General features: G+C 55.3%; 81 protein-coding genes across 81 annotated transcripts; 38 read left to right on the top strand and 43 right to left on the bottom strand.

Moving 5' to 3' along the window:
- Positions 1-372: 372 nt before the first annotated feature.
- On the top strand, positions 373-3,067 carry P884DRAFT_330502 (peptidase-like protein). The gene is made up of 5 exons (XM_069445692.1): positions 373-1,495; positions 1,559-1,577; positions 1,654-1,844; positions 1,917-1,988; positions 2,081-3,067. The coding sequence occupies exons 1-5, from the start codon at positions 534-536 to the stop codon at positions 2,700-2,702; spliced, it is 1,866 nt and encodes a 621-aa protein (XP_069296579.1). The 5' UTR covers positions 373-533; the 3' UTR covers positions 2,703-3,067.
- Positions 3,068-4,945: 1,878 nt separating this feature from the next.
- P884DRAFT_34356 (general substrate transporter) lies at positions 4,946-7,124 on the top strand. The gene is made up of 4 exons (XM_069445846.1): positions 4,946-5,432; positions 5,534-5,798; positions 5,890-6,245; positions 6,329-7,124. The coding sequence occupies exons 1-4, from the start codon at positions 5,180-5,182 to the stop codon at positions 7,012-7,014; spliced, it is 1,560 nt and encodes a 519-aa protein (XP_069296578.1). The 5' UTR covers positions 4,946-5,179; the 3' UTR covers positions 7,015-7,124.
- Positions 7,125-7,910: 786 nt separating this feature from the next.
- Positions 7,911-8,441, bottom strand: P884DRAFT_260944 (uncharacterized protein). Its single transcript, XM_069441509.1, has one exon. It carries the CDS (start codon positions 8,374-8,376, stop codon positions 8,032-8,034), a length of 345 nt encoding a protein of 114 aa, XP_069296577.1. The 5' UTR covers positions 8,377-8,441; the 3' UTR covers positions 7,911-8,031.
- A 311-nt stretch (positions 8,442-8,752) lies between these two features.
- On the top strand, positions 8,753-9,632 carry P884DRAFT_203439 (uncharacterized protein; the record flags this gene model as incomplete). The annotated part of the gene is made up of 3 exons (XM_069438505.1): positions 8,753-8,792; positions 8,920-9,001; positions 9,188-9,632. 3 exons carry the CDS (start codon positions 8,753-8,755, stop codon positions 9,630-9,632), a joined length of 567 nt encoding a protein of 188 aa, XP_069296576.1.
- Positions 9,633-10,118: 486 nt separating this feature from the next.
- P884DRAFT_300686 (TAF6-like protein) lies at positions 10,119-11,592 on the bottom strand (the record flags this gene model as incomplete). The annotated part of the gene is made up of 2 exons (XM_069444793.1): positions 10,119-11,137; positions 11,205-11,592. 2 exons carry the CDS (start codon positions 11,590-11,592, stop codon positions 10,119-10,121), a joined length of 1,407 nt encoding a protein of 468 aa, XP_069296575.1.
- A 1,768-nt stretch (positions 11,593-13,360) lies between these two features.
- P884DRAFT_278482 (uncharacterized protein) lies at positions 13,361-14,377 on the top strand (the record flags this gene model as incomplete). The annotated part of the gene is made up of 2 exons (XM_069443185.1): positions 13,361-13,680; positions 13,759-14,377. The coding sequence occupies 2 exons, from the start codon at positions 13,361-13,363 to the stop codon at positions 14,375-14,377; spliced, it is 939 nt and encodes a 312-aa protein (XP_069296574.1).
- Positions 14,378-17,295: 2,918 nt separating this feature from the next.
- On the top strand, positions 17,296-18,720 carry P884DRAFT_278481 (uncharacterized protein; the record flags this gene model as incomplete). Its single annotated transcript, XM_069443184.1, has 2 exons — positions 17,296-17,717; positions 17,817-18,720. The coding sequence occupies 2 exons, from the start codon at positions 17,296-17,298 to the stop codon at positions 18,718-18,720; spliced, it is 1,326 nt and encodes a 441-aa protein (XP_069296573.1).
- A 449-nt stretch (positions 18,721-19,169) lies between these two features.
- Positions 19,170-21,464, top strand: P884DRAFT_292884 (amino acid permease-domain-containing protein). Its single transcript, XM_069444186.1, has 5 exons — positions 19,170-19,547; positions 19,636-19,707; positions 19,766-20,652; positions 20,710-20,789; positions 20,862-21,464. Exons 1-5 carry the CDS (start codon positions 19,373-19,375, stop codon positions 21,313-21,315), a joined length of 1,668 nt encoding a protein of 555 aa, XP_069296572.1. The 5' UTR covers positions 19,170-19,372; the 3' UTR covers positions 21,316-21,464.
- Positions 21,465-24,408: 2,944 nt separating this feature from the next.
- On the bottom strand, positions 24,409-25,619 carry P884DRAFT_245532 (uncharacterized protein; the record flags this gene model as incomplete). Its single annotated transcript, XM_069440432.1, has 2 exons — positions 24,409-25,188; positions 25,254-25,619. The coding sequence occupies 2 exons, from the start codon at positions 25,617-25,619 to the stop codon at positions 24,592-24,594; spliced, it is 963 nt and encodes a 320-aa protein (XP_069296571.1). The 3' UTR covers positions 24,409-24,591.
- A 1,662-nt stretch (positions 25,620-27,281) lies between these two features.
- Positions 27,282-28,622, bottom strand: P884DRAFT_309450 (glycosyl hydrolase family 61-domain-containing protein; the record flags this gene model as incomplete). The annotated part of the gene is made up of 5 exons (XM_069445169.1): positions 27,282-27,301; positions 27,348-27,871; positions 27,955-28,047; positions 28,216-28,241; positions 28,578-28,622. 5 exons carry the CDS (start codon positions 28,620-28,622, stop codon positions 27,282-27,284), a joined length of 708 nt encoding a protein of 235 aa, XP_069296570.1.
- A 22,432-nt stretch (positions 28,623-51,054) lies between these two features.
- On the top strand, positions 51,055-55,419 carry P884DRAFT_245527 (NAD(P) transhydrogenase beta subunit-domain-containing protein). The gene is made up of 5 exons (XM_069440431.1): positions 51,055-51,537; positions 51,596-52,765; positions 52,822-54,798; positions 54,943-55,017; positions 55,089-55,419. Exons 1-5 carry the CDS (start codon positions 51,441-51,443, stop codon positions 55,121-55,123), a joined length of 3,354 nt encoding a protein of 1,117 aa, XP_069296569.1. The 5' UTR covers positions 51,055-51,440; the 3' UTR covers positions 55,124-55,419.
- P884DRAFT_330496 (NADH ubiquinone oxidoreductase subunit NDUFA12-domain-containing protein) lies at positions 55,420-56,609 on the bottom strand. The gene is made up of 7 exons (XM_069445691.1): positions 56,542-56,609; positions 56,454-56,474; positions 56,369-56,375; positions 56,223-56,300; positions 56,121-56,163; positions 55,845-56,003; positions 55,420-55,743 (listed from the first exon to the last, which is right to left on the bottom strand). The coding sequence occupies exons 1-7, from the start codon at positions 56,590-56,592 to the stop codon at positions 55,695-55,697; spliced, it is 408 nt and encodes a 135-aa protein (XP_069296568.1). The 5' UTR covers positions 56,593-56,609; the 3' UTR covers positions 55,420-55,694.
- A 340-nt stretch (positions 56,610-56,949) lies between these two features.
- Positions 56,950-58,598, top strand: P884DRAFT_203261 (uncharacterized protein; the record flags this gene model as incomplete). Its single annotated transcript, XM_069438492.1, has 2 exons — positions 56,950-57,282; positions 57,336-58,598. 2 exons carry the CDS (start codon positions 56,950-56,952, stop codon positions 58,596-58,598), a joined length of 1,596 nt encoding a protein of 531 aa, XP_069296567.1.
- A 1,325-nt stretch (positions 58,599-59,923) lies between these two features.
- Positions 59,924-60,554, bottom strand: P884DRAFT_260932 (uncharacterized protein). The gene has a single exon (XM_069441508.1). The coding sequence runs from the start codon at positions 60,532-60,534 to the stop codon at positions 59,953-59,955; it is 582 nt and encodes a 193-aa protein (XP_069296566.1). The 5' UTR covers positions 60,535-60,554; the 3' UTR covers positions 59,924-59,952.
- Positions 60,555-62,365: 1,811 nt separating this feature from the next.
- P884DRAFT_278473 (cytochrome P450) lies at positions 62,366-64,132 on the top strand (the record flags this gene model as incomplete). Its single annotated transcript, XM_069443183.1, has 7 exons — positions 62,366-62,594; positions 62,693-62,825; positions 62,884-63,221; positions 63,279-63,394; positions 63,448-63,591; positions 63,646-63,945; positions 64,106-64,132. 7 exons carry the CDS (start codon positions 62,366-62,368, stop codon positions 64,130-64,132), a joined length of 1,287 nt encoding a protein of 428 aa, XP_069296565.1.
- Positions 64,133-64,261: 129 nt separating this feature from the next.
- P884DRAFT_225962 (SGNH hydrolase-type esterase domain-containing protein) lies at positions 64,262-66,299 on the bottom strand. The gene is made up of 3 exons (XM_069439636.1): positions 65,892-66,299; positions 65,388-65,817; positions 64,262-65,268 (listed from the first exon to the last, which is right to left on the bottom strand). Exons 1-3 carry the CDS (start codon positions 66,093-66,095, stop codon positions 64,589-64,591), a joined length of 1,314 nt encoding a protein of 437 aa, XP_069296564.1. The 5' UTR covers positions 66,096-66,299; the 3' UTR covers positions 64,262-64,588.
- Positions 66,300-67,347: 1,048 nt separating this feature from the next.
- P884DRAFT_278471 (uncharacterized protein) lies at positions 67,348-67,884 on the bottom strand (the record flags this gene model as incomplete). Its single annotated transcript, XM_069443182.1, has 1 exon — positions 67,348-67,884. The coding sequence occupies one exon, from the start codon at positions 67,882-67,884 to the stop codon at positions 67,348-67,350; it is 537 nt and encodes a 178-aa protein (XP_069296563.1).
- A 1,047-nt stretch (positions 67,885-68,931) lies between these two features.
- On the top strand, positions 68,932-70,021 carry P884DRAFT_245510 (alpha-N-methyltransferase NTM1). The gene is made up of 4 exons (XM_069440430.1): positions 68,932-68,970; positions 69,044-69,322; positions 69,423-69,761; positions 69,850-70,021. Exons 2-4 carry the CDS (start codon positions 69,096-69,098, stop codon positions 69,989-69,991), a joined length of 708 nt encoding a protein of 235 aa, XP_069296562.1. The 5' UTR covers positions 68,932-68,970; positions 69,044-69,095; the 3' UTR covers positions 69,992-70,021.
- An 82-nt stretch (positions 70,022-70,103) lies between these two features.
- P884DRAFT_330490 (ankyrin repeat-containing domain protein) lies at positions 70,104-71,042 on the bottom strand (the record flags this gene model as incomplete). The annotated part of the gene is made up of 3 exons (XM_069445690.1): positions 70,754-71,042; positions 70,227-70,570; positions 70,104-70,124 (listed from the first exon to the last, which is right to left on the bottom strand). Exons 1-3 carry the CDS (start codon positions 70,947-70,949, stop codon positions 70,104-70,106), a joined length of 561 nt encoding a protein of 186 aa, XP_069296561.1. The 5' UTR covers positions 70,950-71,042.
- An 853-nt stretch (positions 71,043-71,895) lies between these two features.
- Positions 71,896-73,640, bottom strand: P884DRAFT_245507 (Spo11/DNA topoisomerase VI subunit A; the record flags this gene model as incomplete). The annotated part of the gene is made up of 8 exons (XM_069440429.1): positions 71,896-72,164; positions 72,218-72,530; positions 72,592-72,663; positions 72,722-72,802; positions 72,851-72,940; positions 73,005-73,113; positions 73,177-73,243; positions 73,310-73,640. The coding sequence occupies 8 exons, from the start codon at positions 73,638-73,640 to the stop codon at positions 71,896-71,898; spliced, it is 1,332 nt and encodes a 443-aa protein (XP_069296560.1).
- Positions 73,641-74,027: 387 nt separating this feature from the next.
- On the top strand, positions 74,028-76,715 carry P884DRAFT_225953 (terpenoid cyclases/protein prenyltransferase alpha-alpha toroid). The gene is made up of 3 exons (XM_069439635.1): positions 74,028-74,442; positions 74,504-76,216; positions 76,293-76,715. The coding sequence occupies exons 1-3, from the start codon at positions 74,176-74,178 to the stop codon at positions 76,581-76,583; spliced, it is 2,271 nt and encodes a 756-aa protein (XP_069296559.1). The 5' UTR covers positions 74,028-74,175; the 3' UTR covers positions 76,584-76,715.
- Positions 76,716-81,542, bottom strand: P884DRAFT_245503 (armadillo-type protein). The gene is made up of 5 exons (XM_069440428.1): positions 81,366-81,542; positions 80,968-81,287; positions 77,894-80,900; positions 77,500-77,838; positions 76,716-77,446 (listed from the first exon to the last, which is right to left on the bottom strand). The coding sequence occupies exons 2-5, from the start codon at positions 81,204-81,206 to the stop codon at positions 76,958-76,960; spliced, it is 4,074 nt and encodes a 1,357-aa protein (XP_069296558.1). The 5' UTR covers positions 81,207-81,287; positions 81,366-81,542; the 3' UTR covers positions 76,716-76,957.
- A 731-nt stretch (positions 81,543-82,273) lies between these two features.
- P884DRAFT_260925 (uncharacterized protein) lies at positions 82,274-83,419 on the top strand. The gene is made up of 3 exons (XM_069441507.1): positions 82,274-82,532; positions 82,630-82,939; positions 83,001-83,419. The coding sequence occupies exons 1-3, from the start codon at positions 82,387-82,389 to the stop codon at positions 83,034-83,036; spliced, it is 492 nt and encodes a 163-aa protein (XP_069296557.1). The 5' UTR covers positions 82,274-82,386; the 3' UTR covers positions 83,037-83,419.
- A 153-nt stretch (positions 83,420-83,572) lies between these two features.
- P884DRAFT_285797 (porphobilinogen deaminase, dipyromethane cofactor binding domain-containing protein) lies at positions 83,573-84,808 on the top strand (the record flags this gene model as incomplete). Its single annotated transcript, XM_069443789.1, has 1 exon — positions 83,573-84,808. Exon 1 carries the CDS (start codon positions 83,765-83,767, stop codon positions 84,806-84,808), a length of 1,044 nt encoding a protein of 347 aa, XP_069296556.1. The 5' UTR covers positions 83,573-83,764.
- Positions 84,807-86,014, bottom strand: P884DRAFT_285796 (glycine cleavage H-protein-domain-containing protein). Its single transcript, XM_069443788.1, has 2 exons — positions 85,624-86,014; positions 84,807-85,567 (listed from the first exon to the last, which is right to left on the bottom strand). The coding sequence occupies exons 1-2, from the start codon at positions 85,736-85,738 to the stop codon at positions 85,161-85,163; spliced, it is 522 nt and encodes a 173-aa protein (XP_069296555.1). The 5' UTR covers positions 85,739-86,014; the 3' UTR covers positions 84,807-85,160.
- Positions 86,015-87,301: 1,287 nt separating this feature from the next.
- On the top strand, positions 87,302-88,421 carry P884DRAFT_202891 (P-loop containing nucleoside triphosphate hydrolase protein; the record flags this gene model as incomplete). Its single annotated transcript, XM_069438467.1, has 3 exons — positions 87,302-88,126; positions 88,199-88,273; positions 88,323-88,421. The coding sequence occupies 3 exons, from the start codon at positions 87,302-87,304 to the stop codon at positions 88,419-88,421; spliced, it is 999 nt and encodes a 332-aa protein (XP_069296554.1).
- A 1,543-nt stretch (positions 88,422-89,964) lies between these two features.
- On the bottom strand, positions 89,965-93,386 carry P884DRAFT_285794 (uncharacterized protein; the record flags this gene model as incomplete). The annotated part of the gene is made up of 5 exons (XM_069443787.1): positions 93,155-93,386; positions 93,008-93,095; positions 92,914-92,951; positions 92,053-92,808; positions 89,965-91,980 (listed from the first exon to the last, which is right to left on the bottom strand). The coding sequence occupies exons 1-5, from the start codon at positions 93,266-93,268 to the stop codon at positions 89,965-89,967; spliced, it is 3,012 nt and encodes a 1,003-aa protein (XP_069296553.1). The 5' UTR covers positions 93,269-93,386.
- A 1,138-nt stretch (positions 93,387-94,524) lies between these two features.
- Positions 94,525-96,457, top strand: P884DRAFT_300666 (uncharacterized protein; the record flags this gene model as incomplete). Its single annotated transcript, XM_069444792.1, has 2 exons — positions 94,525-96,161; positions 96,241-96,457. 2 exons carry the CDS (start codon positions 94,525-94,527, stop codon positions 96,455-96,457), a joined length of 1,854 nt encoding a protein of 617 aa, XP_069296552.1.
- A 675-nt stretch (positions 96,458-97,132) lies between these two features.
- P884DRAFT_278460 (ATP synthase alpha/beta family, nucleotide-binding domain-containing protein) lies at positions 97,133-99,603 on the bottom strand (the record flags this gene model as incomplete). Its single annotated transcript, XM_069443181.1, has 8 exons — positions 97,133-97,189; positions 97,255-98,203; positions 98,378-98,993; positions 99,120-99,204; positions 99,263-99,311; positions 99,384-99,405; positions 99,472-99,508; positions 99,595-99,603. 8 exons carry the CDS (start codon positions 99,601-99,603, stop codon positions 97,133-97,135), a joined length of 1,824 nt encoding a protein of 607 aa, XP_069296551.1.
- A 1,793-nt stretch (positions 99,604-101,396) lies between these two features.
- On the bottom strand, positions 101,397-105,414 carry P884DRAFT_203020 (SET1-like protein; the record flags this gene model as incomplete). Its single annotated transcript, XM_069438472.1, has 3 exons — positions 101,397-101,500; positions 101,588-104,675; positions 104,758-105,414. The coding sequence occupies 3 exons, from the start codon at positions 105,412-105,414 to the stop codon at positions 101,397-101,399; spliced, it is 3,849 nt and encodes a 1,282-aa protein (XP_069296550.1).
- A 3,653-nt stretch (positions 105,415-109,067) lies between these two features.
- P884DRAFT_245477 (uncharacterized protein) lies at positions 109,068-110,903 on the bottom strand. The gene is made up of 2 exons (XM_069440427.1): positions 110,568-110,903; positions 109,068-110,519 (listed from the first exon to the last, which is right to left on the bottom strand). The coding sequence occupies exons 1-2, from the start codon at positions 110,827-110,829 to the stop codon at positions 109,420-109,422; spliced, it is 1,362 nt and encodes a 453-aa protein (XP_069296549.1). The 5' UTR covers positions 110,830-110,903; the 3' UTR covers positions 109,068-109,419.
- Positions 110,904-111,113: 210 nt separating this feature from the next.
- Positions 111,114-112,378, top strand: P884DRAFT_225921 (tropomyosin). Its single transcript, XM_069439634.1, has 3 exons — positions 111,114-111,341; positions 111,561-111,865; positions 111,929-112,378. The coding sequence occupies exons 1-3, from the start codon at positions 111,324-111,326 to the stop codon at positions 112,089-112,091; spliced, it is 486 nt and encodes a 161-aa protein (XP_069296548.1). The 5' UTR covers positions 111,114-111,323; the 3' UTR covers positions 112,092-112,378.
- On the bottom strand, positions 112,342-113,055 carry P884DRAFT_168559 (nucleolar protein 12-domain-containing protein; the record flags this gene model as incomplete). The annotated part of the gene is made up of 2 exons (XM_069437293.1): positions 112,342-112,773; positions 112,846-113,055. Coding segments are annotated over 2 exons (642 nt in total), but the record flags the coding sequence as incomplete, so codon positions are not given.
- A 211-nt stretch (positions 113,056-113,266) lies between these two features.
- On the top strand, positions 113,267-114,581 carry P884DRAFT_225917 (BIG/ATPase V1 complex, subunit S1). The gene is made up of 4 exons (XM_069439633.1): positions 113,267-113,423; positions 113,534-113,934; positions 114,006-114,227; positions 114,285-114,581. Exons 1-4 carry the CDS (start codon positions 113,326-113,328, stop codon positions 114,422-114,424), a joined length of 861 nt encoding a protein of 286 aa, XP_069296546.1. The 5' UTR covers positions 113,267-113,325; the 3' UTR covers positions 114,425-114,581.
- A 2-nt stretch (positions 114,582-114,583) lies between these two features.
- Positions 114,584-115,288, bottom strand: P884DRAFT_285786 (uncharacterized protein; the record flags this gene model as incomplete). Its single annotated transcript, XM_069443786.1, has 2 exons — positions 114,584-114,962; positions 115,103-115,288. 2 exons carry the CDS (start codon positions 115,286-115,288, stop codon positions 114,765-114,767), a joined length of 384 nt encoding a protein of 127 aa, XP_069296545.1. The 3' UTR covers positions 114,584-114,764.
- A 181-nt stretch (positions 115,289-115,469) lies between these two features.
- On the bottom strand, positions 115,470-116,679 carry P884DRAFT_225913 (cyclophilin-like domain-containing protein; the record flags this gene model as incomplete). Its single annotated transcript, XM_069439632.1, has 3 exons — positions 115,470-116,087; positions 116,152-116,278; positions 116,355-116,679. The coding sequence occupies 3 exons, from the start codon at positions 116,677-116,679 to the stop codon at positions 115,916-115,918; spliced, it is 624 nt and encodes a 207-aa protein (XP_069296544.1). The 3' UTR covers positions 115,470-115,915.
- Positions 116,680-117,028: 349 nt separating this feature from the next.
- On the top strand, positions 117,029-118,236 carry P884DRAFT_245464 (t-SNARE). Its single transcript, XM_069440425.1, has 2 exons — positions 117,029-117,246; positions 117,335-118,236. The coding sequence occupies exons 1-2, from the start codon at positions 117,200-117,202 to the stop codon at positions 118,095-118,097; spliced, it is 810 nt and encodes a 269-aa protein (XP_069296543.1). The 5' UTR covers positions 117,029-117,199; the 3' UTR covers positions 118,098-118,236.
- P884DRAFT_330474 (GLE1-like protein-domain-containing protein) lies at positions 118,237-120,155 on the bottom strand. The gene is made up of 2 exons (XM_069445689.1): positions 119,251-120,155; positions 118,237-119,194 (listed from the first exon to the last, which is right to left on the bottom strand). Exons 1-2 carry the CDS (start codon positions 120,076-120,078, stop codon positions 118,415-118,417), a joined length of 1,608 nt encoding a protein of 535 aa, XP_069296542.1. The 5' UTR covers positions 120,079-120,155; the 3' UTR covers positions 118,237-118,414.
- Positions 120,156-121,532: 1,377 nt separating this feature from the next.
- On the top strand, positions 121,533-126,202 carry P884DRAFT_33933 (uncharacterized protein). Its single transcript, XM_069445845.1, has 4 exons — positions 121,533-121,782; positions 121,962-124,456; positions 124,514-125,883; positions 125,935-126,202. The coding sequence occupies exons 1-4, from the start codon at positions 121,662-121,664 to the stop codon at positions 125,972-125,974; spliced, it is 4,026 nt and encodes a 1,341-aa protein (XP_069296541.1). The 5' UTR covers positions 121,533-121,661; the 3' UTR covers positions 125,975-126,202.
- Positions 126,203-128,881: 2,679 nt separating this feature from the next.
- On the top strand, positions 128,882-129,911 carry P884DRAFT_203376 (Ferritin/ribonucleotide reductase-like-protein; the record flags this gene model as incomplete). Its single annotated transcript, XM_069438498.1, has 2 exons — positions 128,882-129,057; positions 129,125-129,911. The coding sequence occupies 2 exons, from the start codon at positions 128,882-128,884 to the stop codon at positions 129,909-129,911; spliced, it is 963 nt and encodes a 320-aa protein (XP_069296540.1).
- A 3,469-nt stretch (positions 129,912-133,380) lies between these two features.
- P884DRAFT_300654 (Glutamate/Leucine/Phenylalanine/Valine dehydrogenase-domain-containing protein) lies at positions 133,381-134,925 on the top strand (the record flags this gene model as incomplete). The annotated part of the gene is made up of 4 exons (XM_069444791.1): positions 133,381-133,426; positions 133,489-133,714; positions 133,777-133,826; positions 133,892-134,925. 4 exons carry the CDS (start codon positions 133,381-133,383, stop codon positions 134,923-134,925), a joined length of 1,356 nt encoding a protein of 451 aa, XP_069296539.1.
- A 2,962-nt stretch (positions 134,926-137,887) lies between these two features.
- On the top strand, positions 137,888-142,755 carry P884DRAFT_300653 (uncharacterized protein; the record flags this gene model as incomplete). Its single annotated transcript, XM_069444790.1, has 6 exons — positions 137,888-138,713; positions 138,914-139,030; positions 139,136-139,691; positions 139,814-140,151; positions 140,231-140,417; positions 140,529-142,755. 6 exons carry the CDS (start codon positions 137,888-137,890, stop codon positions 142,753-142,755), a joined length of 4,251 nt encoding a protein of 1,416 aa, XP_069296538.1.
- A 541-nt stretch (positions 142,756-143,296) lies between these two features.
- P884DRAFT_260896 (DNA polymerase family B-domain-containing protein) lies at positions 143,297-146,922 on the bottom strand. Its single transcript, XM_069441506.1, has 3 exons — positions 146,204-146,922; positions 144,336-146,143; positions 143,297-144,270 (listed from the first exon to the last, which is right to left on the bottom strand). Exons 1-3 carry the CDS (start codon positions 146,750-146,752, stop codon positions 143,526-143,528), a joined length of 3,102 nt encoding a protein of 1,033 aa, XP_069296537.1. The 5' UTR covers positions 146,753-146,922; the 3' UTR covers positions 143,297-143,525.
- An 809-nt stretch (positions 146,923-147,731) lies between these two features.
- P884DRAFT_300651 (uncharacterized protein) lies at positions 147,732-148,366 on the top strand (the record flags this gene model as incomplete). The annotated part of the gene is made up of 2 exons (XM_069444789.1): positions 147,732-148,155; positions 148,263-148,366. 2 exons carry the CDS (start codon positions 147,732-147,734, stop codon positions 148,364-148,366), a joined length of 528 nt encoding a protein of 175 aa, XP_069296536.1.
- Positions 148,367-148,504: 138 nt separating this feature from the next.
- Positions 148,505-149,614, bottom strand: P884DRAFT_203055 (uncharacterized protein; the record flags this gene model as incomplete). Its single annotated transcript, XM_069438474.1, has 2 exons — positions 148,505-149,153; positions 149,268-149,614. The coding sequence occupies 2 exons, from the start codon at positions 149,612-149,614 to the stop codon at positions 148,505-148,507; spliced, it is 996 nt and encodes a 331-aa protein (XP_069296535.1).
- A 1,182-nt stretch (positions 149,615-150,796) lies between these two features.
- P884DRAFT_202879 (Cupredoxin) lies at positions 150,797-152,156 on the bottom strand (the record flags this gene model as incomplete). The annotated part of the gene is made up of 2 exons (XM_069438466.1): positions 150,797-151,885; positions 151,956-152,156. 2 exons carry the CDS (start codon positions 152,154-152,156, stop codon positions 150,797-150,799), a joined length of 1,290 nt encoding a protein of 429 aa, XP_069296534.1.
- Positions 152,157-153,759: 1,603 nt separating this feature from the next.
- Positions 153,760-157,314, bottom strand: P884DRAFT_33774 (uncharacterized protein). The gene is made up of 5 exons (XM_069445844.1): positions 156,952-157,314; positions 156,786-156,873; positions 155,230-156,726; positions 154,903-155,171; positions 153,760-154,850 (listed from the first exon to the last, which is right to left on the bottom strand). Exons 1-5 carry the CDS (start codon positions 157,105-157,107, stop codon positions 154,119-154,121), a joined length of 2,742 nt encoding a protein of 913 aa, XP_069296533.1. The 5' UTR covers positions 157,108-157,314; the 3' UTR covers positions 153,760-154,118.
- Positions 157,315-157,757: 443 nt separating this feature from the next.
- P884DRAFT_260890 (ubiquitin-conjugating enzyme/RWD-like protein) lies at positions 157,758-158,891 on the bottom strand. Its single transcript, XM_069441505.1, has one exon. It carries the CDS (start codon positions 158,850-158,852, stop codon positions 158,250-158,252), a length of 603 nt encoding a protein of 200 aa, XP_069296532.1. The 5' UTR covers positions 158,853-158,891; the 3' UTR covers positions 157,758-158,249.
- Positions 158,892-160,025: 1,134 nt separating this feature from the next.
- Positions 160,026-165,819, bottom strand: P884DRAFT_285772 (anticodon binding domain of tRNAs-domain-containing protein). Its single transcript, XM_069443785.1, has 6 exons — positions 165,367-165,819; positions 163,140-165,299; positions 162,748-163,047; positions 161,693-162,692; positions 161,215-161,642; positions 160,026-161,157 (listed from the first exon to the last, which is right to left on the bottom strand). The coding sequence occupies exons 1-6, from the start codon at positions 165,556-165,558 to the stop codon at positions 160,405-160,407; spliced, it is 4,833 nt and encodes a 1,610-aa protein (XP_069296531.1). The 5' UTR covers positions 165,559-165,819; the 3' UTR covers positions 160,026-160,404.
- A 498-nt stretch (positions 165,820-166,317) lies between these two features.
- On the top strand, positions 166,318-168,497 carry P884DRAFT_270599 (spindle pole body formation-associated protein-domain-containing protein; the record flags this gene model as incomplete). Its single annotated transcript, XM_069442367.1, has 2 exons — positions 166,318-166,375; positions 166,441-168,497. 2 exons carry the CDS (start codon positions 166,318-166,320, stop codon positions 168,495-168,497), a joined length of 2,115 nt encoding a protein of 704 aa, XP_069296530.1.
- Positions 168,498-168,823: 326 nt separating this feature from the next.
- Positions 168,824-170,136, top strand: P884DRAFT_330461 (uncharacterized protein). The gene is made up of 2 exons (XM_069445688.1): positions 168,824-169,032; positions 169,089-170,136. Exons 1-2 carry the CDS (start codon positions 168,852-168,854, stop codon positions 170,045-170,047), a joined length of 1,140 nt encoding a protein of 379 aa, XP_069296529.1. The 5' UTR covers positions 168,824-168,851; the 3' UTR covers positions 170,048-170,136.
- A 35-nt stretch (positions 170,137-170,171) lies between these two features.
- On the bottom strand, positions 170,172-171,848 carry P884DRAFT_285771 (uncharacterized protein). Its single transcript, XM_069443784.1, has 3 exons — positions 171,186-171,848; positions 170,804-171,127; positions 170,172-170,748 (listed from the first exon to the last, which is right to left on the bottom strand). The coding sequence occupies exons 1-3, from the start codon at positions 171,566-171,568 to the stop codon at positions 170,244-170,246; spliced, it is 1,212 nt and encodes a 403-aa protein (XP_069296528.1). The 5' UTR covers positions 171,569-171,848; the 3' UTR covers positions 170,172-170,243.
- Positions 171,849-173,222: 1,374 nt separating this feature from the next.
- P884DRAFT_260883 (uncharacterized protein) lies at positions 173,223-173,946 on the bottom strand (the record flags this gene model as incomplete). Its single annotated transcript, XM_069441504.1, has 1 exon — positions 173,223-173,946. The coding sequence occupies one exon, from the start codon at positions 173,941-173,943 to the stop codon at positions 173,317-173,319; it is 627 nt and encodes a 208-aa protein (XP_069296527.1). The 3' UTR covers positions 173,223-173,316.
- A 1,555-nt stretch (positions 173,947-175,501) lies between these two features.
- Positions 175,502-177,141, top strand: P884DRAFT_285769 (putative GTP-binding protein). Its single transcript, XM_069443783.1, has 6 exons — positions 175,502-175,667; positions 175,737-175,765; positions 175,824-175,838; positions 175,913-175,937; positions 175,991-176,422; positions 176,486-177,141. The coding sequence occupies exons 1-6, from the start codon at positions 175,639-175,641 to the stop codon at positions 177,069-177,071; spliced, it is 1,116 nt and encodes a 371-aa protein (XP_069296526.1). The 5' UTR covers positions 175,502-175,638; the 3' UTR covers positions 177,072-177,141.
- Positions 177,142-178,177, bottom strand: P884DRAFT_260879 (Spo12 family-domain-containing protein). The gene is made up of 3 exons (XM_069441503.1): positions 177,945-178,177; positions 177,792-177,878; positions 177,142-177,679 (listed from the first exon to the last, which is right to left on the bottom strand). Exons 1-3 carry the CDS (start codon positions 178,103-178,105, stop codon positions 177,544-177,546), a joined length of 384 nt encoding a protein of 127 aa, XP_069296525.1. The 5' UTR covers positions 178,106-178,177; the 3' UTR covers positions 177,142-177,543.
- A 454-nt stretch (positions 178,178-178,631) lies between these two features.
- Positions 178,632-180,387, bottom strand: P884DRAFT_225858 (acyl-CoA dehydrogenase/oxidase). The gene is made up of 4 exons (XM_069439631.1): positions 180,228-180,387; positions 180,075-180,151; positions 179,582-180,008; positions 178,632-179,520 (listed from the first exon to the last, which is right to left on the bottom strand). The coding sequence occupies exons 1-4, from the start codon at positions 180,249-180,251 to the stop codon at positions 178,696-178,698; spliced, it is 1,353 nt and encodes a 450-aa protein (XP_069296524.1). The 5' UTR covers positions 180,252-180,387; the 3' UTR covers positions 178,632-178,695.
- A 3,296-nt stretch (positions 180,388-183,683) lies between these two features.
- Positions 183,684-186,099, top strand: P884DRAFT_309350 (ubiquitin carboxyl-terminal hydrolase-domain-containing protein; the record flags this gene model as incomplete). The annotated part of the gene is made up of 3 exons (XM_069445167.1): positions 183,684-183,719; positions 183,776-184,430; positions 184,506-186,099. 3 exons carry the CDS (start codon positions 183,684-183,686, stop codon positions 185,786-185,788), a joined length of 1,974 nt encoding a protein of 657 aa, XP_069296523.1. The 3' UTR covers positions 185,789-186,099.
- Positions 186,100-186,825: 726 nt separating this feature from the next.
- Positions 186,826-188,606, bottom strand: P884DRAFT_33610 (eukaryotic porin/Tom40). Its single transcript, XM_069445843.1, has 5 exons — positions 188,239-188,606; positions 188,047-188,131; positions 187,878-187,956; positions 187,174-187,818; positions 186,826-187,121 (listed from the first exon to the last, which is right to left on the bottom strand). The coding sequence occupies exons 1-5, from the start codon at positions 188,381-188,383 to the stop codon at positions 187,014-187,016; spliced, it is 1,062 nt and encodes a 353-aa protein (XP_069296522.1). The 5' UTR covers positions 188,384-188,606; the 3' UTR covers positions 186,826-187,013.
- Positions 188,607-189,905: 1,299 nt separating this feature from the next.
- On the top strand, positions 189,906-192,175 carry P884DRAFT_33549 (6-phosphofructo-2-kinase-domain-containing protein). Its single transcript, XM_069445841.1, has 7 exons — positions 189,906-190,058; positions 190,130-190,321; positions 190,380-190,415; positions 190,467-190,731; positions 190,795-190,875; positions 190,939-191,541; positions 191,611-192,175. The coding sequence occupies exons 1-7, from the start codon at positions 190,045-190,047 to the stop codon at positions 192,031-192,033; spliced, it is 1,614 nt and encodes a 537-aa protein (XP_069296521.1). The 5' UTR covers positions 189,906-190,044; the 3' UTR covers positions 192,034-192,175.
- Positions 192,176-193,722, top strand: P884DRAFT_33550 (uncharacterized protein). Its single transcript, XM_069445842.1, has 5 exons — positions 192,176-192,177; positions 192,229-192,552; positions 192,651-192,670; positions 192,804-193,262; positions 193,328-193,722. The coding sequence occupies exons 2-5, from the start codon at positions 192,368-192,370 to the stop codon at positions 193,621-193,623; spliced, it is 960 nt and encodes a 319-aa protein (XP_069296520.1). The 5' UTR covers positions 192,176-192,177; positions 192,229-192,367; the 3' UTR covers positions 193,624-193,722.
- Positions 193,723-195,071: 1,349 nt separating this feature from the next.
- On the top strand, positions 195,072-197,449 carry P884DRAFT_278430 (uncharacterized protein; the record flags this gene model as incomplete). The annotated part of the gene is made up of 2 exons (XM_069443180.1): positions 195,072-195,380; positions 195,458-197,449. 2 exons carry the CDS (start codon positions 195,072-195,074, stop codon positions 197,447-197,449), a joined length of 2,301 nt encoding a protein of 766 aa, XP_069296519.1.
- A 430-nt stretch (positions 197,450-197,879) lies between these two features.
- On the bottom strand, positions 197,880-198,991 carry P884DRAFT_203102 (farnesyl pyrophosphate synthetase; the record flags this gene model as incomplete). Its single annotated transcript, XM_069438477.1, has 2 exons — positions 197,880-198,803; positions 198,872-198,991. The coding sequence occupies 2 exons, from the start codon at positions 198,989-198,991 to the stop codon at positions 197,880-197,882; spliced, it is 1,044 nt and encodes a 347-aa protein (XP_069296518.1).
- A 534-nt stretch (positions 198,992-199,525) lies between these two features.
- Positions 199,526-202,533, top strand: P884DRAFT_245392 (anaphase promoting complex subunit 8). The gene is made up of 3 exons (XM_069440423.1): positions 199,526-199,967; positions 200,036-200,705; positions 200,825-202,533. The coding sequence occupies exons 1-3, from the start codon at positions 199,870-199,872 to the stop codon at positions 202,055-202,057; spliced, it is 2,001 nt and encodes a 666-aa protein (XP_069296517.1). The 5' UTR covers positions 199,526-199,869; the 3' UTR covers positions 202,058-202,533.
- Positions 202,117-202,558, bottom strand: P884DRAFT_33501 (uncharacterized protein). The gene has a single exon (XM_069445840.1). The coding sequence runs from the start codon at positions 202,444-202,446 to the stop codon at positions 202,177-202,179; it is 270 nt and encodes an 89-aa protein (XP_069296516.1). The 5' UTR covers positions 202,447-202,558; the 3' UTR covers positions 202,117-202,176.
- A 390-nt stretch (positions 202,559-202,948) lies between these two features.
- P884DRAFT_225838 (Vps54-like protein-domain-containing protein) lies at positions 202,949-206,834 on the bottom strand. Its single transcript, XM_069439630.1, has 3 exons — positions 206,535-206,834; positions 203,462-206,464; positions 202,949-203,404 (listed from the first exon to the last, which is right to left on the bottom strand). The coding sequence occupies exons 1-3, from the start codon at positions 206,621-206,623 to the stop codon at positions 203,116-203,118; spliced, it is 3,381 nt and encodes a 1,126-aa protein (XP_069296515.1). The 5' UTR covers positions 206,624-206,834; the 3' UTR covers positions 202,949-203,115.
- Positions 206,835-207,401: 567 nt separating this feature from the next.
- P884DRAFT_203090 (MCM2/3/5 family-domain-containing protein) lies at positions 207,402-209,838 on the top strand (the record flags this gene model as incomplete). The annotated part of the gene is made up of 4 exons (XM_069438476.1): positions 207,402-207,535; positions 207,594-207,720; positions 207,840-209,242; positions 209,346-209,838. 4 exons carry the CDS (start codon positions 207,402-207,404, stop codon positions 209,836-209,838), a joined length of 2,157 nt encoding a protein of 718 aa, XP_069296514.1.
- Positions 209,839-209,975: 137 nt separating this feature from the next.
- On the bottom strand, positions 209,976-212,122 carry P884DRAFT_260867 (uncharacterized protein). Its single transcript, XM_069441502.1, has 2 exons — positions 210,399-212,122; positions 209,976-210,325 (listed from the first exon to the last, which is right to left on the bottom strand). The coding sequence occupies exons 1-2, from the start codon at positions 211,974-211,976 to the stop codon at positions 210,233-210,235; spliced, it is 1,671 nt and encodes a 556-aa protein (XP_069296513.1). The 5' UTR covers positions 211,977-212,122; the 3' UTR covers positions 209,976-210,232.
- A 256-nt stretch (positions 212,123-212,378) lies between these two features.
- Positions 212,379-214,027, top strand: P884DRAFT_225828 (nuclear pore complex component-domain-containing protein). The gene is made up of 2 exons (XM_069439629.1): positions 212,379-212,889; positions 212,955-214,027. The coding sequence occupies exons 1-2, from the start codon at positions 212,654-212,656 to the stop codon at positions 213,547-213,549; spliced, it is 831 nt and encodes a 276-aa protein (XP_069296512.1). The 5' UTR covers positions 212,379-212,653; the 3' UTR covers positions 213,550-214,027.
- A 262-nt stretch (positions 214,028-214,289) lies between these two features.
- On the bottom strand, positions 214,290-214,547 carry P884DRAFT_278423 (uncharacterized protein; the record flags this gene model as incomplete). The annotated part of the gene is made up of 1 exon (XM_069443179.1): positions 214,290-214,547. The coding sequence occupies one exon, from the start codon at positions 214,545-214,547 to the stop codon at positions 214,290-214,292; it is 258 nt and encodes an 85-aa protein (XP_069296511.1).
- A 53-nt stretch (positions 214,548-214,600) lies between these two features.
- On the bottom strand, positions 214,601-215,913 carry P884DRAFT_33461 (uncharacterized protein). Its single transcript, XM_069445839.1, has 2 exons — positions 215,763-215,913; positions 214,601-215,706 (listed from the first exon to the last, which is right to left on the bottom strand). The coding sequence occupies exons 1-2, from the start codon at positions 215,817-215,819 to the stop codon at positions 214,846-214,848; spliced, it is 918 nt and encodes a 305-aa protein (XP_069296510.1). The 5' UTR covers positions 215,820-215,913; the 3' UTR covers positions 214,601-214,845.
- Positions 215,914-216,701: 788 nt separating this feature from the next.
- Positions 216,702-219,675, bottom strand: P884DRAFT_245378 (high-temperature-induced dauer-formation protein-domain-containing protein). The gene is made up of 5 exons (XM_069440422.1): positions 219,516-219,675; positions 218,744-219,451; positions 218,074-218,670; positions 217,775-218,018; positions 216,702-217,710 (listed from the first exon to the last, which is right to left on the bottom strand). The coding sequence occupies exons 1-5, from the start codon at positions 219,609-219,611 to the stop codon at positions 216,713-216,715; spliced, it is 2,643 nt and encodes an 880-aa protein (XP_069296509.1). The 5' UTR covers positions 219,612-219,675; the 3' UTR covers positions 216,702-216,712.
- Positions 219,676-220,202: 527 nt separating this feature from the next.
- Positions 220,203-221,072, top strand: P884DRAFT_203386 (signal peptidase subunit-domain-containing protein; the record flags this gene model as incomplete). Its single annotated transcript, XM_069438499.1, has 3 exons — positions 220,203-220,348; positions 220,435-220,734; positions 220,850-221,072. 3 exons carry the CDS (start codon positions 220,203-220,205, stop codon positions 221,070-221,072), a joined length of 669 nt encoding a protein of 222 aa, XP_069296508.1.
- Positions 221,073-221,163: 91 nt separating this feature from the next.
- Positions 221,164-226,020, bottom strand: P884DRAFT_260861 (XRN 5'-3' exonuclease N-terminus-domain-containing protein). The gene is made up of 2 exons (XM_069441501.1): positions 225,576-226,020; positions 221,164-225,516 (listed from the first exon to the last, which is right to left on the bottom strand). The coding sequence occupies exons 1-2, from the start codon at positions 225,874-225,876 to the stop codon at positions 221,618-221,620; spliced, it is 4,200 nt and encodes a 1,399-aa protein (XP_069296507.1). The 5' UTR covers positions 225,877-226,020; the 3' UTR covers positions 221,164-221,617.
- A 787-nt stretch (positions 226,021-226,807) lies between these two features.
- Positions 226,808-228,946, top strand: P884DRAFT_225818 (WD40-repeat-containing domain protein). The gene is made up of 5 exons (XM_069439628.1): positions 226,808-226,990; positions 227,051-227,104; positions 227,155-227,206; positions 227,264-227,782; positions 227,841-228,946. The coding sequence occupies exons 1-5, from the start codon at positions 226,957-226,959 to the stop codon at positions 228,505-228,507; spliced, it is 1,326 nt and encodes a 441-aa protein (XP_069296506.1). The 5' UTR covers positions 226,808-226,956; the 3' UTR covers positions 228,508-228,946.
- Positions 228,947-229,497: 551 nt separating this feature from the next.
- P884DRAFT_309327 (uncharacterized protein) lies at positions 229,498-232,767 on the top strand (the record flags this gene model as incomplete). The annotated part of the gene is made up of 3 exons (XM_069445166.1): positions 229,498-231,117; positions 231,829-231,911; positions 232,248-232,767. The coding sequence occupies 3 exons, from the start codon at positions 229,498-229,500 to the stop codon at positions 232,765-232,767; spliced, it is 2,223 nt and encodes a 740-aa protein (XP_069296505.1).
- A 1,801-nt stretch (positions 232,768-234,568) lies between these two features.
- On the bottom strand, positions 234,569-236,696 carry P884DRAFT_300622 (uncharacterized protein; the record flags this gene model as incomplete). The annotated part of the gene is made up of 4 exons (XM_069444788.1): positions 234,569-235,504; positions 235,594-236,300; positions 236,413-236,470; positions 236,541-236,696. The coding sequence occupies 4 exons, from the start codon at positions 236,694-236,696 to the stop codon at positions 234,569-234,571; spliced, it is 1,857 nt and encodes a 618-aa protein (XP_069296504.1).
- A 2,580-nt stretch (positions 236,697-239,276) lies between these two features.
- On the top strand, positions 239,277-239,705 carry P884DRAFT_203201 (uncharacterized protein; the record flags this gene model as incomplete). The annotated part of the gene is made up of 3 exons (XM_069438487.1): positions 239,277-239,322; positions 239,381-239,456; positions 239,549-239,705. 3 exons carry the CDS (start codon positions 239,277-239,279, stop codon positions 239,703-239,705), a joined length of 279 nt encoding a protein of 92 aa, XP_069296503.1.
- Positions 239,706-239,777: 72 nt separating this feature from the next.
- Positions 239,778-240,552, bottom strand: P884DRAFT_33361 (uncharacterized protein). The gene has a single exon (XM_069445838.1). The coding sequence runs from the start codon at positions 240,489-240,491 to the stop codon at positions 239,850-239,852; it is 642 nt and encodes a 213-aa protein (XP_069296502.1). The 5' UTR covers positions 240,492-240,552; the 3' UTR covers positions 239,778-239,849.
- A 60-nt stretch (positions 240,553-240,612) lies between these two features.
- Positions 240,613-243,142, top strand: P884DRAFT_260853 (uncharacterized protein). Its single transcript, XM_069441500.1, has one exon. It carries the CDS (start codon positions 240,993-240,995, stop codon positions 243,093-243,095), a length of 2,103 nt encoding a protein of 700 aa, XP_069296501.1. The 5' UTR covers positions 240,613-240,992; the 3' UTR covers positions 243,096-243,142.
- Positions 243,143-243,920: 778 nt separating this feature from the next.
- Positions 243,921-246,303, bottom strand: P884DRAFT_203375 (kinase-like domain-containing protein; the record flags this gene model as incomplete). The annotated part of the gene is made up of 3 exons (XM_069438497.1): positions 243,921-244,182; positions 244,267-246,030; positions 246,104-246,303. 3 exons carry the CDS (start codon positions 246,301-246,303, stop codon positions 243,921-243,923), a joined length of 2,226 nt encoding a protein of 741 aa, XP_069296500.1.
- Positions 246,304-250,146: 3,843 nt separating this feature from the next.
- Positions 250,147-250,770, bottom strand: P884DRAFT_300618 (uncharacterized protein; the record flags this gene model as incomplete). The annotated part of the gene is made up of 1 exon (XM_069444787.1): positions 250,147-250,770. One exon carries the CDS (start codon positions 250,768-250,770, stop codon positions 250,147-250,149), a length of 624 nt encoding a protein of 207 aa, XP_069296499.1.
- Positions 250,771-252,940: the final 2,170 nt, after the last annotated feature.

Genomic DNA, 252,940 nt, shown 5'->3' with positions numbered 1-252,940 from the left:
CATTCGCGCTCCGCTGCGCAGAGGCTTAGCGGCACGGTGTCTGGGCGCAAACAAGCTCCCTGGGCACTGGGTTAAGCTTCGTCGGCACATTGATCCGTGCCTCCTCCCTTTGCTGGGCAAGTGTTGGAATGCTCCACAATGCCTCATAGGGTGAATTCCGGAATTACCATTGGCCAATGGAGCCGGTGCCCTTGTGTGATCCCAACCACCAACACGCGGATATCCGGCCGAAAAGGGAAGTTGAGAACTCTGGGCAACGGCAATCCCCATCTGCCCCTGCCGTGCCGCGAAGTGTAGCTGAGTGTAACCACCAACCCTACCCAAGTAGGCAACAGCAGATCTTGGGATGGCGCCCGTACGCAGTAGACGCTGCAGGCGCTCCAACCCCGATCCCAACGGTCTTTATAAACCCCCTACCTCCTCCCCATTGCACACAGGGCTGCCTGCCTGAGTGTTGCCCACAGTCGTTACCCTCCTTCCCATCTCGCTCCATTCCCAAACGGCCGCGTTTCGCGGCCAAAAGCAATAAAGAAATGCTTCGAAACATCTTCCTCACGGCAGCCCTCGCCGCTTTCGGCCAATGCGGTTCCACCGTTTTCGAATCGGTCCCGACGAAGCCCCGTGGCTGGACGCGCCTCGGCGATGCATCCGCCGACCAGCCGCTCCGCTTGCGCATCGCTCTGCAGCAGCCCAACGAGGACCTATTTGAGAGCACCCTATACGAGGTTTCAGACCCGTCCCACGCCAGGTACGGCCAGCACCTGTCGCGGGACGAGCTCTCGGCGCTGCTCGCCCCGCGCGCCGAGTCGACGGCGGCCGTGCTCAACTGGCTGCGCGACGCCGGCATCCCCTCCGACAAGATCGAGGAGGACGGCGAGTGGATCAACCTCCGCGTGACTGTGCGCGAGGCGTCCGAGCTGCTCGACGCCGACTTTGGCGTCTGGGCCCACGAGGGCACCAACGTCAAGCGGGTGCGCGCGCTGCAGTACTCCGTGCCCGAAGAGATCGCCCCACACATCCGCATGGTCGCGCCCGTCGTCCGGTTCGGGCAGATCCGACCGGAGCGCAGCCAGGTGTTCGAGGTGGTGGACACGGTCCCATCGCAGGTCAAGGTGGCGGCGGCCATCCCGCCGCAGGATCTCGACGTCAAGGTCTGCAATACCAGCATCACGCCCGAGTGCCTGCGCGCTCTGTACAAGGTCGGCTCGTACCAGGCCGAGCCGAGCAAGAAGAGCTTGTTTGGTGTCGCCGGTTACCTGGAGGAGTGGGCCAAGTACGACCAGCTCGAGTTGTTCGCCAGCACGTACGCCCCGTACGCTGCCGACGCCAACTTCACTTCGGTCGGCGTCAATGGTGGAGAGAATAATCAGAGCCCATCCGACCAGGACGACATCGAGGCAAATCTGGATATCCAGTACGCCGTCGCTCTCTCGTACAAGACCCCTATCACCTACTACATCACCGGGGGGCGCGGGCCGCTCGTTCCAGACCTTGAGTGAGTACAAAAATCACCCGAGCATATTCGACCTGGGAGTTAACTGCGCTAATACCGAGATAGTCAGCCGGACCCGAATGATGTATGGCATCTTTCCCCCATCCCCAATGCGCCAATGCTTCGCACGTCGTTCGTTATGTGTGCTGACGATCGCGCAGGTTTCCAACGAGCCGTACCTGGAGTTCTTCTCGTACCTTCTGAAGCTGCCCGACTCCGAGCTCCCGCAGACCTTGACCACCTCCTACGGCGAGGACGAACAGTCCGTCCCTCGCCCCTACGCCGAGAAGGTCTGCCAGATGATCGGCCAGCTGGGCGCCCGTGGTGTGTCTGTCATCTTCTCGTCGGGAGAGTAAGTTGCATTATGCCTTCTTGGGTAGGCAGACTACGGAGAGTGACAAAAACCACTAACATCGCCTCGCAGCACCGGCGTCGGATCCGCATGCCAAACCAACGACGGCAAGAACACGACCCGCTTCCTGCCTACCTTCCCTGGGTAAGCCTCCTGCTTTCTTGAGAAGGAAAAAGAATAGCCTGGAGAGGCCACGGGATCATGGAGAACTAACAATTGCGCGCCCCATTTCACAGAGCATGCCCATACGTGACCTCTATCGGCGCCACCCGTTACGTCGAACCCGAACAGGCCGCAGCCTTCTCCTCGGGCGGCTTCTCCGACATCTTCAAGCGCCCCGCCTACCAAGAGGCCGCCGTCAGCACCTATCTGCGCAAGCACCTCGGGAACCGCTGGAAGGGTCTGTACAACCCTCAGGGCCGTGGGTTCCCGGACGTCTCGGCCCAGGGCGTCGCCTACCACGTCTTCTCGCAGGACAAGGACATCAAGGTCTCGGGTACCAGCGCGTCGGCGCCCCTGTTCGCAGCTCTCGTCAGCTTGCTGAACAATGCGCGCCTTGCGCAGGGCCGGCCGCCGCTCGGCTTCCTGAACCCATGGCTGTACTCGGAGAAGGTGCAGAAGGCGGGCGCCCTGACCGATATCGTCCACGGCGGGTCGAACGGGTGCACCGGCAAGGACATGTACTCGGGCCTGCCGACCCCCTACGTGCCGTACGCCAGCTGGAACGCCACGCCTGGCTGGGATCCCGTCACCGGCCTGGGCACGCCCGTCTTTGACAAGCTGCTCGAGCTCAGTTCGCCCGGCCAAAAGCTGCCGCACATTGGCGGCGGGTACGGGCATGGGGCCGGCGGGCACTGAGGGTGATTTTTTTTCTTCTTCCAGATCAACTTATAGTTTTGTAATGAGCCATCTGCCCGTAAGAAGAGAAGATGCTCTTCATGCGATTCGTCTCCCTCATTGTCTTGCATATGTGAAGCGACGTGGAGAAGGACATGCGATTGCTGACCATTGAGCTGAGGGTTTAAACAGTTGGTAGTACTCCGTCCGCGATAGGAGGCTTTTGGGCCAGAAAAGCCCAACTCATGCAAGTAAGCCCCGCCTGCAGGGACAACTGAGGAGTGCCCGCGGTGAGACACAGCCTCCCCTCCGTCGCAGTGTAGGAAGCTTGGCATGGAGACTCAAAGTGTTTATCAATTACCTCTGTAGTATAGATCAAATCACACGCATTTCTCCGCGTTGCAGTGCCCAGGATACCAAGACTTCCATATACAGTATAGTCAGCCAAGACAGCAGCCCACAATCTACTCCTACGTATAGCTAATTTAAGCATACTAAGCAGTATTTAATTCGGCACTTATATTTGCAGGCAAACGGCTCCATTTTACCAATAGTTAAGTTGCTTCCCTACTTACAAGTTCGTCGCTAACGTCTTCCACATAGTAGATAGACAAGCTCTGCCCATTGAAGTCCATCTTCCACATCTTTAGCCGGCACCTCTTTCTCAGCCTCCAATTCAGCTTCCTATTCAGCTCTAGATTTCTGAAGCCATTCGCGCCATACACGATATCCTGGTTCTTCCTGCCCTGGCGGTAGTGGCTCAGGGACTGTACCCTCCTTATATTCGTTTCCTCCAGCCAACCGGATCACCCATTTAAGATTCCCCTGGACTCTCTCAACATGTGCGGTGGAGATCGCTTAACTATAGAAACTACAGTACAAATAGGATCGTTAGTGTACTTCGCACGTTGCCATTTGCCAAGCCTTGGCACAGAGCTGGAAGCAACCTCCGTACACTACTCGAACTGTGAAAGATGCCTCAATCCTGTCGAACTGGTACACGCACGAGGGTATTTTTTTGGAAATTCGCATATTTGTTCGAGGTGCACAACGGCTACTGCCCATGCGCCCGAGTCCTATGTGCAGTACATACTTCCGTAGACCCGAAACATCTCAACCTCAGAGCTCTCTACAAGTACTTGCAGCTAGGACGGCGTTACCGTATCTCCAGCCGCATGCAACTCCGCCTTCGACCTGAGCCAAGAAGCATGCAGATGCTGGGTTTTAGGTTTGTCGCTTGCCCTCCCGTAACCGAAGCAGAGCCGAGCTTGAAGGGCAAGCCTGGATGAACGTTTAGCAGAACTCGCATGATCGACTGCGAGATAGCGCAGCGAAAAGGATTCGGCAACTCTCTAGAAGTCTGTTCGCTCCACCAAGGAAGGCACGCGGATTGCGGATCGGCGTTGGGGAAGGCCTGCGGCTTCGGCAAATTAGGAAGGTGGGTTGCGGGAAGCCTAAAACGCGCACCGAGGAGTCTGGAACTCGCTGTTGCAGTGTGCACCTTAGTAAGTTCCAATATGCGATTTCTATTCCATCTTGGCACGAAATGAAGAGGTAGGATCTCCATACTCGACCTCACAAGAGCCAGAGCCAACGACGGCAGTGGTGCAGGCAGCACTGGTGTAGTATAATTTTCTTCGCTCAAGTCTGAGGACATTAACTAAAACGGCAGTTCCGCAGATAACCTGGAAGGCGAGCTTCGACCCCGCGATTTCGATGTTCCATTCGCCTCGCTAGAATAACGGGGTGTGATGGGCGCGTGTGGATGCGGGCTTGGGGATTCGGTATCTGCCGAGCGAACGAGGGACGGAGTACTTACCGTTCACATCGTTGTTTCCCCGTTTTTCGCTATTTCGCCGAGTTCCCGTGGCCACTGATCGGCGGTATCCGCAGAGTTGCCCACAACGTCTCCAGCTTTTCGTGGTGGTTGGCGTTTGGTCAGTGAGCTAAGCATCCTCCAATCCTCCAAATCCTTTGGCAAGCCGCCGAGCGTCTTGGGTGTCGTCCTTGGCAGGAGAACCGCCCTCATTTGGCCGGGTATGGGAACAAAGCCAAGAGTTTCCCCGAGTTTCCCCAGAACCGCCACCCCATCCCATCATCATCAGCCCATCCGATGTCCCGACCACCAAGTCCCGTTCTCGCCCATCCAAGGGCATGTCCGTGGAAACTCTGGGGTCAGGTTGGGGTATCAACCCCGCACTTGACCCCTGCCCGATGTCATCCGTACACGACGTCTCGGAGAGATGCGGCATGCTCGCAGCAAAGCAACCTTTCCCACATGCCGGCGGGTGGCCACGGATACGCCACGCAACATCGGGAAGCCATGTATGACAATCATTGCCTGCATTCCAGGTTTGGACCGGACTGGTGGACGCGTGCGCCCGTGATGGTAGCAAAGCCTGCTTACCTATAAGACCCCTCCGTCCGGCCGTGTCCCGAAACCTCTTTCGGGCTTGCATCTCTCATCGCGACCGCTGTTCTTGAGAGACCGCAGGACAATGGAATCCACACACGAACCAGCTGACCCCATCGCCAAGGGGGTGCTGGCGACAGCCAAACAGTCATGGCACGACCTGTTCATCTTCAAGCAGCGCATCGTCGTGACAAACGAACTCGGCGAGACGAGCACAGAATGGGCGCGGCCCGTCCCGTTGCGCAACCCGATTAGTCTGCTAGCGCAGCTCTCGGCGCGCAACTGGCTATTTTTCATTGTTGGCTTCCTCGCCTGGGTCGCCGATGCCTACGATTTCCGTACGTTGAAGCTCCCCAGCGCTCAATCAATGAACGCTTCGCCGCACTTCATGGCTCTCCGGTCCCCGAATTGGGAACTTGAGCGGCTGACATCGCGACAGACGCGCTCTCGATTCAACAGGTCAAGCTGGCGGAGTTCTACAACACGACCAAGACGAATATCTCCACTGCCATCACCCTTACCCTGCTGTTGCGGTCTGTAGGTGCCGCCTTGTTCGGCCTTGCTGGCGACAAATGGGGCCGCAAGTGGCCAATGGTTGCCAATATGATTGTACTCGGCGTGCTGCAGATTGGCACAATCTACAGCGTCACCTTCTCCGACTTCCTGGCCGTGCGCGCGCTGTTCGGCCTGTTCATGGGCGGTGTGTACGTTGGATTCCCCTTCTCCCACCCTTCACCCCCTTTTCACCCCCTTGTTGAGTCTGCGGCTTTCGCATCATCCGCTGACCCCCGCCAGCTACGGCAACGCCATCGCAATGGCACTCGACAACAGCCCGCCGGACGCCAGAGGTCTGATGTCTGGCATCCTTCAGCAGGGGTACTCCCTCGGCTATGTGATTGCCGCATGCGCAAATCTCGGCGTCGGTGGCGGCGACAACAGCTGGAAAACAGTATTCTGGATCGGTGCTGGCCTTTCCATCGGCGTCGGCCTCGTACGATGCTTCTTCCCCGAGTCCCAGCAGTTCCTTGAGGCGCGAGCGGCCGGCAAGGCACAGGCCAGCCCGTCAGCCTTCTGGAAGGAGACCAAGATGATGCTTGCGCAGGAGTGGAAGATGTGCGTCTACTGCATCATTCTCATGACCTGGTTCAACTGTAAGCCTCCGATTAGCTCTGCCCTCCTCGTCACATTCACGCAACCGGCGCTGACGAACCACTCTTTCACACCTCCTCAACAGACTATAGTCACACGTCCCAAGATAGCTACACCACCTTCATGCTCACCCAAAAGGAGCTTGATAATGACGGTGCTAGTCGCGCCAGTATCCTCATGAAAGTCGGAGCTTGCGTGGGTGGGACCATCATTGGCTATATCTCTCAGTGGTTCGGTCGACGCCGCACCATCATTGTGTCCGCCATCATCAGCGGCCTGATCATCCCGGCGTGGATCCTGCCCGAGGGCGAGCGCAGCCTGTCGGCCACGGGCTTCTTCATGCAGTTCTTCGTTCAAGGTGCCTGGGGCGTCATTCCCATCCACCTCAACGAGTTATCCCCGCCCGCCTTCCGCTCGTCCTTCCCCGGCCTGACGTACCAGCTCGGCAACATGATCTCGTCGCCGTCGGCTCAGATCGTGAACGCCATTGCCGAGAGCCACTCGGTAACGAGCAAGAGCGGGAAGTCGGTCAATGCGTACGGCCCGACCATGGGAATTGCCACGGCAATCATTGCCACGGGAATCGCAGTCACCACCGCGTTGGGCCCCGAAAAGCGTGGCCGCGAGTTCGAAAAGACACTGCCGGCGGGTATGAACGTCATTCAGAGCGGGAAGGCGGAGGACGACTTGGAGAAGGGCGATTCGAGGGACGAGAAACCGGTAGTTGGAGAGGTGGAAGGTGGGAATGACGGATCAGGGGAGAAGAAATGAGGAAACTTACGGGTTGCGGGCTAGCCGAAACAGACGTCACATGTTGGTTCGACCGACTAATGCGTCCCCAGTCCTGTGCGCCGCCGAGAGATGGGTCGGAGGTGAACCAAGTTGCGTTGATGGACGCACAGATGTCATGCTATGCGCATCAACGGCGGGTCATAGCCTCAGTTCAACCTCAGCGAGCTCTTAAGAGTCTCAACACCCTCCAGCAGGACCATGGCCGCCCCAAACGCGCATTCCATACTGCTACCACATGTGAATTTGCTGAGCTCCCTCTCTCCATCGAACTGGCCTTGCTGCTGTTTTCCGACTCTGGCTACCAACTGCTTAAAGGTTCGCAGAAATTGTACAAACATTTGTCTGGCCAGGACATATCCAGATGCATCGAGCTCTCGGTCGTGTTTCAAGATTTTGGACTTTCTGGTTGTCGTTGCGGCCACGCTCAGCGGCGAGGATGGGCTGTGGTTTCTGGTTCTTGAAAATTCTTCGACAACAGGATTGCCTCTCATAGGCTGGGCGACTCGAGACTAACATCATCCTGTAATGACGGCATGGTTGAAGGAAGAGGAATCACCGAATCTCGCCAATTTCGCGCGATTTTGAGGGTTTGACCATCCCTTGGTCGACCACCTTGCGCAAGTGATGCATGTCCTTCAGGATCCCTGCACCTCGTGCCGGTCTCGTGATGTGCTTCAGCGTTGTTCGCTAAGGTGTCGCTCCGCAGGCGAATCCGACAAGGAGTCTTGACATGGCCCGTCAGAGGAGTCCTTACCATTACCATTGCAGGGTTATAATACATTATACATTCCAATGAAGAAGCTCAACTGATCACTTCAGCAAGGAAAACAACTGCGCTCTTGCTCTTCCCGCCATATTTTCTTTTGTAGCACAAGCTCAGTTTTCCCTTCCCACAGGTTTTTTTTTTTTTTTTTTTCCTCATTAGCCTTCTCCTGCACAAGGGTCCTGGGTCCTCCAACAAAACGGGAACTTTGTGGTTCACATTCAGGTCATGCACTATCGTGATCCACAAGCTGAGGGAGGAGACGTTGACTTGAAAAAGCACACATCTGACGAACCGAGACGTCGAATCGAGGAGATTACGGGGCTCTTAGCATTTGTCATGACTCGCTGAGGAACTCCTTGACCGCTCCAGTCGGCATTTTTGGAGAGTGCTTCATCCGCCAGTTGAATAAAACATCCGAGCCAATGTACAGACAGTTCAGGGAAGCCCATATCAACAGGTGAGCAATGAGGGGACCAAGCAACGGAAAATGTAGATCTCAAAAATGAAACAACCGCCAGACTGATGGACTGGAGGCAGTGATTAACGACGGATCTCATTCTTCTCTGAGCATCCATAGGCACCAAAGTGCCCAATGCCACGGGTGCAGTGCCGATTGAGGCAGCAATGCTGTGGCTGGACGCCCATTGACTATCTGAAGAAGGAGAAGGGAAAACAAAAACAAATTTTTGTGGAGCGGGCTGGTAATGATAAACAGCGCTCCAAGGAGTGGGGCATCACCTCACGTGCTTGGCTTCTCTCGAGCAGCATCAGCCAAGCGTGCATTCGAATCGCCCGAGCTCCCATTGGCCGCATTGAAGCCGAGGTGCCGACCTGCCGGGGCTTCGATCCCGATGGGCAACTTCGCGAGTCCGGCATCATCAACCTCAAATCTCGCATTTGCACGCCAACACTCCCGGTCCCGGATTCGCCCCTAAGCCGCCAACCACAATCATGATTGCCCAGCGAGCAGGAACGACGGCGCTGCGCCGAGGTACGGAATGTCCATTTCAAGGGAAACGTTTCAATCCTGTCACCCGACCGGGAAGCGTCGAGATGCTTGGGGGGGAAACCGACGATGGAAAACAGAATTGGATGCTAACTGCATGACAACGCAACAGTGGCCGGCAACCCGAATGCCTTCTTCACCGCCAACGTTGCCAGGCTTGGGCTGGCCCAGCCGCTTTCGACCACGCAGTCCAGGTGCGTCCGAAACCCTTTCTTCCCCCCCCCCCCCCCCAAATCCTCCCGGTCGACCGAGATGTCATCATCAGAAACCCGTTCGTCGGACCAGACAGCCATGCCAATTCCAACGAAAAAGAAAAAAAACACGAATGATAAAAAGAAGAACAATGAATGAACCTCGCTGACACGCAAAACCACCACCAGGCCCGTAGCAACGCAAAAGATCACGGCCGCGGACGAGTACGCGATCCTGGCCAAGCAGCGCCTCAACCGGCCCGTGTCGCCGCACCTGTCCATCTACGACAAGCAGCAGACGTGGTTCGGCGGGTCCATCTGGATGCGCTTCACCGGCTCCGCCCTCAGCGGCACCCTGTACCTCTTCTCGGCGGCGTACCTGGCCGCGCCGCTGCTCGGGTGGCACCTCGAGAGCGCCTCGCTGGCCGCCTCCTTCGGCGCCCTGCCCCTCGCCGTCAAGGGCGGCCTCAAGTTCCTCGCCGCCTGGCCCTTTACCTTCCACCTGTTCAACGGCGTGCGCCACCTGCTATTCGACATGGCCATCGGCTTCAAGCGCCAGACCATCATCAAGACCGGGTGGTACATCTGGGGCGCGTCGTTCGTTGGCGGGTTGTACCTTGCCTTCTTCTACTGAAAGGATTCGGTTGAGCCTGGCGTGATAGTGAGCAGCGGAGCAGGAGAGCCGGGGGGGTGGGGGGAGGGAGAGAAGGAGATTAGAAAATTGGGGAGGACGGTGGGAGTGAGGCTCAAGCTGGCAGGGACTTCTGTGGCTATGGTGTCTTGAGAGGATTGGACAAGGCACATCATGTATTTGACTACACTATCCCAATAAGGACCTGTTTCTTTGTCACATGCGCATCAATGTGGTGGTATCTCGAATTAAGGAGCTCTGACTATCCGATCATTTTCTTTGATAACTCGCTCGGACTCTCGCCGTTTTCATACGCCTATACTCCTTGTTACCGACCAAAAAAGAAAAAAAGGAAGAAAAGAACACGACAGATCCAGTTCCCATCCCGTTGTGCACCTAGTGGGCTCCTCAACGCCGTCCATACTTGTTCGAAACACCCCACATCCTAGCGCAAGTATCCGAAAGAGGAGACGATGAGTGTTGGAATAGTTAGTCTAAATGTCGGACCTCGAGAATGGCCCTGTTTAGCGCGTGGTTCCCCAACCGCGCCACTCTCTGCCCGATGACGGGTCCCAGGAACTCGGTGACCTGTTCCGCTTCCTTGGACAGATCCACGCCGTTCACCCCGTTGGCGAGGGAGATGGCCGACCCTCCCACGAGGCTGTCGATGGCCTTCATGATGCCGCCGACGAGCATCTCGAGCTCCATGGCGTGCGCCTCGCCCTTCTCGCGCAGCGGCTGCAGCACCGCGCCGTCGAAGCTCTTGAGGCTGGGCAGGACCAGGACGCGCACGGCCTCCGGGCCGCCCGACGCGGCCACGCCGCGGATGGCGCCGAACAGCACGGCCGGCGGGCGCGTCGGGTCGAGGAAGTGCTTGAGGCACGTACGCGTCAGCTTGGGACGCAGCAGCGCGTTGGTGGCGCCGTACTTGCGGGCCACCATCTCCAGCAGGCTGGCCGCCAGCTCTCGGAGGCTGTACTGCTCGCGCAGCGTGTCGGAGCCCTCGTCGGCCGAGGCGGCCCCGCCTAGCCTGCGGGACATGAGGCAGGTGAGGATCGGCGCGGAGAGGGCGCTCGCGTAGGGGTCGAGGAACAGGTTCGGGTTCTGTATGACGGCTTCGGCGAGCTCCATCATCTGGCGGAGTATGAAGAGATCGTCGAGGTGGTGGGTTACTTGGTTTGTGATGAAGTTGACAAAGTAAGGAAGGAGCTGGTGCAGGCCGGAATCGGAGCGCACGGATTCAAGGGCCGCTTCCCGGAGTCTTGTCTTTTCCTCGTCGGGATCGTCGTCGAGTATCGCGGCTTGGATCTTGTCGAAGTACAGGATGAGTTCCTTGCTAATGACGTGCTTGACCGAGGGTCGGAACGAGACGTTGTCGTTGCCTGCGAGCGCGGCCAGGGCGGGGTTGGCGCCGGGCCCCTTCGGCAGGAGCTCTTTGGAGGAGGTCTCGGCGGTCGTGGGATTCTGGGGAATGGACGGCTGGACGCCCTCGATGGCAAGCCAGTGGGCTGGAATAAACATGGGCGTGGTCAGCTGCTGTCTGCGAGGTGAACGGCGACGCCGATTGGCACCTACCGGTGAAGCTCATATCGCGCGGCACTTTCGGCAGCGGAGCGTTGATCACTTTCTCGAAATCGACCTCTTCGTCGTCGATATAAAAGAGAGGCTGGCCAGGGCCAAGACTCGCTTCGCCATATCGAAGCGGGCGCGTGGACTCGTAGCCATAGAGCGGCTCGACATCGAGCACTTTGAGCGCTAACGACACGTCCTGCACGGTCAAAGTAGTGCGATTGGCGGCGCGCATGAATCGCAGGGACTCGACGATGACCTGCCCGATACGATACTCGACGTCTTGGGCGAGCACGCGCAGCGGCTCGTCTGCTAGCGATATCCCTATCGAGTCGGCAACATCTCGGACGTTGTCTGGGTTCCAAAGCAGCTTGGGGCCGTCGTTCGCGGCCATTTTCCACACCGAAGCGCCTCGAGTGAATTGCGCTAGAGTGAATGGCCTGACGACGTTGTGGTTGTTGCGACTCTAAGTTCCGTGACCGAGCTAAGGCTCGGGATTCCCGAAGCGAGCGCACAAGATGTAGGAGAGGGTCTGGTCGGAAAGTTGCGAGAGTGATGGAGGAGCCGCTAGTGGGGCTGCGGGCCCTCCACATGTTCTTGAGCATCAGGTCACCCGCGCCAGCCAGAGCTGGTAAGCACCTAAGGTAATCGGGATGTAATGTACATGTATGTACATACATACATTCATATTCGTACAGTGCCTAAAGCAGGCGGGGAGGTGGATTCCTTCCATTGCATACCCGTAGATATTGCGTTAGCCAAGGTACTCGATAGTAAGGCAATCAACTTACTGCAAGTAGCACTGCAGTAACTGGGGCAGAGATCTGGAGCTGGAACGGGTAGGCCTACCTGGCAGGTACAGTACAGTCCAGTACCAGATAGGTACCTCACATAACACTGAGGTACCTGAGATAGGTCCTATAAGTACCACGTTTCCATGATAGGTTTGTACGTATCTATGTACATGTACATACGGTAGCGCACTGTACCGTAGCCATGTACGCAATCCAGCGCGTTTCCTACCGAGTTCGGTCGGCTCCGGACGGCCATTGCTTGGGTCTCAACCACAAGCTCAGCCCAACCATATTCCAGGTTTACCACGCTTGCCGCATATGCAGCCTTGCTAGGCAAAACCAGCTGGCATCCATTCAAGTTTTTCCCTCAGCGATGCGTCAAATAAAATTTTTTTCTTCTACCGTCTTTTTCGCGTGGCATCACTGCCAGGAACGGTCTAAATGGATGGTCGATTGGTTTTCTGATTTGGATGTTAGCGGCGGCAGCCGTGCCGCTGAGTTCGGCCATCCCAAACCGCCGAGCTGGCACAGTTGTACTGGCGACGATGGTTACACGGCGTTTGAACTGGCATCACCGCTTCGACTCCTGGCTCCATTTCGTCGCGCAAACTTGGTAGCCTCAGCCACCCCATCAGTTTCCCGGACCCCAGAGAGGAAACAGGAGAAGAACTTATGAACTTTGTTTCTCATCTGTAGAGCCTTTTAGGCTTGTTGAGATGGCTCGGTTCTATAATTAGCGCATCATTGTTAACTTGACCAAAGACTGATTTGAGGGTTCTCTGCTGGTTACGTGTCTGAACAACCACTTGACGCGCTAAGCGCTGTGATCGACTTCTCCAGACGCTCGCAGCCTTCAAGCACGAGCATGGCAGTTCAAAAGGCGGTGAACATGATGTGGTCGCCCTATGAGGTCGGGCAGTCGCTGCCGCGATGACGCCGGCCGCGGAGATGGCCACACCACATTGAAGGCTCTCCCCGGTTTGGCTATGGATCAGGTTGGCCGACTCGAGGTATGATGAACCAATCAAATGAAAAGTAACCCGCTCCAAGGCTCTGGGAATTGCGAAAGTACGGCTGAAGGCAGGGCAAGGCGAGTCTGCGATCAGGACAACTCATCTTGGGGGGGGGGGGAGGGGGGTTGGTATTGAAGCGTGATAGTGGGTAGTTCCTGAGCCTGCCCGTTTGCTGTTGATTTTGCTGAAAACAAAGTAGTGGGTGACATGTATGCGGCTCGAGAGAAAGAAAAAAAAAAAAAAAACTGACTTGCTCAGCCTCGAAAGCCAAAGCAACTCAAGCCTGCGGTTGCTGACCGTTAGCACCCGTCATATCTGATAATTACTTAAACCCCTCGAGGATGTTGGCGGAAGAATGGCTCAGCGGCTCAGGGATTTCAAAAAAGCATCAGTGTCATCAGCTGTGCATCCATTCGAGATGGACAAGCAGTCGTCGTTTTCTGATTCTGCTCTCTTTTCAGGATGCGTATTTGGAGACGCCAATCGACCGACGCCGTCATCCTTGGCCGACTCATCACACCGGGCAACACCCTCGAGTTGCTCGACGGATCAAAGCAGCCCTTCGCAGTCCTCATCCAACTCCCCGCCGTTGTTAGGCCACGACACCTACCTCTATGGACGGCCTATGGCACCGACATCGAACGCTGTTTTGGAACTGCAAGACCTTGGTCCCTCGTGTGTTCCGGTACAGGACCCGAAAGGCGGCCATGCAGTTTTGTCCCGGCACTCGGCGCTCTGCGGCCAACAGTTCAGTCATGGTCATGCACAGTCTCTTGCTTCCGTGGGAAACAATGTCAACTTCAACTCCCTTAGGCCGGGGTTGGATGTTGACAGCAACACCAGCGCCGCCTGCCATAGCGTGTCTTCAGGGCCCGCTACCACAGATGCCCACAGCGAGTTCGGGGCCGCGGTGTTAGAGGGCTATCCAGCCCCTTTACCGATCCCGGTCCATAATTCTTCGCCTGGCAATCATTCTTGCGTCGCTGTCCGGGGAAGCATTCGCGGCTACGATTGGAGTGAAGAATCTGAAGACGGCTCCAGCGGCTACGGTCGGGAGAATGACGATGATCGCGCCGGACAAAGCGATGGCGGCGGCGGTGACGACGACGGCGGCGGCGGCGATAGTGGTGATAATGACGGTGAAGAACAAAACGACCGTATCGCACAAAAGACGAGCCACAGGAATTCCCGCTCGGTCTCGCAGGGCCCACTGAACTGTCCGTACCACAAGCGAAACAAAATTCGCTTCAATGTGCGTGAGCATTGGAAATGCACCAAGCCTTTTGCGAATCTCAGTAACGTCAAGTCAGTATCGGCCGACAGTGCTCAGCCATGGCCACTCTTTGTGTGTGCTGACTATTCATTCCCTTGAATGTAGGATACATATCGGCGAGTATCACAGGCGAACCAGAGTTAGCGACAATGTCGAGGATGGCATCACCGAGGACATTGCCAAAAGATTGAGTGCTCGGAAAAACGAGTCCAAGATTTCCACTTGGGAATCACTCTGGAAAATCTTGTTCCCACGTGACGTCGAGGTTCCTCCTCAGGGTATGTTGCTCTAATTAGTTATCAGGCATCTTGAGATTCTCGAGAGAATTATCAACAGTGGATTGTCTGACACATGCCTCCCGTCACAGCATACGAGCCGTGCCTTCTAACCGCAGCATACGAGTTCCTTGCAGTCGCTAGGAAAGCAACGTCGTACCCAGAGCGCAACGAGATGTTGCAGGTTGTCTCCGGTATACTTGGCAGGATTGGCTCGGATAAACAGACCATTGCTTCTGAGCTTGCTACGGTGATGGACCAATACTATGAAGCAAAGTTTGTTCACGCCTTTCGCGAGTTTGAGCGCGAGATATCCCAACAGCCTGCGGCTTCGGCGGCAGGGTCCAAGCCGCGAAAGCGCCGAGGAAAACGCTCCAGTGGGCCTCCTTTCCAGCGGAACCAGGACAAGACTTTTGCCTTCGAGAAGAGAGGTGGCACTCGGGCTTCGTCTCAGCGTGGGGGCCAGCGATCTCCGCGTCAGCGACTCCTGCAGCCGGTGCCGCTCCCATTTGCAACCGATGGGACTTACGGCCTTGCCTCTTCGCCCACCACTTCCTGTCATCCTCGGCAGCAACAAGGGAGCATGGTGGATATCCTGTCATCTCACAAAAGAGCCCAACACCAAGAATGGACCTCGCATGGTGCTCGGAGTGTGAGCTTTCTAACGGAGCCATCGACTCTGCAATACGACCATCAGCTGCAATCCGTGCCACCATCCATTGCAACGTGGGGCGGTGAGGTCTCGACAGAACACCAGTTGCAGGCGAACATTCGGCACGCCTCGTCTGTTTCCAATGATCGCGCTGCATCGACCTGTGACTCTCAACATCAGCTCCATTCGCCAGGAGGCTTCTCGGGCACCGGTCCGCCTGTGGCTTATCAGCAAGGCCAACTGACGTTCGAATCTCGCCCTCGCCCTCAAGCCCGCCGTGGCGGGTTCGGCTGCTGGGATAACATCGGTATGCCGGGCCGCTATCCCAATACAGGCGTAAACTAGAACGCCAGAAATTTGCCACAGACCAGTCCTTTCTTTTTCTTTTTCTTTTTCTTTTTCTTTTCTTTTCTCTTTTTTTAGGAAGCTCTGCTTCGGCGGACACATTGACGATTAAAGAGCATTCGGGGAGGAAACACAAGAAGGTACGACTACCAGCCATGCTCCTCTCCCTTTACTCCCTTTGTACTCTCGTTTAACGTTGCAGGTAGTTCTTCTGTTTTCTAGGCTCGACTTTTCTTTTCCACTTATTCCTTTACAGTTATAGTTGATGTTTGGTCGCTTGGCACTGCTTCAGCAGCAAGTCAGGCCCCCCAAGGAACAGACACAGCATGCCCTCTGCCACAAGAGTTAGCTGAACGCAAATACCGGGTGGTGGTTTGCTTTTGCGGAGCATACTTGGAACGAGAGCTCATCATGTTTTCTGGCCCTTTTGGCCTTCTTTCTGTGCACTTTGAGGGTGGTATCGTTTCTTGGAATCGCGAGTATTGCTGAGGCCGACGTGTCTGAACACAAAGCAAGAGGCCGTCATTGTCCTCTTATTATGGGAAGCAAAGGTTGGCAAGACTATGCTGATGAGCACTCCTGTTACGGTCACAGAAATTCTCTCGCTCTGCATTTATAGAACGCTTAGTGCTTCTTTTAGTTTGTATCTCTGTATATAGAGGACTCTGGTTCTTCTTGCGATTGTTGCTAGTCATCTTCTCGTCTGAGATTCAATCAGGTTAAGCCCCATGTTCTACAATGATTAATCATGATTGCAGCTGTCGCACTTCCACCACCTGGGTTCCGCAATTAATTAGCGATAAGCTGACTGATGGTTCTGGAGGGAACTGTGTTGGTGAACAGTGGCTCATCACACGGAACCGCTGAGCAGTCTCAGACCTACTGGCGCCTACAAGGCACTCGTCGCCTCTTTCGTCTGATCAAAGGCTGTTGAAACTAGGCAGATGCCAGAGAGCGGCGAAGGGAGCGAGGGGGGATGTCTACATTCTTAAAACAACAATCATTGACCATCAACCACATACTTAATTTTCTGTTCTACTCAAAAAAAGAAGACGTCTGCAAGGTCAATATCGCAAGTGCTCATATAGCACTGCGATATGTTCTTAACTTGAAAGGCTGCTTTTACCACGAAGATTTGCTCGTTCACTTGGCCAGCTCCTTCCCAAATCCAGCGATGAACTCGCCTCGGCGAGTTGGGGATAACATCAGACGCGGAAGGAATGAAATAGTCGCCCTTCTGGCGATCGGCTCTGCCTCCTCACGGGTCAGCATCGTGGGGTTTCCCAACGGCAAGTGTGCTATCTGAGAAGCCGGTCTGTGCAGAGCTGTGGAAAATTCGCCAGCATAATGCATGGCGATATTTCTTCCCCCGTCGCCCCTCTTCTTCCCCGACGAGCGCACTCTCGACGCTCTCGCTGCCCTCGACGACCGCAACTCGTGCAGGACAACTGTGAAGCACCATGTTGACCCTAACGGATCTTCCGACCGAGGTTATTGCCAAGATAGCCGGCAGCCTCGAACACGTCAAGGACCTCGTCGCTCTGCGCCTCACTTGCTCGCGCATTCACCAGGCGGCCGGCGACGCCTTGATTCGCGAGGTCCAGAGTATTCCCTGGCCGATCTCCCGTCGCAGCCTCAAGGCCCTCGACGAGGTCGCCAACAGCGCTGAGATTACAGGAAAGCTACGCGCTCTCCGTCTTGGCTCGCACTATATCGCCCTGGATTCGTGGTCCGAGGAGTATAACATGCTGAGCCGACTCGCTCACGGCGCCGCCGACGACGGAAACCGATCGGCCGAAGAGATCCAAGACAGGCAATACATAGTCCTGAGCCGGGAACAAGAGAGGTTCTGGGCTTCGGAGCAGGACCGCGAGATGTTGACGCGCATTCTTCGCCGACTGGTGCGCTTGGAGTACGTTGAACTGACCGACGGCGAATTCCTCGACCCAGTCGCTGCGAAGAGGTACTGCCTCCACGAGAGCACTGCCTTCGGTGCGGATTGGGTGGAGAGAACAAGCGGCAGGACATACGACAGCGCGGCCAGCCCTTTCGAAAGATGGCCAGAGGGTTCCTGCCACTGTAACGGGCTCGGCCACAACTTTGCTATCCTCCTTAAGGCGCTGGCTGCGACACAGCGGCCTATTAAACTGCTACGCGTTTGGCACTGGTAAGTCCGATCTGCCTTTTCATCGCCTTTTATTTTTCTTGTGATTCCGTTTCATTAGGGAAGATTGCGAAAATCGCTGATAGAGCTAACGATAACTAGGAACAAGAAACATGAACTCGACTACGCTCCTGTACGGCTGATGCCTTGGATCGCGGGCCCTGGCTCAGCACTCCGAGGTGGCCTCGCCGTCAGTCTGGCCGACTTGACGGTGCTCTCACTGATGCTTCAGTATAGCTCACCGGCGATGGGCTCTCATTACTCGTTCCTCCCGGCACTGGTCAACCTCGCCCCGCGCTTACAGCAGCTGACCCTAATGTTTGACGACGCCCTGGACCGTCACAAGTCCAGCGCCAGTCAAGAGGTCTTCCTGCGAGCCTTCAGCGAATTCGCGCAGACTGCCCGGCTACCCCGTCTCCGCGTCCTCGACCTACGTCGCGCCACGATCAAGGCCGCCGATCTGGTGCGCCTTTGGAAGCAGGTGCGCGGCACCGTGACCGAGATCCGACTCAATGTCATCGGGCTCGTGGGCGAGACCTGGAGGACGGTTTTCAGACAGCTGCAAGAAATGTACGGCCGCAGTAGTCTGACGACCCGGGTAGGCGGAGATCAAGACGGCTCCGACCTGGACCTGGATTCTCCGCGAAAGGTACGCGTGGATTTCTCGTGGCTGGTAGAGCAGAGGGCACCGACCCAGGACGATGACAGCTCGGTCGACTCGGATGAAACAGACGACGACGGGCACATCATTGACGAGACGTCTTACCTACCTAAGGGGCTCGTTATCTTCGACTACGATGGTTTAGCGACCTGCCGAGAGGGCTGCCTCCGGTTTGTAAAGGAAGACTGCCACCAGAGACGCTGCCGCCATGTCAGCATCCGTACTATCCTAGATCTTTATGAGGTTGAATGCGGTTTTTCGGCTGGTATGAGCGCTTTACGTAGCTCGATTGTTGTTAGCAGGGAGGAACTAAAGGAGATGGTTAACACACCGCCACCGTCATAAACTCCTGTCCTTATATATAGATGGCTGTCAAGAAAAACAAAAGTATATAGTAATAACCTACGTTTAACGGCGCTCTCTAGAGACCTAAGTAACTTATTCTAAGCACAAACTTTAACTAAGGCAAGCACAATAGTTTACATTTTAATTAGCAAACTTTTGTTACTTTATACTATATATATATTAGCTATAGCCTTTTGTCGGCAAAGTCGGGGCTCACTGCACCGCCAAGCCGACCTCTCAATCACCGGGAGGTCCCGAGTTGAGCAGCGAAGTTTAGTTCCGGGCGCCGGGGTAGCTCACAGAGCGGAACCGGGGCTGGTGTGGTCACGGGTGGTGGAGCCCTTTGCCTCTGGTGGCTGAAGCCAATTGGGGTGCTGCCATCGCAACTCACAAGCACGCAATCGATTAGCGCCTGACCTCACCTTCCTCAAACACCCGTCGAGTCACTCAGATATGAAATCCTGCTCACGATGACAAAAACAGCTCTGGAGTTTTCTCCCATCTCTAGAATCAGACCCCGTTACTGGGAGTCGACGAGGGCATCGGGTGATTGATTTGTGACGCATCGCACGACAAGAACATCATCGATTGCATCGCCGCACACTCGCGTACCATCAAATTCACCCGACGACTTCCGGAGTGGCAGATTGCCATGAACTATCTAAGCGGAAAGGGTGTCGCAAGGCCCGTCGATATGCCAGTCGACAATAAGGCTCTGAGTGACATCGTAGAAGACGATGAGATTATAGGCGTTCGGCCCGGGCCGGCCAAGATCGGAGTCGCCGGCGCCGTGTTCCTCATACTGAACAAGATGATCGGGACAGGCAGTAGGACACCCTCAACGCTTTAATCTCGGACCCTCCCATCCAAGTTTGGCCGATCCTGATTCTTTGGTAATTAATTAATTAATAATAGTCTTTTCCACACCTTCGAGCATATTCGCCGCCACCGGGTCGGTGGGCATTAGCTTGCTGTTGTGGGCAGTTGGTAAGGACAGAGAAGCCCGTCAGCTGTTGCAAGACCGCTGACCCAGACCCCGAACCAGCCGGCCTCCTCACCCTTTCTGGTCTCGGCGTGTACCTCGAGTTCGGCCTCGCCATACCGAGATCCGGTGGCGAGAAGAACTACCTCGAACGCATATTCAGCCGTCCCCGCCATCTGGCCACCAGCGTGTTCGCCGTCCAGATTGTCCTGCTCGGATTTTCCGCCGGAAACGCCCTCGCCTTTGGCCGCTACGTCCTCCTGGCCGTTGGCCACCCCATGCCCGACGGCTGGGTGCCTCGCCTGATTGCGGTGGCTTGCATTACTCTCGTTGTCTTGCTGCACGCACTCCTCCCGAGATGGGGACTGAGACTCACCAACGCGCTTGGTATCTTCAAGGTCCTCGTCCTGCTCTTGATCGTCTTTTCAGGATTTGCCGCTCTGGCGGGCTACCGGCTGGTCCCGGACCCCCACAACTTTGACGACTTTTGGGCCATCGAAAAGGGGGATGGCTATGGCGGAGGGGGGGCGTATGCGTATGCCACCGCCCTCCTGCAGGTGGTGTACAGCTACAAGGGCTGGGAGAACGCCAACTACGTGATGGGTGAGCTCAGAAACCCGCAACGGACGCTCAAGATTGCCGCACCCCTTGCTGTTGTCGGCATCACGCTTCTGTATGTGCTCGCCAACGTTGCATACTTCGCCGCGATACCCAAGGCCGAGCTTGCCAAGTCCGAGGTCATTGTGGCCGGGCTCTTCTTCCGAAACATGTTCGGCGAGAGCGCAGCAGCGAGGAGCCTACCCGCTCTCGTCGCCCTCAGCAACATAGGCAACGTGCTCGCCGTGAGCTTCGCACATTCTCGGGTCAACCAAGAGCTGGCCCGGGAAGGCGTCTTGCCATGGAGCAAGTTCTGGGCATCTACCAGGCCGTTCAAGACCCCAGCCGCCTCGGTATGTTGGCGACAAACCTCTCCAAGAAGCTGGACCATCCAAGACTGACAGAAGCAGCTCTTCCTCCACTGGATCATTACCGTCATCGTATTGGTTGCGCCTCCTCCGGGTCCCGCATACAACTTTATTGTCAACCTGTAATTACTGCTGCCCTCTTTCGGCCGCTCCGTTCTCTCAGACCCTCCGGACTAACATTGGGAACCTGCCAGGTACACATATCCCGGTGCTTGGATCAACGCCTTCGTCGCCGGAGGTCTCATCTACCTCCGGCTCACCAAGTCAGAAAACTGGTCGTCCCCCTGGCAGACCTATCTCCCAGTACCCGTCATCTTTCTCTGCCTGAACATCTTTCTCGTTGTCACTCCGTTCATGCCGCCAAACAGCGACTGGAACGCCGATGGCTACCCGTACTACGCTTTCCCTCTGGTCGGGACCGGGGTTCTTCTGCTCGGTGCTCTGTACTGGCTGGTGTGGACGTGGTTATGGCCGGAATGGACGAGTTTCGCAGTCACCGACGCCTTGGTCCTAGAAGAAGACGGGGAAGACGCGGCCGTCCCTGGTAAATCGTCTGGGTCGCAGAGGCCGTTATCGGTGGCGGCAGAGGAGCAGCCATTACTGGGGCCGAATGGAGATAGGGGGCAGGGCTATGACAGCATTGATTGATGAATTAATTACGACATGTGGCAGACGAGGGTCTGAGACTCTTTAAATAATATTATGATCTAACGCCAATATCATGGTTTTGGAATTTGGGTGGCAACGCTGTTAAGAAAGCATCGGAATATCATCAGGATGTTTTTTTTACCGACGATGGAACAGTAATTACACGGGAGCCGGTGAACCAGAGTCCGCAGAATACATGTACTATTAGGGCTTCTGATGCTCTAATTAACGTGGCAATTCTTTCGCTCTATTAATAATTAGAGCCGCTTCTGATGCAGCTGACAACTAGCGATGAGGGAGAAAATGGAGGCACGGGTTGAATTGTCTTCCTCGTCCACCCTTACGCAGGTCTTGTCTTCATATTTGCAATGTCCTTCGCATCGCTAATGTACGCACCTTTACACATCATGGCCGTATCACGCAGACTGGGTAGCTAGAGCCCTCTCGATGACTCTAGCGGTATACTCCCAGACCCTCTCCGGCCAGCCCTTTTGGTTGTAGTCCTCAAACACCTTCATGGCGCTCGGGGCGATCTTCGTCGCTGTGCTCGTTGACCTGGTGCAGCCTGCCTCCCTCCCGGGTAAACTCGGGGCTGGTCAGGTGCCAGGCCTGGCGCGATGGTCCGCGAACCGGGCCTCGGACCGGCCGACGACGTAGACGGTCGGGTCGGCGAAGAGCGTCACCGTCGTCCGGAGCGTGTGCAGTCCGATGCCGCTCGTGGCGCCGAGGAAGAAAAAAAAGGGGAAGAAAACGGGCTTGCCTACCTCCAGGGTAGGAACCGGAATTTTACGGAGCCAATGTCGCCGGACAATTGATTGTAGGTGTGTTTTTTGAATGCCAGTGAGAAGAAGGCGGCGTAGCCTCAAATCGAAGTCGGGGGGTTCCGATATCGTCAACCAACCATATTTTTTTCTCTGAAACGCCAAAGGCGCGCCTCGAAACGACTGTGAAAACGCGTCGAGCAGACTTTAGATATAATTATGTACGGATTTATCCTTACGGATACTGCCTTAACGTAGTGCGAAGTGCAGTGAACCAACAAGTGGGCCCCAAGCCTTACAGCAAAATAATTAATTAGTTAATTAACATCAGACTCGAAGAGTATGTATTCCGTGAAGCATCAGACACCAACACCATACGCCAAGCAATTGCCCTCCCTGAGCAATAAAGGGGAAATAATCACCTATTCATTGTGCAATAGCTGCACACCGTGGCTCTCCAGAGGCGGGGTGCAGTTTCATCTGCAAACTCTAATCACGAAGCCGACTTGGCCGACGGTTTCACCGAAGCCTTTTCCATGGGTTGAAGTCTTCCCTCTCAGGCAGTGTCAATTCAGGTGGTATCTCAACCGAAGGTATCAAACGAAGAAGATACAGGGTAAGGTGTTCAACTTTCCCGTGCCCCAATGCAACCCATCCCCAAGGTTTTTGCGAACGCGAACCGACCGTCTATCGATGCAATGCACTCCCACCCGAAAACAACAGCCATAAAGCGACTCCGATTTTGTGCTCCGGTTCCCATTTAAATCCATGCAGCACCCTCTAGCTTATGGCGATAAAGGGAGCACGACAAACAAGACTGCCGTGAATAAAGCTGAGTAGTGTCGCCCTATTAGGTTCCTTTCCGCGCTGTAATTATGCCGTGGCTGACCGATCCCATCGCAGCGCCGGCAAGGACGAAAACAACAGTGCGGTGATATCCACTCATTTGCCCTTAGTTGGAGTTGTCCCAAGGTCGCGGATGATCCCGTTCGAAACAGCAATCACCGAAAACAGATCTTCTCGGCCAGAGTCACCGCGGCGGATGGATGCCTTGGGCGGCCGTCGAAATTCCGAGATGAACCTGCCGCCCCCATCGCCGACAAGTCTCAGAAAAGGACGTGCGGACCAAAAAGCCCTCTTCTGGCATGAGCGTATCTCACATATCGATCGGCATCCGCGTCTTGGCGCTGGTAGTCCATGAGCGCCCTCTGCTCTTGACCAAGGGTAGGGTCCGCTGGATAATCCTGATGAGGGACCGGGAAAGAGTCCGCTTCAAGGGCACTGCTTGAAACATGGCGGTTTTCCGTTTCTCTCGGAGAAGAGTAAACGGGTCGGAGAAAAAAATTCCAGGAAAGAAACACAGTGAAGAGAAAGGAGAAGAAAAGAGTCAAAATCGACCAGCGACGCGCCTCAACCCAAAGAAAGGAAAAGTAAACAATCAGGAAATGGCAGATCCGGCTGAACCACTATGACCTCGGGGGACGACCTGCATGTAATTAGATACATAGGCGTTCATTGTCCGGGCCCAGCCAGACCTGGGCAGGCGTGCGGTCGGTATAAGAAGCCGGAGGAGTATTTCAGTCTTGGTAAGGGGTGTTCGTGGCCTTTTTCAACAACAGTTGGTCCGAAGATCCTGAGACGGCCGGTTGAGGCGACCGGGGAGGCGCTGGAAAACAAGGGGAAATCCCGAGCGGCGCAGCGATGCATTGTCTTGTTCCGCCGCTGGAAGGGAACAAGACACTTGAGGTTGTGATAGGGCTGCGCCGCAACTGTCGAGGTGAGTTGGATCGAAACACGGTGGACTGAAACCTCGTTGGCGTTGGATATTCCCCCCCAAACAAAAAAAAAAAAAAAAAATCAAAAAAGGGTCCTTTGACATTTGTACGCTTGTACGCGTGAATGGTCTTTAAAAATGGGGCCACTCTTTAGGCAATGATCAATGGTAATAATACGAGACCAGAGACCGAAGAACCGATCTCGGGCTCGACTCAACCCAAATTCGAGCTGAGCATCTGTAGGCATCGGAGGGTTGGTTTTAATTGTCAAGTCATGCCGATTCACGATAGATTTCCGTCGCATCAGGCGCTGGGATCAGCAGGCGCTGGCATGCGGGATGATAAGGGGTCATACAAGAAGCGGAGCCGCATTGCGGAGGGGCCGAGAAGCCGATCTGACTAGTAAGTTGTCTCAGGAGCAATTGACCCCAAGTAGTAATTAATTATTCAAGGATGTGTTCTATTAGGCAATGCTCGGGTCTTGGCTAATTATTAATCTGGGCCTTTCCACTCCTGCCCTTTTTTTTCTTCTTCTTCCCATTTCAATCGAGGGAATCAATGCATACGGACAAGTGAAAATTGAGACTGGTCTGTCGCAGTTAAATAAGTTGTTTCTTTCAAAGTGCCTCTTGGCTTTTCGCAGATTGACAGGAAGAAATTTTGGGTTTCAGGTTGGCGGCCACCAACGACCGGTATCAGCAACTCTCTTGATTTTTATTGTACTTTCCCTCTTTCTTATTTTACAGTTCATCATTAACATTAGCTTCATGTACGTAGGAGTCCCCGGGCCCGCCGGTACCCGAGTATCCTCTCATGGACCGGCATTCGAGGTAGTTGTTCTCGATAAATGGCGTCGCGACCTGCACGCCATAGATATCTGTCCACTCTTTTTCCGCTTCTTGGAAGGGAAAGGCACGGGCTCGGACCCTCCCATGGACGTGAACGGGAGCGTTAGCGCCGACCGTCATGGAAGTGTTGAAGAGTCGGATCATGTTGTCGCACGACGTAGCGTTTGCGAATGTGGGTTGGTTGGTGATGTTCTTGAAAAGTTCCAGGGGGTAAGGGTTGAGCGCTGCGTGAGACAGGCGTGCCATCTCGAGCTCGAAAAGATCAGAGGAGTCCACGCCGACGCCTCTGAAATACGTGTGGCCGTTGGCCAGGCGGTGGTAGGCATCGCAGAGCGGCTCGTACTTAGCCGGAGTGACAAGTGTTCCGTACGCTCTGGACCCTTCCAGGGCAATAGGATTGGTCGCACTGATGAGCTGAGCAGGGGCCCAGCGAAAGGAGGAGTAGCCATCGCCTGCGAGATCCAGAAAGGGAAACTCGAACCCGACACGCTAGACTTGGTCAACATATGATGTCGCGTCGAGTGCACACGGTTCAGCGTTGAAACAGCACTAACCGAAAAGTCGTCAATGGTAATGCCGTAAGCACGGAGCTGGACGTCGTGGTCATGGGCGGCCTGTACCATCAGCGGGTACATCCCCTCGGGGAAGCTGGGCACCAGAGCCCGGTAGGCCCGTTCGAGAATGCCGTACTGCGGCGGAATTAGGCGACGGGCCGTCTCCAACGAGATCGGGATGATGGCTAGCGTCGCATTCAGAACCCCTGTGGCACTGTTGGGGAACAGTTCTGCCAATGTGTTGTGATGATCGTGAGTCGTACAGGGTCTCGCTGTCGCCGCTGACTCGCCGTGTGCGAGCAGCAAAGAGAAAGATGCCAGGATGGCGGCAGCAAATACTTGAAGGAGCGAGAGTCGGAGAGCCATTCTTGACCACGAAGCTCGACTCAGAGATGGCCAGAGAAGACCGGACCCTCGTAGGTGCGCTGCGGCGAGGGAAGGGAAGCTCGGCATGCGAAATGGCATCTTGGGTAACGGGGATGGAATCCGAAGGTATTAGATAGTGGACTCGGATGAATCCGCCGGCCACCCACGCTAAGCTCAATAAGTCCAGTAGAAAGATGGAAGATAACAGCAAGCATAACAATAAGAGAAAAAGGCTCTGAGTGAGAGAGATCAGGACGGAGAATGTAAAAGACGATGGCGGACCGAGATACGGCAAAGAATTCTTTTAGACCAGCACTGGCTTGGGTCTTGACAAGGGGTCTGGGAGTGGGACCAGACGGAAAAGGTTCGGGAAGTGCAAGATAGTAGTCAATGTTCAGACGGCGAGGGCGCGTGGTGGTGCGCAAAACGGCGGCGCGAGGCTTGCCGGCGTAGCCAGTGGCTTTCCTTGTTTCGAATGCGAGACCACTGTTCCGGCATGGCGGCCCCGACTCTGGCTGCATGGCCCAAGCTCTGCCAGAGCGACGGTGCCGCGCCCCCTACACAAGCCTCCGGGACACCGTCGGAACGAAAGAAAGCTGGACCGCTCCGATCGGTCCATTGGGCCCGGAAGTGTTGATCGCAGTGATGCAACACAATGGATCTCCAGGATTAGCGCGATGGAAAGGCGCTATTCTTCCCCGGGGTGGACGGTAACCCAATTGCCGGCAGCACTGACAAGCTGCCTGCCGCCACGCGAACGTTTGTTGTCCCTGTCGTCCTGAACTGGTCGGCCACGAATGACAGAAGCTGGCCGTGTTTCAGCCCCGGATGTTGGAGTTTCCGGGCGGCGTCGCGACGGCAGCCAAATGGGGCGCGCCCCAGTCCGGGATATGCTTGCCGGATTGACGTCCCCCGGCGCTGCAGCCGTTGCCGCTGTTCTTAGCGTGAAGTACTCCGTACGAATGCTCGTAATTCATTAGTTAGTACGCAGACGGTAATTATAGTTTTGCCATCATGAACCCTTGTCAGCAGCGGTTGAACGAGCTTGCCATCGGATAATTATGGTAATCCCAGCAGTTCGAATTTCCTTGCAGGTTCCTCGCTGCTAGAGGGCTCTAATTTCAATGCGGGTTTTCTTGCGTGGGCGACTCGGGGGAGGAACAGCAGAACGCTTTCATCGGTGCAAGAATGCGGGAGTTGCTTTCTTGGTACCTCGGTTTCTCTTCTCCTTCCCAGTTAGGAGTATGTGGCCCCCGCAAAAATGGCAGGCCACGACTTTGTTCTACACCCCGTTCTTTCCGTGTAATTTCTCCACTGCCTTGGCTCCTCGCAAGGATTTCCAACAAGGGTTCAACAAAACACACACAGACACAAGGAGAACTCTGCTGCCGATCTGTTCCAGGTACCAGGGGGAAACGTTTCAGAAACGCCACCGAGTCGGAGGTGGGCCCTCGGAACAGAACGCAGACAGGCTCTTCCAACCCTAACCCGGCAGTGACTTGATGGGCAAGGTACTTTACAGTATGTATGGGGTCCTCGGGTGGAAGACACTTCTCTCTAGCGACAAGATTATGCAGAGACTCTTTGTCAAGCTTGTATGTACATACTGTACGTACAAGTACATACAGGGCCGACTGCCCACTCTCCTGCTCCTGACCCTCCCTACCCCGACACGATCACCCCTTTTTCACGCCAAGCATACAACCCAGGGCCTCTCTGTCAACTCACCCCCGTTGACGATCGCCGGTCCGCCCCACTGCAGCTTTGTCGGCACATTCTTCTGGAGAACGGGGACCCAGACGGTATCGTATCGTACAGGCTCGGCGAGCCGCCGGCCGCTTTGCCCCCCCCCCCCCCCGGCTCGAGACTCCCGAACTGGTTCTGGTCGGTGCAGCACGGGCTGGCGGTGCCCCAGGACGGCCCGGCCGCCCCGGCCGTCCAGCCGATCCACTGTCCTCGGCGGCCATGTAGTCGAGAAGTCCTCGTCCGGGTACTCGTGGATGTCGATGGCCGTGTTGTTGGCCGGGTCGACCAGCTTGTGCAGCCACTCGCTACTGGCCTCGGAGCCCCCCTCGGTCCACGCGTACGGGTCGTAAGCGCCTGGGAGCGCAATACCCGAGGGCAGCTGCGTGCTCCCGCCTTCGGTGACCCTGATCTGGGTGCAGCTGGGGTAGAACTGGGCGCCCATCACGGTTCCTGCGACGTGCAACCCCAGGATCTCGTGCCGCAGCAGATATTCGCCGGGGGCAAGGCTGGACGGGTTCGTCACCTTCCACTTGGCACCCTGCTCACGGAGGAGGTCGGACGCCCGGGGGGGGGGCCGTGGTTGGCTGACGGGTTGTACGCGAGCTGCTCGATCTTGACCCAGACGTTGCCGCTGTCGCCCTTGAAAGACTTGCAGTCGTCATTGGTGCAATGGGCGAGATAGCTGGAGCGAGGGGAGTTCAGAGTTGGTTAGCTTCAAACCGGTACGCTAGCTCGATAGCGTGCTGAATAGTTACGCAAGAGTGTCCACTCTGCGGAACAATGCCAGCGTTGACTACGTGCCCGTGCTGCCCGCGAGACTAGCCGACGTCCTCCATGGCATGCCGCTCACCTTGTTGGCAATAAAGGAGTTTGGGTCTGACTATGGGATTAATCCAACTAATCCAACCATTGAAAGCTTTGTTGTCACTCTCAGGGGAGGACCATGTGGAACCCCATTGGTTATGCTGAGGCCCCCCATGGCTTGCTGATTACGTTCGGGAGATTACACAACGCGGAACAAGTTTGCTAGGTCTTCCGTAGATATTAGACTGAGATGTAATTACGTATCAGTAACGAGTGATGGAGGCTCCATTCTGACTATTATTACCTAGAATTGTAGAACGGATGACGTAACATATTAATATCGCTCTCTTGTTGCTCTAGTATTAACGAGTGTGGACTCACCGGCTTTCCTGTCTATTATTGGCGTACCGACTCGAGAAGGCCAGCCCTCCCCAAGTGGACAAACGTTGACATGCTTATGCATGAGCTCTATTGCGCGGAGTACCGTGATGGGTGCCATAAGGGAATAATACGAGGATGGGGAATGGGACGCTTGGAAAATGATGAGAGAGGCATGGCCGGAAGGGTGCCTAGAAAGCGAACTAACCTCGGGCCTCTGAACAGGGCCAAGCATCTTCCAGCAGCCGAGCATCCAAAGAACAGGAGGACAGTAGAGAATTGCAGCCCATACATCGACTGCTCTCAGGCTTCACGCTACTCATCGGGTGACTCGAGAAAGTCGACCCCATATCCACTTTGGTCAGGTAGACTGTTAGCTCTCGCGCAACATTCTAACAGACTAATTACCAGGAGCTCCGAACGAGTTTTCCATATTAATAAAAGGTCCTATATAAGGTAGCAGACCATGCCTTCGGTGGTGGTTTAATTACATAAAGTCTCAGCCTAGTAGTGATAATAAATAACATCACGCCGCTTTCCGGGGGCGAGGTTTTGTTCACTAATTATACCTACTTCCTCATTTCGCGTCTGCTACAGCTCGATGGCTACAAATGACTATAGCTCGGACTAGCTACAAGATACGACACCACAGCAGTATACACGCCGTAGGCGGCACTCCTAGACCAACTGGTACAGTCTACAGAAGTGGTAATAAGATACGTTAATTCTTCCAAGTGCCAGAGGCACTTAGGGATACTATCTAAATACATATCTATAACCCCTAGCTTATTATCCCTATTAGTAGGTCTATCGGATCTGACCTACTAATAGCTATATACTATAACAGGTGCCAGGGTTTGAAAAGAAAAATATAACGACCCGTTATAACTTAATAAATATATTAGTCATTTGTCTATAGTAACAATCCTAGCAAGTGTCCTGTTTGTCCTCCCTATTATCAAATCTATCCGTTCCTTAGTCCTTCTTCTTCCCGGCCGTTCCTAAGTTTGCAATAAATGCTGACACTATAGATGGACGCTCCTAAGGGGGCTATATAAGTGTTCTGGCCCTAGCCTGGGCGTCCCTAACCAGGGTATAGTTGCCGTAGACCGTACTAATGGCCCTCTTGCGCGAGGGACTCTCCTACGTAGGCGTATCCGAGCGCGGGCGTTTCTACCTAGTGGCCGTGGGCGGCGGTAGGTACGCTACTAGCCTAGCAATCGAGCTTAGGGGAGCACCGTATCTAGTGGTAGCCGGTGGAGGTAGGCGAGCTATAGGCTCCTAGCTCCTAGAAGCCTTCTATAGTATAGCAATTACTATAGTATGCTTGGTGAGCCGGGCGATTGTTTCTTCTAGCTACTATATCTTCTCGTCCGCTCCCTTCCTCTAGTTAAGGGTAGCTACGTGGTTATTATTTGTAACCGTAGAAGCCTCCTTTAGTTGCTTAAGTTCCTCCTTGACTTGGTCGAGGTCCTTTTTAATGCTACTAATAGCCTTATCCTACCTCTAGACTATAGCCTAACCTATATTAAGAAGGTCGGCCTTAGTAGCTAGGTACCGGTGTTTAGTGAAGTCCTTATTAGTCTTGTTATCCTTAGTAGTACTATAGGTTATAGTGACGTATATAGGTATAGAGTATAGGCCCTAGTAACCGGTTAGGCTATAGTAAAGGTAACTAAGTTTAAATAGGTAACCGTTAACTAAGGTATTATTGTCTCCCTTTGGTATATAGATATAGGCTACTAGTAGTTCCTTAGGCTCTAGTATACTAGTAGGTATTATATTAGTAGTATAGTAGGCCTTATATATATTTTCTAGCTTTTTCTTAAGGCTATATATAGCTATATTAGCCCTATATAAATCATTACTAGCCTTTTAATAGAAATAGTAGATCTAATAGTAGGTATAGATAAGTATTTTCTTATTATTATAATATTCCTAGTAGGTATAGGTAAGGTAGTCTTTAATAGGCCTAATTATTATAACTATAGACGGATATAGTAGGTTAGACTTAATAATATTAATACTAGTAAAGGGGTCAAACTCTATACCTATAAAGGTATTTTCTATCTCCTCGAGGCTATCAAAGGTAACATATATATTATTAAGCCTACCCTAGGACTTGGCCTCCTCCTCTTTATCCTTAGGATCCCTCTTAGTCCTATAGTAGACTAGGGTAGGAACCTCTTGGTGTGACCAGAGGGGCACAGGTCGCAGATTCGTTTTTCCGGTTCCGAACAAGTCATATATACACTAGACATAAATAGGGGGGTGCCTATCTAGGAGGTGCCAGGGAAGAACAAGAGGGACAACGGATAGTTTTTACAGAATAGATCAACAGTAATAGCAACGGACTACTATTACAGCATTATTTGCGCGATGATAAGATTCTTCTTTCACTTGTGAGTTTGGTTATCTTTTTCCCGTGTAGGCGGGCTCTTTTACATCTGCCCAGAGGGGCATTGTTGTCGCCGTCCCCGCGTCTATCGCAACCGCTGTCCAGGAGGGTGGACTTGTCTGCTGCATCCACGAGTGCCTAGATACGCTGGACACTTTGGGCCAACACTCCTCTCCATCTGACCAGACGGAGGTTTGGTCTTAGGGGTGTGTGACTGCTGCTAGGAGAGGCTGGCACCAGTTCATATTTTTGGGGGCTTAATCGGGGAGGAGCTCAGCTCTAGGTCTAAACCGGACTGCCGGACCTCGAGAACAGCAGATAGCAACGTTCGCGATGGAGGAGCGAGGACACACGCGCGGAGGCGCGTACGGCAAAGCTATTAGGAAACTGAGAAGGGCGAATGTAGGCGCCAAGAGATCGGCATATCCGGCGGTGGGCCAGGAGGCTACTCTTGCCCTAACATAGTAACACCGCCAGTGGTGGCGGGAGAAGCGACAAAATGTTGAGATTAGGCGAGTTCGCCATCTGTCCAGAGGGATAGAGGTTTCGGAAGATCGATCGGTATAGTCGGAGCTGCTCGGAGTTGAGGAACGAGCTTCCGGAGTTACGAGGACACTAGAGGAGAGTCTTACGGCCATCCTGACCCTGGTTACCTCGGTACTAGCCCTTGCTAGTGGGACCATCTCTGCTTACATACCGCTACTCTTTGGTAGGCTGGCGTGGATCTCTCTTGTTATCTTAGGATCTCTAGCTATAGGGGCTAGGGCATTACGGAGTGTTCCTTACCGGAAGGGTTAGGAATGGCTTCGCTAGGCACACTCGGAAGGGCTGAAGACGGTAGATCAACTCTAGCTTTGGTTATAACTATGGCGAGAAGACTTAAAGGAAGGAAGGAGGACTTCCTAGATCAGCTGTTCAGGGAGCGAAACCACCTTTAAGGAAGTAACCCAAATAGGAAGGCGTAATTAAGGATAGTAACCACCGTAACCTCTCTTCTTGTCAGTTTAGCAAATGTCGTAACCTAAAACACCACTTCTTACGCCTCTCACGTCTAGGTATACTAAGAACTCCTTAGGGAGAATGCCGTTAGAATCGCCGTAGTTAGCTGAGTTCGGAAACCTCACTTTCGACATAGAAGTCTAGTATCGTAGTCAAGCAGACATTATAGCAGATAGACTTGCCAAAGTCATTCGGGTTATGTTCCCTTCGCCTATAGACAAGGGATTACCTAGACTCTTCTCTGGTCATGACGCCACCAAGTACCTAGAGCGCTTTACAAAGGCGTATAAGATCTTTAGGGGAGATGATGTAGACAAGATCTCCTACTTTAAGTAGTGGTATACGGATAACCTTCGAGAGATTCTGGATCAGTGGCCAGAGGTAAAGAAGAAGGACTAGGCTACATTCGAGGCTGCTATTAAGGAGCGTTAGAAGTGGAATGATTCCTGACGGGAGACTTCTACTCGGGAGTTGGAGCGTCTTTTAGATTCCCAGTGTATAGATTCGGCCAAGTCTATCTATGACCACTTGGAGCACGTCGACGTCTTGCTTACTAGAGTGCCTAAGAAGAAGAAGGCGGTCTATTAGTCATCTACGGTTTAGAAGGTGTAGGACCGATTCCCGCCTACTCTCTAGACTAGTCTTCGGGTCTACAAGAGAGGAGATATATAGGTTGATGACATGGAATAGGAGGAGTTCCGTGACTTTATATAGGAGTGCCTATATAAGGGTGTTAACGCTAGGTTAGTCCACTACAAACTAGATCCGAAGGGTAGAGAGGTGAAGCTATAGGTGAGCTTGCCTATTGAGAAGGGCTCGACGGCTCCCTAGACTTAGGAAAGTTCTTCGGCGCCATCTGTCTAGAGGGACAACGCATTCGATGAGATTGTTAACAGGCTTACGGACACGCTATATGAGCTTCGGATCAATAGAGGGAAAGTTGGCCGAAGGGGCTCTGACAGAGCTAGGCGTACCCGTGACCAGACAGGCGACCTGAGTGACGATGAGGTCAAGGAAATCCGGACCTTCCTATCTACCGTGTAAGAGTCTTAGCGAAGAAAGAAGGGCGGATACTGACCAGGTCCGACCTCTATAAGTCCTCGGGGGTGCTACTACTATAGTAACCAGACACACTTTGCCTACGGCTGTCCTGTCCTTACGGAGGATATCTATGACGGGCTTGTCCACCGGCTCGGTTTCAAGTAGATATTAGGGAAGAGAGACCCGAGTCTCCCTAAGAGCTAGAAAGTTGAAATCCTTAGGGAAGACATAGCTACCGCAGCCGATCAAGGAACATAGCAACATGTTATCCGCGCTTACGCGTCCCTTCGGCCGGACCTTCCTAGCTAGGAGCCATACCAGAGGTTTACAGAGGCTTACCGGAAGGAACGTAGTCAGGAGTACCGTCCAAATTTAAACCTCATCATAGACACTACCTTCCTCCAACAAGCAAAGGGTCTATAGCCACCAGAAGTGGTCAGAACTTCTCTTAACCGCCTTACTAACTCTAAGCGGTCCTCTTCAGAGTCTATTTACGACTATACTAAGGCTGGAGAAATCAACTTCTAGATAGATCGTAAGCAGGGAGGACAGACACTTGTCCAGCAGGTAAAGCGGACGGCATCTCAGAAAGACACTCCCAGCTTCTCTACAGACTGTGAAGAGTCATCGGCAAGCATGTCTCCTTCTGACCAGACGGCGACGCAGACATTTAATGCTGTCGAGTCAGAAATGGACGGTGAAGACATGTCCGATGGTGAAGGAGAGGCTATGACGATGGTCCAGGAAGCGCTACCTGTGAAGCGGCTTTTCGTGGAAACAGAGGACGAACCTATGTAGGACGCTATCCGACCAAAGGAAGGGAGTGAGCGGAAGACCATCCTGACGGCGAAGAGGAATCTAGGAACGCCGCCGTCGGAAGGGCTGCCGAAGTCTGACCCTATTAGCCAAGGGGGTACGCCAGCCACCAAGGGGGCAAGTCAACCTACGGGTAAGGACGCTATCCCTCTGGTCGGACGGAAACGAGCTATCTGGTTTAAGGAGAAAGCGAAATCGAACCAGGAGAATATAGCTAATGACGTGGTAATGCTGGTCAATAAAGCTCTATAAGCTAAGACCCTTACCATTGACAAGGTGCTCGGAATCTCTCTAGCGTTTAGAAACGCCCTGATCGCTTTTCTAAAATAAGATTACGAGAATCTACAGGAGGTCATTAAGTATAAGGGCTCGGCCGTTCCTTACCCGGACAATCCGATGGTAGCGAAGCTAGCGAGGAACGAACGTCCCTAGGAGGTCAGGACCAATCTTAGCCGTCTAGACAGACGGAGCAGCGATAAGGGGGAAGAGTCCGTGATCACGGTTCCGGCATTTCTAGGGGTTACTAGTGATAGCCAGTGGGTGGTAGCTACCGATAGATTCTGGAGCGAATACCTTACTAGACGGCGAGACCAGCTAGATTCGGAGGAGATCGAAACTAGCTTCAAGGCTCCGATTTACACGCTTTCGGCTAGCTAGAAGATCCAGATAGGTGTACTTACACGGACACATGCCCTGCCGATACTATATTACAACTTTAAGGACCCTAGGGGTAAGAAGGTGCTTGCCCTCATCGACACCGGATCCGAGTACAATATAATCACCCTTAGCCTAGCCTAGAAATACCGCCTCCCTATCTAGTCGACGGCAATGATTTCGAGGGGCCTCTACGATAGTAGGCCGTTCACTAGGGAAACTATCGGTACAATTATTCTAGGAGCAATCTCAATCCGGGAGCATTTCTTTATCCTAGACAGGGATACTAGCAGCTACCAAATCTTACTAGGCATGCCGTTTATCCGTAACACGAGTCTAACGTTTAACTATAATACTGGCCGTCTGGTCACAGCAAATATTGTCATTAGGAATAAATTAATTAGGGCATCGGTTATCTCGGACGCCATAGCCCGTACGACATTTGAAAGAAAACATTGACTCCTAAGGGAGGAGTTTCAGGGCCTGGTAACGACTGTTACTACTACCCTAGCCTTTACCGACATTCAGGACGGTGAAATTCCACTTAGATTTCTTGATGATCAGGCTAGTAAAGCCATTTTTAATATGGTACTAAGGATTTCTTGTCTACCTCTCATCGATACGCTCACTAAAATTTCAACGTTTTGTCTCGCTAGACGGGACACCTCGATACAAGCATACCGAAAAACGGAGACTAAAACGGAGGACGCTGGCCGTCTAGACAGACAGAGAGGGCTTAGGAAACTTGCGTTAGAAGTTAGGAAAGGCCTACGAGAAGTACGGACATTTACCATACGAAAATCCACGGCCAGGAAAGTTCATCCTATGGACACAGCCGTCAGCGATAGCTCAGTGCCCGACGGTGACCCCAATTGGAGGGAACGACGTCTAGAGGAAGCCACCAAGAAAATGAAATTCGAATCGGAGTGGGATGGCCTTGTCACGCCACGGTTTTCGGACCTAAAGCCTAGAACTAGGCTAACGGACGAGCGTCTCGAGAAAATTCTTACAGCTACAGATGGTTTTCTGTCTGACCAGGAGAAGAAACTCTTCGCGTATATCCTACGGAACCGGGAAGCCGCTCTGGCGTAGGATTTCACTGAATGTGGACGGATTCACCCTGACATTGTTCCTCCTCAGGTTATCCGGACCATTCCCTATACAGCATGGCAATCAAAGAGCATTCCTATCCCGAAGCCGTTAATGCCAAAGGTTATCGATCTCCTGAAGCAGAGAATTCAGCGTGGGATCATTGAGCCTAGCCATGGGAGCTACCGAAATAACTGGTTCCTAGTGCTCAAGAAGGACGGAGGTCTCAGGTTGATCAATGATGCCCAGAAAGCCAACGCTGTGACTATACGGGACGCATTCGTGCCGCCAGCTGCAGAGGAATTCAGTAAGGACTTTGGGGGTTGTAAGATCATCTCCCTCTTAGACCTCTTCTCTAGATACGACCAAGTCAGCCTAGACAAGCAAAGCAGGGACCTTACCACCTTCTAGATGCCTATCGGCCTCTTCAGGATATATACTCTCCCTATAGGCGGAACGAAGCTCATAGTCGGAAATTCAGAGCCGAAAACGCCCAAGTCAAGGTCGGGGATCTTGTCCTGGTGTATGACAATGTCCGGCAAATTGATATGAGTTCGTTTCGAAAACTTCAGTACCGGTGGCATAGTCCTTACCGCGTTCGGGAGGTCGGGAGCCGAAATACCTACCTCCTAGAGACTCTTGACAGTGTGACCATAGGGACACCATACGCCGCGAACCGTATTAAGAAGTTCTTCAAGCGGGATAGAGTTTAGCTCGAAGCCGACGGATCTAACGGTTTCCTAGCCAACCGAGGGCCTCAGACTCGCGAGACAAGATCTTTACCGCCGGAAGCACTCGAGGAAGCGGTAGTAGAAGAAGAGGCACCTGGACGAGCCAGTCAACCACAGCCGACCGAACGAATTACCAGATCGAAAGCCCGTGAGCAGCGACGGCAACAACAGGAGCTTGTGGTCGAACTAACCAGAGGGAGACCACCCGGATTCTAACGTTTTGGTCAACAGAAAACGCGAAAAGACAGGCCCTTAAACTTCACTTCTAGTCATTCGTTACTACCTAAACCCCTGAAATTCCCCCCCATTATATGAATGTCTACTACCCTATTTTACCTCTTAAACATCTGCCTTTATCCTGTGCCTACCCCGATCATATATAGCCCGTTGATTCTTGACAGCCTCTTCCAAATCCGTTGAAATCTACACGCCCTTCTTCTACGTGGCAAGCTAGACGTTCTTCGGCTAACCGTTTAGGTTAAATTTGGCCCGCCCTGGGAGCCGAGGGTCAGGATCTTAGGAGCCGTCATCAACCATATCTTCCCAAGAACACTTTTTATCGGTCTAGCAGCAGTTTCCGCACCGTCCATCCAGAAGGGGACCCACGGAAACGCAGCCGTAGAACGGCCATATGGCGTGAATTGTCACGGGTTTCTTACTACCTAGAGGAGTAACCTCGGTAGTCGACCTTCAGTACGACTGCTCGCAGGCCTGGCACGGCGCCGGATTCCTGTTCCCTAGTTAGCTCTTCATATGACCAGAGGGAGAGACCTGTTCTTACGCGTCTCCGAATACCTAAATGAACAGGCCGAGGACTCGAGCCTGGCAGGCAACTATAGTATAAATCCACCGGCCAAACGGACTACCGTTGTTAATTTCTGCAAACACCGGGTAGATTCGCTTCGCCAGGGCTCCCTTGTGACGGCGAAAGAATTCTATATGGGAAGGAGCAAGCTTTAGGATTCCAAATAGCCTCTCTAGAGCGTCTAGGCTAGGGTTTAGTTCCTAACGAATGTAGGGAACCAGCCGCATCTTCGGGTGCTTAATGGTAAAGAATCTACAGTACGGAAGGAAAAGTTTATACTAGTACTACATTAAGGCCACTTCAAGACTGTCTAAGGGCATAGGAGGATCTTCTGGGTAAGCCGCTCTCACCACCCACACGAATTTAGGAGGCGCAAGAAAACGGTTATCCCAGGTGGTCGTCAAATCTACCGGTCGGTTAGTTATCATGGGAAGAACTGGCTCAGCATCTTCGTTAACTTCTACGTCTTCCTAGACAGAGGTTTTATGTCTCTAGCGCTTAACTCTCTCGGTTGCCATGGTATTCGAACTTGCTCGCGGGAGCTTATAGCAAGTTCGAAGGGGAAGTAATATAAGGGAAAGGCACTGGCCGTCTAGGCAGAGGAAGATCAACGCGGATAAGGAGTAGGGTAGAGGATTCGAAAGCTAGAAGAAGTTAGGGAGAGAAGAGGGCTACTTATCCTTCAATGCCTACCCACTTTAGAGTTCTAGAGCCACGGATTCCTACACGAAGAAGGCACGCCCAGGCTAGAATAACCTACTACGTAACAGGTCATACCTCTTTGTTACCACCGGATGAAAAGCAATTCGGGGTCATGCCCTGGAGTCATAACAAAGAATGACCTGGTCATACAAGGGCCAACCAGGCAGCCGCTTCGGATGGCCCTGGAAACAGCGAAACCGGGCTGGAATGACCGGATAGGGAAGGAATTAGGGAGGAACCTAGAGGTCTACAAATACCCCCAACTCAAACCCTCTCCCCCCTCCAACGTCTAACCAACAACCAACCACTTTGCGAATCGGCCGCTTGCAAAAACACCAAACAAAATGTCGTCTACGTCTGGTCAGAAGGCCAGAAGCCGACAAACAAGTGTCCCGCCGAGCGATTCTTTTCCGAATGTTGGTAGTCTAGGTTTCGAGCGACTCTACGTGAGTCTTCCAACGTCAAACACCTTCGGCGACAATGTTAGAGACTTAAAGCGCCAAAGAAGAGAAGGATCGGTGCCTCTCCATCCGACCAGAGGGCCGAACCAGCCAAACACCGGCCCGCCTTCACTACTCCCGGGGGAGGACCCCGAAACATTAAGACAGTTCCTGCGGTACCTCCTCATGAGCCAGACTCCAGGACTAGAGGCCGGAAACCACCCTAGGCCTGGCGATTCTGACAGGCTTTTCAAAGAACCGTACAAAGGGCCTATTCCCTACCCAAGCGAGGTGCTGCAACGGAGGCCTGACTAGATTACAAGCCCTGGTTTGTCGGCAAACGAGCAGATTGTTAGCTACCTCTTTCCCTCGTACACGGGACCGTATGGCTAGGGAGGGATATACTTCGGTGTGCCCTGGTACGACATTGCGGTAAGCCTCTACGACGTTAAAGGACTTATGTTAAGAAGGGAGTACCTAAATAGCTTCGACCTCCTAAATCTCCTCCGCTATACACTAGTAGCTTACGAGCTATACGTGTATATCTTCCCGGACGCCGTGACCGACCAGCGGCCTAAGTGGGTAGCTCTGCCCCTAAGAAAGAAAAAGGAGGCTACGGGCAAACGCTTTTAGGTCCTTATCTACCACCTAAGGGAATCACACTAGGCAGTGGCTATATATAACCAGACGGAGCACTATATTCATTATATAGATTCGTACCCCTCCGATAAGCAGGCTCGTAAAGACCTGTATAAGGACTTATAGGATAAGGTTATCTGCCCGAGCTCCCTTTTCCCTCTGCCCGAGGATACCCGAGTCTAGGCCACGGTATAGGTAACGTCAAGACAGCAGGGACAGTGGGAATACGGGATCTAGGTCGTTAAATTCTGTCGGTTCTATTTCCAGGAGATACGCCAGAAGGATAAGGCCCGTCTTAAGCTCCCTTGGCAGAAGGGCTGTCTATATATAGGGCTAAAGATGACGGCTACTAAGAATAAGATACTGACACTCTGGCTTAGAACGATCCGAATAGCTCTAGGCTATCGGCCTGATAATCCCTTGCGCGTAAAGAAGCCAAAAACCCCGTGGGGCAACATCAATCCCTACCAACCGCCTAGATGGCCGGCAAACGATAGACAGCAGAAGCCACCTATCCAGCAGCCATAGCTAGCCCCTGGACGCGCGAAATCGGTCATCTCCGTCCGGACGGAGGAAGAAGACAATCCCCCGCCAACGTAAGAGCAGCTAAAGGTCAAAAAGGACACCTAAGTTCCCTTGGACGCAGCCGTCTAGCGGTTTCTTAGCAAGGCGCCTAAAGGACTTAGGCCGGCCTAGCTCTTGTAATAGGCGCTCGAGTACCCCCGTAAACCGAAGATAGACGTCTACCAGCGAGTGGTAGCGTAGGTAGAGGAGCAGATCATGGCTGCTGATATGTAAGGCTAGACGTAACCTTCGGGTTCCTAGTAGTAGCAGAAGCAGCCGTAGGCCAAGCAGAAGCCTTCGATAGCGCAACGGCCGTCTGGTCAGACCAAGACGAGTGCATCGGCGCGGGCTAGATCACCCCGGACCATTAAGAAAGGCCGGGCGCGTCGGCGTCGCCCTGAAGATGATCCTGCTAAGTGGACGCGGCCCCCTCTCTTTAAGCAGTCTAGGCCGGAGGACCTTGAACTGGCGCCTGAATACCCGCCCTGGTTCATGGGCTAGGACGAGCTGGAGGCCGAGACTGAAGCCTGGCAGAGGCGTTGGCAGTCTAAGAAGCGACCGTCGCCTGAGGGGGATAGCAGGGCCAAGAGAGCGAGACAGCGGGAGGCTAGAAAGGAGGGCGTTTGAGTGTCGAATTCGCTGGCAGGAGCCTCGGAGCGAATTCGAAGGGGAAGTATAGACTGGGGTAGGAACCTCTCGGTGTGACCAGAGGGGCACAGGTCGCAGATTCGTTTTTCCGGTTCTGAACAAGTCGTATATACACTAGATATAAATAGGGGGGTGCCTATCTAGGAGGTGCCAGGGAAGAACAAGAGGGACAACGGATAGTTTTTATAGAATGGATTAATAGTAATAGCAATAGACTGCTGTTATAGCATTATTTGCGCGATGATGAGATTCTTCTTTCACTTGTAAGTTTGGTTATCTTTTTCCCGCGTAGGCGGGCTCTTTTATATCTGCCTAGAGGGGCATTGTTGTCGCCGTCCCTGCGTCTATCGTAACCGCTGTCCAGGAGGGTGGACTTGTCTGCTGCATCTACGAGTGCCTAGATACGCTGGACACTTTGGGCTAACACTCCTCTCTATCTGACCAGACGGAGGTTTGGTCTTAGGGGTGTGTGACTGCTGCCAGGAGAGGCTGGCACTAGTTTAATAGGCAAATCTACTAATAGGTACCTTATATTATATATGCCTAATAGGTATAGTAGGCTAAGGTATAGGCTTAGGTAGTTAGAGTATCGAGTCTGGCTGTAATAAGGCCTAGGCTATTAGGCTAGTAGTAGTATTAGCTATAGTCTTATTAACGACCGATATACTTTCTTCGTTACGCTACTCGGTACCTTATAGTATAGCTATAGGTAAGCTAGTATATATATATAGGTACGTGGTCGTATCTTAGGTAGCGTCGGTAGGACTAGACTCTTAGTAGTCTTACTCTAGTTAAGCTACATCCGATTTATAAGATAGGAAGTTAGTAGGCTCGAGTATTAGAATTACCCGGTATATAGTTAGTGGCATCAGAGGCCTCTTCTTGTTTACTATATCCTATACCTTAGTAATGACGACCTTAATTAGCGATAGAGGGGTCGGTATAGTATCCTCATCTATAGGAATATTAGGGAAGGCATTAGCTAGCTACTTATAGTAATATACCTTAATTATATCAATAGGGACCTATCTGGTTTTACTAATACATTAGGTATACGTAACTATATAGGTACCCCCTATCTTATATACTATATTACTATTAGTAGTATAAGGCTAGAATCCTCCTTATAGGTTCAAGGTCTTATAGTACTTAGCGAAAAACAGCACTAGTATAATATAATCATTGTCACTATTAGTAGCTTTATATAGGTTAACTATAATAGAGATACCTATAATAATACTAAATAGTATTACCTTCATTTTGCCCTTAATCTTGACAAAGGCAAATTTAACCTCCAAATAGGGAATCTTAGTAGCATCGTCCTTATCTATACTATAGAAGGTCTTATAGTTAGCTATAGTCATTTGCTCTCCCTATAACTAGCGACTATTGATAAAGTAATATATAGCTAGCAGGCGAACTGCCTCGTACTTACTCTTGCTAGTATAGACTATATTAATCACGCTTCTAGGAACTTAGGCTATAGCGCCCGTCTCACTATCGTAATACTATTTGACTATAGCGTCCTCTAGAAACTATAGGTACAGAGGTCCAAAAGTGTCGTAGGTAACATTACAAGGGGTATTAGCAACTCGAAGGGGTACACGCCATAGGTTATACTATAGTATATCCAGATCTTCGCCCTCGAAGGCTATAACCGTATCCTTATAGCGCACTCGGACCAGGCTACCCGTTGCCAGGTCATTATGGAATTCCTCCTCGGTACCTAAGTTAGCCGTAAAGCCTATACCACTTTCTAGTACTATATCTAGGTTCTTAAGGAGATCTTAGACATCGCTATCCGCTGGAGTATTGTTTTCGCTTACAGGGCTAGAGTATACGCCTGGTACGGGCGTAGGTATGGCCTACGCCTAGTTAGACGCCTCTATAGCCGTCTACTTCTTCCGCTAATTAATAGGCATAAACGCGGTAACCGGGGTGTCGGCTACTTCGGTTACTATTGCCGACTATAATACAGGTATATCTTACTAGCTAACCAGAGGCTTATTTCTGGTAGCTAGGGTTGCTACTATGGCTGCTACCGCTACTATAGAGTCCTAGGTACCTTTAGTAGCCTATTTGTCGCTTTTTCTAGCCTTGCTTCTGGATTTGGCTATTATAACTAATAGAACTAAGCTATTCTAGGTCGATAAACTTAATAAAAGTCGCGAAAGTAAGTAGTTTTCTTACGCGCGCGACAGAATAAAGTAAAAGATAGTAGGAAAATACTCTCTAGGGCCTCCTTTTGATAGAAATGGTAGTACGCAAGCTATAGGAGATAGCTATATAGTTACGTTAATAGAAAAGGCTAGCGTTAAAGAGTTTAAAGATTGGAAAAGAAGGTAGTTATTAAAGAAATTATAGAAAATTGAAGAGGTTTAAAAAACTAGAAAATAGTAGGAAATCTAGGGGTTTTTATAGTTTTTAGGCAGGGCTTTTAAAGATAGGATGAAAGAAGGCTTGAGCTATTGGTATTTAGCCCTACTATACTAAATAGGTAGGCTATTTAGCCCTATTCACTAAATAATCGGGTTATTCGGTGGCTAACTAAGCTAAATACGCGGTTTAAAGTAGCCTATATATAGTAAATAGTAGAGTTTAGAATGAAAGTAGTAATAAAGATAACGGTATAAGGAATGGTAATAGGTTTTCTGGTGTTAAAACAGATTTAGGGTAGCCTGTTAAAGGTACGTATCTCTAGGTATTATTTAGCTTCTTCCTAGCCAGGCACGATACCCTAGGTCTAGCTAGAAGTCTTCTACTTCGGGGGTCAGCCTCGTTTCTTTCTAGGTGGCGGTTAAATCTGACGGCGATTCATATATTCCTGGATCAATTCGCTAGAAGTGGCCTCTAGTTCACTCTAGGGAAGCCACTAATCGTCCTTTACGTCAAATCCAAGCCAGCGAACAAGGTATTTAACCCTCGGGCGCTTCTTTCCATATATATAGTAGTTAACAATCTTCTCGATCTGCTAGTATTCCTTACTATTAACTAGAATTAGCTATAGTAGTGGTGCGGTTCTTTTAAACGGATCGGGACCTTATTTAACGTAGTAGAGTTAGGCGACAGATACGACCGGATAGACCTTCTAGGATTTGGGAAAATCTAGCTTATAAGCTAGTTTTCCTACCCTTCGCTTGATTTTAAATGGTCCTACTCTCTAGGCTAACCATTTCCTATTAGGTTTGCTAGGCAAATAGTATCCCTTATATAGCTATAGCCAAACGGTGTTCCTAACTTCGAATTCGGTAGGTATATATCTCTAGTTATACCGTAGTTTAGCTAGTGCTATAGCCTAATTAATCATTTCACTAGCTTCGGCCTAGTATTACTTATATAGGATTTCTAAGGCCTTACGCCCGCTAGTTCTAGCGGTTTTCTTACTTAGGATATCTAGTACCAAGTATAGTTTAAACCTATATATTAGTTTATTTAGGGACCTCCTAATACTAGTGACTAGAGTGTTATTAAGATAATACTACAAGGCCGGTAGGATTTCAACCTATAAGCGGTTAGAATTTACTACAAAGTTTATCCGTAAGGCGATTTCTACGGTCTGGTTCGTCCGTTCGGACTACCTATCAGTCTAAGGATAGTAGGCCGTAGAAAACAGTAGCTTAGTTCCTAGTAGTAAGAAGATTTCCTTCTATAGGTTAGATATAAATTTAGGGTTATAATCACTAATGATTTAGGCTAATATTCCCTAGTCGGTAAACATCTAGGTCCTTAGAAGAACCGTTACCTATTCTTTAGCCGTATACGTCCGGTGGCCGGCTACAAGAAGCTTCTTCTTACTAAACTTGTACGTCACGGTATAGAGTATATCTACTAGGGTATAGCCTTCGAGTGACTAGAGGGTGCCGGTTATTAGCGCTAATAGCAAGTCGGTAATAAAGTCTATAGCTATTATATAGAATGGTATTAGCTAGGTACAAATAGGCTAGAGTTCCCCTAGTAGTAGGTTATAGTTAGTTAAGTTTGCCTAATATACCTTATAATACCGTACGAACTTTAAAACCTTCTAGGCCTTCCTATAGAAATAAATAGCTATAAGCTTATTTATCATCTTATTTTTACCGAAATAGTATATATTATTATAAACTATCTAAAGGACTTGGTTAACATAGTTTTCCGGCAAACAAAGTCTTCTAGTGCTATCAAAATCTATATAGAAAAGCAGTCCGTTCGAAAGTTCGAACGGTCCTATAGGCAGTTTTGGCCGTTTATATTTTCTAGCTCTAGTACGGTCATTTCTGACCAAGTCTTTCTTATTTTCGCGGAGGGCTTGGTAGATAGGTCCGTATTTCCAGTCCTTAGGATAGCTAGCGATGATTCTAGCCCTAAATTCATCGCTAAGCACCGGTTCCGTAACAGTTATATCTGCTATAAAGGCATCGGTATCCTAGTAATCGCTCTAGATATCTCTAAGCTTGTCTACTAGGCTGTTCTTAACCTTCGGATTATCCTACTCCTAGATAGGCAACCTTAATAGTATATCAGATACTATATTTAGCGTCCTAGGGATATAGAAGATATTAAGGTTAAATCCTAATAGATAATTAGCTACGTTTACCAGTTTTAGGTTAGCCTTAGCTAGATCTATCGTAATTAGGGATATATACTTTACTATCCCTTTCGTTAGGGCATAGTTAGTAAGGATATTAACCGGGTGTCTATTTAACTATACTATCTTCCGAAGTTTCCTAATCACCTAGACAAGTATAGCAATTTCTACCTCTATAGATCTATAGCGCTTTTCCACGTTAATGGTCACTCTTAATATAAATAGGATAGGCTACACTTCGCTTAAAGGAATATCCCTACCAGGGATTTTCTCACTATCCTAGTCGCCCTTAAGCTAGAAAGCGATAACGCCATAGCCGTCACAGCAGGCATCTAGCTTAAGGAATAGCGGTTTTTCCGGGTGGTAGTAATAGAGGAACTCCTAGTTATACAAGTGCTCCTAAAGTAACCTGAAGGATTCAAGTTCTTCCTTAGTCAGGGTGAATTTAATAGCAGAAGTAACCGCTTTCCGGGCTCTTTTAGCTTTCCTAGGCTCAAGCTTTCCTTCTTTCCATGCTACGGCCATTAGAGCCATCTTTCGTGCCTAAAGTGGCCTTACTTTTATATCAAACCATAGAATACCCTTCCTTAGCTAACCGGCCATTCCGAGGTAGTACTCTAGACTATCAAGTATATCCGGGAACTTTAGCTTCTTAAAGGTGGCGATGCGGTCGTCGGTTTTGGCAATGCCTTTGCCATTTACGATATACCTAAGGAGCCTTACGGCTAGGTAGCCTATAAATGATTTAGGTACGCCAATGTATATATAGGCCTTGTCAAGGATTTCGTAAACGGTATATAGGTATTTAAGGTATTCTTCCTCGGTTTTACTAAAGATAATAATATCGTTAATATATACCTTAATAAAATAGCGGTGTTTTAGGAAAAGTCTATCTATATAGCGTTATATAAAGGCTAGTATATTCTTAAAACCTATAAGTACTACGTTTAATTTTTCTAGGCTATAATAGCTTATAATGACTATATAGTTATTATACTCCTTAGCTATAGGGAGCTAGTAGAAAAATCCTAAAGCATCTAAGGCCGTAAAGAACTTATTACCGACTATAGCGGCTATAATGTCATCCTAGTTAGGCAGGGGATAAATATCTAGGACCGTGATTACATTTAATAGTCGTAGGTTAACCATACTTTAGCTTTTCTTGACCTCTACCCTAGGCTTTTTAGAAACTTTCCTCTATATAATAAAGGCTAGGTATATAATTAGGGTAGGTTTATCTATAAAAGTAAATCTCCTAGATACCTAGAGTTAGTTATAATGCTTGTCAAGGGCTTTACGGTCTTTAAGCCCTATTAGGTATAGTCTAACCATATAGACTTACTTTTGCCATCCATTAACTAGATTGATTCGTATCTTCTAATATTCTAGTATCGGTACGATTCCCCTATCCTAGTATAGGTCATATTTATCTAGAAGTTCCTTTACCTTAAGTGTAAATTCGAGATTTATATTAGCTATACTAACGCCATCCTTGCTTTTAATAGCCGGAATGTTATTAGGTTTCTCGATACTATATGACAGGGTATAAAAACTCGTCGCGTTTAGTAGAAGTTCCTAGTCGCCATCGGCCTTTTCCTAGTAGTATATATACTAGGCTTCTTCTAACCTTCTTTTTAACTCTTGCTCGGTGATTCTGTCTTAAACCTCGGCCTATATATCTTCTATATCTGTTATACCGATCTATATTACGGTGTCCTCTCCCGAGTATTCTGACAGATAGCTAACCTTATCCCCTTTTCGGATAATTATAGGGGCATTAGTGTTATTTCGGACGATTACTACCCTTAGGGTACGCTAGGTAACTATAGCGTCCTAGATTCCTTCTTGGCTGGTGGTAAAGTAGAAGTACTTGTTCTCTAGGAGGTTATTAGGTAATAGAATAAAGTATATCTTAAGCAGCTAGATAGAGTATATAGGTACGATGGTATACTAGGCGGTAGTAACTTTCTAAGAGATAGGCTTAGAGTTCTTTTTTACGATATCCCTATAGACCTTTATATTAGCTAATGATCTAAAGGTATAGATGCCCTTGACAAAGTCAATCTTAATACTATAAGCGGTTATAAAGTCGGTGCCTAGTAGCATCTTTAGAGCAAGTTTATCGATAACATCGGCCGTAATATAGATATATCTGTCAATTGGCGTGTTCTAGGCCTCTCCTAGGATATAGAAGTCAAACTCGACCTACTCGCTAATCGTAGTCCTTAAATTAACTCCTTTAAAAGTATAGGACTTGCCCTTGATCTATTAGGGGTTCTTTGCCTATTAGGAAATCTATATCCGATCGACTAGGTTAGTTAAACTACCTATATCGAAACAGATATCTGTAGTCTAGTCTCTTAGGTTGGCTTAAACCGGAATATATAGGTAAGACGTCTTCTTTAGCCGGTAGAAGGGTATTTCTATACTCGGGTTAGCTTCTACTACTTAGCTAGGTTCGAAGGAGAGGAGAGCGGTTTCCTATTATTGTAGTTCCTCGGTTAATTCTGACGGTGTAGCCGCTCCTTCTATAAAGTCCCGCTCTACCTAGGGAAGGTCCTCCTTTAGCAGTTTAGGTAGGTATAGTTTCTTTCTATAATCCTAATATAGGTAGCGGTATAATGCTCCTTAGCTTACAAATAACTGTTTACAAAGCCTATAGATATTACCGTCTTCCTAGATATAGTCTTTCTTAGCGATACTAAGGAAGTATACCTCTTTATTATTACTATCTCTATTAATCTCAGCTTTATAGTCGCTAATTAGGAGATAGCTAGCGGCTTTAAGCTCCTTATATTTAGCTTCGGCTTTCTTATCCTTACTAGATATTACTACGGTATTATAATAGTAGTAGGTACTATCCTTATTAACACGCTTCTAGCTATAGTAGTAAAACCGTCTAAAGCAGGGATTCTATTCGCTATATCTACCCTTTTCCTAGGCTCTAGTACCCTATAGGCGGCTATTTCTAACTTAGTCGTTACGCTCCTTTGGTTAAGACTCCTAGTTATAGCTTCGGAATCGCTCCTCTTATAGGAGATACCTATATTTCTATTCCTCCCTTCTCCTATAATAGTTAGTCTAGTATTACTAGCCTTAATTACCCTTTTAGGGGTTAGTATATAACTAATTAGCTTATTCCTTATTAGTATTATTACTATTATTACTGCTAGTCCTGTCTAAGGTATCATTAACATTAAATATAACTACCTTTTTTAACCTCTTTTCGGCTCTAAATTCCTCTAAGAGGGCTTCCTATTTTTTAGAGGTATAGAGGAGGTATTAGTTAATAGTATCCATCTTATATAGTTTAGGGTAGAGCTTATAGAGTAAGGGAGTTATCGCTAACTAGAGTCTGATTAAGAGCTAATAATTCGTCTTATCTCCCTAGACTTAGGCATAATAGAAGAGGTCTATAGCAAATTTATAGATAGATTTACCTAAGGCTAGGTTATCTTTAGTATAACTATTCTAAACTAGCTATTAACCTACTTAGTTAAACTAGATACTAAATCGTTCCTTAATCCTTTAAAGCTATATCTCTATACTTAGATATAGGGTCTCCTTCTTAGTTAGTAATAGTTATTACTTATACTATTATAAGGCTAACCTATAGAATAATACCTATAGGTCATTTTATAGGAGAAGTTCCTTAGAAATATTTCCTCTAACCATATTATAGATATATTTAATCTAGAGATTAATATTAGTATAGTAATAGATCTTCTTATAATAGAAGATCAGCTAGCCATTTATAATCTTTTGGTTAGTATCTAGCCAAAGTAGGCTAATATTAATAATCTTCTAGGCTTAGTCTATTATTAATTATAGGGCTATATATACTAATTATAGCTAAAGGGAACTAATATCTACTTAGTTAGTTATAGCATTCTAAAGAAGTCTGACTATTACCCTCTAAAATAGTCTTATAATCGTTTCCTCTATTAGGTCTAGTAGTAAGAGGGGTATAGGTCCCCTTATAAAGGTATCCCCTACCAATATTAGCATTATCCTTAGCAATCCTTCTATTAGTTAGACTATTAACTAGGGGTTTTATAAAGGCCCTTACTAGGGTTCTTCCCTTTCTAGAAGTTCCCTTAGTATATTAGTTATAATTACAATTTAAGCGGCTCTACTAGGTCTACTTAGTATCTAGTTACCCTATCTACTTAGACCTACTAGGCTTAGCTCGGGCCTCGGGGTCTCTAGTAGATCCGGTAGGCTAACGGATAGAGTTATCCTTCATAGGGTAGTTTCTAGTAGTATAGCAAATTATTAAACTAGGTCTTCAAGACTTAGCGTTTTTAGGGTCTCTAAAGGTCCCCTATATTAGCTTTCCTCCTAAACTCGTGCTTCTAGTGTAGTTCTTACTACAGGTAGTAATAATAGAATAAGAGCTTCGTTTAAGAGCTAGGGAAGGAGTCTTACAAAGTGCCTAACGAGCCCTCTTAAGGTATAGTCATTAAGAGTCTAGGATTCTAGGTAATCCTCGTCTATCGGATGGTTATAAAAGTCCTAGGTATAAGTAGAGTAGTTATCGGCCTCCTCAAGAGATACTACTAGCTTAAGGAGTCGGAGGTCTATTAGAGAGAGCTTCTAAACCTAATACTAGTAGACGTTCCTGACGATAAAGCGATAGGTCTAACGTACTTGCCATAGTTTAGACTCGTTTATTGGTTCTTGACAGTGTTATTGTTACCGTCGTTTTTAACCGTTTAGGCGTCTACTCGGAGCAGAGGGGCATAGTCGCTTGACTTAGGCAAATGGTCTCCTACAGCGTTCGAACGCGAATGGTAACGAAGATCGTAGATTCGAACCGGTAGTAGGTACCATTTGCTATAGCTTAATGGCTATAAATGACTATAGCTCGGACTAGCTATAAGATACGACACTATAGCGGTATACGCGCCGTAGGCGGCACTCCTGGACTAACTGGTACGGTCTGTAGAAGTGGTAATAAGATGCGTTGATTCTTCTAAGTGCTAGAGGCACTTGGGGATGCTGTCTAAATATATATCTATGACCCCTGGCTTATCATCCCTGTTGGTGGGTCTGTCGGATCTGACCTACTGATAGCTGTATACTGTAATAGCGTCGTTACTTAAACGGTAGTTAATTAGAGATTGTTTCTTCTGAAAAGCATTTTGGTTGTTCCTTTTTCTTTTATTTTTTTTTCTTTCTTTTTCTAAGAAAGTTGCTTCTATCCTGTTTTCCTCGACTCTTCTGTAAATAGGCACTTCGAGGTTTTATCGAGGTCTAATTATGATTGGTTTTGGGCAATGGCCGCCGCTCGGGATAGTAGTGGCGTATCACCCTTCGTTCGCATCTGCCGCGCATCTACTAGTAGTATTGCGGGCATGGTTTATAGCTAGCGGTTTAGCGACGGACAACACTAGCAGATGCCGGCAAATCATCACGCTGCAACCAAGCCGGTAGGTTGAGCCCAGTGACACCTAGGTTTCAGTGATCCAAATCCCCATGCTGCGTATAACTTCCTAGTCAAATCTGCGACTTGAATTTAGCGTTGTGCTTTTGCGAACACAAGAAAGAAACAGAAAAATGAATCTAGTTCGTTGCCTGTCTGGAAAGAGTCGGAGAGTTCTGAGCTAAGCATTCTGTGCGTGAGAAGCCACGTGTTTTCTGAGCCGGGCGCTGCTTGTGTACTTGGGAAAGCGACTCTTGTTGATCCTCGCTCGGTTTTACAGAGTAATTCGCACACTACAGAGTACAGACGGTATTTGTCAAGAGTATCCTTTTTTGGCCTCGTGGCATACACGGAGTAGACTGAGGTGGCAGCATCCGTATGTACTCTAACCCTACAGATTAACGTTACATACATTTTTACAAGTTAACCACCGTGGGAGCGTCGGCATCGCCAGACGTGTGCGGAATCCATGCGCAAACCGTGTACGGTGAATGTTTACTATATTGTGCAAGAGCATGTCACAGTATGGCATGTACTGTAATCTGTACACTACTCCGTAGCGAAATCCGTATCGCCCAACATTCAATGAACCCGTGGTCACACCACGGCGTCGTCTTAGTGTTGGTTAGGATGGAGCCACTGCAAACCAGGTCAGTAGCACTGGCGGCAAGCAGTTGGAGAAATCCCGAACTCCACCAATGCCCCACCCCCGCATTTTGACCCGCAATTTGCCGGGTTCGAGCTAGAAGAACCCCACGCGACAGCGCTCCCATCACCTGTTCAGTCACTGACCAACCCCTCGTTCAACCGTGTGAAAGGCACCTCTTCCGCCGCTCTTTTAGCCCCGAAGCTTATCGTAACCGCCTGGTCATGGGTTGAGACGAAACCCCGCACGGCACGGGAAGGGAGGGGTTTCGAATGTGAATCTTATCAAGCAAGGTCAGTTTCGCCCCGACCCCGACGCTGACGACAGCCGATCAAAACACAAACAGCTTCGTACTACATCTTTCTCCCCCCCTCTCATCCAGACGCGTGCTTTTAATTATTTTCTTCCTTTACAAACACTTATTCCCGTGACATTTCCTATTTATTTCAACATTTGACGTTGCCCCACAATCTTTCGCAGGTGGCACGGCCTAATAATGTCCGACCTCTGCAAGCCAAGGTACTGATGTCGCGTGCACAGGAGCCGTGACAACAGAAAGAACCTCAGCAGTTCTCAATTACATCGGTTTCCATTCTGTTTTCCTAGGAGAATTTTCCAGATCAACGGCCCTGTCGGCATCGTTGGTTGTCAACTCGTCCACGCATGTGAACCCATGACTGTGTAACCATCATCGGTTTGCCTCGACCGCGTAGGCGCTCGCGGGTAGCCACGATGTCTCAGTCCCTGCTTTGGCCCCTCGCGGCCAACAACACTCGCAACCTGTCCAGAGTTTCCAGACGTGTCCCTCTCCAGACGGCTGCTCGTTTTGGTGAGCAATCCCGCGCCTGGGCCCAACCAGTGACCTGGAGTCCTAATCCTACGTACAGTTCCCGGTCCTCTTCCCCTGGCCGCCATTGTTGGGTGCCAGAGAGCATGGCACGCCACGCGCCGAAAGGAGCAGCCGAAGAATGCCGGCCTGGCGCTCACCGTTCCAAAGATACAGGCTCTGCAAGTCGTCCGCCATGCTTCGGTTTTGTCCACGATCCCAGCCCAGCCGTCTCAGCGCGGACTGGCAGCTTACTCGACCGAGACGAAGATCGTGACAACTCCTTATGCCAAGCTCTCCGTCGGCGTTCCCAGGGAGACGTACCCGAATGAACGCCGGGTGGCAGTGACGCCACAAAATGTCGCTTTACTTCTCAAGAAGGGGTTTGCGAAGGTGCTTGTCGAGAGAGGCGCCGGTGCTCAGGCCGACTTCCCCGACGACGCCTATGCCGCCGCTGGAGCTACCCTGGTCGACGAGGCCTCTGCCGTCTGGAGAGAAGCAGACATTGTGCTCAAGGTGCGAGGGCCCAGCACCGCCGAGGCCGACGCCGCCAAGGAGGGGCAGACCATTATCAGCTTCCTCCAGCCGCTGCAGAACAAAGCACTGGTGGAGAAGCTTGCTGCTCGAAAGGCCACCGTGTTTGCCATGGACATGATTCCGCGCATCTCCCGCGCCCAGGTGTTTGACGCGCTGAGCAGCATGGCCAACATTGCTGGCTACAAAGCCGTGCTCGAGGCGTCCAACAATTTTGGTCGCTTCCTCACGGGCCAGGTTACGGCCGCCGGCAAGATCCCGCCTGGAAAGGTCCTGGTCATCGGCGCTGGCGTCGCCGGGCTCAGTGCGATCGCTACTGCCAGGAGGCTCGGTGCGATCGTGCGTGGTTTCGACACCCGATCCGCTGCCCGCGAACAGGTCCAGTCCCTCGGCGCCGAGTTCATCGAGGTCGACATACAGGAGGAAGGGTCCGGTGCCGGTGGCTATGCCAAGGAGATGTCCAAGGAATTCATCGAGGCCGAGATGAGACTCTTCACCGAGCAAGCAAAGGACGTCGACATCATCATCACCACCGCCCTCATTCCCGGAAGGCCGGCGCCGAAGCTGATCACCAAGGCTATGCTCGAGAACATGAAGCCCGGATCGGTCGTCGTGGATCTCGCGGCCGAAGCGGGCGGCAATTGTGAACTGACCCAGCCAGGCCGGCTGATCACCTACAAGGACGTCAAGATTATCGGTGAGTCTGTCCGGCCGTCATCGCTTCCTTGTCGTGTCTGACATCTATCTTCCCAGGCTACACTGATCTTCCCTCGAGGCTGCCGACGCAATCGTCCACTCTCTACTCGAACAATATCACCAAGTTTCTCTTGTCCATGGCCCCCAAAGAGAAAGAGTTTGGCATCGACCTAGCCGACGAGGTCGTCCGTGGTGCCATCGTAACCCGGAACGGAGAGATCCTCCCGCCTGCACCTCGCCCAACCCCACCACCTGCTCCTGCTGCTGCCCCCGCTGCAGCAAGGGAGGCCGAAGTCGTCGCCCCGACGCCGTTCCAGAAGGCCGCCCGTGAGGTGTCTGCGGTGACTGGCGGCATGGGCACGGCTCTTGCCCTGGGCAAGTTCACCGGCCCGCTGTTCATGAGCAACGCCTTTACCTTCGCCCTGGCCTCGCTCATCGGCTACCGCGTCGTCTGGGGCGTCGTCCCGGCTCTGCACTCCCCGCTCATGAGCGTCACCAACGCCATATCTGGAATGGTAGGCGTCGGCGGCTTGTTCATCCTGGGCGGAGGATACCTTCCGGAGACCGTGCCCCAGCTCTTTGGTGCCGCTTCGGTCCTCTTAGCCTTCGTCAATGTCGCAGGCGGGTTCGTGATCACGAAGCGCATGCTCGACATGTTCCGGCGCCCCACCGACCCTCCGGAGTACCCGTGGCTGTACGCCATCCCGGGCGTCCTGTTTGGCGGTGGCTTTCTGGCGGCTGCCTCGACCGGCGCGGCCGGACTTGTTCAGGCTGGTTATCTCGTGAGCTCGGTCCTCTGCATCGCCTCCATCTCTGGCCTGGCGTCCCAGGCGACCGCCCGCATGGGCAACATGCTGGGCATGCTCGGCGTTGGGTCTGGCGTCCTGGCCTCTCTCCTCGCGGTTGGCTTCTCCCCCGAAGTCTTGATGCAGTTTGCCGGTCTGGCCGCCATCGGCAGCATCCTCGGCCTCTTGATCGGCAAGCGCATCACTCCCACCGATCTCCCCCAAACAGTCGCGGCCTTGCACTCCGTTGTCGGGCTTGCCGCCGTCTTGACCAGCATCGGGAGTGTGATGGCAGACCTGGCGCACGCGTCCACGCTCCATCTCGTCACTGCTTACCTGGGCGTCCTCATCGGCGGCATCACCTTCACCGGCTCCATCGTCGCCTTCCTCAAACTCGCCGGCAAGATGTCTTCCAAGCCGCTGGTGCTGCCTGGTCGGCACGCCATCAATTCTGGCCTGCTTGCGACCAATGTCGCGACCATGGGCGCCTTTTTGACCGCGGCCCCTGGCTCCCCGCTCATCGCCGCCGGCGCCCTCGCGGCCAACACGGCCCTGTCCTTCCTCAAGGGCTACACCACCACCGCGGCCATCGGCGGCGCCGACATGCCCGTGGTCATCACCGTGCTCAACGCCTACAGCGGCTTCGCCCTCGTCGCCGAGGGGTTCATGCTCGACAACCCGCTCCTCACGACGGTGGGCGCGCTCATCGGCGTGTCGGGCTCCATCCTGTCGTACATCATGTGCGTCGCCATGAACCGCTCGCTCGTCAACGTCCTCTTCGGCGGCATCTCGGCGCCGGCCGCGAGCGACTACAAGGTCGAGGGCGCCATCACGCAGACCAACGTCGAGGACACGGCCGAGGCCCTGATCAACGCCGAGTCGGTCATCATCGTCGTCGGCTACGGCATGGCCGTGGCCAAGGCGCAGTACGCCATCTCGGACATCACGCGCATGCTGCGCTCCAGGGGCGTCAACGTCCGCTTCGCCATCCACCCCGTCGCCGGGCGCATGCCCGGCCAGTGCAACGTGCTGCTGGCCGAGGCCAGCGTGCCGTACGACATCGTGCTCGAGATGGACGAGATCAATGACGACTTTGGCGATACCGACGTCACCCTGGTCATTGGCGCCAACGACACGGTCAACCCGATCGCCCTGGAGCCTGGCAGCCCGATCGCCGGCATGCCGGTGCTGCACGCTTGGAAGAGCAAGCAGGTCGTTGTCATGAAGCGGGGGATGGCGAGCGGTTACGGTAAGGATCTCCTAGAAACAGCAAAAAGAGCCAGGCATTTTATTTTATTTTTTTATTTTTTTATTTTTTTATTTTTTTATTTTTTATTTTTTTGCCGAGTAGCTTCGCGTTTTGCTTGTTAATTGTTTGCTAACGTGTGCGCAGCGGACGTGCCCAACCCAATGTTCTACATGCCCGGCACGAGGATGCTGTTTGGAGATGCCAGGGTGACGACCGAGGGTAAGTCTGAGAGGCTTGCTAGGATCTCTTTTGAAGGGACACGACACTGATACATTTTGACCTGTCTGCAGCCATCAAAGCCGCCATCGAAGCTCGACTCAAGTGAAAGAGGCAGGCTAGTATATATGGTTCCAGCATACATATACGTGCCCATTCTGTTTGTCGAATCTCGTTGCTAGATAAGAGCGGTGGAGGATGCGTCTGCTGGCATTTTCAAGCACCCCACAAGAGTAGAAAAGGCTCGACAACCCGTTTTCCTGTGTTGGTGGGTTGTTCCGTTCAGATGTTACCTGTTGGCGGCACTTGTTTCTTCTTGTTGGGAATGATTTCCAGCTTTCCTGGCCTTTGGACATAGTCGATGATTTGGATATTTTCGTGAGAGGTTACCTTGAGAAATCAGGCAAGACGTGTTCAACAACAGCTCGTGTTTGCATCCCCATTTGACGACATACCATGACACAGAGTCAGACTAGGCATAGCGCCGAGTCAGAATTCTTGCCGCCTCGGCTCAAAAGACAAGGAGTTGTCCCATCCATGGACGGTCAGACGAGATATGCCGTTTTCCTCACGCCTCGCAGAGCCGCAAGGTGCGGCAACTGAACATCGATCTCTTCACAGTCCGTATATACATTGCCTTCCCCCCCACCCCCTCTTCCAGCCCCGCTTCCACTCCCTGCTTACCTAGGGGCAGCGACAGGCTCCCACGACTGGATCTTGGGCTTGGTCCTGTTTCCGGGTCAGCCTTTTTCTTCCTGAGCATATCACCCCTGTCGGTCCCGTTTTCGCGGATTATGAGTCTTGCTTTGGGGGGGGGGGGGGGAACGAACGTGTTGTAAGTCTTGAACGCGCCGCGGCTCAGAGTCCGGTTGGGAACGTGTTCCTTGGGGTTCCAGGGCCGGTCGCCCGTGGCCTTGATGGGGTCCTGATTGGGCGGGGTGTCGATGGCGTACGAGATCCAGGCGTGCCACAGAGGCTCGATGTGGCCACTGCCATCTTGTCAGCCAGCTGCTCCTTGCTCGCCGGAAACGAACCGCGGTCGGAGGAGCGCCGAAGGCGGGGGGCGCGCGTTTGTGCCTGCGGCAGGGTGAAGAGACAAAACGTACGCATCATAGTCGTGCTTGGCGTAGTCGACCCATCTCGTGCGGACTGGTTAAACGGTGAGCATGTCAATTACGGCATGATCAGTTGATGGTCGGGTGACGAACGCGGCAGCTCGTCCTTGTTCTCGTAGAACTTGTTGCCGAACTTGTCGGTGCCAATCAAGGTGCCGGCCTTGGTGTCGCCTGTAGCCGTCGTCGTCAGTTCGCCGTCCACCGGCTCGTAGCACACGCGTTCCATGCCCCGGTCGTACCGATGTACTGTCGTCGAGAAGCGGGTGGGAGTCAGTCGTGGTAATCGTGGCGGAGAGGTCGGCGCGGGGGAGGACGGGAGCTCACGTTGAGTTGATGCCAGTATTCCTGCGGTCGCGCGTGGTCAGCGTTCTGTTACGGTTCTCGTGGGCTGTCAGAAGTGGCAAATGCAAACCTTCAGGCCAATCTTGCGCAGATTGCCCAGGGTTCTTGTGATGGTCGACATGGTTGCTGCGGCGGGCCAATTGACCAGTGGCGCGGGAGAACTGAGAGGTTCAATTCGAGGAGCACTTCTTGCGTCGATGCCGTTGAGGGCCAAGATGGGAGCGGCCGACGCAGTGTGTGTGTGGCTCCACGGAAAAGTCCGGCCCAATCACCAAGCTCGCAGGTACCCTGGGCGCCAAGGCCCGCCTGTCCCCTTGTTCAATGCGACTTTGGGGGTGGAAAGTCCAAGTCCGGTTTGCCCTCGGCGCGTTTCAAGCGCCGAAGTCCAAATCTCTTTTAAAATTCGCGAGGACGCTTTCTTCAGCAGTTTCTCGGCAACCGCACTTACCCCCGCCCCCGGCTTCCGTTCCCCGCGGCGATGCTGGCCAGGAGCGCTTCACGATGCTCCGGTAAACTTAGGGCCCCGGTTTCACGGCCGTTGTTGCGCTTCGCACGGCCACAATGTCGGCGCTTCTCGATGCCTGCAACCGGGCCGACGCCGGGGTCTCCGCCAGTGTCAAGCACGGGGATGCTGGCGCCGTTCGTCGGGGAGCTAGACAGGATAGCTCCTTCGTTCAGGATCAATGGCGCCCAGATCCAGGTTCTGCAGTCGCCGGCCGAGTTCTACGAGACCCTCAAGGCCAAGATTCGCAGTGCCGAGAGGCGCATCTTCCTGTCGACGTTGTACATCGGCAAGTCAGAGAAGGAGCTGGTTTGTGTTCGCCATGGGCCCGACCAGCTTCAACACGCGGCTGACTTGCCCAGATCGCCACCCTGCGAGAAGCCCTACGCGCGAAGCCTGAACTTCGGCTCAGCATCTTGACCGACGCCCTGCGGGGAACCCGCGAAGCCCCGAGTCCGTCATGCGCGTCGCTATTAGCCCCTCTAGTCGCCGAGTTCGGCCCCGACCGAGTAGAGATCCGTATGTACCACACGCCGAACCTCACCGGTCTGAGGAAGAGGTACGTTCCGAAGCGGATCAATGAAGGTTGGGGTCTGCAGCACATGAAGCTGTACGGTTTCGACGATGAGATAATCCTCTCGGGCGCGAACTTATCCAGCGACTACTTCACGAACCGCCAAGACCGTTACCACCTATTCTCCTCCAAGGATGTTACCGAGTACTTCGCGAGTCTTCAAGATGCCGTCTCGTCGCTGAGTTTCCTGGTCCAGCCATCCCAATCGCAGGCGGGCTTCGAATTGGTATGGCCGGAAGACAACGCCGCCCCATCGCCCCTTCAAGACCCTAAGCAGTTCGTCAAGGAGTCGACCTCTCTCTTGGCTGGACTTATCTCGCCCAAGATGGCGCCCCTGACTTCGCACGACGCCACTCCGTTGGAGAAGAGGGACACCTCGGTGTATCTGCTGTCTCAATTCTCGCAGCTGCTGTCGCCAGACACATCAACCGAGCTCCCTGCGGTTACGCACGTGCTGAAAACGCTGGCTCTGCCGCAATACGCCGACTCGTCATGGACATTCACTGCAGGCTACTTCAACCCTGAGCCGTCACTTACCCAGTTGTTGCTTTCCACCCGGTCCCATAACAACACCGTCATCACCGCGTCGCCATATGCCAACGGCTTCTACAAGTCGCCAGGTGTATCCGGGCTTCTCCCCGACGCCTACACTCTGCTTGCGCGTCGATTCGTCCGCGCCGTCCACCAGCACCAGCGTGAGGATTCGACAGTCCTTCGGGAATGGCGAAAGGGCACCGTCGGTCAGCCAGGTGGCTGGACCTACCACGCCAAGGGACTGTGGGTAACCCTGCCTGGGAATAAGGACCCATCCATCAGCCTGATCGGGAGCTCCAACTACACGAAGCGGAGCTACTCGCTCGACCTGGAAGCCAACGCCATGATTGTTACCGAGAACGAGGGGCTGAAGAAGCGCCTTGGCGAGGAGCAACGGTGGCTGCAAGAGCATACGAGCATTGTCACGAGGGATGACTTTGCCAAGGCCGACAGGCGGGTGGGAATCAAGGTCCGCATTGCCATGACGATCGTGCAGCTTCTGGGCGGTGCACTTTGACCACCACAGGTTCAGTATGGAACCTTCATCAACAGTGCCACGGACTGAGTATCCCAACCGAAACAGCCGGAGTGGCGATCGGAAAGGGGGGGATTGTATAAATATTGTAACACCATGAACATAGAGGATTATACCCATGGATTCGTCAACTTACGCCGTACGGTTATGAGTTGGATATAAATACGGGCCGGCTCCTCGTGTGTGGCCAGGGATTCCCCTTGTCTATCAAGCCTCTTTGAATAGCTCTCGAACAATAGCATTGGCAATAGCACGCTCAGATATATCCAAAGGGCCTTGGCCACGAGCGTCGATCCTGTCTCTGAGGGGCACACGGGAGCGATCATCAAAGCCCTCCTTGACTTCACCAACAGTACGAGCAGTAATTACTGGCCCTCACGAAGGTGTTCGATATCCCGATCCGGACATTGAATGCATGTGATTCAGCTGGTTGAACGCGGCCCGGAATGGCCTCCCCCCGCCCCCCTCCTTCGCGGCTCCCTTTTTGATGATGTTTGAAGCGCCGGGCGGGAGTTTCTCTCCTCTAACGTCCTACTAGAGAGGGCTGGTTCTGCCTCTGTACGACCACAGGTACCTCTGTGCGGCGGACTCTACTTGCTTGTCTTGATCAGAAACGGAGAGAAATATATTTTTGATTTGGTTCCGTTGGTTCAACACTCTTCTTTCTTGTTTCGGCTTTTCTTACGTGCGCATGGAGTGGACTCCATGTCTGACGCGCCGGGTTGATTCCAATGCTCCCTATTATTAATTATTATTCTTATAGTTATCTGCTTATAGTATCGGCCGTGTAGGATTCTAATTAAGGTCAAGATTCTCTCATTTCTCCCAGCCCTCCTGCATTTAGATGCGTCGACGATTGCTGTCTGGCAATAGGCTAAATTCTGCTTCGTGGCTCCACGCTTATGTGGTCGGTATTATAAAAAGTTATGACATCGCTCTGAATGTGGCCTGGGTTGTTTTCAACATCTACCACCATCTTTAGCTCAAAGGTATCGAAATTGCGCATGATTCTGAGCATGATTCTTTCGAGAAGAGAGACCCTTTTCTTGATGCTGACACCACAAATGAGGCACGACGAATCTTGCATTTGAATAGCAGACTCGGAATGAGCTTCTGAAAGGAGAACAGCTAATTAGCTATCTAAGAAGAGACGCGAGCCTGACGTGATGCAAACAAACTTCGTCGAGAATGCTGGAGAAAGCCGCGGCGTCGAATGCTTAATACAATTAAGAGCTTGGCCGCTCGGATATCATTTCCGATCTCCCCACCTCCCCCTATCGTACACCGTCAACGCTTGCTAATGCTACAAAAAAAACCTGAATGACAAAGAAAGGATCTACTGCGATTTGAAAGCATCGAATATGCTGCCGATGCTGGGCATCGGTTTGAGACTTCGTCCGCCCGAGAAACTAGGGGTCCGTATCGGGGAAGGCTCGAGTAGGTCAAGGCCAGGAGTGCTGGGTTCGCACTCGATCTCAGTGAACGGCGAATGCGAGAAGCCAAAGAGCGGTGTTGTGGGCGATGGGGTGGCGGTGGTGGACGGTGAAGCGGGCGAGACTGGTGTCTCGTTGAAGAAGGCAAGGAGCAGCTGATGAAGTTCGGCTGTGGCGGTCGGGGAGAGGATCATGGGCCGGCTGATCCTCTTGTACGAACGAGGCCGGGGCGCTGGTGGTGGCTCCGAGGAGGTCTTGGGGCTTTCGGCTGACCCAGGCGGAGGCATTGTCGGCAATGGGTGATGGGGGGAGGGTGGTCGGTCAATGACGGGGGACACTGCCGGCGGCGTGGGCGGCGACGACGGCGATGGCGGCGGCTGGAAAGCCGGTGTCTTGGACCGAGCCCGTTGTTCGGGCACGGCCGAGATCCTTGAAGAGACTCTCTTGCTGTGACGTCGCTCGAGCTCGGCCTCCAGCGTCCTCATTGGGGACGGGGAGCGGCAGGACTTCCTCCTGGATTTGCTCGCATGTTGCTCGAAGAGCTGAATGGCTTCTGATACAGGAACATTGCTCGAGGTGGTGTGGTTCAAGTCGTCGAGAAGGAGGGCAATCTGGTTCTCCTCGAGATCTGCCAGCAGATCAATGACCCGGTCGATGGACGACCGCTTGCGGTGGTGGCCCTGGGTGGGCATTGCGACGGCAACCGATGGTGCAGCACGGGCGCAGAGGAAGGACCGGGAACGAGCGGATGGGCCGGTGCTTGCACAACGGTGCGAGGGATTGGATGCCGCGTCGTGTGCTGTGTGGGAGATAAAGAGCGGACCAAACTCCTCACGGAAGAGCTCGCTGTTGGAGAAGGAAACAATTATGAACAAGGTCGAAAATTGGGAGGTGCCTGCAGAAATGAAGATGCCCAGAAACGCGCTCTGGGGTCGCGCAACCCCCAATGCCTGACCGTGGGGAGGTCCACCCTCGGACAGGGGCAGCTCATCCCCCCCAAAAAAGGTCGCTAGCGTCAGAGCTTCCTTGGCCCAGGGGGTCGGGTGCCATGGCAAACAAGCCAAGACCAGACAGGCGTCATCGAATTCTCGCCCAGTTCTTGCGTAACCTCATTTGATAATTGACGGCACCTGAACTTCTTGCAGTAACTACTCTGGAGAGCCAAATATTTTATGATCTTACAGCCCTTGAGTGCCTGTAATCGCGACACGGTTCTCGCTGTCTAGTTAACGGCAATCACCAAGGACGCCGAAGTCCAAGAGTATACCGATAAACATCAGTTCGTGATGCGTCGGGGGGACGAACCGGAAATTCTCCAACGTTCCATGCGCGGTCTTGCCCAGCCTTGCTTTGGTCGTCTCACCGAACCGGGCAGCACACCATGGCAGCGCTAGTGCGTTTGCTGCGATCGAACCAGACGCGTAATAAGAGTATTGTATGTATGTACATCTGTCACCAATTCGCATTAGCACAGGCCACAAACAGCAGGAAAGTTTGCGTAAAATATACATACTTACACATCCGTCTACCTCTAATCTCTACGTACCGAGATATCCGTATGTAGTGTACATACCTAGGGTGCATACATCCAGTCTTTCCACTTTAGGCGTAAGTGTTTCACTTTCCCTTCCTTGACGCCAAACAAAGGACTGCTGTAATTACACGGAGTTGGATAATGTACTACGTATGTATGTACTTGATCCCGTGCATGAGCAAAGGAGCTTTCCGATGGTCGCATGGACCTCCCCGGGAGCTTGGGAATGGTCTGCCCACAAAGAGATGCCTCGGACAGCAAGCGGCAATCAGAGCTGCAGGGACTACGGGGATCTGCAGCTTACAAGTAGGTCGGCGTCTCCCATGAATGGGCGCTCAAATCAGCAACTCGCAGCGCTCCGTGGTTACATACCTTCTGCACCTCGAGGCCAACACGTGGTCAGGTATCCTGATCCTTCGTTCCAGCGTGAGGATGGGACTGGACCGTATGTACACACAAAACGTAAATCTAATTACCCAGAAGTTGGAAGGTGCAACGGCCACGACTAAGCGCTCTCAAATCGCACCAGGCAACTCCTGGCCCTCGTTATCTCCGGTTCCCTGCCCGAATCCTCGTTCCCCGTATCGATCATCGCCTGCATGATATAATCTGCATTTGGGAGAGTACTTATATACAGGTTTCCAAGCACCTATCATCAAGAAGCAAACGCTCAAGAAATCATCCGTTGCAGCCTTGAACAAAAGTCGGCTGTCGGTGCCTCTGCGCGGGCACGCACACACACGCACAGTGCTGGCAGCTAGAGTCTGCTGATCTCGGGCGCCATGATAACCAAGCTTGCACAGCTAGGTACATTCGACCTAGCCATCACTACCACCGTCTTGGGGCTAGCTGCCATCGTCTTCCTCGCCCTGGGCCGCATGCTCTGGCCATCCAAGAAGGGCAGCACACCACTCCCTCCCAGTCCACCCTCCGAGCCCCTGCTTGGTCATTACCGGATTGTTCCTGATGATGCCGCCTTCAAGCGGTACGCCAAGTGGGCGAAAGAGTACAGTAAGTACGATGACAACAAGGCTGGCTGTGGCTCTCCTTCCCTTCTGTCCCAAGGACTAATATTGATTGATGCATGTTTGCTGAACTCTGTTCAACAGAAACCGACGTCCTCTACTTCCACGCCTTTGGGACAAAATGGATTGTCCTAAACAGCCTTGAGGCGGCAACTGAGCTGCTTGAGAAGCGAGGTGCGAGTTACGCGGACCGTCCCCGCTTCGTCATGTTTGAGGAGTATGCTGCGCCTGAATCTCGTGCACCCCGAACACACACTAAACTAAACCGCGACTAGAATGGGCTGGTCCCCAACCCTCACCTGGCTTCGTTGGGGCCCGAAATATCAGCTTCATCGGAGGGTGTTGCAACCCCCTTTCACCAAGTCGAAGGTCGGAAACTACATGGCGATGCAGAGGAGGGAAGCACTCTCTTGCTGTAAAGGCATGGTTGACGACCCTGAAAACTGGCTGAGAGCCGTTAGACGGTTCTCGGTGGCTATCGTGCTCAAGATCGCCTACGGAATCGAGGTGGAGGGCCCCCAAAGCCCCTGGATCCAGATGGCTGAGGACACTGCCGCCGCGGTTGGCAAATCGGGGGCTCCAGCTAGTTCCATCATGGACCGCCTTCCCGCGAGTAAGTACTAGAGCTAAGCCGAGCGGGGCCACACCCGTTTCTAATCCTGCGTAACAGCTCGCTACCTGCCAGACTGGCTTCCCTTCATGGAACGATTACGCTATGCTCGAACCTGGCGGCCGGCAATTGAGAAGCTCACGCGCGCTCCCTTCGAGGCGTCGTTGGAGACAATGGTACGGCTCGCGTCAACAGTTCACATAATTACATCGGCTGACCGCCTTCTCAGAGTTCGGGTGCGAACAACAACTCCTTTGTCCACACTCAGATGCAAATCCGGAATGACAATACCATCAACCAACAACCCAATGAATTTGATGTGGAGGACATCAAAGGAGCAGCAGCAACAATCGTCATCGCCGGAAATGACACTGTAAGTTGGAAGAATTCGAAAATAGATCCAAACGGAGCGCTTACCTTCCTGCAGACAATGGCTACTTTGATGCTCTTTGTTCTCTACTTGATGCAAAATCCTGACGCCCAGCGCAAGGCACAGGAGGAGGTCGACCGTGTTGTCGGCCACGACAGGCTGCCAGACTGGGACGACATCCCGAAACTAAGATATACCAACCTTATCCTGCAGGAGACCTACCGAATGAACCCGCTCTCTCCCCTTGGGATTCCCCACGCCAGCGTTGCAGGTGATGTCTACAACGGCATGCTCATTCCCAAGGGGACCATCGTATACCCGAATGTTTGGGCCATGAACCACGACGAGTCCGCCTACGTCGAACCGTTCCGCTTCTGGCCGGAGAGGTACCTTCCAAAGGACCAGGGAGGAAATAATGAGCCGTTCCCAGTAGGAAATTTTGGGTTCGGAAGACGGTGCGTAGCCCCCTTAAAAAGTGTTAGGGCGCCGACAACAGCTGACCCGCCACCGTGTGCAGCATCTGCGTCGGCAGGCACCTAGCTGAGAACAGCCTCCTCATCATGCTGGCTACGATGCTTGCCACTCTCGAAATTGGCTGGCCTCGGGGAGAAGACGGCGAACCCGCCCCTTTTGAACCTGAGTGGTCTTTCAGGGGACAAGCGTAAGTGTAAACCCCAGCAGGCCCGTGGCCAAGCTAAGATCAGAGCGTCTGACGCGTGTGTAGCATCGTCTTGCCCTTCCTATCCTCCATTCGAAGCCGAAGTGCCAAGTCCAGGACATTGCTAGATGCAGAGCTGCATGCGTCAGAATATCACCGCGGTTGACCAACAAGCCACTCCCTGATTCTTCTCGCTCCCTTTCCTCTTCAACTTTCGTTTAAATCTACCCATTAATTATCACGGCTTTCTCCTTCCATGCTCGTTCCGATTACCTTCAACCCCTCAGGCACCTCGTTGCCACAACTTATTCCCCCCTTTCACCTTCTTCCATCATCCTCCACTCATTCAAAGACGTCCAGGGGAAATCCGTCCGCCATTGCCTTGTAGCCCGCCACGTTCGGATGCAGATGATCGCCCCCGTCATACTGGGGCGCCAGCTGGCTCGCGATAGCCGGGTTCGCCACTAGCGAGGCGAAGTCGACGGTCGCGTCGAACGTCCCGCTGTTCAGAATCCACTCGTTTACCTGGACGCGCGTCTGCTCCCTAGTAGGGTTCGAGTACGGCTGCCCATTGCCGCCAAAGGGCGTGATGGTGGCTCCGATGGTCTTGATGCCGGCGGCCTTGCAGTTGGCCGTGATCTGCGCGAACGCGTCCTGCAGCCGGCTGCCGATGGTGGCCTGCGACCCGGCGTCGGCCGGCCCGCCGCCGATGTCGTTGACTCCCTCGAAGATCATGACGTACCGCACCCCGGCGACCTGTAGCGCGTCGCGCCGGTACCGCGAGAGCAGCGTCGGCCCCAGCCCCCCGGAGAGCACCGCGTTGCCGCCCGCTGCCTGGTTGTCGACGGCGACTTGGCTCAGATTGCCGCCCTCGGCGGCCTGCATGCGTGCCAGGAGCAGGTCCGGCCACCGGTCGTTGCCGTCGTCGGTGCTGCCCCGCCCGTCCGTGATGCTGTCGCCCAGGATCACAAACGCGCCCGTCGTCGGTGGCGACCAGACTTCCACGGCCGAGAGGAAGTACCCTGTTTGTAATTGGGGAAAAGAGGAGAGGAGGAGGAGGAGGAGAGAACACAATGTTAACCGGTGTCGCCTTGCTTTAAATATATAAAAGAGGGGGCTGATTACGAGTTGGGGCACTTACAGTGTTTTGTGGCGGAGCCGGAAAGACTGGCTGCGTCGACGTGGTTCCCCGACTGCATCCACGACGTCGTGCGGCTGCCCGGGTGTCCCGTGATGCTGCTTCCCGACTGGCCCGCCTGGGAGTAGATCGAGACGGCGACGTTGGCCTGCGGGGAGACGGTAAAGTCGATCGGGTCCGTGTAGGCGACCTCGCCTCGCGGGATGGTGATGGAGGACGAGCCGTTGTTGAATGTCAGCGGTTTGACGGTGGACCCATCGATGGCCGCCACTCCAGCCTTGCCGCCCTGGGGCAGGGCGATGGTGGCCGCGGTAATGAGCAGGTCGCTACCGCCGAAGGTGTTGCTGATCTGCAGACGTAGGCGCTCGGCTCCGATGGACAGGTGAACCGTCTGGCGCAGGGTGGCGTCCCTGAACACGGCACCGCCGCCGGTCTGTGTTGTATTTTTTAGTTCCGTCATCCTGCTGGTGCGCTCGTTCAAGGGAGCAAAAGAACTCAGAAACATACAAAGGGTGCCGGAGGCATGTTGTTCGGTTCGACCAGCTGCGGCATGGATGTCCATGTGGCTACCCAGTGCCAGTCGTCGTCCGCTCGAGGCGAGACGGCATCCCGGTTCGTCTTGCCATTTCCTTGCGTGGGAACGGCGAGGGTGCTAGGGGATAACAGGAGCAACGAAGCAGCAACAGCTGCCCAGCGAGCGAGGGACATCATCGCCGACAAGTTTGAGCAGCGCCCTTGGAGTTGTCGACAAAGAAGGCAGCGCGACCTCGGATCCGGTGTGGCGGAAACAAGCAATTGGCCTTCTTAAGCCTGGGGTTTCGAGGTGGCTATAAGGTCGCATTTTTGGCGGATGTTCATTGCCCGAAACTTTATTTTGGCTCAAGGGACGATGGAGGCTGATTTAGCCAGAGTCCAGGTCCCGCCACGACGTATTGATACAGCTTGTTAAGGCGATTTACCCAGCTGGGTGCTTCTGGTCAAGGATCTGCGGACGAGTTTCCTACTGGTGGGATAATTCCGGGAGCGGGCTACGATAGCTGTACCCAGATGTGAAACTTCGTTGCTCGTACTCCGTGCTCTTCTTACTCAGGCTCCCCTTGACCCGATGCCTTTTTCAATTCTTTAGTATCGCCATTCACCTGACATCTCCCCCGTAAGTTCCGGGGTCTCAGAAGCCCTTGATGTATCAAGTTGGTTGATTAATTACTGCTTGTTGCTAGCAAAAGTCTTGGCTATTAATTATTATGCTTTGACACCTTCGTTCTATCTTCTAAATGTTGTTGCATAAATATTGCGCTTTCTGGGGCTCGGCGTATTGCCATAATAAATACTTTTTTTTCTTTGAGATCAGCGCACTCAACATTTCTGACGGACGAATCCTCACCTTTATGATAAGTGTGTATAATTAGTTGAATCTCTGCCAATATGTTTGGCCATCTTCTTCGGAAGCCCTCTCTAATCAATGATTCACTTCAGCTGAGCGTGCGAACCCGTCACTTTTGTGATGGTCTGTTAAGCTAATGGGGATAATTAGAGCTGGAGCTTGGAAGCCGAGTAGGACACAGCTTCGTTCAAGGTGCTTGAAGGAGAAGGAACAACTAGTCAGCTGCTCGTCCTGTAACAGTCTATGAATACTCTTGATTGTAGTCTCTAATGTGGCTGCGTATAATTATGCGATACATCATCCTTATCCTATATGTTATGGATTATTAGCATCTGTCCAGGCCAGTGATCATAGAGACAGGCTGACTCACTAATTGTTCCTCATTTCTTTCTTCGAGGCCACCGTCCAGCAAACCTGTTCCGCGATGCAAGCAGTGGCTGAACTTGCCACGAAGTCGTGTGCTTGTGACAGCGATCACTCCCAGGACGTCGGGAATCTGTCTCGGAAGCAAGAGATCAAGTCTTAAGCAAGACTACAAAGGGCGTCGCCAGGCCCCGAATTGAGCATCGCATGCGCATGTCAAGTTGTTGGAGAAGATGCCGGGGAGTTCTCGGCGACGGTCGAACCAGCGAGTACCGTGTCACGGCTACCTATCGATGACGCCAGTAATGATGGGGATGCCGATGCGGCAGCGGGATCTTGGCCGCCGCGGGCCACCACCGGCTGTTTCGTCCGCTTTTGCAGTTTCTGCCAGAGAGGGTCGTCGAGCGCAGAGGGCGACGCGCGGCCTCTGAAAAGCGACTGCTTCTGGCGCTGCTGCTGCTTGCGATTCTGAGGAGCCTCACGAGGTGGTGGCTGAGGACCACCCCTTTTCAGATGGCTGGCGGCGGTGGGCTTCATGTAGCGAGGCACCGACGCGCTAACTTCGCTTTCACCTTTGCAAGTGTCTTGATCCAGCTCGGCCTGTCGTCCCTGTTGCTTTCCTCTGGCGGCTGGGGATACACTGCAGCTAGGTGTTCGCTTCGTAGTAATCCCGGCGCGGCGGGTATTGATATCGGAACCGTCGCCCGGGCCCCCCGCGGCCTGCCGGAAACGAGAGGCTCTTGTAGGCTTCATGTACGACTTCTCGGTCAATGCTGAGGAAGGTACGGTAGAAGAGGAGGTCCACCGTTGTAAGCTGGAAAAGCGCAACTGATGGGCCGAGGCTCGGAGTTTGGCGATCTCTTCCCTGAGCGCCGCATTCTCCCACCTCAAATCCTCGTTCTCCCTCTTCAGCGCTTCGAACTTGCGGGCAATACTGGCATTCTCCGTCATGTCCTCCATGTTGGAAGAGTTGTGTGGCGCAGCCACCATGAAAGGGGTTGTTATGGGAGACAGGTTGTTGGCAGAAGTTAATTAACAGTTAATAACTGATTAGGCCCGGGACGAAATTCGTGCAAGCCCGGCATGGGAAGCCGAGGAGGGGAAAGAAAAGAGCTCCTGAACATTCTCTGGAAGACTTGACATAATCATGCCGAAAATTTTCTGCAGTTGACGAAGATCCCATGTGCCGGTATGGGTTGCCTTCGAATCGGAGTGTTAGGATGAGACGGTTTGCATCAGGGTCGCATAGCTTCCACGCGGCGTAATTAATAATTAATATTTTCCGTCACCTCAAGTCGCTCTACTTGATCAAGATCGATATTAATGCTCAAACGTCACATCCTAGAAATGAAAACTGGAAGGAAACTCGCCTGATCAAGTTTCTTAGAACATATAATCTGTGATTCATAGACAATCCTAAGTCGTAATTGGGGTCACTGATCTGGTAAGAGAAACAAGGACGTCTTGTTGTGCGGCCCTGGCGAGGTCTATTAGTTGCAGCTCAGAAGCTGTACGGAGTAATTAGTAGTTATTAATTGTTAGAGGCAAAGGGATTCGTCACATGGGCAATATTAGGCATGCGCTACTCCGTACAAGGACTTTATTGGCAGCCAGCATTACATTGTGTGCAGAGGAGACAGGTGCGACTCGAGTGTACGGATCACGAGCACATACATGGACACCTAATTAGGGCACCTGATTTATGTAATCCATACATGCCTGAACCTACCTTGGTAGTCGAAGTAGTATATGCTGTAACAAAGGGATGTTGAAAAGAGAACTTGAAGCTGAAACACAGGACCCTAACCCTACTTTCTGCCGTTAATTGGACGATCTCGGGTAAGAGCGGAACCCATTTTAATGCTGCATAATTAATAACCTTCTCTCTCGGTTTTGTCCTCCATCACATCAGTCCTCAACATTTGCAGTGTGCGCCGTCCGCACGGGGTGCTTCGCACTAAGCCATGGCCGATAACGAGACTCCGCCAAACGGCGTCGACGCCCTTATCAGCAGAGACGAAGGGCGGAGGTACTGGGAAGGCGTAGATGCCACGGTCAACGGCATGCTCGGCGGCTTTCCCCACGTATCCAGGGTCGATATCCGAGGCTCGCGAAACTTCCTGGCCAAGCTGGGAATCGGATCGAAGCCCGGTCAGCGCATCGCCGCGACCGCGCTCGAGGGAGGGGCCGGGTGAGTCTGAAATGGCCTCCTCCCCACCGAAAAAGTTCCAGCACCGTCGATGCCTTGAATCATCTGTCTGACATCACCTTCTTCCTTTCCCACTCGCTAGGATCGGGAGGGTCACCGAGGGTCTCCTTCTCGATGGCGTCGCCCAGCAGGTCGATGTTATCGAGCCCATTGCCAAGTTCACGAGCCAGCTCCAGGGCAAACCGGGCGTGAGGACTATATTCAACATGGGGCTCGAAGACTGGAAGCCGACCGAGGGTGTGCAGTACGACCTGATCTGGGTCCAGTGGTGTGTAGGCCACTTGACTGATGAGCAGCTTGCCCAATTCCTCGTCAGGTGTACATCGGCACTCAACCCGGACGGAGGCGTCATAGTCGTAAAGGAGAACAACTCCTCCAGCGGGCGAGATGAGTTTGACAATGTCGACAGCAGCGTGACGAGGTGCGTATCGGCTTGCGGTTGAGTTACCATCTCCGCTTCGGTGGTAAGGTTCGGTTGTGACTGACCAAGATTTTGGGGTTGTGGACAGAGATGACGGTACCTTCCGGCGCATATTCACCGAGGCGGGCCTTCAACTCATCCAGACCGAATTGCAGAAGGGCCTGAATGTCGCCGGTGCAAGTCTTTTGCCGGTCAGAATGTACGCACTAAAGCCCGCTCAATCAAAATGAAAGTCGCCCCGCCTTTCAAAAGACCCAACCAACCCTTTGCATCGCTGTTTTGCTGCCCACATAATATTAATTAAACTCATCATGACCATGACCTGCATCACACATTTTCTTTTTAAGCTGACTTCCCTCCTTCCTCCACCTCCTTGTCAGTTTCTTTCCCTTTCCCTTTCCCTTTCCCCTTTCCCTTCTCTTCCCCTTCCACTCCAACTTGTTCCTCCCCCTCCCCTCCTTCCACCGACACCCCTTCCATGCCGTCTTCCAACCCGCCCACCGCGGCGTTCTCCCCTTCGATCCCGCCGCTCTGGGAGAGGAAGTAGTCGACCACTTCAAACTTGTCCCCGAAGCTGGCCAAATCCAGTGGCACGTAGTTCTTATCGTTGGCCAGCGCGACCGACGCCCCGTGCTCGACCAGCAGCTTCACGACCGCCAGGTGCCCGCCCAGCGCCGCCCAGTGCAGGCCCGTGTTTCCGTACTCGTTGGGCGCGTCCAGAAAGGCCTGCTTCTGCTTCCTCTTCTCCTCATCCTCCGCCGCCGCCGCTGCTGCTGGCGGGAAATAGCTGAGCAGGAAGGCGACGATGTCTATATGTGTATGGTAGGCATGTGTCAGAGAAAAGACGGGATGGATACAGTCATTGGACGGCGTTGGTCGAGTTAGGAGAGTGGTTGATGAAAATACTTATGAGAAGTAACATGATGACAGAACTTGGGGGGGGGGGATTATAAAAGGCCAAGAAAAGAGGCAAAGAGAAGATAGACGCTTACCGGCATGGCCATTCCCGGCCGCCATGTGAAGGCATGTGGACTTCCCCTCGTCCTTTGCGCTTATGAGAAGCTGGGCGGGAGTCACCTTTTCCCGCTCGGCCAGCGACGACAGCAGACTTGTGAGCTCATCCTTGTCGCCCGTTCGAGCTGCATATAGAAGGTCATCAATTTCGTCTTCGCTTAACTGAGGTGCCATTGTGTTGGTCGGTGAATGTCTTTATTGAAAAGTGAGAGAAATTTGACCCTGACGTTTTTCTGATTTTGTGTTTCTCACAGTTAGTGAACAGTGCCGAGTGAGGATCTAGCCTAAAACTGATATCACGGCCACTCGAAATTTTTGGCGGTCGAGTTTTCGCCCAAACAGTGCGGCTTTGTCTATGCCCTATCCGCACTGTACCCCCTTAAGAAGGCTCTTCTAAGTAATATCCTAACCAGGGAGGCGACTCCCAAGTGAGCGCAATTACGGATACAAGTTCCCAAATCAACTTCAGGGAAGAATTGTTAACTTTTTTTTTTCTTTTCGAGTGATAGAACGTAGTGAAAATATATGTTATGCAACTGACTATGGTGGCTGTAATGCTTCTCTCACCCGACGTCGGCCCCTTTGTCACACATCTGTGTGCCTACATATCACCAGTCAAGGTTTTGCAAGTTAGGTGACGCAGCCCAGCCAATTGCTGAGGGATTCTTCAATGTCTATTATGCCGGTCTCAATCTGAGGGGAATGGGGCTGCAGAACACGGCCGGCATCCCGACTGTTACAGGATTCAGGGACACAGAGGTCAGACTGGGCTGACCCACCACAGAGAACGACGGACCAGGGTCCGACATGTAATCCGTATTTATAGAGCTTCTACCAGTGTCTCCTGTACTTGAAGAATCAACGAACTTTTATCGCCACATCTGAGGCTCGTACTTGAGTTCCAGTAAGTGCCGGCCACAGCGCTCATACCGCTGTGGTTGACCAGATCTGCAGCACGAGCTACGTGCTGTACCACCTAGTTTGCGACCGAGCCGTCCTAGGCAAGATATGCGTCTTAACTGGTGCGTCATTCTCGAGGTGAACCGGGATGTAGAAAGGCCGTAAGATTAGCCAAGGTACAGCTATGAGAAGTAGGCCTGCTGTCACAGACAAAAACTAATTACACGCTCAGCTTCCCGTCCAACCAATTAGCAATGTCGCCGTAGCTGTCCACGGCTTGTATTTCGGCCTTGACATTCAACATCAACATGCGCTGCAATTCCCTCACCTGGTAGGCCCCCTCCTCGGTCATGTTCCCCGGGTTCCAGATCTCCCGCATTACTTGGACTGCTTTCTTCCTGTCGCGTTCGGTTAGGGTGAGGATTGATTCGCTTGATCCCTGCTCTTTGCTGTGTCTGGCTCTCTTCATCGGTTTCTCTCTTCGCGAATCTTACTATGAATTTAGCTACGTAAGATTGCATGTGGTGGAGGAGTCGACTCACTGGAGATTAAGTACTCCGCAGATTCTTGACTCGCAGGCTGTTGGCTGTCCTGATTCTGGATGCTGTCGCATGCTGAAGGGTACTTCGCGGGCAAGTTCGTTATAACGTCCCCACTGTGAAGGCCAAGCCACTGTAGACACGGTACTGCTGCGTTCTGCTCATGCTCCAGGCGCTGGCTCCCATGCTTGTACGTCCGCATAATGGCAATCCCATGGGGATCGAAGTCAACCAGGGCGAACAAACTGAGCTCTGGTTGAACACTATGAAGAAGGAATAGGAAACGCCTAGTTGCGAGATCTGGATATCCCTTTGCCTGTTGAACATCCAGTCAGTACCAGTGATATTTGAACGACCTTGGCGGTGCATCAGCTTACTGTCAGAAGAATCCCTTGTCCTGCGCGAGACGTGCTGGAGTACTTTGCAGCAGCCAGCGTCCGAAATGTTGCCTTGCGTCATTAGCCAATAGTGCAACACGGTCATGGCTGGCCGACTGAGTTACCATACCTCTTTTTCAATAATTAAGACCCATCGTATGAGGCCAAAGTTGATCTTGGTTATCAGGCTGACCGATGGTAACAGTATCCCCTGTTACAATCAGCCGTGCACACCCGCCTCCTTATGCTGGATACGCACCGTATCACTTGCTGAATCGCAGCTGTGGATGGATCCGTCACGGAGGATGAGGTCAATCGGCCCGGAAATGAGGCCCTTGGCTGTTGCCACCTGGAATACATTAGCAACGTCTCGGGACAAGAGACCAGGGCAGCACATGTGCTAATGTACTCACAATGTTCAAATCTTCCCTACCAACACCTAAAGTAAAGGCGAGGTTATCAACCATGTCATCGACCGCGCTTTGCGATTTGAATAGCTCGGGGTTTTGGTAGTAAATATTCCTATACAGCGCCCACGCCGTGGTGAGCCAGCAAGACCAAGAGAGAGGGAACAAGAGACATCACCTCTTTGTAATCAACTTTCCTGACAGGAGGGCCTCGTGTGACATCTCAATGATGCGGAAGAGGGCCTCTAGAACGACAGGGAGAAAAGTTAGCGCACGTGGCTTGCAGCGTACTGAACATCGTTACCTCGTACCAAACTTCTTCACCTCTTGCATTGTCCGCCCAGGAAATCTGACGACATTTGCCGCGCGATCGGATCCCAATTGGGGCTCGAATTCGGCCCCGTTTTGAGAAGAGCGAACAGTTTCATAAGGGATGGTGAGCTCGTTGGCATGGGTGATTGCGTCTACGATCGACTCCAGCAATTCCTCGATCCGCGAGAGCGCGGAGGTTCGGGACCCGAAAGGAATCTGTACTAAATCGGATTCCGCGGGAAACGATACCGACGAGGGTTGTCTGGAATGGGGGTGCGGGATGTGGGTGTTGTTGGCGGGTGTCTGTTGAGCCCTTGATGCCGAGAGCATCCTTGTGCTTCCGTTTTTGGCAACGTCGTACTTGTAAGTCGGGTCAAATAATCAAGTCGTGTTGAAGAGCAGGGTAGTCCGCAGCTGTTGCTCGCTGGGAGGGTTACTGTGTAAGCGAAGGTTTATGCCACGTCAAATCAAATGATGAGTGTGCATTAAAGCAGGCAGAAATTTCTCGAATCAATTACTTGCGGCAAGTACACCTCACGTCCCTCTACTCATCCATGATCATTCCTTCCGTTGTCAGAATCAAGCAGCCTACACTACGGATTAGTTTGCCTGAGCTCCAGGGCCTCGCGTCGGTTTTTGCCCAGGCCGATCGGCAGGGGTCGGAAGTGATCCGAACGGATGACTGGGGGCATGGTCCGTCCGATCTGATTGGCGAATTAAGTTGCAGAGCACGGATTGCCTCCGACGAGACAACTCGTGGTTCGGGATACGCGACCCAAGGACAAAAAGCATATGAAAGCTCACGAGCTCTCCACTCTCCTTAACCCTGCGGCCAACATTCCTAGCAGTGAGTAGCTGTTGGAAAATGGCACGAAGAAAGGCCAACGGTGCAACGGCCGATACAGAGCCGCTCCTCGAAAAGGGCTCGACCAGAAAACGATTCAGCAACGCTGGTGATCCAGACCACGCAGTCAAGAAGCAGCGGCCCGCGCTCGAAGAGAAGACCGATTACTCGCGATGGCGCCTGCGAGATGATCACGGCAGACACACCTGGCGCTATCTGGAGGACGACGAAGCCGCCGAGGCCTGGCCGCAAACCTACGCCGACAAGTACTTCTTGGGCCTGCCGCTGGTGAGCGCGTCGTCCGCTTGCCGTCGTGTCCCGAGGGGTACTAACTCGTAACGTCTGCTAGGATCTCCCAGATCTTCCGAAGCCCAAGAAGCCACTCGACGCCGTCCGAAACGGCCTTGAGTTCTTTGAGAAGCTCCAGCTGCCCAGCGGCCACTGGGGGTGTGAGTATGGCGGTCCCATGTTCCTCCTGCCCTGCATCGTCATCTCGTGGTACGTGACCAAGACGCCGATTCCCTGGTACTACGCCACCGAGATCAAGAATTACCTGTTTGCCCGTGCGCATCCGGAGGATGGTGGCTGGGGTCTGCACATCGAAGGCGAGACCTCCGTGTTCGGAACGGCTCTCAACTACACAGTGCTGCGGCTGGTCGGCGTGGATGCTGATCACCCCAAGATGGTGAAAGCCCGCGCCACGCTGCACAAGCTGGGGGGTGCAACACATGCGCCGCATTGGGCAAAGTGGTGGCTCGCCGTCCTAGGAGTTGCCCACTGGGACATTGTCAACCCTGTGCCTCCCGAGCTCTGGCTTCTTCCCGACTGGGTCCCCTTTGCGCCGTGGAGATGGTGGATTCACATCCGAATGGTCTTCTTGCCGATGAGCTACCTTTGGTCCAGGCGTTGGACGGCCGAGGAGACCGACGTCATCCGCTCACTTCGCAAGGAACTTTTCGTCGAGGACTGGGACAAGATCAATTGGGCAGCACACCGCAACACAATCCACCCGAGAGACAACTACCATCCCAAATCCTGGTTGCTGAACATGATCAATTGGTTCCTCGCCAACATTTGGAGGCCTTACTTCCGAGTCAAGCCCCTTGTCGACAGGGCCGAGGATTGGGTTATGAAGCTGATCGAGATGGAGAACAAGAACACAGACCACTTGGACCTTGCCACCGTGTCCGGTCCTATGAATCTTGTCTGCCTCTACGCGCGTGATGGGCCGGACTCGTATGCCGTGCGCAGGCACCAAGAACGCGCGGACGAGTTCCTCTGGGTGAAGGACGAAGGTCTTCTCGCCAACGGCACCAACGGGGTGCAGTGCTGGGATACGGCATTCGCAATCCAGGCCATCATGGACGCGGGCTTGACCGAGGACCCGCGCTGGAGGCCCATGCTGCTCAAGGCGCTCGAATTCCTCGACGATCAACAAATTCGTGACAACGTAGAGGACCAAGACAAGTGCTACCGCCAGCAGCGCAAGGGCGCTTGGGCTTTCAGCAACAAGGATCAAGGATACGCCGTGAGCGACTGTGTCTCCGAAGCCCTGAAGTCCGTCATTATCCTGCAAAAGACCCCCGGCTTTCCAACGCTGATCGACGACCAACGCATCTTTGATGCGATCGACACCCTCCTCACCTACCAGAATCCTAACGGCAGCTGCTCGTCCTACGAGCCGCCGCGCGCGGGGCCCTGGATGGAGATGCTCAACGCTGCCGAAGTCTTCGGCAGGATCATGGTTGAGTACGAATACCCCGAGTGCACGACCGCCGTTGTGACCGCACTCTCCCTCTTCCATAAGCACTGGCCCGAGTACCGTGCCCGCGAGATTGAGCGCTTCATCGAGCGCGCCGTGGCCTGGATCAAGACCAACCAACGGCCGCACGGTGGGTGGTACGGCAGCTGGGGCATCTGCTTCACCTACGCGACCATGTTCGCCCTCGAGAGCCTCGCCAGCATCGGGGAGACCTACGAAAATAGTTCCCACGCCAAGCGTGGCTGCGATTTCCTCATTTCGAAACAGCGAGAGGACGGCGGTTGGTCAGAACACTACAAAGTGAGAACCATTTTCCCTCTCCATCATACACCCCCTCTAGGATGCAGCCCAAGCTAACTAACGATAATAACAATAGGCATGTGAAACAGGAGAATACGTCGAGCACCCCACGGGCTCACAAGTAGTGATGACGGCCTGGGCTCTGATTGGCCTGATGAAGGCCAACTACCCCGACAAGAAACCCATCATGAAGGGCATCAAGCTGCTCATGGAGCGCCAGCAGCCTAACGGCGAGTGGCTGCAGGAGGCGATCGAGGGCGTCTTCAACAAGAGCTGCATGATCTCGTACCCCAACTACAAGTTCACATTCCCCATGAAGGCCTTGGGCATGTTTGCGCACAAGTACCCTGATGAGACTGTCGTTTAGGCAGTGCAGGGAGAACCCGAATCAGGAGTGGGCCGGAAGCGATATGCAACGCTTAATCTTGTAATCATTGTGTCTCGCCGAATATGGCGATGCTCATGTACAAATATCCTCTGTCAATTCGTTTGTTTTTCTCGTTCGCTAAGCTAATCCTTGTTTGGCATACTTCGCACCACCGGCGTTTGTATGTGTGCCAGCGGTATTCCGAGCGAAGGTCCGGCAGTCACCTACCGCAACACGAGCTCGGAACTTAACCCCTGACCAGTCATCAAACTGTCCCGTTCAAGCCCTCGATCAGCCTGTGCTAGGCAACGATTTGCCGGGTCCGAACCAGTCTCGTGCAAACTTTGAATCGTGCAGCACCAGCAAGGTGCTCCCTATGGAGCGGAGGCATCATCTGCCGGATCGACAGCCTTGCTCTCATCCCTGATGCTCCTGAGCTGGGTTGCGAAGTCCCTATTGACCCACTCCCAATAGCTTGTCCAGACTTGGTTCGACCCGGCGGCGGCACCAGCAGCAGCTTGAGCCCCGGTCGTGTTGAGGGCACTCTTGTTAAGCTTGTCCCCAAGCAGGAGCGTGAGCCGTAGCACTGACTTGTTGGCCTCCTCTTGCTTCTCAATCTCTTGCTTGACGGCGTTGCCCTTGAGCTTATGAGACAAGGTTTTCCTGAAGCCCTCGGCGATCGAATCGAGTCGCCGGACAGTCTCATCAGGGTCGAGGTAGACCAACTTTGAGACCATCAAGTTGCAGAGGGCGCGGATGTCATTGTCGTCGGAAAGGCCGGCAACAATACGGTCATAGAGATCAATAATACTCACACGCGAGAAGGCTGTCTCCATCAGCGCATAGAGAGTCTCGTACGCCGCCTAAGTACAGTACGTTAGCAGGATACCGAGACCACGAGGACGCGCCTACGCACCTTTCGCACTTCCAGGCCGTCGTCAATGATATGTTTGAATGGGCCCATCTGCACCTCGCGGATGAGCTCTGGCTTGATTACTGTCTCGTTCATCACAAACGGCATCAAGTGGTTGAGGTGCGCCAAAACCAGTTCGGGCTTGTTGTGCGCTGCTGATGTGAGCGTGGACATGGCGTGGCGCCGAATCTCCATCTCGTTATCGCCGAGCGCGATCTTGAGGAGATCAACAAGAGAGTTCCTGAGATATGCATCGAACGCATCGTTGTCGTCTGGCAAGGTATACCGGAGAGCCTGGACTGCGATAGCTCTTAGAGCAACCGAGGAGTTCTTGAACAAGGACTACTAATGTGTTAGCACAGCAGGACATCGTTGGCTTGAGTGACAAATAACTAACCTCCAACTTGGGCATGTACGTCTTTGGGTCGATAATAACCATGCGCCCAACGCATTCAGCACAAACCGCCTTGTTGTCCTCGGTCTCGCTGGCCGCCAGTATCTGCTCCCAGATCGGCATAGAGAACTCGCCTATGTTGGTTGAAGAAACGGCAACTTGCTGGAGAATTTCCTTGATCGACTGTAGAAGCATGTATTGCCTGCCACCCTTTTGCTGCATTGACTGCAGGATTACTGGCAGGTAAACAGAGACATTACCCGCTCCAGCTCGCCCAAGGGCGGCAGCCGCGGCGAGTGTCACCTTGTCGTACTCGTTGCTAAACTGCTGCAGGAATAATGTCGGTGGAATTGGGAATCTGTTGCCGAGGCGCAATCCAGCTTCGCCAATGACAGCTAGTGCAAGGCTTCTTCGAGTCGGGTCTGACGAGTTGTTTTCGATTTCCTGGACAAAGCTGTCAAGAGTGACTCCGGCGGAATCACCGCTGGCCACCAGAAGTGTTCCAATCACCTTTCCGACAATCGAGGGGTCGCCTCCGACACCGACATCCTTGAGGAACGCCCCCATCAGAGGTTTTCCGTGCCCGGTTTGCCCCGCCTGGGTGACCAGAACCAACAGAGAATGGAGAACCGTGCCAACGACAGTGGTCTGGAGCAACCTGCAGAGAGCGTCGATGAGCTGCGGGTTCAGAACGATGCTCGGCATGTCCTGGGTAAGACGAGCCAGGGCAAGAAGGCCGGGGCCAAGCAGCTGAGCATCGTTGTTGTTGATCACAGGGGTCAGCGCATCTACGACTGTCCGCACGGTGGCCTCATCCAGGGCACCTTTGGTAGCGGGCGACAAGGTAAGGTGCTTCAGTGCCATGACACTTGATCCTCTCAGGGCACGATTCGACTTTCGCAATTGGGATGCCAGCTCAACAACCACCTGGCGGGTCCAATGCGGCTCGAACTGAACAGCATCCGCTGACATCGCGGCGGCAGTATCGATGGCGCGCACGGCAGCTAGCCTCGTCGTCTCGTTCTTCAGTCTCTCGAGAAGGCAGGTAAGCGAAGCCTTGCGCTTCTCATCAGGTAAAAGAGCCGATCCCTCCGTGCCGGTTGTTCGAGCTAACAGTGTACCGAGAGCGTGGATCGCCTTTTGACGAACCTCGGCGTCCGCGTCGTTGGCAGTCGCCCGATCGATGACGATATCATACAGCTTCTGGAGCTCATTCTTGAAGTTTTGGGCCGTGGATCGAGACCGTGGTGGAGTGATAGCCTTGATCACCTCCTCGGCAGTCTGCACGGCCTCTCCCGAGATCTTATAGAAACGGTCATGAGCGACTGAAACAACGCCGGCGACGATTTTCGACAGGTGAGGCTGCAGGACGGCTGACGAGTGTTTCTTTGAGATGTCGCTGGTCAGACGAAGCGCCTCAATCCTGAGAGTAGTGGCAGTTGCAGAAGCACCGCCGCCTGTAGATGACATAGACGCAGAGGCAGATGCAGCGCTCGATGGCTTGATTGCATCAATGACAGGATCGACAATCAGGTCGAAGTATGATTCTAAGCCGCCCCGCTGGACGCATACGATATCGTCCAGGAGCTTGATGCATGCCTGCTTCGTCGGGATGAGTTTGCCCTTGAGCAACTTGGTCAGGGATTTGACTAGGGCTGGGGTCAGTCTAGCCAGCTCGGCACGAGGACCTGTTGCCGGAATCTTTTCCTTAGTAGGTGAAGTGAGGCCGGTGCCGGACAAAGTCGTTGGGTCCAAGGAGAGGCCAAAAGGGGAAGGGCCGCCGGCACTGCTTTGGCGCCGCCGCTTCCGACTGGCAGGGGGCTGATTCAGGTACTCGCTCTGCACACCGTCGGCGGAGAATTGGGGTAGCACTCCCTCTCCAGTCTTCCGTACAAGGAGCGACATTGCAGAAAGCACTTCGAGACGCACGTTTTCCTCTCGCTCGTTGAACCTTTTGACCAGGGCTGGAGCCACGGTGCCGTAGAGCACCCCGCTATCGAGGAGGTCGCCGCTGCTCCTGGTCGAAATAATGGTGTACAGCCCTTTAGCCGCGCACCGCCGAACTTTCCAGCTCGCGTCGTCATCGTCATCAAAGCCTCCAGCGGCCTCAAACTCGTCATCTTCCTCAAACTCGTCTTCGTCCTCCTCCTCGTCTTCCATTTCCTCGTCTTCGTCAAACGCATAGTTTGGATCGTACTTCAGGTAGCGGAGGCAGGCATCGATGGCTTCGTTTGTGAAGGGACGCATTTGTGTCGGACACGACGAGAGGAAGGCTTCCAAGGCGACTAGTGCTGCCTCGCGAACTTCGTTGAACTCGAGGGTCGCCCCTCCGCCCTCGCTGATCTCCTCAAGCTGTGCCTGAAGCTCCTCTTCGCTCAAAACGCGGAGAACCAAAGGTGCCAACTCCGCAAGGTGAAACCCGAATCGGTAAGGGATTGACCGAGCCATGGAGCCTAGGACCGTGATGTAAAGTCGGCGAGTGGAATCCTTCAGCTGCAACTGGCCCAATACCCCGGAAACGCGCTTGATGAAGGCAGAGAGCAGTTCGTCGGAAAGATAGTGGGCGAGCATCGAAATAGCAACAACTGCCCTCTTTTTAACCACCGAGTTGCCTCTGTCTTTCTCAAGAATGGTAACGACGGCATTATGAAGGGCCTCAATCTCAAACGACTGCAGCATGGGCCCGAAGCACCGGACTACCTCAATGAGCACATCGACGGAATCGGAATTTGGATCTTCGGGGTCGAGTAGACCCGGGCTGGACTTGCCGGGTGGGCCAGCACGACCAAGAAAGCGCGGAATAAGCACGCGGCTAAGACTAGAATATGCCTCGTTGACCTCCTTGGACGGCGCCACGCCAGGCACTGGGCGAGGCAAAGCCTCTACCACGGCTCTGATCGCCATGGATGGGATGGAGTTGTCGACCGAATTCTTCAGTTTCAGGCTGCAGAGCTTCTCCATCATCGGAGCGATTAATTGCGGGGTGACCTTCTTGACTAAAGGGCCGAGACTGCAAGAACAAGGTCAGACTCCGCCAGTCCTCCCAAGAAGCGACTCTTATCGTTGGCTCATCTTACCATTTTATCGCCTGGTTCTGAACTTCGCCGTTCTGATCGTCCAGCGCGCGGACAACATGGTCGACGGTCCGAGCAGCCGTATTGAAGTCGTGATTCAGGAAGTCGTTTTTCGCAGTGTTGAATACCGTGAGTAAATCATTGAGAGCCATAAACCGGAAGTCGGGGTCGACGTCGGTGATTTTGGTCAGAAGCTGGCTGACCGTCTGCGGGGTCGGGTTTGCCGGGAGGGTAGTCGCCATGATCGTTGGTGGGTAAGATCGACGCAGATATCAAGAGTTGATGATTTTCTAGTAATCTAAGAGACGAACAGTGATGTCTCTCTGGTAAAAGCATAGATTCGCAGTCAGTGGTCCAAATACACCTTGTTCCGTCCACGTCTAAAGGAGCGGCAGACCTACCTGCGGGGTGCAAGCAGCAATACCAGGTCAGGTTTTAGAAGCTCATGCGACCACGCCAACAGCCCCGAGTAAAAAGAGTTGAAATACCAGGGAATTTCCTCCACTGGCCGAGCAGCTGTTGTGTTGGGAATATCTTTGCTGTTGACTGTTGACGGTTGTTGGTCTCGGTCCCCGTTGCTCTCGCCGTTGCACCTCCCACCGATATCAGGCAGCCTCAAGGTGCAATTGCGATGTGGGGAGACCTACTTCCTTCTTGTGGGGCAAGCGTAAGTGAAGCTCAGGTGGGGCTGCGGGGTTGAAGTGGGTTCTTTCAGCCTCCATGCCACGGAGTAATCGGTACTCAGTAATCCGTACAGATTATGAAGTACGGAGCTATGGAATACTGGGTACAAGTCCCTGCAGAACACCACACAAGCTTGGATGCGACGCACTGCATGGAGATACGTTGCTTTTGTACAAGATTCAGTTAGGTCAATGAGTTATCCGTTGAATGAGTTGATTAATACGCAGCGTTTCGCAATAGTGTGCTTTCGCCTTGACAACTTCGCACTTGCACTTCACCTAAGTTGGCGGCTCTGAAAGAACTACCTTAGATACGGGTAGTGTAAATAAGTGGGAAAACCACGCGGACCCGCTACCAGACTTGGGTCCCTTCAACGTGAGCGGGAAGTGGTGCCTATGATCTGCAATTCTGATGTCTGCGCGATGCTTGCCTGACATGGTAGCACCCTCAGAGTTGCTAACACTTCATTCGGACATCTGTCGTCCAGAAGTGGACGAGTAGCTGTTAAATAGGGGAGGATATTTGGAAGAAGCTTTGGCCAGTGATACATCTACCTGAATTCCGTGGATTCGATGTCGCGAAATACGTCACTGGACTCCTCCCCGACCTTCCATCGCCATCCATGCTATAACCCCCCCCCCCTTTCTCCCTTCCCAGTTCAAGACGTGGTTCACAACTGTCTCTCAGAACTGCCAGAACCCAGTGAGCCGTCCCGAGACACCAGGCCAGCTACGAAACATGATTATAGGCAAACCCTCGCTGCTTCGACCGAGTGCTCGGCTAACCAGCCGCTTTTCTCGGCCCTCTTCGCTCGGACAAATTGCTGGTAGGAGAGGCTATGCTAGTCTCCAAGAGCGCATTGCGGAATCCAGTGAAACACCATGGTAAGCTCACGATGGCGGCGTGTGACAAGCAATATATTTCTGTTCAGTGACATTCTCAGGCCGGAACTGACCATTTGTTGGGGCCCGATCTGTGCAGGCAAGTTGCCGCTGTTGCAGTCACGGTTCCGGGTCTGCTTTATCTTCGAAACAAGAGAGGCGATGCACAGCCTAGGCACGGTGGCGAGGTTCATGCTCAGTCCTCAGAACCTGCTTCAAAAGAACACAAGTCTGCGACCAGTATCAAACCTGACACCACCGCCAAAGTTAAGGAAGGCATTCAGGAGACCCAGAACGTCAATCCCGCAAGTTCAAGCAGCAGCAGCGACGTAGAAGACTCCCCAACGCCGCCCGAATCGAGTTCAACTGAGGCTCTCGCGGCGACCTCCCAAACGAACAGCTCTCCTGAGGTAAGCGAGTGGCGAGAGTCCATCAGTGGTCGGATTTTGACCATTCTAACCTCACATCCAGCAAGCTGACGAGGGTGCCAATTCGCAAGGCCCTTAACGGTTTGACAAATCGAGAATCAACAACGCTTGGATATTCGCGAACAAAACTATCAACCGAGCTTCTGAATTTTTTGTGCAGCTTCAAACAGCTTACTAGTCGATTGAGAAATGCTCTCTGGCCATTGTTATGAAATGCCCACCCTTCGTCATTCCTTTGAGCAAGCTGTACCCCGTACAAGCATCTCGATCTGTCAGGGCATGTTATGCAATCCCAGCCGAAGGATTGGTTATGATGGTCCTGTCCAAACATGTTTTGGATCTCGCACAGCAGAAAGAAGAGGCACGTAATTTTCAACAGAAATTAGTACCTAAATTGAGAGAGAAAAGACGCCGTTTTCGTCTGTTTATCAAAGTTCTCCCCTAATAAAGCTTGAATTGTCCTAGAGGGCTCTTCTTGGCGGGACCTGTGCTGTTAACAGTATGTACCTGGTCAAACTCCATTACCCCGCCCCCGCGTTCCCACTCCAGCCATGATCTCGCGCAACCTCAGCGGCAAAACTCTGCCCCGCCGGGAACCCGAAACCACTGCCCCCCCCCGGTCCATTGCATCGCGATATCCAACATCGGCACTGTCCTACCTCTCTTTCGCAACGGGGGCGACGAATTGATTCCATCCTCCGGCGGCCACCTCAGCAAACCAACTTCAACCCTGATCAACCGGTCCCCAATTCCGAACGAGAACCAACGGTGGGCCTCGAGAATTTTCCCTAACCCACCCCGTCCACAATGGCCACCGCAAGCGCCCCCCGCACTACCATCAAGGTCGGCACGCGCCGCTCGGCGCTCGCCCTGCGCCAGACCGAGCTCGTCATCGAGACGCTCCGGCGCGCCCACCCCCACCTGACCTTCGAGGTGCACGCGATGGCGACGATGGGCGACCGCGACAAGACGACGCCCCTGCCCGCGCTCGGCAAGGGTCTCTGGACGTCGGAGCTCGAGGCCAAGCTGGCGTCGCGCGAGCTCGACGTCGTCGTGCACTCGCTCAAGGACATGCCGACCTCGCTGCCCGCCGGCTGCGTCCTGGGCTGCGTGACCGCCCGCGAGGACCCGAGGGACGTGGTCGTCTTCAGCAAGGCGCACCAGGAGGCGGGGAAATTCAAGACGCTCAAGGACCTGCCGCGGGGGGCGGTGGTCGGGACCAGCAGCGTGCGCCGGGCGGCCCAGCTGAGGAGCAAGTATCCCGGCCTGGTGTTCCGGGATGTGAGGGGTAACATCGAGACGCGTTTGAGGAAATGCGACGAGGAAGGGTTCGATGCGATCATTCTTGCTGCCGCGGGCCTGCTAAGGTTGAACTTTGGCGAGAGGATTGCTCAGTACCTCGATTCGAACACCGAGGGCGGTGGGGCGCTGCATGCCGTCGGTCAGGGGGCGCTGGGGTTGGAGGTGCGGGAGGACGACCAGGAGATGAAGGAACTGCTCAAGGCCGTGGAGGATACTCCCACCATGATCGCGTGCTTCGCGGAACGGAGTGTCATGCGGACGCTGGAGGGCGGATGCAGCGTGCCAATTGGGGTGGAGACGGCGTGGCTAGAAGAGGAAGAGGCCGGGCAGAAGAAGAGGAAACTTCGCCTCCGAGCGGTGGTGGTGAGTCTAGATGGCAGCCAGTCTGTCGATGGCGAGAAGATAGAGGAGATCGACAGTCTCGCGCAGGCGGAGGCTATGGGCAAGGAGCTGGCCCAGAAACTGGCCGGGATGGGAGCACAACAAATATTGGACGACATCAACAAAGGGCGGGCATCAGGGGCGGCCCTGAAGGTTGGCGACGCATGATAAAAGGATAGATTGTGTACCGTAGTAGCCAAGAGACCGCGATGGTCTTGAACCAGTCATCTTCTCTCCGCTCGTCAACTCCTGGCCTTTTATCTTGCTCCCTGGAGCAGCCGTTGAGAGCGGCTTCTGTCTGTGTCACGATCTGTCATTGCCCCCTGTTGAACGCCCGTTCGAATTGAAATGCTCGAAACCAAATCCCGGCTGCCCCAGTGGCCATGTTTGTACAAATCCCTTTTAGGCCCCTGCGTCTATCAGGTTGAACTGTCCGAGAAAACCATGACCCCAGCGCTTTCAATGCCCTGCCCTTCCCAGCCTTGCCCACCGTAATCCACAACTGCCGGGACGGGACCCTTCAGTGATGACCCTCTTCGGCGGTGAACTTCTCGTACTCAGCATCATCCAGCAACTCTTCGAACTCTTTCAACCCCTGCTCGGTGAGCTGGACCTTGGCAATCCAGCCGCCGCCGTGCGAGTCGTCCTCGGCAACCTGATTGATGGTGCCCGGCTTCTCCTCCAGCACCAGGTTGACCTGCGTAATTTTGCAGGAAACCGGGGCGTTGATGTCGGCAGCGCTCTTCACGGACTCGACGGCGCCAATGGCGTCGCCAGCCCCTACCTCCTTGCCCTCTTCGGGCAGCTCAACGTAGACGATATCGCCCAGCTGCTTGGCGGCATACTCGCTGATGCCCACGACTCCCGTCTTCTTGTCGGCAGAGATATCGATCCACTCGTGTTCCTTGGTATATCTCCTTAAGGCATCTCGAAGTCGGTCAGCAGCGATCACTTCAGATAGGCTTATCTTGGGGCATCCTCACTCGAAGCGGTGACGGAAAAGGAGCGGGCGGCGACGCCGCGGGGAACCGAGCTCCTGACAACGGCAGAGAAAGCCGTGGGCCGGGCGACCCTCAAGCACCGAGCAATTGAAGCCATCGCAGAAGATGTGGGAGGTTGCTGGGAGAGTGGTAGCTACAGATGCTTGACGCGGGATTAGGGCAGTGAAATCGAATGACGCCGCCGATTGTTCGAGGCGCAAAGATCTGCCCCGAGCGCCCGGCAATCGCCGGCCAGTAACCAATTGAAATGTGGGCTGCCAACCAGTCACAGCCCGATCAGGGGGCCGAGGTGCCGAGCTTACATAAACTTTCAAGCTTTCTGGTTCGGGACCCTCCCACAATGTAACCATAGAGCCCATGACAGCACGTCAAGGATGGGGACCGGAGCGACCCCGCGCCAAGGAGGGCCGAATTCCATTGCTGCCCGGGTGTGTGCTCTGTATTTAAAAAAGGACGTGAGTGCACTTACTGTAGTAATACGTATGCCGTGTACCTTGGTTACTCCTATCATCCATTCTCCGTAAATAATTCGTCGTTTTCTGCGTGAAGACATCTATACCCATCCCAGGAAAGTACCTACTATGTAATCTTTGAAATACAAAAACACGATATACTGTTTCGATAGTAGGACGGGTGCCAGCAGTCAAGAGTGATGATAAAGGTCAGAAATGAGATTGCTTGTTTCTCTTGGGTGTGTCTGATTGCACAGCAGCTCCCAACTCCGTAACTGCCCACAAAATCGGAAATGCACTGCCAAAATACAGCCACAATGGAACTGCATGCCTTTCTCAGCTGTCATGCCATGAATTCGCGTCGCGTTTCTGCATGAACGCGTTGCATGACGTGCTGCAAACCATTTTACAGCAAACCACGAACTGCCTAGTGTATGATAGAGAGCTGTGGCTGCTCCAAGTCGGGACCTCCCCCCCCTCCCCCCCTGCCGCGTGTGCCGTGGCGCCAATCCCGGGCAGGGTGGGTACAGTACGTCCGTACTTCGTGCATACCTAACTGTGGTGGTAAGTCACTTGTGGGTTCAGCCTGCCCACTCAGCTCTGTAGCGACTTCGATAAGGTTCCTTCTCTGCCGCCTGCTTGCCAATTCAGAGTTCGAGGCACAACGCTCGAACGTCGCGCAGTTCCAGCATTTTTACTTTCCGATTGCCATCAGCAGATCACAGATCCGACCAGTGCTCGAGTGCGCACTCGACCGTCCCGCAGTCCTTCCTGGGCCCGGTGACCGAGCGAGCAACTGGCGGGACACAGACAGAGACGAGAGAAGGCAGCGTGACAGAAGGCCCATCGATCCGGCCCGGCTCCGCATCCAATCGCCCACTGCGCTACGAGGGACGGGTGAGCTTCAGCTGCCATCACCCCCCTCCCTCGGCCGGGATTCCTCGAAATCGCCATTTGGCAAGCCCAAGCTTGACACCCCGCCTGCCCACCCGATTCCTCCGTCTCATTACGCTCAAACCCCCTCCTCATCAGACGAAGGCCATCCGCGCACGAGCTCTACTGTCGGCCTTGGCGCTTCCAGGAACGGGACGTCGATCGTTCGAGTTCCCGTCCATCATCGCACCTCGGTCATCTCCAAAACCTGGATATTTCCCACTTTTCGTCGGGCGCTCCAGCCCATCACCTACGGCTGTGGCAGCGTGGACATCATGAAGCAAGAGCAGGCCATAGCCCCTACTCCCGCCGAGGCCTCCGATCTCTCGAGTGCTCCGGCCCCTGCCCCTCTGCCGGCTGATGGGCACGACGATACTCTGGGTGGATTGGAAAGCGAGCCGCACCAGGCAGGACCGGAACACAATATGCACGAACACAACGGCTACCATGACCAACCTCAGGTTCAGTCACAGCCTGCCGATCCCAGCAGCATAAACAGCTCGCTTCCTACCCAATACCCAGCCGATAACGTGGACGGCGAACCGACAGCTCGATACGCTACGCCGCCAGTCTCCGCGCCCGCGATATCTCGTCCTCCATCCGGCCTCTCGGGACAGGGCACGGCGTATGGCGCGGATCAGGCGTCAAGGGCGGGCAGCAATGGGCCACAGACTGAGGCGCAAAATCCTGGACGCAACCATGTTGTGATCAAGGTCGGCATGGTGGGTGACGCTCAGATCGGGAAGACAAGTCTGATGGTGAAGTATGTCGAAGGGAGCTGGGATGAAGATTACATTCAGACCCTGGGCGTCAACTTCATGGAAAAGACGATCAGCATTCGGAACACCGAAATCACCTTCAGCATCTGGGATCTGGGCGGCCAGCGCGAGTTCGTTAACATGCTTCCGCTGGTGTGCAACGACGCGGTGGCCATTTTGTTCATGTTTGACCTGACCCGGAAGAGCACGTTGAACAGCATCAAGGAGTGGTATCGCCAGGGACGGGGCTTCAACAAGACGGCTATCCCCGTTCTTGTGGGGACAAAGTACGATCATTTCGTCAACCTGTCGCGCGAGGAGCAAGAAGAAATTTCAAACCAGGTATGACCGGATAGGGGACTTCCCGAATCGTCCTTAGTTTCGAGTGTTAGTTACTGACTAACGGCGCGGTAGGCTCGGCGGTTTGCAAAAGCGATGCGCGCATCACTGATCTTCAGCAGTACCAGCCACAGCATCAACGTACAAAAGGTACGTCGACCATGCTTGTCAGTTGCCGAACCTTGCTGACCGGCACCAGATCTTCAAGATCGTGCTCTCCAAGGCCTTTGACCTGAAATGCACAATTCCCGAAATCACCAATGTTGGGGAACCGCTGCTTATTTACCAATCCTGCTGAAGTCTGTTTGGCCACCGTGGGCCAATAATGAGGATTTTGCCGCGTTGCCAAGGGAACCCACAGCCGGACATCCCTGCGGTTTCCTCAGAGCGAGGAGCTCCGAACATCCAGGCAAACTCAATCACCGACACTACCAAATCGAGTCGGACGAGGCATTTTCACACAGGGTCAGACAGACCTGATTATCATTGCCAACCCTAGGAAGGATTTAGAGAATCGTTCGAGACTCATCTCTCGTTATGTTTTCCCCTTGTAACTATGCGAAACGGCAGAGATGGACAAGATCCAGCTGTTGGGGAGGGAGAGGGGGACGGGATGCATTGCCACAAGCACTGGGCGTGGCGCGGCTGGGAGTTGCGACTTGAGATACTTCGTACATCCTCCCGAGGTCGAGGGAAAGCAATGGAGGGCCACATTACCGGCATGTGGACACACTGTGTTCTCCAATGTATTGGTCATCCAGCGTGGACGTAGACAGAGGGTTGTTTTGTCCTTGTCTGTATTCCGCAGTTCTAACGGAAATATTTAAACGTCTCATCTTCTGGGTTCCCTTGTGGCTTCTCAGGAGCCCTCGAACAGCCGGTTGTTTAAAAAACGATGGTTTCTCGCCATGTGGACAGCGAGGAACCGAAGAGCGCCTTCTGGCCATATGGAATGCCGGAACCAATTCAGATTGCAAGAACCGAGCATCGCACTCTGCTTGGAGAGTATGCTGCTCCAGAATCACACTACCCCCCCCCCCAAAGACGGTAAGAACACCGAGGAGAGGGCCATATCCTGTCGCCGCACCACCATCATCACCGGCAGCATCACAACCACTAGCATCACAACCAGAGCTGAGTGAACTGCAGCTGGTGTCGGGAGCCTGGGCCACAAACGAACCAGGTTTCAAACCCTATCTGTAGCAGCATCGACACCGTGACCGGCTTGCTGTCAGCGTGAGTCGGCGAAACCGAGTTCGAGCTTTGCCTCGCTTGTGCCGGCGGTCTCAGACGTCTCAGACGCCTCAGACTCAGTCCGATGAGTGATCATGGCGAGACATGAGAGGCATACTGTTCCTTCGTGATTCTGATGGAACGAGTAAGTCGAGGAGGGTTGGTTTTATCGAACCGATTGTTGGATTCTCTTCACGATTGCTAGGACGGTGTAAAGGATTTTGAGCTTCGGTGCACATGCGCGATATGACGTTCGTCCGGCACTCTCCTATAGATCCGGCCGTTGTTCCCGTCTCTTGGGTTTCAGATGACCCAGCGGCTGTGCCCTAGTGTCCACCTACGGGGGCGCTTTGCCTGTAGAGGTGTCCCGCAGTGGCTTGATGAATCAGATTCCTCTGAACCAAGAGTGCATGTTCCTTTGGCAAAACTGTACCTAAATAACGCCGCTTGTCGTATCCTCGGATTCCGCTTCCTTCCAGTCGTCTTACTCATACATGCGAAGCCTGCCCGCCCACATCGTGATATCCCAACTCGCCGTGCTGACTCCCAATTCCACGCCCCAGAGCCTCCTTTCCTTGACATGTACCGACGTAAGCCCACATTCCCACTTAGCTATTCATCTCTCCCTCCTCAATAAGCCTTCCCAAAATAAGACTTTGTATCACCAACTCATCGCTAAGCGTTCGAATCCTCTTCATGGGAGGCTGTACGGCCGAACTTGCTACCGATCCCGCCCTCTTCCTCTTCTTGCCGCCCACTGACCCTCTAGCAAATAGCGCCTCCTCATCTGGTTTTCCATCCACGTACACCCAGTCAAACGGCTGCCCGCCTTCATCGGCGGCTTTTATTTCTGCCCTTGCCTGCTCGACACTATGGACCCTCGTTAAGGACGCGCCCAACACCCGCGCCAAGAAGACATAGGCCATCTTTCTCTCCTCCAGGGACTTCTTCACCACGGCGAGGATCCTGCTTCCCTCTAGCAGCTTCTCGCGCTGCCCAATGATATCGGCGAGGCTTGCCGTTGAAGCGTCGTACGGCGAGAGGCTTCTAGACCGGATGGCGTCACCGAGGAAGGCCGACTGGCCGGCGCAGAGGAGGTAGGGCGTCCAGTCGACAAGCTCGTTCCTCTCGAGACAAGTCGTGACCCAGCGGGCTGCAATACACGGCAATCCGAGGGCCAGTGCTTGCATGTACTTGACCTTGCGAGAATGCCCGTCAGCTATCAGGGCGGTGAATCCCGTCGTACGGCCCTCGGGGGTGAGGCTGATCTCTGTTTTTGCGTCAGCCGTTGACGCAGGGCTGCTGGATGGAGTCTCCAAGGACAAGGGTTCAAAAAGCTCGTCGAAGCCATGTTCCAGGATCCTGCCGCCGGCTTGTTTGATCCGTCTTTGGATCGCGATTGAGAAGTCCACCCGGGATTTGTATTGATCGTTGCTCTCGCCGGGCTTTCTTGATTGAAATGATATGGCGAACGCCATATTGTCAAACAATTTTTGGTCTCGCATGGTCGGCGGTTTCATGACACCGCCTCCCGACCGCGATGCTGATCTGGACGTAGACATCCGAGACACGCGCAAGCTTTGCTCGAACGTCGGCGTTCCGGATATCGATCGCGCAAGTTCATCAGTCGAATTAGAACCCCTCCGAGTTACCCTCGCCGCCTGTCTGAGGCTTTCGGTTGAACCTGTTTTGATTACTGGCAGTCGCCCTCGCGCATCGCGTCTCTTTGTCTGAGCAGCGGCTGGGGAAGAGCTGGCCGCTATGATAGACCCTGTTGGAGAATCCGGCGGAGCAGTGCTCGCACTCCCAAGGTAATTGCTAGACGGAAGCTGAGGTGTTGATGTTAGATCACTAAGAGTCGAGGATGAACTTGGCACTCTTGGGTACCGTCTTCCGCCATTGCCCTTTCGGGACCTCGTGCTGAACACTGGCGGAGAGGACTGAAAATCTCCTGTCGACCCGACTGCTGACGGAGCAAGTTCGCTGGACGGTGCTATCGCCGGGAGGGTGTTGAGGATTTTGCCGGTTGGACTCGTCTCCGGGATGGCGTCTCCGTTAGACGTGCCTTCGTTGTCGGCGCCTTGGGCAGCTAGAGGGCCCGACATGGTTGACGTTTGTGTACGCTCAAGGAGCATGCTCGGTATCGGATTGCTAGCGGAAACTGCCTCATCTTCTACGTCCGACAGAGTCGAGTCTTCGTCCACCTGAGGCTGATTCTTCACAGGCTGCGGACGATTCTGCCGAGACATTGTCTGGGCTTCGGTGGTTTCGGAGCCCTGAGTTATCGGCTCATGGTCATAAGATCGGACGACATATGGCTCCGCCTGACTTGTTCGCCTACGTTGACTTGTCGCGGGGACCTCTACGTCCTCCGGCTTCGTCGGTCGCGGGAAGGTAATGGCAGTCAGTTGCCTCAGAGCTGCTTCCTTTTTATGCTTTGCTCTTCTCCGTCTCAATATGGAGTCGTGCGAGTCCTCGTCCTCAGAACTCACAAAGTCGGTCCCAGTCACGGGTATTGACCGCCGCTCTTGAGACTTGTGCATTGGCTCATATGAAGTCATCGGTTGGTGACCCGACCACTTGCTGGCAAGCCCATCGTGAGAGGACTCTGGGACAACGGGATTCTCGGCCGAGGAGGTATTCTCCGGGCTGCTAGCTCTGTCGTTTAACCTTGAAGAAAGGGTGCCCGGAAGAACATCCGGGCTTGATAGGATATCGTTGGTGGGTGAAGAACGCAGGCCACGAGCCTTCAATGGTGATGACACGACGGGCTTCGGAGAGATTGTATTGCCAGGGAAGTCAATCGGCGAGGGTCGTGACGACGTAGGGCTGGCATGCTTAACTGGAGACGAGGATTGCGTCCCTCGAAATAGTTGTGATGTTGGAAGAAGCTCGGATCGGTTGTGCCGAAACGGATTCTGAGGCGGTGCCGGAGTTTCCGGCAGATCTTGGGCTGGGGACTCTGTTTTCTGCGAAGTTGCATGCTGGGAGTGGGCAAGATTGCCAAATTGCACAAGCCCAGAGTCGTCCTGAGCCGGGGAGACGGCCTTAGCGGTAACAACGGTGTTGGCAAAATCGAACGTCAGACCAGTGTCTTCGCCATCCACGTCACGTGGTTCCGGGGAATTCCTCTTGGGGGGTTCCGGTTCCTTGGGCGCTACGTGACCTTGCGATAGAGGCTGGTAATACTTGTCGTAGCTGCGGCCAGCGTTTGATTGAGTGGAGGCCTGGGTCGAGTCCATGATCCTCCTCCGCGACACTCCGTCAATCGCGGCCGAAACGGGAAAGGTGTCAGGGAGGTTCAGGTCGCCCGCAACGTCGCTCTCATTCTGAGCATCCCAGTCTGGTCGGACATGAGCACGCAAAACACCCTTTGGAAGACCAAGGTCTTGGGACTCTGGCACCGACGAACGCCGACGTTGCTCGGTGATTTCGAAGCGCGTACCCCGCGTCTGATGGGAGCTGGTCAGTGCATCCATGATTCGACACAGGCGCAGGTCGAGGCAGGGGTGGTTTCGTCTAGTTGGACCAGGTCAAACCCGTGTGAAGTAACTCACCTCTTCCGTATCGGCGCGGAACCGAAACGGCTCCGGACCTAGGCATTAAAGTTAAGAAGATGCGAAAGGAAGCAAACCTCAAAATCGGACTTACTGCTCTTCCTGGCTGCGTCGCTGGGAGGGCAGCTTCGACTGGGAGAAGGGAGGGATATCGCTTCTACTGGTGCAGGAGAGCTGCTCCTCTACAGCGTCCAATCATCATCAGCGTGGCCAAGTTCCCGGGTGCTGAAACCGTCCTTACCAGGCCGACACCGAAGTCCATCATGAGCCTATGCGCCACCAACAGGGTGTCTTGCGACTCATTGGCCCCGTTTAGCACGGATTCCTCGGTTTGCGGTGAAGTTTTGGGCGGCATTTTCAAAGGCGCCACAATCGCACTGTCGATGCAGTCCGCCGTCGGTACCTGGCGGCAGACAATGCCGCCAGGTTAGCAATTAGTGACTGCTCCCTGAGTTAGTGCTAGAAAACGAATGATGACCATGAGAAAAAAAAGTACATTCTTTGGGTGAGAAAGTCAAAGTTGGTCTGCATCCAACATTGAAAGTGCTTGGTCCCCCCATCTTCGATTTCTCCCGGCTCTCTCACTCTGCTCCGGGCAGGCGCGACCTGAACGCGCTGTCACGTGATGTTTCAGTCAAAGGTTCGGAGGAGGCGATGGCGTTGGCACAGTGTACGGGCTAGTTACTGTGTACAGATCTGTACACCTTGGAGCTCCTGGATCTCAGGGCGGGCGACAACCTGCAGCTCCCGCGGTCTTCTTGGATTCCTTTGTCCATTCGAGGGGCAACGGCCACGATTCTCATCAAAAATTTTAGCAAAGCCAATTAAGTTATCGACGTAGGTCATTTCCTTGCATGTCTCCCCGGGTACTCTATTTGATCCTGCGTTGCTCCGTAATAACAAAGGGGCAATGCAAGACTGATGAAGAGATGAGAGACACCTTTTGAGATGTGGGTCTCTCGCCAGCTTCCTCTTGCGACTGTTTTGGTGGCCCTTGCGGGTTGTCGTGGCAGTTGCGGAGCAGGCCGAAATGACGGTTCCTTCTATTTGGAGATCCCCCTCCAGCCTCCAGTCCTGGAATTTCCCAGCAACATTAGTTACACAACAGCAACATTTCACACGATCCCCGACCTGTGTCACTCTCTCAGATCGTCATCCTCGGGCAGCTGAAGCAGCAATGCCCGCGATACTCTGATTCTTCCTCCACAGTGCCCTACGAGCGGCTCCTGGTGGTTCCACAGCGAGCTCTCGCATCACGATCATTCTGCCTCTGGCGGCATTGACGAAAACTCGCCCCGTCCTCGCTTCCTGAACGCCCAGGGAAGCATCGTCAACAAAAGCGCACCATCAGCAAGGAAACGAAACAGCGAAACGACGAAACGACGAAACGACGAGCTCACGGACCCTGTTGCCTCGTTGCCCTTGGACCCACGGAACCCACGCTTACCGGGGACCGAATCCAGCCAAACCCCGTTCCCCCCAGAAAACCCCCTAGCTCAGCCGAGCGGTCAGGGGCGCCTTCACCAATCACAACCGGGGTCTGCATGAATCGGGAGAGATGAGGTTTCCACCCGCCGTTGTCTCGGCCTGAATTGCTCCATTCTTTTTCCCATGACCTCCTCGGTCCTGCTGCGCATCTGCTTCGTCTCGGCTTGCGCCAACACTCTTTTCAAAGCAGGCGACGCCCACTCGCCCAATTCCCACAAGGCTGCTGTCGTCGCCAGAAGAACGACCCGTCGTCACGCCGCCCTCCTCACATACCGCCTACCCCGACGCTCACTCGCCACCCTCGCAAGGCCTGGTCGCCAGCGAAGGATCCTGCGCAAGACCTCACACTCCTTTGACACGATTAACATTGCAACGAAGCGAGCCAAGACATCTCGCCGTGATCCGAGGGAATCCAAAGACATGGACGAAATGGTGCTCCTTCAGCGAAGTATGGATCAGACTATGCGCGACGGTGCCTCCACCCCCGAGGAGCGGCACCACCCGAATCGTGGGGGTAGCCGGGACGATAGCAAGCCGCGGCGGTTTCCCGACGATCCTCTGTCGTCTCCCACTTCTCAAATGAACGACCTCATCGAAACACGCTCTGTGCGCTCCGCCTCCACGGCATCTCGGAGCACAAACAGGCTATCCCTCACGTTACCCATTGTACCAGCTACCGCCTATCCCTCACGGACGGCTCCGGCCTCGGCCGCATCATCCGCGTTCCCACCGACCCCCCTCGACACTCCTGCTGTGATGTCCCCGGTTGATCCAAACGACTTTATTACCGCGATAGCAGCGCAGGAACGCCGCGTCCTGGAACTAAAGGAGGAGCTCAACCGTGCCGAATCTGACCTTGCACGGCTGAAAAGGCAATGGGCGACCCACGAGGCGTACAAGAAGCGGGCGAATCGGCGAAATGTTGAGCCCTTATCCGGCCTTTGGCCCGCAGCGGAATTGCAGGATGAAACTGCAATCCGACGCAGCATCGAGCTGGACAGAAGAAAGGCGCTCCTCACTCAGCAAAACCAGCAGCCGGCTCCTGAAAAGAGCAAAAGGCGAGTGTTCACCGGGAGCCACACGCGGACTCTGTCCCTGTTGTCTCCGACGAAGCCAACCGGTACCTTCTCTTCCAGCGATGACGAGCCTGGGAGCAGCAAGCTCGGGTCCGGTAACCGCTATGCCCCGGCCGCACCCACTCACCTCGCCAAGCGAGCAACCTGGGCGGCGGCACGGTCAACACAGACGACCGGAGTGAAGCAGCTCGCGGAGGACCTTAAGACTGGGCTGTGGACGTTCATGGAGGACCTTCGCCAAGCAACAGTGGGTGACGAGCCCATTACCGGCCAGGGAACATACATGCGAAGCCGGGACAGCAACATGAGGTCCGCGGCTACCGGAGGCAGCGATCAGGACACCATCCGCGCCTCAGCCAACTCGCGGCCGCGGGTGCAATCCGCCTTTGACGAGGCAAGAAAGGCGTCAGAGACAACAGAGCAACTGGAGAACGACGAGCGCGGATCCTCGCGGTCCAGCGCCGTCCGGCGCTCTAAAACCGACGCCACCACGCGCCCCACCAAGCGCTTCTCCTGGACTCCTCTGACCGTCGACTCATACGACGACAATGACTGGTCCAACTGGGATAGTCCAAGCACGTCCTCGCCGCGCTGGAGCGGCACAACCGTAAACGGTGACATCATTCCCTCCATTCCCGAGAAGCGCGCCGGCGCCGACGCCGACGAGACCGAGAACGCGACTCTGTACGCCCCGCCCGTCCCCCCGCCCTCTCTTTTATTCTTCTTTTAATCTTCCCGCATACTGATGCTTTACCTGTCACAGTAAGAAGAGCTCCTCCAAACCTCGTACCGCGCGCTCTCCTTCCCCCCCGGCAGCCCCCGGCCCGAGCAAGCTCGAGGACCTGCTGCCCCAGGCGCTGAACAAGCTGTCGCCGAGCAACATCAAGCGGTCAGCGGTGGATTTCATGAAGGAATGGGAGCGCAGCCTGTCTTCTCCCGCAGAGATTGCGGCTGCTGCGGCTCGCGAGAAGACGGCCTGAAGAAACGCTCGAGTCCTCTTCTGTCTACAAGATTTCGATCGAAATAAGATTTGGATGCGACATCCAACCTTGTTGGCTTCATGGTTCCGGTTTGGTTAGCGCTGCTGTTGGTACGACGAAGCTTGGTACGAATTCGAGTCTACGAGTCCGGCACACAGACCAGACGGGTGGCTCAGTGTTCTATTCCCTCTGTATCGTCAGATCGAGGGCCGGCAAATTTGGATGTTGATCCAGGAGGATTAATGATAATGACTAGATGAATCTTATGAATGAGAGACGTCAATATCGTCACCTGATTCACAACGTCGAACAATGCATGACAGCCAGCTTCTCTGATACACATGCCTCGGGAGCACGGCCTCTATCATCGCGGACCAAGACTCGCCGGCGGGCGAACGAACAAGATTCAAATGATAGCTCCAAGCTCTATCGAACGATTGTTCCCGAATGAATGCACCACCGATCGCGACACAGCAAGGAAGGGGAAACCAAGCGGGAGGAAACGACAAATCAAGACCACCTAAAACCCACTGGGACCGCCGCAGACGACCTGACAACAAGCTAGACGAGACGGGCACGCGCCATGCAGCATGCAAAATGCCAATTTTATGTCATCCAGCAACCTTTCTTGTCCTTCCTTTGCCTACTCTACACGTATGCACGCCTCTACACGTCTTACTCGTCCACAACCGAGGCGAACTTGTCCATCATGGCCTGCTGTATCGCCTCATACTGTTGCGCCCGTCAGTGCCGTTTTGTCATATCGGGGGGGGGGGAAGAAGAGGGAAAAAACGGACCTTCTTGCAAATCACCTCTTCGCCCTCGCTGGGCAGCTCAAACTTGAGGCTCCGCAGCTGGGACTGCAGCTCCTGGGTGGCCTCGCGCACCTTGGCCCAGGTGAGGCCCTGGGCGATGGCCTTTTGGGCCTCGTCGTGGAAGCCCACCATGAGCTTCATCATCCACTCGGTCTTCCAGATGGGGCAGAACTGGTCGTAGTCGGAGTAGCCGTTCTGTTGCAAAAAGTCATCCTTGATCAGGGTCGCCATGTCAAGCGTGATCTTGTCCGGGTCCGACAGGGCCGACTTGCCGACCAGCTGCACCACCTGGTCGAGCTCTTCCGAGTCCGACAGCAGCTGGCGGATACGGTCGCGCAGGCGCGGGAACTCCGGGTGGTTCTTCTCGTACCACTTGTCGAGGATCATGTTGTACTTGCTGTAGCTGATCGAGGTGTTGATGGACGGGAAGTGCTTGCGCTGGGCGAGCTTCTTGTCTAGACCCCAGAAGACCTGCACGATGCTGAGGGTGGCGGACGTGACGGGGTCGGAGAAGTCACCACCGGGCGGGGATACGGCGCCGACGATGCTGACACTGCCCTCGCGAGCGGGGCTGCCGAGGGCCTGGACCTTGCCGGCGCGCTCGTAGAATGAGGCAAGCTTGGCACCGAGGTAGGCCGGGAAACCTTGGTCCGCCGGCATTTCTCCCAAACGACCCGAGAGTTCTCTCAGGGCTTCGGCCCAGCGAGAGGACGAGTCGGCCATCATGGCCACGTTCATGCCCTGGTCGCGGAAGTACTCAGCCACCGTGATGCCGGTATAGATGGAAGCTTCACGAGCAGCGACGGGCATGTTGGAAGTGTTGGCGATGAGAGTGGTGCGCTTCATGATGGGCTCCTTGCGGCCGTCGATGTCGATAGTGAGCTCCGGGAAGTCCTTCAACACTTCGGCCATCTCGTTACCGCGCTCACCGCTGGGGATCAGGTCGGTCAGCAGGCCGTTCGGTCTAGACAGTCTCATAAAGAAAGCGAAGGGTCCTCCCTTGAGACAGCCGAGAGGAGAAGGGAAGAAGAAGAAAGAAGAGGTTTGGGGGGGGGGAGGGGGGCGGAAGGGCAAGGGATAGAACAAAAGTCGTTGGTTTACGTACCAACCAACGTAGACAATGACGTCGCTGTTGGAGAACTTGGAGACAGACTGGCTAATGACGGTCTTGCCGCAGCCGAAAGCGCCCGGGATGGCGACGGTGCCGCCCTGGACAGAGGGGAAGAGGGCGTCGAGCACGCGCTGACCGACGATGAAGGGCTGGTCGGCAGACAACTTCTCGGTGGTCGGGCGCGGCACCCGCACGGGCCAGGAGTGCATCATGGGGTATTCGGTCCTCTTCCCGTCGAACTCGACTTCGAGGAGCTTGTCGACGACTGTGTAGCTGCCCTTCTCGGCGATCCTGGTGATGGTGCCGCGAGCCCGCGGGGGAAGCATGATCTTGTGGACCGAAATGAACGAGTTCTCGTAAACGGTCCCCCACACGTCGCCGCCCGAGATATGATCGCCAACCTTCATGGTCGGGGTGAAATCCCACTTCTTCTCGCGGTCCAGCGCGGGGGCGACGATGCCTCTGGGGATGTAGATGCTCTTGGCCATGGTCGAGATCTTCTCCAGCGGCCGTTGGATGCCGTCGTAGATGTTGTTTAGGAGACCGGGACCGAGCTCAACGGACAGGGGCTTGCCGGTCCGCAGTACGGGGTCGCCAACTGTAACACCGGCTGTGTGCGTGGAGCGGTGTCAGCACTTTTGTTTTGTGTGTGTGTGTGTGTGTTTTGTTTGGGTTGGGGGGGGGGGGGGGGGGGAGGGAAGTTGATTAAGCCCAGAACGTCGGGAGGCGGCCGTACCTGTCTCTTCATATACCTGAATGGTCGCTTGGTCGCCATTGATGCGAATGACTTCACCGACGAGCTGATGGTGGCCCACTTTCACCTGTTTCACCACTTAGCCTCGCACTCTCAAGGTACGGCGAGTTCGTCGAAAACCGTACCAGCTCGTACATGGCAACGCCGGTCATGTCCTCGGCGATGACGACGGGTCTGCAGAGAGGGGGGCTGATGTTAGCTTTCGCCGGCGAACCGTGTGGTCGGGAGGGTCTGGCTTGGACTGACCCCGAGACCGAGTAGACCTTGCCTGGTTTTGCACCGTCAGTAAATCCGCAGAGCCGCCACGGGCGCTCGAAGCTTTGCCGAGACATACCTGTTTGGAATCCATCTTTGTCGCCGTCCGTCTTTGACTGTTTGACGATGCCGTGTATCAGCGCGGTGAGCCCACGTCGAGTGCGGACGATGCGGGTGGCAGGTAGGCAGCGTGGGGGCTTACAGGGGCCATGCTGGGCGACGACGCAATTGCAGTGGCAGCGGCAGCGGCGTCGGAGGGAGCAGATGCAGGTGCAGGGTTAATAACAATCGAAGGGTTGCTGTTCGGAATGGGCGTCGGCGTCGGCGTCGGCGATGGCGGGGCAGACGCGCAGAGGGGTGGTAGGTCGGGCGACGGTGGAAGTGGGAGGTTTGCGGCTTGTTCCAGGACGCCAGCGAGAAGCTCCAGGTCCCGGTCGGATCCCGGGGCGGTGCCCGCCGAGAAGAGTGGAGGCGATGATGCAGCGGGCGTTCCTTTTGCGGGTGCTGTGGGCGGCGGGTCGCCCGCCGACCGAGACTGGCTACCAGCGCCGCCTCCAGCTCGAACCAACAGGTCAACCAGCGACGGCCGCGCCCTTAAACGCGGCCGCAATCCCACCTGCATTCAAGGCACCGATTAATCCGCGCGCGAAGTGCGATAGCAGAGTGACGGCCGAATCAGTAGCACCCATCCAGGTTTGCATGCGCCATCAGCCAACGGGGCCCGGTTCAATAGGATCCTGGAAACGGATTGCTGAAGAGGCGGGGGCGTAACTACATACGCACTGTCTTTCGGTTCCAATGGCGCTGGTCCCGCTCCGGACGTTTTTGAGTGGTTTCTGGGCAGGGGAAGTAGTTAAAGCACAGTACCATTGTAGGTACCTACCTGCCTACCTACCTTAGGTAGTTAGTAGGTATGTAGCGTAAGTAGGGTATTTATTCTCTGAACCCTCATTATTACATGTACGAAACTGCACGCATTCGCTACCATTAGCAAATGCGGAATAACTTACGGACTATACTTGCATCACTTTCTAAGGTAGGGAGGTACTAAGTGAAGTAAGTACCTACCTTACCAGGGCAGACCAAGGTCGGTCGCTTCCCTACCTACCTAGGTCCTAGTTATGTAGGGAAGCATTCGGCTGCTACTCTTGCCATCGGTTCTCGGCAAGCGAAACAACGCAGGAACGGAGTGGCTTGAACCGAAGCCGAGTCTGTGCCGCATCGTTGGTTCAACGACGAAGGCTTGATGCCTGCCAACGTTGATGCCTGCGAGGCCTGGGCTTCAATGTCGGACGCTCTCGCGCAGTCTCACGGGAAGAACGCGCTCGGGATTCTTCGTTGAGTAGACGGTCCGTTCTTTAATTAGCCCAAGAGTTAGACCATTCAGACAAGGACGGACTGACTAAACGTCCAAGGCGATTTTCACCTTTGCCGAGTCTATCAGAAAAAGATGCTATGGAGATCACCTCGACCGGTCTACCAGTACGGATTACAGGCCAGCCACCTAAGCCACACACAAACCAACATGCTTTACATGACCGACGAACGCAACTCTCTCGTTTCTTTTTCCCCCGTCCACCAACGCCACGTACATAGGGGTTCATCAGTCGCTCGACAGCCCACCCAGGTGAGAGGTGCCTGGTTTCTCAATCCAAGCACAACAACCATCAACCAGACATGTGGAAAAGACTACGCGGTAAAATTGTGCTGCGGATACTCCGCTGATCAAATCGGAGCCAGGGCAGTGTAAATTACTTGAAACGCCCGGTACTCTTTCCGGGCCACGGTCGCTGGCCCAGGACGCCTTGCAAGCTCGCCGAGACCTGATCCGGCGTGCGGCCGAACACACATCGTAAGGGCTTTCCCAACCCCAGGGCTCCCAAGGTCGTCGCAAGCCGCCAAACAAGGTGGCCCCGTGAAGTGTGTAGTAGTAGTAACACCAAACAGGCAAACATTACAGGTTCTAAGGCAGGTATGTATGGCTGGCAGGAACTGTCCCGGCACTCAGTTGAGGAAGCCCTTGCACGCGGCCGTCCCGCACAGGCAGGGGATGCGGTCTGTACTGCCAAGCTCGCGCTCGAACTTGTAGTCGTACGTCAACTCCTCGTCTGTTCGATTGATGATTGGTGTCAGCCGACGTGTCCAATATGACAAAAAAATGCACCCAAGATGGGAGGGGCGGGTCGGAAACTTACTCTGCGCAATGTCTCGGAGCGCGTAGATGACGATCCGCTTGCTGCCTTCCACCTTGATGATCTTGGCCGTGCAGTTGGGCATGCAGCTATGGTTGATAAACCGCGCGATGCCGCCCTTCTTGGTCGCGTCGATGACGGTGTTGTCGTCGATTCGGAAGAGATAACTGCTGCCAATGCCGCTCTTGAGGTACCTGTGCTCCCGAAGCTCGGCGATTTGCTGCCGAACCTCCTCACCCACGTACTCGATGATCATGTCGTCCTTGGGGATGTTCTCCATCGCGTATAGGCCCCAGTTGTGGATCGCCGATCGCGCGAACTTGACCGGCTTCTTCCGCTTCTTGAGCTGGTTGAACCGCAAGACGTCCGAATCCTGGCCGAGCGTCTTTCTCTGGTCATTCAGGTCGGCGACGAACCGGCGGTTGTTTGCACGGTTGGCGCGCGAGTTGCCCTTGGCGACAAGGCTCTCGGCTGCCAGTCGGGCGGCCTCGGCCGCGGCCAGAACGGAATCTTTTGCGCTCTTGCCGTTCTGCGCCTGACGCTCCTCCCTGGCCTTCTTGACTTTGAGATGATGGGGGAGGTACTTGGACTTCTCCGAGTTGAGAATCTTCTTGACTCCTTCGGTTCGAGCGCAGCCACTGGGGTTCGGGACATAGTAGCCCTCAATGCGAACCGGATTTTTCGAGGTCCCGTCGGCCGAGTTCAGCTCCCGGATGCGGTTCCGCCTCCACAACCACAGCTCAGGGTCTTCGAGCTTCCCACGACCAAACTTCTTTTGGAGCTTCGCTAGATCTGGCTGATCGGCCTCCCCGAGCGCCAGCTCCTCCAACGTTGCCACATCGAGCCGGAAATCCTGTGGAAGCTCGAGAGCCGAAACTTTCTCTGCTGGATACAGATTCTCGTCCAGATCTGCCTTCTCTTTTTCCGTTCCGGGTTTCTTGAGCTCAGCCTCCGACTCGGGCGTCGGTTTGGCCTCGTCCACATCTTCCGACCGCCGAGCCTCCGCCTCCCTCTCGTATATCTCCTGCTGCTGCCGTTTGAGGGCTTCCCTCTCCTCAAAAAGCTGCTTCTTGGACTTCCTTTTTGGCTTGGCGGGCGCCTTCTTCTTGGCCTTGGCTCCTTGAGGTAAAGGTGTCGGCAATCGGGAGCCGTCGGTGTCCTTCTCCTCAGCAGCCTCGGCATCGCGAACCAAGGTGTCTTCGGAGGCTTCCCTCGACGGAAACTCGGTCTCGATACGGTCAATGGTGATTCCGAACAGCTCCTCGTCTGTCTTCTTCTGCCGTTTGATGGCCGTTTCGACCTGAAGGTCAAGCTTCCGCTTCTTGGGTAGCCCGGAGCCATCGCCCAGCGCAAAGCTGGCCTCCGTCATGGAGTCATCCTCGCCAGGTCCCCAGGTTGCAAACTCGTCTTTTTCGGCCTCGAAATCTGAGCTCATCCGGCTCCGAGGTCGAGACTCGGGTTCTTCCGTGTCTCTGCCGAACGGCGTCGCATTCTCAGCTTCGTCATCGGACTCGCCCTCGCTGTCGCTCCTCAGCCGGTAATGCAGAGACCGGAAGGCTGTGCGCCTGGCGGCGGGCCGATTCCGCGCAAATGGGTCGTTGAAGCCGTGCTTTCGCGCATTCAGTCCGGCATTCTTGACCTTGCGGATACGAGGCAGGGTGGACACGTCGAGACGGGCGGTTCGCCGTTCTATGGGATCTGCCCTGGAATTCGGAGTCCCAACCGGAGACCTGTCCTCGAAGTCATCAAGCACGATGGGGGGAAGTCCGGCGTTCTGGGGGTCTTCGAGGTTTAGCTGGCGCCGCTTGGCTATGTGATTGACAGGATCGAGGAAGTTGAAGAGCGCCGGTGCCGCGATCTTGGTACGGATGTGTTTGATCAGCTGTTCCTTCATCTCGCGCAGAACCACGTCGGTGGCCTCCAGCACCGGGTCAAAGTTTTTGGCCCGCTGTCGCTTCTCCTCCTCGAGGTCCGCTTCTTCCTCCCGCCGGCGACGGTCTTGTTCCTCGCGCCTTGCCCGCTCTTCCTCGCGCCTGGCCCGCTCTTCTTCGCGCCTGCTGCGATCATGTTCACGATACGATCGGGTGTCCTCACCGTGTCTCCGGTCTGGGGTGCGACTACGCCGCCGAGTATCGACGGGACGAGACGCCTTGCCGAGGGTTCCGTGGACGTGGAGGTCCATGACCATGGTGTAGGTAAAGAAAGTGGTGTGGTTCGCTGACCGGAAGCATCGTTCGGCCTCGGAGCGGCCGAATCCCGAATCGCGAAAGATGATATAATAGCCCGTCCTGTCCGCCCGGATGTCCTCAAACATGAACGTTTTAAGACGCCGCTTCATGTGGGCCACGGTGGTCGGCATGACGGGGACATGCTCGTGGGCTACGAATATGTACGGGTCGTGCTTGAGTTGATTCGCGATGGGTTCAGTTTCGATGATCGTATCCAGCCTCGGCTTCGGCACCCAGACTCCCTGGACATTGATTAGGCTGCCACGGTGCGCCGCAGGGCCCTTGGGCGCGGTCGGAGGGGGGCCGGGAATGATGTCTTTGGGTTTTGGGCCCGTGGGAATCTTCGGCTCGGCCGCATTGTGCGACGCCTCATTTTCCTTCTTCAGGGCCTCCTCAAGCATGCGGGAGCTCTTCTTGCCCTCCGGATCGTACTCGACACGGACTGTGTTGGCCTCTATCCGCTTCCCGTGCATGGCTCGAATGGCGCGCTGCGCTGCGTCGGCTGCGGAGATCGGGAACGGACGCGAGCGGTGTGGTTTCGAATCCCGATAACGAAAGGTAGCGAAACCTAGGTAACTCCCGGTGTCTGGGTGCATCTTGTTGCTACTCTCGGCGATCTCGCCAAAAGAGGCAAAGATGGCAGTAACCTTGGAGAACGCAATCAGGGGGTTGAACCCGGTGACGACGATCTGGGTGGGAGGCCCAGGCCCGCAAGACGTCTTCGGATCATACTTGTACGGCTTGAGATTGTAGGGTGCATGGCGCAACCGGGCCTTCGGAAGGTGGAAGTCGACATTGATGTAGTTGAGCCGACCGCCTTTTGCTAGGCGGGGATCTGAGGGGGGAGCGTCATCTTCGTCGTCCTATGCACAGCATTAGCCAACTGACTCAGAATCGAGATGACGCTCCCCCCTCAGTGTGAGATTATCAAGCATATGTACATACCAATCCAAACTCTTTGTATATCGGTTTCGCCTTTCTCTTCTCGGAGCTGGAAAGCGATGTATCCAGAAGAGGATCATACGTGCGCTTTACGCATTTGATCGAGCGTGAGGGGTCTCGTGCAGGCACGCGTTCGATAGCCGGGGCGTCAGGGACAGATCCGCTAGGCATCGGTGCGGGTCCCTCTACTCCGTCGGCACGGCAAGGAGCGGTCGGCTGCGCCTTGGCAGGGACAGTTGTAGATAGGTATGACGACGGTGAGGTGATGGCGGTAGGCGGGGTGGGTTGGGTATTTGGGAGTTTCACAGCGTCCGGTGCGCTCGGCCGCGCCGCAGCACTAAAGACCGAGGAGCTTGCGCTGGTATGGGAGCTGGCCGACCCGCCGGTGTTGATCGCATCTCCGGTGAGCGACTCGATGTCTTCCGTCGGAGGGTGTGCAGTATGAGGACCGGTGCCATTGAGGTGGGATCTCGATGCGAAGCCAGTACGAGGCCCTTCGTCACTATGAGAAGACGCCGAAGGGTTGAGGGGGGCGCGCTGTTCATTGGCTTCGCCAGGGTGAGCCGACGGGGATTCCTGCGCTTTCATTCTCGCCCTCTCGCGTTCCCGGGGCGCGTCAGGGAAAAACTGGGCGAAACTCGCACCAGCTGGACGAGTCATGGCGAGAAGGGGTGACTAGTACCGCTCCCAGTATCCTCCAACCATGGTTTCTAGTTCCGGTGATGACAGGAGTCCCGATACATTGGGGGTCGACAGATCTGGACTGCGGTGGGTGCAGGACGATTCATGTGCCGTGCACGCGACAAGGCTTCTGCCGACAAGCAAAGCGGCCCCGTCGCAGGGCTGCGCCGTGGGTTAAGAGCGGTCGCAGAAGCGGCTGAGCGTTAGAAAAGAGAAGGGGAAAGGCGCCACAATGCGGTGGGGATGTGCGCGACAATCGTCACTTCTTTGGTCTGTTCAGAGAAAAGAGGCTCCAAGAGCCCAAATCAAAGATTGAGCGTATCTGCCGGCCTTGATTGAAGTTGTGAAGTCGCGACTTGCCATTGTATCGCTAAACCCAACTTGGGTTGGCGTTGCCAGTGCCAAGGTGGCCCGGGCGCCATTCAATGCTTCTGTGCAGTGGCTTGAATGAAAAGGAGGCTGGGGGAGCTTGCGTCACCCAATGAGGGGCTTGTGTCTTGTTACGGCATCTTGACGATTCCACAAGGTACGTTACCTTACACTACACTACCTTCGCCAACAACATACTATATATATATACCCGGTGGTTAGTTGCTAACTAATTAGTTCAGGACTACCACCTGTCTCCTGACAGGTGGGGCTAAAACCCCTAGACATGCCAATATAGCTAGACACATCGCCACCAAATTTCCTATATAATTACGTCTTTATAAAAGGTGCCATCAAGTTCAATTACTATCGCAATAATAGCCTTAAATAGCTATAAATAGTTTAATTATAAACTAGGCTCTAAAAAGCTTAAAAATATAGTAAAATTTAATTCTACCTAGTTATAACTAGTTAAATAATAGGTTATATAACTCGCCTTTATCTCCCTCTCCCTCTATATTATACCCCCTATCTCTATTGCTCTTAACGCTCTTAATTATAGTAGTACCTTCTCTTGTACCTTCTCTTTTAGCCTCCTAGTAATAGTTATTATCTTCTATCCCTAGTATTACTACTATAGACTTATAGGCTCGTCGCTTCTTAAACCTCTTAATGTCCTTAATAATAGCTATATATAGAGACTCCTTCTTAATCCTAGATAGAGATAATAACTTAATATCCTCTTCCTACCTATCTTTACTATCTATAAAGTCAAATTTGTCATCATCGCTATTATCAATTAATATTATAGTTATACTATTAATCTATATCCTAGGACGTTTAGGGGATAGGAGTTTAACTTCTAATAACGGCTTCTTAGTTAACTAGGGGATTAGGACTTCTTTTCTATCTCTAAAGTCGAAAAATGCTAGTAGCTAATACTCCTTTAGTAGAACCTAAAGAGGGTCGTTATCGTTAAGAGGAAGATAGTCGTTCTTGTTAGTGTTTTCTAGGAATTTAGTAAAGGTTACTATATAAAGGTAATACCTATTAGTACTAGGAATCTTATTCTTTAGGTACCTTTTCTAGACTTTATATTCCTCCTTATACTCTTATTTAATCCGCTTAATAGTAATATAGGTAGCTTTTTGGCTAGTATCTTAAATTACCTTAGTGTTCTTCTAAGCTTAGATCTCCTAAAACCGTTAAATCTATTAGATAGTTATACTTATTATAACCTCTCTTATTAGCTTAATAAGTTAGCCTTATATTTTCTTAGTAGATAATATAGCTAGATAGGCTCTCTTGTCCTTAGTAAAGTTATTTAGATATTTATATATTAGTTAACCCTTATTAACTATTAATATAATATCCTAAAAGTATTCTTATATTAGTAAACTAAAAAGCTTAAGATATTACTCTTAAATATAGTTAATACCTTTTTTTATATATACCTATTACTTATTATTAGGAATTATTATAGGATATCTAATATTTATATTAGATAATACTTTCTCCCTAATCTAGTCTATTATAATATATTAGTTTAGTAGAAAAAGACTAGTCTTTTTAAATCTTATTATAATATTTTAGCGTTTGAAACTAGTATCCTAGATTTCCTAGAATCCTTTAATAAAGTCTACCTAGGTAAATGTAAGATTACTATTTCGAATTATCTACTAGAGACGTTATTAATATACTTCCTTAAGATAGTAAAAGACTCCTATATCTATTAGCTAGATAAAGTATATTAAATAGGGAGGGAGGAAGATAATAATAATGTTAAACGAGAGGTAGTATTTATAAAGTTTAAGGTTATAATATCCTATAAAATTATCTAGGATAAGTAGTTAGTATATACGTTCTTCTAATAGTATAGATATATAGATTAAATCTTTAGGGGTAATATTATCTAGGTTAACAAAGTATATACTAAGAGTAAGACTATAGTTATAATAATTATAACTAAACTATTCCTTAAAGCTTATATTATATTACTAGAACTTAATATAGATAGTAAAGAAGTATTTATTAAAATATTATATCTAATCTATTATAATTTTAGCATTATTAAATACTATCTCTAACTTATAGAATTATATCTCCTTATTAAGATCTTTAATATCCTAATCTTCTAATAGTTATTATTTAAAGATATAGAATACTAGGATAATATTACTAATAGTATTTCTAATATTAATTATATTTATTAACTCTTAATTATAAAGGTCTAGAATCTCTAGCTAATAAAATATTATAGTTAGTATTTTAAATTAATATTTAGAAAAGAGAAAGATATTAACCTTCTTCTTCTTATCCATTTTAACTATTAAGATCTTAAACTACCTATTTAATAATATAAGTATATATCTAGTCTTATCTACGTTTTAACAGCCAGATATAATAATCTTAAAGCTTTTAATAATATCCTCAAGCTTATTAAAGAACATCTCTAGTTCTTCTACCTACTACTCGGCTAAAAGTCGGTTTACTTTAACTAGTTTAAAGAATATTGGCTAAAACTATAGATAATCCTATTTCTAATGTAACCACTAGTACTTATTAATAGGAGGGCAGAGAGGATTACGATATGCCTATAAATAGTTAGTAGCATCCTAGAGAAGATCTTTAGTAGCAAGAGAACCAGATTTGATAAGCTAGTATATATATCCTTCGAGGGTAGAATCTTCGTCGTTTCGAAGCGACCGAGGTCTTCTAACTATATTACTACTAGTGGCTAGAAGTCTAGTATCCTTTAAAGACTTTAAGTGCCGGCCAACCTAGGTCTTTCTAGTCTTAAATAGCTAAGCCGTGTGCCGAATACTAGGTTACTTTCTATAGGGTAAACGGCTGGTTCGGTGGCGAGCTTGAGTGGCAAGGAGCTATTTAGCAGCCTATATACTAGCCGGTTCCTAGATTTGGTCAGTCAGAGGCATCGTATATAGGAGAGTAGGTTTAACTGGGCTTGTGGCAGTGGTTGTGTCTTTGAGTATAGGGAGTTGGCTGGTAAAATTGGACACGGATTTAGACGTGTACCTGTCCGGCTATATTGGCATGTCCGGGGTTTCGGCCCCACCTGTCGGGAGACAGGTGGTAGTCTTGAACTAATTAGTCAGCAACTAACCACCGGGTACAAGTACACACTGTAATCCGTATGTCATCGAGTACGGATTACAGGAGACGTCTGCAGACTATCAAGTACAGATTAACAGCTTCGTACACTTTGCGAGAAAAAAACAAAAACCGAAGTGATTCACGCCACAGCCGACACAAACTGCATGGTTGTCCAATCTCGATATCGCACCTAACCGATGTGTAACTCATCCTTAATAACACAATCAAAAACGAAGCAATGCCTTTGGTTTCTGCTTCTCCCGCTATCGCTGCCACCACGCCTATCCAGTCGCTGCTCGCTGACTGTTCGAACAACAGCTTGCGGCTCCTAGCAATTGCTACTAACAAAAAAGAAAGACGTAAAGGGATGACTGCCTCCCATGAGTATGAAACCATTTCCGACCAAGAATAGGAGAAGAATATGTCTACACTTCGATAACGCCCTGAACCCAACGCCTGCGGACTTTCCCGCATAGTGATAATCCTGTCCCAATCCCCATTTCACTCAAACTTGACTGTCAGGTGGAAATCATCATTGTCATCATCCATGGGCGGCATTCCTCCGCCCAAGGTATCCTCCTCGTCCTCCCCGTCGAAGATGGACAGGAAATCCGGCTTCTTCGTTTCTGATGACTGGGCGAAACGGGCGGGTGTGATGGTGGTATCAGAGCTGGAGGATGCTGTGCTGGCAGATCGCACCAATGTGCGAGGCTTGCCAGCTGCCTGGCCCTGGAGCTGACGGGCGGTCGCGGCGCTGCTGGTTCCGTTGACAGCAGAGGATATCGACCGGCCTTTGTTGTACCCTAGAGTGCTGCGCGAAGCTGCGACGGCAGGCGCCCGTTCTCGGACCGGAATGGTGGTGGGCTGGGAGACCGGTTGCAAGGGCTTCCGCTTTGGCAGCAGAAATCCTTTTGTCGGCGCCTTGGCGGCAGAAGGAGCGGCTGTCCTGGTCGACCTCGCTTGCGAAACGGCGGATGAGGTAGCGGGCATTGCCAGAGCGGCTGCTGCTTTCCTGGATGCGAGCGTCGACGGCTGTTTGGGCGCCAAACGCGTCACCCTATTGCTGAGTGTCGCTGTGGCGCCGGACGGCACCCCGACGTTTTGTTTCAACAGATTCTTGCCTTCGGAAATGTCGCCGACATTCCATATAAACTCGTCCATGTCCCTCCGGATCTGCTCTTCACCACGCTCAAAGCTTCGCTTCTGCCGCTCTTCCATGTCCCGCTCCACCGCTGTCTTGCCTTCGTCGTCCACGCGGTTGAAGTAATACTGGTAGTAGCCCTTGAACAAGTTCTCGGGCTTCAACCCCTCAAAGGTCAAGACACCGTCGGGAAATACGTCGGATTCGTAAGGGAGATCCTTCGGCTTGGGTGGGGCGTATTCAATATCCTCCTCCTTAAGTGGATCCTTGTCGGTATGGACCGCAAGCTTCGAAGACTCGGCCTGGGGTGCAGAGGGGTTCGGCTTGACAATGGCAACTGGCTTGGAGGCGGTCTTTTCCAGGTCGCGGGCGACGGCTTTGGTCCCGGGAGTCTGGTGTGTTGCCCTGGCCTTCGCGTTGGTGGTCTTGTTTCCGAGAGGCGCACGGCCAGTTCTTGGAGCTGGGTTCCGTTAGGAAAGAAACAATCAATCGGCGTGGAAGGACTCACCGGCCGGCGTCACCATCCCAATCTTGCCAGACTTGCCGAGGGTGTCGGCTCCCTTACCAACTGTGAGAGTATTCTCATTGTGCCCTTTACCCTGTAAACCGACTTTGCCCTGAAGCCCGTGATTCTTGTTCTCGTCGTTAAGCGGAACCTTGAGGGGGGTCTTCGGGTAGCGAACTCCGGGGGTCTTGGCCTGCAATTGCTGCTTCGAGGCGGTGGCCTGGTGGGTGTAGACGTTTTCCTGGTCGTGATGAGCGGCCAGCATCGCTGCGAGACTCTGAGATAGCCTCCCAGATGGCAGTTCCGCGTCGATATCAAACAGTGGATGACCAGTCCTGGGTGCTGCAGATTGGTCAATTCAACGCACAGGGAACAGGAATCGCGGCGGCGCGTGGTTGGGCCCGTTTCGGAAAGGGCGCTGACTAGCGTTGGCACAGCAACCCGGGTCTTGAGAAACAACTGGCGCCCCAGCTGCAAGCAAGCAACCCCACCATTAGCCGGACGGCTCTGGTCAATCAGACAAGTGACTTGCGACCGACCCGCCGCAGCAAATGGAAACACCGCCGTTCTGATGAGGGGCAGCCTGCTGGTCTTCATTAGCTCCACCAACACCTGCCCGTTCGCATCCACCGACTTCTTCTTCACCCAACCCCCAACCTCCAACCACGACCTGCGACATCTCGTCCACCGTGTTCTAGCTGAAGCCGCTAATCTGCTCCGTAATTCGAGTCCCTTCTGATACTTGCCATCGACGACAAAATGGATCGCATCAAGGAGGTGAGTTGTCTGCCCCTTTTTCTCTGGAACTGAACTGGACCCCTGTTTGGCCCCACCATTGGGTTCAAGAGGTGATGCTGCGCACCGCGTCACGGCGACGAGCCTTTTGGGGTTGTTGCTACGAATCTGGCATCTCCGGGTGGTAGATGCGATTCGCATCTTGTTTTTGTGCTGGTTGTTAGATGGCTCGGGTTGCTGACTAGATGTTACGCATCGCAGAAAATGAACCAGCTCCGCCTGGAGGCCGAGGAGTCGGCCAGCAAGGTTGAGGAGCTCCAGAACAAAGTCAAGACGCTCGAGCAGGAGAACCTGCAGAAGGAGCAGGAGATCATTTCTCTTACGCACAAGAACAATGTGCTTGAGGCGGAGGTAGACAAACTCGAAGCTCAAGTCAAGGAACTCAAGGCCGCCGCCAGTGAAGGCCAGCAGCACGGAACCCAGAACGAAACGCTGACTCGAAGGCTCCAACTTCTCGAGGAAGAGGCCGAGGAAGCAGACCGTACTTTGCGGGAGGCCAACGAGAAGTAAGATTGCGGCGCAGATCCCCCAGTCCTCCCAAGCTCGCTTACTGACCGCCTCTTTCTCAGACTGCGGCAGACCGATGTTAAGGCTGGGCACTTCGAGCGGAAAGTGCAGGCTCTCGAGCAGGAGCGCGACCAGTGGGAGGCCAAATACGAGGAGATGGCCAAGAAGTACGCCGCCGCGCAGAAGGAGCTGGAGGACTTCCAGAACGAGATCAACACCATCTAAGCATTGCGCTTCTTGGCCGGAATGCGGGTTTCGTTGCGTCGATCTGTTTAGCACGGATTCGAGACATTTACGTGTGGCATCTCACATCGATGGAGGAGGATTGGAGGTGTATCAGCCGTTTAGCACTGTCCAGGTAAAGTGTTGCGAAACACTGAGACCACATTCTCCCCTTGTCCAACCGGGTTGTGTGGAGTGGTTCGTGACGACGGGCTTGTAAAGGCATGCCTTGGGCTGAACTGCATTATTATCGTTTCCTCCTCTTTGCCCTCTGTTTCCGCGCTTCCAACTCTCGTTCAATCTTGTTTCCATACCGAAACTTCTTTTTCTTCTTCTTGGGCTCCTTTGGACGCTTAACTTCGTCCTTCTGCAGGTTTTGCTCTGCGCTACCCTCCTCTTTCCCAGATTCCTCGCCGTCGGAGGGATGCCCGAGCTCCGGTTTATGCAGTCCATCACGGTCAACATTGACTGCCTCTACGGTGACCGTTGTGTACTTGTCCTCGTCGATGTATTCCTCCTCCACGTCAATCGGCGGCTCAGCAATGTCATTGTCTGAGAAGCCTCCCCACTCATCCTCGGAGTCCTTCTCGTTCTGATCCGCTGTCCCCGCGTACTCGGCTTCCCGGAGGATTTTGTTGATCGCCTGGACGTGGTCTTCAACGGCCTTCTTTCGCTCTTCTCTGATCTGCAACCAGTTGATTAGCATACGAGCCAGTATGGCCCTCCCCCAAAAGGGGGGAAAAAAAAACCTAATTACCTGCTTGCGAATGGCAATCCTCTCTTCCCGCGCTTTCTGTTCCGCTATCTCCTGCGCATGCCTGATCCGCGCCTGCTTCCGCTTGCGGAACCCCGTAAGATACTCCGCGCGAGCGGCTTTGTCGAAGGTAATTTCCTCAATCGCATGGGATATCTTCCTCTTCTTTGGCGGCGGCGGTGCCGTCTTTCGTATCCTCGGTTGTGCAAACATTGCTGAACTTCTGCCCGGTCTCGCACTTGGCTGCGTCTCAGACTGGAGGGGGCCTGTAAATTTCCGATAACCCCTGTACGGTTGTACTCCGTAGCCCATCGGCTTATCGGGGTTTCTGCCGGCTTTCACCGCCCCACTCTTCCTTGTTGGCTGGGACCGCATCATCCAAGCCAACAGGAGCTCCTCCTGGTATCGCGCAGCAACTAGTGTACCGACCAACCGCCATTACCGCCGCCGACGCAACAGCTCGGCATCATCAACTCTGCTACCATGAAGCTCACCACAACAGCAGCATTACTAGCCTGCACGGTACCACACGTGCAGGCCTTTTCCGACTCGTCACCATTCATCCTCTTCTCCACAGCCAAGTATGTCGATAGCGCCCCGGCCAACTTGCCCCTCGGAAGCTATCCGGGCATCAAACGGCCTCTCTCTCAGCACAAATAAACCGAATCAACGCGCTGACACTCATCGACAGACTTCGCACACCATCTTCAACCCCGCAACTGCAGACCGCCTCCCAAGTTTTCACCACAGCCAAATCCCTGCTATCGTCATGCCCGAGCAGTCGCTACGTCCTCGTCTCACAGCCCAACCTACATGCCGCCGACATCCGCGACGGTAGCAGCGGCGGCAGCAGGTCCTGCCGCCTTCCTAACCTCTGCCGCGCCGTGGAGAGCGACGAAAACAACAGCAACTGGGACGTCGCCGAGGTCATTGGCCAGCTGTCGGGCAAGGCGCTGGAGGAGTACATCAACGACGCGTGTGAGGGGAGGAAGCAGGATGTGAGTGTGCAGAGGTTTGAGCTGAGGCATCTGCCCGCTGCTTCGGCGAGGGACAGCGAGCACAACGGGAGAGACGACATCCTGGGGGACAACGGTATGTCTTTCCTGGCCACCGGCGCCAATCTCCTCCCTCGGGCTGAAGAAAGCTGACGGAGTGGCCGACAGATTATGAGCTGGGCAAGCTGCTCGAACATCTGGGAGACGATTATACCGTCATGGTGTACTCTGACCCCAACGAGTTCAACGCTTACGAGCCCGAGTTTAGCGAGCCGGTGCACATAGATCTGAAGCGCTGGTCTGGAGAGGCGCTGGAGGTCTTGGTGCGCGAGAGCTCGAACTCGACCAACAACCTGCCTCTGTTTGAGAAGTACCAGTTCTTCACCCCGGGTAAGTGTCGTCCTGTTCGAAGCTTCTACCGTCTTGGGCTGCTAATTCGGGGACTAGGCATTTTCATGTCTTTTATTGTGCTGGCTGTTCTTCTTTCCATCCTGAGCGTCGGGCTCAAGGCCCTTGCAAGCCTCCAGGTGTCTTATGGTGCGTTCGACAAAGAGATGGGCCCTGCTGCTCAAAAGAAGCAGATGTAGATTAGTGCGATTGTGAGACTGTATCGTGGCGGTAGATGGGGCGGGGTTCCTGGGTTGTCTGTAGCATAGCTACATGGGCCGGAGTTTGATTTTTAGGCTTGGGCATGGTTGCAATATCGGTGTCTGAATCATATCTCATAGGACTTGTGGTTATCCCTTGCAATTGTGGTGGTTTTATGACCAAAGCTGATAACCGCCCCTTTGACATAAAGCTCATTAATTCGACAACATCATCTTCGTGAACGCCGTGAGCCAAGCCACCCAAATTTCTCCGTGACTGGCACCTAATGAAATGACCTTTGCGCTTCCATCGCGAACAAGCCGCCCAGACCAATCTCACTCATACAAGGTGGCTCGGCAGTAGGAAGTTTGCGATACCTTCCCGTACCGCATACTCATGCCCACAATGCCCGCATACCAGCTTTCCTTCGCTCATCTGGGTCTCCATGAGTAATGTGTGCAGGTCTTTGAGCATCTTCTCATCGGCTTGGAGTTCCTCCGGAGTAGGTGGTTGCTCAGGGAGTTGTGGAAAGCCGAGCTGCGGGAAGTTAGTGAGAGATGGTGCGATAATGAAGCGAAACAAAACAAGAGAAGAGTTGTTTTGGCGAAGCCAAATGATAGGCTGTTGAATACAACTCCCAGAATCCAGGGAGGCTTCAAAAGTGTGAAAAGACTTGCCTCTGTTGAAGTGATCCGCAAGGCATTCCAATCAAGGCGGGGCAGTAGGTTGACTAACAACTGAGGGTTGAGCTCAACATCGTCGCTAACTAGTTCCGCGTCCTTGGGATGTAGCGGAAATGAGTCGGCCGAGGTCTTGCAAGACTTGACCGCGCAGGTCAGAAAGTTTAGTGTAAGAACTTTCATTCTGAATGTGTATCGTTGTCTGTTGGGAAGTGGTTTAAAGCCAGATCGACCTACCCTTGGCTTTGCATGGTTGATGCTCACGAAAGAAAAAATCAGAGATGCCTGAAACGGGGTCACTTGCATCTAACGAAGCGACTTGTAATGCCCCCTCTCCCCCCCCCCCCCCCGGGCGGGGGGGAAACAGCATCCAGATTCGCCTCCATAGCACTTGGATTCTTGAAACTCATCCTACACATTCTTGTCTACGGTTTATGCACGATTCTTCTCAAAACCAACCACGTCACGATTTTGGCCCCTCGAGAACTGCAGCCAGGCCACAATGACCGCCACGGCGACTCCCATGAGAGCCACCTTGACCAGGAAAGGCCAGTCATCTTCAATCTCGCCAGCAGCACCAGTTGCTGGCTCGTCTGCGCCGGACGCCACGTTTGGCCCGCCTTCATGCCCATCGATGTCTGAGTATGAGGGTTGGGAAGAGTCAACGATCAGCACATTGTCTCTGACACTCGAGGAGATCCAGGTTGATACTGCTGCAAGCAGCTCATTCGTGCCATATGTATTCTACTTCGTAAATCCACAACCGTGTCAAGGGAATGGGGACAAGGCACGAAGTTAGAAAAGGAGCCTCTAAAGCTCCACATGAATACCTTCCGGAGGAACCTCCAACTCGCCACTCTTGACGATCTTGACGGTCTTGACCGGCTTGTCGCCCGGCTTGGTCTCGACGTTCTCGATCTTCTCCACGACGTCGTAGCCCTCGAGGACCTCGCCAAAGACGACATGACGACCATCGAGCCAACTGTGGCCCTTGCGTCAACGAACGAACTAGATAAAAAGGCGCCTGGGCTTGTCGGAGAACTTACGAGGTGACAACGGTAGTGATAAAGAACTGGGATCCGTTGGTATCTTTGCCCGCGTTGGCCATGGAGAGGATGCCCTTCTTGGAGTGCTTGAGCTTGAAGTTCTCGTCCTCGAACTTGTTGCCGTAGACTGCAACCCGTCTCCGTCAGCATTCGAGCTGGACACCAATCGCATACATCGGTATAATCCGGGGCGGGAAACATACTCGACTTGCCACCGGTACCGTCACCGTTGGTGAAATCACCACCCTGGATCATGAAATTCTTGATGACACGGTGAAAGGTGGAACCCTCGTAGCCGAAGCCCTTCTCGCCCGTAGCCAGGGCGCGGAAGTTTTCGACCGTCTTAGGGACGGTCTTGCCATACAGACCCAGGACAATGCGCCCCAGAGGCTCGTCGCCGTGCTCGATGTCGAAGTAGACCTTGTGGGTGATCTTAGGACCCTTCGCGGCCGCAACTGGCTGCGCGAACATGACGCCCGCGCCCACCATCACGGAGGCGGCGAGAAAGAGGTGCTTAACGCTGAACATCCTGGTTTTCAGAGACCTGGCGGCGAATTCGAGGCTGGAAAGAGGGTTTTGGTGATGGATTCAGGTTGGAAGAAAATCAATTGGAGTAGCGTAACCTGGGACAGCGGCGAAAATAAAGCCAGTACCAACGGTTGTTGCTACGTTTCAACAAGGCCCCCGAGACGGTTAGCGGGAGGATGACAGGGGGGGTTGCAGTGCGGCCCACGGCCGCAGAACCTCGAGCCTGCGGGGCACAGCACGCAACCAAGCGACGAAGGGCAAGCGCCGCGGCAGGCTCGCTAAACACACCCCCGACCGTCAACTTATTAGGTATTTTCTCTGATACGGAACCACACTGTCGCCAGGGCACCTCTGCGGCTGCAACGTCATCTGGAAGGGAAGCAAAAAAAAGAACAAACACGGAATTTCGACGGCTCAACCCTTGTCTTTAGCTCTCTCAAACAGCGTCTGGCGACATGCTCGGATGCTGGCTTGTTAATGCGTCAGTCTGTCCAATCGCGTGACCGATCACGGCGCGGGAATGATGTCCTCAACGAACGAGGAGGATCCGTTCCTCCAGGTGCAGCAGTGAGTGTTTCTTCCCACCCTTTCCCCGGTTATCCTCTCTCGCTTTCCGATTGGTGACTAAGATAAAACTAACGGTCCGAACCGACAGGGACGTCCTTACCCAGCTCCAGACGGCCCGTTCCCTCTTCACCTCCTACCTGCGAATCCGCTCCCTCGCGACGTCCCCAACATCCCCGGAACTCGCCTCGGCACGGTCCGACCTCGAGTCCTCCATCGCCTCGCTCGCCGAGGACCTCGCCGACCTCGTGGAGTCCGTCCGGGTGGCTGAGTCCGACCCGGCGCAGTATGGACTCTCGGCCGCCGAGGTCGCGCGCCGCAAGCGCCTCGTGCAGGAGGTCGGCGGCGAGGTGGACGATATGCGCGAGGAGCTGGCCAAGGTTTCCTCTTCTGGCACGGCAGCCGCCACGCGCCGCGGTCAGAAAGGCACGGTCGGAGGAGGAGGAGGAGGAGGAAGAGGGAGCGGTGCCGACGACCTCCCAGACCCGTCGTCCTTTGCCATTCCTGACGGGGAGACCGAGGGCCCGGGGGGTATCAATGACTACGCAGCCGAGTTTGAACGCGAGCAGCAGGCTGTCCTGATGCGAGAGCAGGACGAGCACTTGGATGGAGTCTTACAGACTGTGGGGAATCTGCGAAGGCAGGCCGGCGACATGGGACGGGAGCTGGACGAGCAGGTGGAGATGCTCGAGGTCGTCGACCATCTCGCCAACCGTGTCGAGGGCAGGTTGCAAACCGGAATGGAGAAACTGAAGTACGTAATACGGAGGAACGAGGATCGGTTGAGCAGTTGCTGTATAGGGGTTCTGATCGTGGTTTTGATAATTTTGTTGATATTGCTCCTGGTATTGTAAGGGTCTGGGTATGGTTGGCTACCGGATTGGTGCACGAGGCTTGTTGGGGCATACCGTTTACGGTTGGAGTGTAGACAGACGATAATGTCGCAACTAGGCGTTCGGGTTTTGTCTTCTGTTTTGGTAGATTGAATGTCGGGTATCTACAATAGCCACGGCTGGGATGCGCCGCAGTGCGTGGCATATTCCCAGAATTTCTGTGTGAGTACGTCTATCTGGTCCAACAATGCGGATATGACCAAGTGTCAGATCAACTCCGGCACCAGAGGTACATTTCCATCTTTGATGCCGCCTTTGCATACCGCAATTCCCGCGCTTTATCCAAGAACCAAGCCCGTATCCCGCTTCAGTGACCTGGCCAATACCTCTAATGAATTCACCGCGGCCGACTTTTGCGGCGCTCTGGCCGGGAATTCGATCAACGCGGTCCGCAAAGCCTCGACGGCGGCATTCCCGTAGAATTCAATAAACTTCTGCTCGTAGCCCTCCACCATGGCCTTCAACACGACGCACTGCGTGTTGGATATCTCCGCGGACGGTGTGTTAACGATTCGGGCCATGGCCGCCCAGTATTCCCGGGGTGGGTATGGGTTTGTCTTCTTGGACATGGCAAAATTTCGAAGCGAGATTGCCGCGAAGCCGGCCCCTAGACCGGTCATGCGATCCATGTGCTGCTGCTCTGGCACCCACCGGCCGTTGTCCTTCCACCAGCCCAACCTCTGCCTGCCCTGCTCCGTCTTTTCGCTGCCCCGGTAGCCGAAGAGCACCGGGCATACTATCCGGAGCTTAGCAAGCAGGATATCTATCAGCGATGCGCCGCGCCAGAGAAACTCTGGCTCTGAGAGGGTCGCGGCAACACAAACACCGACGGGATCTGCCGTCTCCGGCCGCGCGCCGGATTCGTTGATGAATTGGGAGATGGCCGCTTTTGCGAAGACGTTGATAAGGTAGAGGAAGATTGATGGCAGAGCGGGCTCGTTGTGCGCAGCCCCCTCTACTGGGTCCCTCGGCTCCAGAATGAAGTTGCTGGGGTCCATCAGCTGTGACTGTACCTGGTTCGACAGTGCCTCTCGTAGCAGTTTGAGAATAGTTTGTTGCTGCGAAATGCCGGTCAGCAACCTGAATTGATGAAATCAGTCACGGAATCACATACCTGCACTTTGTTGACCCCCGCGACCCCCTGGGTGACAGTGAGCTGACCAACGGATTTGCGAATCTCTCGTCGCATGTCGCCCATCCTTCCTTTCAGGGCCGGATTTGTCTTGGCTTGATCAGCCATAAATTTCCGCAGCTTTTTGAGATTTTGATGAATCTCTGCGTATCTGTCAGGGCGAGCCTGCGTCGGTGGCGGAGCAGTCGGGCGCGTTGTTTCAGCAGTTGAGGGCGCACCGGCTGCTGGTGACGTGCTCTTGGAAAGACCGTTGACGTCCGGGACTGAGTTCACGGGTTTCTGGGGCTCTGGAGCTTTGTTCGGTACTGTCGCAGGAGAGTGGCTTGGAGTCGACGCCTGTATGGGCGCAGCAGATGGCTTGGTCACTGGAACATTTTGCGCTGTCGCCCCGGTGCTTTGAGTAGGAGCATTATTGTCGGATGGCGGTGGAGAGGATGCTTTCCCATTGACTGTTGGTGCAGCGGGTGGTTCGGGTTCTGGCAGCTGCGGAGGTATCGCAATCTTCTTCGCTTTGAGCGCATTCAATCTCGCGCGATCAGCAGCAAGCTCTTCCTCGAGCCTAATTCTTTCCTCCTCTTTCCGCCGCGCCTCGAGGAGACGCTGCCTTTCTTCCTTCTGCAGTTGTTCCCTGTATACCCTCTCCGCTTCCTCCCGGACTCTTTCGTGTTCCCTCTTTGCCGCCTCGAGAAGGATTCTATGGCGCGCTTCTGAGTTCCGGTCGTCTCCCAGAATCTCTTCAAGAACCGTTCGTTGGGGGCTTGCGGTCCCCCAATGGTAGCTCTGCCCGCGCGAGGGAGACGAGCCTGCCATTGTCGGATTCGTGGGGCCGTTAACTTTCGTATGGTGTTTATTGGGCCATATCCCTGGGCGCGGTCTCGTAGTCGCGGCTGTTAAAGGCGTCGCGGACAACTGGGATGTCTGGATTCGTTTGTTCCAATTTAATTGGGGCTCAGTCCCGCTATGTTCACCCTCCGGCGTCTGCCGCGGTCTGCTGCTTGCCGCTCGTGCAGCTTGCCCATGAACACTTGCTGGATCCGTCGCACATTGCATACAAAGTAGTGGTAACCCTAACCCTATTGTAAGTCAATCTGCTGCTTAAGAATCAAGGAGAGACTCGAGTCCTCTCACCGCAGTCTGGGTTTCTTTGCACCAGACAGGGTAGTTAAACAAACATGGAAACGTGAGGAACAAAACTCTTCAAATTGCGGTATGCCTCCAGCTCTTCGAGTTTAACTGGTGAAGTGGATATGTTGTCTGGTCGTGATGAACATATCCACTCGCTGTGGCACGAAACAAAATGGTTCAATGATGTTACGGACCCATGTCACGAACAAGCTGTCGAGCGGTGGTTGACGACAGCGCCGTTGGCCTAGGATGTATGTACTTTTGAATACTCTTTCGTCTTACACCACAGATTGATTCGCCGCGACACCACAAAATCAAATTTAAATCCTACATCATCGCCCGTTTCCATTGCGCTGGCTCCCCCCCCCCCCGGGCATCCCCCCGGGCATCCGGTGCGTTGTGGTAGGCAAGAATCAAATACGAATACCTCCTGTTGACCTGGGAAGTGTGGACACTGGACCCCTGAATTCACCGGGTAGTATGGTTCTGCACCCCGCCCTGGCGAAGTCGGTCTGAGTGTCCACGGAGGCTACAAGGTCGTCGTTCCCAAAGTCGTTTTGGACCGTCTTTTTCTGGGGAGTTGTAGGGCGACCTGTCTCACGGATCTCTTCATTTCCATATTGGGGGGTAAATTGACAAGAACCGTAATCCAAATTCGTATATGCAAGAATGCGGTCACAGAAGAGAAGGAGTTTCAGCACGCTGCATCCGCAGCCTTGAGCTGCGAGCTTCGGTCGGGTTTAGCTCTGCGGGTTTGTGCCCCACTCCTATTCCCTTTCTGTAGCTGGGCGAACCGCTAGCGTTTGTCACCCTGGGCTGCTGGGCACGGAGCCATCCTGGAGCATCCTTCCCATCTTGCTCGACTGCACATCCCACTGGCCTCCATACATCGTCATCATCTTCGAGTTCCTCCTTGCTCGCACCCTCCTTCAACCCGCAACCCCCCTCCCAGCCTTTCGGCATCCAACTTTCCGCCATCAAGCCCATCCCTCGTGACGTTCCCTCTTGACTTTTTTCAATCTTTCATTAACCAGCTTGGGCTCGTAATTGTTCAGCACCTGAATTCGTCCGCGAGCAACGACTCCGCAGAACTCAAACATCCAACAAAAACAGCCACGTCTCGTCCGTCGGCAAGACACACAACACCCGGTCCATTGCTTCCTGCAAACGCATTCGAACAGATTCCGTTTCGCACTCGACGTGCATTCTTCGACCCGATCGATCTGTGCTGCTCTCCCTCTTGCCGCCTGTGAGGAACAACCGCCGCGATGGATCAACAACAGCAGCAGCACCAACAGCAACCTCAGCCTGGAGGTGTTCCCGGGCCCGCTGGGCGCCGGCTGCACATTGCTCATCGCAGAAGCCCGTCGGAGTTGACCCCATTGATGAGTATGTTTGCGAATCCCGGCAGTAGATTGCCGTCTGCCATCTCCCTGCGTCGTTTTGCCTTTTGATCTTATCATGACGTGGTCGCTGCGGCTCGCCCGACGCTCAACCGGCTTTCCATGGTTTCTCGCTTCCCAAACATGGACTACAGGAAGATAGCTAACCAGGAGCCCTCTAAACAGTGGAACAGCTGGCAATCCAGCAGCAGATTGAGCTGTTGCAGCAACAGCAACACCAGCTCCAGGCGACATACCAGCAAATGAGCATGCTACCGGGCCAAGCCATTAGCGCTGGAGGTTACAACCCGCTGCAGGCAATGTCCAACATATCGCCGCAAGCCGGCTATCAGTTCCCGACCCAGCTTCCGCAGCAGAACGTGGCTTTGGCTCCGCCAACACAACCGATGTCACATCGCCGTAATCAGTCGGCTTTCCCTAACATGGGCATGGGCCCACCGCCTGCACCATCGTCTGGTGCTTCCGGATCCGCCTTTGGTAATTTTGAAAACTCTCAGGGGCAAGGTCGTGAGAATGCTGCCACTCGTGGCGGCCGCGGCGGCGGCTCTGGAAGCGGCCATCAGAGGCGTCATTCCTTGGCTCTAGCCGACGCTAAGAAGGCCGCCGAGGCCGCCCAGCGAAAGCGCACCACCTCTGCCTTTCAATTCCCTGCTCCCGGTGCCTCGAGCTCCACTGAAACCCAGGAGGATAAGGACAAGGACAAGGACAAGGAGGCGAGCCCCGAGAGCCCCCATGCACCGGCTCCGTCTTTCCGCGGCGGGCGCGGCGGTCATGGTCGCAGCCAGAGCATGGCTGTTGGCGGTGACTTCCCCCGCCGTGGTGCTGGTGGCGGTCATGTCCGCACTTCGTCCCGCAACTTTGACAGCAACTGGCGCACGCAAGGTCAGAACCAAGCCCAAGACCAGACCGGTGCCGCTCAGAATCAGGGATTCCAGCCGGGCCACCGTAGCCGGAGCTCCGTCAACCACCAGTCCATCTCAAACATGGGAGGTTTCCAGTATCCAGGCCAACCTCAGCTGATGCAGCTCCCTGGCCAGATGATGATTCCCAACATTTACGGCGCCCAGCAGCTGAATCCCATGCAGCTCAATCAGCTGCAAGCTCTCCAGGTTGCGTCCATGAATGGCCAACACTTGGCCGGGCTCCAAGCAAGCCAGCATGCTCCCCAATTGGGCACCCAGCCGTCTCAGCAGCAGCAGCAGCAGCAGCAGCGCAAGACCCTCTTTACCCCATACTTGCCGCAGGCTTCGCTCCCCGCTCTCCTGGCTGATGGTAAACTTGTTTCTGGCATTCTGCGAGTGAACAAGAAGAACAGGAGCGATGCATATGTCTCGACTCAGGATGGTCTTCTTGACGCCGACATCTTCATCTGCGGCAGCAAGGACCGTAACCGTGCCCTCGAGGGAGATCTTGTCGCCGTTGAGCTCCTCGATGTTGATGAGGTCTGGGCCCAGAAACGCGAGAAAGAGGAGAAGAAGAAACGCAAGGACATCACCGATACGCGTTCCGGATCTACTGCTGGCACTGGCCAGGCTGGCGGCAACGGTGACGATAACGGCGCCGGTGATGGTGGAATTCGCCGCCGTGGCAGTCTCAGGCAGCGGCCCACTCAGAAGAAGAACGATGACGTCGAAGTTGAGGGCCAGAGCCTGCTCCTTGTTGAGGAGGAAGAGATCAGCGATGAGCAGAAACCTCTTTACGCCGGCCACATCGTTGCCGTCATTGAGCGCGTCGCGGGCCAGATGTTCTCTGGCACGCTGGGTCTCCTCCGTCCTAGCAGCCAGGCAACCAAGGAGAAGCAGGAGGCTGAGCGAGCTGCACGCGACGGCGGCGTGTCGCGGCAGCCGGAGTCTCGCACACAAGAGAAGCCCAAGATCGTCTGGTTCAAGCCGACAGACAAGCGTGTTCCCCTAATCGCCATTCCGACGGAGCAGGCTCCTCGCGACTTTGTTGAGAAGCACCAAGAATACGCCGATCAGATTTTCGTGGCTTGCATCAAGCGCTGGCCCATTACTTCACTGCACCCGTTCGGTACCCTAGTCGAGAAGCTTGGGAAAATGGGTGATATCAAGGTTGAGACAGATGCCCTCCTCCGAGACAATAACTTTTCGTCGGACGAGTTCGCCGAGGCCGTTTTGCGCAGCGTAGGCCTCCAGGACTGGACGATAGCCAAGGAGGACGAGGCTGCCATCTCTTCTCGAAGGGATTTCCGTGACGAGAAGGTCTTCACTCTCGATTTGAACGGTTCCGCCGAGCTTGGAAATGGTGTTCACGTCAAAACTTTGCCTGATGGCAAGATAGAAATTGGCATCCACGTGCCAGATGTCACTCATTTTGTCAAGCCTAATTCGCTGCTGGACCGCGAGGCAAAGAAGCGCGGCACTGCAGTTCACCTTGTCAACCGATTCTGCGCACTTCTTCCTCCAAAGCTGTCGGGAGAGGTCTGCTCGCTCATTCCGAACCAAGACCGACTGACTGTCAGCGTCGTTTTCCACGTCAATCCGTTGACCGGCGCGGTTGCCGAGGGCGATGTCTGGATCGGGAAGAGTATCGTCAAGAGCGCCGGCAAGCTCTCGCTCTCGCAGATGGATGAGGCCATCCCTGGCACCGCTGGGTTTAACCACGAGGTTGTGGAGGCTAAAGACATTGAGCTGCTCAACGTGAGTTTACACCATATGGATCATGCGACTAAGACGATTACTAATGGTTCCTTGAAGGCCCTGACTCGGAAGTTCCGCGAGACACGCCTAGGTGCTGGCGGTGAAGCGATCGCCCCCTTGCGTCTCTTGCAGCAATTGGATGATGAGAACATTCCTGTCAAGCATAACATCTTCGATACCACCCCGGCGACAGAATTGGTTGAGGAACTCATGCACAAGGCCAACGAATTTGTTGCTCAGCGCTTGGCACGCGCGCTGCCTGAGAAGGCGCTGCTGCGTCGTCACGCAGCTCCTATTCCGCGCCGTCTGCAGACCTTTGTGGAGCGTATGACGGCACTCGGTTATGAGATTGATTCTTCGAGCAGCGGCACGCTCCAGAACAGCCTCTTCCGAGTCGAGGATGCTGATATCAGAAAGGGCATGGAGACCCTGCTTCTCAAGTCGATGCAACGCGCCAAATATTTCATCGCGGGCAAGACGGCCAAGCACCTCTGGGCCCATTACTCGCTCAACCTGCCGCTCTATACTCACTTCACCAGCCCGACTAGACGCTACGCCGATATCCTAGTCCACCGACAACTGGAGGCCGTCCTCTCTGACGGCAAGGTGGAGTACAACGAGGATTTGGATAGTCTCGTGAAGACGGTTGAGGCTTGCAACACGAAGAAGGATTCGGCGCAGAATGCTCAGGAACAGAGCATCCACATTGAGGCGTGCCGCGCCATGGATAAGAAGCGTCAAGAATTGAACGGCGACTTGATCAGCGAAGGCATTGTTCTCTGTGTCTACGAGTCGGCCTTCGATGTTCTTATTCCTGAATGGGGCTTCGAGAAGCGGGTGCACTGTGACCAGCTTCCCTTGAAGAAGGCGGAGTTCCGGAAGGAGAAGAGGATTCTGGAGCTCTACTGGGAGAAGGGCGTTCCCAGCTCTGCGTACGTGCCTGAGGACGAACGCCCCAAGGCTGCCCTGTCTCAGCGGTATTCGAGCGCTCTGGCCGCTGCGCGCCAGGCCGAGGAGGCTGAGCGGGCCAAGAAGGAACGCGAAGAGGCAACAAGAAAGCAAACGGAGACGGGTACCATTTCAACGGATGACGTCGATGCCCTATTTGATGATGACGAAGACAACGTGTCCGATAATGCGTCGGACATTACGGAAGCGATGGCCGGAGCATCGTTGGCGGAACGGCCAACACAGAGCGTTCCCGGATCGCCTACGCGATCCCCCGCGGATGCCGCCGGTGATCTCCACCGCACTCGGTCGGACTCCAAAGTGCCCACGGCCGACGTGCCGGAGACGCGTCTGACGAACAAGGAGAAGTACCTCAAGTTGTTCAAGCTCAGGGAGGAAGGAGGTGACTATATCCAGGATGTGACGGAGATGACGCGGGTGCCGGTCATTCTGAAGACTGATCTCACCAAGAGCCCACCGTAAGTTCATGTCATTCCCTGTAGAATTTGACACAGCTAACACGACTCTAGGTGTCTGACCATCCGGTCTCTCAACCCGTACGCGCTCTAGGCTACCTGGCCTTATACAAGACATTTGGAATGTCATTGCGTGAGGTGATAATTGCCGCGCAGCGAAGTACCTGAGAAAACAGAGGGGAAGAGTCAAGAGGTTCGGTAGTGTCTGGTATATCAAGTTGGCAGCAGGCAGTGAGGAAGTAGTGGGAGATTGATAAAGGGCCTTTTTATAGAGAGGCTCCCGTTCGGATGGTATTGTTTTGGCGTGGCAATCGCAGTATGGCGCACTCCTCCCGCGTGAAGGATTCCAGACGCTAAATAGTCCTGTTGAGGGACGGTAGCAGTCCCTTGCTCCTCGTGTGCATAGTCAAAAGGGTGGAAGAGGTTAGGAGGGATGGAGTGCAGCTGCGATTGATGTGAGAAGTCAAGGGAAGGAGAAGAGCAGGGGCACAAGAAGCAGCCATTTAATAGTACGGGAAGCATTGCTTTCGTATCATATTGCTCGCAGATCATGCCCGTCAGTTGGAAGGGCGTGATGTTGCAATCGGTTTCAAGTCTTGTCTTGGGAGCATGCCAAAACGCACGGCACGCCGTCGGCATAATATATAGCCAGCAGGTGCTTCAGACAGCGTGGGATCTGTATATCAACCCACATCCGCTGCATCGGCCGCTCTCGGAGCCCCAGGCACTAGACTCCGGTATGGAGTTGCAGAGGATCGACCGCAGCAAAACTTTCCAGGCCCGGACCGAACGCTGCGCTTTGGCTTGTGGCTTCTGCGTCCCCAACGACTGGATGGCTTCCATCTAGAATTGACACCACCTTCCCCAAACAACTCGGCATGTCAAGCCAACTGTCGTAGAGTCCAAGAATAAGTTGGGAACACTTTGAGGTATGCACGTTGCCTAATACACCACACTACTACCCTCAGGCATTTAAGAGCTTCATGTAAGGCAATTCTGGTTAGGTGTGTACAGTGGTTGATGCCTGGGCCCGATGACCAAAGGAGGGAAAGGAGGGAAGGAACAATCTTCTAGACAAAACTTCCAGGTAGGCGCTGTACGCCAGCCAGAAAGGGAACTTTTAGTAGCCCTCTTCTCGAAGAGACCTGAATCGATCTATGGCATCTCATTCGACATCCGTTGTTGCAATAAGAGGAACTTCTAAGGGAACTCAACACCGGATCGGCCCACGCGCGATCCCGAAGTATCGACCGGTGCAATTCAGGAACCCGTTAACGTTATGGTTGACGGCCGGGAAATACCTACATAACTAACTAGTTACCTGGCATCCTCCGCACTCGGTTCATGTTTGCACAACCGAATTACCCGGCGGTAATTAACGTTATTCCGTACAGCAAATCTTGTTCCCGAGCCTTGCCTTGCAGGATGGGATGGCGACATTGAGGGCAACATTAGACCCTGCTGCACACGGCTCTCTCATCAAGGTTGTTGCCTCGGTGCAAGCGAGCCTCGGCATGGGGCTATCAAAGCTTGTCAAATTTTACTTGACGTTGCGTTGCAAAGAAGCCGGCGCGAGTCATGGGTAGACGGTGACCGAAGCAGATTCGCCCCATACATTACGTTCTCCTGGCTGTCGAGATCGCATCGTCCTGTCTGTCGTTTGAGGGGGACAATCTGAAGGCCGGGGGCATGTCGTCGCAAACGCAGATAACTACAGGACTCCCCCCACTCCCTCGGCGCCGATGCGGTCCGCCCAAGTTGAAACAAGCCTGAGACGAACATCGCCCCTGCTGCATTTCCTCGTGGTGTATGGTAACTTTACAACCCCTGGGGTGTCCTTGGCAATCCGCTTTCGCTCGTGCTGTAACTAACTGCTATTGGCTGGTCCCGCGCGGTGTTGCGGAATGCTCAGCGGGGCACCAGCAAGCGAACCGACATCTGGGGCAGCTGGGGATGGAGATACATTACGGATTACACTCCTCCGCGCACACTGCATTTCCATCCCAACCTTAATGGTCTCGCAGATGTCGGTGTGATTGGTTAATTCCAGCATCATTTCCGTTTTCCATATCCGCCAACGGCCCTCATTGGTCTTTGAGATTGACGCCGCAGAACAGGGGGATGCTGCTGGGTATGTACGGATGTATGTACAATAGGTATGTATATACATACACTATTATACACCACTGCGGAGTACCATAGGGCAGCATCAGGGAAACGAAACGTGCCAAATGTCTTATCCTCGCTCCTTACCATCTGAAGTTCCTCTTGGCAATGCCGCTACTCTTACCGGATCAAGCCCATACTCGAACCCCTGAGCCCTGACGAGGCAATATTGGCCCGGCGTCGGGGGCTGGGCGTGTGCCCCGAGCGTTTCTATCAATGGGTCCCGGCAGATAGCTAACCCAGACGAACGTTCTGGAGGCGCAGTAGTGTAAGCAACCGCTGCTCCTTCCTATAATGCCACTTCCCTGTCCATGCGTGCCGGGGGCGGTTTAGTGTATGAAGCGGAGCCGGAAAGACCAACACCCGCGGGCTAATCGCAGTACGGCGTAAGAGAGGAGGCGATCCCGGCAGCCGCTCTGATTCAAGGCTGATTGTTCCCTACTTACATATGCTAGGATTGCCCTCTTCCTTCCCTCCTCATCCCCCATCCCCCATCCGCCATCGCCTGCCTTTCGTTTTCTTCTCCGTGCTCGCGTAAAGCGCTGGTCTGCTTTCACCTTCCTTCAAGCGGCTCAGCCTGTCCTTCCTTCGCTCCGGGTACAAGGCTCAGCATTCCCTTACTGTGCCATTATCATCTTGTAATATCTCAAGGCAGGCCTTCGATTCTACAGCCGGACTGGTCTTTACTTTCCCATCATATCATCCGACACTCACCAGCTCACTGCCGCCGCGCGCCGGGAACTTTACGTCCCACCCACCCGATAGGGAAAGAAGAAGGGAAAAAAAAGGCGACTCAAAGATTTTTTTTTAAAAGGCACACTCGGCATCAACAACAATGCCTTCGTTCAGGAAGACTCTTGGGATTGCAATGGCGGGTCTGGCGGCCGTCTCATCGGCACTACCAGCGCTTCCAAAGTTGAGCAAGGACCAGATGAGGATATACGAGCACGCAAAGCGTCAAAATGAGGCTGCGGCGGCGCTGGGTCTTAACGATATCGACATCCTGCAATTGTAAGAGGAAGAATAACACCACCTCTCCACGCGCCTCCCACACAAGGCTAACTTTTCCTTTTCCAAGTGCCCTCACGCTCGAGTGGCTTGAAGCGACCTTTTACCAGCAGGGGTTCGCCAAGTTCCCGGCAACCGATTTCCAAGCGCTCGGCCTCGATCAGCAACAGATCGACGCCCTCCTCAAGGTCGGCAAGACAGAACAGGAGCATGTCGTCCTCCTGCAGAGCGCCATCGCCCAGGCAGGCGTCCAGCCCGTGCAGCCGTGCACATATAACTTTGGCTTCACCGACGCCGCCGGCATGGTCGCTACGGCCGCCGTTCTCGAGAACGTTGGCGTATCCGCCTACCTCGGCGCCGCCGCCCTCATCTCGTCCGGTTCCATCCTCACCACCGCCGGCTCCATCCTCACCGTCGAGGCCCGCCACCAGACCTTCATCCGGGCCGCCTCGGGCAGCATCCCCGTACCCCAGGCCTTCGACACCCCGCTCTCGCCCCGCCAAGTCTTCTCCCTCGCCGCTCCCTTCATCGAGAGCTGCCCGGACGGCTCCAACCTCATCCTGACCGCCTTCCCCGCGCTCGCCATGCCCGAAGGCGCCTCCCCCCGGGCGGTCGCCGCGGGTGCCACCGTCCAGCTGCGCAGCGACGCCGCCGCCTCGGCTACCCACTGCGCCTTCACCACCGGCGGCATCCCCGGCGGCACCACTTTCACCCCCTTCGACCAGGCTGCCGGCTGCGTCGTACCCGAGGGCCTGGCCGGCATCACCTACGTCAACCTGGCCAGCGCCGCCCCGCTCAACGGCGTGCTCACCGACGACATCATCGTGGCCGGGCCCATGGTGATGCAAGTCTCGTAACGCGGCGCCGCCTGGCCAAGCTCCTCTTTCTCTCGTTCGCCCTCTCTCTCTCTCTCTCTCTCTCTCTCTCTCTCTTTTTTTTTTTTTATTTCTTTAATTCCACTTTGCCCAGACGAGAAAAGACAGGACGTTGGGGTTGTACTAGGTGACTCGAGTCTGGTCTGGCTGGGATTTGGCGGTGTTCTTGCTTTTCGCCTCCATGCTTCTTGTAAGACGGTTTCCTGATAGACCCAAGTACTTCGTACTAGGCCCTTCTAGATCAGGCCCCATCAACGACGATCTCAACAATCTTGACCTCGCTATCAGCCCTCAAATCTTTCGTTGACTGTCACCAATTGGGCTATGTTGCTCGCCAACCTGCCTGCACGATGTCTCTGTGTACCTCGGACGCGCATGTAGCTTCAGCAGAGGGCGTTAGGATGGGATTTTTGCTTTTTTCTCATTCTCTTTATTCTTGACCAATGTGGCCATTGGCCCTAGTTGTTTTCTGAATTATTCGGAGAGAGGATGGGATTGATGATGGATACCCGCCATGGTTGAAAAAAAGGGGGGGGGGGGGGGGGAGAGGAAATATAGGAGTTTGCAGTAAAAAGAAGTGCACGGCCCCTACACGGTCTCGGTTCACGGTGATGGTATATTAGAAGTTCAAATATACTTCGATCGCCTCCTGCCTGTAGCGCCTTAGGCTCTACTACAGTAGTGATAGCACGGATGGGTAAGAGAGACTTGGCATATTAAGCAGCCAGATTGCCCCTCACCCTACACTATCCTGGAGCTAAGCTCCGTTCTTGCACTTTTCGAGGTTGAGCCAGACAGCAATAGATAGTTACCTCCGATGAAGCTCCCTCTTGTGCGGGTCAGTACTCAACTCGGAAGGGGAGTAACCAAGCCGTCACCGCCAGAGCCACCGTGAGCTGGATCACAACTACGCACTACAACTTGAGCAGCGAATACACTACGGAGCAGTGTATTAGGAAATCCTTAATAGCGTGTAGCAAAGAACGAGCGAACCAGATTCGGCAACCCGCACCGAGCCTCTTGTCCTACGTAACACATCGGCGCCGTCTTAGCCATCCTGGTCCATCTGACAAGTTTAGCCTGCGGCAGGATCGAGTTCATGTACAACATGTCCGGGGGCGCGGGTGCTTCAAGGAGATAGCCTCACGGCTAGGACGAGTCCGTCCGGGGCAGAACAAGGAGGCCCCTACATACCATACCCCTTTGCACTAGTGTGAACAACCCTAGTGTATGCGCACTAGAGTGTTCTTGGTCTTTTTTTTTTTTTTTCTTGGTCTTACCGCAAAGAACCATAGGCATACTCACCGGCACTCGCAACGTTACTCATTTCTGTAGGCCGTACGGTATTTTCCTTTCTTGTATACGGGATCGCCAGATCATTACGCCTCTTTCCCGCCTTCTCTTAGTTGCAGAAAAAGGGGGGGGGGGTTCGGAAGAAGGTGGCCAGGTAGTTAACGCGGAAGCTGATAAGAAATGGGAACGTGTCAGAAACACCCGGCAACACTTATTCCGTAGTGTACATAGACTGGGTGGATTCCGACCCATCAAGACTTCGAGATCCCCACGCAGATAAGGTTATCGCAGCGGCCCCCACTGAAGACAGGACCCTGCATGCGCACGTTTGTTTAGCTGGGCACATGTCGCACGCTCAAGTGTAACCACGGTAGCAGAAGCTCCAGGAAGGACGCGCCGATAAGGATATCAAACCGTCTGTGAGGCCGTGAGACCGCGGCCAAGATGAAGGCCCTTGTAGGCATGTGAGAGGCTTGGGATACATAAGGCCACGAGGCTTCCCTTCTTTCCTCGAAGCCCGAGGCCATCTCTTTTTCTCCGTCGAGGTTCGACAAAAAGTCCGAGGCTCCCCACCCGATATAGGGAGGTGCTCTCCACCAAGGAGACGAAGAGGTTGGAATTAGTTACGGTCCGTACTCGGTGCTTCCAGCTCCATGCGGACAGAGTGGTAATGCCAACCACAGCCCTGGAGATCGCCTGCCCAGACATGCACATGCTGCCGATTCAGACAGACGCGTCGCCGTCCTTAGCGTCATCGCCGTCGTCGACATTCCGAAAAATTGATGGTTGCCGGGAAGCAAGAGGCGGGTTGACGGGGGTTGACGGGGGTTGACTGCAGGCCGAAACGAGACACGGACAAACACGACCATGTCGGTCAAGGAGGGCTCGAGATGAGAGACGAACGGACCGAATCCAGTTTTCCTATCATCGACGTCTGCCAAAATGCATTACCAGTTGTCTTTAGCAACCCAAGATAAGCGGTGCGATCGTGGTGGATGATTGGGAGCTCGGAAAAATGGCCCAACCCGCGCTCGGCAGCCCTCACTTGCCAAATACGGAAGGATCCGGAGGCGGCACCGATAGACATTGGCAGTCGCTGCCAGCGAAGTCGGAGGCCATGCGAAAACAAATCGGAACGAGAGATTAACTATCTTCAATTTGGACGAGTTAGCTGGCCCCCACCAACTCGGAGCCCAATCGCTCGGGATGAGTTCCCGCCGACCCCGCCAGAAAGAGATTACCAAGTCAAATTTATCCATAGGTTGAGGCGGCCAATCGACTTCCGCGGATAAGTTTCCCAATGACAAAACGCGAGGCCCCCTTCCTGGAGAGCCGCGGCCCCATGCATCTCAAGATCCGATTTCGACAGGGAGGGCACGCGAGCATGCGGGGCATCTCGAGCATGGCTTTCTCCAACAATTCGAGAAAACAATCGCCAATCAGACCTTGAAGTTGCTATCGATAAGGGCGGCGGACAAACCGTGTTCGTGGCGCTGTTGCGCGACAGAAAAATAACGACGGCCATCTTGGAGAGCATCGACAGCCGGGATCGTCAGTGGCAAGAGTTGTGATCACCGCAGCACGCTTGCGGTTTGGGATTTGGCGAACACAACCCAGGGAGGCGTAGAAGGGGTGGCATCTCGGACGCGGCGTGGGATGAAGAGGAGGGGTGATGCCGTACTTCCAGAGCGAGCGAAAACCGGCGCGGTTCAAGACCAAGCACTTGCCAAGAGGTGGCCACTCGTCCCGCAACAGGGGCGGCCCCCGTGTGGGTTTTGCGGTCAACTTTCGCCGCCCACACGCCCACTCGAAGGCTGGCCCCGTCGTGAGACCGAACTACGAGCGGCGCGAGCCTCCAAGCACCCGCCTCTCGCGCCGGGCCTGTTCCCGGAGCCAGGGGGGGATGGGGGAGGACGGTACCTCGTCCCATTTTGCTCGACCGCTTGTCGGCCTCGACACCCCCACCACCCAAGCCAGATCTCGAGTATATAGGATGGTCCTTCTCCCTCTGGCCTCCTCCTGCACTCTGCCTTCCCTCTCTTCCTCTCTCTTCCATCCTCGCAGCGGAGTGTTGGGTCGACCGTGATTCTCCCCAGCAGCGAACCCTCCCGATACCAAGACGTCGACTCTCCCGATTTCAAACCAACCACCAGCCACCATGTCGCACCTCGCGCCCGAGCCCGAGTTCGAGCAGGCGTACAAGGGTGAGCAACGCTGCCGCTTGGTGACTTGTTGATTTTGCGACTCGGGACTGACGTCCACGCAGAGCTCGTCCTCACCCTCGAGAACAGCACCCTTTTCCAGAAGCACCCCGAGTACCGTACTGCGCTCAAGGTCGTCTCGATTCCCGAGCGTGTCATCCAATTCCGCGTCGTTTGGGAGGACGATGCCGGCAATGTTCAGGTCAACCGCGGCTACCGTGTGCAATTCAACTCCGCTCTCGGCCCCTACAAGGGTGGCCTGAGACTGCACCCCTCGGTCAACCTCTCGATGTAAGAAGGACAAAATAAGCCAGAGATGCACCGGGGAAAGCGGGCGCTGATAAAAGATACAGTCTGAAGTTCCTTGGTTTCGAGCAGATCTTCAAGAATGCGCTCACTGGCCGTAAGTGGGAACGTCCCGTCGACACCGAAGACCATGACGAATACAGATGCTGACTGCGGGACCAGTGATGATGGGTGGTGGTAAGGGTGGAGCCGACTTCGACCCCAAGGGCAAGAGTGATGCCGAGATTCGTCGCTTCTGCGTCGCCTTCATGCGCGAGCTCTCCAGGCACATCGGTGCCGACACCGACGTTCCCGCTGGTGACATTGGCGTCTCGGGCCGCGAGATCGGCTACATGTTTGGCGCCTACCGCCGCGAGCGCAACAAGTTCGAGGGTGTCCTCACCGGCAAGGGCCTCGACTGGGGTGGATCTCTGATTCGCCCCGAAGCTACCGGCTACGGTCTCGTCTACTACGTCGGCCACATGATCGAGCTCGCCGGCGCTGGCAACTGGGAGGGCAAGCGCGTCGCCATCTCTGGCTCTGGCAACGTTGCGCAGTACGCCGCCCTGAAGTGCATCGAGCTCGGTGCCACTGTCGTCTCGCTCTCCGATTCCAAGGGCTCGCTCGTCGCGGTCGACGACGGCTACGTCACGGTCGAGGACATCGAGGCCATCATGGACCTCAAGGTCAAGCGCAAGGCTCTGTCCGAGTACACCCCCAAGGGCAAGCTCAGGTACATCGAGGGCGCCCGCCCGTGGCTGCACGTTGGTCACGTCGACGTCGCCCTGCCGTGCGCGACCCAGAACGAGGTCAACAAGGAGGAGGCGCTCGCCCTCGTTGCCGGCGGTACCCGCTTCATTGCTGAGGGTTCCAACATGGGCTGCACGCTCGAGGCTATCGAGGTCTTTGAGAACGAGCGCCGGGCCAAGAAGGGCGAGGCTATCTGGTACGCTCCGGGCAAGGCGGCCAACTGCGGCGGCGTCGCCGTCTCTGGTCTCGAGATGTCGCAGAACAGCCAGCGTCTCTCGTGGACCAAGGAGGAGGTCGACCAGAAGCTCAAGGACATTATGAAGAACGCTTTCGAGCTCGGCGTTGCTACCGCCAAGAAGTACGTCGAATCCAGCGAGGGCGAGCTTCCCAGCCTGGTTGCTGGCAGCAACATTGCCGGTTTCGTCAAGGTCGCCCAGGCCATGTTCGAGCACGGCGACTGGTGGTGAGCGCGGGGCTATCGCGCGAAGCAGCAGCCTTTCGTTTGAGGGCATGCATCTTATTTTTGTTTCCTCTTTAATTTCCGGTTTTCGGTCAGTTGGCGTTTTGGGTTCTTCGCATGGAACGGAGTTGGATTGGACGAGTTCACGACATGATTCCTTGGGTTCGCCGGCTGCGGGCTGTCAATATCCGGTCGTCTCTGCAAAGCGTGGGAATTGGGGGAATACGTACTATTCACGGGTACATGCATAGACCAGCGATCAGCGTTTGCATACCAAGGTAGCAATTCATAAACTCATTTGACTCATCACTGCCTACAAGTACGTACGGAGCACAGGTTAATTCACTATACTGCCTACCGAAACACCCTGGAGAGCACACCATCAGAAACTCCGTTGGCAGATTTCGTCTTGTCGAAAGTGACACATCTAAAGAAGGATAATTCTACTTAGACCTGTTGACCGACAATTTCACGCCTTCCACCAGAGAGAGAGGCTAGGAAGCTGAAGATGAGTGACAGGAAAAGGGCCTACCTCGACGCTGTGCCTTCCTCTTGTGCAAGCGCCGATAGCCTTTTTTTTTTTTTTTTGACCGAGTCAGTACCGCCCCCAGATAAGGCTATCACAATTGAACATCGCAGATAATCACTTTGTCGCGTTCTGTGGCATCCTGGTGCGACTCGGCGCAGTAACTGAAACTCGGGACGGCCGTACCTTGCATCGTCGACGGATTATGGAGTCCGCAGGACATCCGTAATCCGTACATGCACCCAATATTAGCCAAGGAGGACCTGAGCTGAGCTACCACTAGTGAGCCTTGCACACACACACAGTCGTGCACAGCACCACAACTCGAAAACAAATGTCACCGCCTCAGGTTCAGCAAAGCTGCAGTGATACCTCCGGAACTTTTTTTTTTTTTTTTTTTTTTTTTTTTTTTTTTTTTTTTTAATTAGTACGGAGTAATCTCTTGTGCATCCTCGTTCGGCCTCCGCCCACCAACCAGTTACCGTTTTAAACCCTGTTCGTACTACGGAGTACAATACATAGTTACACACCTAGTGTACACTCGGGTCATCGCAACATCCATCCTCCGACTCGGTCGCTACTCTGTAGTCCCTCGGTCATGATCACCCGGATGCTGCCTTCCGTTTTCTTCTTTCATTATATTTCATGTTATTTTCAATTTCGTCTTTTCTTCCCTTCTTACCACTTTCTTATTCCAAATCTTTAATCCAAAGGATTTGCAGCATGCATCCCCGATTCGGGGGCGAAATGAACAAAGTTCGGACACGGTGCGGTACGCAACGGAGTTGCCGCGGCAGGGCCGCAGTTCTCGACCTGATCCCGAATGCTCCTGGGCCTCTCGCGTGCGTCACGCGCCGGCGCTGACCGACACAGGGCTGAAAGATGGTTCTTGGCGCAGAACATCAGCGACATGGGTGCGGCAGCTGTGGGCTACACTACAATCAGAACTTGGTCGTCGTCCCATTTCGCACGCCTTCCTCGAACGTGTTTTCGATGCACCCACATCACACACCTGCGAAAGGTTGTGGATATAATCCGTACTTGGATCGATGCACAGACTGGAGCGATGGCGTAGGGCGTCCAATGGCAGTCGCCATGCCCGAAGTCCATCGGCGTCCATCAACACTGTGTTTGCACCACCGGATCATCATACTCAGCCATTGTTCGGCCCTTCCCTGATAACTATGGAAAGATAGTGTACTGTCTCAGGCACTCGCGATTTGCGCTCCTGCGTGGTTGGTCGCCATTGGACTGGGGAGCTTTCGCCCGTGATGACAGCCCGGCCTATCAGGGCGCGGCGTCTTCGTCTCCCATCCAATAGCGCCTTCAGCCGCTACTTCACCCATACTTACGCAGGACAGTGACGCACTACCCCCCCGGCCGAGGGCGAAAATGGAGTGTTCTCCGGGGCGTCAGCGCCGCCCAGAGACCAGGGTGGCTTGCCTGGCGTGGAGGCCGTATGCAACCTCCCACTCGGGCCCATGTCCGGAATCTTTGACGAATTGTTCCTCGTTGATGACAATGGGCACGGCCCGTCATTCTTTTGACCCTCCTGATATTTTACGTCTTGAGAGAAGAGGGGGAGATTGCACGGACAGCGTCATGATGGGTTTTCTCTGCGGAGCAACGACTCTGAGACTGTGGCACGCCGAGCCCAAACAGCCGCAACAACACGAACTGTCGCTAGTTATTGATAATTAGCGCTCAATGTTCAAGTCGCGCCCGAACAGGGGTATCTCGTGGCTGTGGTTCCGAGAAGCTGTGATCGCTCCACAGCCATCTCCACAACACCAGATGCCGCCCGCCCGCGGAAGGCACTTGGCCGCAGTATCTTGGCCAATGGTGATCCGGCTCGACCGCTGCAGTTCGTTTTTGCCCAGCCCGGGAAGGTTCGGGCTGAGAGCCGATGGGGCTGCCATGCCCGTTCTTGTCTCCCTTAGTGGGCGGGCTACAGACCAAGTGACTTGATGCCTGCCTTTTCTCGTCTGCCTAACATGTCAATCAATGGGAAAAGTCCTCTGGTGTACGGTAACTAAACCGAGCCGAGAAAAGAGTATCCCGACGGTGGGGAGCTGTTGGCCATCCCATGGGTGGGCAAGCTACGACTCCATCATGAGTAACTAAGGCATTCTTCCCTTTTTTGGCTCCAAGCCTCGAGAGATTATTACTTCATCGGACATTTTGTATATCAGAACCCCTCACTCCTGCATCAACCAAACACTACCTGAGCGCTTCATATGATCTGACCTCGTTCTCCTGTTGTTGAAGGGGCTCAGTCATAGTCTTGTGTCTTATACATGCATACATAACTGACCAACCTCCCCCCCGCCCCCCCAAATCCTTGCTTGACCGATACGTCAAGCCCAAGAAGCGTATTTCAGTCAAGGGACATCCCACAATAGCAGAACTCGGAACTGGATAGTACAGTTCTGTCGCCATAACAATGGATAAGCCCTCGTCTCACAACCAGACAGGGTCATTACAGGTCAACGGCCCTCTCTCTCCTCCCCTTACTCCGGCGGTGAACGGCACAGGCAACCGCACGGACATCCTGGACGGTACCAACAAATCCTTCCTCGGCGGGCGACCAGCGTCTCCGGACCCAAGTATCTCCTCTAGGTCCGGCTCTAGCTCGAACAATGCATCCAGCACGGCCTCGAGCCCACGGCCCCGGTCAGCGTCGACCTTTACAGCACCCCCCTCGACCTACACTCAGCCGTCCTCCACTCCGGACCTGCGCCTTCTCGAGGACTCTACTCCCCAACTGCCAAACCGCTCTCTTCTTGAGGCCGAACACAAAGGACATGCCACCCCACAAGCACCACAAGCAGCAGCAGCAGCAGCAGCAGCAGCAGCAGCAGTGACAGCAACGACAGCATCATCACAACAAAAACAACAACAAGCACCCGGCTGGCGCAAACGGCGCGTCTACACGGACGGGCGGCAGGACGCGCCGTTCCCGCGGCTGTCCAAGCCGGTGGAGCTGCTCCGCGGCGCCTACGACGTGGTGGTGATCGGGTCCGGGTACGGGGGCGGGGTGGCGGCGTCGCGGATGGCGCGGACGGGCCAGTCGGTCTGCGTGCTGGAGCGCGGCCGCGAGAAGTGGCCGGGCGAGTACCCGCGCGGGACGGCCGACGCGGTCCGCGAGCTGCACTGCTCCGGAGCCTTCGCCCCGGGCTGGCTCAAGGGCCTCCCGATCGACGCCGGCGACCCCACCGGCCTGTTCCACCTCATCATGGGCCGCGGCCAGAGCGCCGTGGTGGCCAATGGTGAGTTTCTTTTTCTTTCTTTTCTTCTTTTTCTTCTCTTCTCTTCCCCCTTTTCCGTTTTGTTTTTCTCCTCACTCTACTCTACCTATCCAAAGGCCGGAGGCAGTTGTTAAAAGGGGAAAGAAAAGGGGAAAAAAAAGGGGGGGAGTGTGAGTGAGTGAGTTTGGTGTGCTGGGTGGCTGACATTAGACGCCCATCAGGACTCGGCGGGACGAGCTTGATCAACGCGAACGTGTTCATGGAGGCGGATAAGGAGACATTGGCCATGAAGGCGTGGCCGCCGGAAATCAGGGAGAATGTGGATGAGTTGGATAAGTGTAAGCATCTTTCTGCTCCCTGTTCCCCCCCACCCCCCACCGCCCTTCCTAGGAAGGAGAAAAAAAATAAAGCTCTCGGCCTGTGCATATGTTGATCAATCTCAGACTACGCAAAGGTGGAGGCCGTCCTCGAGCCTCAGGAGTATCCGGACGAGTGGCCCAAACTGGCCAAGGCGGAGCTGTTCAAGAAGCAGGCCGAGCTTCTGGGACTGGGGCACAAGTTCAAGAAGGTGCGGCAGACCACGCGCTTCACCAACGGGCCCAACAGCTGCGGCGTCGAGATGTCGCCCTCGACATTGACAGGCCAGGACACGACGGGGATCAACGACGGGTCCAAGAACTCGACACTGGTCACGTACATCGCCGACGCCTGGAACTGGGGCGCCGAGATCTTTTGCGAGTGCGAGGTGCGCTACATCGAAAAGGTCGAACACGACGAGGGGTACCGGGTCTACTTTGCCTGGCACGGCCGCAATCGGGGCTTGTTCAAGGCCAACTTGCATGGCGACCTCATGTGGGTGCATGCGAAGAAGGCCGTCTTCCTCGGCGCGGGAGCGATTGCCTCGACCGAGATCCTGCTACGTAGCAAGGCCATGGGCCTCGAGATGAGTGACCTGGTTGGCCAGAACATGAGCGGCAACGGTGACATGCTGGCGTTTGGGTAAGTCTTCTATATATACATAGCCGTTACTGGAGTCTCAACAACAGGACGAAAAGGGGGCGAGGAGGGGGGAAGGGGAATAAGAAGCCGACTGTTTGCTGACATTTTTCGATGCTGCCCAGCTATAACGCGGACGAAAAGACAAACATTCTCGGGTCTGAGAAGCCGTCTCCGTATGACCCCACCGGCCCTACCATCACCAGCGTCATCGACTGCCGGGAAGGGAACGAGAACCCGTTGAACGGGTTTGTCATTGAGGAGGGCGCCATCCCGCACGCCCTGGCCCCTTTCTTCCAAGCCATGTTGGATCTCATGCCGGGGAAGAAGGAATCCGAGAACGAGACTCTGTTCGAGAAGACGCAGGCCGCCCTGGCACGCTACGGCAGCAGGGTCCTCGGGCCGTACTTCAAGAAGGGGGCCGTGGAGAAGACCCAGGTCTACCTCGTCATGTCCCACGACAGTAGGGTCTTCCCGAACAGCATGCGTTCTGCCCGCCTTGGTCGGTTGGATGGCACTGACGGCGTGTATCTTGTATCTAGGTAGCCAAGCCGTCCTGTCCCTTGTGGACGACAAGCCAATGCTCGAATTCACCGGGTTCTGCCGGAGCCACCACGTCAAGAGGCTCAACCAGCTGCTCGAGAAAGCTACCGAGGCTGTCGGCGGCACCCTCGTGCATAACCCCTTCCAGGCGGTGCTGGACCAGCAGATCACAGTCCATCCTATCGGGTATGTGGCATTCTCCCCCCCCCCCCCCCTCCTTTTCACCCTCGCTCTCTCCTGTTCTAGCGTCGTCTCTGGAAAGTTCAACAACGCTAACCGATGAATTTCGAACCAAAGCGGTGCCTGCATGGCCCGGGACAACACGGGTAAGACGGGCGTGACCAACCATGCGGGCCAAGTGTTCACGGGAAGGGGCTCTGAGACGTACGACGGCCTGATCGTGACGGACGGGTCGGTCATCCCGACTGCGCTCGGGGCCAACCCGTTCGCCACGATCGCGGCCCTGGCTGAGCGCTCCGTCGAGATGTACGCAAAGTCCAAGGGGCTCACCATCAGCGAGGAGAAGAACGGGATCCTGGACCTGCTCGGCGAGCCCCAGCACGCGCCGCGGCGCGACCGGCCGAGCCACAAACGGGAGCAGATCCGGATGATGGAGGAGCAGGAGAGTCTCGACATGGCGGACAAGGTGATCCGCTCAGCCCGCGAGCTCAGCGCGGGCGGCATCGGCTTCACCGAGGTCATGTCTGGCTTCATCCACCACGACGAGAACCTCACGGGCGACGACCGCGAGACGTACGAGCTCGCGCACCGGGTGGCCAAGTCGCGGTGCGAGAGCGCGCGCTTCTTCCTGAGCGTGCAGGCGTTCAACACGCGCGAGCTGGTCAGGCACTCGCAGCACCGCGGCATGCTGACGGGCACCTTCGTCTGCCCGGCCATCCCGGGGTCGCCCTTCATGGTGCAGCGGGGCGAGTTCAACCTCTTCATCCTCAACAACAAGGCGCCGGGCACCCGCAACCTGACGTACGACTTCGACATGACGGGCGTCGACGGCCGGAGGCTGCACTTCCACGGCTACAAGGTGGTGGACTCGTCCGTCGCCCTGGCCCCGTTCGAGTTCTGGAGGGCCACCAGCACCCTGTACGTCACCGTCAGCAAGCACGTCAAGGGCATGTGCGCCGACCTCGACGACGAGGACGCCTGGCGCCGCGGCCCCGTCGTCGCCAAGGGCGTCATGCACATCCGGCCGGCCGACTTCCTCTCCCAGATCGAGACCATGGCGCCGACCGGGAGCAACGTCGTCCGGAGGGCCCTCAGCGCCGCCAGCTTCCTGACCTACTTCACCCGCAAGTCGCTGTCCCTCCTGCTCGCGCCCCTGACGCCGCTCGAGTACCCGACCAAGACGTGCAGCGGCTACATCAACCACACGCCCCCGGACCGCTCCGTCGACATCGTCGCCCCGGACGGCGTGTGCTCGCGCATGCACGTCTGGGAGCCCACCCACGTGCCGGAGGACTCGGGGGTGCGCAACCTCTTCATGATCCCCGGCGCCTCGGTCGACCACCAGATCTTCGCCCTCCCGACGATCCCGTTCAACGCGGTCAACTACTTCACCCGGGCCGGCTACCGCGTCCTCGTCTCGGTCCACCGCATCAGCCAGCTCATGATGGCGGGCAGCCACTGGACGACCTACGACGCCCGCCTGGACCTGCGGGCCTGCCTGGAGCACATCCGCGCCGCCTACGGCCCGGAGCCCGTCTACGCGGTCGCCCACTGCATGGGCAGCGTCGCCTTCGCCTCGGGCCTCCTGGACGGCACCATCCCGGCCTCGTGGATCCTCGGCATCACCTGCTCGCAGGTCTTCATGCACCCGGTCTGGTCGCCCACCAACATGGCCAAGGTCCTGGCCGGGCCCGTGCCCCTGGACCGGCTCTACTCGCTCGTCGCCGGCAGCTGGTTCTCGTGCGGCGCCTCGCCGCCCGGCGACGCCGCCTGGCCGCAGCGCGCCCTCGACCAGCTGCTGCGCCTGTACCCGCAGCCGCGGCGCGAGATGTGCAGCAGCGCGTCCTGCCACCGGACCAGCCTCGTCTTCGGCCGGTGCTGGAACCACGCCAACCTCAACGAGGCCACCCACCGGCAGATCGACCGCTTCTTCGGCGGCGTCAACATGACCCAGCTGCGCCTGCTCATGCGCATGGGCCGCGACGGCCACGTCATGGCCAACGCGCCCCTCTTCGAGCGCCTCACGGGGCCCGACAACGTCGCCCGTCTGCGCGGCCTCCCCGTCTTCCTCTTCGTCGGCCGCGACAACGCCGTCCTCTCGCCCGAGTCCACCGTCCGCTCCTACGAGGTCCTCTGCGACGCCTTCGAGCGCGGCGACTACCGCCGCAGGGTCGTCCCCGGCTACGGCCACCTCGACTGCTGGATGGGCCGCAACGCCTGGAAGGACGTCTACCCCCTGGTCCGCGAGGAGGTCGACCGCGTCACCCGCGGCGAGCACTACGAGTTCGTCGAGCCCGACGACCGCTTCAAGGCCATGGTCCACGGCGGAGAGCTGCTCTATTGATCATCTTTTTTTTTTTTTTGCAAATAAAAAAAATCACGGGAAAGCAATTGACGGAGTCGTGTGGTTATAATAGAGGTCTTGTGAGAGATCATGTCCTTGTTGATAAGAGGGTTCATCCCCTTGGCGTTCGGGCGGACCTGTGTACCTATCTGTTGGCTTTTTTGTTATTATTATTCTTTTTATTCTTTTTGGATAGGTCTGTTTGTCAGGAGGTGGTTCACGTACTTCGTCCTTTTTTTTTATCATATTCGGTAGTGTTGGGTCTGTTTGCATAACGTACAATGAGGGTTGGATTGATGTTGGGACATCTAGCTGGACCTGATAGCAGGTGCGTATAACAAGGAGGCAGAAACCATGAGATGGATTTACCTCGGTTGACATTCCTTCGGTTTCGTTGAAAAATCCATGTACCGGTCCCGCATCGAGACCGTCGGTCCAAGCCCCCAGCTAGCATGCAGCAGCCTGGCTGACGTTGACAATATAAATATACTCAAAGGTGACTCGAATCGGTACGCAGACCTGAGCAGCCATCTCTGCATGGGCTTCGAGAAGCAAAAGACACGTAAATTCATAACACCATCACATTATGACAAGATGAGAGGAATAAGACACCAGCCCGTCCAGCCCCGAATACCGATATGACAACATGGTAATTAATTCCCTTCCAGAACGCCCTTGCATCGCCCTTGCATCGCCCAGCATAATAGCCAAGCCTCTTCCCCTTTAACTAACCCCCGGTCTGTCCCCTCCAAACCTTTTCTGACCGCTCGCTACCAGTTAGCAGCCTTATCGAAATCGAACCGGGCCAGCTCCTTATTCGCGTCTTCCAGGTCCTTCTTGGCCTTCATGCGCATATAAAAGATGGGGCAATCTTTACTGCTGCAGATGACCTCGCAGTGCATGCTCCCCTGGCAGCGCTGGCACTGCGTCCACAGGCGGCTGAAGCGCACCTCGAGGTCCGACACCTTGTCGAGCGTCTTCTTGTAGAGCTCGCCGATACGAGGCGCGTCGTCGGCGCACACGGCGCCCTGGCTCTCCTCCTTGCCCGTCAGCGGCTTCTTGCAGCCCATACAGGTCTGCGTCTTCTTGGCGAACTTCATCAGCCCGCCGACCGTCGGCGCCGCCACAGAGATGGTGCGCGTGTGGTCGCCCGACAGGAGCGACTTGGCTTTGCTCTCGCTGCCGAGGATGGGCTCGAAGATACGGGTCAAGGGCTTGGCCAGCTGGTTGTCGAGATAGTACTTGGTGTCGATCGGGACGTTGTGCTCGAGCACGTACATGGGGTCCTCGGAGCGCTCGAAGTTCTTGGAGCCGGCCGCGCCCTTTACCATGACGTAGGCCACACGATCGCCCAGGCCGGGGGCCGAGCCGGGGTCCCGCTTCTTCATGCGCTGGGCCAGCTCGACGTGAGCCTGCTTCGCCGCGTAGTCCTCCTTGGTCAGCGCTTTGGTAATGACCAGCTTGGACATGTCGATCTTGTTCTGCAAAAGGTCGGAGATGGTGTCCTTGACATATCTATTAGGGTCGGTGTGGTTAGCAGGTGTAAAAAGCGTTGCCGAAGACGAGTGGGGCCACCTTACTCTTGAGCACCCGACACGTCCCGGTCGATAAGGATCATCCTCAGGACCTTCTCGATGACGGTCTGCGCCAGCAGACAGTTGTCTCGCCTGACCGTCTCGATACCCTTGGTATCCATCTTGTCGTACTTGTCCGGCCTGGTCCAGTACAGCCCGGCGTACCGCTTCTTGTTGATTAGCAGGTAGGGGAAGTAGACCTTTTCGAACTCGAGCTTGATGGGCTTGATGAACTTGCTCGAGACGTACTGAGACGCGTCCTCGCCGAGCTTCATCGCCTCGGCCAAGTCGGTGGTGCCGAATTTGACCATGACGGAATCGGTATCGCCGTAGATGACTTGGGCGTCGTGAGAATAGCCGTTGGCAATCGTATATCTCTTTTCTACTTCCTGCTTCGTCTTTTCAATCATCTGACGACCGAAACCCGTCGTGCTGCTGGCGATCTCCAGACACGGGAGCTTGCCGTTCGTGGCGCCGGTCAGACCGTAGACCGAGTTGGCGCTGATCTTCAGCGCCAGCTGCCGACCGTTCAACACGGCTTTCTTGAACGGGTCCGTCTCTGCGGCGAGCTCGCGCTTCGCCTGCTTTCTGGCCGCGAGCAGTTCCTCCAGAATCTGGGCCAGTAAGCCTTTCCGCTGCTTGGTCGTGACGAACATGTCCCCGCTCGGGGTGACGATGTAGTCCTCGTCCTTCTTCAGGTTCCACTTCTCGACATCTTTCTTCTTGATCAGGGTGGTGTAGCAGAGGTTGTGCGCTTGCATGATGCTAGGGTACAGCGAGGCGAAATCGAGGGTGGCAATGGGCACGTCGTAGTAATTTCTTATCGGCTCGATGACCGTGGCACCCTCGTATTGTTCTTCTGACGATTCCGACCTCAGGTTCGGAATGACCAGCTTCTGCTCCAGGGCCTTGCGGTAGAGCTGACTCAAGAACTTCACCTGCTGGCCTCTCGCGAGGAGGAAGTTGAAGGGCACGCCCGTGACTCTTGCCATCTCGGTGTAATTTTCGAGACATGACAGCTTCTCCATCAGCCTCTGCGGGAGGTAGGCATCCTTGAGACAGTAGAGCGCCAGTCTGCGTCTCGACTCGGGCGTGCCCTCGAACAGTTCTGTGATCATGGAGTGGTGGACGTCCTCCTTCTGCTCGCCGAGGAAGTGGAAGGAAACGGAGTTCAGGGTGTAGCTGCGCAGCTGGTGGTCGCGCTGAATCAACTGCAAGAGGTCGAGCTGAAGGCGACCGTGAATGTTGGTGGCCTTGGTATCCCGATTGCCCATCTGCTTGCTGGAAAAGCTGGTGTCCTTGGAGAAGGACTTGACGCCGCGTAGACGAGACCAATACTCAAACCCTTGGACCTTGAGATGTTTGGCCCGATCGAGGAGGTAGGGAAAGTCAAAGTTGGCAATGTTGTAACCGGTGATGATGTCGGGGTCGACCTGCACCAGGAAGTCTCTCCAGGCCGACAGCATATCCTCCTCCTTGTCAAACGACAAGATCTGAGTGGCCACAATGGGGCTCGTGGTGTCGAGACAAAAGACGTTCCTGACGAATGGCTTCTTCTCTCCATACTTGGTGACGATGTTCGCGATCTGGATGACAGCATCGTGGTTCGCTTCCGGGAAGATACCTTTGCGGCCGGCGCATTCGATATCGAAAGAGAGGACTCTCAGGGGAGCCATCTTGGACCACTCGCCGACGGGTTTGTGGGAGATCAGATCTCGGTAGCTGATCTGTGCCTCGATCTGGCAATTCGACTGCTTGTCGTGCACGAGCGAATACTTGCCCGCTGGTGCCTCGACCCAGGCCATGCCGGCAATCTGCGCATTCGTCGTTAGCCACACCTGCTTGCCCTCGCCGTTGTGTCAGTGCTGGCATACCGAACAATCCACCATGAAGCGGAGCAGGTACTGGATGTTGTCAAAGGTCATGATGGTGCCGTCCGAGCTCTTCCACATTTTCTTATAATTGGCATCGCCACGCTCGATTGTCGACCGGACCTTACCGATGAGCTTGGGATCGGTCACGGTGATCTTGAGATAGGGGCTCTGGACGTTCCCCTGGAAGCCGTAGATGTTCTCGCGCATCGTCAGGGTGACGGAGTGAATGGCCCGCTGGTTCAGGGCCAGCTGTGACTCGAGGTACGCTTGAAACTTGGGGCAGTCTTCCGCCGTAAAGGACACAGGAGCCGCGACATAGAGGTAGTGCTTGAAGTCTCTGACGTGCAGCAGCACCGAGTTGCCATTTTCGGTAACGCCAAAGAGCTTGATGGTAGCCTGGCCGCCGGCGATGGTGCCCTCCTCGGCCTCGATGGCCTGGAAGCAGAGGTTGTCTTTCTCAGCGTCATAGCCGCTGGGTACCGGTGGACGATCCCAGATCTGGTCTTTCTCTGCATTGTTCTCCTTGAGACCCGAGATGTCCTGGCTCATGCGCTCGAGCACTTCTGTCTCAAACGTGCTCTTTTGCTGGCTGGAGGCGAGCCTGCCCTTGCCGTCGCTCTGGGAGCTGGCAAGTTGGACGGAGGGGGAGGAGGAGGAGGGAGGGTCATCGACACGGCGCTTCTTGGAGGAGACGGGAGTGGCAACAATGTTACGGCGGGCGCTCGACGCTTCGCCAAACACCCGCTTCTGGGGTAATGTTGCGGAGGGCATCGCGAGAGGAGCTGCACCAAGCGGCCGAGCGAGTGCGAGCTCTCAGGCCGGTCCTAATTGGTAAGACTTGATGGATAGGGTGGAATTGAAGTAGTATCGTGGTAGTTTCTGGTCATCGATGCATCAAGATGTGAGCTGTGCAACGTCGAGCATTGTGCACCAGGCTGGAGTGTTGAGTCGCGAGGAGGGAAAGCGACTCGAGTCGGCGCAGTGATGGCACGAAATCCACCCCAGGAATTCGTCGACGCGCCTTTGTTACGTGACGTGCCCCACTTTCGTGACGCGAACTTTAATGGATCGCAGTACGGAGTAATCCGTACTAAATGTAATCCGTACAGAGGAATCTCGGCAATTGAACCGCAAGCCTGCGGTCGTTGCTACGAACATGAAGCCCGATACCGGTATAATTGTGCCATTGGTTGTGAATAGGCGAGTATCTACTCCGTAGGGCAGGTTTCTTATATATATTCTGGGGACGAGCAGCATACTCCCTCAAAGTTCACAGCCGACGCAATCATCTGCAGTTATTTGCGTCAAGAACACGTGAAGACGTGATGGTTGACCCTAACCCTTGATCACATTACCCCGCCACCAAGCAGCACAGGACGAGCACCATGCCGATTGTTTACTTGGTCCCCTGAGACCTTGTCCCAAGGTTTTTTTTTTTTTTTTTTTTTTTTTTTTTTTGTGTGTCTGCATCCCATTTCTCATCCCAGCGCCATACGGCAGATTCCTTAGCTCACTTGCTACCACCGTAATGACGGACAGGCACGCGTCCTCCTCCCGAACCCACGCTTCAGGCGTCTCCAAAGCGCGCAGCGGGGTCCCGTCCAGCTCGAGTGTGCGCCGCAACCTGTTCCCGAGCCAACTAACCCGCCGACCGACGGCTCTCTCGCCGGCGCCCGAAGATCTGCACTCCGATGAGGACGGCTTAAAGGGTGCTCAGCGCCACGGTCAATACCAACCCCAGCCCGAGACGCCCTTCTCGCAAGACGAAATCGTGGCGCGCGACCACAACGGAGAGGTCGAGCTCGGCGACCCGCCAACTCCACTCATTGACGATCCCGAGGACATGGAGGCGATCGAGGCGCGACACGAGAAGGAAATAGAGAAGCAGCGCCTTGCCGAGGCCGTGAAGCAGCATCGAATTGGCCAACATAATATGCCGGCACAGCAAGAAGGTAAGGCTTTCCACCTTTCCCTCTTCACACAGCCAATGACGCGCCAGACACCTGCCACTTTGTTGAATTCGCCTGACTAAAACCAAACCATCTTCTCTCAACTACAGAGCTCCTAGAGGCGGTTAAAGCTAGCTTACGAGCCAAGGTTGCTGCATTAGCAGAGGACAACTGGCTGTACGAACCGGGGCCACGGCCCCAGCGGCATCGATGACTGATGCCCGTTGACAAACGTAAAGATTCATTAGTCCCTCATCGAGTCGCGGTTTGTCCGTCGCTCGGCTTCATGACTCGACGACATTCCCCCATTCGGCTATTCGGTCCCCTTCCTTCAAAAACAAACAGGAGCCCGTCAATCCAACCCCTCAGCAGCAGGCGCCTCTACCCGGCGACCCGCCGGCCTACTCGACCCACCCGCAGGTGCGCCCCCCCCAAACAGACTACCCATCATGTCGAACAACGGATTGCTTTGCCTCGGACGCTGGATTCCAAAGTACATCTCGGCGATCATTTCGAGTGCCGTATCCCAGGCCCCGCCGAGCTCGTTGATGTTGGCCGCATACTTGGTCTTGAGCTGCCGGAAGAGATCAGGGTGGCCCTTCTGCACCGCGAGGAGGAGCAGGCCGAGGAAGTTGAGCAGGGGCAGGCTGGGGAAGATGCGGACATCAGAGCCCTGGGAGCTGACGTCCTGCACGGCAAGGCCCTTGTTATCCGCCACGAGAGCGCTGACAAAGACGCGGTAGGACGCGTTTGCGGCGCGGACGTTGGCAACGAGCAGGTAGGGCAGAACAGCGCGGGCGCAGTACAGCGGTGCCGTGTGCGACTCGTCCTCCTTGTACCACTCGTACTCCATCCGGCCGAGCACCTCGGCCGACTCTTTGGTGCCCAGTATCAGGTGCCGCTCCGCCTCTTCAGCCTCGTGCTCCTCGGCGTACATTGCGCCAACGACGTGGTGCAGCTCTGGGTCGCCTGCGGGGAAGTCACCCAACTTTTTGGACCAACTGCGTTGTGTGATTTGTAGATAGCCTTAGTTAGCAGCGCTCGCGTCTAGAACGGATCAATGCCAGAGCCGATGAGCCCATCCGACAGCGGGGTTGGCAGGGGTGACCACGCACTCCATCATCTCCTTGATGAACTTCTTCCTCATGGGCTCCCCGCGCTCAAATAGCCTCAGACAGGTCAGCAGCTTGCCCCGCGAGCTCCCGTCCGGCTTCTGCCCGGCCTGCCGGTACACGTCCACCAGCAGGATCGCCAGGTCCCCGCCGCTGCCGCCCTGGCCCGCCCGCAGCAGCGTCTGCGACACATTGGACAGGATGTCGACGGCCGCCGACCAGTTGCTCTGCTTGGTGTATCGCGCCGCGACCAGCCGCGTCTCTTGTGCCGCTTCGTACTGCTCCTCGAAGGCGCCCTCGGCGATGCGCTTTTGCAGGCGCGCGATAATCTTTTCGATCTTGGCAGACATGTTGGGTAGGTAGAATGGGAACTTCGGAGTTGCAATATGTATCCGCGTAGGTGGGAGAGGAAGGCTGGGGTTCCAGCTAGTTCGATCGGGCTGAGCTCGCGTGCTAATTAATGGACAGCGACGCTGAAACCTTGTCGTGCTCTGGCCCCGTAGATTTTTGGGAAGGGGGGGGGGGGGGGGGGGGGGCTAGTTCTCTGCCCGCTCCTTCCCCTTTTTTTTTAAAAAAAAAAATCAAGGCGATGGCGTTACGGTGGGACTGGGTTGGAACGGAAGGAGGCGGACGGTTCGTAGGGTCGGCGGGCTGTGGCGGGCTCCTGGTCGTTGAAAGTTTCGGGGACGATTCTGGATGCGATCGGATCAGATGGCAGCCAAGTTCCACGAGGCTCCGCTCTACGGCGACGCCCCGCGTCGGGGGAATGCCCCGCACTGTCTCGTCAACTTAATGCCGGGCAATTAGATAAACGAACCAAGGCCCATGCGATTCTCTTCCCATGACATCTAGTTAATAGTTATGCTCGAGTTCCTAGTTACTGGAAGTACCTATTTTATAACAGCTTTATAACAGCAACGTAATTAGAATCAGCGTAGCATCTAATCCACAGTTTTCGACTTCCCCGCTGCATAGGGGCATGGCTGGGTATGAATTTTGCCTCGGCGAAATATGGCAGAAACACTGGAACTTGGCCAAAACACGTATTCCACAGCATTCCACTGCAGGTTCGTGATTAAGACCCAAGTATAAATCTCGTTATAGTACTCCGTACGTAGGTGCCATTCTCATAGGTCGAAAATATAGAAAGAATCATAAATAGGTGAACATCTCAGGCATAGGCCGAGTTCTACACCAGTCAAAAGAGTAAACTAAGGTATCATAATTAGTGTAAGTCATGGTAGTTCATTATTGTATTTTTCGAATTCGAGCCAAGCTAGTGCTACTACTATGATTTGAATAAGGTATTAAAATTGGGGTCATCACTTTCTCTCTTTCTTTCGTTCCATCGTTTTGTTTAATATTAATTTCTTTTTACCTTCCCTTCTTCTTTAAAGAGGCAGAAGACAAAAGTGTTAACAAGGTAATTCTTTACGCCAGACCGTGTCAATGTACGGATGTACTAAGTACTCTTTAAACACCAACGACAAGCTCGGGTTGGGAGAACAACAAACTCTCCCCTTTTGTTCTCCCTAGCTGTGTAGCTTGCACCCAACACACGGCGCAGGCGGCTCTTGGCTCCCGTAGATGTCCGGCCTCGGCTTCCCAGACACGTTTAGGAAGCCGACGGCGCCCTTGTCGAGGCGGAAGATGGCGTGGTCCACGAGCGTATAGGTGCCGGGGACCACCATCTTCATGTCGAGGATGGTCGCCCCGCCGGGGGGCACGCTGACGGTGGAGACGAAGCGGGCGGGCGGGCTGAGCACGTCGCCGTCGCGGTAGGCGCGCCGGTAGCAGCTGCCGATGACGTGGAGCGAGCTGGTCAGGTTGGGGCCGGCGTTGCCGAAGAAGAGGCGGACGTTCTCGCCGGTCCGGGCGCGCAGCGGCGCGTCCCGCGTCGCCGCCGACTCGCGCCCGTTGAACACGACGACCGCGGGCTCCTCGGCCAGCCCGTTCGGGTACGAGAACTCGACCGTCCGGGAGGGCCTCCCGTCGTCGCCCACCTCGGGCGGCTCGTGGTAGAACTCGCTCTGCATGACGTAGTACTCGCGGTCGGCGTGCGGGAGCCCCTCTCCGCCCCCCGGGACCGCCGGCTGCACGTACATGAGCCCGTACATGCCGTTGGCGATGTGCACGGGCACGGGCGCGGCGGCGCAATGGTAGAGATAGATGCCCGGGCGGAGAAGCCGGAAGCGGGCCGCCTTAGTCTCCCCCTCCTCGGCGGTGGTGAGCGCGGAGCCGCCCCCGGGCCCCGTAAAGGCGTGGCAGTCGATATTGTGCGGGTTACCGGTCGCGTCGCGGTTGGTGAGAGTCAGGTCGACAACGTCGCCGACCCGGGCGCGGATAAATGGCGCCGGGACGGTGCCGTTGAACGTCCACTGCTCGTATTGGTACCGGTTGGTAAGCTGGATCAGCTTGGTGTACGCCGTGAGGGACACCCGGAGGAGGACGGGGTAGTCCCGAGTGATGGGGGGCGGGACGTGGGGTGCTGTCGTGAGGATGGCTTCCTCCACTGGGAGGTGCGCTATGGCTTCGCTGTAGTCTTGGTCGAGCGTTTCGTAGAAGTCCAAGTCGGGACCTGTTTCATGTCCTTCATGTACGGGCGAAGGTGAGATAAACATCTGATGGGAGACATGATCCTGCGTGAGTAACCATGTCTGCTTCGTGCTTTGTCGGTCGCTCCCTGCTTACCGATTTTTTCGAGGACCCCGGAGACTCGGATGCCACGGGCTTGTCCGGTTGTGAGTCCGGTTGTGAATCCAATCGAAGCATTCTCGGGAAGAGGAGAAACGGAGCGAATGCGCCGGCGGCGGAGGCGAGGACGACTGAGACGGGGATTCTCTGCCTTCCGAGCAAGCGTCCGTTCGAGCTAGTTTTTGCAAAAAATGACATGTACATGTACCTGGAGCTTCTGAGATGCAGCATCTGTGTGGGCCGTAGTATTATCCCGGTTGACCGTACAGATTGTTGTTTGACATGTTTGGTAGCCGCCGAAACCAAGGGGGAAGGCATTGTGACCAGGTACTGTATGTACCTACTTTAAATCGGGGCTTTTTTTTGGTGAACGGGTTAGCCCAAGTTCTCAGGTGTCAAGAAACGAGGGGCCATTCGTAGGTTTACCAACTCAGACATGATGGGTAGCCGAGCCTCACCTTCCCAATATTGTACAGGTTGCTGAAATCCGACGATATTCCCCCAAGATGTGATGGATCTCGTTCAGTCTCCTGGATTAGCGGACTTATCTCCGGCATTCGGTCATCATTTGAAGTCAGAATGACGTTCAACGCAAACATCACGACGGAGCCCTAGGTATGGATACCCTAGTGACAATATTCGCAGTACCTGGACCTGAACGTGTCGGGGTAGAGAAGGCGTCAGAGAGAGCGAGGACAATGAATCTTTACAAAAGCCATTACCGCCCAGGGAGGTTGGGGGCTTGCAGTAATTACTCAATTCATTGAGTCCGTTAAAGTAATTAATTCTTCAGAGAACTGCCTAGCCAACGATGGAATGTCAGCTACCGATTAATAGTAGGACTCTCCTGTCAACGCACTAAGAGGCTGCAGTCTCCTTGATTGATCCTCCACAGCTAACAATGTGCTAACTATCTGTTGATATAAGATGTTTCTGTTTCGAAGGAAAGCCGCCTTCCTGTCTCACAGCAAAGAGGGCCCCTCAGATGTACCGTGAGCGAAAAGCTAGTTCGTTGCCTATTATATTGATCTAAAGAGTCACTGCATTGGCTTTCTCCGGGGTCAACGTGACAAAACTTAGGCTGATCGACCCTGAAGCTGCCGATGATCGAGGTTTCTAGATTAACTTTTCTTGTCCATTTCGTCTCTTCCTCCAAGTCCGTGCCTTAGGTAATTAGGCTAGAAGCCCTGGGAGAGAGCCTTGAAAACCAGCTGACACAGCTTCTGTGTACTAATAAACATAAATATCCGACCATATGGAGCTGCCATTTCAAGCAGGCTATGCTGATACCAGACACCTTGGGGGCAGTCGCGAGAGGGAAATATTACATTGTACTGCACCTTCTTCATCTTAATGACATACGCTAAAAAATGCGGCTGTGATGTGCCACGATTCGGCATCTACAGCTTGTCTTGCAATATTAATACATCTGTGATTAATTAACCTTATTCTCCTTTCTTCTTTCTTTAGCGCGAATCCACCCCCTCCCCTTCCGCCTGTGTTAACCCCTCTCTCTGTCTATTGGACTCTCTTCCTATCGCCAACGCCGCCGTACTGTCGGGCTCTCCACATGGTCGTCAACAACCAAGACCACCACCCAAAGTGTCAGCAAACTTGATCAATTGGAGCGAGTTCCCATGAAATCCGCTCATGAGGGTATCATCCATCCATCCGTATCCGAGTTCTGTTGCTGCTCCCGATGTGCAAGCTCTAATCCTATTACAGAGTCCTGACGGGACAACCAGGTCGCTGTGTGTCAATTGCCCCTCTGCCAGGACAGACGATGCGTGTATCCCTGAATGACCGAATCTACCCCCACAAGCGCCAGGCTCCCGAATGCAAGGCTATAAAGAATGAATGCTAACCAATTTAACCTAAACCATAGCCCGATGATCCCACAGCGTACGCAGCAAGCACCTCCCTTCAGGAGAACTCGCTCGGGCGCTGCCGTTTCCTCGCGCACCTTAGACCAGCCTCGTCCACTGGGCTCCTTTACCCCCGCATAGGGCTTGCTTCTCTTCCAACAGCTTTTTTTCCTGCCCCGGCCCACAATTGTTGCTGATGCTTTCTTGGGGGGCTCGCGATGGTCCGAGCGAGGTCAGGGACGTCATCGGCTCGAGGCTTCCCTTTCAACGCCTTCTCCTAGGCGCCTTGGAACCCCTATGTTCCGGAGCCACTGACGGCGGCACCATCTTTGGGATCGCTGAGATCGATCAGCGGCTCCTCCTCACCAGCAACCTGGACTGTGCCGTTAGGCGCGCCGCCGTGGATAATGGTAGCGGCTCCGCTGTTGTTGTTGTTGTTTCGTCTCGCGAAGAGTTGCGCATTTGGGAGCTCCTGCATCTCCTGCATCTTGGGTGGGCTGCCGCCGCCGCTATCACTGTTTTTTATGTCCTGTAGCGATACTTGTGCAAGGGCCGGGGACACGCCCGTCTCCATTTCTACGAAGTTCTCGTACGACGGCGGTGCTGTCATCCTTGCTGTTGGGGGCGGGATATCGACGAGGTCAGGAATGCTTTGGTCCTGTGACGCGGCTACACCGGCGCCGGCGCCGGCCCCAAACATCGAATCGCTGTCGAACGGCGCGTCGCGCATGTCATCGTCATAATCCCCTGCCGATGCGTGGTTGGTATCCATTGAGTCCATGCTGGCCGATCGCTGCAGCCGCTTCGACTGCGAGCCGTCTCCAACCCCCGCGCTGCGCTTATGGCCGAGGCGGTTCGACTGCAGCAGCTCTTGCTTAAAGAGCCGGTTGTCGAGCCGGACGAAGGTTTTAAGCGCGTCTGAAAGGGGTAGGTTATCTTGCTCGAGAGCCTTGTCCGTCGCATACACAACAATGGGTCTGCAGCCAGTGCCACAGGCCTCGCGCATGACCGTTTCATATGCCACCGGCTGTAAGGATTGGTCAGAGCCAGTCAAGATTTCCCTAGCAGGTTGGACTTACTGCGTGTTCAACACTGTTGTCCTCCGGCTTAAAGGATACCTTCCACCACTTCTCTTCCTCAGACTGAGGAGCGCCGTCGGCGGGTGAAGCATTTGATTGGGTAGTTGGTCCGCGTGCCCGATAGTATACGGTATTCATATCATTGACCACCCCGCGGAGAGTGTATTTGTGTGTCGGATTCCACTCTTCATCAGCAGAGGGCACTGTGAGCAGCGAGGAGATCTTGCGGTTGACCTGATGGATAACCCGCCTCTCCCGTAAGATCAATTCTGCGCGTTCACTGTTAGTAACCTTGCAGCTGGTGCGGAGAGAGTAAGATCCGCATACCGTCCATAACGCGCTCAATCTCAGCTAGATTGTTTTCTAGCTCCGCAATCTTGGCCTCGTAGTGAGCTATAACTGCAGCCTCTTCAGGCAGCAAATCGGGCTCGCCTGGGTGTTCTGGCAGGTAGTACTCGCCCTCCCCATCAGCGGACGCCTGCTCATGCTTCCGCCAGTAGGCGCGATACCTGATTCTTCGTATTGCCTCATGACAGCGGCGCACCGCGGCCTTGGTGATGACCCTACGGTCATAAACCTTGTTTGTCTGAGGGTTTACCCATCGTGTCAAACGCCCCTCCTTGTGAAGATTCGCGTCGTATGCCTTCAGTAGAGCAACTGTTTCCATCTGCAGCTCCTGGAGTTTTTTTCCGTTGCTTTTTAAGTATCTGTCGAGGTAGAATGTTTCAGGTATCTCCAGGGGACCTGGCAGCCCATCCTCACCCTGAAAGCGGCAGGTGAGAACTTCCGAGGGCTGGGTGATCCAGGCCACCCGCGCAGCACTGGGATCCTCTCGTGCCAGTCTTAGATCGACAAAGAACAGCCAGTCCAGCACATTGTAGAGATTTTCCGGCAGCGGATCGGCGTCCTTGGTCACCTGGAGATCCAGGAGGCCGAAGCAATCACCGCCCTGGGGACTGGCGTCATCGAACGCCACAATCTCAACTGAGGAAACGAGCGTTTCCCGATTCTCGCGGGCGGCCTCGCCCGTCTCCGACTCGGCAAAATTCTCGAAGAAGTCTCTCTCTGCATCTCCGGTATCCCGTGTGTCCGGATGTCTAGCCCGGGCGACGACGTCCGCCGTCCCGTATGCCCGATCCGACAGCTCGAGGAAGGCCATCAAACGGTGGATCTCATCGGACCAGGAGACAACGGAGTCTTCGTACCATCCGTCGGTGACCGGTTGTTGGGGCGGAAGGATCGGCTCGCCTTGCCACCAGTCGGTCTTGTTTCCGTAACCGTAGCGGGGGGCCTCGCCTGTTTGAAGCAGGGCATTGCGGACGGCGGGGATCTGCTGGTATATCATCAAGAGGGCACCAATGCGATGCTTTTCCCAATCGTTCCACTTGCGGCAACGCAGAAAGACCCGTGCCCCATCTTTCCTCGCTCTCAAGGACGGGTCTGGATCTCGTTCCGTGTGTCCCAGCCGAACCATGGCCCACTCGTCCGCATCGTAATTCGGTCGGGTAGCGGGACCAAACTGCACCGACGAGGCTCCATCGTGGGTGGTAACGCCCGACTGTTGCGGTAGCGGAGGGGGTGGGGGAGGGAACGCGTGAGGACTCTGGATACCCGAGGTATTCAGAGACTCGTTGATGGCTCGTTGGAGCTGGTCTTCCTCTTCTTGACGATTGCTTGGTCTATCCGTGGTGTACTCTGCGGAGGAAAGATCAACGAGGCGGCTAATGGGCGACTTGTTGTTAGCCCTGGACGGAGGCCGTGAAGGTGCGCCGTAGAAGCTGTTCTGCTCGGTCCCGTAGATGACTGGCGCATGGATCACATAGGCTAAAATCAGGATCTTGTCAGCGCAAGACGCCGTAACTATGGGCGACGGAGAAATGTACAGGGAGTGTTAGCGTTGGTGTTCGGTGTATTCTCGCCCTCACGGCCAGAGGAGAATGCACTCTCGTCCCAGCCGTACTTGCGCCTGAACTGCAGCAGTGTCAGCGACCAGAGTGCATCGGAACGAAGGAAACTTCCCGAGCAAATCCGGGGAGCAATGAGGCAGACCTTTTCGGGACCGTCAAGATACTCGTTGACGACGGTATCGACGTTGCCTTGATTGCCTTTCAGCGCGTTCGAAATCAGGGCGTGGTCTCCAAAGCCCGTGACTGCCATTACCGTCTCGATCATGTCCGGAGAGACAGCCACGTCGTTGAAAGCCATCCTGATAATCCTGCTCCGGCACTGCGCCGTCGAAGGCTGTGAAAGTCGGCTGCTGCAGAGCTATCGACGGGACATTTGGTATGAATAAAGCTGGGTCAAGCAGCGTCGGCGAGGGACGGTGGGGGAGCGATGGAAGGTGCTCGCAGTGGAGGGGAAGCTCTGGGTGCCAACCCCTGTTCTTGGCCTAGAGCTAGTGTACGATCCGTACTGTGAAGTGTATTCCGTACATTACATACATCCATACATACATACACTGCGTAAATCGTATCAGTTAGTGTGCCAGGAAGGTAGGGTACTGTCCATGTACCACCAGGTAAAGTACAGTACGTACCTGTAAGTAGTTCTTCCGTGCTGGGAGCCGCTGCTAACGCCGAGCGTTCTTGTTAGCAGAGATGACTTAGTCGTTGTAGTTCTAGTTTGGTTCTTTGGTTGTGTTTTGTCCGTAATTTGCGAGGGTCGGGTCGGGTGCTTTCTTTTCGAATCACCGATACCGCCAAACCGGAAATCTAGTTATTACCGATGCAAGGAAGCTGCGAGTTGGCGATCGACGCCAACGGCGCATGGGCTCTGCAACTGACCCCTTGGCCTCCTTTGAACCCCGCGCTACGTAGTAAGGTTGAAAGATGCTGCGTACTAGTATTTCGTAATGTATTAGGTCTCCCTATTGGTAGATGATTTTGAGAAAAAGAGTGAAGTGTCGTCCTGTCTCTGTGGTGGGCAGCCTTTTCAAGGTCAGTCTTTCACATTGCGCTATTGCAGCGTACTGGAAGCCACTGAAGGAGACAAAGAATTTTTACCACAACATCGCCCGATCGTCAGATTAAGTGTGGACTGAGAACGCAGACGCCTTATCCCGTGCGACCAGTATCCTCCCCCCATATGTATCGCAAATGATAGAACCATAGTGTCACCAGCTAGACTACCAGGCACACGCCAAATTCTATGGGGACCCGTAGTGTAGACCAGCGCCCTGTAAATACAAGCAGATCCCCTTCCGTAACGCAGACCGCAAAACGCCCCCCTTTGTTGTGTTCACCAAACGCTATGCACGCTGTAAATTGACCGGGAGAGCGGAACAGAAAAGGAAAGCAGGGGACACATCTCGACAAATCAAGATTGTGTCCCCGTCGGAGTTCTCTTCATCACTTGTCCTCCTCTTCCTCCCGATCGCTGCCCTCGCCTTCTCCCTCCTCTGCCTCCTCCTCCTCCTCTTCTTCTTCCTCGTAATCCATTTCTTCGTCCTCCCCTGTATCGCTGCCGTCAAAATCGAACTCCTCGTCCGAGCTGCCAGCCCAGAAATCGTCGTCGTCCTCTTGTTTCGGTGGTGGGGCCGCTTCGAAGCTCGTGGGCATCTCAAACCCCTCGGGAATATCGTTCTTTGACCGCTCAACGGTCTCTCTAGCCTTCTCGTAATATTCGCCACGGCGATCGCGATACATGACGCTGGCATCAACGTTGGCCGGGGAGTTGATCTCGGGATCGTCGAGCAGGAGCAGAACCGAGCGCAGCACGCTCTCTGCTCCCTGGAGTGGGGACCACCGCTCGCTCGCATCCTCACCCGACATTATATCCTCGCCAGGCTTGTGCAGAATCGAGATGCAAAGCTGGCCGTCAGGGTAGACGTTGGGGTGGAAGATGGGTATTAGAAAGCGGAACTTGGGCGGCTGGTACGGGTATTCGTCGGTGAAAACCATCTCGGCCCTGAAGTAGCCGCCGTTGAAGGGGCTGTCAGAGTTGATCACCATGAGTGCGAACCGCCATTTGAGGATGTTCTCTTGTTCCTCCTGGCAAACAAATCGTCAGGTCTAAGTTGGGCGGGGACAGCCGATGGGACCAAGTCTTACATCTTCAAAGTTTATCCACTTCTCCTTCCGCAGCGCCTTCATCTCGCTCATGAGGCGCGTTTTTGCGCCGGAGGGCGCCGCCGCACGGGACATGGCGACCAGGGCGGTGGCCGAATGATGAGTAACTGCGGTAGTCGACGAGAAACAGCGGACCCTTAAAAAGTTCCTCCTGAGTTCGTTAGAATGCAAGGAGGAAAAGGTGTGCAGTCAAGCGAACTACGAGCTCGCGGATCTGTATCACACCCGAATCGAAGGATGGAGGCGATGTCGGTGGGCAAAACGCTGGGCTACAAGGCGAGATAGAGTTCTTGAAGTAGAAGTAGATTACACAGTTGATCCCCGCTCCTATTCAGAACTCCAACCAGGCATTGTGGCGGCGCTTGGACAAACAACCTGAAGCTTCTAAAAGAGAACGGAGAAATACTTGTAAGAAAGGGAGGGGTCCTGCGCTGAGGTTGCCTTATATACTTTGCCGATCTTGGGCAGGCAGGAGTCACCCGGACCAACTGGACATTCCAGGGCGATCATGCGGCAAGGAGACGCTGGGCTGAAATCACGGAGCCGCCGACCCAGTGAAGCATTCGGGTTTCTTGGCATCAGCGCCCCGCCACAAGTCTCGGGCTGGCTCGGGGGCGGGTCCACCAGCTGTGATACCCGCAGCGTTATGGCTGAACATGACTACCTTAGGGGGTTTATGACATCGTCTTCCAGGTCCCCCGTCGCTCGCACTGCTCGATCATAATTTATTCACGGCTGAATTATTCACGTCAAGACCATACCATACTATGATTTGCTTTTGCCGTTGTGCATTGGAAATGGCAAGCCAAAAGCGATGTGGTCTGTTGTTGATCTGGCCAGGAAAGAATCAATCTTTGTTGATGGAATGCTCGAAGTCAATTGCCTCACACAGGCATTCCTGTCCCGCAAGCAATCTCGCTCGACCAGTGGCAACCTTTTGACCTCTCGACCTTCTCCGGCGGCCAGGTGCAAACAGCGTCAGCTTCTACACCCCTTTCCCGCTTCGTTCTCTCTTTGTCTTGCCTTATCGGTGCACGTCTCTTGCACAAACAAATGGGATCAATCACCTGAATGTTCTAAATGCGGAGCAACTGCAGCTCTGAAATTCACTGCATGCCATGCACGTATAATACAGGACATCGGGTATCAACGACAGGACCGCAAAACGGCAAGAAGAACCGCATAAAGCCACCCGCACCTTCCTTTCTGTCCCCCTCCGGCATTGAGTGCGTCAGGCAGGAAAGGACCGTCAGATCTTCCCCGAGTCTTGCGCGCAACAATATGAGCGGAGATGTCTCGCGATACCCTTCACACCCCTTCCTTATACACCGACAGACCACCGTCTCTCCCTCCTGCCCCAACCCGACACTGACCCAGGTCCAGACCCAGGCGCCGCCGCGCCAGGCCCGGCATTGGCAGCAGCTCCAGAAGCCCCCTAAGCCCCCAGGTCGTAGTAGACGCACTTACCCGTGCGGAAGTTATACACAAACGCATTAGGAGCGCTCCCTTCCTTGCGGGTCTCCCACTCCCAACGCCACTGCTTGAGCATGTCATGGATCTCACGCACGTACTTCTTCTCAGCGGTCCCCACGCCGTGCTCCACGCGCCGCCAGCTTTCCGGGTCCGACAGGCTGGTGCCCCGGATGAGGTCTACCACTGCGTCCGACGTCTCGATGGCCGCTATTGGCCCCTCGAGAAAGGTCTGCACCAGGCGCGCCGCGCTCGCGTGCGCCTGCTCGACGACGGCGCGCCGGTTGAACTTCTTGGATTTAGTCTGTGCTACAAGCACGTGCACTTCTTGCTGATTGTTGTGCTCAGTCGTAGCTGAGGTCGGAAGAGCGCCAGTCCAGTCGGAGTGCGGCATGCCGGCGGTGCTGCGAAGCCGCATTCCCGACCGAGATTCACGGTCGCGGATCTCAGATTTGAGCCAGTTGAGGAGCTCTTTGGCCGCAATATCCGCGTCGGGCGCGTCTTTGCGGGCCATATTCTTGATCTTGAGCTGGTTGTCCTGTTTGATGATCACAATCCAGCTGTAGGACTCGTCACGGTAGCTCGAGAGGAGGTCTTCCGGGGATCGAGCATCGCGGGCAAGCTCGGCGCTGATTCCATGTGCCCAGAGGCTTTGTACGAGTTCAATGCCGGAGGAGCGCAGAACGGAAGGGTCGAAGCTTGCAACTAGGACGTCGCACTGTGATTGTTAGCCCCGATCGCCCATGACTCAAGAGGAAATAGGGAGGTCACGTACTCGTTTTGCGCTGAAGATGCCATGGTTCTCCTCGTCCACCGTCTTCTTTAGAAAAGCCTTGCCCGTGGTCTTGGGTACCGGCTTCGCCAGCTGCTTCTCCCAGTTGAGACTGAAGCCGACCGCATGCCGCTCCTCAAAGCGGCTCCCGATCTTGGGACGGTGCTCCTTAATCAAACCGTCATAGCGACCGCCGGCGGCAAACACATCTTTAACCTTCTTGTCGTACAGACAAGCAAAAAGAATACCACCGTGGAAAAAGGCTTCGTTGATGCTGCTGAGGGGAGCGATGTAGACCTTGCTGGTCACCCCGAATTTCTTTGTGTATTCGTACACTTCTCTCAGATGAGCCAGCGTGGACGAAACTTTCTCGCTGTATTCAGTTCCGTCAAAGAGAAGCCTCAGCTTGGAAATGGCCTTACTGGGCGTGTCTGCTGGAGTTAGAGTCTCGGTAATGAACGTGTCGGGAAGAGACACCGACCTCTGAAATCGAATCTCTGTAGCTCATCAACGCTGGTGGCGGACATGCCTACCAGGGGCGACCGAAGCTCACTACGAACCTTCTGCCACGTGAAGTTGCGGATATTCAACTTGCTCAAAACCTCGGCAGCAGCGCGCCTTGCGCCAACCTCCACTCCGCAGAACTCGAATATCAAGTGCAAAAGGTCCGAGTGGCCGAGGTGGAAGCATACCGGGGTCGAAGACGTGGTCGGAAAAGCGGCAACAATCTCATCTAAGACCTTGATAACCTCAGCCTCTTTTAGAGCAAGGTCCAAGGCATCTGTGGTGACGATATCGAAGTCGACTTCCCCGTAAACGTCCGGTTGTCCGCCGTCATGGCGATCTCGAAAGATGTTCCCAAACGAATAGGAGCGCTGTGGTACCGTGCAGTTCGTAACCCTGGCGAGGGAGCGAGCATGGCCCATGACCAGATCGAACGGGAGCTGGAGAACTGTGCCGTTCTTATCGAGCAGGTGGACAGCATTCGGCCCGTAGTGCGGCGATCGGGGATAGAGCGACGCCGTGGGGGCCTCGACTGCACCATGTCTCCGAAAAATCGAGATCAAGACGTCCTTGACGATGAAACGCCGCATCAGATCAGCAGGACTAGGGATAGACGAAGACATGTCCCACGCGTAGTCCTTGACCTGTTCGACCTGACGAGAAAACAGAGTCTCGAGCATCTTCTGGAAATACGGCGAGTTCGGGTCGGCCACCCCGGCAATGGCACGGCGTATCGCCTCGCTCTCCATCTGGACCGGCATCTTCCCGCTCTTGAGCAACTCTACGCTAGAGGGCCGATCTTTCGGATTATGAGTCAAAAGAGACAGCAAGACTTCCGTGTGATTCTTGTTCGCAGGCTTGAAATCCGATGGTAGAGCTGGCGGGTTTCTACGCACTTGCTCGAGGACCAGTGCGCGCTGCATGCCGAGCATTGGGGGATACGACATTTCAAAGAAGATGACCCCTAGTGAATACATCTAAAGCTTGTTAGCATAGCGAAGGCGACGAGACGTCGAGTCCTACGCGACTTACATCCACCTTCGCGGTGTAGGATCCACTGCCCCCCGTTCTCACTTCAGGAGCGACGTAAACAGCAGTACCAATGCTCCGGGTCATATCGCTTGCATCGGCGTTAGAAGCAGTCTTGTCCGTTGGTATCTGGCCGCTAGTGGCCAGGCCAAAATCTCCGATCTTCACATTTTCAACCCCGTCCGGGCCTGCGCTGATGAAAATGTTCTCAGGCTTAAGGTCGCGGTGGACAATGTTGAGGCTGTGGATATGGACAAGGCCCTCGAGAATCTGGCGAAAGAGGCGCCAGACCTCCTGGGACTCCTTGAAGAGGTTGCGAGATATCAAGTCGCGAAGAGTCTGGCGGGAGTCAGTTTCAAGCTCGGCGGAAAGGGGGGTTGACAGATGGGGCGCACCCGCTTCTCGCAGTACTCCATGGAGATGTACATGATAGTCCGATATGGGCGAGCGCTCCCTCTCCTCACCCGCGAACCCGGCACCACGAGCTGGTCTTTCGGGGCCTTGCTGTTCAAGGTCGATGTGTCCTCATCCGAGGATGAAACATCTTCTTCATCCTCATCCTCATCCTCATCTTCGTCATCATCGTCGTCGTCGTCATCGTCGTCGTCAATGGCAGAACCATATCCAAACTCGATATATGGATGACCGCTCGACGACATGAAATCCAGGCCTCTGCTCTTGCTCTCCGTAAACTCGATGTTAATGCTGCGTGATACTGTGCCCTTGGATGCTTCCGGTCCCTCAGTTGACGTATCCCCATCCGTATCGGAGTAGTCGGGGACTTCCTCAAGCCACGTATTGTAATATCGAACTACCGCAGGGTGATTCATCTGGGAAAGTAGCCTCACTTCCTTGAGTATTTCGGACAGCGTCTCCTGGGACCGTTGTGTGATCTTCTTGATCGCGTAGAGCCGGCCATCAATCATCTTGCGGGCCCTGACAACCTCTCCGAAACCGCCTTTGCCCAGCCTAGCCTCTTCAACATAATCCTGCAAGTATCTCGAAGCCACGGCGGTGCGATTCATCGAGTCATGACGCTGCCTCCGAGGTAAGCCCAGAGAAAGAGGCATCATCGGACCACCGATAACGGCGGAGTCGTCTTCGGCCAAGATGGGCGCGTTTGTTGCTAAGAACTCACTCGAGCATAGCTCAAATGCCCGGGGACGTTTCTTGGGATCCGACTTGAAGAACTTGGTAACCAGCTCCTCGAGCGGGCCCGAAAGCGAGAGCGATTCCATCAACGCCGATGGAGATTGGTATTTCTCCGGCACGTTCAGGCCGAAAAGCATCTGAAGAACCACGATTCCAAAGTCCCAAACGTCCGTCTTCTGGGTGTATTGGGGCTTGGAGACTCCGGCGATCTCCGGCGGGAACCAGTAGGCTGATTTGGCTGCTCTCGTCGTGGTTAAGGTTACCACTTTGATGTTCATGTTATGCAGCTCTCTCTGATACCCCGCGTCAGCTAGCTTTGGTACAACATCCCCAGCCGGTTCCCTGCAGAGAAGGATATTTCCGGGATGAACGTCCTGGTGCACTATTCCGTTATTATGTAAGAAGGCTAAGGCATCGAGTAAGTCCGTTGTCCATATCTTGGCTTTGCTGATGTCGATGTGACCAGCGAGATCTAGTAGTTCGTCGACCGGGCCCTTGTCGCTGAGGGCGGTCAGAACGCTGATAGTCCAGAGGGCTGGAGAGGACGAGTCGGTCTCGCTGACGGAGCGGTCGATTTTGAAGTCAAAGAGCTCGAGGAGATTCTGATGTCGCAGTTTCTTGAGTGACTCGAGCTGCAACTCCAACGACTGGAGCTGCTTCTTTAATTGGACCGAGTCCTTGCCATGGTACTTCAGCTCCACCTGCTTGAGGGCCAGGCTTGGACGAGCGTTTTTGGCGGGGAGAACTGGCTTGACCTTGTAAACAGTGGTTACCGGACCCTCCCGGTAAACCATCCTCCCAGTGACGGTCTGGAAATACAGTGCGTTTCCCGATCCGTCGGTCAGCTTGCACGGTTGGTCAAGAACCAGGGCGACGTCGGTTTCGGCAGAGTCCTCCACGAGACGGTCAGGCGATAATCGCTGGGTTCGATTCTTTTTCCTCGACTCTTTCGCCCTGCTCCTCTGCCGCCTGAGCTCCTCCTGTACCATATCGCCAAGGACGCGCTCCTCTTCCTTGCTCTCCTCAAGTCTTTTGCGTTCCTCCAGCTCCTTCTCGTTCCTCGCTTGTTTCGCCAACTCAGCCTCGTGGGCAGCTCTCTCTTCTTCTAGAGAAGGAAGCTCCTGTCCCTGGGCTTTCTTGATAGCGGCATCTTCCAAAATGTCGCGAATGCCCTCAACAATGCGGTCAATCATCTCCTGTTCCTCGTTGGCCCATACTCTCGGCTGTGTCTCCACAAACTTTTGAATCTTGAACTTGGTTGATTCTCTCAAATCACCCTCGTCTTTGATATTCAGCAGTGGAGGCGACTTTGGGTATGTGGCAACGAGAACGACACCCAGGGTCACGGCAACTTCGTGATCTGATGAAGCTTTGATCCTGATGTCGAAGCACGGCTCGGCTTTCTTACCGCCATGTCAGTTGTGTTACAACTAAATGTAAGAATGTCCATTTTTTTTGACTCAGCCTTACATGCCATGCAGTATGTGCAGCGCTATGTTGTATAAAGTCCTCTCCATAGATGGCTTGCAGAGCCATTACCTCATCCTCCTGCAGTTCCTGGTAGCGGGTCTTGGATGCAGGCTCCCCGGGGCCTTTGAGGCCCGGAAAGCTGTCGTTTTCATCCTGCTTAGGCTGTTTTCCAAGCTTCTTCTTGGGAGCCATTGCAGTCTTGCACAACGGAGACTCGATCGTTGATCTTGAGTGGTGGGTCTGAAGACTCAACTAGAAGTTGTGACTGAAACTCGGACGTGGTACCCGCGGACTGGGTTGTAAATGAATTGCACAGCCAAAACTGGCTGTGAGACTTTACGTCCGAGCTGAGCCCATTATTTCCTTAGGGACTTTCTAAGCAAGGTGTCTGGATAAATGAACGAGGTAAAGGGGGGAAAATCGAGGATCAAGAGCGATTGTAGTGTGACTCGACGACGAGACGGCGGGGCTGTAATCTGGCCCAAAAGCTTTGGAAGAAGGTATGAAGTGCCTGGACTCGGTGTAATCGGTAGGTACATACCTGCTATCTGGTGGAACGCTAGCAGTTAGTTAAAGTGGAGCGCCTGCAGCTGCGAGCAAGGCGCGAACCCATGCTCTCTGCCACGGACCCTTGTGGCCACTGACTGCTTTCGACTGCCCCACTCATTTAGTTACCTCTTGCAGGTGAGTTACGCGCTTCGCGATCACAGCCCCCCCACCAACGCCCTGAAACTCCACAACAAACTGCTCCAGCCCGCGATGAGTGGCTGCATCCGGTAATCAATACACAAGAAGGCTGCCCGCATGTAAACAGCAGCGACGAGCAGTCGACGATAACGCCAAATCCGGCCGGCCACGATCCGTTGACGCAAAACTCGCGGACGGCCGTAAACTGGCGGCAGTGACAAATATTGGCGCCTCGTCCAGGACAGGCGGCAACAGCGCGTCACGATGCTCAGCTGGGCGCTGAAGCGCAATTCGGACAACGCGCGCGACGCGACGGCATCTGGTACGGGAAGCCCTTAATCGTGAAAGCGAGAATGCTCTAGACGCACGGGCTTACGCGGTGTGTAGATGATACGACCCAGATTGAAGCACCCGATACTCCTGCGCCCGTTTTCGCCGTGCGCGCGTTGAAGACGGCGCTGTTTGGTACTCCGGCTCCCAGAGATCGCAGACCTGCGTCGAAAACAGGCAAGGACAATACGGTGCCGCAGAATGGCGACCCAACAGCAGCAATTGCTTCGACGGACAAGTCTCCAGCAAGACCTCCAGGAATACTCCTGACTCCAGGCACCGGTACGGCGCGCCGGAAACGCGTATCCTTTGATCATGATGTGAAACAAGGCTCCGGAGGGACTGCAAGGGCCAGTACGACGGGATTGCCGGACAACTGCCCCGGAAAGTTCCCCAGCCCCTGGGTTGACAGGAACGGGGGCGAAGCGCAATCACGGCCAAAGACGAAGTTGCAACAGGCCATGGAGAGGTCCCGTAATGGCAGCGTCAAAGAGAACGCATCTGACGTGAAAGATTTTGCTTATCCGTCAAAGGAACCAGAGGAGGCATGGGAAGAAGTTGAGGATGATGACGAGTCGGATATCGAGACCGACGTTACCACAGACCTCAACGAACCCCATTCGCGTTCCGGAAAATACTGGAAGTCCTACTTTGAGACTTACCATAGCGATGCAAAGACAGAGATGGAGAAGCTTGTAAAGTACAAGCATCTCGCTAAGTCTTACGCAAAAATGAAAGACGCCGAGGCGCTCGAGCTTAGCCGGAAGTTGAAAGAGGAACAGGAAAAAGTCAAGGCAATGGAGGAAAAGGTTGCCGAGATGTCCCGCCAGGTGGCGTCAGCCTCTACGAGGAAGGGGGGCGAGAGCGACGAGGCGTTGCTGGATGAAGTCAAGAAACAGACAGCCCTCGCGGCGGAGTACAAACTGCAAGTGGAGGAGTTGGAGAATCTGCTTCGGAACAAAATCGATGAAGGTGGAGACGGCCGTCAGCGACAAAGGCGAACCGCATCGCCCCGGACGCAACAGACTCTGATGGAGACCCAGCGGGAGCTGAGGCGTGCGAGATCTCAACTTCGCGAGCTGGAGCGGCTGCAGGAGGAACGGGACCGACTAAGATCCGACCTGAAGTTTGCCGAACAACGGGCCAGCAAGCTCGCCGAGGAGAATCGCAAGCTGTCTAGCGAGCTGTCACTGGGTGCATCGAGAATTAAGGACCTGGAGAAGCAGCTGGAAGATTCCAAGGGTTCCTACGAGAAGTTGAAGGATGATGCCAAGTCCCGGTATCTCGAGGCCCAGCAGGTCCTGCAGAAGAAGAACGCGAAAATCTCGGAGCTTCAGGAGGAGATCGAGTCGCTCAAGCAGGGCGGAGCAGACCACAGACGGGCAACTCGGTCCGCCCGCGCGAAGAGTCTAGACGAAAAAGCCATAGCACGCAGACCTTTAGAGGCGACGGAGAAGGAGGGCGCCCGGATGCTGAGGGAACTCGACGGACCCAGACGCCAAAAAGATGGCGAGAAGGGCGCGACGGGATCAGCAGCGTCGGCGGCGACTAGACAAAGGGCGAAGCGTAGCAGGGAAGATCTCAAGCGTTTACCGCACGACGACGAGACACTTGCTCAGGCCCGGGCTCTCAGGGAGAAGCTCGAGGCCGAGTTTGGCACGAAAGGGCACCCTTCTGCCTCTGTCTTCGATGATCGCGGCAATTTACAGGATAGTCGCAGCTCTGCGTCGAGCGGCCGCTCTGCCCACTCCCGGGAGGGCCAGCCGAACGCGAGCCGTCCCGACCGGCCATCCCGGTCGACCTGGGCGGCGACGTCAACAGAGAAGGCAGTCCTAGACGACCTTATTGCTGGGTGTCGCGAGAACCGAGAGAGCAAGACCTCACTCGAACAACCAGGACGAGTTCCGATCCGGCCCGTGTCGCGAGAGAGCGACGCATCTCCTGACACGGGGGCCGCAAACGCGCAGAACAGTGCCATGAAAACCCCCCGCACTTCGATACCGGAGCACCGGAAGGCAGCGGCGCTTGCTCGGATCCAGCGGAGGATAGCGGAGAGGAAGATGCTACGGCAACAGCTCGGGCGCGATAAGGAGAATGCTCGGAATAATGCGTAAATGTTGCTTGGCTGCTCTGTCTACCTGGGTTGGGCTCCTGGCATTGATCCATGGAATGTTTGCATGTTGTCTCTGCTAATGATTGGCAACTGGGTATTGTCATGAGGCTTTTGGGCATGGTGTTTTGAGATATCCTTTCCTCTGTCGATGGGTTGGTTGGTCGGGATTGTTCTGTTAGTACCTGAGATTCGGGAAACAGCGTCGTATGGGATTACACTAGTGTAATTGATTTTACCTACCTGATTCGGGGCAGAGCGATCAGATAAGCTTATCAATTGATGTCGAGCATCTTGAACCGAATCTCCAAACTCGCCCAAACTCGTACTCCAGAACCGTGAAAACAATTGAGTTCAGATGGACGGCACCGGTGTATCATCTGCTTGTCTTGACGACAGCGAGATAGAAACTGAGATTGCAGAGCTCGAGCGGCGGCTCGCCCAACTCAAAGCCAAACGCCCTCCCTCACACTCCGCTCGCGCCTACCCGCCACCCTCCAGTAAGTCTCACGCACGACCTCACTCCAATACTACTTTGAGTATGAGTATGCCGCCCATGAATCGAAACGTTGTTCTGACCTTTTGCCCCACCAAGAGATCCTCTCTTCTACTCTAAACACCCCGACGCACTTTCTCCTCCTCCTCTCGGACTCGGCCCTCCCCCTGGGGAGCTTCGCCTTCTCCTCCGGCCTGGAGAGCTACCTCGCCCACCAAAAGATCACCTTCCGCCGGCCGTCCTCGTTCGCCTCCTTTCTCCCGCTATCCGTCTCCTCTTACGCGTCCACCAACCTCCCCTTCGCCCTAGCCGCCCACCGCGACCCCTCCTTCTCCAACCTCACCGCGCTAGACGACGCCCTCGACGCCGCTATCGTGTGCACCGTCGGCAAGCGGGCGTCCGTCGCGCAGGGGAGGGCGCTGCTCTCCGTCTGGGAGCGGGCATTCGCCGGGGCCCTGGCAGAAGCCGGCACCGGCAACGGCACCGGCACCGCTCCCGCGAACAGCGGGCACACCCCGGGTGGGGGCGGCGGGAGCGAAGCGCTCAAGGCGTTCTCCGCCCTCCTCAGGACCTCGAGCTCGACCAGTGCTTCCGCTCCTCGCCCCGCCGCCAACAGCAGCAGTGCCCGTCTCGCCACAGCCGCAGCATCGAACATCCCCGGCCACGGCAACGACGTCGACGAGGCGGAGGACGACGCGGCGGCGGCGGAGGAGGAGGAGGAGGAGGAGGATCCCGCGCCGCCACCGCCCGTCGCGGCGCACCTCGCCCCTCTCTTCGGCGCCATCTGCGCCCTCGTCGGGCTCAGCCTGGAACAGACGGCGTACGTGTTCCTGCTGGGCCACGTCAAGGCGCTCGTGTCGGCGGCGGTGCGGGCGGGCATGTTCGGGCCGTACCAGGCGCAAAAGACGCTGGCGAGCGGGGAAGTGCAGGGCCTGATCGCCGCCATGGTCGAGCGCGAGTGGGCGACGCCCGTGGAGGAGGCCGGGCAGAGCGTGCCGGTGATGGATCTGTGGGTGGGCAGGCACGAAGTCTTGTATTCGAGAATCTTCAACAGTTGATGTTCCTCTTTTGTGTTTGCGTTTGGGTGGGTGGGTGTGTGTGTGTGTGTGTGTGTGTGTGTGTGTGTGTGTGTGTGTGTGTGTGTGTGTGTGTGAAACTCGGGGTATGCTTCATGTCTAGCGCGTGATTTGCTTGCATGTCCTCTCTAATACCATGATTGTCCACAATACAAGATACATTTGACGGCTCCCTCCGCTAGTCGCTATCGTCGCTGTCGTCGTAAGCTACCAAGGGTCCAGATGGAGCAGCCTCCTTAGGTTTTGACGTGACAGACACTTGGGCTGCTCGCAAGGCGGCCAGAGTACTGCCCGAGAGAATACCCCCTGCCTGTGGCTCCTCCGACTCCTGATGTCCTTCGGCCTCCGCCGTCTGGCTTTCAGGAGCCTCAATCATCAGGCGCTGCTCGTGCTCGAGCTCGTACCCCTCTCGCCCCCTTGGGTTGACCGCGTTCGGACCTCGTGCAAAATGCACCTCGTCCGGTGCCTCATATCCCTCCAGCCCGTAGCTACTTTCCAGTTTCCGCCGTTTTCGAGCCTCCGGGTCCTTGCCTTCGATCTCGGCAACAAACTCGGCAGGTAACGCCTTCCGGATGGCCTCAGCTGCTTGCTCCTCGATTCGCCTGGCCTCCCGCTTCTGGGCCATCGGGTTCGGGTCCGCCGTTGCCCACCGGACGTTGAGGATTTCGTTGTGATCGAGGGATCTACCGAGATAGGTTAGTGAGGTGAGAACGATAGCCTCTACAGATGCAAACGTACTGGTGCGCCATTGCCTCCTTCGCAAACTGCGCGTTTGCCTCGTTGGTGTACGTCACGAACGCCACGCCCCGATTGTTGAGCACGCGGATGCGCTCGATCTGGCCCCATTCCGCAAAATGTCGCGCAACGATCTCCTCGATGTCGTCCGTCACATGGATCCGGCCAATGTAGATGGTCCGGTTCTGGCGGGTAAAGCTGCCTACACCGCCCATATCATCGCGGTAGTCGCTAAACTTGTCGCGGCCGAAGCAGTCAACGTTTGGGTTGAAGATGTCGTGAATACCGGGCAGCCTGTGCAAGTAATCGCAATCCTGGCCCTTGGGGCTAGCATCATGTCAGCACTCGGAACCACAAGGGAGGAACTGCGATCAGTTTGACGTACCATATCCCCCGAGCGAAAAACAAACAGAAATAAGAACCGGGTCGTGAATCGGCGCGTGTGTACCCGGAGTCCTGAGCAATATTGCATCTTCCCTTTGCGTGTGTCTGCGACAGATATTTGTCCTCCCTGTCGCCCCCAGACCACTTGTTGTACCAAATGTTGAAGACGGTGCCTGTCTGCGGTGGCGGCTCTGACTTGACCAGGGCTGGGTCGATTTGCGGCCGCGCCGGGCGCTTCTTCCGCCGGATAATCTTCTTCACTTTCTTCTCCGTTGGCGGCGCCACCTCGTTGTTGGTCGTAGTGACCGCGAGCTCCTGCGATGGGTTCTGCGCGTCACCGGCCGTTGTGGTGGCCGCGTCGTGCCTCGTATCGACATCTGCCATGCCGAAACTGTGTAGTTCTTCGAGTTAAATTGAAGGCGATTTGCTAAGGAATTGGCAGTTTCGGCGCGTCACGAAGATCGCGGCGAAAGCTAGCTTAAATTACAAAACGACGGCACCGAAGGGCGATGCTGAATCCGTATAAACTTGTTCGCGTGGGTAGCATCCGCATCGAACGTTTTTGCCCATGAGAGTTCTGTGTCTGCTCAGAAGTATCCAGAACTGGTAGTTACAAGGACAGGAGACTGCACACTTTGAACAACAACGAAGACCAGAAGCTGTCGTTTTTCCCGGAAGGCGAGAACGCGAATCTGGACCTGGTCGTTAACTTCCTTTTTTGGGCCTAGATTGCTGACTCAGTAGAGCTTGGTCACGTGCCGAAGACGTAGGATCAAAACGGCAGACCTCGTACTCGCTCAGTTTTTCACTATTCTGTTTCCTAACTCCGTTTCCCATCTATACCGCGGTGTGATCCTAACATTGTCTTGCGATAGTAAGCTCTATTAACGTGTTTGCGAATCTTATTCCTGGCCAACTAGACGCGTTTGTGGCACTACTCTATACGTCTTGGTAGATGGTAAGGCTCAGTAGCTGAGTTGCTACTGGGCAATGCGGGGTAAATTCATAAACAAAGACCCGCCGATAGCTGCTTTTACGTCATCAATCTCTCCCCGCCGACAAACCACGTCCTAGTCAGCTTCGTTCGAGTTGTTAGACTTCCGTAAAGATAACCGAGTATATAGACGACAAGGGGATTAGAGAGACTATAAGCTACTTGGACCTTTCTTTTCTCTTTCTTTATCTTTAACTCTGGATATATCGATCGTATAGAATAGAGGATCGGTGAATATTTGAGGGTATTGTGTTTAGTGAGGAGAGGCTGCGTAGCCTGCTCGGCTGGCTTGACGGTAGAGTACGGGCGGCCTCTGCGTACGATGCCCTTACACTTAATTAGTTGGCTCGAAGCCAGGAGAGCCGGGTCATATACCGCGGCATCGATTTGTTCTCGCGCTTGTCTTGGCTCTTCTCACAGCTAGGTCTTGGTATCTGCCAATTGGGGTTTGGCATCTGCCAGTTGGCGTTGTAGTTCTTGGATCGCGTCTTGCTGCCGGTTGACCACATCACGTAGTTCGCAAATCATATTTCGTCTTTCGTTGATTATATCGCGCATCTCGCTTCGCTGTGCGTGAATCGCCTCCAAGATCTTAATCAGGCTAATTACTTCAAGATGCGAATTGTAGTGGGAATGAACTCTGTACAAGGACGACGGCGTATCAGCTGCGGACTGTCCCCCCATTGAGGCTATATGTAGGTAGAGTGAGAGAACGATGACAGGCATACTCACTCGAGTTACATGAATCTTCTCGTTGCATGGTCTCCGACCACGTCAGTCGGTGGCATGTGGTGGATTGTCAATAGACAGCGTTTCAAATTCGCGTCCGAGGGCCTCAGTGGCAGCGTAGCCTAGGCCCTAGGCTGCCAGGCAACGGCGCGATAGTGCTGTATGACTCGACACCGGGTTTGCTTGTAGGAGGGGAGGGCGTCAAAAACTGCGTGGAGAGACGGTATATAGCAGTCGTGAAAGCCACGAGCCTCTGGATAATATAAGTAGGTACAGATTGAGATTTCTAATATTATACCCAGTCTCGATCTATTTCCTTCTTCCACCACCAGTCCTCAGCCTAATCACACTCGAACACACCGTGAAGCAGAATCTACGAGAAAAGTAATATAGAAATGTCCCGGCAAAACTACGTACGGAGCATAGCTAAGAGCGGCCCGAGGCCTGGAAACTTCCGGTCTCCAGCTACTATAATTCCCAATGTTTCTTCAGCCACCCCTCCTGACAATAACACAAGGTCTTTACCTGCATTCCATTCCCCGTGGTCTAGAACTGTAGCTAGATCTGCCTCCCAAAAGCCCGTCTTCCGGTAAATGCTTTCGGGCTTAACCCACTTCCACACTGGGAAGAGGCCATCGCCGAAGAGATGAGATGGGTTATTGCTAAATACAGGGAAGGAGAAGAAATGCATAAATGTCCCTTGGCCTGGTGTAGCAAGCTCGGCTATCAGACCTGTAAGTACGTAAGACGTTGGTTCCGGATTTCCACCTCGTTCCGTGAGAAGTCTGGTAAGCATCTCCGACATATCGAGTTCGTCTCCCAGAAAGAATGTTCCTAAAAAGGTAAAGCCTTTGACCATCGACAAAAGACGTGGAGACAAGACAACCGTAGTCGTTGCGTGGACGGTTGGTGGACACCAGTGGTATAGCGTCATAGGAACAGGGAGCGCTTCGTCAGCTTCAGCAGCTATTGCGAGTATATCGTGCCGGTGTGAGCAGGTCTCCAGATCTGGGTCTCGAGCTAGGCTGCCTAGCATAAGCTAATACACAGGATATTAGGAATCGTTAGCAATTCGAGCTCTAAGCCAAGCTTAAATGTCTAACGGCATGATAGCATACGTGGCCGTGATCAGCCATGAGGGACCATCAGCGTAGCTTCTGCGAGGCTCTCGGTATAACTGGGGCTCGGAGAGCACCGCGGTGTTTAAGACAGGGAGACGGAGAAAGGAACCCCGTCTACAGAAAAGGTCGGTTCAAATGTTTAATTGATGTAATAGCGCCTGTAAGGTCCGCGTACCTTAGAGCAGAGGAAAAGTACTCGTTCGATCTCAGGAATGAGATGGTTACAAGTGCGGGGTAGGTAGCGAGCCTTGAAGTAAACGGCAAGAATGTGATGGGTTTATTGAGTGGGTTGTCAGCCGTAAACCTGAGGCTGTGGTCTGAGAACCTAGTCGGTGCCTGCAGAGTGCCTTAATTAGATACCAGGTGGTAACCCATGCCTTCCTTCAGCCCGAATTACCAGCGACGAACGATGTGGAGGTTTCTCCACCGTTTCATTGTACTATCCCAGTTATATGAGACAGACAGTCCGAGGTCTCGCCATCTATGTCGCTCCCATTCTTTGATAACTAACGTTAAGCTGGTCCTGAGCCATAAATTCATTCGACCAATCCCCTATTAATAGCTACAGTGCCTCGTTGAGCAGTTAGGCGGATATTACAATCTGTCTAGCTACCATTTGGCTGCTGCACTTACTGCTGCAGAGGCGACACCGCGTTGCAGCGCAGGCAATCGCCAGGCGTGCAACTTTAGTGTATGTATAGTACTGCGTACGGATTTCATTCGCGGTACGGATTACTCCGTACACACGGGATCCAACAAGCTGTGACGGGAACAGTTAGCGTCTGGGGTGTATATAGGTGACCTGACCAAACCCCTTGTACTTGAGCTGACCAAACCCCCTGTTAAGCGAGCTCGCTTAAGCTGATCTGACCAATATTCTAAAAAATATAGAATTGGTTCTAAATCGATTCTAAATTAATTTTCATTATAGATTATATAATCTTATCTAATATATAATTTACTTAGTTTTTAGAGCTTTATTCTAGAATTGATTCTAATTACTTCCTAAATTAATTCTAAACTGGTTCTAAACCAATTTCAAATTAATTTAAAATTAGATTTAAAAGACTTATTAAAATTAATCGATTTAGAATTTATTATAAAGTATTTAATTATATTCTTTAAGAATTGTAGGGAGGGTCAAAGTTGACCTGACCAGTCTAAAAAATTTGAGCTTGTGGGAAGTTTTGGTCTGGTCAGGTCAGCTTAAGCGAGCTCGCTTAACAGGGGGTTTGGTCAGCTCAAGTACAAGGGGTTTGGTCAGGTCACCTAAGAACTGAGCGTCTGGGCATGTACTGCAGGTAACTTTACCAACCTGTAATCCGTAGTGTACGTAATCCGGACTTAACCAAGATGTATGCACCCACCCGCTGGATTCCGGCGGGTCCCTGAAAGCGGTGAGGTATCCGGAACGATTCCTGCCGGCGGTGCCCCGCCTGCCCCTTCGGAATTCTGCCACCTCAAAACGTGGGGTTCCCATCTACTGCTAGGATTCATCGAGCTACAAGTCCCAAGCCCGTCTGATATTGGCCTCTGATATTCGTTCCTTTCCCATCACCGATTAGGACCTACTGAGACCTACTAGGGCAACCTCGCCCTGAATATTCAAGATGGTGAACATTACGGAGAAGATCAAGGAGTAGGTGCATGTCTGCTCGAGTCCGAATACATGTACCAGTAATGGAACCTCAAGTACTGACATGTACAGGATCGAGGAGGAGATGAGGAGGACCCAAAGTGTGTTCCATTGCCAGCATCCCGGTTCATTGAGATTCTCGGCTAACATGTGTTACAGAAAATAAGGCAACTGGTACGCACGGCTTTGCGTTTGCCTCGAACCGGAGAGCTGGTTTTGGGACAGTCTTGCTGACACAGCTACGCTAGAGTATCATTTGGGTCTGTTAAAAGGGTGAGTAAGTGACCAGTGCCGCCTTTCTTTGACTAAGGGCTAATGGCATGAAGAAAGCTTGCTCGCCTTCGCGCTCAGTTGCTGGAACCAGGACCTGGATCAGGGGGCGGTGGAGGCACGGGCTTCGACGTGAGCAAGAGCGGTGATGCACGGATAGCTCTAGTTGGGTTCCCGTCCGTGGGCAAGTCGACGTTTCTCTCCAAGGTGACCAAGACCAAGTCTGAGGTCGCCTCTTACGCCTTCACAACCCTGACCGCCATCCCTGGTGTACTCGAATATGGCGGAGCCGAGATCCAGCTGCTCGACTTGCCTGGAATCATCGAAGGTGCGGCGGAAGGCAAAGGGAGAGGGCGGCAGGTTATCTCGGCGGCAAAGACTAGCGATCTCATTCTCATGGTCCTCGATGCGACAAAGAGGGCAGAGCAGAGGGCGTTGTTGGAAGCCGAATTGGAGGCAGTAGGGATCCGGCTGAATCGCGAGCCACCGTAAGCCTGGCCATGACTGAATCCATCCCTTGGCGAGCACTCTGTCTCACATGCCAATCGCAGGAACATCTACCTCAAGCCCAAGAAAGCCGGCGGCATGAAGATCACCTTCCAGTCGCCACCCAAGGGCCTTGACGAGAAGATGATCATGAATATCCTCCGGGACTACAAGCTTCTCAACTGCGAGGTGCTTGTGCGCGACGAGAACTGCACGGTCGACGACTTGATCGACGTCATCATGAAGGACCACCGCAAGTACATCAAGTGCCTGTACGTCTACAACAAGATCGACAGCGTCTCGATCGAATTCCTCGATAAGCTGGCGCGGGAGCCGAACACGGTGGTCATGAGCTGCGAGCTAGACCTGGGCATTCAGGACGTCGTCGATCGCTGCTGGAAGGAACTAAACCTGATCCGCATCTACACCAAGCGCAAAGGCGTCGACCCGGACTTCAACGAGGCCCTCATCGTGCGGAACAACAGCACCATCGAGGACGTCTGCGACCGCATCCACCGCTCGCTCAAGGACACGTTCAAGTACGCCTTGGTCTGGGGCGCCAGCGCGAGGCATGTCCCCCAGAGGGTAGGGTTAGGGCATGTGGTTGCAGACGAGGACGTCGTGTACATCGTCAGCGGGTGGAAAGCGTAGTTCCGGTGAAGATGGAAATGAACGATTATTCACCCGACCCAACATCCATGTTTGTGCGGAATGAAGAACTTGGTGATGATAGCGATATTTCATTCGTTTTGCCTATGTTTGCCAGCTGTCATGCCCAGTCGTAACAAGCCTCGTCCCGGCCCCCCCAATAACAAGAGGTTCCCATATCAATTACAAGACAAGAACAAAAACGGAAACAGGAGAACATCCGAAACGCCACCGTGGTAGACCAACCATATCGTTTCCTCCTTCCCTCGACAGCCCGATCGTCCTTCTATGCGAAATCAAAAGAAACGGAACAAAAGAAACAAATAGAAAAGGGATTAAGAGGAACCAGAACTAGGCTTCAGCCGAGATGCCCCATGTCCCGACGACGTGTAGTGAAAACATCGCAGACTGGGTGGTCGAACTGAGGAGAAGAAAGAAAGAAAGAAGAAGGGAGGAAGAGCCAAAATAGCGGGGCTCAGTTGCCGAAGGGGTTGGCATCTCGTGCGGGCGCGGCAGCCGGCTTACTGCCGAAGAGCGCGCCTCCGTTGCTGACGCCCTCGGCCTCGAGTCTCTTAGCTGACGCCTGGGCGAAGAGCGACTTTGGCTTGACTCTATAACGCGCAATCATCTGTTAGCTCCTCGTCTTGTAACCTGAAAGCGACGAAAGGCTCTGAGAAGAGAAATAGGACAGGAAAAGGGAGGGGAGAGAGGGGCGGCACGTGCTTGCCGACCTGCTTGCTGCGAAAGGCGGACAGCTTCGCGGTGCAAGGGCTCATGATGTTATCCGAGGGAGAAACAAAGGTCTTGTTCCTGAAAAAAAAAAGCAGATGTCAGCGATGGGTGATCGTCTGCGGCGAGCTTGTCGTAGTCACGTACTCGCCCCCCTGCTCCATCTTGGACTGGAAGACCTGGCGGTGGTGCTCCATGCTCATGATGTTGGGCTTGGTGTTTGCGTCGATCTCGGAAGCGGCGTTTCCTTGAGCAGGCATCGACGTGTTGACGTCTCGAGCGGCGAGCACGGTAGAGGAAGAAGACATTGTTGTTGGGTGTATGTATGGGCGAGGATGCCAGAGTCGGGCTAGAGTTTGCTGTCTCGTGCGAAAGCAAGATGGGAGAGGGAGCTGTTTTTTTTTGTTTTTGTGATTGCGAGTTGTTGCGTGTGGGAAGGACAGATGAGAAATGGGTCGGCACTGCTGGCAGACTTAAATTTTGTTCCAGGAATGTGGTTGTTGCATGACCGAGGGGCGCGGCAGAAAAAAAGAGTAGGAAAACACATTTCCGGTTTAGGCAGCATCGGCCGGGCAACGGCTGGGCCATGGTGGCAAAGATCCCACAGCAACCCCACCACCCCCTGTGCCTTGGCGGGTAAACGGCCAGGGGGTGGACGCCCAAACAGGACGAAATCAAACAAACTAGTTAATCCGTACTGAGTACAACAAGGAGAGAATGCATACGCAGTACGGAATACACAACGCAATGCATGCCGAACATCGGTGGACCAAGGGCTGCAGTATCATAGGCAGTGTCATATTTCCCCCGCTCCCCCCAAAAAAAAGGGAAAAGGAACATAAAGAGAAGAGGTAGATTGTATATTGAGTTGTCAGAGCTCGATAGCTACACTTAGTGTTCAGGCGGATCGCTTAATGTTGGACCCGATCTCGGTCCGCGTTGCGCCGTACTGCTTCATCAGCTGCTCGGACTTTGCCTTTTGCGCGGCAATCTTGGCGGCCACCTCCTTGCCGCGCCTGTTCTCGTTCCGGCCCATCTGCTGCAGGTGCACCTCGTCGGGCCCGTCCGCCAGCCGCAACGTCCTGATGCCTGCCCACATGCTGGCCAGCGGCGTGTCCTGGCTGACACCCGCTCCGCCGAACGCCTGGACTGCCCGGTCGATGACGGTCAGCGCCATCTGCGGCACGAGCACCTTGGCCTCGGCGATCTCGGTGAGCGCGGCCTTGGGCCCTTGCTCGTCCATCTTGATGGCGGCGTTGAGGACGACGAGCCGGGCCGCGTCGATCTCGATGCGCGACTTGGCGACCCACTCCAGGATGACGCCGTGCTCGCGCAGCTGCTTGCCGAACGTCGTCTTGCGGGGGTCGTTGATGCGCATGAGCATCCACTCCAGAGCCCGCTCGGCCGCGCCAATCGTCCGCATCGCGTGGTGGATGCGCCCGGGACCCAGCCGGCCCTGGATGATCTCGAAGCCGCGGCCCTCGCCGAGGACGAGGTTGCTCGCCGGCACGCGGACGTTGTGGAAGCTGATGTGGCCGTGGCCGTGAGGCGCATCGTCGTACCCGTACACCGAAAGCATGCGGTGGATGGTGATGCCGGGGGTATCTGCCGGCACGATAATGACGGACTGCTGCTTGTAGGGGTCCTTGTTGTTGGGATCGCTCTTGCCCATCACGATGTAGACCTTGCAGCGCGGGTCGCCGGCCCCGCTCGACCACCATTTCTATCACCCAGTGTCAGCCTGCCGAGGTGAGTACGGTCCCGAAGATAGGCTGCGCCCGTACCTGTCCGTTCAGGACGTAGTGGTCGCCGTCCCGCTCCATCCTTAGCTCGATATTGCGGGCATCAGATGAGGCGACCTGGGGCTCCGTCATCAAGAATGCCGAGCGGATCTCGCCCTCCATCAGCGGCTTCAGCCACTTGGCTTTCTGCGCATCGTTGCCATACTTAGCCAGCACCTCCATGTTGCCCGTGTCCGGGGCTGCACAGTTGACCGCCTCGGACGCGACCCTCGACTTTCCCAGCCACTCGGCCATCAGGCCATACTCGAGGTTCGTCCAGCCAGGGGACTCCTTGTAGTGGCCCTTGGGCAAAAACATGTTCCACAGGCCGAGGGACCTCGCCTTCTTCTTGAGGTCCTCGAGAATTGGCGGATGAGCATCCCACCTCGCGTCACCGACACCAATCTGCGCTTCAAAAACGGGATCGGCGCTGGCCAGGCATTATTAGACACGAACGTGCATCAAAGGAGACGTGTGATGTTCACTGTCGACATACGGAATGCAGTCTTCTTCGACAAATTTGGCAACAATGTCCAACGTCTTCTTCGCTCGCTCGCTCACGCGATCGCGGACCTTGAGCCCACGTATTAGCCGACAATGACCTGAATCCTGAATCTGGTGAAGGCGACAAGAACGGGATTCTCCTTACGGCAATGGGGATCTTGGCGGACATTGTGACTGTGAAATTGTGGATGTCTGCTTTGTGTCTGTTTTTTCTATGATGGATTGAGACCCGCTCTCAAAATGGAGGAGAGACCTGGGTGTATGGGTATATGATGTTGTTTGAGTCAATCAATGCCTCGGGCGACCCTCGCCCGTCGCTGGTGCGATTACCCGCCCCATGCCGAGGTCCATCGGTCCCCGGGCTACGGTGGGCGCCGCTACGACTAGCGGAGCGGAGCGCCAAGCCCTGTGTGGCTTACGAAAATGCGGAGGTGGCTTGACCAAGTGCTTGGGAGCACGCTACCTGCGCTGTAACGGGCGTGGCCTCCAGCGAAAACGTGCCATTCCAGGTTGACACCGATCGCGCATGGAAAAGTAATCCGTACTGGTTACCTTACCTGAATTTCCTACCGTGTAGAGATTTGGTGCTTCCGTCTCCCATCCTACCGTGCCCGTGCTTTACAGAGCTGCCCAGGAATAGCAGACCGCGGATAACGCACATATCTGACTAGGGTTCTAAGAACGGCGTTTTAACAAATTTTCATCGGTTTACGCTCGCTCTCGAGTCCAGGTTGCCAGCCTCTTTACTCCGTACCAGAAACTACCGTTGGGGGATGCGCCTCTGAGATCTGATATCGGTAGTGTAAGTAACGTACCTCGGTATCCGGTAGTTGCATGCGAAGTCTAGCCTGAACGGTGGTTGGATAATAGCAAAGAATGGAAGGAGCGGCCGCACAACTCGGTATCTCTGGGCAACCTGCGCGACATACCAGGCTGTCAGGCTGCTTAGCTGCCTCGCTTGCTGCCTGCGGAGGCCAATGAATAATTGAAGCGTTGCGCGGCCTGGTGCGCTGCGCTGACGATCTGGCCCCGTGCGTACTCGTGCTGAGGTGAAGTGAGCCTGCAATGCAACTCGTACATACACAGTTTGGACACAAAGCCTAGTTATTCTGTAGCCAAGGCCGGCTCTTACTATAGTAAGTAATCCGTACTTGTGGACACACCAGGAGGTCGTTGTCGAAACGCAGCATCCAGACCACGAACTGGAACCAAGGACCCGGCCCGGACTTTGGAGGGGCCCGCGGATCCTCTAGCGGAGGTCGACCCAATAGGGGTAAGGTCGCCTTTGACGCCTCCGGCCCGCAGGGTCCAGGGCTGAGGCATGCCGAGCGTTTCGTGATGTTCCAAGCCGCCAACACTAACGAATGAGTACCACTCGTTCCACCGAGTCTGAAGCCGACGTAAGAACAACACCATTGTGGATGCAGCACCCATCCAGAGTACAACGCTGAAAGTCATCGCGGACGTCAGCCTGGCCCCAGACCCAATAACAGGTGCGGAGCGCGTGGCCTTGGGAGTCACTGGCGGGGAGGGAAGAGGGAGGGGTGTGGGGCGCAGGTGAAGGAACGCACTGCAGCTTCAAAATCGAAACGTGGTTAAGTTTGATGCAACCTTGAGAGGACGAACAGGGTGTACGGATAACGAAGCACTGACAGCTTGTGCAGATTTACGTCGAGGTGCCTGGTGGGCTACGTATGGATGTATGTAATCCGTACAGTACATACGCTCATCAAACACCCACCTACTTATTATCTACTGTACGGATTACTTATGAGGGTATCCAGGGACGTCCTCCGTATCTACGGAGACACTGGAAATACCCCTCCTTGCGTCCTGGACGCAACATATTTCACCCAGGCATAATCCGTGAGACGCCATGCGACAAATAACCAAATTGTAATCCTGCGAATCCGGTGGGAGAATATGACTATTCCCTACTCGAAAGGGTCAGTCATGTGTTGAGGTCAGGACATGAACTCGAAGTGCCTAAGCTCGTAGTTTCTCCGGGCCCCTCTACAGGGGTGACTTCTCAGGCAAATGACCACGTTGGCCTACTAGTATTGATGCAAAATGTTGAAAGGAATCAGATAAGCGAACAACAGAGAGGTTTTAAGAATACCAGAGTCGAAGGAAGAAGACCGATAATAAAGCGAGGGAAAATAGGTATTTCAAAGAAGAAGAGTCATCATGATCAGGACAGAGTACGGAAAATCTGGCTCCTTTCGATGTTTGGAAAGGAAAGCAACAAGTTATGTCCACCCATTTGGCACCCCGTTTTCTGTTGGGGCGGGCGCTTCCACGTTCCATTGGCGTGGCGGAGTCGTGGCAGACCACGTCCTCGGGGCCCCTCCTTGCCCGGTCCCAATTTCGTTGGCTGCGCGTCCTTGCCTGATCACTGGCCGGAGCTTCCCCCCGTTGTTCGCGAAACCGTCGCATTTGACCTCCCACGCGCTCGTCGCTAGCGATGAACTCTAGACGGCCCGACGCTGCCCTGACGCACGTTGACACAAACAGGCTTCGAAAGATCACTTAACGAGATCTTGTCTGCTTGCAGCCTGCAAACCACGGCCGTCCCGCCTATATCTCGCGAGCTTGCCTTACGTGCCCCTCATACCCGCCCCTCTTGCAACACCCAGGCGTGCCAGAATTAGGTTCAGCTCCCCACTCTTAAGGCGGACTTGATTTCCCAACACTGGGCTTCGTTGCTCGTCGTCTCTTGCTTTCCGACAACCGTCCAGGATTCATATCTATTGTATTGTTCTTTTTCCGATCAGCTGTCTTGCCATTGGGCCCAAATCGCGAGACCACCCTGAATCTTTGGATCATGCCTCCGTGCCGCCTACGCATCTTCATGTCGTGACTTGGAGGGCTGCGCCTTGGGTTGTCTATCCATTCAATGACCCGTCATTAGCGAGGATGGAGATGATGAAGGCGGCCAGCTCCCTCATGCCGAAGAAGTTTCGCAGCGTACGGGAGAAGAACGGCCATCGCCGCAATAAGTCATCCGAAGATGGCGGTAAAGTGCGTGGACGAAACCTACCAGACCACCTTCCCTCTTCTTTTTTACCAAGAAACAGGAATTCTCCTCGCTAACAGTTCGCTAGGTACGGCCGCTGACTACCGAATCATGGCTTTCTATCTTCAGGTCGGATTCTGGAAAACAGTCGCAGAGGGAAAAGGAAGAGGTAGAAAAAGAATCGGCGAAGGTACGGGCGCGGAGAAAATTGGCAGTCCAGTGTCGCGATATTAATACCATACACAGGTTGAGGTCATATCCAAGCGCTTGGAGGAACTCGGCTACCACACCGTCACCAAGGACATCATCCGACTATCGCTTCGTTCAGGCTACGCGAAGGGAAACGTCGAGAAGGCCGTGGAGCTTCTTCAGCTCCAGCAGCAGGCGTTTTCGGGGATAATACAGCCATACGACCCCAGTGTCGAAATGCTCGGCGCCGAGAACAGGGGGAACGTAACGTGTTATCTCGACTCTTTGCTGTTCGCCATGTTCGCCCACCTTACAGCATTCGAGTCTATGCTGAAGAATGACTTGGAAGGAGAGCCCCAAAGGAAGCTGGCCGCTTTGCTGAGGTTATGGGTCAACATGCTCAGAAGCGGCAAGCTGATTCACACCGATATGGTTCGACGCGCTCCCTCCTTTTACTTACCGCTCCATGCTGACCGGAGCTCTCGCAGACGGAACACATACAGCTTGCCTTAGCCGAGTGTGGCTGGAAAGACGCCGCGCTTCTTGAGCAACAGGACACTTCCGAAGCATTTGCCTTCATTGCTGATGCACTTCAATTACCCCTCCTCGCCCTTCAAGTGGACCTGTTCCATCAAGGAAAAGGGGATGCCGATGATCACAAGGTCGTCCATGAGAGGTGCCTCAACCTCCCAGTACCTCCCGATCCTGAAGGAAAGGGCATCAAACTCGAGGACTGCATGGAGGCATACTTCAACAACAAGGTTGACGTTCTACGCGATAGTCTCGAGGAAAATAAGGCCGCTGATAAGCCGGCACTGAGTCCGGAGAACACGATCCGGATGGTCCCTGCAGATGGGGACGAGACTCCGCGTGCCGAAAAGGAAAACACGCAGCTACAGCGGCGGTGGACAACTCACGGAGAGATTGTGCAATCACCAGTCTCCGCCTCGATGTCCGATGCCGTCGCATCCTCCAGGACGAGGTCAACGAGCATCATACAGCGCTTTGTGGTGGATGGGAAAGATTCGAATGGCCGCGCCACAGACCCTGAAACAAGCAGTCTTCTTCAGCGAGCCAGGCGGACGGGATCAAATGTGGTTAAAGCGGTGACAATTCCGGCTTGGCAGTTCTACCGACTGATACGTGAGTCCTTGTGTGCTGTTGTGCTCTTGGTTGATAGCTTGGAGGCTGACGCCGTCTTCACTCCCCCTCTCGCAGCGTGGAATGCGAGCTCAAGCAGCGCCCCGAGCAGCGACATGGAGCTTGCTCGGCATTTCAACCAGCGCCCTGTCGTCGCCATCTGCCTGAAAAGATACACCATGACAGAGAATGGCGTGCCTATCCGACTAAACACTTTCATCGATATTCCCGATAGCCTCCGCCTCCCGCACTTTATGGTTGTTGACGATGCCAAAGAAGGCCAAGACCCCAACGGCCTAAGTCAAGGGTACAAGTTAGTTTTGCAGTCAGCCATCTGTCACCGAGGCGAATCAATTCACAGCGGGCATTACATCGCCTACGCTCGGGTCGCGCCCAAACTTTTAACGGATAACAGGAGGCACGATCATGACCCACCTCCGGATTACGAAGAACCCCAATGGGTCAGGTTTGACGACCTGGCGGTCGAGAAGCGGGTCGAGCCCGTAGACGACATTCAGGAGCGTCTGCGGCGCCAGGAAGAAATGCCCTACGTCTTGATCTACCAGATCGTGCCGATGGTGGACGTAACAAGCGCATCGACCGATGGATCTGTTACAGAACCTCCATGCTACGTTGAATCAACAACAACTGGCCCCGGGACACCGAGCGTCGAAGCGGTGTCCGATGCGGGCCAAATCTCGAGGTCGGCTAGTGGCTATTTCGATCCGGCAGCGACTCTCGCCCACACCGCCCCACGTATTCGTCTCAGTTCCGAAATTGAACGGCCTCAGCGGTTAAGTTTCGAAGACGACCTGCGCTCACTTGCCAATCAAATAAACAGCTCGCGATCCGGCAGCATCACGTTCTCTGAGCCCCCACTGCATGTCAACTCTGCCGTCAGTTCCGAGGCCGTCTCGCCGATCGCCACTCCCCAGGAAGAGAGTACCGGGGCGCGGCTTTCGCGGGCAGCGGCGATGTTCAAGACTGGCGCTAGCAAGTCTCGACCCACGAGCCAAGCAGGCGAGGGCCGAATAAGCCTTACCATGTCGAGATTCGGCTTTGGCAGACAGAGCAGGGACAGCGGCTCCAACGGTACTGCGGCAAATTCAGAAGCATCAGCAATCGAACAGGGGGGGCTCGCGGCAGACGGAGAGGAAGCTGCCGGTGGAAAGGACAAAGACAAGGAGCAGCATCTCACCCTTCACCAGCATCCCTTCGACCAGAACAAAAAGGAGGAGAGGGCCAGGAACAAATCCAAAACCCGCGACCGGGAGGAGAAAAAGGAGAAAGGGAAAGGGAAGGCCAAAAACGCGGGTAAAGAAAAGGAGGGGGTGCCTGACCGCGAGTGTCTCGTGATGTGAGCGCAGCAGCGAATATGGGGGCGGTTGACGACCTAAGCGGACGGGTTTCTAGAGTGCTAGGGACGGTGTTTTTTTTTTTTTTCTATTCGGATCTCAGGTTCATGTGGATCGCAAGGCAGCGAATGCATTCGGCGATAGTCTGGGTTTCAAGCACTGGGCGTTGGTTTGTAACCGGGCAGGGCAAGGCAGAACAGCGCATTGGCCGGTGGTTAGATGGGTTGTTTGCATTGTGCCAGTGATACCAGGAAAACAAGTCTCTGGGATAGCAATGGAAGGTCTAAAAGGGCAGCCAACCTGGTAGTTGGCGCTGTTATTGTGCTGACATGGGACTCTGGAAGCGCCCAATGTGAGGGACAGCGTGGGTCTGGCAGCGCTGGAAGAGCTAATTATGTATTGAGACGCTGAAGGTCAGCGAATAGAAACCATGTAGATATATAGAACCCCCATACATAGAGTTCAAGGGGCCGCGATGTGCGTGATCCTCCCCCGTCTAATTCATGAAATGATACGATCATGTATAAAGAGGCGCAGAAACCATATCCTCGCATATCACACAGTCAACTAGCGATGCCAGAGGCCGAGTTTCGCAGTCTGCGTTTAACTAGTGTGCATGTGCTATTTTTACATCTCGTTCGTGCCAGTAATATCTACAGCGTGGGCCGCCAGTGCTAGGTTCGAGAAAGGAGGCGGCCAAGGGTGGAACGCAAGTCAGTCCGCCGGACATTCTCCGGACTCCCGGTCCCCTTCTGACAAACATCTCAGCTCTTTCTGCCCACTACCGCGTCCGGAACCGCGAGAGAACCGTCCTCTTTCCCCTTCCCAAACACACAACTCTATAATACAGGTTTGATTTGCCCCTTGGCCGGTGACCTGTTCCCCAGACAGGCATCCGTTGCGGGACTAATCTGAAGAATGGGAGAAGATCTATCGTTCGTGACAAGCCAGATATGCAAGACGTAGGGCCGACCCGTTTCCGAGGAACCATGTGCTGTTTGCTACCGCCTGCCAAGGCAACCAGAACGCGGCGATGAGAAGAAGGACAGAGAGAGAGAGAGCGAGAGACGGCGGGCAGGGCGACATATCCCTGTTGGTAGCCAGAGAGCCGATTCGGCAAATATTAGGCGATCGATAGGAAGGTGGCTAGGCGGAGCGGAACAAGATGGGGTGGCTGAGTGCGGAACAGCTTGGAGTCTTGTCGTGCTGCCAGTTACAATGGCGTGGTCATTTAGAAGGGGATGTTGGGAGGAGGCTGAGCGCCCGTAGCGTCCTGGTGCTCTTGAAGCTCCTCGCCACCGGCCTCAATGGAAATACCAACGCCAATCTTTGCTTGTTGCTGTTCAGGAGGTTAGCCTGGGACTCCTCAAGGCCGGAGAAGCCTCGCTTACAGTGAAGTGATCCACATCGGCGGCGAAGGTCATCATGACGGGGGCAGCCACCCGCTTCTCGAGCAGGCAGCTCAGCTTGCCCTTGGAATCAATCTGGGCACGGAAAGTCGACATTCTGAAGTCGTACTTGGCACCAAAGGTGGTGATGCCCTCCTTGGTAAGGCCGCCCATCATGGCGCCACTGGGGGCGACAGAAAGGGTCATGTCAACACCAGCCTGGACCTTGTCCGACAAACGCTGCCAGTAGGAAGCGTTGAGGGCACCCTGTGCCTGCAACTGGGCACTGGCAATAAAATTCTCGGCCTTGTACCGTGCAACGTAAGAAACAGCGGTGTCCGGGCCCTGGGTAAGGCCGGCGCGCTGCCAGACGGCCTCCAAACCGAGCGCGAGCTTAGGTGTAACGGACTGGAGGTATTGGCCAACGAAGATGCCGGTCAAACCACCCTCAAGGAAGGAGGGGTTGAGTGCCTTCAGTGTAGCGGTGAAATCCCGGCCGAGGTACTCGTTCTCGAACTGGGCCATGTCTTGGCCAGTGGCGCCAGGTGCGATCTGGAAGCGCGACTTCGTAACGAAGGAATTGTTCCATCTCCAGTTGAACGTGGCCGAAAGCGAGCCCTGGTCATCAATGTTGCCTTGCGCAAACACCTGAATGGTTGTTAGATAGGCGACATCCTGATGTCCTCGCGAGTAAAAAGGCTGCATACCTTGCTAGTACCGTAGAGAGCGGCGAATGTGTAGGGACTCAACCGCTCGCCCATAGCGAACTGGTGAGATACTTGGAATCTTGGCTCCCATCAGCAATGTACAAGAAGTTGGGAATGACACGGCGGGAGTCGAGGTGCGATTCCTCCGCTATCTGCGAAAAACACATACAAGGGGTTGAAGCTGAAGGCCTTTGTGAGGTCGGCCCGGAGACCGGAGAACATCAGGTTCGTGGTGAGAACATCGCGCTGGACCTCTGCCAGATTAGTTAGCAGTGTTTAGAAGAAATATAAGACTCCGGAGCCAGCGGCAACAACCCTATGTTCTTCTCTGGGGGCTGGATCGTGCCCGTCTGTGACGTACCCTTGGCGACGTTCTCTACTAACCCGGGATTCGGCAATCCCAACTTCTCCCTCTTTTCTTGAAAGGCGTTATAAACATCTGAGAGACCGGAAAACACGGGGTTTTTGCGCAAGAACGCGAGCGGCGCATCGGAAGTGGACGCCATGGCTATGGTGATAGCAGTTTGGGTCGCGGCAGTGCGCGGGTCGCTTCAATGCTGTGTCGTGAGGAGTTCGCGTGATCAAGCGGTGGTCTAGGCCAGTAACCGACAGCAAGAAGATCTAATTCTCTTTGCCGACTTGCATGTATTTTCCGGCGCGATCGACGGGGGGTTGGCTCTCGATGTCGGGGACACTTGAGCCGGGGCTGCTGTTTCGCTGTTACAAAGAACGGAACTTGAAGCTGGTCCAAAAATTTCACGGTCCGATCCAGAGGACGCCAGCCTGGTTTGCATGGTCCATGCGCTCGCCTGTGGGGCGGGCCGGCGGGCCACTTGCCAAGGTGCCTCCAGGATCCAAGGAGTTGGGATTCATTACAAGTACTGTAATCCGTATTCCGTACAAGCATGCAATTCGCATACCAAGAGTTCATTGGTAAGGTAGGTAAATACCGGTGTCCAGGAGTCAAGCGGCGTGAGAATAGCAACGGTGACTACCATGACCCTTTGACACTTGATGAAGGCATGTACGGAATACCGTATGTACATAACGTTACAAGAACGTCTGCGCTCGTATGAACTACCAGAAAGGTCAATATCTGACAGCCCTGGGGATACAGCACCATCCACAACGGGTGCGTATTGCTCAACAGGTGTCTGCCAAGCACAAGTCGATGCTTTCCGGCTTGATATGGCTACCTCAATCTAGCTGAGTTCAGCTAATAAGCAGGTTAGGTGCTTTACACTACTAGTACACAGCAGCTACCTTAGGACTGCGGAACTTCGTACTTTGAGAACACAGCAGCGAGTTGTCCGAATTAACCGACCTCACAACAAGAGCTCAGAAGTTTATTGCCTAATTCCTTGTTGAGTGTGGATTCGTAGCTTCAAAACTAAGATGGTATAAGGTAAGGTAGGTATGAAATGGGTACGGAATACATACACCACCATTGTCTTCTGTCGGCCCGTATGACTAACTACAAGTACTATGTACGGCCGTACAGATCCGTTATCCCGTACGCTAAGGTCCCCACATGCCCTCAGCATGGTTGGTCTCCACACGAAAACGGCACCGCATGTAATCCGTCCGGAGCAACTTACTGGAGCACGGCCGATTTGCCCCGGTCGAACCCGAACCTCAGCCAACACATACATTCCTGAAGCCGGCATTAACGTGTATTTCAGAGCCCATCCGGTTTGCCTTGTCCTTGGTCTTAGCAGCCCTCGAGATTACGATTCTCAGGCAAAGTGCTAAACCTTGTCAGTCTGAAAGGGGATCGTGCTAAAAACTGTACCTTAACACCTGGTACCCAGTCTCGTGCACCAGGCGTGTCAGTGCCAGCACTCAGCTGGCGGGCGAGACCGACTATAGGGGCAATCCTGCTTGCCATTACTGAGGCTTTTTATCTCGCATCCTCACATACGTTCTCAAGTTATAGCACATCGCCATCACTTCCTGAAAGACGAGCATTGCGGCCGCTGCTTCTTTTGGTTCGCTTTTATCGTCGCCACTAGTACGGTCCGATCGATCGATCTGTGAGCGGTCCGAAGTTACTGTCCTTCTGCAGCTCCCACCCTTGGGATTGGTGATACAAAACAATCGAATCCTCACCGACTCCAGCTCGTATCTCACTGATTCCGCAACCTGTCTGGCTCAGGCATCGCCCGTCATGGATACGCTGCTGTAATCCACCCCATCATCGAACCTCATGAGACGAGGAAGTGTTTAGATCAACCCGCCGCTGACGGTTGTAGGACCGCTAAGATCGCAGCCAGCGCGCCGCGATATCGACGCAAGAGCTCGACTTTTATTGACGGTATCCATGATGTTCCCGATGATCAGGGCAACTTGGCGCCGGCACAGCTGTACAGCACTATGTCTGGCAGGCTGTTCCACTCAGGGCGGATCGCCATCGTCATGGTCGGCCTTCCCGCCCGCGGAAAGACGTGAGGAACCCCCCCGACGAATATTACACAGAGGCGTTCAAGCTAAATCAGTGTCCAGACACATCTGTGTCTCAATGGCTCGCTATCTTTCGTGGTCAGTACCGTCCCTGCTCTCCGGAATGCCACAGGTACTCATCCGCTGTAGGCTTGGTGTCAAGACTCGCATCTTCCATCTGGGCGACTATCGCCGCGCCACAGTCGAGGGCGGTCTCGTTCCTGAGGACTACTTCTTCCCTAACGCGTCCCCGGCCTCCCTGATGCTCCGCCAAAAAATTCTTAAAAAGTGCAGAGAGGACATCTACGCCTGGCTGAACCACGAGAACGGGCAGGTCGCCATCTACGATGCTGTCAACCCCACTGCGAGCGGCCGCCGAGCTCTAGCAAAGGAATTCGCCAAGCATGATGTTCAGGTGGGTTTTTCCTCCCCCCCTCTGTTGTCACTTGAGGGTTTAGTACTGACAGGACGCCGGTAGACACTCTTCATCGAATCCTACGTCGACGATCAGGAAATCCTCCAAGAGAATGCGCGCAATGTCAAGATCTCGTCACCCGACGTGAGTCTCCGCTCCGTTACACCGTGAGAAGGAATCAAGGGTTATTACCACTAACGTTCTCAGTTCCACGGCATGGATCCCGATGAGGCGGCCAGACACTACCTCAGGCGGATCGAGACCAAGATTCCGGTGTTCGAAACGATGAACGAAGATGAGCTCAACTACGTCAAGATGATCAATGCTGGACAGGCGTTCTTCTATAACAATGTCAGCTTCAACTACCTGTCTCACAGAATCGTCTTTTACTTGACCAACCTGCACATCAAGTTTCGTACGACCTTCTTTGTCCGCGCCGGCCCCGCGACCGACGAGGACTCGTACAAGGCGGATGCTCCGCTCTCAGAGGAAGGCATAATTTATGCGGAGAAAATGACGGAGACACTCCTCCGACACCGAGAGCAGGAGCGCCAGGCGGCCATCGATCGGGGCGACCCCGATGTGCCGTTGCGGCCGCTGACGGTGTGGACATCCACGCGACACCGTACTATGCAAACTGCCGAACCGCTGCGTCAGAGGGGTTACAAGGTTCGGCCGCGATCTCAGATGAGCCAGATCAACCCTGGCGTTTGCGAGAAACTGTCAGAGCGCGAAATTCGCCTCAAGTACCCTGAAGAGGTAGAGAAACACGAACTGGATCCTTATCACCATCGGTATCCGCGCGCAGAGGTATGCTGAACTTTGCGTCTCTTTTGCTGTTCTATTAGCCCGGAAAGATGCAGGGCTAACTCAAGACAGTCATACCACGACCTTGCAGTCAGGCTAGAGCCTATCATTCTAGAGCTGGAGCGCGAGCAGAACGATCTCTTGATCATTGCGCACGAGAGCGTCTTGCGCGTCTTGTACGCGTATCTGATGCATTGCAGTACCATGGACATTCCCAAGCTGAAATTCCCGCGAGACGAGATCATCGAGATCATTCCGGCGGCCTATCAGAATGAGGCTAAACGCATTCACATTCCCGGTCTCGATCCAAAGACAATTCCCGGGTCGCCGGAGGATATCCGAATCCCCGTACCCAACGACACTAGCACTCAGCTCCCGCCAATCCCGGACATGAGCAATTCAGAGTCTGCCGAAGCCGCTGCCGCGCGTCCCCCTGAAAAAATTGTCAACAACGCGAAAGAGATGGTGTCTGACAAAGTGGCTGATGAGGATTGAGGGAAGTTGATTAAGTAGTATGATGAGAATGGGCAACCTAGGAAGAGCACCGCAACAAAGTTAGCAAGGTCGCGTTTCGCGGTCTCGCTGCGGTGCAGTCAACGGAAGCACAAGTTTCCCGAGGTCCTGCCCGTGATGCTCCCCGTAGGCCACTCCTATTGCCAAGTTCCACGAATATCCCTAACCCTCCAATAGATGCTGGGCGATGACGTCGATGCATTCTAGAACCTCCGCAGTGGGGGGTGGGGAGAGGAGAGAGTTTCCGAGAAGAGAACCTTAAAAGAGACTCGTTTGGCTTCCTGTATGGAAACCACGCAATTCGAACGTCCGAACGATGTCTGGCAAAGTAGCTCTCATTACGGGAGCCACAGGCTTCCTCGGCCGGCAGGTTGTTAAGGCCTTCGCCTTCCACGACTGGACCGCCAAGGGCACCGGTTTCTCAAGAGCAGACGGCGTCAACATCCTCAAGGTCGACCTCGCCAATGGCGCCGAGATTGAGAACGCCATTGAAGCAGTCAAGTACGTGCACCAAAGCCTGCTTAACCCCCCCCCCCCCAATTTTTTTTTCCCGGCTGTTGCTGTCTCGCAAGGTTCCTAACCATCGACAACAAAACCAGACCACAGGTAGTAATACACTGTACGCCTCCCCCTTCTGTCCCATTTTGCGCCTGAACGTAACCCCCCATTTCCCTTGGGGTTAAAAAAAAGGGGGAGGGAGGGATTTAGAAACTCGTTCTCATTAACAACGCGTCACATCCCGGTCAAAACAGGCGCTGCGAACCGCTACCCGGACAAAGTCGACAAGGACCCTTCCGGCACCCGCGTCCTCAACATCGAGGCCTCGCGCACGCTGGCGCAGCACTGCGCGCGACGAGACATCCTGCTGATCTACATTTCGACCGACTACGTCTTTCCCGGCCGCCCTGGCGAGGCGCCGTACGAGGCCGACGCCGCGACGGGCCCGACGAACCTGTACGGGCAAACGAAGCTTGACGGGGAGGGTGCCGTGCTCGGCGCCTTCCGGGATGCCGGGAAGGACGGCTTTGGAGTGGTGCTGAGGGTCCCGGTCCTGTACGGCGAGGTCGAGGGGGGCAGGAACGAGGAGAGCGCGGTGAACTGCCTGATGGATGTGGTACTGGGGAAGGGGGGCAAGACTGGCCAGGTGAAGATGGACCATTGGGCAATAAGGTACCCTACCAACACGGAGGACGTGGCAAGGGTTTGCTACGGTACGTTTCACACTTGGGCCTCTTTCTCGGCGCTGGAAGGTCTGGGCTAACTTGGTCTCCGTCAGATGTGGCTGTTCGCTACTTGGGCGAAGCCGACAAGGCGTCGCTGCCTAGGGTGCTACAATTCTCGAGTGAGGACAAGTACACCAAGTACGAGATTTGCCAGCTCTTTGGCGAGATCATGGGCGTGCCGATCGATCGGATCGTGCCGAATACCGAGGGGAACGACCCCAACTCCAGCGTCCAGCGCCCCTACGACTGCCACCTCAGCACCAAGGCGCTCAAGGAGCTCGGCATTGATGTCTCGACGCAGGATTTTATCGGGTGGTGGAGGAGGGAATGCCGGGCTTTCCGCCATTGAGGAGAAGGCGCATCTCGGCGTGACTTTGCTATGACGGGGCGCTCGCAGAAATGTCTCGGTCGATGATGTGGGACTGTCAGTGAACGCGCGACGCGTCAAACCAGCGAGCCATGCAGCGCTGGACTTGGGAATGGTGGCTGGCGTCCCAGATTTCCTGGGTCGTGGACGTAATCTGTACTCAGTACACTCCACTAAGATATGCCCCAAAACCCTCCTTGCGTCGATGATCGCCGATCACGCTTTTGTGTGCAGCGAAGTTCGAGGCGGATCGCTGTCAATCGCTTGCCCGTCCGAGTCACGAACGTGGGCCGTTTTCTTGGGGAGGCAGGAGCAACAAGAACCATGCATCAAAGCATCTTCCGTCGAATTCACGAGCCCCTCGAGACGTGTCCGTGGGATAAAGTGATGCTACTGATAACTCGGGCACCCTCGACTGTGCTGTATCTCCTTCATTTCCACCTCTTTCCTGCGTGCCTCGGATCTGCTTCCCGAGAGACCGCGCGCCAAGAGTCGAGCAGTTTGCAAGGGTTCAGCTGAAGTGGGTAACTAAGCCAACGCGCTGAGTGGAGGGGTCCCAGCGCGGAGCAGGGTCCAGCAAACAGCCAAACCCCTGCCAATTGCCATGTCTACCGCAAGAGACAACCAACTCGCAACACCACGCTTCGATGCCGGCAATCCCTGAAAAGAGTTGGTCGGCGAGGCAGGAATGCGGCTGAAAGGCGTCAAAGGCGTGCGTTGATTGTGGGTAGTCGCTGCAGTCTGGCCGCGCTAGCAGAGGCGGTCTGAAAATAAGCGCGTTATTTCTACCCTGCTTACACTACATCGTAGTCACTTGCTCGCAGCGCTGGAGTGGGCCGAGAAGACTGGGAAAAGTGGGAAAATCGGGATGCTGGCGAGCCCAGCGACCCCAAGGTTGGATGCGAGCGCAAATTCGCTGTTGCGCCGTCGCAGTTGGCTCAAAGGACGGCTTCAAACCGGCGGCCAAGGAGCACCAACAATGACGTGAAGAAAAGGTCGCAAGGAGCCGGCCGCGGCCAACCGCGCCGCGCCGCGCATGGACTTTATTACCCGGGGAAGCTTGTTCTTTCCGTCCCGCAGAACCCCTGCGCCCTTCCTTCCTTCCTTCCTTCCTTCCTATCCCCCCCCCCGCCGAACAGGGGTAGTGAAACCCGCGCGCCCTGCGTCGCCATTCAGGCCAGGTTCGCCGCTTCAGCACCGCGAGTCGTATCATACATCAGCGCCCGCGCCCGCGCCTTCAACGACCGCAACGACCGCAGACAGCCTACGAAAGGCGGGTCGGCCGCGTCGATACCACGGCGACGACAGGGCCTCGGTCTCGGTCGACAACGAGGCACAGGGAGCACCTGAAGCCGATTTCAAAAGGACCAGTCTGACCAAGGCGCGCGAGTGCGACAAGACCGGACGGCTTGCGAGCCGCGTGTCGTGCAATGCAGCCGGCCGAGGTGCTCGCGCATTCAGCCGGGCCGCCTAGCCCACCACGCCAGCCACGGAGCCCGGTGCGCGAGGCATTTACCTTCCTCACCTTTGGCCGCAAGAAGAGTTCGAGCAGTGGCGGATCGTCGCGTTCAACCCTTTCGAAACGCTCTCGCGCGCCGCCGCCCGCCTCGTCGCCGTCCACATCGGCTCACACAGAAACAGCGTCGCGTCAGTCACACCACGCTCCTGGCGTGGAGCCCAGCCTAGAGATGGCTCGCGGCCTCGCCGAGGACAAGTATCCTCCGAACTCTACGGTCAAGGTGAGTGGTCCGAATCTACAGCGTTTCACTGGTTCTGCCCCGCTGGAGAAGGTTGAGTGCGCTAATGTTGGATGCAGCCCGTCGTGGTGCGGTTCGGAGATGTTGCGGTGACCGCCCAAATCACAAAAGAAACATCCGCGGCAGAATTGTTGGCGGACTGCGGCAAATCGCTCGCGAGCTTGGGCCGATTGATCAACCCAGATACCAGTGTGGTCATCGAGCCATGCGTCCGACCGGGTCTGGAGAGGAGGCTTCGTCAGTATGAGCGGATCTGGGATGTCACCAGCGCTTGGGACCACCACTCATCCAACGGTCTTGTCATCCTACCAGACCGCTCGGACCCCGACGGCGAACTGAGCCTATCCAGCGTCCCAAAAACACAAAGCGAACCCGAGGGCTTTGTTTTGCCGCTCTATTTCCTGCAGCGGCCTGGAAAATGGAGCCAACGCTACATCACCCTGAAGGAGAACGGGCAGATATTCGCCTCCAAGAAGAAGGAATGGAAGACTACTGACAAGGATGTCGCCAAGCTCTGCCAACTCTCCGACTTTGACTTGTACCTGCCGACTGTGGCCGAAATGAAAAAGCAGCTGCGGCCACCCAGAAAGTACTGCTACGCCATCCGAAGCCAGGAGAAGGCGTCTCTCTTCCTTGATTCGACCCACTACGTCCACTTCTTCTGCACCGACGATGCGAATGTTTCTCGGCAATTCCGCTCCTGCGTGCACCGTTGGCGTAGTTGGTATCTCGTGAACAAGAAATTAAGATTGCACGAGGAGCAGGTCTCATCCCCAACCATCATGTCTCAGAGTGACCACGATTCTAGGGGGAGAGTCTCGATCGATCAGAGCTCGAGGGCGAGACCGTCAATGGATCGCCAAGCTCCTTTGGTACGGTCAGCTTCGTCTACTCGGGAGAGTACGCGGTCCAATGCGGCAAGCGGAGGAGTAGTACCCCCAGTGCCGGCCATGCCACCATCTCTTCGCGAGAAACAGGCCGCCGTTTTCGAAGCGACTGGACTGCTTGGCAACGGATACGACGAGCGCAAACAGCAAGCCCTGCGGCAAAACGTCGCGGCACGACAGCAACCGGGTGCGGTGACCTCGTCCGATGACGGCCCTTTCATCGACGGGCCAAACCTACTGAACAGCCATGCAGCCCTTGCCCCGGCCGCAGGCGGCCGCGCTCAAAGCTCGGATTCAGACGGCAGCTACGACAAGGGGGAACGCCCAGGAGGCTGGTTTCCCTCCGCTACCCAACATTCGGCCGATCAACGCACTTCTCGTCCATCCGCTACCGCCGCCTCTGCTGCCTCCTCCTTGACCCGACGGGCAACCGCGGCTACCCGTGAGCGCGGCGGGGAAGAAGCACGAGAGCGTCACCCGCCCTTGCACCAACAGCCGGCCCAGCAACAGCAGACTCAACGCCGGCCCACTTCGAGCAGCAACAACAGCAGTACCGGCCCGCCCCAGCCTCTCATTGACCTCACGCCATCGTTTGTTGAGCCCCCGCAGTGGTCCCGCGAGAAGAAGGGCCGTGGCGTTCGCGCGCCGCAGGGAAAGCCCCTCGTCGACTTGGCCACGGGGCCGGTGCTTCCGGGCAGCTCGACCACGCGCTTCAGAGACGCCTCAGCGCCGCCCAAGAGCCTGATACGAAGGCCCGAACCACTGCTGTCGACAGCCGGTGCGAGCGGTGGTGCCGGTAGCGGCGGCAGTGTCCCTGGTGGGAGCGGAACGACGCTGATGGAGCAGTATGACCTCCGAAAGGCCGCCGGGAGGCGGAGGGGCCAGACGCTAGCCCTTGTCGAGGGCGAGGGCGGCGCTGCTAGTGCTCCGCTGACGCACAACGGATTGGCCAGGAGTCATACCGTGAGGAGCATCGCTAGCGGCAGCGCCGGCGGTGTGCAACCCCCCGTGCCGGCCCCGGCGGTCTCGTCGTCGGCCGCGGCCGCGGCGTACATGCAGGCGAGGGCCAAGATGATGGGGCAGGGGGAAGAGGAGAAGGAGAGGGTGAGGCAGCGCTTGAGGAATGGAGATATGCGGGGACAGGGAGGAATGGGTTGGCAATAAGGCCTAGCGAAGATTATTATTGACGAGGCAAGGTTGGGGTGGTTGGTCCGGTCTGCCTATGTTCGCTTAGGCTTTATTTTCGCTTCGCTTTTTCGGGCGCTGGCATTGCCTGCTGTTTGTTGCAATCCCGCCTTTGGACGGGCATGAGGGATGATATCATGTATCGCTATGATGAATGATTGTCGCGAGACGATGAAAAAGAAAAGAAAAGAAAAGAACGGGTCAGGGGCGGATGGAAACCATCCATTGATGCAGCGGTTCACGATCAGCCCTCGGTCATTGGGTATCCAAATAGACGTGCCACTTCATTGGATTACTTCTCTTGTCTTATTATAAATATTGGGGTATTAATGTGTGCTGGAACCTGCAACGAGATGGCAATGGGTGTGGGATAAGAGGTGCGCTGCTCGAGATGCGGCGGCGTATTAAATTATTTGCTGCGCTTGTAAATCTTGGCCAGGAAGGCCTCGAAGACGCCCTTTCTCAGGCCCTGGGACTCGTCGATCTTGTCGATCGAGCGGCGGATGTCGCCGACAACCTTCTCCTCGTACTCCTTGTACCGCTGCTCCAGCTTGAGCTCGTCGTACAGCTTCTTGACGGCGGCCTCCTTGGTCTTGTCCTTGCGGCCGTAGTTCTCCTCGAGCACGCGGCGCTGCTCGGGGGTCACGATGGCCAGCGCCTGGTTGACCAGCCACGAGCACTTGTTGTCCTGGATGTCGGTGCCGATCTTGCCGATGTGCTCGGGCAGGCCGAAGTTGTCGAGGTAGTCGTCCTGAACCTGGAAGTACTCGCCCAGCGGGATGAGGATGTCCTCGGCCTGCTTGAGGTTCCCGGGGGTGGCGATGTCGAGCAGGTACAGCGCCAGGGCGACGGGCAGGTAGAAGCTGTAGTAGGCCGTCTTGTAGATGACGATGAAGCGGTACTTCTCCATGCTGAAGTTGTCGAGATTGACGACGTCCTCGGGGGCGGTGAGCAGGTCGCACAGCTGGCCGATCTCGGTCTGGAAGGTGACCTCGTGGAACAGCTCGAGCAGGTCGACGTAGCGCGGGTGGGAGCGGAAGAACTTCTTGAGGAGCGTGTAGATGGCCGACTCGAGCATGAAGGCGTCGTTGATGGCGATCATGCCGACGCCCTCGTGGCGGTACCAGCAGGGCTTGCCGCGGCGCGTGATGCTGCCGTCCATGATGTCGTCAGACACCAGGAAGAAGGCCTGCAGCAGCTCCGTCATCCAACCCAGCGTCGCGGCCTTGAAGTACTCGTCCTCGGTCAGGGGGCGCCCCAAGAGCAGCGACGCCGAGTCCGGCACCGACATGCCGCGGTTGCACTTTCCGCCAAGGGTGTTGACCTCGAGGGACTGGGCAGAAGAACGGTCAACGGTCAGCGGAACACGCCTGTTTATTTCCAGCAGCGACGCCCACCCACTTTCTTGTACCAGTCGACGGCCTGCTTCGGGAGGTTGTACTGCTCGGCATGTTCGAGGAGAACCTTCTCCAGCTTAGGGAAGACGGCCTCGAACTCCTTGAGGTTTGTTTGCTTCGCCATTTTTGCGCCGGTGCTTGTTAATTCCTCTCTTCTCTTTCCGTTTTCCCTTTCTTGTCTTTTCGAACGAGCGGCGTGGAGGCACAGTCGGCCAGAGTTCGGCGGGGCGAGGAGAAGGGGCACTTTTGGGGGGAGTGGGTTGGGCCTGGGATTGGGTGAATGAAGCGGTGGGCGGGAAACAATGGGAAACTGGTGGACGGACGAGTGCCAATTGACCCCTCCTTTTCCCCCCTCTGGCAAAAGCTATTGTGGGGAAGCTGGGTTCGCGATCTTGGAGACCCCTGGCCCTAAAAGTGCGATATTTGGCGGTGAAGAGGTCCGAGCTCGGGGTAGTTAGGCGGCAGAATTTCAGGAGCAGTGCCAGCGGATGCCTCAGAGTAACGTTAGTGTACTGCGTACGTCCGTACATACCTCCGTACCATTGTACTGTACGGATTAGTTACATGGTACGCTAAAGTGCAGCACAATATAACACATGTGCTAACCCCACTCAGCAAATGCGCGTCATCGTTGGCGGACGCGCCGACTACGCCGAACCCAAAGCTGACCAAGACTTGCTGCTGCCACCGGAGCACGACGGTTCAGTAGGAGAACACAGTATGCATGCGTTGGGTCAACGCATCTGCGATCAATCACCAAAAGCTAATCGGCATGCGAATGCTTAGACTGTACTATGCTGAGCACAACAGCGACAGATTCGGTTTTGACTCGTCCATGACCATACCCAGTTGTAGCTTCCCAAGCCGAGACTCGGAAATCTCCAAGGCGGCACGGCAAAGCTCCCGTTTTGACATCACCACGACTATAACAAGGACGAGGACGAGGACGAGGACGAGGACGAGGACGACCGCCCGTACGCGATAGAACAACCCCTCGCAGTCATGGGGCTCTCATCCAAAGACTCCCTGCAACTCAGGGAGGCGCTCCAGACAGCAGTGGTGAAGTGCTCCGAGAGGTGCCTCTATCAGTCTGCAAAATGGTTTGCTCAGGACCGCCCTCCAGGAGCGCTTGTTGCTCCAGACAAAGGCAGCTAACCGGTGCTCCCAGGGCCGCAGAACTCCTCGATGCCCTCCCAGAACCCGACCTGGACACGATGTCAGACGTGCCACAGAGCCATATACATACCGTCTTCTCGCCCAACCCCGACCCCGTCGAGGCCGAGAGGGAGGCTCAGGAGCTCGGCCGGTACCTGCTCGCAAAGTCGTACTTTGACTGCAAGGAGTTCGAGCGGTGCGCCGCCGTTTTCCTGCCCGAGCCCCTGCTGGCCAGCCTCTTGGGGACCAACCCGAATGAGGTTGCAAACCCAAAGGGCAAGGGCAAAGCCAAGGCGACCGCTGCCATCTCGTCCGAAGACACCCTGCCCGAGATTAGCCAGAAGAGCATGTTCCTAGCATTGTATGCGAAAGTCATTGCGGGAGAGAAGAAGAAGGACGAGGAGACCGAGATGATCATGGGGCCCCAGGACTCCGGCTCCGTAGTCAATAAGCAGCTGGTGGTCGTCAGCCGCTTCCTGTCCAGGTGGTTTGCCCAACGGAAGGCCGACGGCGGCGACTATCCCCCCAGCCAAGGCTTTCTCGAGTATCTGTACGGCATGGTCCTGGCGAAGGAGAAGAATGACAACCTAGCGTTGGACTATCTCATGCAGAGCGTGCACTTGTTCCCCTGGAACTGGGGCGCCTGGCTAGAAATTACAAACCTCGTCTCGAGAGTCGAGCAGGTAAAGCAACACCGACCACCTCCCTCCTCCCTCCCTCCTCCCTCCTCCCTCCTCCCTCCTCCCTCCTCCCCACTCCCCATCGTACCGTCTGGAAGCTAACTGACCTGCGCCTTACTTAGCTGAACAAAATCGCGCCTCACCTCCCGCAAAACATCATGTCTTTCATCTTCCACGCCAACGCCGCCGTTAACCTCTACCAACAGGGTCCGGATCTTGCGTCTTCGCTGAATGACCTCCTCGACATCTTCCCAACCTCTTCCTTCCTCTTGACCTGTAAGGCATTGCTATGTTACCATTCCAAGGATTTGTTCGCCGCCGAACAGGAGTTCAACAAGGTGCTGGCCTTGCATCCGCACCGGCTCGACTCGCTCGATCACTACTCCAATATCTTATACGTGCTGAACCGGCGGCCCAAGCTCGCCTTCCTGGCCCACCTCTGCTCCAACATTGACAAGTTCCGCCCGGAATCCTGCGTCGTGATCGGCAACTACTATTCGCTGCTCTCGCTCCACGAGAAGGCGGTTCAGTACTTTCGCCGGGCTCTTACGCTGGACCGCTCCTGTCTCTCGGCCTGGACGCTCATGGGCCACGAGTTCGTCGAGCTTAAGAACACCCATGCGGCCATAGAGTCGTATCGCCGAGCAGTCGACGTCAACCGGCGAGACTACCGCGCCTGGTACGGCCTCGGCCAGACCTACGAGGTGCTCGAGATGCACGCGTACGCGCTCTGGTATTACAAGAAGGCGGCGGGCCTCCGACCGTGGGACTCCAAGATGTGGCAGGCCGTCGGCTCCTGCCTGCAAAAGATGGGCCGCGACCGCGACGGAATCAAGGCCCTCAAGCGCGCCCTGCTGGCCGATAGCTACTATGACAGCACGGCCGCGAGCAGCTTCGGCAGCGCCGGCACCGTCGACCGCACATCGCAGATGGACCCGGAGGTGCTGCTGCAGATCGCCAACATGTACGACCGGCTCGGCGAGGAGGAAGAGGCGAAAGCGTACATGGAGCTGTGCCTGGCGCAGGAGGAAGGAGCCGCGGGCGGCGTGGAAGGCAGCGGCGGCCCCTCGCTGGGCGATTCGATCGCCATCCACAACGACTCGCCGGGCTCGGACGCCGAGGCCGGTGACGGGCTCGAGGGCCGGGCCGGCCCCGACGGCGGGACGGGGGTGACCTTTGCGACCAGCAAGGCACGCATGTGGCTGGCAAAGTATGCGATGCGCGCCGAAGACTACGAAACGGCCAGCCGGCTCGCCACGGAGCTGTGCCAGGATGGCGTCGAGGTCGAGGAGGCCAAGGCGCTCATGCGCGAGGCCCGCTCGCGGATGGAGCTCGCGGAGATGGTGGAGCGCTAGAGGTCGCTGCCGTTGTCCGGTCTGCGCGTTCTGAACCAACATGAGTGGCCCGAGTTTGCCGGGGAACAGTCCACGGGCAAGCTAGCGAGGAGGAGGTGGTGGTCCCGGCAAAGCAGCGGTCACCTCTCGTCGCGGAGCTGATTGGCCTGGGGCTCCAGTCGCCGGAAGTTTAGACTCTTCGGCTTCAAACCAGGTCGGCCCTCCCGGCTTGCGGGTTGTCTTCTGCACACCAGATTCGTGGCGTGCCTGGGGTCGGCATTGCTGCCAAGGTGTGTGATTGATGATGACGGTTTCTTCATACCCGTCGATACGGATCCCGACATAAAATGCCATTGTAATAAACGGCGCCAGGTCAAAACAAAACCTGCCGCTAATGCCAAGGCACACATCACACGACCGCGAGTTTGTGGTAGGATTATACTAGGGACATTAAGACACTGGTAGCGATGGCTACGCCACGAAGTGCACCAGAGGAGGGGGGGGGGGGGGGGGTTTCGTCGCAGCAGGAGCTGGACGTTTCCGGAAACAGCACATATGGTACCCTTGTGGTCTATTATACAGTGTGCTAATGCGAGCGTATGAGTATCGTTACATGGTGCAGCAGACCAGGGCGATCAATCGTGCCATGTACCGGAGGGCGCGGGTGGAGATAATAGGAGTGATGGTAGCGAAGTCCAATGCCCCAGGGCATCATCACTTCGAGGCTCGAAACAGCCACAGCACTGGATACATACTTATCGTCGAATCAATGCCGCCTATTTCCCACTTGAGTTCCCATTTGGGTTGGTCTCCCTGCGAGCAACAGGCTCAGTGATGGAGGGGATTGACCATGTTGCCGCGTCCCGAAAGATGGACAAAATTACGATTCAGTTTTGGTAGGGCGTTTCACTCCTTCACTCTAGGCGGCAGGAAGAACTGTTATCAACTTCGAAACCTCATTACTCCGTCCCAGACCGCTATGTATACACTCCAGTGCCATCTATACATCCGCCGTTCACATTTCAGAGAATGAACCATCCGCCCACCGTCGACGAGGTGCTTGCGTAGAGCCGTCCCCGTTACGCTGCCGTGCTTGCATCGTTGCCCTCTCCCTTCTTCTCCGCCTGTGCTGCCGTGCTTCCTTGGGGTTGTGGATTCGGAGGCTGACCTTCTCCTGCCGGTTTCTTTCCTTCCTCTCCTCCGTTTGGAGTTTCCGTTGATGGCGGCGATTGCGATGCGGGTTCGGGTGTTGCGGGTGGGGGAGGAGCAGCCATCTTCTTGATGACGCTAACCAGATGGTCACTCGCGTCCTCGAAACCGTCGATTTTGCCCAGCCGAGACTCGAAGTACTCGATATCCTGGAGCATCCTGTGCTCGTGTTAGCCGTTTTTTGCCCAGAACAGACTGACTGACTAGGCGGCGTACCTTGCACGGGCTTGCTCTGACTTGAGCTCCAACCCCCGATATGCCGCGCCAAACGTGTCTTTGTAGTTCCGGAACACGGGCATCATGATCATCCTCACGGTGTCCTCGGGCAGATGCTTTGTCAGGTTGCGGTGAAGCGTGGTGGTCTCCTTGACCAGAGTCTCCATGTACTCGTTGGCCACGCTGTCGGATGGCTGCTCCCAATTTACCGCCTTCAGTTTCTTAGTACCGGCCAGCGCCCGCCCACTCATGATCTCGACAAGCTTGTCGTAGATGTTGTTCTGGTGTTCCTGGAACGCCCGCCTGACCTTATCGAACTCGCCCATGACTCCCGGCGCCGCCGTCACCGAACCGCAGTGTCGTCGGACGAACTCGCGGACGTGTGGGATGATGGTGGCGATGAAGGCGAGGGCTTGCGACGCTAGGGCGAGATGTTTCGTGGTGATGTTCTTGAGCCCGGCCGAGCGTGTCGCTCCGGCGCCGAGGATGAGTTGGGTGCAGCGTGAGTTGAAGAGCTGGAGATATGAGATGAGCGATGTGGATACTTCGCTCGTCATGGACGGTATCGCGGTCATGAGCTGCAAGAAACGGGCCATGCCGTGCATGCACGATATGGCCGAGTTGGGAAGCAGGAAATGCTCCGAGTCGATCACGGCGCTCCTTGTTTTTGTCTTGCTGGAGCCATTGGTCTGCGTCGTCAGAGGGTCGGCCTCTTCGCCCGGCTTTTGCGAGTCGGGATGCGGAAGCCAGACTTGAGTCCCCTCCACCCACGCGGCGGCGTCCTTGGTGCTGCTCTCCAGAAGCTGATTGAGCACTTCGGTGTCTTTGTCGCCAAAGTCGGCGGCGTTCCACTGGTCCGACTCCATTCCCTGGGCAAGCTTTTGGTTCTCTGCGTCGCCATGGTATTGGATAAAGTCCCTGATGTGGCCGTTGACGACCGTCTTCAGGGTGGTGCCGCTGCGCCCCGAGATGGCCTCGCACTCGTTGGCAAAGTGGAGGTTGAGTGTGAAATAGCGGAGGAACCAAAGGAGATCCAACCGCTTGCTCTGCTCTGAGCGCACGCGCAACACCTTGACGATCTTCTCTTGTGCCACGTCTACCGCCTGCCCAAGAAGATTCGCAATGTCCACGGCCAAGTGGATCTCCTCCTGCGCTTCCTGAGCAGCGCCTGATGCTTGTCTCGGGGTGGGGCTGAAAGGGGGTGACTGGAGCGGAGATCGGGCTCCGGGAGGCGGCCCCCCGGGCTCGCCAATGGAGCTCGCAACATCTAAGAGGACCTTGGCTTGGGTGCCCAGTCTTCTCAGCGCTTCGGACACGCCAATGTATATGTTGATCAGCAGCTGCTCGGCATCCTGCGGTTCCAGAGCGCGCAAGTTGCGGGCCAGCATGATCGACCTCTCCTGCTGCGAGCGCTGCTTGCCTCCCGTCCTAGTGGATGTTGACATGAGGGATTCATTATCATCTTCGTTGGAGCTGGGCATATGCTTCCGGATGATGGCCCTGATCTCGCGTAGCGCCGCTTCTCGGTACGCGGTAGCCGCAGCCGTAAGATATCTGGCACGTTGCAGACCCGCTAGGCTGGAGAGGAGCTCTGCCCGCATCGCCTTCGTTCCCGTCATGTAGGCCGGTTGGGCGGAGGGTTCGCGACTGTGAGCCCCACGAGTACGTGCCGAGGCGTTGCTCCAACGCATCAGAACCTCTTGGGGAGACACTTTCTCGACATGTGTTCTGAGATCTGTGAGGAGCGTGTCTAGGAACTTGGCCTCGTAAGACTTCCCGATGCGGAGATGGAGGGCAGCCAAGTCGCCGCTCACGCTCTGGAGGGCGGTGGCGTCCCTGAGGTCTCTCAAGCGTATGCCCATCTCGCTGTTGTTTGGTGCCTCGCCTGCCATGAGTTTCTCGATCATGTCGATGCTGTCGAGGGCTTGGTCAACTTGGCCGGAGTCGACCAGGGTCTCACAGACGGCCACGCGGTCGACAATCTCTTTAAGTTGCAGAACGGCGTCATGAAGCCGGTTGACGTTCTCCCGTCTCCTGCGCTGCTGGACGAGGTTGAGGCCTCCGGTGGCAACTTCTTCGTCGAGAGCTTCCAGCTCCTTCCTTAGCGCCCTGATCCTCTCCACCGAATCTGCCGCCTCCGAGTGTAGCTCTCGTAGCGAGCCGAGGGCGGTGAAGAAGGAGGTGGACGCGGTGGAAATGGACTGGATGAGGTGCATCTCCACGGTATCCATGTACCACGAGAGCTTCTCCTGCAGGATCGCGTTGGTTGCCAGGGCCTTGCGGGGCGCAGCGGCCTGGCCGTTGGAGGAGGCGCCCTTCTCATTGCTGCCCGGTGCCGGCCGGACTACCTCGGAGCGCTCACTCACGACATCAAACGTGCGCGGGTTCTCGAGGTGGAAATCTGGGTCAAAGTACACGGCGGGTATGGTAGAGAGGGGCGGAGGTCCGTGTGTCTGTCCTCTCCTGGGGCGTGAGCTCGAGCGGCGCGGGGCCGGAGCGGAGTCTATCGACGATAAGGAGCTGAGAGACGCGGTGGACATCCGTCTCGACGACAAGCCGGGGCGCCTGCCGGGCCTCAGGTGGGCCTCATCGAGCGCCTCGGAGTAATCGTCGGGCTTGGTGGTGCCTCGGCGGTGTGTGTTGTTCGCCCCTTGATCCTCATCCAACTGTATCCGCCGCAGCTGTTCGTACAAGGCGCCGACTTGCGACAGGTAAGGGGCGAACTCGGATGCTTCGACGTGCGGGATGTTGGTGAGCGCCACTGGGGGGATATCTCGTGCGGTCGGGGGCCGGTGGGCACTCGAGGCGGGCGGGGCGGTGTGTGGGAGGAGGCCGGTCCTTACTATCGGGGGCTGGAGGAGGGTTGATATAGCATTCTGGCCCGATTCGAAGACGGCGTCGGACGAGCTCGCCCCAGCGTCCAGCGAGCCGCCGATCGAATGGACGGAGCTTGCAGTCGACCCTCTCCGCTGGCCTGCTCGCTGGGACCCGAGAGGCGCTGTTCTTCTGAGTATTAGCCGAAGCTCGAGATAGAGTCCAATCCAGATCTCGTGGGTTATGGGCGTGTGTATACCCATGGAAAGGAAAATCGCCCCGATGCCCAACCGACAGGGTCGGCGACAGGCTATCCACCGACTTGCGCGCCCCCTGGTTTGAGAACATGATGCTTCGCCCAATCTCCCCGGCCACAAGGCAAAGTCTTCAGGTCGCTTGCGACCATTCAGGCCGTGATTCAGGCCGTGTGCGTGTGCGCGCGAGGTTCGGGCCTTGATCGTTGGAGGTGCCGCGGAGCTGTCTGAGCCTACCGTCACCGAGGTACCATTGCCGAGCGCTGCAAGTCTTGTGTTGCATGCGCTGCGTGCGCTGCGCCGGGATCCAGCCGTGGCTCCGCTGCTGCGTGCGTGCCGGGCGTGCGTATATGTTTCCGCTAGTTATTTTCAGGCGAATACGTTGGGGCCCACAATCGAAAAGTGTTTAGTTAGGTTGAGAGGCGATTGAAACCTCTCCCGAGTAAGTGCGTACGAAGTCGGACTGCGGGCCGTCGCAATCGAGCTCCTGCCGCATTGCTGTTCGGGAACGCCAGCCTGGCCGGGACTGGCCTGCGCCAAGCAACGGTCCCCTGAACCCTGCCACTTTCTGCTGAGCAGTGCTCAGAATTGTTTCCTCCCCTGTGATTGCATATTCGACTTGGGTCCTCCTTAGGCAGCATTGTAACGGGGTTTGCCGCCTTATTAACTATCAGCACAGACCAGCCTGGTGGGGCTCAATTAAGATCCCTGCAAGAAATCGCGCTGTGGTCGCGTTGCCCTGGCGGTTTTACGCGTCGCAGTCGCTCCCTTTTTGCAACCTAAACTTCTGCCCCTCCACCGTGATCACCGAGGCCACCACTCACCATTCTGTTCCCCTTTCCCTCCAACCCTCTCGGTACCTGCTCTTCACCATGGACCGGCAGTCGGTCTTCACAAGTCGCCTCTACGGGACACCGGCCGAAACCGAAGAGTCCAACACGCAAATCCGCAGCCTCCTCGAGTCCTTCATCCTCGACTTCCGACTCGACAACGTCTTCGTATACAGGTTCGCTTCTTGTAGTTCCGTCTCGTGACGCACATGTGGGACTAACTTTTCTCTCAAGAGATCAACTCCGTGAGAATGCGCTCCTCAAAAAATACTACTGCGACGTCAATATTGGCGACTTGATCAAGTTCAACGAAGAAATCGCCCACAGATTGGTTACGGAACCGGCAGAGATCATCCCACTAGTACGAAAACAACAGGCCCCCCCCTCCCTTCCTTTTTTTTTTTTTTTTTTTTTTTTTTTTTTTTTTTTTTTTTTTTTTTTTTTTTTTTTGGGCCGGATATACCTGACCTCCTCCTCTAGTTCGAAGCAGCGTTGAAGCGGTGCACACACAGAATCGTCTATCCTCACGAGCCCAATGTCAAACTCCCCGACCACCAGCTGTTGCTGCACTCCAACGCCGAAGATGTGTCCATTCGCAACCTGGATTCGCTCACCATTTCGAGGCTTGTTAGGGTGCCGGGCATTGTCATCGGCGCCTCGGTCATGTCGTCCAAAGCGACAGAGCTTCATATCCAATGCCGCACCTGCGATCACACGCAAGACATCCCGGTTCTCGGAGGGTTTAGTAGCGTGTCCCTCCCAAGGCAGTGTGGCAGGTACAGGGCGCCCGGCGATCCCACCGAAAAGTGCCCTCTCGACCCCTATTTCGTCGTACACGAGAAGTCGAAATTTGTCGACCAACAGATCATCAAGCTCCAGGAGGCCCCCGATCAGGTGCCCGTCGGAGAGTTGCCGCGCCATGTCCTCGTCTCTGCTGACCGCTACCTCACGAACCGGGTGGTACCCGGGTCGAGGTGCGTTATCATGGGCATCTTCTCTATCTATCAGAGCAAGGGTTCCAAGAACTCGGGCGGTGCCGTCGCCATCCGGACACCGTACCTGCGTGCGACTGGCATCCAGACCGATATCGACCAGACCGCCAAGGGGCAGGCCGTGTTTTCCGAGGAGGAGGAGCAAGAATTTCTCGAGCTCAGCAGGCGGCCAGATCTGTACAACATCATGACCGACTGCATTGCCCCGTCCATCTACGGTAACCGGGATATCAAGAAAGCTATCCTGTGTCTCCTGCTGGGCGGCTCCAAAAAGATCCTTCCGGACGGCATGAAGCTGCGTGGCGACATCAACGTTCTCCTGCTGGGCGACCCCGGCACGGCCAAGTCGCAGTTGCTCAAGTTCGTCGAAAAGGTTGCGCCCATTGCCATTTATACATCCGGCAAGGGTTCCTCCGCCGCCGGTTTGACGGCATCCGTCCAGCGGGACCAATCGACACGAGAGTTCTACCTTGAGGGCGGAGCTATGGTGCTTGCCGACGGCGGTGTGGTGTGCATCGACGAGTTCGACAAGATGCGCGACGAGGACCGGGTGGCAATCCACGAAGCGATGGAGCAGCAGACCATCTCGATCGCGAAAGCGGGCATCACCACCATCCTGAACGCCCGAACTTCGGTTCTCGCCGCCGCCAACCCCATCTTTGGGCGGTACGACGACATGAAGACGCCCGGCGAGAACATCGACTTCCAGACCACCATCCTCTCCCGTTTCGACATGATCTTCATTGTCAAGGACGAGCACGAGCGCGGCAAGGACGAGCGCATCGCCAAGCACGTCATGGGCATCCACATGGGCGGGCGCGGCGTAGAAGAGCGCGTCGAAGCGGAGATCCCCGTCGAGAAGATGCGTCGCTACATTAGCTACTGCAGATCGTAAGCAGCCAAATCTGCACCTCCAAATCTACACCTCCTTCCCTTATATATATCCCCTCAATCAATCAATCCGACCCAAACGAGCCACTAACCAGCTTCCCAGACGCTGCGCCCCGCGCCTTTCGGACGCGGCCGCGGAGAAGCTCTCGTCGCACTTCGTCGCCATCCGCAAGCAAGTCCACGCCGCCGAGCTCGAGGCCAACGCGCGGTCGTCCATCCCCATCACGGTCCGGCAGCTCGAGGCCATCGTGCGCATCACCGAGTCCCTCGCCAAGCTGACCCTGTCCCCCGTCGCGACCGAGGAGCACGTCGACGAGGCGATCCGGCTGTTCCTCTGCTCCACCATGGACGCGGTCAACCAGGGCAGCAACCAGGGCAGTCGCGAGCTGAACGAGGAGGTGTCGCGCGTCGAGGCCGAGCTCAAGCGGCGGCTGCCGATCGGGTGGAGCACCAGCCTGGCGACGTTGCGGCGCGAGATGGTCGAGGGCAGAGGCTTCAGCGAGGCCGCCTTGAACCGGGCGCTGATGATTCTGCAGAGGCGGGATACCATCATGTTCAGGAACCAGGGAGCGCAGGTTTACAGAAACGGGGCATAGACGGTGTGGTTTGGAACGTGAGCGTCGGTCTGAGGAAGATTATCTTGTTTGTTTGTCTATCTTGCATGGTATGGGCGCAGGGCGCAGGCTGGATTAGCAGGGTTGCTGTTATTGTGGGATACAGATGATATATGGGGATGGATATGCCGCTTTTTTTCCAAGTCTCGCTTTTCCATGACTGATCAGTTCGCTCGTGGTAAGGGAATAATAAACAGGGGAATTAGTTCTATGTTGCGAAACAATGGGAAGACCCAAGCAACTGAACCCGACAGTCGAAGACGTAATTTGAACCTCTGATAAATGCTGCGAATACCGCTCGACGAGAAAACATCTCGCCGAGGCCGGAAAGTCATGTCTGTACCCTTACCATGCGTGCATGATTCACCGAGTGCATTCAAACGTACGCCAACGTGTTATCGTCCCTCATCTTACCGGCCACACCAAGGGCAGCCTCGCCACCGGAAACAGAAGGTCCGCGAACAATAATCTGGGGAAAAGTTAGCCATACATGCTCACATCTGCGCTCCAGCAAGAGGAATGTATGAGTGACTTTAACTTACCTCGCCCCTGCTTCCCTCTTCATCCGTGGTCTTCCACTCACCCATATCCCGGAACAGGATTTCGGTGCTCGTCAGCGGCGGCCCAAAGTGGGTCTGCTGGCCCTCAAAGACCCTGTAGTCGAAAAACAAGGTCTGCGTCGCGGCGCCGGCAACCTTGGCGGCCGTCAACGCGTACACGATCCGAGCGCCGGTGATCGCGCGCAGATCCGTCAGCACGGCCGTCGAAAGCAGGGGGGTGCCAGCGCCGGCGCGCTCGGCGGTCAGAATCAACCGCAGCTTGCTGTTGTTGCTGCTTCCGGTGGGAAGGACGCCGTGTTGGGTCAGTTTGCGGACTTGCAGGCGATGGCGGATGCGGGCGACAAGCGACGAGTTGATGCGGGCAACGGATTCCTGATGGGTCTTGAGGAGGGCGGCGGGGGTAGCGACCAGAATGGTCGGGGAGACGGTGCCGCGCGTGGACACGGCGAGGTCGTCGGCTTGCGCGGCGACCGAGTTGAAGGCGACGGAAGCGTTGGAGAAGAGCGCGGCCAAGGTGAGGACGAGAGTGTGCGTGTTGGCGAGGGAGTCGGCGGGGAGGAACAGGTCCGAGGGACCCATCCGCTGCGCGGTAGGGATGGCGAAGATCTGCGCGGCAATGCCGGAAACGATGTTGGCCGAAGTGAAGCGCACCATCTCCTCCTGCTGACCCGGCCTCGGCTTCCAGAAGACGGTGATATCGCGGGGTTCTTTCTGCCCCTCTAGCGGTGGTAGCTCCTTGCCTGCATCGACGGGCCCGTCGTTGACGATCTCCTGCCAGGTAGAGACGCTGACGCTGCCGCCAGTACCCTGAGGGATCTCGTTCCAATCCAAGTGCTTGCTGCCCTCATCGACGACCCAGATCAGCTGGCGAAGGGAAGGGTAGCTATTGGCGACGGCATCAAAGGGGAAGGACCCTGGCGCGGTCACCACGGTGTCAGCCGCGGACCGGCGTAGCATGGAGAGGACGGCGTCGGCGGGCTCGTCAAAGGGGAGGATCACGGCGGTCAAGTTGTAGAAGGCGCAGGCGAACAGCGTGGCAAGCAGCTCGACCGAGTTGGGGAGATAGATGGCCACACGGTTGCCGCCCTGGTCGGCGATGTGCTGGCCGATCAGGTTGATCTGGCGGGTGACGTCGGCGAGGGGGTGTTCAATCGTCTTGTCGGTGCCGAGCACGGTCAGAATGCGACCCGTGGCTCCCTTGTTCGGACCATCCTCTTGCACGCCCGCAATAGCTTGGCGCCAGACGTCCCGCAGGTCTCCATCGCGTCCTCGCGACCACTTGGAGGCCCCCGGGTCCTTCACATTCAAGCCGGCATTGAGGGGCATGCCATGGGGAGCGGCCGGGGATCTGTAGACGGAGGATTCGCCGGGTTGACGGACGGCCGATCCATGGGCTTGGCGGGCAAGAATGAACGGATGGGTGTCTGGGTCTTGCCGTGTCGCGATCTGGTACGTCAAAACCCCGACGAGAACGGTGAAGATGGCGCTAGTCCAGAGATTCCATTGTCCAAAGAGCTCGGTGATGCCCTCGTCGAGACGGATCAGGAGCGTGTCGAGCATTCTGTCCGATCGACCGAGCGTTTCGGGCTACGGTAATCGCGCAAACAGCGAGCACAAGCTGTGTTCGGTTCCGAATTGATGGAAACCGTGGGAGTCGGGGCTCAAGAAGGAGGACCCTTCTGTGAAACGGATAGCGGGTGCCGGGATAGTTAAGTTGGAGGTAAGGGAGCAGCCGGGAATCAGTGGGGACCTCTCTGCCCCAGCAGGCAGGGGGGCAGTTTGTGGGGCGGTGGGCAGAGTTGCCAAGATGTGTGGAGATCCGATGAACAACTTGGGCTATCCGTGCTTGGCATACTGCAACACCTGCCGGTCAGCTGACAGCGTCAATTGCTGCAGGCCGTTCGCCTGGCGAGACCAGGAGATCCCAGTTGTTGACTTCGCGTCATATCGCGGCCCGCTGCTGTGCTATTTTGTTCAATGAACAACGACAAGCCCGCCAACGAAACAGCAACACCACGGCTTTCCTAGGGACGCCGCCGCCCACAAGCGGCCTTCCAGCCACTCTACTTTACTAACCCCATATACAGCAGGGATATTTTGAGACTGCCGTTTTCTGCGAGGCCACATCCTCCGAAACGGTGCGCTTCAGCTGCCGCAGCAACGCCGCGCCACTCTTGTTGCAACTTGTCGCTACGTCTTCAACGCACGACGCCACTCAGCGACCTCGTCCCGACACTATGTCGTCGTCAGCCCTGGCGCAGGTCCAGTATACCCCCGTCAAGCAACCCACCACACCGGCGGCTACAGAGAGCCCGGGCAATTGGAAGCATCCCCGCCTCGCGGAGATTACACGGCGACAGAGTCGAAACGTCTTCACGGAGAAGAATGTCCGCCAGGTGGTCTACAATGTTGTGGCTCTAGTCGGGCTCGGGGTGCTGCGGCAGGGCGTGCTACCCTTTGTGCCGGCCTGGGCGTAAGTCTCTCCTTTGAATAGAAGGCATCGCGGGACCGACCGCGCTGACTTTTTTTTTTCCGCAGAATCAGTCCCGTATTGAAGCAGTACAGCAGCTGGATAACGGCGACACTCGTTATCATCCCTCTGATCAACATCGCCCTGGCGCTGCTGCCGCTCTACCGGCCGCGCGACGACCTCTCTGACATTCCCCTCACCCCCGCCCAGCGGAGGCTGCTCGGCTTGCCGCCGAGCTCGAAGCCACCCACGCCGAACTCAGTGTACAGCACGCCCCCGCGGTACTCGAGGACGCCGTCGCTTGCCGGGTCGCCCGCCAGCGTCAAGAGCTACGCCAGCTCGCCCGTGTCCAACATCGCCAGCCCCGGCTCTGGGCAGCAGTACACGTCGCCGAGATTCAGCACTTCGCCGTCCAAGCTCAATGTTCCACAATACTCGCCCTCATCGGCCAGCCCCTTGCTGCACAAGGCCGTGGGCGGCGGGAGGAGGTCGTCGTTCGGGTCCACCAGCCCGCTCAACGCAAGCACCGCTTCCAGCGTGTTTAGCGACGGCCCTGCGACGCCCACTCCGGCGACAGGGAAGCGGTCGACTGTGGGCCTCAACAACAAGTGGCTGTACGAGAAAGGGAGGAGGAGCTCTGGTAACAGCTGGCTGCATTCATAGGGCCTATGCATTTGGCGGCATACTGCACTTTGTCATGGCAAGCGTTGGCCTGGCCCGGTCATACCAAGTTGGCACCAAATTGTCTCATGGCGCATGATTCACGACGCGGTTGGAGGTGTCACGAGAGTTTGTTCTCTCGGCGCAACATGGGAGGCTCATGATAATTTTGGAGTGCCAGGGAACAGGTTATATCGTTTGATGGTCATTACCAGATTCAATCTCTCGGCCTCGCGGTTGCAAGACGCACACTCGTGGCAGCCCGGTCCATCAAGGGCCTTAACCCTTCGATGGGAACAAGCATAGAAACAAAAGGAAAACAAAAATACTGCCAGCTAGGCGGGGCTATTCGGCGCTTTCTCAACCCATTTTCCGACTTCAATGGTGACGAATTTACCTCTGTATCAGGATTCTCATTCTCGGTGCTCAGCACTCCGATCCTGGAACCAAGTGGCGCGACGAGTTCGGATTTCTTTCCCCTGGCCCTTTCGCCCTTTCGTCGCCCAGTGGCCCTTGCTGCTTACCATGCGCACGCTATCTCACTCAGGCCCTCTCCGCGGGCAACTGGCTTGGCCCAGCTGCTGTCGTGCCAGTTGCTTGCGATCGCGCCGCCGTTGCCAGCCGTGGGTCCTTGGCCAGAACTGCTTCCGCCAGCCCCCGTACACCAGGGAAAAGAGCATCGGGCTGTTCAAAGGCAAGCAAGCCGCTGCTCTCTCTGGATAATTCGCTGGGCATGGACGACCTCAAACAGGGGGCAGTGCCCATGGCGGCGGGCAATAGCACACCTCCCTGCTCGCAACCTCCTCTGATGTCGGCCACAAACCCGTCTCTTGTCCGTCCGGCATAGTCGCCTCCGTGTGAGGTTCCTGCTCTTTTCGGCTCTTACTGGACCCCGTAAATACGGTGATGCCCCCGTTCGGCTTCCACCCCTTGGCAAAACCGTCCTCGTCATCATCTTCCTCCTCCCAATGCTTGTCGCAAGCCGCCCAGAACCGGAGCATCCCTTCTGGACCGGGTAGCCACATCAGATTCACCAGCGAGATTAGCTCGTCCTTCGTGAGCCTGGTCTTCTTCTCATCACCGCCGATCCCAGCAGCCAGCCGCAGGCCCTTCAATATAAAGGCCAGCATACCCACGGGCGAGTCACAGAGAGCATATGACAGGGTATATTCGGGTCCGAAACCCTCCAAAACTTTTTCACCTTTCCCCTTCCGTCCTTAGCCGCCTCAATTTGTCTCTCTTTCCTTCCCAGAGCCTCAAAATCCGCCATATCATAGCCTCCCACTCTTCCCTTCCCTCCTAGCGCCCTCGCAACGACCCACCGGGCCCAGTTCCGCCCCCCCCCTCGGCCCAGAATCGCGGCGCCCGCAACACGGGACTAACTATATGCGCGCCAACACACGATGATAATGATGATGACGACGAAACGCCGTGCTCATGCCCATACCTTCTGGCAAGCCGCCGCACGATCCGCTCGTCGATCCGCCCTCTTCTCCTTCCTTCCCTAGCGGTGATGGACGCAGACGAAGGTGCAGTCGCGCCGACGAGGTACCGCTCGTAACCGAGGCGGCGCATGAGTGCGTCAAAGAGCGCCGCCACGGCCGCGACGGGGTCTGCTTTATTATCCGCCGCTGGGGTTGTGCTGGCGGTGCTGGCGGAGAAAAGCTGCGGGGGGAGGGGATCGGAGGAGGCGGTGCCGGGGATGGAGGGGATGACAACACGGAATAACCGTTTTCGCTGTTGCTGATGTCCTCCAGCATCCTCGTCCCCGTACTCGGCGCTCGTTGGAGGTGGTGAGGGAGAGGGAGGGAATGAGGTGCGCGAGCGAGAGGGCGGACAGCGGGAAGGGGGGAAATCAGCAGGTGGGGGACGGTGGCATCGTCTCCCTCGGAGCGGACATGAACGAAGTGGATGCGGACGGGCGTCTGGCTGTCCGGCGGGGTAAGAGCGGTGCGGAACTGGGGAATTGTGTTCAGGCTGCTGGACTCGGTGTCGCGCCAGGAGTAGGATTCTAGCCTGCGGTGATGGGCATATGAGCCTGGGAACGAGACTCGTGGGAAACTGGGCAGGCGGGAGACGAGGGCCACAAGCCAATGGTCTATGAGGGGTTCGAGAGAGTTCGAGTTTCTGGCGGGTCAGATCGAGATGTTTGGTCGGGATCTGTTACGTCTGAGCAGCTGTGCGGTTCTAACGGCGGGAGAAAAACGCGGTCTTACGTGAATCTTGTATGGTTTGACCTCGTCGGACGCCGGGGAACCGCCTGCTTCTGTCATGGCGACGAGTCTCTGCTCGTTGATGCAATGGCTTTACTATGATTGGGACCACGGAAATCGCAGAAAAGGAGCAACAGTACGGAGTAAACAATGGCGGAATAGAGCACGCAGGATCTCCCGGCCTAAATTGATTGACAGCATGAGAGCGAAGTAGCGCTTTGATGGATGTGCGCAACTAGGAGTGCGTGATGCGAGTCACGGTGCTATCATGCGTGCTAGTTTCTCGTATGCACATTAAATGGACTATGTGTTCCTCAGGTATCCATTTTATGTCATTTCTGGCACTGCTGCGGACGGCGGCTTCCCCACGAACAGCAGCCTGTAGAGCAGACCCGGAATCCCAGGATAGGCAGGGGCATTTATCCTGATTTTTACTCGGGGAAGTGGCCCACGAGCATCACAGAAGGTTCGAAAGTTTGGTGGTAGAGGCCCACCTCGTCTCTTCCATTAGAGCACATGGCGTTCTGCTTGGGCCCGCGGGCCCCAGAACACAAGTTGATGACCGAGAATTTCTACAAATATTCTCCACACATCACATAACCGGGTTGCCCATCATTGGCAGTGACAGCTCCAAAGGGTACTCAGGACCTGAAACGGGGGATTATATTATTCGTAAGTTCCATGTCATCCATGCCCAGACAAACCAGGTCACTCACCTCGTTGCCTTCCATCGGGCAAACGCCTGGAGTCTTGAAAACTCGACACACACTCTCTCTCCGTTGGTGCCACACACATCCCATTACCGGATCCAATGATGCCATGACCCTCGCAACTTCATCCCACCCACACGGTGGGCGAGGAATAGACCGTTCCCAAGGCCAACTAACCTCTTCCCTGGATCTTCTCCAAGCGTAAAAAAAAAAAAAAAAAAAAAAAAAAGGTATCCCAACCACTCAAGCGCCTCGAGCAGGAGACTGCCCATTAGCCCCCGTCACCGGCGCCGACGGGTTCCCAACTCCGCGCAGGTTGATGGCCCCGATGCGCGACACGAGATTGTTCCCCACCGCGTCCACGGCTCCCCGCGGCGAGGTTAGAGAGGGGCCCTGTGCGGCCGTCTCCTGGACACGGAACAGCTTGATCTGCGTCGTGTTCCACACGCCGACGGTCCCCTTGGACACTTGCAACTCGCTGGCAAAGACGAGGCCCCAGAGGAGCGACTCGTACCACCCGAGCGCCAGGGGCGACCATTCGAACGAGTGGACCCGCACGGGCGACGGCTCGACCCCGACGAGCTGCACATCCCGGATCTTGGCCAGCGTGGCATGCGTGGGCGCATCCGACGCGAGGGCCTGCCGCGGGATGAGAACTGACAGCTGCTGCAGGACGGTCAGCGTCGTGTGGAGGGGCAGTTCGGGCAGCCAGCTCTCCATCCACTGCGCCGAGGGCTCGAATCGCCCGGACAACATCGTCTGGCCAGCGGAGGCGCTTCCAAGGCTGGCGATGCTGTTTTGGCGAGAAAAGGCGCCTGCTCCCGCCGGCATCTTTCCTCGGGCCTTCTCAGACATGCCCTGCAACTGTCTCGGCACCTCGTCTTCTGCCGCCGACGCCACAGATGATGGTGCTGATGGGTTTTCGCTGGGGCTCGAGGCTGCCGGCGTTGGCCGTGCCTCGTCGTCACTGTCGTCCTCGTCGTCGCCGATTGCGAAAGTGTTATCCTCCGGGACATCGCCAAGCGTTGTTGGTTGCCGTGAGGGCGCGGCCGCCGGACCCCTGGCGCTCTCGATTGAGCTCCTCGTCGAGTTGGGCCCCAGCGGGTCGTGAGAAGTGCCGCTATCCTTGTGCTTCCGATTTCGTCGCTCTATTTCCTCTTGGCCGCTTTCTAGCGTCAGTGAGCGCAGCGCCTCGAATCGCTTTCTATTCCTTAGCATGGCGAAGATGAAAGTGGGGTTCTCTGCCCGAGATGGTCAGTTCCGGTCGGCTTGAGGTTCTTGGGTTTCACAGTCGTGGCGACTCACTGTTATATTGATGCTCGATAATGGCGTTGATGGCCTCTAACAAGGACCTCAACAGGCGGTGGTTGGTCTCATTGGCCAACAGAAACGAGGGCGAGGACATAGAGTTGAACAGCTGCATGATCTTAGCGCAAGTCGGGGCGCCGAGCCCTTCCAGATACGCGGCGATGTTGTTGATCACCGCCAGGAGCGCGGGGTATATGGCCGTGAGTCTGCCCTGGCTGGTAGTGATGAGCGCGTAGATGGACTGGTCGACGGGTCAGCGCTGATAACCGGGTGACGAACGTCTTCAGTTGACCCACCTGGATGAGAAAGTCGGCGTACGTGCCCCTGAATCCGGCGATGCGGATGGCGGGAGGGAGCGTGTCCTGGGCCTCGAACGACTTGTTCAGGTTCACCCCGAAGTTCTTCTCCACGCTGAGGGTCTGTAGCAGGAAAGCGCACATCCTTACCAAGCCCTGCTTGGAAGCATCATTCTTGTATTCGAGGGCATAGAACAGGATCAGGATGATAAAGTCATGCGCCCTCTCCGTGTCGACGATGAACGACCGGAAGCGCTTGTTGCACTGCGTCATCTCCCAAAAGAGCATTATGATTTCGGGAGCAAATCGGACGGGCGGCTGGGCTCCCGGTATGTAGGAAGAATTGGCTTGCAACGGCTGGTTCAGTATCCGCGTCATGCCGTCTACCACGAACTGAAAGTCCTGTGGCCGGTGTAGGCGGCCGAGGAAATGACGGTAGTAATTTTTAGGTGTCGGAACGCCCGCCTGTTCGGGGATGGGATAGAGCAAGGTTGCCAAGAGCAGCTGGAGTGTGTATGTGACGAGGATCTCTTTGGGGTCTTTCAGGACTAGGGCGTTGTACGGCACGCGCCAGCTAGCCGGGTTATATTTGAGGGTCTGCTCGCATTAGGGATCGGGCGGGCCAAATAATGAATCTCTCGGGTCCGGGTCCCAAGACGGGCGCACTTACGGTGTTCAACAGCGAACATAGGACGGACAGGACCGTCTGCTTGTCCGGATTGGTGCAGATGTACGTGAGCGCCTTGGTTCCCTGCTGCGGCAAGACACTGGGCGTAAGGTACATGCTGTGGCTCGCCAGAGTCAAGAGCAGCCGCAGGATCTCGGAGCGGTTACTCTCGTGCTCTCTTGTGGTGGGTATTGACGCGTTGCATCCCACGCCGCTCTGCCAGATAGCGTAGGTCACCTTCGGCCTGCCCTGCGGGGCCTTGGGCACGGTGAGGTCCGAAAAGAAGAGGAGATCGAGCAGGGTGTCGATGAGCTCTTCGGCGAGCGGCTTCGCATCCTCGAAGTCGTCGGGGGACGCCTTGGGCGGCGCATCCGTACCGCCGTCGAAAAGGACCTCGTTGGCGATGGTCGCCTTCCCGGTCGGCTTTCGCCGCGGCGACCATAGCAGCTCGTCCTGCCATTGCTGCAGCGATTCCTTTTCGTAGATGAAGGGGAGAACGCGCGTGAGGACGCGGATGCAGTTCAGAGCTTCTCGGTCGGGGGCGAGGTCCGGGTCGGGGAAGGAGGGGTGGTGGCGGAGCACGGTCAGGCGGTCCGTCACGGCTCTGATCAGGCTCTCGAGGTTCTCGAGCGCGTTGTCGCGGGTGCGGCGCACATCAGCCGGGGCGAAGAGGCTGAAGATGTCTTCGGAGGATTCGGGCAGCTCCCAGAACTGCTCCCGTCGGTTAGCAGCCAATTGGCAGGTCAAGGCAGCGCGCGACGCGGAGGCAACTGACTGAGGCCCAGTACGGTTCGTTGGGAGGAATGTGCCGCTCCTCGGAGAGCCGGAAGATGCCCTTTTTGAAGACGAGCTTCGAATCGCTGGCACCCATTTTGGCGGTCGGGCTACGATGCTCGCATTGTGCGGTGCGGGTTTTGAGACTTGAGACTGGGGTAGTCGGGCTGGAGCGGCGACGCAAGCAACCAAGACAACACGCTGATCAAGGCACAGACGACTCTGCGACAAGTTACGCAGTGCCGAGTATGTAACTCAGTCCAGTGCTCCGCTGCGAGCTGCAGCTGGATCGGTCCAGACCCAGCGGATCAGCAAACCTACAGCCCTAACCCTTTCACGGCGAGCAAGTTGCCAAGACCAATCTCCACAATCTGTTGTACCTGATCCGTAGCCTTGATTGATGCATAAACCTGCCTATGCATGTACCGAGTAGTAAGCCCTTCGCTGTAACAAGTAACTATGTTACTCCGGCATTGAAACGATCTGGCCTTTATCGCTATCAGCGGCATCGCGGGAATCTGAAGCTGTCCCCCTGGAGAGCTTGTCACGCATCATCCCCATTGCTTCCACTCCATGAAAAGGCCCAGGTGACGCCGGCCATTTCGCCCTCTCAATTGGGAGCCCCCCTTTCCCGTTCCTGACTCCCTCGAAGAAACAAGGGCACAACAGCCCCGATCCATCGCCCACTATGTACTCCTCCATCGTCCGCCTCCAGAACACCTTCGGCTTCTTCACCACCGTTGCGTTCGTTGTCGCCGCCTTCATCGCCGCTTCGGATCTCCTCAGCCCGCGCGCTCCGAGTGTGGGCGTCCTCAAACCTACCAATGTTCAAGTGTACGCGCCTTTCCTCCAAGCCGCCCTGGGCCATTCTCCCGAGAAGGCTCTCCTGCCGCTGACAAACCGACCTCCTTCCTCATTAGCGTCCGCGGCCGCCCGCACTACTACTCTCAGAAGAAAGAGGAGTACGCGATCATCAGGTTCTCGCTCGAAGCCGACCTCTCGTCGCTCTTCACTTGGAACACGAAACAGCTGTTCGTCTATGTGACCGCCGAGTGGCCCTCTGCGGGCGGCTCTGGCTCCGGCCAGAACGCGACGAACCAGGCCGTCATCTGGGACAGCATCATCACTTCGCCGAACGCCGACCACTTGGCGAACCTGGGTCCGATTGCCATGAGGAAGCTGAAGCGCAGCGCCCAGGGGAAGAGCATCGATCCAAGCCGGTATGCGTCCCAGAAGCCAAACCCCCCGCACCCAAAAACACATCCCAAAACACACACACCTTCTTTCAAGCAACCTATGTGGTCTGCTGGAGACGTATTGACACATATGGACCAGCGGTAAACTCTCCATCAAGAACCAGCGCCCCAAGTACCAGATCACGCATCCCACAGGCAAGGTCGCCGAGCAGGATGACGTGGTGCTGAGGCTGCACTACAATGTCCAGCCGTGGGTGGGCATTCTGACCTGGAATCAAGACGCCGACTTTTGGAAGTGGAAGACTCTCCAAAACAACCTGAGCAAGAAGTTTTCCTTGCCAGCTGTCAAGAAAAAGGAATAGACAAAAAAAAAGAGGGGGGGGGGGGGCGGGGCCATCAAGCTGATCGAATTGAGATACCATAGTGCGAATTCAAAAGATTATATTCTTACCTGTTTCCATGGGTCCGATTTCTGCTCCATCGCGGCCGGGATTACGGATGACTATTCCTCATCTAATCTAACCGCTGGTGGCCAGGTGCCTTGGCCGCACGTGAGAGTCGAGTCATCAAGGCAAACCTGATTTCTACATGTATTACACATGATTAATCGGTTTACCTAAACTTTCTTTTGCTTTTGCGTACAGATATCTCTTGACCAAATCCTTCACCACGAACCACCAAAGTTCTGAACAGGGTGTGGTTGCCGAACTCCTTAGCCAAAGCCATGCGTATCCGGTCCAAACATGCGACTATATGCACCACCCATTCCCACGCACATCACTCTGGCTAGTCGTGTAATCGTGCCTCATCATCAGTCATGACGGATCCGTATCCCCCAATCTCGCTCGCAACCACGTCCCCGCAAACCCACGCAAGCTTTCACCTAGACCAGCGGAAACCCAGGCCTCTAGCTCTGTAGGGCCGCGGTCTGCTGCTGTCTGGCGCCCCTGCCACCACCACCACGGCCTCGGAAAACCGGCCCATCACTCCTACCCCGTGCGCCGCCACGTCCACGTCCGCGACCGCCCCGCGGCGCGTCCAAGCTTGACGGAGGGGGTACAGCTGCATACATAGGCGGCGCCGAGGCCGGGTGTACGATTCCATTAGGATTCACGCCGACAGGACCGGGGTAGCCACCGCGTCCTCTATTCGAGGAGCCGATGCCGCCGGCGCCACGGCCTCGGAACTGGCTTGCTCCACCGCGGCCACGAACCGCCTGGCCAGGGCCGTTGTTGGCAGGTACGTGAGAACCGTCAAACTGTTGGCGTTGCGGCTGGTGCGCGCGGTAAGGGAGATTCCCCTGAATCGCGCCGCGGCCGCCACCCGGTCCTCCTCCTCCTCCTCCTCCACGTCCACCGCGGGCCGCCCCATTCACCACACTGCGGAAGCTTGCCTGCAGGGGAGGCGGGGCGGCCGCGTCCTGGTAGCGCTTCCCGTTCAGATGGTAGCCGCCGTGGGCGGTAAGAGTCGTGACCGATGCGCTGACGGGCTGGCGCGCAACCTGGGCCTTGGAGCCGGCGACGACCTGGTGGTTGCTAAGGTTCAAAAGAGTCGTCGAGGGTACCGTCTGGCCGCGAAACGGCGGGCAGCGACCCCCGAGCGTATTGCCGCTCATGAAGGTGACGTCGAAGACGACGTCGAGGAGTTTGGCGGTGGGCGTGTGGCTGATGCCGACGACGGTGCCACGGAACCCAATGGGCACTTTGCCGGTCCGCGCGACATACACAACTCGGTCGCCGAGGCTGAAGCGCTGGTTGCCGAGGCGGTGCTCGGCATCTTCGGGTCTCATGAGTGCGTTGCGGGGCACGCCGTTCATCTTCTTAGGACGGGAGGGGATGGAGCTCAACTGCAGCCTATCTGCCTCGGTAGCAAGCCGCATGACCACGTCCGAGTCGAGCTGCTCGGCGTCGAGGGGCACACGTTCCATGGAGCTCGTCTTGAGAGTCCTGAGCCAGGCACCGATCTCTTTGACCCGAGCGGAGGCGACGGCGGGATCACCCCAGAGATCCGTCTCCTTCAGCTCGGCGCCCGAAGGGTTCCGCTTGACCCCGGCGAAGAAGTCGGGAAACCGTGTCATGTACTCCACGATCAAGTGGACGGCAGCAGGGCTGAACTCCCAGCCGGTCTCGGATTTGCGGGAGTAGCCCAGCACCTTCTGCTTCCTCGCGTCGAACTTGAGGTTGAGACCGAGATTAACCCTGAGATCACCGACGGTGCGGATGTAGTAAGATGATGTGATCTTGCTGAGCGTGAGGGGGTGCAGGTCCAGTTGCTTGGCCACCATGTACGAAGGCAAATAATGCATGCCCCTTTGAGCATCGTGAATGATCTTTTTGGCGAACTCTGGCTCGCGCCTCTCCAAGACAGCAAGCCAAATGCTGAGCTTACCCTTCGAGTGTCCTGCGACCTCGAGGGGTTGGCCATAGTTGTATTCACCCAGGAAGAACCCGGTCGATTGGATGGGGAACTCTTCCTCCACGGGCAGCGCAGCTTTCTCGATGAAGCGTTCGTCCTCGTTGACGACCTCGTCCACAATGATCTGAGAAGCGTATTCCGTTTCCATGCCCGGAATCTCCCCGTATTCCTTGACGGTCGCGCCTTCGTCCGTCTTGATCAGACCCTTGAGCATATGGACGGAGACAAGCGACTCGACAGGGCCGATCAGAATTCCCAGCCGCTTGCTGTAGAAATTCTCGATCCTGTCTGCCTTCTTGGTCCATTCCTCGATCTCACGAGGAGCATGGTTCCTGGTGACTATCCGCCCACTGCCGTCATCGGCAAGCGTGTAGTCGAAGAGCTCGTCCGAGACCTTGACGATTTTAGCCTCCTGCAGGAAAGGGTAGCCGACGAAGCAGCGCTGGCCAAGCTTGACTTTGGCAGACTCCACGTTTGTCCGCAAATCCGTCTCGAGCAGGCTGACGACCATGCTCTCGTTGCGGCTGTCCTGCTGGAAGACGTTGACTCCGTGGAAACCAAGGCTGGCAGAATATGGCAACGTCGCGAGACTCGGGAATCCAGCCAAGGCTTCAACATTCAGTAACGCGCCGTCCGTCAGGCCAGCGCGGAACTCCAATCCTTCCACGGGAGGGAGGTCGAAGATGTTCTCCACGCAGTGGCAGTGCGGGATGGGTGGGAAAACGTCGACCAGCGACGAGGGGTAGACAAAGTCTACGTCCTCGGAATAGGTGAACTTCAGGGGAACCCCGAAGTCGTTGCGCGCCTTTTCGGCCTCGGTGAGGAGTGCATCCCTGGGCGCCATCGCCTCCAACAGCCGCTTCTCGTCGATGAAGGGGATCTTGACGACGGCTTCCCAGTCCATCTTCTTCCCGTTCATGTCAAGTTCAAAGTCTCTCGGATAAAAATCGATGATGGGGGAGTTGGGGTCCGTCATGAGGTCCCAGTATACCTTGGGGACGATCTTCTTGCTGCGGTCTGGCAGCACGCCCATAAGCTGCTCGTTTGGCTTGAACGGCTGGCCCAGCTTGAAGTTCAAATCCGCGTTCAGCCCTTTGATCACGTCCGAAATCATGGGCGAATAGTGGTAGCCGTAGAACCAGGGCCACGAGGCAATACCACGGTAGTAGTAATAGAGAACCCACTGCAGACCTTGGACGTAATTCTCGGTCAGCTTCCGGAGCTCCTCCTCCTTGTTCTCAGGAGTCCAGTTCTCGAATTTGGAGAAGTAGTAGTTGTCCTTCCATTCCTGAAACTTTTGCTGGTACTTGGCCTCCAAGGCTGCCTTGGCATCAGCCGACGTGAGGTCGATCACTTGGGCATTGTCATACTTCTTGACAATGCGCAGCACCGCTGACTGAGCTTCTTCATCCTCTTCGTCCTCCTCGTCCCGGGCGGGATAGGAGAGAATCAGATGGCGATGGCCTTCGTCGTCCGGTTTTGTGGCCCACTCCAGATGGGCGGCTTCTGCTAGCTCCTGGACAAACTTCCGGTCCGCGGCGTTGAGTCCGGCGCCGAGATCCAATGTCCGAGAACCTCCTTGGTTTGTAAGAAACTTGCGGATGGTCTTCTTCCAAAGAGCCTTCTGTTCCGAGCTGACAATGAGCTTGCCCTTGGCCTTCGCTCGCTGCCTCTCGGCCTCGTCATTTTCAAGCATCCGCTTCCCTCGCAGCCAGCTGGCATCCTCGTTCTCGTGCTCAAAGAAACGGTACTCCTCCTTTGACAATTCCTCGAGCAAGATCCTGAGTCGTTCGAGGTTGACTTTTCCGTTCTCGTTGATGTAGCCATCGCATTTGGGGAGCACAGTCTTGTATATCCTGAACATGGTAGCCAAGGCGCCTTCGTTGATGTGGAGGCGTGGGAGGTTCGGAAGGAAATCGTTGCCGACAAAGAAGGCCATCAGGATGAAGTCGTCAATCACCCTCTCCATGTCGAACGGAAAGCTCATGGCGCCCTCCTGTTTGAGCTCCTGAAACTCGAGTTCCAGATATTCTCGGACGATGCAGAGGTGCAACAGGTAGAAGTTCTGATGCTCCAGCTCCTTCGACTTGTGTTTCGCCTGGCGACCAAAAGTAACCTCTTCGCGGAGAAGGCAGAAATGCGGATCGTGGCTCAGCAATCCCAGCATGATGAGATCCGCATCGAGACCGTACAAGCAGTGCCGTACATTGGGGCTGTAGTCGGGCTGGGCGCGCGCGTTCCGAATGTATTCCATGATCTTGTGTTCTCCCTCGCCAGGCACCTCGTGACCGGAGAGCACAATCTCGGGCTGTTGCCAGGCTCTGTCCTCAGATACCTTCTTGTTGATGAAATACTTGAGCTGCTGTGACAACTTTGCCATGAATTCGGTTCCTGTACGAGCGGATTAGCGTCGGGAGACCCAGCTGATTCAATTATCTAAGATATCGTACCCGGCGTGATGCAGTTGCTGTCAAAGGGTTCCTCCTTGGGCAACTCTTTGCCCTCCCTGATGGCCTTCTCGCGAGCCTTCTCGGCATCCAAAGCGGTCCGAAAACGACGAGCGCGTTGTTGGTTCATCTTGGCGCGAGGGGCCACGCCGTCGACGGCCATGAAGAACAGCTTCTTGGGCTTAATCTTGCTGAACAAATGTTCAACATAGTTGAAGATGGCGATGAACATCTCCTCCTCGGTGAGACGAAAGTGCACATCATCTGAATCCTTGTGCGTGCAGTTGTGAATGATACCATTCATATCCAGCTACGCGACCCGTTAGCAAGCCATCGAGGGAGAGAAACCGACGGGGCTGTCGAGGCATAGGAGGCTCGCGCACGTAAAGGCAGTCGAATTCGGGAATCCGATTGTCGGCGATGAGCTGCGAGATGGCAGGATAGCGCTCCGATAGCCATCGGAAGAACTTGGGAACACTGCGCCGCGGCTGGTCAGCCAGACGGGCTCATGGCGATGCAAGCCCAGGACTTGGAAACATACCCCATGCTGGCAACGAGGCGCGCGACGCGGCGCTACTGTAATCTCGGTTGTCGTGGTTTCAAGATCAAAACCTCGTGGTTGCCTCAAGCAATAGAGGCAGGATACGCTGAGTTGTATGTTTGCCGGCGCTGAAAAAAAAAAAATGGCCGGGCTTCCTGACACGGGAAGAAAAGGCAAAATCGGAAGGCAAAGGAAGCGGCGAAACAAAGCAGTACACAAAAGGACAATGCTTCGAGACCCAGTCAAATCTAGCAGCACGCCCCAGGCTGTACTTCTTCTCGTATACCGGTGAATGCCTCAAAGGCAGTAAAGAGAATGGCGAACGGCGATGGAAATGCCTAAGGGAAAGGAAGGCGATGGTTGATGGCGTCCCTGGGATCGAAAGTTGGGGTTGAGGCCGAATGACTGTGAGTGACCGGCGACCCACTTGTAACCGCAACCCCACCAGACTCTGCCCTGCCCGCCAACTGCACACAGACCGAGTTGCGCCTGGACCCCAGCCCAAGCCCACCCTGCGGCTCTCGAGGATCCTGCGGCCCATCCGTTGTTGACTCCAGAGACGCTAGGCCAACTTTGGTATAGCGTCGTATCGGTGCTCACTGGGGCAGGGGAGGTCACAAGTCAATTAAGATCACTGCGCGTCGCGTCTTGTGCATCGCGCTAGCTTCCTGCACAGGCAAAGCGCACAGCATCTTCACACCCGAACCTCAAACTAGGTCATTTTTTGATCAGCCATCCCCCCGCTTTGATAGCTTGCACCAAACTACTTTGTAGTCTTGAGCAGCAAAGTTCCAATAGCCGAATAACCTATTTCGATTCGAGATTGCTTTTCTTCCATCCGCAATGGCTCCCGGAGACGTTGTTGACGACGTCGACGGTGTGTTCCCCCACTGATTCCCGATCCCGCGGAGAAGTTGCAAATTCTAATTGTGCACAGTCGGCATTGACGACCAGGAGGATGCGCATATGGAGCAGCGGCTGATCAATGAAGGTGCGTGTTTCTCTTGGGTTGCCAACGCGTATCTCGCTAATGTTGCCCAGAGTACAAGACATGGAAAAAGAACAGCCCGTTCCTCTACGACATGATCTTGAGGTATGGATATCTCAGTTGGCGATCTTGCAAGGGGCTGGATCTGACCGGTGTCCACAGCACCGCGCTGGAATGGCCGACCTTAACCACGCAGTGGTTTCCCGACGTCAAGGACGTGCCCGACAAGAACTGCACGGTGCACAGACTGCTTATCGGAACGCACACGGCAGAGGGCAAGCCCAACTATCTCCAGATTGCCGAACTTGAGCTTCCCAAGATCGGGCATCCGAACCCTCGCGACTACGACGACGAGCGGGGCGAGATCGGTGGCTATGGCGGCAAGACGTCGTCGGGCGAGCCGGCTGTCATCAAGTTCAACATAACCCAGAAGATCGACCACCCGGGCGAGGTCAACAAGGCGCGGTACCAGCCACAGAACCCCGACATCATCGCCACGCTCGCCGTGGACGGCAAAGTCCTGATCTACGACCGCACCAAGCACAGTCTGACGCCCACGGGGACCCCTAACCCCCAGATCGAGCTCGTCGGCCATAGGGAGGAAGGCTTTGGTCTGAGCTGGAACCCGCACGAGGCTGGCTGTCTTGCGTCCGGTAGTGAGGACAAGACGGTGCTTCTATGGTACGTGCCGAACGAGTTGCTCTTGTGGGAGGCAGGCGGCAGTTTGACACGGCGACAGGGACCTCAAGACCATCCAAGGATCCGGCAGGACGCTCAAGCCGTCGCGCAGGTACACGCATCACAGCCATATTGTCAATGATGTGCAATACCACCCGATGGTCAAGCACTGGATCGGCACCGTGTCGGACGACCTGACCCTCCAGATCATCGACGTGCGGCGTCCGGATACCACGAAGGCGGCGGTTGTGGCCCGTGATGGCCACAGCGACGCGATCAATGCGCTGTCGTTCAACCCGCGGACCGAGTTTCTGATCGCCACGGCCTCGGCGGATAAGACGATTGGCATCTGGGACATGCGCAACCTCAAGCAAAAGATCCACACTCTCGAGGGGCACGTCGACGCCGTCACGTCGGTCGCGTGGCACCCGACAGAGATCAGCATCCTGGGAAGCGGGGGTTACGATAGGCGGGTTCTCTTCTGGGACCTCAGCCGCGCGGGTGAGGAGCAGACCCCAGAGGACGAGGAGGACGGACCGCCGGAGCTGCTCTTCATGCACGGCGGGCACACGAACCACCTGGCCGACTTTAGCTGGAACCTCAACGATCGCTGGCTCGTCTGCAGCGCGGCCGAGGATAACCTCCTCCAAGTCTGGAAGGTTGCGGATTCCATTGTCAACTCTGACGACATTGAGATGCCGATGAACGAGATGGACGCGTCCAATTAGAAGGGGGATGGTAAGAATCCGAGGTCGCGGCGGGCTGCGGGAGGAGGTGCCAAGGCAGCGGAGACGTCCAAGAAGCCGAAGCAGCAAGTATCATTTGTGACGACCAGGAATGCGTGGACGAAACAGGTTGAGGAGCTGAGGAAAGAGGCCGGGGAACAGAAGAAGAAACAGGCTGAAGAACAGCAGAAGAATCGCGAACGGGGCAACATAGCGCCGGGGTCTGGGGAACGGGGATGAGGGAGGCCTCTGAGCTATACATTGTGGGATTGAGGGGCTACCTCTCCCTTAAGGGCGATCAGTTATTGAGGGTTGTGAGAGAGTTGTCGTGTATGATAATACTGGCTGTTGCCCTTCTCTGGCATGTACCGTACATACGCACGCCTGTGAAGCCCTCTGGTATTGGGTAGTTCGTCAGCGGACCCTCTCTCTCTCTCTCTCTCTCTCTCTCTCTCTCTCTCTCTCTCCCTCTCGGAGGGGAAGAAAGGCCGACAGCAGAGCACAAGAGACCGGGGCGGTAGCGTTGAATGTGCCCTCGTCAATGCATTGACTTCCATGTTCTGAATTCGATGGTGGCTTGCCCGCCTGTTGTGACAAACGGTCCTGGTCAATGACTTAGTATTGTCCTTCCATTTGTTGCTATTGTAGATGGCCATTATCAACAGCTGACAATAGGAGGTTTCCGACAATACCAACTAACGGTCACTTTCAATGCGCAACGCGATGCGAGTTTCCGAAGAAACCGACCTCAACCCTCAACAAACAACGGCCTCTCCCTCACCTGTGTTTAATCAACTACATCTGGTGTTCGCAACTTCTGGCCCAGTTCCTCCTCGTATATCTTCTGTCTCGGGGGACTGTCGACGACCCGATTGCAATACATCTCTCCGGCATCCCAAGCCCCAAGTGCAACCCCAATTCCATCAAACATCTTTTCGGGCTCGATAGCCATCAGTTTCCCGAATCTTTCACCTTGCTTTCCAGTTGCGCGGCATGTCGGCACGTCACGGAAACGGCGCGAGCGGCGGCGACCTGGAGGCTGCTCGGCGTCGACTCGCGCGCGCGCAAGCCGCCCGCGCAAATGCTACTCGCGAGGAAATCGAGGCACGAGGCATCAGGCCCAACGTTCAAGAAATCGTCTCTCACATGAACAGGACGCCGTCCCACTCGTTCAAGCGGACCCGGCTCGACCACTCGGCGGCGTACAAGATTTACGAGACGGAAGACGACGAGGATGAGGGAGAGGAGGAGGAGGAGGAGGAGGGGGGGGGAGGAGAAGAACGAAGAGGAGGAGAGAAGAATGGTGGCCGCCTACACGAGGAAGAAGAAGAAGAAGAAGAAGAAGACGAGGATGAGTTCGAGTCGCAGTGGCAGAAGATGCTCGCCGACCAGGGCGTACGGGACGCCAACATGTTTGCCCTCGCCGAGTTTCGCCAGATCGCCCGACAGCGCCTTCGCGCGATGAAGCGTGCCACCGCCGAGTGGCGGCTGCTGTGTAGTCGTCCGGAGGCACCACCAGCGCCAGCGCCACCAAAGAAAGGCCGCTCCTTCAACCTGCTCGGCTCGCTGTGCAGCGTCCCCGAGCTCATCGTCGAGGTGTGCAAGCACGCGCGGCCCGTCGACATCGTCAATCTGTACAGCGTCAGCAAGGACTTCCACCGCGCCGTCAACCAGCACATGCGCAGCAGCGTCCTGGCCTGGGCCTGCCACATGGCGCCCACCGCCGCCCGCGTCTACTCGAGCCCGGTCTACTACCGCTGGTTCGTCCCGGATCCCGCACACCGCCTCGCGACGGCCGCCGACCGCGAGCTGGGGCGGACCCGGCCCGGCCAGGCCAGGATCGAAGGCCAGCCGCCCCTGAACGACAAGGATGGCGAGGTCCGCCTGGTCCCGGGCCTCCTCTGGCTCCAGATGGTGGTGAACCGCGAGATCCGGGTCCGCGACATCATCGCCTGTCTCGCCAGGAGGGGCCACCGCCTGCCCGAGGGTGCCCACCTGACGCTCAAGAAGATCTGGCTCGTCATGGACGCGGCAACGAGCCAGGCGCGCATGATGCTGCTCAACAACCCGGACTTCTTCACCGACGAGGACCTCTACGTCGCCCAGCTCTTCATGGTCAAGCTGCTCCTCGCCTTCAACGACCCCGTCTTCGGCCCGCAGTCGAGCATGCTCATGCGCCTGATGCTCGGCCAGCGAGGCCTGTCTCCCCTCTGGGCCCTCCTCCGCGGCCACAAGTACCGCACGCCGGCCGAGATCCGCCGGCTCAAGCTCCGCTACGACGTCGGCCCGGAGCAGATCCGGGACGAGAACCTGCCGGCGCTCCACGGCGTCGAGATCGACCAGCTGGGCGTCGTGCACTTCGAGGGCTGGGGCACCGGCCCGGACCACCTGCTGCGCCCGGACGAGCTGATCCCGCTCGAGTGCGCCCGCCGCCAGCTGGACCTCGACGGCTGCGTCGAGGAGATGATGATCTACGGGCACGTCGACTTCGAGACGGGAAACAGCCTGGTGCCGGCTCTCGACGAGATGTACATGAGCGACGACGACCTGCCGCCCGCCTGCCAGGGCTGGAAGCCGCTCAAGCACGAGCTCATCCACTCGGGCTGCGGCAACGTGCCCTTCGAGCCGGGCATGTGGCAGCCCAAGCACGCCCGCAAGGCCCGCTGGGAGACGCTCACGGACGAGGAAAAGGCCGCGATCCTCGAGGCGGAGCGGGAGGAGATGGTCGAGGTCGAGGAGCTAGACGGCGCCCGGTGGAAATACGACATCGCCTGGGCCCGGCTGGCCAGGTTGACAACCCAGGCGACGAGCGGCGCAAAGAAGCTCAAGGCCAAGTTCAAGCTGCCGGACCCGTCTCCGGCCGAGATGGAGAGCCAGCTTGCCCAGTTCGCCCGGCCTCCCCAGCGCCCGCGGCGCGCCAGCAACCACACGAGCAGTAATAACAACTGCACCGACCCGCCGGGCCCAGACCCGGGTCCCTACTCCCGGTCTCGCCCCCATCCTTCCGGCCCGGATCCGGACCCGGACCCTATGGACATTGACTCTTCTTGCCCCGCCACCGCGGCGAGGCACCCACCCACGACCCAAGCTTTCTCGAACCTTGCCCACCGCCCGGCTCGGCAGCCTCGGCACCAACAGCCGCCGCCGGGCCCGGACGACGACGACCTCTCCGCCATCGCCGACGAGGACCTCGCCCTCGACCCGATCCCGCCCTCCGAGCTCAACCGGCTGATCAACTCCCTCCGCCCGGCGCGCTCCTTCCGGGACGATTCCAATCCCGGTTCAGACGGCGGCGAGTGGCCCGGCTACAGCAGCGACGATGAGGACGGTGACCGATACTGGCGTCAGATTCCATCTCCACACGGACCCGGAGAAGGTGGCGGGGGAGGAGGAGAAGGGAATGATGGGTCGGCCGGATATGACGAAGTCGCGACGGAACACGAAGAAAGCGACGACGACGAAGACGGCGGCGGCGGAAGAAGCGAAGACGAAGACCCCGACGACCTGCCCGGCGTGCCCGTCTACAACACCGATCCGACCGTGGTCCCGCACACGCCCGCGACGGCCCTGTCGGAGAACACGGACGAGATGTTGATGGCGCAGGCGGACCTGAGCTATTCCGACGAGGATTTTGACGACGACGACGACGACGAAACGGGACAAGAGGAGGGTCCCGGATTCGAGAACGATGACGAGCGCGCCGCCGACGCCGCCGACGAGCGCACCCACGCTGAGAACGAGAGCCCCCATCAGCAGCAGTCGGAACACTCTGGGGGCGGGTGCGTGACGATGCTGGCCCTGGGAGACGGTCGTCATCAGGGCGCGGGTCATCAGGGCGCGGGTCATCAGGGCGCGGATGCCGCCGGGACGGGCGGGGCGTTGAGCGTGGGCTGGGACGACTTCCTGCTGCGGAATTCCGGCGACGCTGGCTATTACCACCACGAAGTTGGCGAGGAGGAGCGGGGAGATGGTGATGATGATGATGATGATGATGATGATACGGAGATGGGGTACGGCGATGATGATGATGATGATGATGACGACGACGACGACGCCGACGTGGAGACGGAAGGGGAAGACATCAACATCCTGATGGGCGGCCTGCACGTCTCGCAGGGCCAAGAGGACTACCAGCATCTTGCGCAGCAGATGGCCGAGGCTCAGGATTCCGACGAGATTGACATCATCCGGTACACCGCCGACGAGGATATCGGCGAGGACGAGCGGACGAGACGGCTGCGGGACTGGTTCCGGCCTTGGTAGTTTGGTTTGGTTGCACCGCGTGCAAGCCCGGCCATACTACTTACTGCCCTCCTGGCCATGCCATGTTCGGTTTCTAGATCTGGGTGGGGGAGACCATCAGTTCTAGATGGACGCTTTGCTCTCAGAGCCCTTGCGAGGCTTTCCTGCTCAATATAAGCTCACCCTTAGCGAGCCTGGACTGGAATGGGCATCAGTTACCTGGGGAGCATCTTTTCTTTTTTTAAGTTATGAGTGCCGGAGATGGAATTGGAGTCTTGCTAGGACCTGGATGTGGCTGGGTTATTCCTCTCCCACTTATGAACCATGACTCTCTTGTAATCCCGGTGATAGTTAGCTAGTTAGCCTACATTATTTTTCCCATCAAATGGCCATGCTTTGATTGTCCCTTTCGATGCTAGCGGACCCACGGAGGTCGGCGAGCAGCATTGTCGTGGAAGAAGCTGAGCCTGGTGGGCAACGCGAAGAGTAGCATAACGAAGGCACATGTACTGTACAAGCAGAGCCTGTGTCCGCATCGCTGGCCCCTTCTCTGGCCGACTGGACTACTTCGACCGTCAGGAGCGCCCCCCCCCCCCGGCTTCACGTTCAGACTAAGCGCCCCGGATTCACTATAACCTTCCCTTCTCCTTGTTCCCCGCGTTACGGAACCTCAATCCTGCAAGCCAAGACCGGCGAGGATCTCGAGGCGTAACAAAAGAAGACAGCGGGGTTTGCAGACATGGGGCAGGTGCAGGGCACCTCGACAGCGTGTTTGGTATGTGGCAGTTAGCTCAGGCGTATGGCGACAGGAGTGTAAGAAATATAAGGACGTTGAACATAATTTCAGGCACATCAGCGAGAATAAATAACAACCTCCCTCCCTCCATTCCGGTCCGAAACCAACACCCCTTCGCCCCCTAACATCCCGCTTTACTCCCGCACCGACCCCTTCCAGCAGAAAAGCTCTCCTTGAAATGAGAGGGAAAAAAAAGACCTCAATCTGGAGCCTCATAGTTTGAGTAGATAAAAAGAACGGGACAAGGAAAAAGATCAGGGGAGAAGAAAAAAAGAAAAAGAACAAAGACATGAAAAAGAGGACAGAGATTAACACACAGAACCAGCGCAAAGGCATGTGATCCCCCCAGCCGCCATTTTACGAGCACCAAAGGCCGGATATGAACCGCCGAACACTCCCTCGCTATGCACGCCTCTCCATCTCCCATTTTCCCACGCGCCCGCCCCGAATCCTGATCCAGCCCAACCAGTCCAGCCCAGCCCAATGCCCAACTTCGATCGGTTCTGCCCATTGTTGCGAGTTTCGAAGTCGACGAGAATTGGAAACAACAGTATGTGTGAGTGGCCCGGGCGATTTGAGGAGAAAGAGCATTTCCCAGATTCCCCCTCTGTGACCCCGTGCCGTAAAGAGAGAACTAGTACAATGTGTTGTCGGTTCGAGAAAACTCCGTCCTGAAGGGGACCCTGTTAAGAATGGCATCTTTCTTTTGTCTTTCCAGCCCTTTGTACTTTTTGACCCCTGCCACCCGTCCGTTTGCCGTGCCCTTCAACCACACAAACCCAGTAAGGTGGATGGCGGTGGTATCTCTCCCAAATGTCCATTAACCCGCCTCGCACTGAAGAAACAGACGAAACTTTGCCGCAGAATATTGCCAAGGCCCAGATAAATCCTCTATCCCTCGTTCCCAAACTTGCCGAAGAAAGCCACGCGTGAAAGAGCAGACGAAGCGGTGGCAGCCTTTGAGCGAAGGCGTCGTCCCTACCGTTTAGCGATGAAGATTGTTGGAGGTTATACTGTGGCTGACGCTTAGGCGGGCGACTTGTTCTGGGTTGCGCCGCTGCCGTTCTGACGGGCATCCTGGTTGCTGACCGAGAGGCTGCCGATACCCGAGGAGAGGAACGCGAAGGGGTCGTTCTCGCTCTGCGAGTAGAAGTTATTGCCGGGCCCGGCAGAAGCAGGGCCGTTGCCTGCCGACTGGAAGGCCGCCTCAGCCGCGCGGCTGTCGAAAGGACCGGCAGAGTGGGTGGTGCCCGGCGCAGGACCAAAGTGCGTGTTCAGAGGAGGGTATGGCGCGGCGCCACCACCCAGGCCGGACGGGAGGGCGTAGGTGCTGGGGGGCCCGCCAAAGTGCTGACCGTAGCCGGCACCAGAGCCGAAGCCGCCGGCAGCGGTGCCGAACGGGCCGGGGCCGGCGCCGGGATTGCCACCCATCGAGCCCTGGCCCATGCCGTAGGACGAAGGGGCATCCATGGGAGATGGGTAGCCGGAGTCGGCCACCACGGCCGCACCGGCACGGCTGGCGCCGCAGCGGAGGCAGCAAACGTTCTTTGCGAAGTTGTGGTAGCCGCAGACCTCGTTGCCGCACTTCCAGTCGCCGGCGCGGAAAGGAACAACGCCGGAGCCACCCATGCGGCCGTGACCACCACCGCCGTGGCCGTGGTGACCCATGTGAGGAGGCGGAGGCATCATGGCGGGGGCCGCATAGCCGTAGCCGTAACCAATCTCGCCGGCAGGCCCGGCGGTGACGGCAGGGAACGAGCAGCGGAAGCAGGCGGTACGACGCTGGAAGTTGGAGAAGCCGCATGACGGGCAAGTCCAGTCGCCAGGCCGAGGCCGGTTCTTGCTCGGGGGGAAGGGCGTGAGGATCTCGGCGGCCCGGTCAAGAACCCTACTCGAAGACGGAGACACCTCGATCGCCTTCTCGTTCAGGGCGCGCCCATTCATGCACAGACTCTCGGCAGCCTAGGGAGGGTTAGCGAGTCGAACGAAGCAAATGGGAAGAAGCGGCGGGGCAAAGAAGGTGCCTGGGCCGATTGGGCAATTTACCGTACCTCTTCATGGGATGAGAAAACGGCGAAGCCGGTACCGGTCGGCTTGTGCTGCTCCGGGGTGCGCAGCGTCCAGAAGGCAATGGGACGGCCGCCGTACTGGGTGAACCAGCTCTCCAGCTCCGACTGAGTGGTGTCATGGGGCAATCCGGACAGGTGCAGCACCTTGCTACGCTCCGAGAGGAAAGCGCGGACATCGGCGCGGGCGTCCATGGGCCTGGTGAGCACGTCGGGGTGCTCATGCGGCGGCTGGGACTTCCGGATCAGGCCACGAAGCACGCGGGCGAGGGTCACGGCTTCCTCCATGGCCCGGCGGGGCGACGCCGGGGCCAGGGCCTGCAGATGGAAGGGCAGGTTGTGCTTGATGGGGGCGCTGGACTGGACGGCTTCGACCTCCAAGGCGGCGCAGATATTGGCCAGGGATGACGGTCCAAAGGGCAGCGACTCGGGATGGTGCTGCTGCCAGCGTTGATATTCGGTACGGAGCTCGAAGGCCCGAGAGTGCTGCAGGTACGGAGGGAGGACGACCGACTTGTCCCGAGCCTCGCGGGGGAGCTGCACGCGCAGGTCCCATGCCTCGAGGGTGACAAAGACGAAGTCGAGGTTCTGCGAGGTCAGATGCTCCGAGGCGAAGGCGTCGAAGCGGTTAATGGCGTCTCTAAACGTGCCGGCGTTCCGAACATGTTCCCAGGTCAGGGTGGTCAAGCTCGCTGGCATCGACTGGTCAGCAAGGCGGGCTCGGTGTGTTGCACAACAAGGCGAGGCGGCGGCCGCCGAAGAGACCTCGCCTGGGGGGTGGGCAAGACGGGCTCCGGAACTCACTGCAGAGGGGAGTAATTGGGGTGTTGACGGGCTTGACGAGCACGCTCTCGCGGTGAAGCTGTAAGGACGACGCTGGTGAGAAACAAGCACTTGTTTCGAATTTTCAGATAGGGGTTGGCTTGGCCCACCTCATCCAGCGTGTTTGCGTCGAGCAGGATCCAGCCGAGCTCGATCACCTCGGCCGAGTCCTTGGTCACGTAGACGCCGTGTTCATCACAGGTCGTGGCGACGTGGATGACGACGTAGCGGTCGACCTTGAAGGGCGGGTTCTGCTGAGTCGCCATGGCTGCGGTTGGGGCAGCGGTCGAGCTCGAGGGCCGAACTCGTTCGAGGGTCGAAACGGGGAGGGGGGGGGGGGGGGGGGGGTGAGGGAAAAGGGATGATGCGGCTATCCGAAGACGCTGCCTGGCAATGGGGTTGCAAAAATGCGTGTCAGCCAAATGGAATCATCAAATGCCAGAACCGGTGTCGGCGGCGGCGCATACCTTTTGTCACCCGGTGGACGTCCGCAGCAGACAGCGGGTTTTTGGGAAAATGAAGCAGCTGGGAAAGGTCCACGGGCTGCGAGTTCCACTCTGACAGGCCGAACCCCAGCAGGGGAAAGAATTGCGGAGCTGGGCACGGGTCCGAGTCCTCGTTTGCTTTCGCACACCTGCGGCAAGACCAGCAGACTGCTACGGCAGGCGACGAATCAAATCGCAGCGCTCTGGCAACCTAACCTCGCGGACACGGTATACGCGTCCTTTGGGAGGCTGTCGTCAATTGGATCTCGCGCCCCTTTCTCAAAAAACCTGGGTCAAGGGCGAATAGATGCCGGAGAGAGAGCGTTTGATGCGGAGGGTTGAAAGGCGGAAGGCGGAAAGGGGTAGGTGAGAGAAGGGGTAAGGGGAGGAGATCGGGGGTTGTGCAAAAGGGATAAAATGGCATGGGAGTTAACTAACCGGTGGACATTCTTGACATGGCTTGTTCATCTACTGGCGGTTGACCGGTGTTGGCCCGGCCACGATTCAATTGGCCTGCCAACTTGAGAGCTGAAGAGCTTGCTCCAGCAGCACTGCACATCCGTTTCCTGCCGTCTCGCATTTTCGCCTTCGCGCCAGTGCATGCACCATCAATACCAAGTCGCGAAAGGAAGTGCCGGTCCTAAGCCGTCGCGGCCAGTGAGTGCCAGGGATTAGCAGGGCGTGGTCCTGTAGGTGCATATCCCAGCGGCCCACGGTAGAGTAAGGTATGCATGTATGCATGTACTGTATGTACAAGTAAGGTAGGTAATGTGCCTCAGGTACCTGAGTTATGGCAACCTTTTTTTGGCTCGGGCGCCGCAAATGACACGAAAACTGTTGGTTGTCTGCTGCCAGCGATCGAAACAATGGCCACAACATTGGGTTTAGTTAGCTCGCTCTGCACATCTTACACGGACATCGCTACATGAAATATTTCAGCATTTTTAATGGTACCTGATAGCGTCACCTTGCCTACCTCGAACGTTACGTACGGTATAACGTTACAGGTTAGCTGAGTACTCAATGTTCGACACCGAAGCACGATAGCTTTGGCGCTAGATGCACTGCCCTGAAACTACTACGGATTAAATATGACGAAGGATCTAACTCGCCCCTCTTCCCGGCCGGGACACTCAACATCAATCTCGGGTACATGGCGTTGACTGTAGCTCAAATCTTCGCTTGCCCGCCTCTCGACTTGTTCTACTACTTCATTTAAAGAGAAGAATTCATTGAGGCTCCATGGCACAGTCTCATCTTTTGATTCAGGTGGGGTTACACTTCTTGTTCCTCCCATCAGCAAATAGGCTGGCCACATTGAGGAGGGTAAAGCCGCACTTGGTTTGCTGAGCCACCGTTCATTCGAAGCTTGGCACGAAAGCCCTCTCGGAATTGATTCACCCGATGGTGCTAGTTACTCCGTACTGGTTCTTTTCATATCACCGCTGCTGACCCCTATTGATTTTGTGCAGAGACTACACTACACTACACTAGACCTCACCCCACCCCACTAACTTACAGACATCGGGGGGCGAGGCGAGGTGCTTGTGGGCCCTGCATCCCAGCGCCGGAACTGTATCCGAGAGTCTGACCCCGGGGTCGGGACTGGAGTGGTGGTGGGGCTCCCAACTGCCATGGTCGCGAAGCTCTAACAGGGGATGCCGCGACTCGGACAGTTATGAAGTGCGAAATGCGGATAACTATCTACGGTTTGCCTGCCAATGGCACTCGCCTGGGGCAGCCCTCGTTTCCTTCGGACCGGAGATAGCTATACGGATACCCCCAAGCCTTACGAAGCACGAGTGGGAGGGCCAAATGATCTCTCGGCCACGTCAGGATCCCAACCGAGGGCTTCACGGTGCGGATGTGCTATGGTATGTATATCGAGCGGAGCCAGCTGCGAGCGGACAAAAAATAGATGCCAAGTTGCCGGTTCCGTTGAAGTTAATCAACGCTTGAACGGCTTCTCCAATCTTCGATGTTCACTCGTCGAAGGTAGAAAGAGTTCTAGGAGGTAGGAAAACAGGTATCAGGAGGCTCCTGCACTACAGGTAGTTCTGAGCATCGCGTCTAGTTTCCAATTCGTAGAGGACCACTCACCTAGACATACGCGCGAACCAAGCACAATCTGAGACTGACCGACCTGATCGATGACATCTTCAAGAACAGCAGGCGAGACCAAGTTTGCTGGCCCGTGCATCAATACGTCATCGCGCCTGGATATCATGAGACTCGCACCATCCTATGAAGCACAGGCACAGAAGTTTTGGGTCCGGCTTTTTCAGAAAAGTACGAGTGGTGTATTAAACCTGTATTATTTTCAAAGTGCCAGCAAACGCAGAGCCGATCAAACAGACAACAATGGATGTTGCTACAGGAATTCTGGTTGGCATCTTGAGCATTTTCTGTAAGTGACTCCTACCCGTTTCTGCCTGCACCACAGGAAGCTGGCTCACCGGCGTCAGGTCCTCCGCTCGCCGTCCTCATCATGGCTGGCTGCGGCGCCGACCTGCTCATCAACATCATCCTTACCATCTGGCTGTATGTTCTGGTGGCCTTACGCATTGCAAGAACAAGCACGAAACGGAGAAACGGAGCTAACCGATATAAAATGGTATTTCCCAAACTCGCAGCTGGTTCCCTGGTGTCATTCACGCCTTTTATCTGCTCTTCGTCTACTACGACCGCCGGGAGAAGTACAAGAAGGGTTCGCCGGCCGTTCAGCGAGCGCCATTCGTGTACAGCGACAAGATTCAATCGGGTGGCTCCACGATGTTTGGGCGGATGTGAAGGGGTTGGCCTTCTCTGTTGACAGAGGAGATATTGCGTTCTGCTCGAGTTGCGGGCGGATGGCGCCTTCGCGCATGTATTTATAGGTACCTTGCACTCGAATCAGATGAGACTTGACCCGGCCCTCAAGATCGAGCCCGGACCCTAACGACAAGCACGCGTCTCCAGAAGGAGTGTGATTCGAAGTAAGTGCGGCTTCTGGACTGTATTGTACATGTGTGGCGGGGCGGCGCCCACTGACGTGATGAGAGACCGGACCGTGTGTGTAGACCTATTGCGAGCTCCGTGGCCCGCCGCGGCCTGGCCTAGCCTATTGTTGTTCTCAGCACCAATGCCCCCGACGCTGACGCCTCCTTCGGGGAGTCTGAAGTTGTTTGCTCCAGGTTTCCGGCTTTGTTTCTGGAAGAAGTTAAATCGAGAATCGACCGGCTTCGGTTCTTGGCGAGGAGCAACAAACTCGGCGGTGGGCCCACCGAGCCAATGAGTGTGAATTGGACCCCGCAGGCTCCAGGATCCCTGTGCGCGCATGTTGAAGCGGGTTCCCAGCGACCTGCCATCGTCGACCTTTGAACGACAAGCCACGACAAGTCTGCAGAACGCCAGGTGCTTGTCGTCCAATAGCGGCAGCTTCAGACGGTGTGCTCGCTCACAACCGGCCAGCCAGTCGCATTCGCCCGAGACCAAACAGAGCCAGAAGAATCGGAGCGGAGATTGTGCACCCGTCCAATTCGTCGATTGCACGGTGCGCCTGCGGGCGACCTTATCCGGACCATCGAATCGAATCATCCCCGCCGCCCAGGAAGGCGAAGGAGGGGTACGAGGTATTGGGAGAGAAACGTATTGAGGGAAAAAAAAGTAAAAAAAAAGAAAAAAAAAGAAACAAACAGATGCAGCACAACTGCGGGCGCAGGCACAATCAGTGGCACCAGAGCTGTGATCCATAAAGAGACAACCACGTCAACGCCCCCGACATCAAAAAAAGCCGCCGTCCGGATCCAAACATAGCCCAGAAGCTGGCATGCCGGCCCCGCAACGACCTTGCCCCTTGCCTCTTGCTGCTGCTGCTGCTGCTGCTGCCGCCGCTCTCGTACGCGCGAGTCCGCGAACACGTCGTCTCCCACCCTTGACCCACCGACCCCTTTGACGCTACTGCCGCGCCCCCCGACTTATCGCAGGTCGCCGCTGTTCCCCGTTCGAACCGCTGGCTGCTTGGCCTTGCTGCTACCGCTGCCGCTGCCGCTGCTGCTGCTGCTCCCTCTCCTCCCATTGCTTCCACGACACGTCTGCATGGTGCGACCCTCGCCTCTGCTGCACGTCTATGCCGCATCGGCCTCGCCCGTCTGCCCTGTCATGGATAAATCCAATAATAACCCGCCCGCCCCTCGCTCGGTGGCCTCTGAGCCTGCAGGCCGGGATACCGCTGACGTTGCCAGCTCAGAGTCGGCTTTGACATGCCGCCGCGGGGATCCGGACGCCTGCTTCCCTGCTCATGAACCTACTCTTCATGTCCATGGGCCCTCTCCCTCTTCTTCCTCCAACCCCCCGTCCTCCTCTGAGGCTGGAGCAGTCCCCGTAGATTCGTCCAAGTCCAAGCCGACAACCCGAGTCTCCCTTCCTGTCTCCCTCCCTGTCTCCCTCCCGGTCTCCCTCCCGTCTCTCGTCCTCCAGCGCAGCAGGATTCCATCGGCCTCCATCGCTCCGTCGACTGCAGAAGGAAAGCCGATCCCGCCCACCGATCTTGCCGACGCCCACCGCACATCTGCGCTGCAGAAGCTGAACAGCAAGTATCCGTCCGCATCCCGGAGCCGCGGCTACACCCCGGAGGTCTCCGGTGCCCAGAGCAGCACCTACTCCCAGCCCGTGCTCGTGCGCACTTACAGTGGACCGCCGCCATCTCAGAGCTCCCGCAGCGCCCGGTCGCGGCACTACAGGCCACCGAGCAGCAGTCGAGGCCTTTCTCGACGTGTCCCGTTGCCCTCTTCTTCGGCACCAGGAAGCAGCGGGCCCGGCCAGCCCATACAGCCCACGGTTAGCGACGTGGGAGTAGGCACGACCAGCAGCGTCGGCGCCGGCATCGACGGATATCGCACGGAGAGTGACGGTGGCAACGTCCACGGAGGAGTAGACATGCTGCCTTCCACCAAGGCCAAGAGGGCCGCTACCTCCAACAGCAGCAGCAGTGGCAGCAAGCTGACCCTGCCCTGGCTGTGGCCCCTATCTTCCCGCCAAGAACCGGAGAAGCCAAAGCTGCCCCCCTTGGAAGCCTTCTCCTTCAAGAGCTTCCTGGCCGACCTGCAGGCCCGTGGGACCGACAATGACATCGGCGCAGATTTAGACCGCATCGCCGAGATCTGTGCTCGGTCGCGCTATTCGCTGAGCAACCAGTACGAAGTACACGTGGCCCCCCACGGTTCCGGCGCCTCGTTCATAACAGGGCCCTTGCCTTCTTCCTCCGTCCTGCGGACGACGAGAGGTCAGAGCCGCAGCCGCAGCCGCGGCAGCGGCCACGTTCAAGGTCCGACCTTGCAGGTCATCACCTCGGACGACGAGAACCCCGCCCTCTTACCTCACCCGAAGAGGAGGAGCGCCGGGGGTAAGCGGAGGAGCACTGCCTACGGCACTCTGGAAACGATCATGTCCTCGAGCCGCTCGTCCGAAGAGGGCAAGGAGGAGGCCACTAAGAAGTCCGCCGCCGAGCTGGTCAGCGAGGTTCGGGGGAGGGCGGCGAGGAAAGCATGGGGAAACAACCCAAGCGCATCAGTGTCGGGGTCATCATCCGCCGGGAACGCGGCCGCCAAGACTAGCAACAACAGCAACAACGATAGCAAAGACAAGCTTGCTCGAAGGAAATCCGCCTCCTTTGCCACCGCCATCATGGATACCAGCAGTAGCAGCCGCAGCGGAGCAGGACAGACAACGACCACGACGACCGAGTCGAGCAGCACCCCGTCGACGTCCTCGTCCCGCCGGCAGCAGACGAAGACCAGGAAGAGGGGTGAATCCGCGTCCGCCCTGCTTAGTGACCCAGCCTGGCCCCAGACGTCAGGCGGCCGCCTGGGTGTGGAACCGACCACCTCCCGGCCAGCCGGCCCTGCTTCGTCCCCAGGAAAGGACGGGCGGGAGAGCAACGGGCCCGAGTCCGAGCCTGGATCCGGGGCCGGGTTCGGACTCGCCGTTGCGGACGCTCACTCTGCCGCTGCTCGCACCGGACGGAGAGAGGTGGGGGCAGGGGGAGACGGAAGCCCGGTCAACTCGTCGTGGGGATCGTGGATACCGTGGCGGACGACAGGCCAGGATATGCAGCACCGGCACCAGAAGCAAGGGGAAAGCAGTGCTGAAAGGAGGCTGAGACAGCTCTTGAAGAATGGCGGGGATGGAGGCACACGATAAATCCGGGTTCTGTTATGACGTGAAATGAGTGGACGAAATAAAAAAAAAAAAAAAAAAAAAGTGTGATGAACTGAATGAAATAAGCTGGGCCTGAACACTAAACAAACAACACAGGGAAAAAAAAAAAATCTTGACAGGGAGGAGCCATGGAAATATTTTACAAAGGCGTTCTAAGGCGTTATGGATGGCGGAATGGGTGGATCAACGACGTCAGGGAAGAATACCCAAGGTTGGGAACAGTATCTGATCCTGATATGAAATGCGATCATGTCCTAGAAGAATGACTGGGAGGGAACAGGCAGTACAATACCGAGAACGGACATTACTTGCGCCCTCGAGCAGGAGCGGAAACGGTCACCAGCTGAATACGATGAAGGATCCTCTCCTGTTGAGCGCTCATGAATCCCCCATCCCTCCCCCCCCCCCCCCCCCCCCCCCCCCCCAAAAAAAAAAAAAAAAAAAAAAAAAAAAAAAAAAAAAAAAAAAGGGTGGCTCACTCCCAATGAGCATCTTGTTCATGTCCAATGCCTCAAACTCGCCCGACCTTAGCACGCATCACAAGCAGCCACGAAATAGCCGAGATAGCTGAGACAGAGGTGGTCCGCCTGACGGGTCATGTTTGCTCGCCCATTATTCATGCCCTTCTCCATCCGAGAGGGTCATGCCTTACGTAATTGTTAGTAGTGGTAGAAGTAGGAGCTAGTCGTACAATCATCACATCACGCCTGTCTACTTCTTTTTCCGAACTGTTCTTGTGGCTGATGATCCACAGACGCACCCCCGCCGAAACATCACGTCCCCCAGACCGGTGTTATCATCATCGGCCTACCCAGGCTTCGGCACTTTCCCATTAGCGTCAAGATGTGGCCTCTTCGCCTCCCGCGCCTGCGCCTGCGCATCGACGCCTTCATTGGGGCGCTTGCGCTCTCTGTCGCGGTCGCGAGCACTACTGCTTCCAGGTGGTCCTTCTTCTTTCGACCCCGACTGCTGCTGTGCGGTCTGCGCGCGCTCCTTCTCCTTCTTTTCCTTCTCGCGCCTGAGAGCTTTTGATTCGAGCTCATGCCACTCGCCGCCGATGTCTTTGAGTCTGCAATCAATGGCGTTAGCATCCCGGCATTCGCTTGCGGAATGACCCGGGGGGGGGGGGGGGGTTTGTATGTGTGTGACTTACTCAACCGCCTGTCGCGGAGCGGGCTCCTCCTCCGTGAAGTACGGGTGTTTCAGGATCTCGGCGGCCGTGGGCCGCGTGTCCGGGTCGTAACGAAACATGGACGTGAGCAGGTCGAATGCGGCCGGGGTTAGCTGATCCTTGTATTTCTCCTCAAAGATGTTTGGCCTGCGGTAAGCGGGCCGGAGGAGCGGGAACCAGGGCATCTCCACCAGGTTCGGCCAGTCCTTTCTGCTAGGGGTCCCGAGCACCGCGTGTATCTTCTCCAGCTGGTTGATCTCGCTCCCGTCCCCGGGGAAGATGGCTCGCTTGGTGAAGATCTCCACCAAGACACAGGCGGCGCTCCAAATATCCACCGCCGGTCCGTACTGCGTTTCGCCCAGCAAAAGCTCTGGTGAGCGGTACCATATTGTGATGACACGGTTGGTGTAGTCAAGCTGGTGGTGCTTTGCGTAAAAGCGAGCCAAGCCGAAGTCGGCGAGCTTGAGAACGCCCTCGTCGCTGACCAGGATGTTGGCAGCCTTGATGTCCCGGTGCAGCACCCCTCTCGTGTGAAGATAGTCTAAGCCTTCGAAGAGCTGTTGAGCAAGGTGCTTTTTGTGTGCCGGCTGCAGGGCGTATGTGGGGTGGTTGAGAAGGCCGGTCAAGTCGTGCGACAAGTACTCGAACACCATGAAGCAGTCGTTCGCCTCGACCATGACCTCCTGGAGCTGCACGATGTTCTTATGGCTGAGCGAGCGGAGCAACTTGATCTCCCGCACGGCTGTCACTGGGAAGCCGTCCCTCTCGCCTTCCATTCGTATCTTCTTCAGGGCCACCAGCTTCTTGGTGTACACGTTCAACCCCTTAAATACCTTGCCGTACGTGCCCGAGCCCACGACGGATTCGTTACCCGGCTTCCTGAAGAAGACGGACTTGGACGCTGCCAAGTCGGGTGGGAGCGTCGGCTTCTCCTTAAGGCGCCTCACTATCTTCTTCACCTTCCGCGTTCTTGGCGTTGGGTCCGGTTGCCTGACCGGTTCGGGTACCTTGCGATCGCTGGGACCGGTAGGGGCAACAGGGCGGGGACGTGCCGACGCTGGTTCTGTAGGAGCATTCCTCGGGAATCCGCCTCGGTCTCGCTCCGGTCTGGGAGGCGGTGGCTTTTGCGCTGCCGGCTTGGTCGGGGACTCGCGTGATACCGGGGCGGCATTGAACTTGAGCGATATCTCGGGCCTCGGCGCGGCCACAGCTGGCTTCGCCGCGTTCTTCATACTAAAACTGAACTTGTTGGATGTTGTGGATTGCGGCCCAGTCGGAGGTGGCCGGCTGGGAGGTGGCATTGTTTCCTCTTTCGGCTTCTCGACCTTGCTGGTATCCTCGACCTGAAGATCCTTGGACGGCCTGAAGGGGTTGTCACTGTCCGCCATCGAGACATCGCCCTTCTCAGATTGAGCCTCCGCATGGCTGCTCGGAGCCGGGGACTGATGTGAAGTGACATGTCCTGGGTCTGAGCCCTCGGCAGATCCCGGCTGAGTGCGACCATTGTCTCCCTGGGGGTGCCATTGGGCGCTCTTGAAGCCACCTCGAAGGGCACCGCGAGCGGGAAACTGGCTGCCTCGGAACGATCCGCCTCTGTGACCTCCACGGTACTGCCCTGAGGGGTAATGGGCAGCGGGCCCAGTCGGCGGGTAGGGAGGAGAGTGCGCCTGGCCGGAGTGGTAATGCCCTTGGGGACCTGGAGGAGGCCCATAGTTGCTATGAGGATACTGAGGCGAGAATTGACCTCTGCGCGCTCAAGTCAGTCTTAGAACGAACTGCGAGAAGGTCCGGGGATATAGAGGGTAAAAAGTTAACTGACCCTTGAGGAGAGAATGGCGGTGGGTTGCTCCAGCCCCTTCCGTTACCGCCGTACGGTGATTGCGCCACCGGGGAGCCGTGGAACGACGAAACGGGGGTCACATGGCCCGATGAGTGGCCGAAGCTGCGGGTGTCGTACTGCCCCTTGGGGTAGCCGGCTTGCGGATTGAAACCGCCGCGATACCCGCCCCGGGCAGCCATGTTCACCTCGATACTGTTGGCACCGGAGGCAGGTTCAAAACCTTTGGATGACCGGGAGCCCTCGCGACTCCTCCCCCTCTTGGACGGTTTAGGACGTCGGCTTGCACGTGGAGAACGGGCCGGGCCGGGGCGCGGTGTGGTCTGGAATGGCTCTTGGTCAACACTTGCCCTGCGGCGTGCCCCGGTCTCAGATGAGATTGGCGGCCGGCCTTCTTCAGGGACGGGCCTGCGGGGGCTGCGGCGGCGTGATCTCGATCGACGGCGGGTATCAGGGCGAGGTGATGGATGTAGATCCCTGGGAGACCTAGCCCTAGGGTGGGAATCTCCTTCGTGTCGAGGCGGGCGGCTGTCCCGGGGCGAGCGAGACCTGCGTCGACGGGGAGGACTGGGAGACCGGGAGCGGCCAGAACGTCTGCTGGGGTTCGAACGCTGGTCACGGTCTGTAGGGGATCGTGCACGGGGCGGACGGGGGGGCAAGCGTCGGTCGGCCTTCGACAGTAGGGGCTCCGGTGACGCACCCCTCTCGGGACCTGCAGGATTGGTGTCTTGCCGGGCCTTCTTCGGCTGCGACTCCCTCTCGACGAGAGGCGGGCTGAAGCTCCGTCGGCGCTTGGCTGGGACCGGCGACGGCGAAGCACGGCGTCGGCCGCGGTGCTCGGAACGGTCTCGTGCCTCCTTTCTCGACCGAGGCGAGTCGTGGTCGGGGCGACGGCGGTCTGGCGAGGCGCGAGGCTGCCGGCGAGAACGTTCGCGTGAACGGTCCCGACGGCTGCGCGGGGAGCGATGAGTCGGCTGCGAAGAGCGGCCACTGCGATGGTCGGGACTGCGGGCGTGATCGCGATGGGGATGCTGAGAGTCCCGTTGCGATGACTCGGCCGACCGACCTCGGGAATGATGCTGCGGATGCGGCGGATGCGGCGGATGCGGCGGATGCGGCGGCAGCGGCGGCGGCGGAGGGGGTCTCGAGGGACGATGATGCTTCTCGGCTCGCTCTCGCCCTCGGATGGAGTCTGGCGACCGGTTCACGGCAACAGCGGCGGGCGAGGTGGATCTTCGTGAAGTAGTCATGCCGAGATCATTCCCGTCCTGACGGCGGTGCTGGTTCTCTCGGCGGCTGCTGTTGCCATTTGGTGATGCAGCGTTGTCTCGGCGCTGATGGTGTGCGAGATGGCCGTCGGCGGGAGCGAGATTCCACATTTTGAGTTTTAGTTGGTCAGGGCGGCGGGCGACAAGGGTTGGCGCTCGCGCATCGGCCACTGTGGGCGTGCTGGACGCGTTGCTGGTAGTGTAGCCTCGCTAGCCCACCCGCTGCGGCTCACACTGCCCCTGTGGAGGGGCGGGGAAACTGCCTGCCCGCACCCAACCTAAGCCTACCGACTAGCGTGAAGGAGGAAAGGCCAGGGCTGAAGAACCTCATCAGGTCGCCGAGAATCCGGGGCCGGTTCAACAGGGTGCTGACAACCACTTCAGCGCACCTGGGAAAATAACCACCAGTCAGACAGTGGCTCCAGCGACATAAAAAAAAAAAAATAAAAAATAAAAAATCGACGAGGAAGCCGGAAATAACCTCCCCCAACGCTCGTCGCACCGCCCGTGTCTGTTGAATGCCTCCAGTTTCCCGTCACAAGGGTAGGACGCTGGGCGGGAAAGGTTCCATGCGAAAGCACGCACGTGCATGGAACCTTTGAATCGGCCAGGCCAGGCCAGGTCAGGGCCGGTAGTTAGTCGTGGTGAATCGTCCTCGACAGAGGCTGCGGCCAGTGTGTTCAGAAGCCCGAGCCCTTCTCTTTCCTGTCGGCTGCTCGCCGAGTAGCATCCTAAACCCTCTTAGCCCGGACTCCCCACTGCCCTTTCCCGACCTTCCAGGCATCGCTAAGCGATGTGCGAAACTGCACGGCAGCTTGATTCCGAGGCGTTGATCTGCCCATCACCACTCCACATTGTAGCGGCCAATCGGCACGCCTGCGTGCCTCTTGGGTTATCCTCCCGTTGTTGAGCAGTCAAGGTCCCATGCCGCCGGAAGCTGCTCGGATGTTTTGCGTCAGGCTGTCAGCCCCAGCGACGGACAGCTTGTCCCAAACCGCCCGTGAGAATAGAATTACCAGGGACATTGTTTCCCATCCAATCCGCTGCCCAAGCAGCTCCGCGAGACCAAGCGGGCCTAGACACGTCGGAGCTTGCACACACTTGATCACCAAGCAAAGACCACTATATACGGCGAGATATGGTTTACAAATGCAGCCCAGACATCGACCCACCTATTAACAAGTGCGCTTTTTGTTCATACCGGGTGCGTGACGCGGGTCAGGGCTCAAGTGGTAGTGGGGTTGACTGTTGTCATGCCACTTCTTCCCTCCATCATAGCATGTCGCGGCGTAAGCAGCAATGACACTGACGAAGGTCGGTAATCAGCTGCCCAGACGTATACCTCTGGACAGCCGATGTTGCGTTGCCGGGAGGCTGGGAGACATGGTAAGGCAGGCCACCTCTTGCTCTTGGGCATGCCCCCAGATCCTAGCCTTTGTGACCGAGTAGAACGCAAGGACCTAGGCGAATTTTGCAGCATGCAGCACCTTAGAATCCATCCCTGGCTCGTTACTCGACGTTGCCGTTGTCTGAAGTGACGAGCACCATGGTAGACCTTTCTTGGAATGTTGCGGTGTCGCGTCCACCGAGAACGAATCCCGAGTAGAGACCAGGGAGCGGCGCGTTTCAAGGCTTGTACTGTGCAATCGGTCTCGTAGGACAGGTCGGCTCGTGTACAAAGCAAGGATCTGGCGATATCGAGATGGCGGATTTCGACGGCAGTTGGGCAATCGGATAGATCATGGTTGCTGCCGAGCTAGCGATCTCGGCACCAGACGGGTCGCGACAGGCGTGCGGTTCGAGCGACACTTCCCAACAGCTCCACATTATCATGACCATGGAGGCCAAGCAGCCCTTTTCAGCCTTCGCTGATCATCGTGACAAAAGCGGTATTGTAGTCGTTCCGCCTAGCTGGTGATGACGCCTTCTGACCACTCGGCAGGCGCTGCTGGTAGGCAAGCCCCGCAACCAGGCGGCTCGAACCCAACCGACCGCCCATTGTTGACGCTCGATTCGAGAATACAGCTAGTGACGAAAGGACAAGAAAAAAAAAGGGCAGAGGCATCCTGTGCCGGAGCGTGTTTCCGACTTGCCGTGGCCGGTTGTAAGCAATCATTTACAGTTCAAAAGTCAAATGTCGTGAATGATGGAAAGCCGTTTAGCCCACCCAAGCCATCTTCAGAGAGATTTGGGTTGTATAGGTGCACAGACCAGACCTGATGTCAGGTGACCTGGTGTGTGCCAAATGCCAGTCCTCTGCTCAGTATCAAGCCAAGGAGACAATGTGCTCCAATCACTCCTCTGGCTACATATCGTGTAGGTCTTATTCCTGGCAGACTTCTGGACGGCCATGCATCCATGCCACTAGGATTTGGAATGTTTGAGATGCTTTTTTATGATCATTAAGAAAATTTGAATCCAGCCTCAGGGGCCTCAAATCTTAATAGAGCAACGGGGTAACTGGACACACGCAAACAGAATCTAATTATTAGTCAAGACCTCTAAATCTTTGGGGGTTAAGATTGGGATGGGGAGGAAGGGCGGCAGAAAGAGGAGTAAAAATGAAAAAAATTTTTTTTGGAAATCAGCACTTGAAAATGGATATTGAGAAACACATCGCGCCTGGATGTCCGAGTTGTTTCTCGCAACGGCAAACTCAATCACATTTTTTTATTGCACCTATTGCACTCAACTCCCAGTCCATATTATCAACAGGTGAAGTGGCCTAGGTTAGTAAGGAGGGTTAGGATACGCTTATTAAACGCCCAGGCCGATGATTCTTCCAACGGCCTCGTGGCCGAGGGCTGCTAGGCCTAGGGCGTCCTGGCCGCTGAGAAACGGATAGCCGTCAGCGCCACTCATGGGGGTGTCGCCCTCGATGTCAGGCATCAGGGAGATGTCGATCATTCTCCGACTCATCTCTTGGAGCCTCATGCAATCTGGCAACGGGATCTGGAACTCCCGGACAATGGCCTGCTCCGTCATGCCAGTCTTCCGCCGCTTGATCCAGGCCAGTTCCAGCATGTATGTCGTTGCAGATACGAGATCTCGGAGTGTTGCCGGATTGAAAGTCTCCTCCCACAGGAGAGTCAGGATATAGTCTGCCCACGGCGGTCGATTGCTGAAATTGTTGTACCGGTTACCGTTGCCTCTGTGTTTGTGGTTGCCCGAGCCGTTCCCGTGTTCGTTCCCGCGCCTGTTATTCCTGTTGTTCCTGCCATGGTTCCAATCGTTGCCGTCGCCGTTCCACTGGCGGCTGTCGCTGCTGCTGCTGCTACCTCCCCGGGTCCAGTTTCCGCCGTTGTTGACATTACCACCCCGGTCACCATTGTATTGGTTACCATCACCTCTGTGATTACGGCGCCTCCCTTGATGTTGCATGGCTGTACGTGTAATTATTTTGGTTCTTCTGAGGAAATTCTGGCACCCAAGTCAGTGTGCACGATTTGTTCTTAAGTAGTGCTCACCACGTTTTTGGATCGGCGTCAGGCCGAATCAATCGGAGACGGCACGCCATACTATATACAAATCGTTCCCTTTTGTGTTGTTCTGATAGAAATCTTTATCTGGGCACAACAAGAGAGGAGACGAAGTTGTCGGTGAGAACAACCTTGAAGATAACACGAACATATCTAGCTTGGTGCGGTGCATCTTTGTTCTTCACCAGCCAACAAGGACAAAGCCATTGTTTGTGACTTTCCGTGCTCGAAAGCGGCATGGTTAATACGTCCATCAAATGGGTCGAGAACAGTTCGCGTACCAGGGGCAGATGCAAGTCCGCAGCAAAACAACAACGAAATACGTTATTGCTGTTGGACAGATGGCACACCACACGGCTCTTCCCTAACCGTGTTTAGGTTCTTTCCTTTATTTGACTCTAATTAAATAATTAGCTATTGTAATCGAGTACGGATCCGTACTCGCAATCACCTCATCCGGAAATCGCGCCCCTCCCAATCTGGTATAACTAGCGTCACGCCCAAACTTAAACTGAACAGGCGAGCGTGACCTCAAACGCCCATTAACAGCTCTTTATAAAGCTTGTAACCTACCCTCACTAGTACTTAGGTCGGTGACGACTAGGGAATCCCCGGTGTTATATGTGTTCGCGTCTTGTGCCACCTTTTTCTCATTGAGATTGTTCTTGCTAGGATATCCAGAGATGCCTGCTAGATATCGGGACTATCAGGTGCCTAACGAGTGGCCTGGGCTCTGCTGCTTGCTGCCTTTGCGAAGAAAACCATGTCGTAGCTGTCTGATCAAGAGCAAAGAAACAGAATTTAAAACGGGAGATCGAATAATCCGAACTTACCTAGTTTCACTCTACCAACCATCAACACTCCGCCTCCTTGCGAGCCACCGTCCTCACAGCCCTCCCCCCCCCCCCCCCCCCGGACACTAAATCCCTACCACAACAGCGCCTCCTCTCCTAGCCTGCGGTCCCTGCCCCAAAGCTATTTTCCTCCCTACATCCCGTTTGTTTACGATGACAGAGTCATCGTGATCTTGTGCAGCTGCTTCCCCACCTGAATCAGATCCTGCATCACCCCATCACCTTGGTCGGTACTATCGGTGTTGCCCTGTACACACCTGAGGCATCTGATAACGAGGTCTTTGTAGGCGTTTCCCATGAGTCGGGGCAGGTACTTCTCGGCGAGGCCTACCAGGGCGTCCCTCAGAGCTTGACCACCTTTCTTGCCGTCCCTCCGTAGCAGCTGCTCTAGTTCATCCAGACCTGCTGGCTCGTCACTACCAACGACGATGCAGTGTTCCCTGACCTTCCTTTTCAAGACCTGAAGCTCAAGGTTTTTCCTTCGAAATGTTTCCAGGCGCTTTTTAAATTCCTTGATCTCAGAGAGGACAGCAATGCTTGACCCGTTTCGCTTTCTGACCTCCTCCGTCACGGTCCTGATTTCGTTCTAGATGCTTGATGCAGTACGTGTCCGTGGACACGTCCATCATGTAAGGTTAGATTAGTAAGCCCTATAGATGCCTGCAAACGGTGGGCTCTTTGTGCCCATCTTCTTCTTATACAGAACCACAGGGCCAGCAAACGTTAATAGAGGACATCGATCTTTTGAACTATTTTAACCACTATAACCAGACCTCCATCAAATGGTAACGAGCACTACGACCAACCATCTAACAACCATCAGCACTAGATTCGTATCGCTCTGATGATCAGTTTAGTACCAATATCGCGATAGTTAAGCTTAGTTTCGGCAACTTGGTAACCGAACTAAGCAATTCTGTTATAATCACTACAAAATCTCCCTATTCCTGGCGACTAAGTAACCAGGGTAGTCATCCCTATCTATCCCTCTATTCCTGGCGACTAAGTAACCAGGTCATCCCTATCTAACCCTCTATTCCTAGCGACTTAGTAACTAGGATATTCTTCTACCTTCTACCCCTTAACTCTATCTTCGTTTATTCCTAACAAACGAACCTCATATCAACACCTAGATCTTTTCCCATAGACGATCCTCCCGGTCGTCTATATCCTCTAAACTCTCCTACTAAATAACTATTATATAAGGAACTCTCTAAC

The sequence above is a fragment of the Thermothelomyces heterothallicus genome (genome assembly GCF_042370625.1).
Source record: "Thermothelomyces heterothallicus CBS 202.75 unplaced genomic scaffold P884_scaffold_15, whole genome shotgun sequence".
Taxonomy (NCBI): domain Eukaryota; kingdom Fungi; phylum Ascomycota; class Sordariomycetes; order Sordariales; family Chaetomiaceae; genus Thermothelomyces; species Thermothelomyces heterothallicus.
This window is presented reverse-complemented; position numbering and strand designations above follow the sequence as displayed.

Excerpts from the sequence above, each read along its gene's own strand:
- P884DRAFT_330502 (XM_069445692.1), top strand. The coding sequence starts at position 534 with ATGCTTCGAAACATCTTCCTCACGGCAGCCCTCGCCGCTTTCGGCCAA. Across the intron at positions 1,845-1,916 it reads GTCATCTTCTCGTCGGGAGA|CACCGGCGTCGGATCCGCAT; the intron begins GTAAGTTGCATT and ends ATCGCCTCGCAG. Across the intron at positions 1,989-2,080 it reads TTCCTGCCTACCTTCCCTGG|AGCATGCCCATACGTGACCT; the intron begins GTAAGCCTCCTG and ends CCCATTTCACAG.
- P884DRAFT_33461 (XM_069445839.1), bottom strand. The coding sequence starts at position 215,819 with ATGACAGAAGCAGGCGGTTCCCCGGCGTCCGACGAGGTCAAACCATAC. Across the intron at positions 215,707-215,762 it reads TCAAACCATACAAGATTCAC|ATCCCGACCAAACATCTCGA; the intron begins GTAAGACCGCGT and ends CAGACGTAACAG.
- P884DRAFT_260925 (XM_069441507.1), top strand. The coding sequence starts at position 82,387 with ATGATTATAGGCAAACCCTCGCTGCTTCGACCGAGTGCTCGGCTAACC. Across the intron at positions 82,533-82,629 it reads GAATCCAGTGAAACACCATG|GCAAGTTGCCGCTGTTGCAG; the intron begins GTAAGCTCACGA and ends CGATCTGTGCAG. Across the intron at positions 82,940-83,000 it reads AAACGAACAGCTCTCCTGAG|CAAGCTGACGAGGGTGCCAA; the intron begins GTAAGCGAGTGG and ends CCTCACATCCAG.
- P884DRAFT_260896 (XM_069441506.1), bottom strand. The coding sequence starts at position 146,752 with ATGAGCCAGGACATCTCGGGTCTCAAGGAGAACAATGCAGAGAAAGAC. Across the intron at positions 146,144-146,203 it reads GCTTCATGGTGGATTGTTCG|ATTGCCGGCATGGCCTGGGT; the intron begins GTATGCCAGCAC and ends ACGAATGCGCAG. Across the intron at positions 144,271-144,335 it reads GACGTGTCGGGTGCTCAAGA|ATATGTCAAGGACACCATCT; the intron begins GTAAGGTGGCCC and ends CGACCCTAATAG.
- P884DRAFT_330474 (XM_069445689.1), bottom strand. The coding sequence starts at position 120,078 with ATGGCAGGCTCGTCTCCCTCGCGCGGGCAGAGCTACCATTGGGGGACC. Across the intron at positions 119,195-119,250 it reads CGGGGGTCAACAAAGTGCAG|CAACAAACTATTCTCAAACT; the intron begins GTATGTGATTCC and ends GGCATTTCGCAG.
- P884DRAFT_225962 (XM_069439636.1), bottom strand. The coding sequence starts at position 66,095 with ATGATGTCCCTCGCTCGCTGGGCAGCTGTTGCTGCTTCGTTGCTCCTG. Across the intron at positions 65,818-65,891 it reads ACATGCCTCCGGCACCCTTT|ACCGGCGGCGGTGCCGTGTT; the intron begins GTATGTTTCTGA and ends AATACAACACAG. Across the intron at positions 65,269-65,387 it reads CGGCTCCGCCACAAAACACT|GGTACTTCCTCTCGGCCGTG; the intron begins GTAAGTGCCCCA and ends AATTACAAACAG.
- P884DRAFT_260944 (XM_069441509.1), bottom strand. The coding sequence starts at position 8,376 with ATGGATGCTCAGAGAAGAATGAGATCCGTCGTTAATCACTGCCTCCAG.
- P884DRAFT_292884 (XM_069444186.1), top strand. The coding sequence starts at position 19,373 with ATGAACTATCTAAGCGGAAAGGGTGTCGCAAGGCCCGTCGATATGCCA. Across the intron at positions 20,653-20,709 it reads TCAAGACCCCAGCCGCCTCG|CTCTTCCTCCACTGGATCAT; the intron begins GTATGTTGGCGA and ends TGACAGAAGCAG. Across the intron at positions 20,790-20,861 it reads TACAACTTTATTGTCAACCT|GTACACATATCCCGGTGCTT; the intron begins GTAATTACTGCT and ends GGAACCTGCCAG.
- P884DRAFT_260853 (XM_069441500.1), top strand. The coding sequence starts at position 240,993 with ATGGTGCGACCCTCGCCTCTGCTGCACGTCTATGCCGCATCGGCCTCG.
- P884DRAFT_260867 (XM_069441502.1), bottom strand. The coding sequence starts at position 211,976 with ATGCTCGACACGCTCCTGATCCGTCTCGACGAGGGCATCACCGAGCTC. Across the intron at positions 210,326-210,398 it reads AAGAGGGAAGCAGGGGCGAG|ATTATTGTTCGCGGACCTTC; the intron begins GTAAGTTAAAGT and ends ACTTTTCCCCAG.
- P884DRAFT_33361 (XM_069445838.1), bottom strand. The coding sequence starts at position 240,491 with ATGATTCGATTCGATGGTCCGGATAAGGTCGCCCGCAGGCGCACCGTG.
- P884DRAFT_245510 (XM_069440430.1), top strand. The coding sequence starts at position 69,096 with ATGGCCGATAACGAGACTCCGCCAAACGGCGTCGACGCCCTTATCAGC. Across the intron at positions 69,323-69,422 it reads GCGCTCGAGGGAGGGGCCGG|GATCGGGAGGGTCACCGAGG; the intron begins GTGAGTCTGAAA and ends CCCACTCGCTAG. Across the intron at positions 69,762-69,849 it reads GTCGACAGCAGCGTGACGAG|AGATGACGGTACCTTCCGGC; the intron begins GTGCGTATCGGC and ends GGTTGTGGACAG.
- P884DRAFT_225858 (XM_069439631.1), bottom strand. The coding sequence starts at position 180,251 with ATGTCCGCCAAGATCCCCATTGCC. Across the intron at positions 180,152-180,227 it reads CCGCCAAGATCCCCATTGCC|GTCCGCGATCGCGTGAGCGA; the intron begins GTAAGGAGAATC and ends CGTGGGCTCAAG. Across the intron at positions 180,009-180,074 it reads GTCGAAGAAGACTGCATTCC|CGCCGATCCCGTTTTTGAAG; the intron begins GTATGTCGACAG and ends ATGCCTGGCCAG.
- P884DRAFT_33610 (XM_069445843.1), bottom strand. The coding sequence starts at position 188,383 with ATGGCGTCCACTTCCGATGCGCCGCTCGCGTTCTTGCGCAAAAACCCC. Across the intron at positions 188,132-188,238 it reads AGTAGAGAACGTCGCCAAGG|AGGTCCAGCGCGATGTTCTC; the intron begins GTACGTCACAGA and ends CTAATCTGGCAG. Across the intron at positions 187,819-187,877 it reads CTCTCTACGGTACTAGCAAG|GTGTTTGCGCAAGGCAACAT; the intron begins GTATGCAGCCTT and ends ACAACCATTCAG.
- P884DRAFT_245477 (XM_069440427.1), bottom strand. The coding sequence starts at position 110,829 with ATGCTGGCCGCTCATCACGACCAGGAAAACGTCTACACCCACCAGGCC. Across the intron at positions 110,520-110,567 it reads TGGGATGGTGACGCCGGCCG|CTCCAAGAACTGGCCGTGCG; the intron begins GTGAGTCCTTCC and ends AACGGAACCCAG.
- P884DRAFT_330461 (XM_069445688.1), top strand. The coding sequence starts at position 168,852 with ATGGACGGCACCGGTGTATCATCTGCTTGTCTTGACGACAGCGAGATA. Across the intron at positions 169,033-169,088 it reads TCACTCCAATACTACTTTGA|AGATCCTCTCTTCTACTCTA; the intron begins GTATGAGTATGC and ends TGCCCCACCAAG.
- P884DRAFT_33549 (XM_069445841.1), top strand. Across the intron at positions 190,416-190,466 it reads ATGGCTCGCTATCTTTCGTG|GCTTGGTGTCAAGACTCGCA; the intron begins GTCAGTACCGTC and ends CATCCGCTGTAG. Across the intron at positions 190,876-190,938 it reads TCAAGATCTCGTCACCCGAC|TTCCACGGCATGGATCCCGA; the intron begins GTGAGTCTCCGC and ends TAACGTTCTCAG.
- P884DRAFT_330496 (XM_069445691.1), bottom strand. The coding sequence starts at position 56,592 with ATGTCGACCATCACAAGAACCCTGGGCAATCTGCGCAAGATTGGCCTG. Across the intron at positions 56,164-56,222 it reads GAACAAGGACGAGCTGCCGC|TCCGCACGAGATGGGTCGAC; the intron begins GTTCGTCACCCG and ends CCGTTTAACCAG. Across the intron at positions 56,004-56,120 it reads GCCAAGCACGACTATGATGC|TGGCCACATCGAGCCTCTGT; the intron begins GTACGTTTTGTC and ends ACAAGATGGCAG.
- P884DRAFT_225917 (XM_069439633.1), top strand. The coding sequence starts at position 113,326 with ATGAAGCTCACCACAACAGCAGCATTACTAGCCTGCACGGTACCACAC. Across the intron at positions 113,424-113,533 it reads ATCCTCTTCTCCACAGCCAA|ACTTCGCACACCATCTTCAA; the intron begins GTATGTCGATAG and ends ACTCATCGACAG. Across the intron at positions 114,228-114,284 it reads GTACCAGTTCTTCACCCCGG|GCATTTTCATGTCTTTTATT; the intron begins GTAAGTGTCGTC and ends TTCGGGGACTAG.
- P884DRAFT_33774 (XM_069445844.1), bottom strand. The coding sequence starts at position 157,107 with ATGGCTTTCAACGACGTGGCTGTCTCTCCGGACATGATCGAGACGGTA. Across the intron at positions 155,172-155,229 it reads GATTGAGCGCGTTATGGACG|AATTGATCTTACGGGAGAGG; the intron begins GTATGCGGATCT and ends GTGAACGCGCAG. Across the intron at positions 154,851-154,902 it reads ACAACAGTGTTGAACACGCA|CCGGTGGCATATGAAACGGT; the intron begins GTAAGTCCAACC and ends CAATCCTTACAG.
- P884DRAFT_260890 (XM_069441505.1), bottom strand. The coding sequence starts at position 158,852 with ATGGTGATCAACTCTGACAGCCCCTTCAACGGCGGCTACTTCAGGGCC.
- P884DRAFT_225818 (XM_069439628.1), top strand. The coding sequence starts at position 226,957 with ATGGCTCCCGGAGACGTTGTTGACGACGTCGACG. Across the intron at positions 226,991-227,050 it reads CGTTGTTGACGACGTCGACG|TCGGCATTGACGACCAGGAG; the intron begins GTGTGTTCCCCC and ends AATTGTGCACAG. Across the intron at positions 227,105-227,154 it reads GCAGCGGCTGATCAATGAAG|AGTACAAGACATGGAAAAAG; the intron begins GTGCGTGTTTCT and ends AATGTTGCCCAG.
- P884DRAFT_260861 (XM_069441501.1), bottom strand. The coding sequence starts at position 225,876 with ATGAATGGTATCATTCACAACTGCACGCACAAGGATTCAGATGATGTG. Across the intron at positions 225,517-225,575 it reads CAGCAACTGCATCACGCCGG|GAACCGAATTCATGGCAAAG; the intron begins GTACGATATCTT and ends CCGCTCGTACAG.
- P884DRAFT_245503 (XM_069440428.1), bottom strand. The coding sequence starts at position 81,206 with ATGGCGACTACCCTCCCGGCAAACCCGACCCCGCAGACGGTCAGCCAG. Across the intron at positions 80,901-80,967 it reads CAGAACCAGGCGATAAAATG|TCTCGGCCCTTTAGTCAAGA; the intron begins GTAAGATGAGCC and ends TTGTTCTTGCAG. Across the intron at positions 77,839-77,893 it reads CGTACATGCCCAAGTTGGAG|TCCTTGTTCAAGAACTCCTC; the intron begins GTTAGTTATTTG and ends ACACATTAGTAG.
- P884DRAFT_245527 (XM_069440431.1), top strand. The coding sequence starts at position 51,441 with ATGTCTCAGTCCCTGCTTTGGCCCCTCGCGGCCAACAACACTCGCAAC. Across the intron at positions 51,538-51,595 it reads CCAGACGGCTGCTCGTTTTG|TTCCCGGTCCTCTTCCCCTG; the intron begins GTGAGCAATCCC and ends TCCTACGTACAG. Across the intron at positions 52,766-52,821 it reads CAAGGACGTCAAGATTATCG|GCTACACTGATCTTCCCTCG; the intron begins GTGAGTCTGTCC and ends CTATCTTCCCAG.
- P884DRAFT_285771 (XM_069443784.1), bottom strand. The coding sequence starts at position 171,568 with ATGGCAGATGTCGATACGAGGCACGACGCGGCCACCACAACGGCCGGT. Across the intron at positions 171,128-171,185 it reads TTTTTCGCTCGGGGGATATG|CCCCAAGGGCCAGGATTGCG; the intron begins GTACGTCAAACT and ends ACATGATGCTAG. Across the intron at positions 170,749-170,803 it reads AAGGAGGCAATGGCGCACCA|ATCCCTCGATCACAACGAAA; the intron begins GTACGTTTGCAT and ends CTATCTCGGTAG.
- P884DRAFT_225838 (XM_069439630.1), bottom strand. The coding sequence starts at position 206,623 with ATGTTCTCAAACCAGGGGGCGCGCAAGTCGGTGGATAGCCTGTCGCCG. Across the intron at positions 206,465-206,534 it reads GGCGATTTTCCTTTCCATGG|AACAGCGCCTCTCGGGTCCC; the intron begins GTATACACACGC and ends AATACTCAGAAG. Across the intron at positions 203,405-203,461 it reads TCAGAGCAAGCCCGTGCAAG|GATGCTCCAGGATATCGAGT; the intron begins GTACGCCGCCTA and ends ACACGAGCACAG.
- P884DRAFT_33501 (XM_069445840.1), bottom strand. The coding sequence starts at position 202,446 with ATGTGTGCCTTGGCATTAGCGGCAGGTTTTGTTTTGACCTGGCGCCGT.
- P884DRAFT_285769 (XM_069443783.1), top strand. The coding sequence starts at position 175,639 with ATGGTGAACATTACGGAGAAGATCAAGGA. Across the intron at positions 175,668-175,736 it reads ATTACGGAGAAGATCAAGGA|GATCGAGGAGGAGATGAGGA; the intron begins GTAGGTGCATGT and ends TGACATGTACAG. Across the intron at positions 175,938-175,990 it reads CATTTGGGTCTGTTAAAAGG|AAAGCTTGCTCGCCTTCGCG; the intron begins GTGAGTAAGTGA and ends AATGGCATGAAG.
- P884DRAFT_245378 (XM_069440422.1), bottom strand. The coding sequence starts at position 219,611 with ATGGGTGCCAGCGATTCGAAGCTCGTCTTCAAAAAGGGCATCTTCCGG. Across the intron at positions 218,671-218,743 it reads TATGTTCGCTGTTGAACACC|ACCCTCAAATATAACCCGGC; the intron begins GTAAGTGCGCCC and ends TAATGCGAGCAG. Across the intron at positions 218,019-218,073 it reads ACGCCGACTTTCTCATCCAG|TCCATCTACGCGCTCATCAC; the intron begins GTGGGTCAACTG and ends CCCGTCGACCAG.
- P884DRAFT_245464 (XM_069440425.1), top strand. The coding sequence starts at position 117,200 with ATGATGTCCTCAACGAACGAGGAGGATCCGTTCCTCCAGGTGCAGCA. Across the intron at positions 117,247-117,334 it reads CCGTTCCTCCAGGTGCAGCA|GGACGTCCTTACCCAGCTCC; the intron begins GTGAGTGTTTCT and ends CCGAACCGACAG.
- P884DRAFT_260879 (XM_069441503.1), bottom strand. The coding sequence starts at position 178,105 with ATGTCTTCTTCCTCTACCGTGCTCGCCGCTCGAGACGTCAACACGTCG. Across the intron at positions 177,879-177,944 it reads AAGATGGAGCAGGGGGGCGA|GAACAAGACCTTTGTTTCTC; the intron begins GTACGTGACTAC and ends TTTTTTTTTCAG. Across the intron at positions 177,680-177,791 it reads CGCAGCAAGCAGGTCGGCAA|AGTCAAGCCAAAGTCGCTCT; the intron begins GCACGTGCCGCC and ends TGCGCGTTATAG.
- P884DRAFT_225953 (XM_069439635.1), top strand. The coding sequence starts at position 74,176 with ATGGCACGAAGAAAGGCCAACGGTGCAACGGCCGATACAGAGCCGCTC. Across the intron at positions 74,443-74,503 it reads ACTTCTTGGGCCTGCCGCTG|GATCTCCCAGATCTTCCGAA; the intron begins GTGAGCGCGTCG and ends AACGTCTGCTAG. Across the intron at positions 76,217-76,292 it reads GTTGGTCAGAACACTACAAA|GCATGTGAAACAGGAGAATA; the intron begins GTGAGAACCATT and ends TAATAACAATAG.
- P884DRAFT_285772 (XM_069443785.1), bottom strand. The coding sequence starts at position 165,558 with ATGGCTCCCAAGAAGAAGCTTGGAAAACAGCCTAAGCAGGATGAAAAC. Across the intron at positions 162,693-162,747 it reads CCTACACCGCGAAGGTGGAT|ATGTATTCACTAGGGGTCAT; the intron begins GTAAGTCGCGTA and ends AACAAGCTTTAG. Across the intron at positions 161,643-161,692 it reads ACAGAGATTCGATTTCAGAG|ACACGCCCAGTAAGGCCATT; the intron begins GTCGGTGTCTCT and ends TAACTCCAGCAG.
- P884DRAFT_34356 (XM_069445846.1), top strand. The coding sequence starts at position 5,180 with ATGGAATCCACACACGAACCAGCTGACCCCATCGCCAAGGGGGTGCTG. Across the intron at positions 5,433-5,533 it reads CGCCGATGCCTACGATTTCC|ACGCGCTCTCGATTCAACAG; the intron begins GTACGTTGAAGC and ends ACATCGCGACAG. Across the intron at positions 5,799-5,889 it reads GGCCTGTTCATGGGCGGTGT|CTACGGCAACGCCATCGCAA; the intron begins GTACGTTGGATT and ends GACCCCCGCCAG.
- P884DRAFT_225828 (XM_069439629.1), top strand. The coding sequence starts at position 212,654 with ATGTCGTCGTCAGCCCTGGCGCAGGTCCAGTATACCCCCGTCAAGCAA. Across the intron at positions 212,890-212,954 it reads CCCTTTGTGCCGGCCTGGGC|AATCAGTCCCGTATTGAAGC; the intron begins GTAAGTCTCTCC and ends TTTTTTCCGCAG.
- P884DRAFT_285796 (XM_069443788.1), bottom strand. The coding sequence starts at position 85,738 with ATGGCTTCAATTGCTCGGTGCTTGAGGGTCGCCCGGCCCACGGCTTTC. Across the intron at positions 85,568-85,623 it reads CTTTTCCGTCACCGCTTCGA|ATGCCTTAAGGAGATATACC; the intron begins GTGAGGATGCCC and ends ACCGACTTCGAG.
- P884DRAFT_33550 (XM_069445842.1), top strand. The coding sequence starts at position 192,368 with ATGTCTGGCAAAGTAGCTCTCATTACGGGAGCCACAGGCTTCCTCGGC. Across the intron at positions 192,553-192,650 it reads AACGCCATTGAAGCAGTCAA|ACCACAGGTAGTAATACACT; the intron begins GTACGTGCACCA and ends CAACAAAACCAG. Across the intron at positions 192,671-192,803 it reads ACCACAGGTAGTAATACACT|GCGCTGCGAACCGCTACCCG; the intron begins GTACGCCTCCCC and ends CGGTCAAAACAG.
- P884DRAFT_33933 (XM_069445845.1), top strand. The coding sequence starts at position 121,662 with ATGGATCAACAACAGCAGCAGCACCAACAGCAACCTCAGCCTGGAGGT. Across the intron at positions 121,783-121,961 it reads GGAGTTGACCCCATTGATGA|TGGAACAGCTGGCAATCCAG; the intron begins GTATGTTTGCGA and ends CCCTCTAAACAG. Across the intron at positions 124,457-124,513 it reads AAGACATTGAGCTGCTCAAC|GCCCTGACTCGGAAGTTCCG; the intron begins GTGAGTTTACAC and ends GGTTCCTTGAAG.
- P884DRAFT_245392 (XM_069440423.1), top strand. The coding sequence starts at position 199,870 with ATGGGGCTCTCATCCAAAGACTCCCTGCAACTCAGGGAGGCGCTCCAG. Across the intron at positions 199,968-200,035 it reads CTCTATCAGTCTGCAAAATG|GGCCGCAGAACTCCTCGATG; the intron begins GTTTGCTCAGGA and ends CGGTGCTCCCAG. Across the intron at positions 200,706-200,824 it reads TCGTCTCGAGAGTCGAGCAG|CTGAACAAAATCGCGCCTCA; the intron begins GTAAAGCAACAC and ends CGCCTTACTTAG.
- P884DRAFT_260932 (XM_069441508.1), bottom strand. The coding sequence starts at position 60,534 with ATGAGGACGCTGGAGGCCGAGCTCGAGCGACGTCACAGCAAGAGAGTC.
- P884DRAFT_225921 (XM_069439634.1), top strand. Across the intron at positions 111,866-111,928 it reads TTGCGGGAGGCCAACGAGAA|ACTGCGGCAGACCGATGTTA; the intron begins GTAAGATTGCGG and ends CCTCTTTCTCAG.